We start from the raw sequence: 248,119 nt of genomic DNA, 5'->3' as shown, positions 1-248,119 counted from the left end.
AGGACAATCAGCTGTTTCCCTGTAGCGGTGTCTCACAGTACAGACATTGCAATTCATTTCCCTGGCCACGTCTGCAGTCCTCATGCCTCCTTGCAGCATGCCTAAGCCACGTTCACACGGATTAGCAGGGACCTTGGGCATCTTTTTTGGTGTTTTTCAGTCAGTAGAAAGGTCCCTTTACTTTCCTAATTATTTTTTTTCCTTAATTGCCTACCGCTTCGAAGCAGTTATTGGCCGTTCCACAGGTGTTTATGATTCATTAAACAAGCATGGAAAACATTGTTTAAACCATCTACAATAAAGATCTGTAAAGTTATTTGGATTTTTACAAAATTATCTTTAAAAAAGTGTCACGAAAAAGGGACGTTTCTTTTTGTGCAGAGTTTAATTATAGAGAATTATTGTGACAGTTTAATCCAAAATACACATTTCTCCTCTGACCTGTAGTGCTATCAATCTAGATAGTTTTGGTGTAAGTTTACCAGTTATGGAAATATCATCTGTAGAGATGTCTGCCTTCTCTCAAATATAATGGAACTAAATGCCACTTGGCTTGTAGTACTCCAAGCGCAACCCCCCCAAAAAAAGAATTGTCGTACACAAAAACAATATTCTGATTTATAAAACCTTGCGGCGCACACCGGTACGCACTCTTCTCGTTATAAATACGGACGTGCGTTACCTTATTCGGTCGTGCACGAGCCTCACGCTCCTCCCAAGGTCTTCCCATATTTGTCCTAATAAGGTTCATGTTAATCAATCAATGAATATTCCAGCCATGAAAGGAGCCCTTGATCACCAATCACGAAACGGAAAAAGGGGAAAAAAAAAAACGATTCAGTAATTGTGAGATCGATGTGCTCCTAACAGAGGTAGAACGTCGAAACAAAATCCTGTTTGGAAGCCGTAACCCGTGTGTAGTGTTCATATTGTTACACAGCCTTACTACTTAAAAGATTTAGCTCAATTACCAAACATCATTTATGGTTCATATTTCCCATTTACCCCTGTGAGATCACATTTATGATCATATGATCATTTTCGTTTTTTGTGAGAAAGGAAATTCAATTATTAAAAACGTAGAAAATAGAAACAATATTTTGGATCATTATTGGTGCAAAACAGGTGAAAGTGCTTGAAATGTGGCAATTTGGTAACTTGTATGGTAACTGTGTGGGAATAGCAGGTGCAGAAAGACAACATTCACACACAGACACCTACAATCAGACACGACCACATAAAGACACGCGCGCGCGCACACACACACACACTTCCCGGGGAGAGCAGTTCAGTGGATGCGGTGTGGGAGGAGCCCCTGCCTCTCCCCCGTTGCTGGCAGCCGGCTCTGGGTCGGTTATGCAAGAACGGGATGGTTGGGTTCAGGAAAACAAAAACTGGGTTAGGTTCGGAAAACTGGCATACCATCGGAGTTCGCTAAAACGCAGTCCTCAAAACCTTGGGAGCATTACGCACGATCACACGTGTGGTCAAAAGTTTGCGGAAAACTGGGAACGCATGGAAATTCTTTATAAATCCCGACTATTGCGAGGAATGTTGCGACGACAAATTTCACCCTGCTTCACGCAACTTTTTCTTGCGTAACAGGTTTTATAAATGAGGCCCCAGGTTGCGAGAGGTTTCATAAGGAAACTTTGGTAGAAAGCAAATAGTTCTTACATGAGACAGGTCTGTGGATTATCTTGTTTTATTATGAACATGTCAGTCACATTTGAATTGCAATAACTTTTTTAAAAAAAAAAAAAAGAAAAAAAAAGTGCTACGTAAATAGTTTATCACAACATTGAAAACATGGCCGTTTCAGTTCATGTATACATAGTCATTTAGGAAATCACATTATATTTATTCGTAAACCTAAACAGTAATTCCTGTACACCCATTTGTGTATTCTGTGTACTAAAACTGCCTCTATGAAATATCCCACAACGCAATTGCACATTTTCTTTACAGTTTGGTTTTTTGCACTATTAAGAATGTATTTATTGCATATATTTAGCCCTTACCCCTGAGAAAAATCACCACCTCACAAAATGTTTCAATAAAATAATCCAGACTTTTACAATTTTCAGTGCACATTTTAGCTCAAAGAATATTAATTTCGTACATCAGTAACAGGAATGACAAATGTAAAAAATCTACACCAATCTTAGACACTTAGAACAAATGTTAATTACTGGCATTGTGGAGAGCGGAGATGTTATTCCTTTATCGTCTTCAGGTGAGGAGTTATCCTCAGGCGCTACATAATTTCCTAAAAAGACACAATCATATGATTATTAATCCATTTTTATGCTCCATTTCTACAAATGTTTAATACTTTTATGACTTACTCAGCTAGTGTGCCCTTCTTCACATGATTACATATTTCCCTGTAACCCATCACTTGTGGTTTCAGATTATTTATCTCTTGGTTCCAGGCGTCAGACTCTCGTTTTAAATTTTCTTAGTGAAAAAAGAAAACAATTCAAATTTTTAACAGTAATTATTGTATTCCACCACACGATGGTACCAGCAGCTAAGCATAAATTATCTGAGATAGTTGTGCCTTATACCAAGAGTCTCTGTGTGTTCCTTCTCCACGGCAGCCAGCTCATCAGCTTTTATTTTCTACAATAGTGGGGACAGTAAAAGTATCAATGAAACATTATAATACTCCATAACAAGTACTTAAGTATTATCAGCAAAGTTTACTTAAAAGCATCAAAAGTAGAAGTAAGCTACATGTTATGTAAGAAATATGGCCCCTGTGACTGATCCATTATTCAATATCACATGAGGAGCAGAAAGGCAGATGGGGTAGCAGAAACAAAAAGAAACTTTCACCTTTTCTGCCTGACAAGTGTCAATTTCTACTTTCTTTTTCTCTATGTCTGGAACGAGTTTGGGCACCCCTTCCTCCATATCCTTCACTGCGTTGTTCTCAGCAGACAGCAGCTTTTCCACCAAGGCTTTTAAGCTTTTTAAATCTGAAAGTTTATCATCAAGTTTCTGGGACTCCTTCGGCAGCTTTTGATTTGCCTTTCCCAGCATTGTCATCACTTGATGTTGGCCCACTATAATCAACACCAGTCCCATGGACAACAAGGTGCATAAAATGGTCACCATCCACTGAACCCGCATTGATGCTGTTTGGTTTGCTGTGCAGAGAAAGTTTAAACAAGGAAATAAATAAACATATGCAGAAGCAGGGATGATGTTTCACACGGTGTGCAGTCAAGCGCTCATTAAAAAAAACTGATAACACAAGACGGACTTTAAACTTTCTACTTCCGGAGTCATATTTCCTCCTTACCTTCCACTCGTATATAGTCTTTAGTTCCTGCTTCTTCTGCTCACTAATTTGCTGTAGATTTTGTCTCCCTGGACAGCAAACAACCACCAAGACACAAAGTGTCATTTAATGTGCAGCCCTTGTCACTTCATGCTTTTCACACTTCTGCCTCCTCCCTCTTTTTCCACAGGCTGGTTATCTGATTGAGTCCCACACAGCAAACAGGTTCAGTGACCTTTAACATTCAGTGTAGCTGGCAGCATGAATAAAAAGATACGAAGTACAAAGGTGTACCTTGCCCTCAATAAATAAAGTGATGTGTGTGTGTGATGAGTGTGATATACATACTGCGATGGGGAGAGGACCTGCATGTGCTTTCTCTGATGCTCATTTGATGAGAAAATTGATCACACCTGTAACTAATCAGTGATCCTGGGATTTCAAAATAAGTGTACAATACAGAACATAAACAGTTTTATTATTAAAAAAACCTGATGATTAAGATTTCTGCAGACAAAAGTTAATATTGGTGTTTCTTTTCTTGTGAAAGAGCTTAACCTCTTCATGAAAATATTTTAAAAAGACTATCTGAAGCTACTATACTGTATGTTCAATTAACTAACTGTGTCTGTCTGCTGTTTGCATTTGTTGGTGTTAAATAGCCTGATGCCTGTGGGGACAAAGGATCTCCTGAACCTCTCTGTCCTACAGTGCAGCGAGAGCAGTCGCTCACTGTAACTGCTCCTCTGTCCAGACAGGATGTTGTAGAGGGGGTGGTTGTCATTACCCATTATGGCGTACAGTTTGTTGCATGCACGCCCCTCTACTACAGTTCCCAATGAGTCCTGTGAACTGGTACTGTTCGCCTGCTAGATCAGTTATCTCTGGTTGCTAATGCCTATAACCCTGTCCACATACTTTGCCTTGTCAACTCAGGTCTGACCGGCCTGACTAGCTTTATTGCTTTGGATTCAAAAGACTCACACACTATGTCACAGTGAAAGGACGGCACTGAGGATCTCAGAATGTCCATGTTCTCTCCTACTCATTTTGTTTAGTTAGTTAACATGCTAATTGTTTAGGATTTCAGACATGGCTGCTTGTGTGCCTGGTGAAAGAAATGATGTACAACCTGAAAAGAAAACCCAGACAATTTTGTGAGATCTGGGGCGGGTTCACAAATTTCATTTTTGTTTTACATCTTAGTACTATTTGAGCCATTGAATACAGAATATAACACTAATGCTACTGTAACCCTGTAACCTATTATCTACTTTACAGTAACTGTATGTATTTACCCAATATTTCCTTATACATTATTTTCTCCCATTAATTTATATCCAAGAGTTCAAAGGTCAACTTCACAACTAGGGTTGGGTACCGAAACTCGGTGCCAATAGGGAACCGGTGCCGACGTAAACGGTAGTAACGATACCGAATAAGAACGACAGTTTCGGTGCCTCATTTCGGTGCTCAACTTTACACTACACCTGACAGCATGTAACGTTAGCCTACCTTTAGCTAGCAGCTGGAACAGTGTAAAGTGTGACTGTACAGCGGGATGTAACAGTCTGCGCAGCAGCTGCCGTTGTCGCAATTCATAGATATACAGTATGTTTATATGGTCGGAATTAAACAACACAGACGGTGCGTTCACTCGCAGCTGCCGTTGTCGGAATTAAACAACACAGACGGTGCGTTCACTCGCAGCTGCCGTTGTCGGAATTAAACAACACAGACGGTGCGTTCACTCGCAGCTGCCATTGTCGGAATTAAACAACACAGATTCACTTAAAACAGGTAGCCTCGTGGTGCATTCACAGTAATTGTAAAATACCCTTTTCCCATCTGGGGTTCAACAGAAATTTACTGGGGAAATAAGTTATTGTTATTGTTATAGTTATTAAATTATTATTAAATCTTTAATTTTGACCATGGCCTTAGCAATAAACAAGTCACTGACTGTTGTTTACTACCCTTATTTTTTTTTCTTCTTCTTTTTTTTTTTTAACTTTATTTAAAAGTACCGGTTCAGGCACCGTTTAGGCACCGGCACCGTTTTAAAAGTATCGATTTAGCACCGGAATCGGAAAAAAAACAAACGATACCCAACCTTATTCACAACACACTGTTCTGCAAAAACGCTTTTCTGGCCATAACTCAGGAACAGAAGAGGGGACATTTGGTTGGATACTGAATTGGTGACACTAATCTTGAAACAGTGGTGATTGTTTAGATTTTTCTGTGCTGCCGGTTTAAAAATGTGTGTGAAGCGTTCATGTTTTGTCAAAAAATACACTTAATAACTTTTAATTTGAATAATTCCATCAAAGTCTTCACCACATATTAAATGAGTCTGGACAGTCATGGACGTAAACTGCGACTTGACTGGTTGGCAGAGGTATACAACCGCAAGGTGGTATTTCTAGTTTCAGTAGGTCATTGTTACGTAATATTATGCATTTAAAGATATTTATTTTATTGCCATTATCTTTCTCTCATTCTCTGTCTCCCTAATATCTCTTTGTCATTAGTTGGGTCATGACCAATGGCAGGGAACCATCATTAATGTTATCAGTAACACCTGTACTTTTCCTACCATAACAAGTCAAAATATCTGCTTTATATAAACTGAAGGATTATGTATGGCAGCGCCCTAAAAAATTCTGTAAGTCTTTATAATGAGAAACTTTCTTGAAATAATGACTAAGTATCGCAAAATAATGACGGTATGTTTTGAAAAGGTTTCTCATTGACTTACAGGATCTTTTTTTTCATTACAAGACTAAGTTTTCATCTTGTTTCTTTCTTTTATTGGTGGAAATGGGCTTCCATAATTAGGCTAAGTGTTCCTTTATGGAGTGAGAAAATGTTGGCACTTGTTAAGTGAAACAAACCATTTAAAAACGCATTGGATTATCTGACAAACACAATGTCAGAGCTGAAAACAGGGTTGTTTTTATTAAACGAACACTGGCATATCTGTGTGTTGTGCGTGACAATATAACAATTGCTACTGATATGTATACATGTGCAAACAAAGACATGTTTAACTTTTACATTGTGTTTCTGCAGATTAAATAAAACAATCAGATACAATATTTATCTCTTTACCTTACACAAAACCTAGCAGAAACACACCACCCCAACACAACCCATTATTCTTGTAGGTGGTGACCAAACAGCCACAGTGTCAACAAATAAATCATAATTGTTGACTGATTTACTGTAACACTATAAGCCAAATCGATGGGCACAAAGCCAGCAGACCATTCACATGTACATTTAAAATCTGATAACAAAGGTCGCATAAATACTAAGAGTAATTTTAAATTTGTTACATTACCAGAAATGTCTCACGTGATGCAGTATTTGCTCACTCCTGGGGAAAAGTCACAAAAAGAAGAAGCTGATTGGTCTATCAGTGGAGATCAGAAAGTATTTAAGCATCCTTAAATCCTGCCCTTCAACCCCTGAATGCCTGCTGATCAGCTCAGGTGAGAATGATTCAGATATCTGAAGTATGGAACAAAGTATTTACTAATTCAGTTTTTAGCTATTTTCTAAAAGGATTTTGAGCATTTTTCTTTTTCGGTTTTGTTTTTCTAGATACTGATGTGAGGATTCATCAAATGTTTCTATACTTTTTTCTTGTCATTTTTGTTTGTATACTGCTACTGTATGTAACAAAGATAAGAGACAAAACTGAGGTTTGCTCAGTTATGCTACATATTCACATGTATATGTCGAGATGTGTACACATGCAAGATGGCATGTATTAATAGTAAAAAGCTTAAAGAGTTAAAGAGTGTATCATTTTCCTGACTTATTGGTTTTTGTACTTGTCCTTTTGCTCTGTTAGGTTATCTCCACTGACAAAAATGGGGTTGTTTCTTGTAATCTTTTCAGCTCTTCTGCTGATTGGTAAGTAAATCAAGAATTACTTTTAAAATTATGATAATTTCATGTTATTACTGAAATGTAATGTTTCAGTGATGTTTGTATTTGAGTTGAACTAGATTACAATACAAGTTAAAGAAAAACAGCTTGGACTGCAGAATAAATCAATACAAGTAGTCAGCTATAAATAATAAAAGTATACATTAAGATGAACCATGAAACAATAAACAACAAGACTGGACATTAGGATCTTTGAAAGCTTTAAGTAATTGAAATCAACCTTTTTTTCACAAATTGGACACATTTTTCAAACTGCTCAGTATTAGACTTGGATTGTTATTGTTATAAATTTAATTATGTCACAGAAATGTACATGTATATACTTATATGTTCAATTTAATATGCATGCTCATATTAATATTTTGCAGAACCTATTTTTTTAGTTACTGAAATTTTGAGTGTGCTGAGCTTACTTATTTAATCCAATAGAAACAACAGTGAAGGTAAAAAGACTAAATACATTTTATTCTTGTTCCAGGATTTTGCAGAGGAGGACCGACAACTCCAACTGCACAGTCAGGCACCTGCTGGGTCATGGGCACTCTTCACTACACATTTGATAGCTATCATTACACCTTTGAGGGCAACTGCACCTACACCTTCACCAAGAACTGCCATGTTGATCAGGCCCTCCCGGCCTTTGAGGTGGAGACCAAGAACATGAATGAGGGCAACGTACAGCTCCCATCGTTGGAGACGGTCACTGTCAATGTTTACGGGATCAACATTGATATAGTTCGCTTTGAGTTTGGTATTGTCCGGGTGAGTCAGTCAGTAGAGTTAAAGGGTTTCATGTTTCTTGTGTTTGCATTGTGTGAATGCTGAATATTGTGATAGGAAATGCTTGACTCTTTAGTGAAATGAGATGCGTAGGCTATATATTTGTATTCATTTAAGTGCAGTAGAGGTCATGTCCTGGACATTGGACTACTTTTTTTTTTTTTTTAAATAGGTAACTGAATAAATAAAATGTGAAAAATCCAAAAAATTGTAACAAATTTAGAGACCTTTTTGGTTTCTGTTCAAAATGTTATTCCGGTGGTTGAGACAATGTCAGTGTTTTTAAGAGTCTGGTGACAGCCCTCTCTGCTCCAACAACAAGCCCACTCACTTGTTACTTGCCTGGACAAACTTTCCACAAAATGTAATTTAAATCTCTAAAAGTATTTTAGATATCCTACTGTCTAACAAACAAACAACCAAAAAATAAAAAAAGAGAACAGCAACATGAAACATGTTTGGCAAGTGTAATGTGTTGTGACCTTGCTCTCTCTATATATTCAAAAATGTTTTTTTCAGGTGAACTATCAACAATGGAATCTCCCAATCAACTTAAACAATGGCCAAGTGAAGCTTTTCCAGAAAGGTCTGTATGTCGTCATGGAGACAGACTTTGGCCTGACCGTGCAGTATGACTGGAACGAGTACCTTTCAGTCACAGTGCCGGGCAGTTTTACCGGCAGTGTGTGTGGCCTGTGTGGCAACTTCAACAACAAAAAGGAAGATGATCTCACAACTCCCAGCGGTTCAGTGGCCAGCAGCGTGGCAGCACTGGGAGAGAGCTGGAGGGTTCCCGGCACCGATGCCAATTGCCAAGATGGATGTGATGGCCAGTGTGAAAAGTGTTCTCTCAGTTTAGTTCAGAAATTGGAGAAAGAAATCTTTTGTAGCGCCCTTATACAAAATTTTTTAGAACTTCTAGGTTGTCAACCTGACATTGACCCCAGCATCTTTAAAAGCAACTGCATGCTTGACCTCTGTAGGGGTGAAGCTGTGAACACGTATCTTTGCAACACTCTTCAAGGCTACGCTGACATCTGTCAGAAGTCTGGGGCCAGCGGTCCCAACTGGAGGACTTCTACTCAATGCCGTGAGTAATCCAAAGTTTAAAAAGTCACTACTGTAAACACATGTTAATAAATGCAGTGGTAGAATATAGCTAAGTACATTTACTCAAATACTGTACTTAAGTACACATTTGATCATTAGTTGCACTCCTATACAAAAAACTTACAATCACTTCAACCAACTACAACTGCAAAATACTGCATTTATATTAAGGAGGAAGCAGGAGTAATCATAATCTAATAAGATAGTATATTAGAGTGTTATGCTGTCAGGGGCTATGTTTTTGTATTCCATTTACTTAAATACTTTAGGTACATTTTCCTAATTAATAATATAATAATCATAATGTAGTCAGATTCTTGATTAACAATATGAGCCATCATCATCATTGGCAAAAACAAGCACTTCTAGTAGGCGTACATTGACGGTGCGCATTTGCCCTATATGGTTACATTACAGCCCTACCCACAGCTGCCTGTTACAGCGTTCTCACTCAATACTGAAACAATTTCAAAGATTTTTGTTCAGATTAGTCTCTTAGACACAAACGCAAAACATAGGGTCCAGGTTGAAAAATACCGAAATTACCTTATAAGTAACATTTTCATTGTAGGACTTTTACTTGTATTAATGCAGTGTGGTATTAGTGCTTTTACTTAAGTAAAGGATCTGAATACTTCCTCCACCACAGAATAAATGTGAATAACTGAATTTAAACTGAGAATCTGTCTCCTCTTTGTCCACACAGCTACACCAAAGTGCCCAGAGAACAGCCACTATGAGTTCTGTGCAAGTGGCTGTCCTGCTACATGTGCAAACCCAAACACTCCCACAAAATGCAATGCCACCTGTGTGGAGACGTGTGTCTGTGATGACGGCTTCATGCTCAGTGGCATCAAGTGTGTTCCCAAGGCTCAGTGTGGCTGCATGTACGAGGGTCACTATGTGGAAGCCGGAGCCTCTTTCTGGGGTGATGAGAGCTGCACCAAACGCTACACATGTTCCGCTGGTGGAAGCTTGTCTTCCAATCGGACCAGCTGTCTCGCCGGGCAGCAGTGCCAAGTAGTGGAGGGGATCAGAGGTTGCTATCCTGTTAACTACGCCACGTGTATGGTATCTGGTGACCCACATTTTGTGACTTTTGATGGGGAGCGCTACAACTTCCAGGGCACTTGTGCATATCAAATGGCTGGTGTCTCCTCCAATCAAACCGGCCTGGAACCTTTTAGTGTTGTGTTGCAGAATAATGGTCAAGATAAAAAGATTGGATCCGTTGTCAAGCTGGTGGAGGTAAAGGTGTACGGGTTCACCATTGTCATCAGCAAAGAGCACCCTGGCGCTGTTGTGGTAATGTATTTTCCAAAAAGAAATCATACTTGTATGGCTGCAACTAACGATGGTTGTTGTTTTTACAATCAATTACTTGGCACATCATTTTCTCTATTGTCTGATCGGTCTATAAAACACCAGACAACAACTAAAAGCTAAAAGCCATTTAATGACATGTCATTAAATACCTTGTTTTGTTCAACCTGCTGTCCAACACCCAAAGATACAGTATATTCAGTTATATGTTTTTAGGATTTTTTAATAGTCTTTAGTAAGTATCAATATAAGAATTAGTCTGGATGAAAATTCCAAAAATCTGGATCATAATTGGTTCAAAGAAAGAGAGCGTTTTCTTTCTCCTATCCTGGAATGTATGTGTGGTGTAACCAGATCTTACTTCACAGAAATAGTGGATGTGGAGATAGTTCTTGCAATGCAATACCATGCGACAATTGACCAGCAGCTCTACATACATGTACTTATGTACTAATTCAATTGATTCATTATAAAACGTACAAACTACTTTATAAACCTTTTTCTCTTTCATTATTATCTTTTGAAGGTTAATGGAGATCTCTCCAACCTCCCTATGACGCTGAACAACAATAAACTCCAACTCTACACGAGTGGCTGGTTTGCTGTAATTGAAACAGACTCCGGAGTAAAGGTGTACTACGACTGGAACAGTGTAGCATTCGTCACAGTTCCCAGTACTTACATGGGCGCAATGCAAGGTCTTTGTGGCAATTACAACCTCAACACCAAAGACGACATGCAGATGAGAGATGGGAAACAAGCCGCCACGTCCGAGGAGCTCGGTCAAAGCTGGAAAGTCGTTGCCTTCCCCGGCTGCGTAGATGGCTGCAGCGGCCCCTGCCCTGGCTGTAACGCCACTCAGAGAGAAACCTACAACACCAACAGCTACTGTGGCCTCATCAGCGACCCTGCAGGCCCGTTCCGTGACTGCCACGCCAAGATCGACCCTGCAGGTTTTCTCAATGACTGCATGTTTGATGTCTGTCTTTACCAGGGCAGCAGGAACATGCAGTGCAAGACTTTGACCGCCTACACAGCTGCCTGCCAGCTGAAAGGTGCCACAGTGTACTCCTGGAGGTCAGATCAGTTCTGTGGTAAGCACATCTACTATTTATCAGTCAGTCAATTTCTTGTGAGTTTCTTGAACAATTATTCTACGAAAATATTTCTGATCCTGCCTTTTCCCTAGATGCCAAGTGTCCATCTAATAGCCATTACGAGCTCTGTGGCAGCGGCTGTCTCAGTTCATGTCAGAAAGACTCAAACTGTGGAGCTCAGTGCATGGAAGGATGTGTCTGTGAGGAGGGTTACCTGCTGAGTGGAGGTGAATGTGTGTCTGCCGACCAGTGTGGCTGCACACTTGAGGGCAAATACTATCAGCATGGACAGGTCTTTTACCCTGATGCCCTTTGCCAGAAGGAATGCATCTGTAATGGCACAGTAAGTATGACAAGAAGAGAGAGTATGAAGGAGTTATCTGGGTTTATTTTTTTCCAAGATCTGTTTGGAGCAATGGGAATGCATTTTAACATACAACATTGTCAACAATGATCAAGCGGGTATGTCTTTCATATTAGGTGCAGTGTAAGCAGTCCTCTTGTGGTCCATATGAGAAGTGTGAGATGAAGAATTACGTGCGATCATGTGAGCCTTTGAGAAAAGGAGTGTGCTCCATCTCTGGAGATCCACATTACAACACCTTTGACAACACCACATATGACTTCCAAGGCACCTGCACCTATATCGCAGCTAAAAGCTGCCACCTGAGCGGCACACGGCTCACCGAGTTCTCTGTGGCAGTGGAGAACGAGAAGTGGTATGCTTTCTCTGACAATCCTAAGGTGTCAGTGACAAAACTTGTAGCAGTAGAAGTTTACGGAACCATCTTGATCCTTCGCAACAATGAAGCTCAAATGGTTTGGGTACGTCACTAATATAATTATTTAAAGAGGCCAATATATGCAATAATATAACCAATAATTTACACTAACTGTGTATCAAATGTCAACGTGAAAACAATGTTACAATTTGTTAGTAGAGACCAAAAACCGAGCTATAAGTTTGCTAACAAGAAATGTCAATGCAATGTTTACAACTTGTTTCCGCTGCACCCAAGTGGCCAAACAAACCTGTTATTACAGGTTTAAATGTCCTATGACATGCTGCCTTTTGGATGCTTTTATATAGGCCTCAGTTGTCCCCTAATACTGTATCTGAAGTCTCTTTCCCGAAATTCAGCCTTGGTGCAGAATTACAGCCACTAGAGCCAGTCCCACAATGAGCTTTCCTTAGTATGTGCCATTTCTGTGTCTTCAGCTATTGAGGAGGAGAGAGGGGGGGCAAGGTGGAGGGTGGGGGTGTGGCCTTGACCAACTGCCATGCTTCGCTCATTTGCAAGGCATGATGTCTCTCTTTCTCAGGGGTGGGCAATAAGGCATGGATACCCGACCCGAGGCAAACGGGTCCCGACGGGCCGGGCCGGGTTTGGACAGATATTTAGAAATGATGGTCGGGGTCGGGTCGGGCTTGGTCACATCAGCGCGATAAGGCATTTGTTGTAAAATGGTGCTGCGGCTCCTTTTAAGAGAGCTCAGTGCGTGTGGGTTTGTGTGTATGTGTGTGTGTGTGTGTGTGTGTGTGGTAAGTGGGCAGAAAAGAGATAGAGAAAGAGGAAGCAGACGTGTTGTAGATGCAACCAGAGCAGAGTTAGTGGTTATTCATTTTATAACGTGGGCCCTGGAGGTAACGAGTCTCTCCTGGTTTTCTGATCACGGTCGGTAACAAAGCGATCAGGAAAGGTTAACACATTGAACATTTTAACAGCTGATTAACGTGCGCTTGTTGCCCCGTGAGCGCTGATGCGCTCATCTGTTGACATTTCCGAATGCCTTCCTACAGTTGTTTAATAAAAAAGGGCTTTCCACACAAATAAACGTAGCCTTCATGTGTCATTAGTATGAGGGCTCAGACAGAAAAATTCGGCCCGATCCGGACTCTAGTGGGCAAAGCAGAGAAAGGGGAGGTAACCTTTCCCCTTATGACGTCATATAGGGAAGATTCCAGATTGGCCCATCTGAGCTTTCATTTTCTCAAAGACAGAGCAGGATACCCGGGGCTCGTTTTACACCTATCGCCATTTCTAGCCACTAGGGGACCATAGGCAGGCTGGGGGAACTCATAATGATGTTTAAAAACCTCATAAAATGAAATTTTCATGCCATGGGACCTTTAAGGACTAAAGGAGGGAGCTATGCAAATGAAAAGAATGACAATAAGCAGTCAAAACAGGCACAAATGTTCAGAATCATTACATATAACTGAATGACAGCAAATATATTTCAAATGAGAAGAAATTAAAAAAAATGAATTATTCTCTGCAGATTAATGGGGTCCTACATCACCTTCCACAAAACCTCCACAACGGTGCAGTGAAGGTTTATCAGGAGGGGGGAAATGACGTAATTATGACTGACTTTGGCCTAAGAGTCACGTATGATCTGGTCTACCATGTCACTGTCACTGTCCCTGGAAACTACAGTGGCAGAACTTGTGGTCTGTGTGGCAATTTTAACGATGACAAAGCAGATGAGTTCCAGCTGCTGGATGGAAACCTGACCAAGGACTTCCAGACCTTTGGAGCAGCATGGAAAGTGCCCGTGCCTGGAGCTGTTTGTGATGATGGCTGCAGTGGCGACCAGTGCCCCAAATGTGACGATTCTAAAAAAGCTGCAATAGAGGAAAAATGTGCAGTCATCACCAATCCCAAAGGTCCATTTGCTGCTTGCCATGATGTAATTGATCCTGCTTCCTACTTCAGAGATTGTGTCTATGATGTTTGCATGGCCAAAAATGATCAAAGCATAATGTGTAACAGTATTGCTGCATATATGTTAGACTGTCAAGACTTTGGCGCAAAGATTGAGAACTGGAGAAGTGCTTCTTTCTGCCGTGAGTCTGCACATTGTTATTATTCATTGTACACTGTGAAATCTGACTCCACATCTGTTCAACACATTTACATTTACTGTAAAAAACAACAACTCCTAACTACTATTATTTGAATACAGCTTTTACATGCAGTGCTAGCAGCCATTATGAAACCTGTCTACTGCCTTGTACCTCTCCATGTCCTGGCCTCGTTGAAACCCTCACATGCACTACGACTTGTGTTGAGGGCTGTGCCTGTGATAAAGGCTACTACTACAATGGAACTGGCTGTGTGCCCTCTGACCAGTGCAGCTGCTATTACAATGGCCAAACTTACAAGGTAAGAAGATAACATATTGTTAATGTATTATAGATCTGATAAAGTAAAACTGTGGTTTAAGACTCCATTAATAATGGACCCGAGGGCATTCAGTCTATTGATTAGGATTACCTGCCATGATTTTTTTTTTTTAGAGATATCCATCTGACTTTGATTTCTTAACCTTTCATCTAGTGTCATCATCAGGTCATAATTTAAGTGTACGGTACTTTGGTTACTGACCAAATACCTGCAAAACTAATGCCTATCAGCCTCAGCTTCACTTTGTGTTTAATGCCAATTGGCAAATGTTAGCATCCTAGCACTAAGCTGGTGAACATGGTAAACATTATGCCTGCTAAACATCAACATGTTAGCATTGTTATTGTGAGCATGTTAGCATGCACATTAACATTTAGCTCAATGCAATGCTGTGCCTGAAAGTACAGCCTCACAGAGTTGCTAGCATTTTGTCATTTTTTCAAGAGTTCACCTCAAGATTTGACATGTTGATGATATGTGAGTAACACGTACCCCCAACTACAATACACTCAATCGACTAGCAAAAAATGGCATAAAGTATGATATGCCGCCTTTTAGCATTAACCTAACCATTTGTCTTGTTGCAGGTCGGAGAGTCGATTATAACTGATGACTGTCACAGGATTCACACTTGCCAGGCCTCTGGAGTGGTTCTGTCTAAAAACATGACATGCGACCCCAACGAGAGCTGCCTGGTCAAAAATGGTGTGATGGGCTGCCACATTCAGGATTGCTTTTTGGACGCAAATGGCACCCTCACTGAATTTAATGGTGATAGTGGTACCATAACAGTGCCAGGAGCCTATGAGCTTATCCAGAGCTGCAACTTCTCTCAGATATCAGACTGGTTTAGGGTGGTGGTGAAGTTGGAGATGTGCACACCTGGTGTTAACACTATCATAGCTGTGTATGTGTTCTTTAATGAAATGATGATCACAGTTGACAACAAACATAATGTCTGGGTAAGTGCCTGGATAAAGATATGACATTAAATTTACCTTAAAAATGAATGTGTGTTACTAAAAAGTGTTCAATCTGTGTTCACAGACAAATGGTAGAGCGTTGACTCAAACCACTTTCTCCCAGAACAATGTAAAAGTGGTGGTTTCTGACAATACAGTGAGAATTAACAGCACATCCAGCCTTCAGGTGTCCTTTTCTTCAACTAATGAACTTGCCATTAGTGTCAGTGACAAAGTAGCTGACATGGTATGTGGGGCATGTGGGAAGACCAGGCCTACTGACAAGACAATACCAGTTCTGAGAGAGAGACTGCTGGTCTCTCTTCACGGGCCCAGTACTGCCTTTGTGTCACTGAACATTGGGCAGTGGACGGCTCCTGATTTCCCCCAGTGGTGAGTCACATAAATTACTTCCAAGTAATGACTCTTAGTGGCACAAAAAGAACAGAAATTGGCAATGTTGCTTAAACTATATACAAATCAGATAGCTATTATTGTTGTCATTATTATTATTTCTTCCTCCTAGAATATGTTACGGTATGCAGATTATATGATTATTATTTATTGACATTTGGCTTCATTAACATAATTTTTCTTTTCTTTTTCAGTGGTTTGTAAATTCCAGTGCTGCCAGCTTTTCATCAACTGCATTGATCAACTTCCTTCAGCACTAACCAGACTGACAGCATCATTGATTCATGAAATTATTTTCTATTTATATAAATCCCATATCCACGTACTTCCCATTCCTACATTTCAATTGTCAAAATTCTTTTGTTTTGTAAAACATCTGTAATAAAACAGCTTCCAACTTTATTGATATTTTGCTTGGCAATAAATATCCAACTATCAAACACTATAAACAATAAACAATGTGTTTGTCTTATGTGTAACTGTATGTGTGAATATCACATTTGTTTAACCACCAGCCAACCATTGCATTAAAGGACAATTCCGGCGCAAAATGAACCTAGGGGTTAATAACATATGTGTACCGAGTCAACCGTTATCTGGGATCTGTTTTCATGCTAATCGAATGTGTCTCTAGCTTGAAACAAGCTAGTGCAAATCGGTGATTAACTTCTAACGCTAGCCTTTGGGGCAGAGAGTAAATCGCTATTTCTACACCACTAACAAGGCTCAAAATAGCACCACACTTCAACGGTAGTATAATGAGGGTCCCTACATGTAAACCGAAGAATTGAGAACAAGTGTACAGACAGTTTATTAAAAAGATAAATTATAAAGACTGTACCGTTCATGTATACAGGCACCCTCTGCCCCTAAGGCTAGCGTTAGAAGCTAATCACCAGTTTGTGCTAGCTTGTTTCAAGCTAGAGACACATTCGATTAGCAAGAAAACATATCCCAAAGAACAGTCGATTGGATTAAAGAAATGCCAATAAACCAGAGCACGTTTTTCTCCCATCCTGGAAAGCTATGTGGAGTAACCAGACCCTCCCCTGCTCCGCAGCATGTGTATGGTCTGGCAAAGCGAGACTATGAAGAATAAGACCATACCAGCATCTAGATGGACAAAAGTGATTTGAAAACTAGGTGTTACCAAAATATTGGTAGATTGGAAGATAAACAAGATTTCTCCATTGAAATCATCACATTTACAATTTGTATTATGATATTTTTAAAGGTTAACTACTATTTAGCATTTTCAGGTTCATAAGTGTATTTTGTGTTTGTACTTGAACATGTTTACATGCTTTAATGTTAAAAAAGCACTTTATCTTTCACATACTTCCCATGGCTGCTGCTCCTGTATTCACCCTCAGTCTGAGATGCTCTGTTGGAGCACCTGTCTCTTTAAGCCCCCCTCACGACAAAGCCCAGTCTGTTCTGATTGGCCAGCGTATTTCCGCAACTCTGAGTCTCCTAAAATCTCCATTCTGCTCAGGCTTGCTATGTCCGCGTATTTGGGCTACTTTTAAAGTGTTGTGCGGGTTGCATTTTTTTGTCCGCTGGTTGTGTAGCCCAGACCCACACATACAGGACGTGCCCACAGCCCAGCACCTGCCTCTCTAACAAAGGCAGCAAACGGACTAGGATACAGTTTACAACAAAACAAGTTAGTTAGTGCATCAGTGAATTGGTGTACATTCACAGAGATTTATTTATTAATGATTATATAATGTATCTAATTACACAAGGCAAATTTAGGACCTAGGAGAAATAACTTGGGGAAAAAAAAGCTTTTAAAACTGGTATACTAAACATGTATTGTGTGTAGATATTACAATACATTTGGCAATTATAGTAATGCTGTTGGACTTTAAAAGCAGTGTAAGGGTTAGTGTATTATGTTTTGGTAGGGGAATATTTTGAGTTCTGGTGTTCGGGAGGTTTTATAGGCCATTGGGCTGGGTTTGTCATGCAGACCAGGCAAGCCTTGTTCCTGTTGTTTTTAGTAGTAGAGTAGAATTTTGTTTTTAAACCGGTGCATTCAGAACAGTTGGAAATCTGAACGTATTAGCTCACAGTGCTTTCTCTGAAATACGTTAACCTCATTATTATTAATTATTTTTGCCATATTTAACATCCAACAATTCAACATTAGAACATTATATATATATGACAAAAAAATACGGAAAAGCATAATATGTCACCTTTTACACAAAGCAAAACAAGACAAAGACGTGTTAGTCAGTATGACTGTCTGCTTATGATACATTGATGACATTACTGCTTTATTCAAATATGGTTTAATATTATGGTATAATGGTATACTATATATATATATATAATATATTATTCTATACACTGAGTTAGTTCCTAAAGATGTAAAGGACAACAGAGACCAAAGATATGTCTAATGCATACATTTAATGGTTGGTAGGAAATGATAACCACAAACTGGATGAAAGTACTCTCACCAAACCTAACTCAATAGATTCAAAGGCTTAAAGTCTACACAATAGAGTATATGACAGCACAACTCTACAAAGACGAAGAGTAATATTACCTGAGATGAGATTATGAATTTACTTAGTTTGCCAAGTAGGCCTACTGATTAACTCTGTGCCTAATGTCAAGAACTGTGAAAAACAGTTGTATCTTTACTTTTAAAAATAAATAAAGTTGAAATATATTTTGGACAATTGAACCTCAAGATGTTGAGGGTGACAAAAGTACCAACTTAGTTTTAATTTGTCCTGAAATATTAAAAACATTGAGTTTCTAATAAGAACCATAACACATTCTAGTTACACTAGTTAATAATGAATGTAACTTTCTTTATCTTTATCTACTTTTGTTGTTTGATTAATTCAGTTTATTTGATGCTTTCACATGTAAACTTTCTGAAGCCCTTACTCTTCTAGAAATAAACAAAGAAGAAAAATTGTATTCACTGTTGAATATAAAGTTTATTATGCAATTATTTCATTAAAAGCTTGAGAACTGTAAAATAAAGCTTTCAGAGCTGCTTTATTGTTGAATTTTCTGCAGATGATGATACTGTTGCGTTGATCTTGGTGTTGAGAAGATGATCTTTCTTTCACAACTCACTGCAAAAAGACAACAAATATATTTTCACATGTATTCTTTAATGTGTGGATCCACCAGACCTCATATTGTAACGGTATTCAGAAACAATTTCTTATTATGTCTTTCCTACATGGATTATCTAATGTTAGGTATTTACTGATAACCCAAACATAATCTCAGGAAATGAGTCCACTGTCACACAGATAAACCTCATTTCAACCTCTTTTGTCATACTCTCCAGGCTGTATCCCACTCACCAGGTAGGGAAGTCCTGCGCAGAAAATGAGGCCATGTACTCCTGCATCATTTCCTGCGAGAAGCCCATGGTGTCTCTGAAGGGCAGGAATTTGTCACATGCTCCGCACAACTTGTCTGCCATGCTGTCACTCACAGTTACAATGAGCTCCTGGGTGTTGCTGTAAGACAGCTGGAAGTGTGACGTCTGCTCGATAATTGTGGTTTTCTCACTGCGTCTCACAAAGATATAATTTCCAGGCAGGCTGGGAAGAGTCACCTTTTTACCATTGACCTGTAAACAGCATGAGTTCTTATTATATATATATATATATATATATATATATATATATATATATATATATTTATATGTATGTATGTATATACATTTGACAATGAAATTATGAAATATTATGAAATATGAGTTCAATAAGAGGCTGGTGCCAGGAGATGGTTAGATTAGCTTAGCGTAACGATTGGAAACAAGTGCAAACCGCTAGCCTGTTTGCACTTGCCTACCAGCATCTCTAAAGCTCACTACTTAATAACTAAAAAACATTATATCTTGTTTCTTTAATCCATAGAAAAACTGAAGTGTGCTGGACAATTTTTTGGCTGGGAGCTATGACTGGTCTTTGCTCCTGTGAATAACTGTATTTCACACAAATGTTGAACTACTCCTTTAAAAATACGCACCCAGGTCTCCTATTTGTCAGTAACGGTGACACTCAGGTCATTAAAGTAGACGTAAACAGCGACAACACTCTTTAAACCAGTCAGAGTGCATTCCTGGAGCTTGGCGACAACTCTGAACCAGTCAGCAGCAGATTCTTCACAATGTGTGATGATCTCATAAACTCCCATGACAGAAATAGTGCCGGTCGTGCCACTGAAGAGAGTAATGGAGCCTCCGGTCTCCATCCGACGCTGTTTGGGATGGCAGCCAAGGATACCATTGTTGAGTTGGCAGTTCTCTGTAACACTGCATGAAAAGTCTTCGTACTCGACTTCACCAGATGTTGTACAGTTGCAGCGCTGCTGACAGTTGTCAGATAGCACAGACTCGCCAATCTAAAGAAGAGAGTAAAGCAATTAACAGTATGTCTAGATTTCTATGCTGGTCAGACAAGTTTATAAAAAATATTCTTCTTTTTACTAGATTCATTGTACCAACAGTGTGTGATATACTAGAGAAATTGTTTTTGTTTTATTTTTCGTACTGAAATACTGTATGTAGACCTCTGACACTGTACATATTTAGTTGGTGTAAACATCATGCAATGCTTGTATGTACAGTATGTATGGAAGGTATGGGTGCATTGAGTCTGCAAATAAAACCATAATATACCAATGTACTGTACATTTCCAGCTTTTTGGCAGATCTTCAGGTAGTAGTTGAAGCCATTGGTTTCCATTTATTCATTGGAATTTCCATTCCAAATGCTATAATGTAGAAAGACTTAACACTAGCTTGAGATCTAATTTACCACACTTAATTTGAACACCGTTATTTCCACCAGACCTCATATTCCCAGAGTTTTTGGGAAATAAAAGTTGGACATATGTTCGCTAGGTGGCCAGAAACATTCTTCAAATGAATGCTGAAAAAGGAAACTGTTTGCTAACAAGTTTTGCCATAGCAAATTTGATATTATGTCAATGTTGCGTATACAGATTGTTTTGCTGCCCCCAAGTGGCCAGAAATAAATTGTAATACATGTTTAAGTGAAGTTTAATAAAAGTTATTAAACTTCATTTGTAAGACCTTTCTGTCAAATGCATTAACATAGAATGTATAGAAAATGAATAAGAGGACTAAATGTAATGGCTTGCCTATTTTTAACTTAAAGTTTCTGAAATGAGTGCAGACCAATGGCTGCCTGGAAAGCAGGTATTGAATCAAATAATAATATAATATGTAATATTTCTTAACACATTATCGCCACCAACTGTCAATCAGCAAAATAGCGTCAAACCACATACAAACAAAACAGGCACCCACTCATAAAGACAGGGCTCCATAGTGCTACTGGCAGTCAAAAACTCCATAGAGTACCTTTAATGGTTTCGCAACATTACAACAAAATTATGAGCTAGAAAAGTGCTGGATGAAGAAATAAAGGTAATAACATTTAGCATCTGAGTTAAGATGAGTAAAGGAACATCATTCATCACACAGACAACAGTACTTACGGCAGAAATCAGGCGTCCTCCAGTTGTCGATCTTTACTCCAATGGTCTGACAGTCAGTCAAGTACGCTGAGATGCTGTTGCAGAGTATGTTGCGTTTTCCCTGAGACATGCAGACATCATAGACACAATCTCTGTAGTAAGACTCAGGATTTAGTTGGTTGTGGCAGGCAGCAAAGGCACCAGTAGAATTTGTGAGACACCTACAATCTTCTTCAAAGATTTTCTTTAGTGTGCTGTTACATTTGGGGCTCTGGTCGCCACTGCAGCCATCTTCACAGACCACCCCCGGCACGGCCATTTTCCAGGCTGCTCCAAGGGTCTGGATGTCCTTAGTAATATTTCCATCAGGTAGCTCAAACTCATCTATCTCAGTGTCTTTAAAATTGCCACACAGGCCACAAGTTTTGCCCTTGTAGTTTCCAGGAACAGTGATGGTAACTTTGTAGATCATATCATAAGTCACCTTCAGGCCAAACTCAGTTATGATAGCATAGTGAAAGCCCTCTTGGAAGACTTCCACTTGTCCCTCATTGAGGTTAAGAGGAATGGTTGTCAAGATGCCATTTACCTGTAGAACAGAAAGAAAAAGATCAGCTCATTTTTATTATCAATGAAAGTCCAGGTTAGAATGAATGAATAGATGAAAAATCAACAGTCTCTAAACAATGTCACTAACCATGATTGTTTTAAGTTGATTCATTTGGAAGACCAAGGTTGTGCCGTACACCTCCACAGCAACAAGCTTGGCTACAGACACATTAGGCTGGTCGGTCAGTGTCCACTTCTCATTCTCCACTACTACAGAGAAGTCTCTGAGCCGTGAACCCTCCAGATGACATGATTTAGCTGCAGTGTAGGTGCAGGTGCCATGGAAGTCATAGGTATGGTTGTCAAAGGTTGTGTAATGTGGATCACCTGCTATTGTGCAGGTTCCATTTCCCACTGGATGACATGATCAAACATTCTTGATCAGGGCACACGTCTCATATGGCCCACAAGAGTGTGTCTCACAATGCATCTAAGGTAACAGTGATATTTTTAGAACAGGTAGAGTAAATGGTGGTCAGTAATTGAATTGCTACTGTATATAAAGCTTACCTTTCCATTGCAAGTGCATTTTTGCTGACAGTCGGATGACAGAAAACTCTGCCCCTTCCTATAATATTTGCCTTTGTGCATGCAACCACACTGCTCAAAAGGTACACACTTGTGTTCACTGAGTAGGAAGCCGTCATTGCACACCCATCCTTCCTGGCAGGGCTTCTTGCAGCCAGGGGGAGGTAACCCAGTGTCACAGGTTGCATGGCACACATTGCCACAGTGTTCATAGTGACTGTTGTGAGGAAACTTCATCTTAGATATGGGACAGAAGTCATCTTTCCTCCACTGGGACACATTGACTCCATTGCTTTGGCATTCTAAAGTGTAACTGCGAAGATGGTGACACCAGGAACCTTTCTTGCCATCATAAAGGCACACATCATACACACAACTCTGAAAAAAGCTTTCAGGATGTCTGATGGCATGGCATTTGCTGAAGGGGCCTGAGGATTTTCGTATTAAACCGCAGTACCTATCGGTCTCATATTTCTCTTTCTGGGTGATGTCACAGCTGGGACAGTCACTGCTCTTCTTACAGCCATCAACACAGCCTGGGATCTCGGCAACCCTCCAGCTTTTTCCTAGTTCCTCTGCAGATTTCAACTGTGTGCCATTCTTTAACTGCAGGTCATCTCTGGGGTTGTGATTGTAATTCCCACACAGACCACACATGGCATCAGCATATATACTGGGTACTTTGACATGAACTGTCGAACGGCAGTCATAGAAGACTTACAGGCCAAATTCAGTCTTGATCTCAGCAAAGTCACCAACCTGGTAGACTGTGAAATTACGTTTGAGTTTGACTGGTAAGTTGATAAGCTCTCCATTTATCTGCAAAACAAGACTGATTAATCCCAGACTGGACAAGATGAAAAAATCAATCACTGTGATAACTTTGCTTCAATGTATCTCACCAAGACTGAGCCTTTGTGGTTTCTTGAGACAACAATGGAAGTTTCATAAACTTTGACCTCCACCAGCTTTGCACCAGAACCAACTCTTTTACAATGGGCATCATTTTGCACAAAAACATCAAACTTTTGCAGGGAAGGATCTTTTGAGCAGACCCCAGCCAGTTGATACACACAGGTGCCCTGGAAGTTGTAATCATGCCTATCAAAGGTCTCTAAGTGAGGGCCACCATTCATGCTGCACTCAGCATAGGCCATCGGGTGACATCCGATAATGTCATCAATCACCTTGCACTCATACCCCTGGGGACAACCTTGTTTCTCACAACAACTTCCTTGGTGGTTTTGTTGCATGTGCACCTCTCGGTACAGAGGTGATCAGTAAAGACATAGGCTCCAGGCTCTATGTAGAGTCTCTTATCTTGGTACAAGCAGCCACACTGGGCCTTACGGACACACTCAGTGCCACTAAGCAGGAAGCCCTTGTCACAGACACAAGTTTCCACACAGCTTTTGTTGCACTTTGTGGCAGCATGTGGGTTTTCACAAGTGGCGAGGCAAGCAACCCCGCAGAACTCATAATGGCTGTTCTCTGGGCATGAGGGTAGAGCTATTTCAGACAAAATTACAATATGTTACCATCACAGAATAAGGTTGGAACTCAAAAAGTAAGATATTTCTAAAACTCTTTAGTTACTCACAACAATGGGCGAGGTGCCTCCAGTCATGAATTTTGATGCCGGCCCTCTGACAGGCGTCAGCATAAATCTGTAAGCTGTTACACAGGAAGTTCTCCATCCCCTCACCCATGCACATATCAAACAAACAGATCTCATGAAAGACTTTGGGGTCAATGACAGCATTACAGTCACTGAGTGGTCCATCCATGATGTGAGTGAGTAAACTGCAGAACATCCTGGCAGTCAGGGTGTGAAAAAAGCTTTCATTATCACATGTGTCACATTGGCCCGAGCATTCATCTTGACAATGAGCATCATCCGTCGCATTAGGAACCCTCCAGCTCTTGCCCAGGGCCACTACACTACTCATCTGTGAGCCAGTAAGAGTCACTAAGTCATCCTCCTTCTTACTGTTGAAGTTGCCACACAGGCCACACACCTTGCCAGAAAAACTGCCTGACACTGTGATGACAAGATACTCCTTCCAGTCATACTGCACGGTCAAGCCCAAATCTGTCTCAACAATGACAGACAGGCTGCTCTGGGATAGCTTCACCTTGCCATTGCCCAGGTTGATGGGGAGATTCCACAATGTGTAGTTCATCTAAAACATATTCACAGATATTTTGAATTAAGTGAATAAATAAAATTTCTTCACAGTCTCCTTGAGTAACATAAAAAGTCCAGTTTGTTAAAAGACCTTACTTACCCTGACAAGGCCAAACTCTGATCGCACAATGGTCATAGTGTACCCGTACACCTTAATGATCACCTTGTCAACAAATGTGACTTTTGAACCAGCACGTTGGTCATTCTGAGCATCAACCTCAAAAGCTGGGTGACCTTCATCCACATGGCAGTTCTTGACCATTGTGTAGGTGCAGCTGCCCATGAAGTTGTAGTAGTTTCTGTCAAATGTGTGATAGTGAGGATCGCCCATGGCTCAGCAGGTACCTGCTTTGATGGCTGGTAGTTTTTTGACGCATGTTCTTACAATGTAAGAAGCCATTTACATGTACTGTACATTTTACTGTACTATACTGTTATATTATACCATGCCAGTAGATGCTAAGCTATGCTATACTACGTAGTTTTATTATTATGCAACATTACGCTGTTTTACAATATACTTAAAGGTGCAATAAATAAATTTTTTACATAGACAAATAATGGAGAAAAAAAAGAATACATCCACAAAGCTTTTAGAAAGTTAAAATTATGATTGTAAATCAATCATTTAAAAAATGTTGGCAGGTCCAAAATGAATGTTTTGTTTATCTCCTTAAGATGTCTGATGTTTGGTTCCAGCTTCTAACAAGGCTTGTGAGCCAATAGTATAATCATCAATGTTATCAATTACACCTTTAACTATGCTAGTCTATGCTATAGCGCACAATGCCATGCTATGGTATGTGATGTTACAATATACTATATTATGTAATGCTATGCTAAACTATGACTATGGTCTGCTGAACTGTATATGTTATGCTGTGCTACACATGTTGTGTTGTGCTCGATCATATGCTATGCCGCCCTTTAATGTAGTGAACGTACTATCCTATGCTGTGCTATACACTTATATTGTGATTATTTAACCTACCTGCTGAGTCAGCAGCTGCAGGGGATCCATAACCATTAGAATAAGCAACACCAAAACTGTAGACTCCAAATGGAGAGTCAGGGTGAGATATCTGATAGAAGTTTGCCACAGTGAAATAGTACATCTCAGTCCAGGAGAAATCCGTCCCATCTACTTTTTGCCACTTAAGGCTAACAGTCTGGGGTGTGGGGTCAATTTTGATGCCATCCAAGTGGGCAGTATAGTCATCAGGAAGGGATCAAAATACTCTAGTTCATCATCAGGGCCCCCATTGAATTCAAAAAGGACCTGGATACCCTTGTCAGATGTCAAATACATAGCATGTGGCCACTGAGAGTAGAGCTCGAGAGTTTGTCCTGAAAACATGGAGTAACCCTGGACCTTTCCATTAACATTTATAGTTATTTTGGTGTGCTGGGATGCTTGGACAAAAACACTGTCATATGAAGAGGAAAACATGTTATGATAAGGTAGGGGGGCAATTATAAATTCTTTCCCCCAGCTGTTTACAGGAAGAAGTTGTTCATAGACGTGGTTGCAGTAGGTGTACTTCTGGACACAGCTATGTCCCGAGGAGACGGCAACAGGAAGGCGTGAGACTACATTAGTACCTCTCAGGTTATCCTGACTCTAAACCTGCATAGTCTCAAATGCCTCTAGCTTTAGGGTCAGCTTGCTTCCTCTCCTATAATATTTTCCTTGGAATCTGACAGATCCCTGCAGGAAAATCTCAACAGAGTTGGGCTCCTTGTGGTTGGTGATTGAAAATTCTTTAAAGGTGTCTTTCTGAGGGCTGGAAGGAGTGAATATATAATACTCAGTCCCCCAGTCCTTCACTGGGTGAATCACAGAGGTGTCTGCAGTGTATTGCTCTCATTTCTACACTGTCAGGTAGCTTAAATGATACACTCTTACCAGGATTGATGTCCTTCTCATAGACCTCACCCACAGCAGACACCTTGACCTTTGTGCTGCCTTGTGAAGAGGGCAGAGCAGCAACCTCAACCAAGAAGCGAGTATCCCTACCATCACTCCCAAGGTTTTGCATGAAAGATGTGGCAAACTCTTTTCCTGCTGGTGAAGTGGAGCAGAGTTCTGAGAAAAGCACCAGGATGAAGAGAGAAGGGTATGAAAAACCCCAAAGTGTAATATTATTAAATTATGTGGCTATAGTACTGTATGTAAAAACATTGTTACAAGTTTAACAAAACACATTTTAATGACTTTATATACTTCATATTTTGATTGTGTTTTGTATACATTATCTGAATCTGCAAAGTAATTAGTGACTAAAGTTATCAAATAAATGTAGTGGAGTAAAAAGTATAATATGTTCCTCTAACATGTAGTGGAGTAGAAGTAATAGGAAATGAAAATAGTAAGTAAATAACCTCAAAATTGTATATAAGTACAGTCCTTGAAATAAATGTATATTAGTTACTTTCCATCACTGTTAAATGCAATAAAATATTGTTCTGACAGTGTGAAACTTTAAATATAGGAATATTACATACTAGTATTGAGTGATACACCTACAGTATGTTATTTTCTCAGGAAGACATTTCAGGCATGGATAGAAGTAATAAGTTGCCTTCTTTAGTTGACTTACCAGCCAGCAGTAAACCCACCAGACAGTACACCAGCCCTTCCATTGTTAAACACAAAAAACACCTAAAAGAAAACATTGCTAAAATTAACCACCTAATATTAAAACTTAAGAAAACAACAACATAAGTCTTGGAGACAGATACATGTTTTGGGGGTCTTGAATTAATCTTGAAGTTAAAAAAATTAAATAACTATATTTGGAAAAATATATGAAATAATGGCTGTCTGTACAAGATCATTCAGAATAATCACTCGCAGGGGACAGGGACCAGAAGTGGACTTTTCTAAAGTTTGTGTTTGTATCTCTAAAAGCATATTCAGTAAAACAGGCAGCACTCCAGTGGTAATAAAACTGTATACTAAACTACCTCATGTCTGGAATTGTTTTGGAGAATTTACATTTACAAGAAGTAGAGCAGGGATTTCTGCCTAAAGTTCACCCACTTCACAAGTGGATGGAGAAAGAAAGGAAAAAGACTAAAGAGGTCAAAAGTCCAGCAACACTTGTCGTATAAATAGAATTTTCATTTATTCTACAAGTGTTGTTTTTTTTACCGCCACAAACTTTCATTTAAAAAGACTAACAAATCATTTGTCATTTTTTGGCGTGAAGCCTTCATCAGAGCATCTTAGGATTGTGACAAATAAAGCACACAAGTTTACATCAAAGCTACTAAAATTAAAATCACTGTAAGTTGTTACAAACAGATTTACAATTCAAAGATTCTTTTTAGAGATTTGTTTCAGGACATCAATTCTTCTGTAATATTTGCAACCTTACCTGAACCAGAAAAACAAGGCTCTGGATAAATGGCATTTCCATTGATTCCCTTTGATTTGTTTTGCTGATGCAGAAAAAAGCCAATCAGGGAGAAGGTGCTAGTCACACCACCTCCACGGATGCCAAATCACCAACCGATTAATCACATGGCACTTATTAATCAACTTGTCAGGATCGTGTTTAAAGCTTGTTAAAAGAGTTTCTGAGCCTAAAGGCTGTTTTACGTTTCTGTGTCAAATCGACGGCGTACCCCCGCAGACCCCTCTGCGTCTACGCCGTATGCCGTAGCCTGACATGCACCTCTTGAAAAATGTAACTACACGTCGCAGCGGCACACGTCGCTTGGCCGTGGCTTGGTAGCGTTGCATTTCCAGACTCATTTCCTGGTTCGGTGGGAAATCTTTAGCAGGAAAAGTTAACCCTCTCCTTCATTTCATGTTGTTTATGGAGAAGGAGACGTGCGTCGCTGCGACGTGTAGTTACCTTATTCGAGAAGTGCACGTCAGGCTACGGCGTAGGTTTGTGTCTTCACGTACCTACGTGCGTAGCAACGGCGTCGATTTTACGCAGAAGTATAAATCAGCCTTAAGAGGCCTGAGAACGGATGGAAAACACATATTAGCGACTCAACTGACTGTGATGCTTAATTAAATGTGGGAGAATGTGTAATGCCGTGCATAGCTTCCTCTAAAGACTATTCAAAAGTTTGACTTAAATGAAACATACATATTTATATAGGTGGATGATAGTATGGGTAGGAATCACCAGAGGCCTTACGATACGATATCATCACGATACTTACGTCACGATACAATATTATTGCGATTTCAAACACATTGCAATATTCTGCGATATATTGCAATTCATTACCTTTTTTCCAACTTCAAATTTTTCCCAATTTCAAATGATGTCCCCAAAAGGAAACTTTGTCAACATCTGTTTTATCTAAAAAGATACATTTCTCTGTTTGTTCATCTCACTTCAATTGTATTGCTGCAAAATCAGATTTTCAAGCAGACAAACTGACCAACATATATATCATAAAAGATCGATACTTGGCGTCTGTGTATCGATACAGTATTGCATGGAAAATATTGCGATACTATGCTGTATCGATTTTTTCCCCCACCCCTAGATGATAGTGGATAAATGTGAACACAAGGGGGTTTTATATTAATAGGCACTGTGTGGGATTTTTACATCCACATATTAAAAATGTACAGGTAAGAGTAAAAATCCAATCTACTCTGAAGGATGCATTAGAAATATGAGGGGGGAAAATAAGCTCTATTGTCCAAGGACCTTGGATACAAAATAACAAAACAAAGAACAGTATATGAGTGAGTAAATGAGTCACTATTTAACAGATGCAGATTGCATTTGTGATAGCAGTGCACGTTAAGGGTGTTGAATGGTCATATATGTAGTCACACCCCAACTATTACCTGAAACACAGAACAAACCAATCAAATACTGATGGACACGTATTCATGTTTTCAAAAATAAATTGATATTAAATATTAAACAAGGATAAGAAATGCTTTTAATAGTAGCTGAAAAAAGGTAGTGATTCAATCAATGAGCACTTCTTTAACAGCACAATGTAGACAGCAGGACTAATCGTGTGAGAAATGTTTGAATTTAAGGGAGTGATTCACTGTTTTTTAGGGAGTGCATCCTTCATTCCTCTCACATATCGGAATACCGTTTGTATGCTGAGTCCTTGACAGCGGCCTGGGTTCAAATCTGACTTGCGGCCCTTTGCTCCCTCTCCCCCTTTTCCTATCTTTACTAAAAAGATGATTGCTTTCTTAAATGATAGACTACAAAGCCTGAACTCTCCATCCACAGAAACCATCAAACAAGCATGGCAGAGAGAACTGGGTGAGGAGATATCTGGAGACATCTGGGAGGATTTATAGGCTTACATAAATGTCAGACAATTCTTAAATAAATTGAAGGTGCTGTGTAGACTGTATTAAAGTAAACTCCACAGCTTTTTGCCTGAGGTCTCGTCACAATGTGATAAGTGTAATTCCGCAGATGGCACCTTGTTACAAAGTTTGGCCTGCTGTCCGAAGCTGACCAAATACTGGTAGGACATTTTCAGCATATTTTCCAAAGTGGTAGGTCTGACATTGTATCCTGACGCCAAGCTGATCATCCTTGGCACAACAGGGGCACTGAACACATTAAGGAAGCCTCAAAGACAATGTATTGCCTTAGGCCTTATAACTGCGAAGAAAGTACGGTACTGGCTTCATGACTTGTCTGATACTCTGGTAAAACTATTTCCAATAAAAAAGGCCTATTAGAACATGTATCATCATGGAGTTGGATTATTTATTTCCCCTAATAAATGCAGTCTTTTGAGACCAAGTTGTTTGTTGTGCTGCATGCATCAGCAGATATCAAAGTTCAAACTCATTTTGGTTTTATCTTGACAGATCCCAACATTATGTTAATCCCTCCACCTTTTCCACCCCCACTTCCAAGCATTTCACGCCCACAGACTCACTCCCCTTGTCCATGTAAGCTGGCTGCAGATCCAGTCACAATTATCTTTCAGCAACTCAAGCTCCTGCAAGACAATGATCTATGACTTTGATTAGAGGCCTCACAGGATTTTGGATAATTGCACTGCTGACTCTTCATGGTGCAGATGTGGGAGGTAATTTCTTTTAGATTCTATGACCATTTATACTTAATGTACTGTAGGTACTCTTCAAATTGCAATGTTGTTAACTTCTGTGTTGCTTAATGTTTTCTATCCACAGAGACCTATGGAAGAGGAAGGACTCTCATTGAGCCTGACGTACCTTTCCCACCTGCTCGTCCCACTGCTCAAAACCTCGCTGCCATCTGCTATCAAGGTCAGGGTCGTCCCAGATACCCACCCAGCTTCTTCCCGAGGTCTGGGTTCAGTCATTTCCGCCGCTGTGGAAAGGCCATCTACCGCCTGCAGTGGACAGGTAGCACAGCAGAGCGACCAGATCTTTTGCTGTGCCCAACAAGCTGTGAGTCCCTGCTTATGTTTGCCAGAATTATATTAAACTGTTATTTATTGATCATGTTCATATTCAGGTGAGGAAGTTTTAGACTTCAGTTCAACTTTAGTTTTTGGATAAACTATGAAGTTGAATTGATTCCAATTGTAATATCATAAAATCTTCCAACCACCTAAATAGTGCTGGTAAAAAATGTATTTGCAAATGTTTTTAACTGCAACACCAAGCACAAATATACTCAGAACTGGTATTTTTAAATGCTTTTTGTGATCTTTTTGCATTTAGTTCTTTCTGTAGAGACATTGACATAAAGTAATATGTTAAATGTATAATTTCTCTCATGTACATACCTCCTGTAATTACTAATATTTCCAAAGATTCATAAAGATTCATTGTAAGATAGATAACAAATGTGTTTAGGAAGATTGGTTTAAGTCATTATTCAAAAACAAGTAGAATATATGGCCTTTTTAGATAGATACATGGTGAGAAAAGGACCTCAGTGCATACAGCAACAGTAGATTGGCAGATTAAAAGATGAATGACAATAAACGTTTTAAATTAATTCCTGTACTTTATAATTGTTAGTAGTGTAGTGTTCTGCATCACTCTTTTACAAAGTAATAATTATTCAACAAAAGAATAAAGAATGATGAGAATTTGTGAGGATGTAAAGTACTTTTTACAGGGAGATGAGACACAACTTTGGACATAAAGTATCTTTTTCTTATAGTGGAAACAAGCCCTGTCCCAGTTCTGTGAGGAAGAGTATGCCACTATGACCAACCAACTATGTGTGCTGTAAGAACAGTAGTGACGCACGGTGGACATGCTTCGACAGCGAGCTGCCAAACCCAAACTACGAGCCAACACCAGGTTACACTGCACCCCCAGTCCCTGAGGAGCCAGAATTCACTTTCAATCCAATCGCTTGCTGAAGGTTGTAAAATAAATATATACCGTATAGAATGGTAATAAAATAATGATCTTGTGTAACTTTGGGGAGGTAGATTGGATAAATGTATTCATCACCTGCATCAGAAAAATGTACACGATAATGCTGAACTATTACTGCTGTGTCCTGCTGATCTTTGTCACAGAGGACAGGGCATGCTGGTTGTGTTAATGCTGAGTAAGGATAATAACAGCTGAAGTCAGTTATTATTTTGACAGATCTGTATTTTAACCATGCTGTGTCATGACAAAAGGAAACTTGTTTTTTTAATTGCATTTTGATGTCATTGTTCACTGTTACAACCCAAATAAATGGTGTCTGTGGTGGAATTTCCAGCTTACGAACTCATGGTATGTAAATTGAGACAATGGTACCCCAGGTCTCCCTCAGGTCCGTGTCCAACATAACCTCATAACCATAACATTGTCTGGTTTATTGGCATTTCTTTAAACCATTCACAATTGTCTTGGGCGGCGCTAAGTGCTGGACAGAGCAACGGTGCCTCCCTCGGGTAGGCTACCAAACTTTTTTTGGTGGAACATGTGTACGTTCAAAGGTTGTTTTAGTCATGCAACAGAAAACTCAGATTGGACAGATAGTCTAGCTAGCTGTCTCGGTTGATCCTGCAGAGATCTGAGGAGCAGTTAACCATAGTCCTCATAAATCGACCGCAGTTTAAAATGTCAACACAAAAAAAGCAGGTGACGGACATCCGGCCGAAATGAGTGACTGACATCCAATGGAATTTCCGGCGATACCTGAACTATCCCTTATATGAAAATTCCCATTCACCATTCACCCATGTACAATGAGTTGTGCGGTTATAACCAAAATAAATTGTGTCCGGAGTGGATTTCCCATTTTCTGACATGCACTGTATTCTTTGAGAAATTAAGGGTTAAATAAAGACATAAAAGTTCTCACATGCTTTTTGTTACTGAACAAGATAGTGATAGTGATTGTGAACTTGTTGGTAGCAGGTTGGGAGCTTCAAATAAAAGAAAAAATTTGAAACAGGTTTAATTCAAGTCTTTAAGTCTTAAAAGAGAAAATTCACACGTGCAATAAAACAAGTGTCCATGAGAGGTCGATAATGGCTGTAATAATTGGGTGTGTGACATTAACAATAACAAAAGTATGCTGCGTAACCTAAATAGCAATGTGAATTAAAAACAAAAAAAAAACTTAACACTGTTTGACTGAGATATTTTAAATTGTAGGTGTTACTGATTGGATGTATAGAGGTGTTACTGTAAGTGAACTTTGCTTCAGGCCACAACCAAAGAATGTCTAAATAGACGGGCTCTGCCACAACTAAAGAATGGCCGGTATATTTCCTGTTTGGCTTCAAAATAAAAGTGGAACAAGAAATACAAATGTCATACTTAAGAACAGTCTTACTCTTTATATACAGTCTTGTACAGACTTGTGATTGTAATAATAAAAATAAATATAAAAAAATGTTGCATGTGTACTAATGGTACACTTTCTGTTTCGGGCAGTCAAAAATAATATTTTTTACAGTGAAAGAAGTTTGAAATTATTTTAAAATGTGCACATTATCAAGATCATTGCAGTGGTGAAAAATATAACTAAATTTACTTCTTTAATAATTTGAGATAGTTGTATTTTACCTGAGTACTTCCACACTTAATACAACTATATTCCAGAGGCATACTCCATTGTATTTATTTAACAGGAATAAGTTACTAGTTAAAGATTGTAAATACACAGCCTATGATGAACTTACAAAAATATGCTTTGTTATAAATTGAACTCCCCAAAGTAAATAAAGAAGGTGACCAACTAGAAATGCTGCTTACATATTAACTCATTAGTCATAATAATTACTACAATAATATAACACTGACGTGAGCCATTCTCCTGCATAATGAGTACTTTTACTTTTGATGACTCAAGTCTATTTTGCTGCTAATAGTTGTAAATTTACATAAATACAATTTTGAATGCAGGACTTTTACTTAATTAAAGGATCTAAATACTGTACTTATTTCACAGCTATTCCGTGGTACTTTTGCTTTGTTTTATATGTATATATGTATTTATGTATACAAATTATTCTTTCAATATGTTATTTTTTGTGTGTTAATATATAATATATTAAATATAATGGTAAATTATGTAGTTTTGTATTTCTTTAGCCCTGATTAGTATTGTCAGACCTATCGCCACAGCTCCTTTGTTTTCTTCTGAATTTGTGTTTTATTCTGACAGACGGTTTCACCGGACGTTGTGTTTTAGCTCTGGTGGTAAGTTAGCAGAGCAAAACACCAAACTGCTGCTTCCGCACTGTTTCCTTGTTTATTAGTTTTAGGGAAAACAGTGCCTTTAGAAGAGAAAAGTTGTTGTTTTTTCTTCTCTGGAAACGACGAGAGCTCCTCCACAAGATTGTCGCGTGAGTTGACTCTTTGTTTCTTTGTTTGTTTGTGTTGTTAGTTAGTTATTAGCGTGACTAGCTTGGCTAAAGTTAGAAAAATGTAATTAGAGTTAGCGGCTAACTAGCTTCCTCGCCTCTGTTTCGTTAAATGTCGCAATCCAGACACCTTGGTAAGTTTTTGTGCTAACCTGTTACAGCATGCACTGTCTTTACCTTTCATTCGTCACACAGAGATATCTGACCACGTCTGATGTCCAAGAGGGAATTAGGATCTGAGTTTCACCACAACAAAGTCTGAGTTCTGAATGGCCACAGCTGCAGAGGAGCCTCCAGGGCTACAGGGCCTCTCTGGTAGTAAGTAGGCTACTATCATATTATACAACACCTTTTCCTGAAAAGGATAGATCCGATGTGTTTGACAAGAGTTATTTACTTAGCTAGATGATACATGGACATTAGCTAAGATTATAGATCCTGTTTTAAAGTAAAACAATTTTTGTTGTGGCCCTAATCCTCTTCCGTACAAAAAAAAAGATATGTTACAATTCTTGAATTTATCACTTGTCTTGAAGAATCCAAAGTGCTCACTGACATTGTGTCTGTGGCCAAAATGAAAATGATTGAGGTATAGGACGCAGCCAGGCATATACCAGGCGAACCATTAATTAATTAATGAATTAAACCAATACCCGTTTGCTGAATAAGCGAGCTTCATCAATGGTTTTGAAGAAGAAGAAAAATAAGTATATAGTGCTGGACTAGGTCAAGTCTGAGTGCAAATACCAACGAGTCCAAGACAGTAGAAAAACGTCTTGAGTCCTCAAGTACTACAGCACTGCTCAGCAGTCACTAGAGAAGATGGATGTTTGTATTTACAAACATCCATCTTTCTAGTTTAATAGGCAACCTGTGTGATTGCCAGGTTTTTGGGAGGCTGTAATTTGTGGTGGTGTTGAATTTAATTGAGTTATGAGGGGGTTACTATTTAGTCTCCTCATGGAAATAAATGTGGGTGAAAAAAAAAAAAAGATAGACCGCATCAGTTTTAGTTGGGGGTCGTAGTTAGTGTACTGAAAACTGAGGAAATGTGGCCATTTACCAAAACAAAGTTTTAAAGGAGGATCCCCAACAATTTGGTATTATACTTTCATAAAGTTGTGGGATTCATAAGAGACAGATTAAAAAGATGACTGGTCAAAATCAATGCAACCAAGCCCAAACTATTCTGACTTTTAGGCCCTGGTATGGGTCAAGCTCCAAATATTCAGGATTGTACATTTCCCACAATGCAACCACTAACATTTCTATTAGACCCTCCTAGTTTGGCATATAATGTTGACTTTGGACTCCCAGGAATATCCATTTTTATTATAGCGATTAGGACATTCATTAGCACTGTATGAACTCACTTTCATAGTAATAGCATCATTTCTAATTCCTCCCATTGCACTCAAAGACCTGCAGAGTCAGTTCTGGAGGAGACTATCGTCTCTCAGAGGTAATGAACGAGGTGTGTCTGCATGCTTGTTTCAAAGCTGCACTCTTTCTTTTCAACATAAGGGAATGGTGGAAGCTGTTTCAAGCTGTGTTTTGTGATATTAATGCAGCCAGTGTGAGAATTGCATTTTATTGATTAACTTTTCCTCATTGTGTATTATTTTCTAACTTGTATGTTTCTTACCTTTTTCACTCCAGATTCGACTGTGACTCGAAAAAATGCTTCTCCCGAGGTAAGAAATAACAGATTTGTTGGGAGGAAATGCATAATCTAGCTGTCAGTTAGGAAACTTCTTTACAGGATTTACAGCTGACACATCATCTATTTCTTCCTCTTTGAAACAGTAGTACATATCGCTGCAGACTTGCAATGAGTGATTTTCCTCTTGTAATTTTCCCTTCCACCATGTTTGTACTGACAGAGTCCAAGCACCAGCATGTCTCCGGCCATGAAAAAAACGATTGGCCATCGTGGAATTGATCCCACTGGGGAGACGACGTACAAGAAGGTGGGAGATCAGCCATTAATGACTCATATTTACATTCACTCTCCCTAAGAGCTGCAACTGATGATTGTTTTCATCATTTGTTAATCTGCCTATTATTTTTTAGATTAATCGCTTAGTCTATAACATTTAATTTCAAGAATCAGACGTGACATCTTTATATGTCTTGTTTTATCTGACCAACAGTCCAAAACCCAAAGATATTGAAATAATGATAATGTTTAGAGTTTTTACTTAAAAGATGACTTAAACAATTAATCAGTTATCAAAATAGCTCTGGATTCATTTTCTGTTGATCGACTAATCGATTAATCAAGTAACTGTTAATGTATAAAAATATATCAAACATTAAAAAGAAAATGGAAATAGGAGCTTTTTTTCTTGCCAAGTCCTATTGTGGGGATTGCTTATCATTGGTTAATACTTTATCAACCAAAGACAGACTTGAACGGCATTTGTCATTTGATACATGTCATTTTGCTGTTCTGTCTTCCAGACAACATCATCCGCCTTGCAAGGCGCTATCCAGTTAGGCATCACGCACACGGTGGGCAGCTTAAGCCAAAAACCTGAGAGAGACGTGCTGCTGCAGGACTTTGAAGTGGTCGAAAGCATCTTCTTTCCCAAGTGAGTATTTTACATCTTAAAACAAGGATGTGTGGTAAAGATGATGATTTTTTGTCTGTCCTACATTATTATACCTTTACTTAACCTCTCTTGTTTGTGGTCTAATCATCTGCCTCTTCTGTCTTTCACTGGCAGAGAGGGCAGTAACCTGACACCAGCTCACCACTATGGAGACTTCAGGTTCAAGACGTACGCCCCAATGGCCTTCCGCTACTTCAGGGAGATGTTTGGCATCCGGCCTGATGACTACATGGTATTCTTGTTTACTCGGCATCTGTGAAACTCAGAAAATGTGCTAGCACAACAGTATAGCTCTGAAGAAAGGGACAGAGCTGTGAAGAGCCATGATTGACGAACTGGAAAGAGTGAAATTGTGAAACAATGGGGTGTTGACACTATATGGGTGGAGCTGCTGCTGATGTAAAGGCACAGCTGACCTGTTTTTAACCTGTAAGTCTGTGTTGTTTGGTTTCTACCACATGTCCAACCACTGTGCTCTGGTCTGGTTACAGTACTCTCTGTGTAATGAGCCGCTGATTGAGCTGTCAAACTCTGGGGCCAGTGGATCTCTCTTCTACGTCTCCAGTGATGATGAGTACATCATTAAGACAGTGCAGCACAAAGAGGCGGAGTTTCTGCAGAAACTACTTCCAGGATACTTCATGGTAAGAATTGATGAGTGGCTTTAGGAATAAGTGGCTATTGCGCACTATAAAACTATGGACTGACTCCTAATCATTATTCTCTCATCCACTTAACCATTAAATGTAAAGACTTGGATACCACTGGTGCTGTTGCAATGTAACTTTATGAATGAAGATTAATCTGCAATTATTTTAATAATCGATTTTAATAGTTTTTTCAAGCAAAAAGTCAAACAATTACTGGTTATAGCTTCTCAAATCTAAGGATTTGATGCTTTTATTTATCAGTTACAGTATGAAGATAAACTGAATACATTTGAGCTTTAGACTTTTGACAAAATAATTTGAATACGTCACCTTGGTCATTTTTCACTATTTTCTTACCTATTATAGACAATATGATAAATCAAGAGAATCATTATCAATGACTATAATGAAAATAATCTTTAGTTGAATCACTTAAGGCACCTAACCATTTTTATTTTATTTTGAAATGACACTCTCTAGCCAAATATTGGCTCTACTGTACATTATTGGCTTGTCCCTGCCTAATGTGCAATGTAAGACTGTTTTTGAAAGAAACTGGGGACATTTTCAATTTAAGGTGGCGTATTTGTTACTGGCTGCATCATGTGTGTGGGACAATGTGTTTACTTTTACTCATTTGTTTCATAATATTTTTTATGTCAGTTGCACTGATACTTGTTTTCATTTTTTGTACTATTTTACTTACCTCCTTCCATTCACTCTCCTCTCCTTCAGAACCTGAACCAGAACAAACGGACCTTATTACCAAAGTTTTATGGACTCTACTGCGTCCAGGCAGCGGGTAAGAACATCCGTATTGCAGTCATGAACAATCTGCTTCCGAGCGCCGTAAAAATGCACCTCAAGTATGATCTAAAGGGCTCCACCTACAAGCGAAGGGCTTCAGCTAAGGAGAAGGAAAAGGCCGTGCCCACATACAAGGACCTGGATTTCATGCAGGACATACATGATGGGTTGTTACTGGAAGGGGACAAGTACAGTGCTGTTTGCAAGACCATCCAGAGAGACTGTCTGGTAAGAGCTACAGAGTAATGCACATGGCTTAATAGTAATGTCTAGTAGTAGTAATAATGCATGGGAAATTATAATGTTTTCACTCTGTTGTTAGAATACACATAATGTATTTTTCTTCCAAATTTATTTGTAATGACTGGTCTGGTGTGTTCCTTGATTTCCATTCAGCTTTTGCAAAGTTTTAAGATCATGGATTACAGCCTTCTGGTGGGAATCCACAATGTAAATCAGGCGTGTCAAGAACAAGCCAGCGAAGAGGCCGGGGCTGTGGACCAAAGGCGGCCACAAGGTCAAAAGTCCCTGTACAGCACTGCTATAGAGGCCATCCAGGCTGAGGCAGGGAGCATGGGATCACTGGACACAGAGGACAAGTGAGTGACAGTGTTTAATGGCCAAAGTGTGGTCATGTTTACAGAGAGTAATGACAGAGCACTAAATAATTTTCTTTTTGCTTCATTTTACAGAACGGGAGGAATCCCAGCGCGAAACTCAAAAGGCGAGCGGCTGCTGGTGTATATTGGTATCATAGACATTCTGCAGTCCTATAGGTAAACAGTACATATCTATGTACATTTATAAACCCCTCATTCAGTTAGTGACACACAATTTCTACACATCCTGTTACGCAAAAGCAGCACGTGAGCAGAGAAGCGGCTGCTTCAGTGCTGTGTGTCTATAAAGGATGCGTTCAGGCACAGTATTGAGTGTAATCCAGGGTCTATGTGTTGTTTTTCAGATTAGTTAAGAAGCTTGAACACTCATGGAAAGCTCTGGTTCACGATGGGGTAAGGTACCTCCACTAGCCTCAGTTAATTATGTTTTAAATTAAAATATATGTGTAACCCCCTGTAATCATTCCTTTTCTGTAGGATACTGTATCGGTTCACAGACCAAGTTTCTACGCAGAACGATTTCAGAAGTTCATGTGCAGTGTAGTGTTCAGGAAGCTCTCGTGTAAGTATATATTGTATCTATGTGTGCATGCTGTCTCGCTGGCATTACAACCATATTTGGAATAAAACTTTTTACTGTGTGATCACATGTCGGCTGGTTGCAAAAACGTGGATTAAAAGTGGAAAGGTGGACTGAACCTGAATAAAGGGGGTTATGTACAGTAGTTGTGCCTTTACCAAATAAAGTGGATACATTTTTCAGAACACGCTGACCAGGTGGGTGAGGGACTGGTCACACTAGACACACTCACTCTTGGTACCAAGAATACATTGCCACACCCTCTGCCGCGCCTGTCCTACCACTGGGACGCATTTGTGCACTGTCACCAAAATTGAGCCTATAATGTCAGTCTCACTTTATGGCCTCTTAATGAACATGTTTCCTCTTGTATCTAGTAAAAACCTCGCCGTCTAAGAAGCGCCGTTTAGTGGCACATGTTCCTTTGAGAAAGACAGCTGGCTCAGGGCCTTCTCTGTCGACCCAAACCAGCACCAACAGCCAACACCCTTTACTCCAACATCAACTCAGCTCTGAGACCAAAGAAGACACAGAAGGAGACAATGGTAAGAAGTAGAAATAGGATTTCAGTTTTAGGTGGAGTGCCGAAAACTAGTTTTGCAGGATGTACCAGCATGTGAAGTGCTTCTTTCACAACACAGTATTAACAGGGTTCCCTCCCGTTCCACCCAGTCATGCAGTCAGGTCATCCTGACCTCCTCCCAAAGACCTTACTGCCCAGTGATGCTGTTGGCACCGCTACTGAAACAGCTGTCTCCTCTTCCTTGGAAAACCTTGGATTTGCTTCCACAAGCCACCCTCTGCCTCACTCTCAGGATGCCTACAAGTCAGTGGGAGTGGATTTAAACAACACATTGAGCAAAGACAAGGAGCACAGCACCACCAAGAGGTAAGAGGAAAAATACATATGAAGATTTGTATTTTAAAGCTATAGTGTGTAGTTTCTGTCGCCCCCATGAGGAATTCTAAGTAATGACAACAAAACTGTTGGCGTGTCCACATGATACAAGCCTTCCATGACCCCCCCTCTTCCACCACGTAATTGCTAGTAACACAAGGAGGACACAGGATTAAAAAAACATGATGGACTCTTCAGAAGAGGTGGCGTGAACTTAACGGACGTTCATAAATATCAAAAAGTTACGCACTAAAGCTTTAATACGAGATCCTTAGCAGTACATGCATATTAAAATGTGTTTGGTCATGGATTATAAAGTCTAATAACTAATGATTAAATGTGTAATGTGATTATTACAGTTTGCCAACAGATTCAAATTCAAGTCTATTTTCTTACATTATGCCAGTGTTACCAGACACCACAGTATAAAAAGGATTCCATCAACCTTTTCACCATTTTTGTAATTTATTAATTAGGGAACATTACCAGCAGATTAGTTGATAATGAACATAATTGTTAGTTGCAGCCCTAGTAAAGATTATCTATTATGGCGAATGAGGCATTTCAATTTCTAGAAGATTTTGGGCTTAGATTTGAGCCACAGAAATGCCATCTGCAAAGGCTGTGAACAAGTCCTACCTCTCATACTGCTATTGGCTGGAACTAACCCGGAGTGTTACTATTTCATTGGTAGACCTGTTGTGGGTGGGAGTGAAGGCTGCCAGAGAGTATGAACTAATGGAATAAATGTTCCTGACCTAGAACCTCAGGAAAGTCAAGTCGATTCAATTTTATTTATAGTATCAAATCATAACAAGAGTTATCTCGAGACACTTTACAGATAGAGTAGGTCTAGACCACACTATAGTTTACAAAGCTCCAACAATTCTAGTAATTCCCCCAAGAGCAAGCATTTAGTGCTACAGTGGCAAGGAAAAACTCCCTTTTAGGAAGAAACCTCGGCAGACCCAGGCTCTTGGTAGGCGGTGTCTGACGGTGCCGGTTGGGGATGTGATGAACAGTGGAAATAATAGTCACAATAAAGATAAAGGAACAGTGACTACAAATGGTCATGTCATAGCAGGGCACCGCAGAGCGTAGCAGGGAGTGCAGCAGGACCATGGCAACAGCTACAACCAAGATCTTGGTGCCATCCTAATCCAAGGAAATATGCTGGGCGAAAAAAAAAACATAAGGCCTCTGGGGAGTAAACTCCCCAGAGCTCAAAGTCAGCATGTGTTAAGGCAGTTCAGCATCTTTAGTGCCACCTAGTGGCAAACATCTGCATCCTGCTAATCTCAAGTAAATTGTAGTGTTGTTTTTAGTTTTTTTTTTTTTAATAAAAGCTTGAACTCTTGGCTAAAAAAATGATATCTTTAAAAGTATTTTGTGGTTGTTTTTTTCACATTCAACAACCCAATATTTAATGCTACGTTTACACATGGCCGGCTATTTTCATAAAAGGACATTTCAACCTCTCCGTTTTCAGAAAAGTGTTCGTTTAGATGTACCCGTGTATATATGCCGTCAACGCAGTCAAGAGCATGCCAAACCTGTAGGTGGCAGTGTAACGAGAAGCTCAAGCCCACATTAGCCAATCAGAATCCCGACAATAGCAACAACCGCAACCAATCACGTCCTCTTTCTCTCTGCCTAAACCTCAGTTTGTCTCCGTTTACATGCAAACGTGCAAACGAAGATTTCCAAAATCTCCAGTCTGGCCAGTTTTTAGAAAGACACTGTTTCAGAGGAGAATTCTCCGTTTGCGTGTAAACGAAGGGCACAAACGAAGGGAAATGTCTCTGTTTGTAAAAAATAACAATGTACGTGTAAACAGGGTCTAACACTGTATGAATTCACTTATTCTGCTCCTTTGTTGTTTGCAGAGCTCAGTATGAAGAAAGTTCTGAGGATGTGATCTCACTCAGTGACATTGTTTCTGATGCAAGCAAATGCTCTGTAAGTTGAAAAAAAAAATCTTAAATTTCTTGTGACACTTTTTGCTTATGCTGAGTTTATTCTAACTAGGTTCATTGCTTTTGGTTTACAGGTATAGAAAAATGAACTCAAATGAATCGAGACACACTTGGAGGATGTTATTAGCATGGATGAAATGTTACAACCCTGCCTTGGTGTGATTTGAGGTAAAGTTTTTCAGCGAGACCAAGGGGGATATTAAATGTTTTTTTGTTGTTTGGTTTTTGCACTTTGATTTCCAAATCACAAGATGGTATGAGCATGTAAGTGGGCGGTTGTGTTCTGACACTAGTAATTGTCAGTACATTAATGCTGTGGTTATTGAACACTATTATTCATCTCGTAGGAATGCTTCTATGCACAACCAAAGATTGCTCTTGGCACTAACGGCTCAATTCAGCCAGCTTTCAATGTAGAGTGTAAAATGAGGACTTTGCCTTAATTGAGAATGTCTTTATTTAAGCTTTGTTATTTCAAATTATTATTATGTTTTTTTAACTAATTCCTCTTTTGTGTTTACCAAATTGTTGTAGCTTATCCTCATGCATTCTTGGCTCTGCTACATGTTTGACTCAGATGCTTTAACACAAACTATGTGATTTGGGTTGGGAACACAGTTTTAAATAAAAGGTTTTTATTTTTTAAAGAAATTACTTTACTGGGTAAGCTGCCATTTTTTTAAGCCTACTCTGAATGCATATCATGCTGGAACAAGAGGTGATCCTCAGCTTGAGGTGTCTATTTAACCAGCTATTCTGATAATGGACTGTGAATCCTAAATGTGACCTCATGTTCAGGTCAAAGAGTTATATTAAAATCATTTTTTTATACTTATCTGTATGATCTGATATCAGTTTCAGGTTTAGTATGTAGACTGGCTTATGTCCAAATGTGACCAAATAACTGATGCAAGGAGCAGTTTGTGTTTTAAGGCTTTTGGGTAATTTTATACAAAAGAACCACCTCCTCCCTGATCAGTTGTGAAGGGGGAAATGAATCACATTCTTAACAGGAGCTCAATTAACAAAAACACATTATTCACTTTAAAGTGTCATGTACGAAAGAGCATGACATTGTTACAAATGTGGTACAATCACTTGGTTTTTCATTATAATTTATTATATTAAAAAACGTACTATAGTAAATGTTTGCAGTATAAGCAGGTGTCCCAATGTGGCTATAAAATAGAACGGAAACTAAAAGAGCAGAGCGTAGCTAACTTTTAGATGTACCTGCAGTAAATAAAATGTACTGTTTCATGGTATTTCTATTGATTCAGTGCAGCTTACAGTATGTACATATTCTAACACTGCAGACCTGGAGAACATAACACAACTTTGTAAGTAGTTATATTTTATATAATCATAAATTGCATTGTTGGTGTTATTTATACTAAGCATCTGAAACCAGCCCCCACTAATATCATCCAGTTGCTACAGCAATAGCAGTTTTAGACATGCAGGTCAGTCCAACCTGCACCATCTAAAGGCAAAAGTTTAGCAGCAGTTTAGACCTGAAGAGTGATTTGCACCACCTACAGGCAAAGAAAGTGACAGCTTCAGCAACTTTGTCACAGTTGCCACCTTACGACCAATGAGTGCAAGAACAGTTTGTTTGTTTTTGGATGGTGTTAGTATGTGAATGTTTGCCGTTTTATTTTTTATATTTTAACCCCACGAAACGTTTTGATTGATTGGTATAGTTTATCCTCTGTCCTGGTTACTTTGGAGAAAGGAGATTGTATTTGTCCAAAGAAAGAAACCCAGATGGGGATACACTGGCCAAAATAAAATTAGCAATGTAGTTTGGTAGGAGTTTTGACTTTGCTGCTAAATATATAAACATGGGTGATACTGCATTTTCTTAAAGTATTTCTAATACACTTTTCTACTATTTGCGGTAGGTCACTGCTAAAAGTAAAAAAACGATGTAGGTCACTCAATATAATATGGATTACTCAAATTTGAGTTGTTATGTTAACCACATATTAAAGCCTATATATTTTCACACTGATGTATTGCTTTTATTCATAATTCACTTTTGTTGATTTGTTGCATGCCCCAACCAAGGTATAGTTGTAATTTTGTCACTATCAAAATGTTGATGGCTGCCTGGTGTGTGAAAGTAAAAAGACAAAACTGTTCAGTCTACTTTTTGTAAACTCAAACTGGTAGATGTATTGGTGCTTCGATACAAGTTAGCACTCAAAATGGGTGTGCGATGTTTAACATTTATAAATGTTTGATGTTTCAAAATGCAGAAATGTATTAGAATACATTTTTTGTCCGAAAGCATACTTATTAAATAAGTCATTTGAAAGATGCTTCAACTATGCAACAATATTTGTTTACAGCATATAAATATTTCTGAATGAATAGATGGTGCAATACATTTAATGAATTATAATTTTTCCAACTAAGATAAGATGAATAAGCATAATTTGGGTATTTTAATTCATCCTGTAAATGGTATGTGGAGTTTTTTTTCATTATGCTGGCAGTTCTATCAAACTGTCAAACAATGCTTTGTCCCTGTATTTAAAGTGAAACTGTGTTTTTGTAAAAAAAACTCCTATGAACCCAACTTGTACATAATCATATGTATTATAGTATTTATTACTGTATGTATTGCTCTGGTGTCCAAAATGTTTATCAATAGTGATTACAGATTGAAAATGTGCCTTTCTGCACAACACGCCTGTATCTAAGTCTGTTTTAATGTTATAGAGTAAAACCTTTGTTTTCTGTATACTTTGTTAATTGGTCTTCACTTGCCTTTGAATTATATACAATAAATCGGTGCCCATCTGTATGCAAGAATCACAACAAAGCTTTTTTTTTACACAATGTATTTATAAGTCCTCTATCTTGCTCTTTTGGGGATGTCATGTTTTTGTACACTTGTACCCGATTAAACAAAAAAAGATGTTGCTTTTGTTTGATTATATTTTATTATACAGATCAAATTATATTTTATTATACAGATCAAATTGTATGTCTCCAATAGTGTTAGTTGTGCAATATAACTGTGATAAGATGATGAATAATATGGTAGCTATATCTATTTATTTCTTGGTGTATTACACCCTTGAAATGTTGCAGATTAATAAACATTTTTTTTGCATTGATAGGAAGTACCTTGGTTAGTCAGGAAATTAAATTACTGGATTTACCTACCTTGCTATTTTATCTATAAACAGATTTTTGATTCCCATTTCCAGAAAATGTTAAGTATTATGATATACTTTATATGGATATTGCAATACAAAATTAGATTTACCATGGCATATCGTATTCATATTGCTCCATCCTAATCTGTATTTGCACAATAAATAAAGATGTATTTTATTCTAAGTTGTCTCCATTACAACTTTGCAAATTCTATCTGCTGCAGAATACTGTGAGAAGCAGTTGAAATCTTGGGAAAGTAGCTGGTAAGTGGCCCTTCTCTTCTATTATTGAGCATGAGCTATCTCCATGACAATTGAGTAAAAGCAATATATCTTCTTAAGCAAGGTTTTTTTTATTTATCTTTCAACAAGGCAATTCCAAGTGTCCAACACAATACTTAAAAACGGGATTTAAAATAAAATAAAAGAAACATCGAATAAAACTGAATAAAAGGAGACTAAAGTAGACCACAAGATACACTTGAAAGCTCCAGAAACTAGTAAGTGGACCGTGAGTTAAGAGTTTTTTTGTCAAACTATTGTAGCTATATTATTCGTAAATAAATGACAGGTTAGAGAACCTGGCCAATCATATTTCGCTTTGTTCAGTCTTTGTCCAATAGCCTGTGAGCTTGTATGATTACGACAGAGAGCAACAAGAAGTTTCCAAAATGGGGCTTGAAAGTACTATGGTTTGGTAAGAGCGCTACAAAAATGCCTTTTTGTGTAGTTGTTGATTTGTTAGCGGTTCATAGGAATACATAATCAATCATTTCTCGGTTAAGTAGTTTTTTGACCTGAATTTGGAGGAAACCTCGCGGTTTACTGGGCTAATAATTGACCGTGTCGACCGGCTGAGTCATTGTAGCTAAAGTTAGCTTAGATTTGCTGCCTTAATAAAGTATTTGTTTAATATAGCTGTGGCATATACAACCACATTAAAATAATTTCCCTTGTAATGTAGCTAGTGCTTTCTATCTAAATAATGAACTGACAACCCCGATGGTTTGTTTCGACCAGCGACGGTTAACGTTACGTGGCGTCACCACTTGCTATCGTTAGCCAACCGTGCTAATGCTGTTTTGTAACGGCAGATGTTTAATTAGCTAACGCTAGCTAGTAACTTTAGTTACTTCCCCCGTTAAGTAGACAGGCTTTATTACAGGGAGCCGATTGTTAAGAGGAATTGATATGTCTTATTGTAAAATATATACTATCGTAAGGCCTAGCTATGCTAACTAGCTAGCTAGCTAGGACTCGGCTGATATGGGAATGACAAGTCAACTGCTAACAATAGTTAACGTTAGCAGTTGCCGATATTCATCCAACTTTGTATTATTATAGCTAATGTTGGTAGTATGTGTAAACAAATTATGTTTTATCCTTGCAGTGCCCATTACTCCCCACTCGCAGGCCAGCAGAAATACGCCGGATGACGCGATTTTCTGCGTTTTTCTGGCTCTAGGGCAGACCCCCAGGAGTTGAGGAACTTCCTCAAAAAGGATTTCCCCCGATAGGCCACTATTGTAAAAGAGGCATCCGTAAAACTGATGACAGGACACCACAAAATGCAAACAAGGTCGATAATGACTCTTATTTTTAATCCAGGGACTTTTTATATTTTAAGAACGTCCCTCTAGCCGAGAAAAGAGCAGGAACTCGCCAAGCAGGTCCAGCAGGAGAAACACTACTGTGCATTAGGGCTGTTGGAACGAATTCCAAAAGTCGAATATACGATAATTTCAATAGTAAAAATTAATTAATTAAAGAAATTACTATTCAAATGTGATTTGTTGGATAATGTTAGTGAATCGCCTTGGCCTATCCGCATGTGAAAACGAAATGCTTGTGTCACATCTGATGAACAATAAGTTAGCGGGAGTGAGAAACAAGGCATTGTGAGGTTTTAAGATCACGGAGCACATAACGTTATGGTGCGTTCTTTTTGTCTTGTAATCGCGACTAGTAGCTCAAGTGTGACGTCACATCCATGTCGAAAAACGAGTAACCGTGGGTTGGGGGGGTGTGATCGCATTCCCCCGCCAGGAACCAAGACACCGCGGAAGACTCGAGCGGTTACGGTTACATTCGGTGTCGACATACTATTTACACACTCATACTGACCGACACTATACTCACGCACTGGCCACGGTTACATTCGGTACCCTGGTGGGCGGTCTCCTCGTGACAGCCTAGCCTACCTACCACGTAGCAACATTCACTTCTCTAACATTTAACTTAACATAACTACCAAAATGACATGTATTTGTATGTGATGTACTGTACTTCCCCATCGATAATGTGTGAATTGCCATGAACACGATCCTCTAAGATGCACCAGAAACGAGGCTTGGTTAATAACTCAAACTTACCGAGAACCAAGACACCGCTTGATTACATTAGAGTTGAGCGGGCTGGCCGGTTGCACGGTTACATTCGGTCTCGTTCAGTAGCCTGGTGCGCGGTCTAGGTTTTATTTTTTTTTCTTTATATATTTGATTAGGACATTAATGAACATTTCTGTGAATGCGCCAGTGTTAGCCGGTTGGCTAATTTTCCACTGTAGTCCTAGTTGCCTAGCATGCATGTCTTTATGGTGGGAAGAAACCGGAGCACCCAGAGGAAACCCACGCAAACACAGGGAGAACATACAAACTCCATACAAAAAGGGCTGGGATGACCTGGGTTCAAACCCAGAACCTTCTTGCTGTGAGGCAGAAGTGCTAACCACTGAGCCACTGTGAGGTAGCTCATTTCCTGATTGATTCTACCACCACCATTCCAGTGGAGGCGCTAATGAGCTAGATTACTACACACAGTAGCAGAAGAATACCAGCTACACACAACGGCACGAATGAAGTAAAAGAAAAAAAAACAGGAGTGAGTCGGTTCATTGATGTATGGCACTCGAGTCTCCCAGTTCAGTGACACGAGTCGGGTTAATTAACCGGCTCTTCGGTCACTTTGTCAACACTACCGCTCACATGACTGTTCTCCTGAGGTCATGTAACAAGCTGTAATAATGGATATAGCTAATGGTTGTAATTCACCATGTTTTCTATTAATGCGTCCGTTAGGGCTGTGCTCGACTAAAGAAATTCTTAGTCAACTAACACTTATACAATTTTGTCGACTAATCGATTAGTTGATTTAATTGACAGAGCTGTGCGCTTTGAGAGGTGGTTAAGACTAGAAAAGCCCAATATAAATGTAGTTAATTAACCATCTGTAAAACTGAGTTTCTCCACAATTAATCCTGCAAAAGCACCACTTTAAATCTTGTGTTTACCATAAATGTGTTAAGAAGTTTCTTGGAAATAAGTATTAAGCATGAATAAGCATAAAAAATGACTAATCGACTAAAGAAATCTTAGTCGACTAAGACCAAAACGACCGATTAGTCGACTAATCGACTAATGGGGGCAGCCCTAGCGTCCATGGTATTATCTTATGACGTTATGATACATCCAAGGGATGTATGTATGCTGTAAAGCCTGTTACGTGGATGTAACGTCATTAGCATTTCCCAAACTGGTGGGGCTATCGGCTAGCTAGTTGCTAACATCAGGAGTAGTTAGCATGGCTGTATTAAGATCTATACGTAGCTAGCTATATGCCTACATAACGTTACTACAGACATAGTGATTACATTGCCTTGCTTCTCTCTTATGATACATCCGAGGGCTGTATGCTGTAAAGCTTGTAACGTGGATGAAGAATGAAGCCATGGATGAGCTTTGTTCACGAAACTGCAAGCTAACGCTAGTTAGTAGCTAGCTAGCTAGTAGCACGACATAATTATTAAATCTCCTTGGTTGTCTAGCTAAATACATGTATCGTTTATTTAGCTAAGCATGTAAACGATCGGGAACAACGAAAACACAATGTTTAACGTTAGTGAATATTTTAGACAATGAAAACGGCGAGTTCATGAGTTTGCCACTTGTAAGAGACACGAGCGATAAGCTCATCAACGAGCATGTTGCTACCGGTTGCTAAGACAACACAAACAAATTGTTGCTAGTGCGCCTATCCTTCGTGACCTCATGGGCCAACGATGTGGAAGATCCGAGCTCCATGTTTGCTTTATGCGCTTTTGAGCACTCTCATTGGAATGTACTCGGCTTCCCGCTGAACACTGTATCCAGTTCTCTTAATGCATCCATGACAGGCTGTGGCTGGAAATTGGAAGAAGGATGGGAAATGGTTTCAACATGACTTTAAAATCAACATCCACCGAGCCAAAATGCTAATGTTATCATTAGGTAGCTCGTTCTTGTTTCCTAACTGCGTCACGAGTTATAGGATCTTAGCTGGGAGCTTCATGGAGACAGCTAAAGTCTATGTTAGCTGCCCTACAGCTGTCAAAGTTAGCTTTGACTTAATATATTACCTTCTAACAGCTGTATTCTCAGTAACGTAACAATCTGCAAGAAACGTTTGGCTTAGTTATAAATGCCGTTAGCATTGTGGCTAACACTATTGTTACTTAGTTTATGACAAATCGTTTCGGCTGTGTTTCTAACATGATTTCATTGTGCTAACTGAGCACCGTCAGCCTTAACAACAGAGCCGCTTAAATACATTTGTTAATGTTTCATTACAGAGTTCTCTGTTGATTTGTGTTTGTCGCTGTGTGCTCGTGGAGAAAAATGAATGTAAAAGCAGCGGAGTGTCAGAAATGCAATGTTCCATGATGTAGGTCCCCCAAGTGGGTAAGCGAGCATCCAAAAAGCGTACATCCTATGGGGAGGTTCATAGGCTAAAAAGCCACCACGTCCTGCTAGCATTCCATTGACTGCCATTCATTTTGGCGTCACTTTGACAGTGAATAACTTTACGTCTGAAGCTTTTAAAGACTATTTGTCCATTGTTTATTTCTAAAGAAACACAACAATGTATAAAAGGCTCCATTAGCTTGTATTTCACCTTATGGCCCTGTAGCAGCCGTTTTTATAAAAATAAGCTAACAATTGTGTCATAACCACGCGACTTTCTGTCGCACAATAGATAAATTACCATGTAGTCAGGAGAAGTGTCAAATATACAGTCAAAATGACAAAATAATTAATCTGAATACTTACCAAAAGTTGCTCCTACGCTCGTGGACAGCTGCTACCCACGCTCTCCGTCTCTGCAAGATTCGGAATGATTGAGATTTCTCTTGGCACAGCTACCAGAAGACTTACAACTTTCAGACAGGTTGATCACGTCACATCTACATTGTCAAGCTCACTTTGAGGCTGCGCTCAGCCATCACCGGAAAAGTGCTTCAAATTGACTTCACTGCTCTCCGTGGAAGTCTACAGCGTCGCTTTGTCCATTTCTTTAACTGTCTATTACCCATTTTCCACCAAGGCAGAGCTGGTGCTGGTTCGGAGCCAGAGCCTAGTTTCAAATCGGTTCTTTGTTTTTCGACGTGTGTGTGTGTGTATATATATGTATGTGTATGTATATATATATATATTAGGGCAGCAACCTCTTAGTCAATTAGTCGACTAATCGGTCATTTTGGTCTTAGTCGACTAAGATTTCTTTAGTCGATTAGTCATTTTTTATGCTTATGGTAAAAACAAGGTTTAAAGTGGTGCTTTTGCAGGATTAATTGTGGAGAAACTCAGTTTTATAGATGGTTAATTAACTACATTTTATATTGAGCTTTTCTAGTCTTAACCACCTCTCAAAGCGCACAGCTCTGTCAATTAAATCAACTAATCGATTTGTCGACAAAACCGTATGTGTTAGTCGACTAAGGATTTCTTTAGTCGAGGACAGCCCTAATATATATATATATATATATATATATATATATATATATATATATATATATATATCAATGTACGGGAAACACTTGATTGATTCTGGGATGTGCTCGCATTACGTCACCCACCAGTGGAAGCGTTTGTTGCTCTGGTGCAGCGTAGTGGTATATCTAGGTTTTCTACCTTTTGAGTGAAAGGGAATATCAGAGCCCCTTTTCTCTGGCCATGTATCACCAATTTAAAAAAAATGTGTGTGCCATTCTACTGCATAGACTGCCCAGTTTTATGGAAAGACACTCTTTCCAGCGGTAAAATACTTAGGTAAATAAGTGATGTATCAGAGCTACATTAAACTGATATTTTCCCCACAGTGTGGACAACAGTGAATACATGAGAAATGGAGACTTTCTACCAACGAGGCTACAGGCTCAACAAGATGCTGTCAACATTGTTTGCCACTCTAAAACACGAAGCAATCCAGAAAACAATGTGGGCCTCATCACTATGGCTAAGTAAGCTTTTCTCTCTTTAATTTAACAAAGATAGTCAGAAGTTATGATGATCCTCATATCACTTCAACAATACTTAATAGCACAATGTCTTTTACATGGTTGGTGATGATGGATAACCGTGTTTTTTATGTTTCCATGCAGTAACTGTGAGGTCCTGACCACACTGACACCAGATTCTGGCCGCATCCTGTCCAAACTCCATGCTATCCAGCCCAAAGGAAATATCTGCTTCTGCACAGGCATCAGAGTGGCTCATGTGTGTAACTTGGATTTCTCTGATTGTAATAATTTGTTTCAAACCTAAAAGAAGGAATCTACCTAGTAATTACTTAATTGGTAAATGAGAGGTTTTGTTTTCTGCAGCAGCAGTGTTTGAGTGGCCATATTTTTGTTATGTGTTTCCTGTGTAGCTGGCCCTAAAACACAGACAAGGAAAAAACCACAAGATGAGGATCATTGCTTTTGTTGGGAGTCCTGTAGAGGATAATGAAAAAGATGTGAGTTTAAAGTCTTTTATCACATTTTGTTCCAAACCCACAGGGAGAATCTTTTTTTCTACCAATTATACATCATAGGTTTAACACATTATCTCATTGTCTATATCTCGATGTATGTCTATCCTTCTGCATCTCAAACTGCTTCTGTCCCACCTGCTGATTCTGCAGCTTGTCAAGTTGGCAAAGCGCTTGAAAAAAGAGAAGGTGAATGTGGATATTATCAACTTTGGAGAAGAGGTGAGGAAATATCGGTTTATCTTCCATTGCACTGCTACAAGGCAGAGTAAATTAAAGCATTACATTGTATTTCTTTGATTTCCATACCTGACCATTTCTTCCCACTAATAATTTGGGTTTTCAACTGGCCTCGCCATCTGTCTTCAACTGTTATCAGGAGCTGAATACAGAGAAGCTGACTGCATTCATAAACACTTTAAATGGAAAGGAGGGTACAGGCTCCCACCTGGTCACAGTACCTCCAGGGCCCAGTCTGGCTGATGCGCTGCTCTCCTCTCCCATCCTGGCCGGTGAAGGAGGCTCTATGATGGGTCTTGGTGCCAGTGACTTTGAGTTTGGTGTGGATCCCAGTGCTGATCCAGAACTTGCCCTGGTGAGCGATATATAGATGTGTGTCAAGTGACAGCAAACTTGTTATACTAGTACCCAGCATTAATATTGGCCAAGATGTATTTACTTGAGAGAAAAATTCAAAGTTCTTTTAAAGCAAACAATCCTGTTTGTTAAGACACTCCAAAAAAGCCAAAACCTGGCACTTATTAAGTATTGATATACAGTAGTTGTACAAATAGAGATCAGATACTCCTTTCAACACCTGTCTTAGTGAGTATGTTTACATGCACACCAATATTCCACTATTATTCTGAATATGACAATATTCCGAATTTGATACAGGCCATGTCAACAGCATATTCCGGTTGGATATTCCGAATAAGGCCTTTTTCCGGATTTAGCATTTTCTGATTAAGACGTGGGTATTATTTGGGTTTTAGAAGCATTCTTTGGACATGTATACAGCGCATTTGGAATATGCGTCTCAATCTGGGTTTTTACCGCAGTTTACGACCTCTTGCCTGTTTACGGCTTGTGGTCAGCTCTGTGCAATGCTGTAGTTGCTGTACACAAACCAACCAGCCAAGGTTGCAGACCCGATAATAAGGATAAACACATCTACTTTTAAACATTATCAAAGACTTGGATATGAACAGGTTTTTGGAATATGTGCACACATCACTACACCGACCTTGTCAAGTAGCTGGTTGAAGGAATGAAAGAGGGAGGCTGTGTTTGCACGGTCCAACAAGTCCACTACCGCTGGTTAACACTGGAAAAAGTCTTATTTTGCACGGCTACATGTAAACGGGAGTATTAGTGGAATTTTCACTTTCTTTAGCCATGTAAACAACTTAGTCGGAACATTGTCTTTTTCAGAATAAGCGGAAAACGGAATATTATGTGCACGTAAACGTAGTCAATGAAACCATGTGTGAGAACCTGTTTACAGACAGTAGCAAATACATGTGTATTAGCTCCTTGGAACCAGTCTGAGGTGAGAAACTCATCCACTCGAAGAAAGCCAATGTGATGCTTCAGAGTGGGGTATTAAAAATGGCAACAATAAAGGAATGTGTGACTTTCTACACTAAAATCTCATTGCTGCAAAGATGGCTTGTTAAAGACGATGAAAGCCTGGGGGCATCCTTGAGAATTTGAAGCGATTGCCTTTGCCTTTTTTCTCACTCGGCTGTCTCTGTGCATTCTTTTAGGCCCTGCGTGTATCAATGGAGGAGCAGCGACAGAGGCAGGAGGAAGAAGCCCGCAGGGCTGCTGTTGCTTCTGCAGCTGAGGCAGGAATGCCCACACCCAGCGCAGACGGTAATTGGAGAATTGAAAAAATAGTTGCTATAACTTATGAGACAGCGCTAATTATAATTGTTAGGACGTGAGTGATAGAATGATACTTACTCAGTTTTGATTGATTTTATAACAGAATCGGAGGAGGCCTTGTTGAAGATGTCAGTATCTCAGCCTGAAAGTGGTGCAGCAGTGCTTCCTGACTTCAGCAGCATGACAGAGGAGGAGCAGATAGCCTACGCCATGCAGATGTCTCTTGCCGGAGGAGGTGAGTTCCATTTGATCATACAAATGTATGCTCTTTTTATCACTTATGGCCACTTTTATAATTGCTGGTATGTCTGTTAAGATAAGTTCTTAACACTTGTTATGTGAACAGAGTATGGAGAAATGGACACAGAAGCCCCCATGGACACTGCAGAATCAGCCAAGGTGAGTCATTATACAATGTTTTAAATGAACAATTGTTAAATGGCCTCACCTGGCCCTTATGTCAATAGAGTTGCAAAGGGTCCTGGAAGCAAAAGTATAATCGTCAGTATAATTAAATGAGTAAACGTGTTAGAAAATATCAGGTTCTTTAATTAAAAGAAAAAGTCAAAGGTACAGGTGTTGTGTACATAGAAAAGTGTATGACTACCAAGGTGGATTTGGTATAAACATGTTATTACAGAATTAAATCATTGTGCGTGCTGCTAATGGTAAGTGGAAACTAAAGATTATGCATAGATGCACACTTTACATACTAGGTAAGCAAGCCTAGTTTGGAGATCTTAAATCCACTTAAATGAAGACCGAATCCATCTTGATTGATTGTATTCTATATTGTAATTGAATAGGAGGAAGATGACTATGATGTGATGCAAGACCCAGAGTTCCTTCAGAGCGTCTTGGAGAACCTGCCTGGTGTCGACCCGAACAACGAGGCCATCCGCAATGCCATGGGCTCCCTGGCCTCCCAGACAGGAAACAAGCCAGAAGGCAAAAAGGACGAAGAGAAGAAGAAGTGAGGAACACAAGAGATGGACATCGACTAGGAAAAAAAGACTAATGCAGGATTACTTTAATATACAAAAATATTGCTGATACGTCATCAGACTGACAGCCCAGCATGAGACCACACTCTGAAATGTAATACCATTGTTTTCTTACAGACACTTAAAAGCACCAACATAACCAAAATAAAGAAAAACCTACAGTACTGAACGACTATTTAGTGTAAAATCTGACTGCCCTGTAACATAAATTGATATCCTAAAAATTTAATATGGGCCTACTCTCAACTTTACCCTACAGGCTCTTAAACTAAACAGTTAGCCACACTCCTGCCATGTCTTTATGTTATTTTGCAATAAAAGTTATGTGTAAATATGTTGCCTTTTGGTGTTTTTGTTGCCCTCAGAACCTCATTGTGGAAGACAAAAGGGTGTGTTTTATGCAGAGAACACTGTCCAGACTTTAAATGGTTTCGCATGATGTTTAAAAATAGTCTGGTAAAGACATTTATAAATGTATTATGTCTTTCACAGTAAAAATAAATATACGTGTCGTTTTCAGCATCCTCCGTGCATTTTTCCAGCGCTATCCCAGCCTGATAGGATGTCTCCGGTCATGTGACGGGAAGCACTGCATTTTCAGCTGAAAACCGAGCTAGGATAGTCGGGAATCGCATATCCAGGTAAACAATCAAAATACATGAAATATTAAACAAAACTCCCCATCCCAATCATCCTCTTTTGTGAAATCGTCGACCCTACGATCACCGGGTTGTTATAGCTGTCAAACCATACCTCAGCAAACCTCTCCAGTTGCTTTTTAATGGCGAACGCTAGCTAACGTTAGTTAGCTAGATGACCCCTCTCTGTCTTGGCTGGAGCTCAGCGGCCAGCTAGCCAGCCTCAGTCGGGAAGGAATATCGTTAGCTCAAAATAACCGAGGTCGCTCCTACGAAACGCTGTCCCGGTTGGACTGTTTCTCAAATGGTTACTACTGCAAAGCTATAACGTTACCTGCACTATAAAACATTATTGAAGCATCGTTTCCCATTCATAGCAAATTAGTGCTGAGCCTGTTACCAGAGGAGGGTTTGGTTGCAGGAACGCTGTCGCTAGCGCGCTAGCTGGCAAATAATACAAATGCTAGTCCAGGACCCTGGTAGCTTAGCTAGCTTCCCTGACAACAAGCTAACCTGCTAAAGATTGTTAGTGTGTCAAACGAAGGCGCATGCAAGAAATGTTATGCGTGGAATTTACCTCGAAAATATAAACATTTTAACGACCATTGATGATTTTAATATTTTGCATTTTGAGGCTTTGTAGAAGGTATTATGCTAGTAAGGCATAGCTGATTGGGTGATGGACAACAACACAGACAGATTCATTCTAGTGTATTTTGTTACCTTCTGCTACTATGTCTATGAATCTGTTTTTACAGGAGTTAATCCCGGTATGGGGGACATGAAGACCCCAGATTTTGACGACCTGTTGGCAGCATTTGACATTCCTGACATAGATGCCAAAGAGGCCATCCAGTCTGCCCCAGATGAGGCAGAGGGACCCCATGGAGCTGCAGGTGCACCTCTGGGAAAGTCGGATAGCGTGGTGGGCGTTGGGTCATCCTTGAGACCACAGAGCCCCTCTGATCCCCAGGCGGACACCTCAATTGTTAGTGTGATTGTGAAGAATAAAGTGCGCCTTGAGGCCGTAGATGGAGAGGAGGGAGAGACAGACCAGGACCCTATCGATGTGATCGCAGGGGTAGATGTGGGTCCTAGACTAGGTGCGTGTGCCCCTGGAATGGCTGAATCTGAGGCACTCAACCACAATGGTTTTGGGGCATCTGGTGTCCCCACACCCCCATCCCTCAGCCAGACCCAGTCTAATGGAGCACCATGGTCAATAAACACCCCTAAAGTGTCTTCAGAAGCAGCAGGTGCTAGTGCAGCCAAGTCTCACAAGCAGGGCGGGAACATTTTCAACAGACTTAAACCGCTTGTTGCACAGGGGTCTGGAGATCCAGTGGGCCGGGCCAGGAAGATGCAGCTTCTTCAGCAACAACACCAGCAGCAGCAGGATACAGGCCAAGAGAGGGCAGATGGTGTCAAAGCATCATTACCTTCATCTTCCTCTCTATCAGCTAGGTCGTCTCCTCTGGCTGCAGGTGGGGCTGTCGGACTAGCCTCGCCTTTCTTTCCCCCTTCCAAGCCTCTGCTTCCCACTCCCTCTGCCCTATCATCACACCCGCTGCACTCATCTCAGCCTTTTAACGGAGCTCCCAAAGGTGTCCCTGGTGGATTTCAGCACCCGCAGATGGAGGAGGAGGATTCTGACCCTGATTTGGGGAGTCCATTAGTAATCCAAGAGAGCCCAGACTCCCCGACTTGCACTCAGCTGAGCAGACGTTACAAGTCTGACTCTGTCTCAATGCAGCCCACATCTTCTACTGCATCTCACCCTAAACCTGGGGACACTCCTTCAGGGGCATCTCTGACTTCATCAACACCCCAGTCTGGCTCAACAGAGAGTCCCCAGCTAGAGAACAGGCATCCAGAACACGTCATAGAAGAGAGAGACTCACCAGAGAGTCCTGAACCTGAGATGCCTAAATCTACCACTCAAGTCGCAACTAAGAGGTGCTCCAGCCCTGCAGTGGCCTCCACTCCACCTCCTTCTGAACTGCGGGAGCCCAAAGAGGAGGAGGAAGAGATGGAAGTGGGGAATGGGGTAGAAAAGGTTGCTGATGGCAAAGCTGACAAGGGAGAAAATGGGAAAACAAGTGAGGAGAAGATGGAGGTAGATGACGGCAAGCCTAAACCTCTGTCCACAGACGGAGGAGCAGCTGGCGTTGCTGCACCTGCTGCTTCTGGAGCTCCAGCCCGACCCCTCAAAGTCAGAATAAAAACAATTAAAACCTCCACAGGTGGAATCACCAGAACTGTCACAAGGGTAGCGCCTAAAGGTGGTGCTGCAGGAAAAGGTTCGGACCCTAAAGGTCAAACAGGGGAACGTAAGGTGTTAGGAAACAAGGCCCAAAAACTTGAAGCTTCCCCTGGTCACATGACAACAACTTCCCAGAAAGTAAGTGCTCTCAACGCTCTGCCTGTGTCTACACTCGCTGCCAGCAGTGTCATGCTAGCTGCTGCCACGAAGGTCCAAAACAAAATGGCTGCATCTGACAAAGCCAAGGTTTCTGCCACGGCTGTTAGCATCACTAAATCTGCTGCCCTGCCTGCAACTCCCTCCGTGGCTCCCTCCCCCAAGTTCTCAGTTGCTGCTGGTGGGATCAGTGTACGTACAGCCACTAATAAGACCGCTAACGGGGGGAGCGGCACCATCATAGGGGGCACCCTCCAGCCAAACAAACCCGCCTCCATCGTCAACAGTACAGGTGCCGTCATCTCCCGCAGTCAGTCGAGCCTGGTGGAGGCTTTTAACAAAATCCTGAACAGTAAGAACCTTTTGCCGAGCTACAAGCCCGACCTCTCGGCACCTCCGCCACCTGAGTGGGGTCTCCCACTCCCAGCCACAGGCTACCGCTGCCTGGAGTGCGGAGATGCTTTTGCCCTGGAGCGCAGCCTGGCTCGACACTACGACCGACGATCACTCCGCATCGAGGTGACCTGCAACCACTGTGCTAAGAGGTTGGCCTTCTTCAATAAGTGCAGCCTGCTGCTGCATGCCAGGGAGCATAAGGAGCGTGGGCTGGTCATGCAGTGCTCGCACCTGGTCATGAGGCCTGTCACTGTAGAGCAGATGATTGGACAGCAGGACATAACACCCATCGGTGGTAAGTTGGGTTGCAGCTGACGGTTATTTGAACTCGGTTAATTTGTTGTTAATTGATTTTAATCGATTAACCATTTAGTCAATAAAATAGAGGAAAAATGCCAACGTGGCATCCTTAAAATGACTTGTTTTTTTACGACTGAAAGGTCAAAACATATATCAAACGGACAGAAAAGCATAATATTCTCACATTTTGAGAAGAAGGAAACGAGATTTTTTCTTTTCTTTTTTCTTGATAAATAACAAAAAAAAGTAAATTATCCAAATTGTTGATTCATTTTTTTGTAAATCAACTAATAAGTAATCGACTATTCATCACAGCTTTTGGAGTCAACATTCAGTTGTTTACATCATGCCAGGGCTGCAACCTGTCAGTTATTTTCACGATTAATTGTTTGGTCTATAAAATTTCAGGAAATAGTTTTTAAAAAATCCATCACAATTTCTTCAAATAGCTTGTTTTGGCCGACCATGCAAAACCCAAAGATATTCAATTTACTATCATGTAAGACTAAAAACAATCTGGTAAATATTCAAAAATGAGGAGCTGCAACTAGACCATTTTTGGGAATTTTGTTGGCAAAAAATGGCAAGTGACTATTAATAAAAATTGTTGCTCATTAAGTTTCTGTTGATCGACTCATGGTTTCAGCTCCATCATACATTTTTTATTTCTATTTTTCTATTAGTGTAGAAAGTCATGAAATAACCACAAAAATACATTAGTCTGATAATATCCCATGAAGGAAAAAAATAGACTCATCATTCATTTTTGATTCATCTCCATTGTCCCATCTGTCTCCTCTGATTTCCACCTTTGGCTGACCAGGCCTGCTCTCCTCTTCGTCCTCCTCTCCTCCAGTCTCCTCTCCTTCCGCCACAACAGGGGGCCCTGCCGCCTCGGCCAACTCCAGCCCAATGAAGGATGCTTCATCTCCAGCAGCAGCTCAGCCTCGACCGGTCCGCCGTGCACCTCAAGGCCCCCAAGCTCTGATGCCTCTGCCTTGCAAGAAGGCCGAGGGGCTGCAGTACAACAACTTCAAATGTCCAGAGTGCCAAACACAATTCTCTGGCAAGGCTGAGCTGGTCACCCACTTCCAGCAGATCAGAGCTGCTCCCAACTCAGTGAGTCTTTGTTTCATGCCACTGCTACCTGCTCTTCTAAAACACTGGTGGTCACGGTTTGATTTTCCTTTTCTTCTGTTTCAGACATGTACGCAATGCTCGCCTCCCATGATGCTGCCTAACTCGTGTGCCGTGTCCGCCCACCAGAGGATCCATAAACACAGAGCGCCTCATGTATGTCCTGAGTGTGGTGGGATCGCCCGACAGGCCAGCTTCCAGACACATCTGGAGGAGGCCTGTCTCCACTTTGCCAGGCGCATTGGATACAGGTATAGAGACGCTTCCCAAAAACGTCATTAAGACCTATAACTATTTGCTAAGCTATCCTATAATAAAGCTTCAACTGATGTCAAGACCTTAACAAGAAAGAGCACTGATTATTGAATTCATGTAGGCCATTATAATTTTTAGATGACCCAGAGCACTAAGCGAATAAAGCAAACAAATGAATCCTAGAAGGGCTAGCTTGAGTGCTTAGAAAACATAATTTTGAAGGCTTAGTATTCATTTGTTTTCTAAATTTAACGAAGCAAAGAAGCACAGATCTTCAATATATATTATTATTATTATTATTATTATTATTATTATTATTATTATTATTACTGTTCTAGATCTGAGACAATATGGTCACGAATTAGATTTATTGTCAGTAACCAGCAGGCATAATACAGACACAGTTTGTTGAGGGATTTCAAATTTCATACTGTGTCAGTATACTGTGTGAAACTTCTATTGTTTAATTGTATGTTTTGGCAATTTGTTCTACAGAAGTAAAAAAAATAATTATGAAATGACAAATGTAGTACTTTTTTAAATTGCTTGGATTGTCCTCCTTATTGGATAGCAAGTGCAAATACACACACAAAAAAAACATACTGTCTATTGATTTGAGATGTTGTCTGTAGTGGACATTTTAGGGTACACACAGAAGACAGATTTGAAAATGTTTCTGTGTTAGAACCAAAATACATCTTTACTGCGTATCATGGTCTTGTTCAGGTGCTCGAGCTGCCAGGTTGTGTTCGGAGGGTTGAACTCCATCAAGTCCCACATTCAGACCGCTCACTGCGAGGTCTTCCACAAGTGCCCCAGCTGCCCCATGGCCTTCAAGTCTTCCCCCAGCGCCCAAAGTCACATCAGCACCCAGCACCCAACGCTCACTGGAGGACAGGCCAAGTATGTGTACTACTTCTACCAAAACAATACATGGGGCATTTTCAACCCACATGTAGAGAACTATCTTCAGAGTTTGAAAATTATGGTCACTCATTTGGAAATAGATCCCTAAAATATGAATTCTTTTGTCTGTTTGTTTTTTTATCTCCTGTTGCAGAATGATCTACAAGTGTGTGATGTGTGATACGGTTTTTACCCAAAAGCCCTTGCTGTACATGCACTTTGACACTCATTTAGCCAAGCAAAAAGTGCATGTGTTCAAGTGTCCTGACTGCACCAAGCTCTACGCCCAGAAAGGATCAATGATGGAACATATTAAGGTGTGTCCATATATTCAGAGGAGAGTAAATATTCATACATTTTAGATATTAAGTCCAGTAGATACAGTATAATGTCACTGCAAATCACAAATTAGCCTTTTGCCTTTATGTGTTGCCCATTCATCGCTTCCTACAGTGAATGTGGTGTCAACAAAGGCATACAGCAAGTTCTTGGATCGGCCTTAGCAAGGTTCCTCCCCAGTGACCTTGTCCTAAGTCTATACCAAGTACAGTTGATATTTTTGTAACAGAAGTTAGTTTTTGTGAGTCATATTATCTTTTTGTGTGGCAGTTGGAGTAATTTGTATTTCCCAAAGTATATGAATTGATCGTGTGTGTGTGTGTGTCTCCTCTCTAACCCTTTACTGTGGTCCCTCTCAGACGGCTCACAGAGGACCATCAGCCAAACAGACCGAGTCTCAGTCCGATACCTCTAACCCTGCCTCGGCCTCAGCCAACGCATCCGGTCCCTCTGGCCTCAAATCCAAATCCTCTGGAAAACCTGACAACTCTGACGGTGAGGACTGGGGGCGGGAACAGGACGAGGAAGAAGAAGAGGAGGAAGACGATGACGATGATGGGGACGAGGACTACGAGGCTCCAGGAGCCAACGCGACCGCCCCGGGGGGCAGCAGTCACCCCCCCGCCCAGACTGAGTGGACCTGTCCCCAGTGTCAGACCACCTTCACTGACAACGAAGACTATCTGAGTCACGTGAAGATGGAGCATGGCAAGGTGTAGCATAATACCTCCTATTGTTGACTTTAATCTGATTGTATTGAATCCAATGATTACAGTTCACCAAACTTAAACCGTTTAACTTTGTACTTTGTGGATGGATAATTGCCTCCGATCGTGGAGGGTAAATCAGAAAAACAAGCGCCCGTACTTGGAGGGAGGTTGTTAGTTTCCTGCCTGCACTGTAGCACAATATCTTTTTATCTTATCTCTATCTGCCTCTGTGTGTGCTTGTGTGTGTAGTTCCCTTGTCGTATTTGTGGAGGGACGTTCAGCACGTCTTCCAGCCTGAGACGTCACGAGCGTGTCATTCATGAGGGCAACAAGAGAGTCTTCCATTGCCAGTGAGTTACTTAAGCTTTCATCAAAGACGTGTTTTATAGTTTGTCGGACACAAACTGACCCACAACTACGATTTTAAATGTATATATATAAGTGCCGTTAACAATGAATTGCAGTACAGAAATGTCAAACTAGGTTTATGGTCATTCAGAAATAGTGCCACGATCACATCGTTTGTCCAACAGAGAGCACTGATAAATCGATTTTTCCGTATGAATGTTGGTCACAATTCTTTAACAACAAAAAAAGGGATCTGTATCCAGATAGGCGTTTTAAATTATTTGTTTTACTTTTACCAATATATTGTAATCAGATATGGTCAGGTTATATTAATTAGCTGAGCTGTATGTTCTGTGTTTTGTTGGGAATCAAAATAAGAACTGTTAATCTTAAATAATCTGATTTAACCCTGAAAAATGATTTTTCAGATATTGCACAGAAGGCAAACGCACCTTCGGTAGTCGGTTCTTACTGGACAAGCATATTCGGCTCCATCACAGAACCACAGATGGACAGGTGAGTCAAGACAAGATTTTTAGTTCTCACGGTTTCTGGGCATAAATAGTTTAGAGCTGTGTCCCTATTCCATACTACGAGGCATGTATTGCATAATTTCCTCTTATTACAAAACAATTAAAAGTCAAGTGTTAGACTAGCAGAAACCTTAAACTTTGATCATGTGTGTAATCCAGTAGTACATACTCTTCATACAATTAGAATGTGGTATGTATAAATGGTGGAAATGTTGTAGTAGTAGTCTTTTCTTTTTATTTTATATATAATTACACACTATGGAATTGGGGGCACAGTAATGGTGTTCATCAAGATATAAATTCCCCTTGCACCTTTTCCTTGCCTTGCAAATTTTTAGTCTCTCTCCCCCTCATTGCGTCCTCAGGACAGACCCATGACCAGGAAGCGTGCTGCCACGGGGGGAGAAGGACCAGGTAGCTCCTCGGAACAGGATGGGGAGGGCGGACCTCCTCGAGGCAGAGCAGGAGATGAGGAAGAAAACGCCACCGAGGACGGCGAGGAGGGTGCTGCAGGTCCTGCAAAGAGAACCAGGGCGTCTATTGTGTCAACAACGGCACCCAACGAACTAGAAGAGGAAGACAACATTTTCCGTTGCGTCCCCTGCGGCTTCTCCACCGAGGATGGGGCGGAGTTTCAGCTCCACATCCCCCAGCATCGGGCCGACACCGCCTCCTTCCAGTGCCTGCAGTGCGGCGTCTGCTTTGCGTCAGCCGGCTCGCTCAGCAGACACCGCTTCATCACGCACCGCGTGCGGGACACCCATGGTGACGCGGACCGCAGCACCCCGCGCGCTCATGGCTCTCCCGACGGCTCGCCTGCCGCCTCTCCTCAGGCGCAGGGCGAGGACGGAGAGGGGAATCTGAGCTGCAAGGTGTGCGGCCGGCGTTTTGACAAGGCCTCGGACCTCAACACCCACTTCAGGACCCACGGCATGGCCTTCCTCACCGCACACAAGACAGACAAGCCCCAGTAGAGGAGGGGGATGGGGGGGGGGGTCCTCTGAGACTGACAGATCATCTACAACGAGGAATCGATGGTCGTGACGGAGGAGAGAAGCTGTAGAATATGAATGTTGATCCTGAGATGAAACAGCTGCTTCCTGTGCAGTTTTTTTTTTTTTAGCCACCATAAACACTTTTACTCCTATCTATGGCACCTATTCTGTGCGATTGTAAGTGCATGTTTGATCATGTTACTGGTCACTTAACTGAACACACCTGACTCTTGAGTGGAAAGTCTCTCAAACAGCCCCGAGTAAAGCATTTATATATCTGCCATACTGTGTTTAATACGTCTTGTCCTTCCATCTCAATCACTCTGCACTGACTGTAGCCACCTGCCTGTTATTCCATGTAACACTTCAATACACACACCTCCCACTGTACTCCTGACAGCTGTAGTGCCGATATTTTTGTAACATTGTTTGTGGTCATCATACTCGTTTGCCTCATGTCCATGTTCACTATTCTGGCATGAGGTCAGTTTGAACAGCTCCAGAGGCTTTTAAAACTGATCTCAAGCCATCTGCAACATGAAGGGGGAGTGTTTGGAGAATGAAACACTGATTTTTATGTTGCTATAATATTTATTTATACAGAACTTATTACTGCTGTTGGTATTTGTGTGAGTCGGTTGCGTCAAACCGTACCAGACGTGGTGCGATTTACCTGCAACTGAGACATGAGATTCTCTGAAGGCATTTAATTAGGAGACGAGGTTACTGGAGGTGTGTAACCTGTGTAGTGTGAATAATGTGTGATGTTGTTAATCGTTAAGCTAGAAGAAGATAAAGGGAGGTCAGGCTTCCTGCCAGTAGTATATGTGTACGTTTTGCCTTGTAAATACATATTACACTAAAAGAAAATGTTCTGGTTTTAGTAACTTGCTATGATAATGTGAATACGTATAGTATTTGTACTTGTACTGTTCCCTTTTTTTTTTTCCAAACAATTTGAAGTTTAAAAGAATTCCCCCCCTCCCCCCAGAGGTATACATTGTAATTACAAAGCAGAGGGAAAGCGTGGGGGTTGTGTTGTCTTAATGTGTATGAATACAAATGTTTATCACTTTGAGACGGTTCTTTTTTTATCTACAGAATCAGTGCTTGCTGTACTCACGTTTCTTTTGTACGTTTCAAAAACGGCCTTCGTTGTCACGTGATGGGGGCCGAAGAGTGGATTTTTTTGTTTTTGTTTGTATCTTTTATATGTCATATCATATTTATATAGCTCAATAGTGGAAATTTCAAGTCATTTTCTTTTCCATGGTTGTGGTCTGCTTGCTGAAATGCCATACACTTTTGTGCCGTTTCAAAATAAATGTGTAAAAGAGACGATTGACTCGTGCAGCATGTTCATCTGCAGAGTTGAGGGTCCCATTCAGAGTAGTGTTTGCAGCTTCTTTCTGTTTACAAATGGGACTCTTTTCAGTTGCATTCATCTAGAATTCATAGTATCAGAACCAATCTACTTGTTCCACTAAATCAGTCACAGAATGAATCCATGGGTATCATAACCGTAAATAGCATTTACTGTACACATGACAGTTTTGTCCTCTTTACCGTGGCTTACTTTGACCACTAAGTGGGTTTCTCACAGTCTGGCTCCACCCCCTTCCAGCTCCAGCCCCATCTTGCCCTCAGTGGCCTCCTGACATGATGTCTGGAGCTCAGGCGGACTGAGAGGATGGTGGACTTCAATCATCATCTCGTAGATCAGTGTTCCCAGCAGCGCCCCAACACAGGGAGCCACTATTGGCACCCACCACCAACCGCCTCCAGCCCTGTAAAGACAGTAGTGTTAATACATTAATGTGGGGCAACAAAGTGCAACCTTCACGGTTTAAAACAGACAGATGAGTCAAACTACTAACTTGAAAACATCCACTCCCCAGCCAGCGATGTACGTGAACAGTCGAGGTCCAAAATCTCTGGCCGGGTTGAGGGCGTAGCCACTGTTGGAGCCCATCGAGATACCAATAACCAGCACTGCTGCTCCCACCAGTACGGGCTGAAGACCATCAGGGAGGGAGCTGTTCCTCTGGTCCCCGAGAGCCAGGACACACAGCAGCAGCGCAGCCGTGCTGATCACCTGGATGACATGGGAATTGTTACGTATATGCAGATAGGTGTGCACATCCTGTCCCATATTTAGGCCAGGAGCAGAACAGCAGATTGAATGAAGGAAAAAACTGTGTTAATTGACTCTGATGTGAGCGACAGGATCTGACCTGGTCCACGACCCCTCCCCACATACTGAGGTAGTCGGCTGGGTAGGTGGCGAATATTCCTGCTGTGGCAGTGGAGCCTGTCACTGTCAGCTCTCCTCCACTGTACGCCTGGATGGCATCTGCAAACATCTCATCATACATGCGAAAACACATGTGCCATTACCAGACTTAATTATACAAAACATTTAAGTCTTGTGATATTATATATTATTATAAATCTCATGAAAAGACCAAAACCAACAAATGACTGGTTCTACTAACAAGTATGGTCTGTGTAGCCAAACCTTGATGTAGCCGGTTCCTCTCAAAAACTATTAAAAACACAATGATCCACAACATTGCACTCCTTCACCACGATGAACACAAGTTAATCCTACATACAGATTCCTTCTGTGAGAAATACCAACTGGAGCACCACGTGTGTATTAATTCACTGCTGAAAATAGTCCCCCAACAAATGTAGCCTACTATTTGCTTTAATTTTAGTAACATTTGCTAAACACTAGTGTTACTACATAGTTGAAAACTCACCGTAGTACTGCAGGCTAACCGTGGCTGCAGCCAGAAAGCTTCCGAGCACTTGGAATAAGACGTAGAAAGGCAGCTTGATCCAGGGATGTCTGCCCAAAACGCACAAGCTTAGAGATACAGCAGGGTTCAGATGGGCACCTTATGGATGAAAATGATCAAGAATTCAGGGCTGAAATTGAACATTTCATAACTTTAAAAAAACAAAACATTCTCTGAAATTGTCACATTAAGACTATTTTAAATACCCTTTGCATGCACATATCTACCTCTTGATGTCTACAATCAAGACAATTTGACCTGCACAATGAATAGAGGGGTTATTCACTAAGTGCACTGCAATTGCTCTTAGGGGAATTGTTGGTTCTCTGTAAATTAAAGTGGGGTCTAGACCTACTCTATCTGTAAAGTGTTGTGCGATAACTTCTGCTATGATTTGACACTATAAATAAAACTTTAAATTGAATTAAGATTGTTATATAGTATACAGGCATTTATCAGGCTTCACACAGCTCCCTCTGGGGCCACAAAAGGCTTTATACAACTTTTTCACAGATATGCAATAGTACTACCCAACACTTGTAAACAGACTTTGGTGTTTAAAATCTGTGGCGTTACCCTTTGAGGTATTATGTTTAAATTGGGGTTCAAAGAAAACATTAATAATCACTGGGGGACATAAGGTTCATCCCCCCCTCACCTCCCCAATCATTTTCATACAGTCCCTTACCTGAGACTCCACGAGACACAAAGACCCCAAATGTTACTCCCAGAGCAAAACCCAGATTGATGGACAGGTACTGGCCTTTCTTATCTGTAGTTGTGGTCACCTGGGCAACGGAGCCGCATCCAAACAGCTGCAATTGCATGAGATGAAGAGCTGTATTAGAAGACTATATCAACCCGAGTGCAAAGAAAATCTAAACACGTCTGTATGACATTAAATTTCAGTAGGGGGGGGTGGGCTGGTATGGTGGATGAAAATTGTAATTGCAATGACAAATTAATAAAAAATGTTTACTAAATTTAAAGTGTACTTGCTCATATTCACACTTTAAAGAGGTTTGGCACAGATAAGCAAACAGACATCGTTACCTTGGTATGATCTTCTTCATTGCTAAGGAACCTGCTTTATGATTTGTGTTGTAAACGGTCATTGCCCTGACAGGTGAGACAGTTGAGATCAAACAAAACCGCACAAACACAGCCAGCAGAGACGTACAAACATCACCGCTTCATTCTAAATCACTGATGCACCACCCTCGCTCTTTATCCTCCCCTGTCACCTCACCCACCCACTCACTCACTGGCTCTCTCTCTCTATCAGTCTGTCTGTCTGTCTGTCTGTCTGTCTGTGTTTAGGCCAAAGTCCTTGGTTATCCATTGTGTGGAATTCATTAGCTGCTTCAAAACAAGCGAGTAAGCATGTAATTGTTTTAGGAAACTGTTAAATGCTTGATGTTGAGTTTACTGATCAAGTGAGAAATTGGATGAACTGTTAAGAGAATACATTGTTTTCTGTATTTTACAGCTCATTCAATTAAATGCAAAAGGCTGCAGCTACTGTAAAAACACAAAGATGAAAAGAAAACAGTCTTTGCCTCAGCAGGTCTTTGGGTATTCAAGGACACTAAGTATTGAAATTGTGACTGAAGGATGAATCATTTTGTTGACATTTTGAAATATCTTTGGTTTAGAAAAGGATAGACATGTGGTTGAACTCTCTTACCTATGTCAAAGTGCCTGATGCAACCAACTGAAGTTTGGATCCATAAAAAAATTAAATTAAAAAAAATACTCACAATCAGGACATAGACTCCAAGGCATTCAGCCATGCACTCCCTGACCAGTTGGTTTCTGATCTGACATTTCCTCAGCAGCCTCTCCATCTCCGAGGTTTCCTCTGCACCGTCCGGTCACAGGTGAGCTTTCAGAAGCGGGACGCTGTCATCAGGTGGATCTGAACCACACAGCACTTCACGGTCTGCCTGACTGAGCAGAGTTTGCCCTTTCATACTGGAGCTGTAGACTACGTCACACACTTTATGGCATGGCGGTGGTGTGTGTGTGCACGAATGAGAGGAAAGTAGTTCACTTTGTAGGGCATCTTTAGACCTAAATCACAAGAGACATTTGTTATTTTTTTTTTATTAGATTAAAAGTACTTCACTGCAAAGAACTGGACTCCTGCAAACATAGCTGACTCTGGCTCACTTGGTTGGTTTGCGGTGATCTCACCTGACTGGAATTGGCTCTGATTGATCATCTTGTTTGATTGGGTGTTACATTTCTTCTTCTCAGACTGCAAAGAGGATCTGATTTTATATCACCCTCCAGCTCAGGAAATTCAAATATACATCTTTCAATTCAGCGTATGCATAACTTGTTTTGTGCCGTATTGCAGCCGTACAGATTACCACAGAATAATAAAGCTGATAAGAGATGGAAATCTCTTTGGCTGGCACCATGTGCTTGTACAGTCCTCCCTGTGATCAGAATAATTACCGCTTGAACAGTCATGACAGAGATAATTGACAGAGCTTACACTGTAAATTTAAGGTGTATTTTTTCATATGATGCAAATCATATCAAAATGTAAATGTATCTAATTAGTTCACCCTCCGTTAGATTTTGCAACTGGTGCTAACAGTGGAGTAAATCACTGCAAATGACACACTTCAGTATAGGAGATAACATGTATGTCGAGAGATTATCACAATAATTACAGTATTAAATGACAATCTGTTAAAGCATTGGATAATGTAATACTGAATGTAGTCAAATATAGTCACACTGCACATCAAATATTTCAACTGTATTTTATGATCAAATAGCATCTGTAAAATAAGCTGTAAAGTCCATTGGTTTCCTGTGAAGATAACCTCCCATCTACAAGAGGGGGGAGGGGGGGGAGAAACAAATAATGCAAATGTTTGGTTTTGTGGGATGGTCTGGACCAGGTGCTAAAACATTGTACAAACATAATAAAGATTAAAAAGTTGTATAAAAACACTTTATTAAAAGGATGTGAGAAATTATTGTGAGGGTTCGTATACAGATTGTACAGGGGTGAGTGATTAGGGTAATGTTACAAAGGTGCTCATAGAGAAATAGACAAGTATTAGTGGCTGCAATGGAGATGGGTTAATAGCAGAAAACCATGTCAAATAAAGTGGGGAAAATGGGCTTCCAAAAGGCACCAAGAGAAATTATAACATTGGAAGGACTTTGCAAAAATGTTATTTTTTATTTGTTTGAGTGTATGTGCATGCAACACTAAAGCCCTATATGTTCATTTTTTTCCTTTTGATTGCATTCAGAAAATGTACCTTTAAACGGCCGTCAGGACTTTGGCACAGCTGATGTCATAACTATACTATGTAGGTAGAAGATTCCGCTACAGTGCTGATACAGTTATTACCCGGCTGCAATGATGCGCAGAGACTCTGAAAGCACAGATACGGAAGACCCAGAAATGCTGAACCAATCAGAGGAGACAGGGCTTAAAGAGAGGGGCACTAAAACTGTTTCAGAGGTTGTTTTTTTTAACATTAAAGAACGTAAACATGTTCTAATACAAGTATTAAGAAGGGCATACTGTGGGACCTTTAAGACAGAAAGAAGATTTTAAAGAATTTGAACAGCATGGAAGGTTCATCTTAACCTTTTAAAACTTGCAACTTACAAATTAGCCTCGTGAGACCGTCCTGATCTTGCGAGCTCCAGTTTTCCACTTGCAGATCAGTCTGGCATCTTGAGATAGAGGAAATTTGGAGCCGTTCGCCAAACGACCGGGCCAATCAGCGTTGGTTTGGAGGCGGGTTTAGGTGGTGATGGACAGATGGTTTATCCAATCAGCTAACCAGTATTTTCAGCCAGCGGTAGCCCTAATTCTGTTAGCCGCTCGCTAATGCTTTTTTCTCTTGGATTCTTCTTTTGGAATATGGACCTTTTATTATGGAGGGTGCCTGTTATTCGTAAATTCTCGTTACACAAACGGCAAATATCCTTTACCGACATGTTGCTTGCTTGCTGAGCTAACGAGCTATGCTTTGCCTGCAGCAGCAGGGGCTTGTGGTTGTATTTTCATGCGCTTCATTGATCTGATTGGTTGATTTGGCCCGCCTATCACCAACATAGGTGATAGACAGATGGTTTACCCAATCAGCTAACCAGTATTTTCGCCCCTTCCCAAAAGTTCTCCAATGGAAAGTTTCCAGATGGATATGCCAAGCAAATGCGAAGCAATCCATCGGTCGGAGTCAGGTTACAAATTAGGTACTCCATTATTAGGAATTGATTAGGTCCAAACAGGAACTCAAATATGTAGACAGCTGAGAGAGGACACCACTATATACAATTCCTCTGTTCATGAAAATGGTTTGCAAGGACAGTTCTCTCTGAAGTTGAGTGTACTGCCCATTTTCAAAGGAAAACATCAAGGTCCCACAATCTCCACTCCCCTTACAGAGGCAGATTTGCCAGAACATGAGAAGACTGATGAGACCGTTTCATAGTTCACACATGAAAAAGCATGTCATTTTGTTTTTTATTCACTTTAATTGAACATAAATTATCATTCTCTCGGTATCTGACACACATTGAACCACAAACTTGAGCGAGGTCACACTGACACATATACAAAGGCCTTTTTATTTACTGGACATTTTTTAGAAGGATTGAGAAAAGGAGAAAGAGGGCAGTGAAGAAGAAGAAGAAAAGGGGTTAGGGCAACCTCTAGCTCACCCAGTAAAAGCGTGCGCCCCATGTTAGCTGAGGCCTTTGCAGCGGCCCGGGTTCGAATCTGACCTGCGGCCCTTTGCTGCGTGTCATCCCCCATCTCTCTCCACCTTTCCCGTATATAGACTGTCACTCTGAAATAAAGGGAAAAAAGCCCCCAAAAATAATCTTAAACTAAATTAAATGGGGAGATGAGAATAGGTGGACTGCAGTCATCCATAACACACCATGATAACAGAGCTAAACTGATCTGGACCTCCTCATAAGGCTTGATACCAATTTGGAGGGATCAAGACTGTTGTAAGCAAAAACCGTCCAGATGACATAAAAGCAGGATCTGCAAAGCATGCATGTAGATGTCCAATACACTAGTATTGTAATACCTGTACACACATTTTATATATTGCTAAAGAATTCAACCATTTTATTTTTTTGAGTGTTGTTTCTTATTTCCAAAGTTATGGTATTATTTTAAAGTGGGAAGCAAAAACAGATATACAAACCTAAAAATAAAGGCCAATAACAACTATGTAAATATATTAAGACTCCTTATTTGACATATCACACACTCATATACATACAAGCTTATCCTACAGGACAAAAAAAAAAAAAGAAAAAAAAAAATCTAATTGTGAATTGTTTATTACCTGATGTGTCTCGATTTGTCAAAATCAATAGTCTTCGGGATTGGCAGCTTCTAGTCTACGTGGTCAGTTGGAAATCCTGGTGTGTCCTTAGACAGGCCAAAGACTCTAATCCAACACATTTATTTTGGCAATTGTAGGGTCATGCAATTGTTCTGACCATATATCCTATATACAGTATATGCAAACTTAAAGCTCTAGATGAACACTCAGACTGAAATGTTTTCAGGGAACAAAAACTATGGTCAACCTGCCCAGAGAATATACAATACTCCACTTTATGATTTATTTAAACCCCCCAAAGAACTTTGAGAATAAGGAGTCATCATCCCGCATGTCCGAAAATGGATTTTGACCACCTGAAATATAAACAAGAATGCATGAGAACTAGATCAAGCTACTACAAAACTCAAAAATATTAAAAAAAAAAAAAAAATCAATCAAAAAACCCCACTATGTATAGACTGACCTGATATGACAGGTCCAGTTTGACGGTCTGGTCCCTCCAGCCTACCAGGACCTCCTGAGTTGGTCACGGTGGTCTCTTCCTTACCTTGGCTGTCTCGAACTGTTCGCCTCTCTTCTACAGTCTGAAAAACCAAGAGTAAAAAAAAAATAAGAGGATTACAATATTACAGATATACAATAAATAGTCATAATAGTAGTTTTTTGGATATTTTCCCAAGCAAGAATCATTTCTCAGACCCAAGCAGTATTACTGTCATGTTGTAACCTCTGGGCTAAACTGGGCCATGAAAATCTGCTGTGAAAGAAAGATAAACTGTTTTTCTCACCCCATCAGGTTTCACCACCTTGGTGACGATGACCGATTGGAAGAACGAGCGGGTCCTGGGTTGGTTCGGAGCCTGACCAGCAGGTGGTGCTAGAAACTGATCCAGGCCCCCAGAGGACACTGCAGAGTCCAGATCTGGATGGGAATGGGAAATCAGTTGGAACACAGAGCAAAGTCATATACATAATTTGTTTTACTGATTATAAAAAAAATTAAATCACCCACCTCTGTCTTCTTTGCATTCGTCATCTGGAGCTTTCGATGGCCCTCTTTTCCAAATATCATTAAACTATTAAGAAACCATAAGAAAGTTGAAACATAACAGTGAAACTTCATGTTGCCACAGAAACAAAGTCTTGGAAGCAAATATCTTACTCACCTTTGAGAAAGGGGTCCAGCCATGGAATGGCAAGCTGGGAAATTCTGGTGACTCATAAGAAGGGTGGCCATTATTTCTGGGCTCTCGAGATGGCCCTGCTTGGGGTGCTTGTGGGTTGTTGTCCGGGGATTTGAGCATAAAGTCTCTCAGGGGGTTCCCACCGGATCCCCCTCCACTCCTCTCTGCTCGTTCCTGAGGTGGCTGCGGCATGATACTGGGAACACCTAGAACATAAAGGGAGACACAGACGGAATCTACAAATCAGAATTGCAAAATAATTAGATGAGCGGTAAAGTACTGGATCATGGCTCAGGTTTCATACCAAAGTGTCCAGAATATGGCGGTCTGTCCCAGTGGCCCAGCTGGGAGAATATATCCTCCATCTCCCTGAGGATGTGGCCAAACACTGGAGGCTCCTGGATCCTCATCCCATCGGGGCCAACGCTGAAGCCAAACCTCCAGGCACTGTCAAAGGGGTCCTGCTGGTCGCCCCGGAACCCATCATAGTAAAATCCATCTTCTTCATCATCGTCGTCATCATCATGAGTCATAGCATCGAAGAAAGGGTCCCTGATACAGTATGGATGACGTGTTATTAATGTTCATTGACTATCAATCTTGCTTTGGGTTCGCTAGGTCAACTGACCAACAGTAAATAGACCTTCAAGTACTCAATCGTATTAATGATGAGGTCACACTGAGCCTAAATACAACAGCAACCATGCTAGCCTAGGGACCCCTGTGGTTATCCTGGCAGAGAAACCTTAATCTTGTAACTAAATCCGTACGTTAGCTACCTAACTAACCAATAGCGTTAATATGTTTGTCATTTTCTTAGACCAACCCAACATTAAAACATACAGTAACAATACAATTTAAGACTACACATATTCACACTACCCAGACACACATACCACCATACCCTCTTCACCTTGCACCAATCTAAAGTAAAATATAAATAAAATAAATATTTTCCATCGCCATCTACAATTTTCTTTCAGGTAGAGCCCACCTTTCCATCTATAATTATATTCATATATGGTTCCCAAAGTTTAGCAAAGTATTTTCGCTTGCCCTTAGCAATGTAAGTTACTTTCCAGACCAATAGTTGCATGTACCCAGTTAGCGAACTTCTGCTAGCTTGGCTAGCTAAGTTAGCTTAGAGTGGCAGCGGTGTACTAAAGTTAACGTTACTTGACTCCATAAACTTACCTTCGTCCACGATGATGACCTCCAGGTACTCCGAAAATCCCGCGAAATAAGTCAAAAACACTCATTTTACACTCATTACAAAACAACTCTTGTAGAAAACTAAAACGTAACTGGGAAAATATACCAACAGCAGACACCCGCTGGAGAAAACAAAAGCCTCAGTTGTCAACACAGTCGTAAAGCGTTTTAGCTAGATACTTCAGGGTGACGGAACCAGTAATAACGCTACGTTACCGTAAATAACAGTGGGGATGCGCAGCAGAAATAACCAAATAACTCCGGTGCCAGTTTGAAACGTTTGTGTTTGACATGCTAGCTAACTAGCTAATGTTTGAAATAGAGGACGTTGAGAGGTATTAATTCAAATTGTTCCGGTTTATTGGCTAGCTAGCTAGTTGTCAATAATGGAAGTAATGAACTATATTTACGCACGTTGAGATAGCTACTTCTACTTTACTTAGCTAGTTAGCTTTATGATACATCTAACGTTACTCCAATATCCAATATATTTTTATTTGAATTGTGCTTTTTACTTAAAAGTATCTCGATTTATTTTTTACATACAAAACATTATCGTATGATAAAACATATACACAAGATATGATCCATCGTTGATTTAACAACCAAACGGTCGCCTACATCAAGCAGTTAGCTAGCTAGCTAGCTAAACTCCGTTCCATCTCGACTAGGTAGCTAACCATTGAAATGCTACGGTAAATGCATTATTGGTAAATATGACTAGCCGAGGCATTCTGTTGCATGTAGCTAGCTACTATTAATACTTTATCCATTTTTGCAAAGTATATTAACGTTAGTTGGTAACACTTCTGAATTCTGAAGTTCTACTAAAAGTATTGTACTATACATAGCTAGCTGGGTGATCTACCACTGCCCGTTGAAGTTACCGTTGTTTACCAAGTAAAAGCTAAATAATACATCCATGGTTAATGCGGAATGCAGTTTCCTAGCAACGGCGTTCCATCACCAAGCGCCTGTAACGTTTCATCAATGAGAAAACTAATGTAGTTAGCAATATAGTTGAGTCAAGGAGCCTAAAAAAAAAAAATCTTTAAAGGCTGTGAAATAACTAGAAATACAGACAAAACGCCAATACAAGTTAATTAAATGTACTGGACTAAAATAGTAAAATTACCCCCATGAAATGAGTTAGAGTAGAAGTATAAAGTTGCACAAAACAGTATACCCATTTGTAAATGTGCCATAATTTCCACCGGTGCTTTTCACTTCACCTCTGATAATTGAATGCATAAGCTACAACACCTCATCACGGGGTAAACAGTACATGTCATTGTCCTGTCAGGACCAGCAACATGGCTGTAAGTGGACTAATCATGTTTAGATATAGCTACATGACTGGAAAAAGTATTATTTTTTTTAGAAAATGTAAATGGTGGCAAAACTACAATGTATTCAGGTAGCATCTTAGCTAGCCTGTTCAGCAGACAGCTAGCAGTCAATCATACTGTAAAACAGGGCATTTAGATGAAAGAAATGCATCCAAATCAATTAAAAGATACACAAAGCAAATGTCTAGAAAAGTGATGTTTGGACTGTACTTTCCCCTGCTGATTAGATACCTCAACCCTACAGCCTGAGTCAGATAGTTTCAGTTGCACCAAACACTTGATTTAGCTTTAGCTACAGTGTTAGTCAATTCATTGTTCTTCCGATATCAAGTTATCAGTGACTAACAAAATGAGATGAATTAAGGCAAGCCTTCAGCAACAAACAAACACTGGGCATCACTGTCGAACGGTTGGAGGAAGAGATGCTGCTGCATTTACAAGCCACATGAGAAACAAATAGTTTTTTAAAAGACATTCACATCCAAAATGATGAAAATGTCTTTTCCTGGTTTATTTACTTAATATTTATATATTTTACAAAATAAAAAATGAAACAAAAAGCTAACAAGTCTGCAAGGATTTAAGAAGGAAAAGGAGAAAGCCATCGAACAGGGACTACAGTACTTGTGTTTTTTATATGTACAAGACAAGTTTATCCATTTAAATTTTTAAAACGCACAGTACAAAAAGAAAAAAGAAATCACTGACAAAAAACCCATAGTACAATTCTGTCCATCAGTATTCAATGCTGCAGGTTTCCTTACAATGGGGGACAGGTGGTGGAGCAGGGGGAAGGGGAGATGGGGCTAAAAAACAAACAATAAAACACACTGGAAGGCAGATTGGGTGTGTATTGGCCTTGGAAATCATTCAACATCTCTTGCAGAACAGGTGGGGCCTTTATGCAACACATTTATAATTAATGGGAACAGTTACTGTACAAGTGTTAGATAATGAAAAATTCTGTGCTAGGCAAAAAACAGCACAGTACACAACCACGGCCCCGTGTGTACAAACATGCACGCAGTCACATGACAAACACACTGTCCTCACAGTCCAAGCCAGTGAGCTCGCTTAAATGTCTTTATATATAATATATCTATATTTGGTAAAAAATAAACTTCACAACTCTACCAATTTAGAGAATTGTTTTTTCAAACCTAAAAAAAAAAAAAAAAAAAAAAAAAAAAACCTTTAACAGCAATTAAGCAAATTATTGTGTTTGGGTCTTTTGTGTGGGAGGGAAGAGTAACCACCAAAATTAATACATGGGGAGTTGAGGGTGAGAAATACAAAACCAGCCTGTCCCCCCACCTTCAGATATTACTTCATTCCTCCCCATCTGCAAGAAAAAAAAAAAAAGGGGAAGGGGAAGAAAAAAAAAAAAAAAAAGACCATAGAGGAAACGGTAATTCTTTTAGAAAACAGTTCTATGTTACATACAAGTCAAAGAAAAAAGGGGTGGGGCTGGGGATTAACACAATACAAATTCCCAACACTCAATATTTCACCTCTTCTATAACCATTTAGCTCCGATCTCCCCTGTCTTCTAAGCCCCCCGTCCCTCCCACCCATGCATCATTACAGTGCTCGTTCTCTAGGCACAGCACCTTCCCTGACCACAGTCAGGGCTGCAGGAGTGCTGGGCCAAGAGACTGGAGAGGGAATCTCTGCAGGAGGAAGAGGGCGTTTATATGTGGAGCCTGTTAGCAGTAGGAGTGATGAGCCCCCTTCTAGCTTCTGTCAACAGTGTGGGGGCCACGACAGCGGATGTTAGTTTGCCCCCCAGTTGTAGCTGTTGTATGCCGACTTGTTGATCTGAGACTTCTGCTGAATGGAGGCATTCTGGCTGCGCTGTCCAGTGCCGCTCTGTGGAGAGAGGACAGAGTTCATCTGTGACCTGCGATTGATGCCATGGTTTTTTACTCAAGTATTGAGTTGCTTAGTGAAACGATTAACCTAATACACCGGTGTTTCCCATACATTGATTATTAGTGGCGGTCCACCATAATATCAACGTTGACCACCACATATTGATTTTCTATTTCTATTATATATTTTTAAGATTGTAAATGGGTAAATCTTATTTCATTGTGGAGCACATTCATTTGCTCAGCCCCTCGGGAAAAACAACAACCCATTCAAACCCGTCTGAATAGCCCTGCGCCCGCCTCCTCTTTGTGCACGACTGCTTAGCCACAGTAAACCTCTGGCTTAACTGCACATCTAGGGCAACAGCTTTCACAAGTTCACCTGGAACTCCCAAACCACAGGAAAGTTTGTTTCTCTCTGCCGTGATTTTTCACAGAATCAACGTTCGCTACGATAGCTGACATTAGCCAACATGCCAGCTAGCGCTTGTTACAGCGGACCTATGCATAATGTCAGTTAAGTTAACTTTAACCAACCCAGTTCTCTGTAAAAAAAATAACAGCCGAGAGATAGACACTTAACTAGGGCTGAAACGATTCCTTGAGTAACTCGTATTATTCCATTACTAAAAATCCTCGGAGCAAAATCATTGCCTCGAAGCGTCGTTTAAACAATGCAACGTTATACCGCTGTGTTTCCGCATGGATGATTATTACAGTGGCACAACGGGCTGATGCTACTGTTGACCCATGCCGTAAAGACTAACGGCGCAGATTACAAAATGAAGGAAGAGAGTGAAAATAGTGACGGACTAAGAGAAGAGAAAGGCGGAGAAAACGACCAAAGATTTGGGATCATTTTAAGCTGCAAAATAACTCTGGACAGTGAGTCACATAGACAAGTTACACAAGGTAACATTAATGTCTGCATGCAGTCTCTCGTCCAGCCTTTTACACAACTAGCTACAGCATGCTACTCTGCAAAAAGCGTTTGTTTTTTTAGAAAAGCTAAAACAAAATCTGTTGGTAAACTTAGCTGCTGGCGGAGACAAACCAGCCCCTTTCTCTTAAAAATAGTGCTTAAAAATATTAGCAACTATTAAGCAATGAAATTGTTGCTTATTCTAAAAATGAAACCTCTTATATATTTACTATTGCCATTTACTATAAAGCAAAAGAATTTCTTATCCGATTACTCGATTAATCAATGGAATAAATTGGTAGAATACTCTATTACTAAAATAATCGATAGCTGCAGCCCTAAGCTTAACATACGTGTTATGCTAGCTGTGTGGTGATGCTAGGCTTTGGAGCAGCAGGCTCAGCTGTCGGTCTGACGTTTTCTCCAGATTACATGTAAATCACACTCGCCTTGCCCCTCCCCCCAAACGTGACAGAACTTAAATTTGAATAACCAAAATAAACCAGAACTAAAAAGGCATCCAGATCAACTAAACTGAACTACAGGGGTGAAAGCGACCAGCACCAACAGATGGAGACAAACAACAGCTTTTACACTACCTGTCCGTCCTGCTGCAGGTGGTGGTGCAGAATCTGAGAGTGGGGTTGTTGGTGTGGTGCCAGGATGTGCATGAAGGGGGCCGGTGCGTAGCCAGCGGCAGCCGGGGGGTTGATGGGTCCCCCGCTCCCCAGAGCCGAGGGCAGGCTGAACGAAGCTGTTGGCGTACCAGCATGGAAACCCTGCTTCTCAAATGACTGCAGGAGGAAAGGATAAAAAGAAAAAGGTGGGGGGTTGTACTTCTCATATTTGTATTTCTTTTTTCACTTTTTTTTTCTTCTTCCAAACTTTTCCAACATACAGTACAGGCCAAAAGTTTGGACACCTTCTCATGCAATGAGTTTCCTTTATTTTCATGACTACTTACATTGTAGATTCTCACTGAAGGCATTAAAACTATGAATGAACACATGTGGAATTATGTACTTAACAAAAAAGTGTGAAATAACTGAAAACATGTCTTATATTCTAGTTTCTTCAAAGTAGCCACCCTTTGCTCTGATAACTGCTTTGCACACTCTTGGCATTCTCTTGATGAGCTTCAAGAGGTAGTCACCTGAAATGGTTTTCCAACAGTTGTGAAGGAGTTCCCAGAGATGCTTAGCACTTGTTGGCCCTTTTGCCTTCACTCTGCGGTCCAGCTCACCCCAAACCATCTCGATTGGGTTCAGGTCCAGTGACTGTGGAGGCCAGGTCATCTGGCGCAGCACTCCATCACTCTCCTTCTTGGTCAAATAGCCCTTACACAGTCTGGAGGTGTATTTGGGGTCATTGTCCTGTTGAAAAATAAATGATGGTCCAACTAAACGCAAACCGGATGGGATGGCATGTCGCTGCAGGATGCTGTGGTAGCCATGCTGGTTCAGTATGCCTTCAATTTTGAATAAATCCCCAACAGTGTCACCAGCAAAGCCCTCCCACACCATCACACCTCCTCCTCCATGCTTCACGGTGGGAACCAGGCATGTACAATCCATCCGTTCACCTTTTTTGCGTCGCACAAAGACACGGCGGTTGGAACCAAAGATCTCAAATTTGGACTCATCAGACCAAAGCACAGATTTCCACTGATCTAATGTCCATTCCTTGTGTTTTTTGGCCCCAACAAATCTCTTCTGCTTGTTGCCTCTCCTTAGCAGTGGTTTCCTAGCAGCTACTTGACCATGAAGGCCTGATTCGCACAGTCTCCTCTTAACAGTTGTTCTAGAGATGTGTCTGCTGATAGAACGCTGTGTGGCATTCATCTGGTCTCTAATCTGAGCTGCTGTTAACTTGCGATTTCTGAGGCTGGTGACTCGGATGAACTTATCCTCTGCAGCAGAGGTGACTCTTGGTCTTCCTTTCCTGGGGCGGTTTTTGCGACTGCACTTGGGGACACATTCAAAGTTTTTGCAATTTTCCGGACTGACTGCCATAATATGAATTCTAACAGTTGTCCAATAGGGCTGTCAGCTGTATCAACCTGACTTCTGCACAACACAACTGATGGTCCCAACCCCATTAATAAGGGAAAAAATTCCACTAATTAACCCTGACAAGGCACACCTGTGAAGTGAAAACCATTTCAGGTGACTACCTCATGAAGCTCATTGAGAGAACACCAGGGTTTGCAGCGCTATCAAAAAAGCAAAGGGTGGCTACTTTGAGGAATCTAAAATATAAGACGTTTTCAGTCATTTCACACTTTTTTGTTAAGTACATAATTCCATATGTGTTCATTCATAGTTTTGATGCCTTCAGTGAGAATCTACAATGTAAGTAGTCATGAAAATAAAGGAAACTCATTGCATGAGAAGGTGTGTCCAAACCTTTGGCCTGTACTGTATGTGTGTATTTGTGTTATTCTGATGTGTGTACATTGTTTAGTGTCTTTTGAGCTGCTGTAGCAAAGGAATTTCCCCAGTGTAGGATTAATAAAGTCTCTTATCTTAATTACCTGCGTTTTTGTGTAAACAGACCCCGAAATATCTGGTACCCCCGTGTTGCTTGATGTCACAGAGACTCCTGTAGAGACAAAGGAGACCAGACACAAAATTAGACCAAAAACAGGAAGAACTGGGGGGGACTTGACAAACAAACCATGCCAAGCAACCAGACATTTTCAGATTCTAACCAGCATAATTGCTATATTGTGCGCTAACAGGGAATTTAATATCTACAGTATAGTTGCAAACTTTCTATATTTGTGGGAACACTTTCTCCAATTCAAGCTTCTGAGAACAAAAGACTCAAGAACAAAAGAGAATCCTGGGAAATTTTCCAATATGAACATCTATGTCGGCATAAGTTCATAGATGATTGGAGTAGAATTTTCCTTTAATGGAGGACAGCAGAGGAGTTGAAGAGGGATGAGATGAAGAAGAAAGATGAGAAAGATGGCGTAGCAGCGTATCAGTTCCAGTCAGCCACAGTGGTTAAAGTCTGATAACCATCTGGAGGTTACTGCTGTGGTTGTTCTGGCAAACACTGACCCTCTTTATTGCCATAGAGACGCGGGACATGGTCAACTGCTGTGCAAAAACGAGACTGGCACTGGACAAGAAAGACTAATACCTTCAAAATTCAGTTCTAGTGGCATTTACATAATGCCTTAAGTCCCTTAACATAAGACTTTACTTTTTGTCATTCAGTCTGTTCCTTAAATAATTGTTATGGCTTTATTAAGACATGGCAGTTACGATAAGAGCCACAACGCTAATGGTGTTACTAAGTTCCCCCCCCAAAAAAAGGTGCCCCTACCTTCATTGTCTTGCTTGGGTAATACTCGATGAGATTTGTCACAGAAATACCACAATACAGACTCCAAAGATTATGGGACAAATACTGATGATCAAACCCTCAAGGGCCCCTGACAAGGAAACTTTGTCTTCATTTCGATACCATTCTGTGTGAATAGTGCTTCAGCCACTTGAAAAGCTCTTAAAATGGTACATTCACACACTCCTATATAGCACACACAGCATTATTTTACAAGTAAGAGACATTTTGTTGTCCTCTCTCTTGGATTGTAAACTACTTCTCCCACAGGACAGTGAGCTCGATACTCTGGAGATGGATATACCAGCAATGACAACATGAGTGAAGAGCAAGCATCAGAGGGAAAATGGGACAGCATCAACCAGAGCAACTCATCAGTTTATGGCAGCCACAGCCCTTGTGACCTGCCACATTTTTATTTTAAACCTGATAATTACGTAGCATATATGTTGATATAAAAACCAGATTGGATTGATGAGTTGCCCTGAAAAAAGAACAAGAAACAGACACAATGGCAGACAAGGTTTGTAAGAGATGCAGGCTGCATTGGACTGTCTAAAAGCGGATGTAGTGTGACGAGTCTTCCCACAGGCGCAGCTCATCAACGATGAGGCAAAGGAACGAGAGCAAAAGGGGGGGATGGTTGGTGACACAAGGAGGAAGACGGGACGAACAGGGTTTTAGCTTTTTGCTTTATTTTGGCATGTGGCGGCACTCACCGACTCCAGGCCCGGTGACAGAGCTGGCTGGCTTGTTTTGTGCAGAAGCGGCAGCGGCCACGGCAGTGCCGTATCCGCCCTTACAGAAATCCCCACTCCCTGAAGCCTGGCCCACATCCTCATAGCCTGCAACAGTCAGACACACAGCCGCAGCCCACAGCATTAGACACACCAGGCAGGGGAAGCAGACCTGCCTCAAACAGGATTTGCAAATAATTCATAGCGTTTGTTTGAACCCAAGTACCACATGGACAGGTTTTGCCAAACTGTGACAATACAGATAGTGTCAAGTCCTCTCAGAAACATATTTTACTGAGACCCAAATACTTCACTGTAATTATCTGAACTTTGGCACCAAACGTATTGTCCTGTGTGGCAAAACCTGCCCTTCCGGTACAACAAGCCGGTCAGAATCAACGCTACTATCATTTGCAAATACTATTTGACCCAAGTCTGAGGGGAGGAGTTGGGGGAAGTGAGGGGCAGGCAGGGTGTGTGTGTGTGTGTGTGTGTGGGGGGGGGTTGGAGAGTGAGCTTGAGTTGAATGATGGCAGAAAGCAGCAGATGGTGCAGCTTAGAACAAATAGGTGTTGCACATGTTGTGACCAAAGGTGGATACTAAGCGATGAATTAAAGTATTAAAATAAAATACAGCATCACTGAAAAAGAAAAAAAAGAATATAAAGTGATGGAGTAGATACCAGAAGGCCACAGGGAAAATATGAAACTGCTGAAAGAAAATGGGAGGATGATGGTGCTCCATTTGATGATGCGTTTAGATAGATGTGTGTGCAGGAGATGTGGTGGAAGGTGAAGCCTTAGAGCAAACTCCACTTTCTGAAATGAGCAAAGCAAGCTATGGAGGACAACAGGAGACCGACAATCTAACCCCGCTGTTAATTAAACTGGTATAGCCACTGTTCAAGCCCATCTTCTCTTTCCCATTCAGTTTAAATGGCAGTCCCATATACTTCATCACGAGAAGCCATTTAACAAAAGCAACAGACATTTTCTTTCCATTATAAAACAGCTTGAAACACATTCCTTCTGTGTAAAGGCAATGAAAACTGGGTACGAGATGGAGATTCATTTCCAATATTCTGACACAACTAAACCTAAATATTGAACCTGTTCAATCCAAAAACATTTCAATTAACTTTTAGGTCAGAACAGTTCAGGTGAGAATCAGCAGACAAGAATGTGTTATGAACCATTAGCAACTGCCTTGACTCAAGCATAACAAAAGCATCATGTTCATGCTTGTGGATGCTGCAGAGCTCGAATAAAATATGCACTCCACACCAATGAGAAACAGCACAGAGTTATTGGTATGCAAGTATATTGAGCAGGACCTGCATGACCCCTCTCAGCACTATTGTTGCCACTTCAATATCATTTAGTGCCTCACCAGTGCTGTATCCATGGGAACCATAGCCACTAGCCTGCTGGAAGGGTGTGGCTGATGCATTGACGCCAACATTCACACCGTGCTGCTTTGACGAGGTAGGAGCCACCTGGACGAAAACAAAACCATGGAATGCAATGTCAACAAGTGATAGGGTAACATTTTGTCTTGTGGGGTCAAGAGAATCCAGTTCTATTCTCATGTACGGTCAGGAAATACATTTAAATCTTAAAATGCATTCTTATATAGTGCCACCAGAGGAAAGGTCAAAGGGAGACCAAAATAATCTCTTCCATTTATTGCACACATCAAATTTTATTTGCTAGCCCACTTCTGTCCAGACCCACCCATTTTCCTCATGGTATTATGATACATCTTGTTTCTTATGAGAAGATATTGAAAACAATAATAAAGGGTGGGAGCAGGACTGTGATGGGAGCCAACAAGTTAGCTAGCTTGGGGAGACTTAGGTTTTCTCACCGGAAACACAGCAGGTCCGTACTGGAAGGTATTGGGTAGGCCTGGCATGCCAGTGTAGTATGGGAGGCTTGTGTAGCTGTAGCCAGGTGGCAGCGCAGGGTTGAGGAAGGGCTGCTGTGTGGTGTGATGTGTCTGGGTCTGGTTCTGTTGTGTCTGAGCTAATGTGGTGGCTGGAGACGGGGATGAAGCATCACCTCGACCAAACTTTGATAAGTCACCTGCAAATGAAGGAAACGGAGGAAGACAGGATAGAGCGACAAGTGCAAACACCACACGTGAGATAAAAAAAAAAAAAAAAAAAAAAAACAGGACATGAAAGAAAAAAAAATGATTACCTAAATTGTTGGCATGTTGTGAGGTGCCATATCTGATAGGATGTTGAACCATTTATGCATTGAAGAACAATCTTCACTAATCATCACCAAAAATGATTCATAGTTATCTCACTGCCCTCAATTTTTGTAATAGGGCATACATTCATAGTCTGACAGCAATAGATACTTAAAAGGTCCCATGGCATTAATATGCGTTCCCCCAGCCTGCCTATGGTCTCCCAGTGGCTAGAAATGGCGATAGGTGTAAACAGAGCCCTGGGTATCCTGCTCTGCCTTTGAGAAAATGAAAGTTCAGATGGGCCGATCTGGAATCTGCTCCTTATGAGGTCATAAGGAGCAAGGTTACCTCCCCTTTCTCTGCTTTGCCCACCCAGAGAATTTGGCCTGCCCATGAGAAAGAGAGAGACATCATGGCTTTCAAACAAGCAAAGTGGCAGTTGGTCAAGGACACACCCCCTTGATGTTTATGGAGAAGGAGAACCAGGAAATGAGTAGGGGGAAATGCAACGCTACCAAGCTACAGCTGAGCGATGTGCGAGCACCGGGACGCGTAGGTAAATTTTTCGAGAGGTGCACATCAGGCTACAGCGTAGGGTCGGGTGTCTCCACGTACCTACATACATAGCCACGGCGTCGATTTAATGCAGAAGCATAAATCACACTTTAGCTCAACTTTTAATAGACGCATGGCTCACCAGAATAAGGGTTGCTAGTCAGGCTGCCCTCTCTGCCAGTCAGTGCCGTTGTGGGAGTTGCAAAGGGGATGCTGTAATAATCCTGGAGAGAGAGAAATATTTTATTATATAAAAATACTGGACAAGAAGCAATGAGGTATTTTGTGCATAATGTTTTTTTTGCAGGAGTTGAACACTTCACAAAACTCACCAGCGGTATTCTTGTCTGCAACATCTGTAGGTCATCATAGCCGTACACCTGAGGCTAAGATGGAGCAAGAAATGTGTCAGAATATTGGGTTACTATTAGGGCTGGGTAACGGTAAAAAAAAATTTGGTTGGTGCCTAAAAAGTATTGAATTCGGTACCCAGCCTTAGTTACTATATCAATTATATAACAAACTGGTAAGCACAGGTAAAGCTCAGATTGTACAAAGACTGTCTAACCCTGGCAGGAACTCACAGGGTAGGCATGCAGTAGTCCAGGGGCCATGATGTATGGGTTGGGCAGTAGAGGGGGCACTCCAGGTGGCAGGTTTGGAGGTGCTTTCCCTGTATGCACAAAGCAATGTAAAAACATAAATGCATTGCATTGATTTGCCAAACAAGCCACTACTAAAAATCTATTATCCATTGGCTAACTATGCACACCAGCAAAAAGGACATAAAACAGTATTTTCAGTGTAAAATCACAACATAAACTACAGAAACAAAGTAGGGCTGCACAATCAACCATGCTCTAATCTAAATGTCTTACCCATTGCAATCTCATTTGTACATGAAAATGATTCTACCAGATTCCAATTAGCAAGGAGAGATATGTTGTATGTACAAATTTCTCCCTAAGCTGCATCAGTAAATCAATGCAATACAAGTGACAAACGTTGCACTGGCAGAGGGAGCACAAAGGAAAACAGAGAGAGAGAGAGAGAGAGAGAGAGAGAGAGAGAGAGAGAGAGAGAGAGAGAGAGAGAGAGAGAGATATTCAGAGGAGCAACCAAACAGAGTAAAGGCCCTGACACACCAAGGTTTGTTTTTGCGGTGTGTCCCGCACCACCGTCAGCATCCGGCCTTTTTTTTGACCGATTCTACATGAAAAGCCATCATACGTTCAGCTTGAAAATGGTAGTAAGGAAAGCAAAGAAACGACAGAGCGCACATAAAAGGCTCTCTCATTGTCCACATTTGTCAAACTCAAGGCCCGCGGGCCAAATCCGGCCCCTCGCAAGTTTTTATCTGTCCCGCATATCATTTTAGGTTCACAATAGATTTCGGCCCACGTAGTTTTGCGCAGAAACCAAACAGACGGGAAATTCTTTTCAAACTGCAATTATGTGACACTCAAGGCAGAATTTGGCAGATTTGCCGACTTTGAGACTCAGGAATTCTCACAGAAGCAGAGAGTTTGCATATTTAGGCTTTACGTCCACAACTTTAAGTGAGAAAGCTATATGAGACCTGCAATAATACAGTCAAATAGGTTTTGACTTTGATTAAATAAAAGCATGTCAATAAACTCTACATGTCTGGCCCCTGATGTGATGCTTATTTCCAAGTGTGGCCCTTAGTGAAATTGAGTTTGACACCCCTGATCTAATCTGATCAATCCAAAGCAATAAGAGCTGTCAAAACTGGCCAAACTGTTCCTTCTAAAAACACATAGGTCCGAACGATTGGAATAGTGTTTTGTTCTGAGTTCAGCTCTCAGTACTTTTGTAGCTTCTATGAATCTCTGTGATTTGAAGTTTAATTTCGTACGTGTTATATGGCCACCGGCTGTAGTCTCAGCGGTGTGTTCCAGTGTTAATTTTTGGCCAAGACAAAAGCGACACCATAGTCCGCCTTTGTTGCCACAAGTTCTCGCCCATCGGCTTTGTGTGTCAGGGCCTTAAGATGAGTCAGAAGAATTAAAACCCTGCCAGTGAGGAAGTGGAAACCAACTTATTCAAAAAGGAAATTACAGGGGAAATTATTTATCACCTCAAATACATAGCTTTAATCAAAACGAAATGAGGCATTAAATAACAGTATTAACACCAGAGACGCTCTACTTAATGTTCTCAGTACACTCAGTGGCAAACCACAGATGACTAAAACAAACTATGGATAAACATAAATTGACAGTGCATTTAACCAGCAAGTTATTCAGAATTGTAAAGCCCTGACACTAAATTCCAAAGGCCGCAATTAACTCACTGGTAATGCTACCTGTAGATTGATAGCACAAATTACAGTAAGCAAGGCAGACAAAGTGAGGAGAAAAGAAAAGCTAAAATACTTAAGTGTAAATAAGCATTTAGTATTAAAATACAAATTTTGTTAAGAGATTTCACAATGCAAGATTTGGATATAAAGCTGTCTAAACAGCAATGGATATCAAACAAAAGTGTATTTTCACTGACATGTTTGTGCTTGGGTTATGTCTAACCTGAGGATGTTGCAGAGCTGCGTGAGGATGAGGAAGGTATGGCCAAGGCTGCCGAGGACACTGAAGCGACAACTGCAGCTGGGACACCCATGGAGGCAGTGTTGACACCCATGGCCAGACTGCTAGCGGGGCCGAGGCCGGAGGGAGCTGAAACTGTGGCAGAGCCCCCAGAGGAGACCTGAGGGGCCCCTAGGGACACTTGGGAAGCAGCCATTGAGGAAGAGGAGGGGACTGACGAAGACGGCACGGCTGAGACAGAGGAAGGGAAGGAGGAGGAGTGCAGGCTTGACTCACCGTCTACGCTGGGGTGCTGTAGAGACGGAAGATAAAATGATGGGGTTAGGATTGATAAGATTACACTTCCATTAGAGTGAATAGACATCTAATGTGTCCATCTGCCATCACAGGAAATGCTCACGCATGTACACACAACTCATGGTTTTGGTCCGTTCGGTTAAAACGTTTTTTTTTAATCTGCTCTTTCAAAAGGCCATAAAAAAAAATCAAAGACAATGCCAGAGCCACATTATAGGTTGTAAAAATACTGTAGTAAGCATGACAAGCTCACCAGTAAGCCTGAGTTGGATGTCCGGACTGCAGATGGAGCAAGGCTGTTCTGTTGTGATGGGTGAGAGCTGTAGAAATGAAAGGAAGGTTCAGAGCACATCTCAACTATCTGCAAATACCATCACATTTAGTGATACTTGGGTTTACCCAGAGGTCATTTAAGATACTAATTAATTTCCTACTTTGTGTGTGTTAATTTAGCAGCATCTCACTTGTTGTGCTGAGGAGGGGGGATGGTGCTTGGAGGCAAGTCTTCGCTGTGGCCCAGACCGCTGAGGGATGTTTGATTGGATGTAGACATCAAGGAGGCAGAGCCGCTGTCAGTCAAAGTGCCCATGCTGGAGACAGGCGTGACCGAATCAGAGACCGGCTTGACAGATACTGCAGAGCCTGCTGCAGCTGGGGAGAGAGGAGATATTTCTGGAATAAATTCCAATCCAGAGTGATCAGGAAACTTTTCAACAATGCTTTTAAGAAGAAAAAAACACTTACCTTCCACAGATTGTGTTGCTTGTATTGAACTGAAGCCATTCTGTAAAACCAACAATGAAGGTGAGTTTCTATGGAAACAGGCCATTCATAAAAAGTTGCAGAGCTTTTGGAAACCGTTGAGCCAAGAAGCTGGTTTGTTATGCAGAGCATTTTAACTACAGGTCTGAAGCCAGTAGTGTATTACAATGACCACAAGCTAATAAAACAAAAAAACTGGAATATGGGGGATTAGAGTAACACCAGTTTATTAAGAACACCTGCTACCTTCGTCATTTTAAACTGAAATTCAGGCAATGATCTCTAAATGACTTTAGCGATGCAGAAGGAATGGAGGGGTAAATTAAACAGCTAATTTACTGCAGGACACTTCCGCATTAAACCAAAGCCTTACATTACTAGTACAGAGCTCCAAAAGACCAAGTTGGTGTTAAGCAAGTTGTCTGCACTAGCCACTCCTCTAAGTACTATACTAACACAACACCATATTAAAAGGTTTTATCAGGTCAAGTGAAAAAGAGGGAAGCTTTGGCCTTACCTTGGGCTGCATATCCTTGTGAGGGGAGGAGGAGACTGAGTGAGGGTAGCGCCGAGTCTGAGATGCTCTCTGATCGTACAGGTCCATCTGGCTGGAGTTGGAGAGAGCTGGAGTTGACTCACTGCAGATTGTAATGGTATTGACAAGATTGTGTTCTTAGGGAACAATGCGTGGTTCGGACTTAAAAAATTACAACTTAAATGTTAAAGCACTCTTAAAAACTAGAATATGCACTTAAAACTATCATTACAACCCAGTAATTCTAATAGATGCTGCATAAGAAAAAAACATAATATAAAAACTTCAACTGCTTAATGTCCAGCCATAATAAAAATTAAATAAAAAACAGAACCTTAAATTATTTCGCTGTCAACACACATCTAAAAAAAAACTAATCTGTACTTTATCTTCAAGGTACAAAGTATTTTAGATATACCAACCTGCTGGGGCTAGTGTAGAGACTTTTCTGGACCTGGTTGGCTGGTGTTGTGGTAGCAGGGTTGGACTCATACTCTGGTATAACTGGCTCTGACCCAAACTGCAGTGCTCCAAACTGAAGATTAAGGCCTGAGATGTCTGTTGAGCCAGGCATCTCTACCGCCATTGCAGGAATCTGAGAAAGATGAAGGGCATGTTAAGATTGGGCACACATACTTTGAGTCTTGTCCAAGGATGGTTTCTACTATCACAGGACCAGGAGTTTGTTTTCACATACAAGACATCAAATGCTTAATTTTTGTTAGCATGGAGAATTTCTTATGCTTCCCTTTAAAAATCAAATAAAAATAAAGATTCAATCATCACATTTAAAATATGTTGTAATTAGAATTCAGTGGTTACCTTTGTTGTGATAGAGGTCCTCTTCTTCTGCTGTTTGAGTTTGTGTTGCTGCAAAGGCAGTGGACTAGAACCCTGGGCATCTGAGGAACTTGGGGAGACTTGCTGACCTAGAGAAGGGACTGCTGCCATCTTGGGAAGGGAGGAAGCAGGCGGGGGCCCCACATGGGGTGAAGATGTTTGTTGGGGTAAGGAAGAAGACGAGGATGAGGAAGGCAGGCCTTTGTCCTGCAGGAAAACATCCAACATGGACGAGGTTGAGGTGGCCGCCTGGTAGGGCTGCCGCTTCGTAAAGGGCGTATGGACCGCAGACTCTGGCTGAGTCTTCATATCTGGAAAGTGGAGAGGGGAAACATAATTTAAGTTAGTTAAGAAACCCTGAGAGCAGTTAGGATGGTCCTACATTGAAGAAAAAAGAAAGAAAATATCCATGTCATTATCCTTAACATGCTAAAGGGAATTGAAGGAAGATCAGAGTAATAACAGAAGGATGTCAGCTCACCGTATTGTCCCAGTGAGGTGGCACTGGTGTCCCAGGATGAAGGGGTTGTATTGGGAGGTCCAGTTTGGGAGTGCTGGGCTGCCAGCTGGGCCAGTGCCTGGGCTGTTTTATACTGCTCCAGGAATTGAGAGCCAGTGGTCCCTGTGCTCGCACCTTTAGGGTCCCCCACATCCCCGAAACCCTTGCTCAGCATGCTGACCTGCAATGTTGGCAGATTATAACACACTGTTATTACAATAATAAAAACATTTGCGACATGGGCCTAGTTACGACATGTCAATAGACATCCTGTGTGGCTAGGAAGTGGTCGAGATATAAATCTTAAGAGACAATTTGCATCCATAAGTAAAAGCTGCATCAGTAAAGTAAATTTTAAGAGCAAGGGTGTAAAAAAATGCTTTAGTGTTTTTTTCGTTGAGTCTCACCATGCTGTGCTGGGTGTAAGGGGTGCTGGTGGATGTTTGGGAGAGTGGCACCCCTTGCTTAGAGTTGCTGAAAACCAGTGACTGGGGTAAGGAGGGGGGCTGAGTGGCCTCCATGGGGGGGGTTTCTGTCTCTGAAGAGGAGGATGGGGGAGTCTTCCCTAGAAGCACCGCAAGGTCAATCCTATAGCAAGGTGGAAATATTCATTACAACAGGAGGACATTTGAAATGGGATCTGCGTCAACTGAACCTTTATTTTCACTACAGCTAAAACTAATTACTTTAGGGCAGCAACAACTAATTATTTGAATTATCAATGAATCTGCAGATTATTTTCTCAATTAATCGTTTAGTCTATAAAACCTCAGAAGGACGTCGCCTTGCAAAATTAGGACGGAATGTTTTTTAACTACAATTTTCTAATAGTTTTTTCCCCAACCAACAGTCAAAAACACAATATTTAGTTTACTATAATTAAGGACAAGGAAATGCTGACAAACCTACATAATTGAAGAAGCTTGCCCCATAATATTAATATTCTTATTTATTTTTTTATATTTCACATTGAACAAGTAAACAATGAAAACAAGCTAATGTAATTATTCTCCCAACCAATTCCTTGAAAGGAAGGCTAAGGAATCAGGCTAATAAAGTGCATAAGTGAACCACCTCTGGCCTTTGGTGATGGTAACATTCTCTTGAGGCAGAGGCACCGAAGCTACACTGGAAGCTGTGAATATCTTGGTCTCTGAAAGCTGCAGAGGAAGAGAGTAGAAGATGGAAAAAAATTACAGCTGGAAGAACAAAAGGTAACATCTATATTCAAAATTGGATCCAGTCTTCCGTCAGTGAAACTATGCTAAAATCGGTTTAGAACTTCCATTTCGTCTTTGGAAGTTCACACTTAATGTTATATTTAGAGCTAGAGCAGTTGTATAAGGTTGATACCAGAAACACTCACATCCTCATTCCAGTCCTCAGTGCCCCACTCCTCTGTGGCAGTCCTCCAGGCACCTATGAGTCAAAGAGAAACCGTTCAATACTACTTTGATAGGTCAAACGAGATTCAAACAGGATAAGGGACACATAAAAACAACAAAACATTTTGCGACCATTTTTTGAGACCGTAATTTTTTTAACTACTCGCACATGTACCACCTGCAAATTTGATGATTTTATTTTATTTTTTTTATTTCATGTTGAAAAGGATGAGAGAGAAAGTCTGCCAGATTTGACCAATGTGTGTGAGGGGGAGGGTCCGTAAGTGATTAGTCAACTGCGTGGTTAACATCATCTACACTAGTGTCTCGCTTTCGTAGTGTCACACTCCTTGTCCACACATGCTGATGCAAAGGGCTGTTACCATGTTTTTCCATAAAAATCGTGATATTGCTGTCCTTTTTGCAGACAAGGACGGGATACCAAAACTGCGGGATCTCACTTAATTGCCTGTGCATTCACGGATTTATTTGCATTTTTACATCAATGCTAAGGGCAGCTTCGACATTTGCCACACGCTGCGGTAGCACTCTGTCTAATCACCTTAGATATGATTGCTATTTCAGTGTAAACAAAAAAAGACAGGAGTGAGGGAGACCATGTATGGGGCTGAGGCAATAATAATAATAATAATAATAATAATAATGTTATAATTGACAATACTACCACCATTTAATTAAAATGTGACTCAACTAAATATTTGTATTGATCTCCAAAGCATTATCAGTAAAACAGTTAAAATAGGAGAAATGTGAAAAATTGCATTGCAAGTCGATTTAAGGTGTTCGTCCCTAAATTTTCTGCGTTTGCCCCTAAATTGTTTTTGTTGGCAGGCTACAGTGGTCCTAGTAAAAAAAAAAAAAAAAAAAAAAAAAGTTAGTCTGGAGCCCTGAAAGTGAAGCTAGGTTTACCAGGAGCAGAGTCAAACTTGGGTGGGTAATTTGTTCCCTCTCCTGCAGCGTATTCCAACCCTAGAGACAAAGACAGAAGTAGGAGATTGAAGTTGAATGTAATGAAAATGTGACTATACTTCAGACAACTGGACACAGATGTGGATGTAAAAAGCTAAGAGAAATACAATATCTCTGGAATTTGGTATTTGTAAACAATGTGCATGGTTCTATGCCCAGCACCGAAAAGCAGATTTCCTTCCTTTCATCTTTATCTCAAGAGCTTCTTTGGGATGCGGATAATGATTTAAAAATTCTTTTGATGGTAAACAGATGATTAATTGATAAGATTACTTCTCTTATTAGAGGGCAACACTTCTTAATACACTAACTTACTAGCTCCCTCCTCAAGGTCTGAGTTTCCTGTGTTGTTCCAGGTGCTGCACCCTCCATAGTTTTCTTCTGCCTGGGCTGGCTCCGCATAGTCAGCAGGGTTGAATGTTCTGGGGAAGAAAGTGATAAGTGGGTTGAGTTGAGAATTGAGTTCATGTACTGACCAACAGCTGAAGGGCTGCCAGAACAATAAAAACAAAAAACTTCAGCCACAACTGGGTGCCCACACACAATAATATGGGGTCCATTTCTTAACTTACCTTCTACAGGTCAAAGTTTTGAAAATGTTAAGCAGAAGCAGACTCCTATTCAATTCTTAAACCACTAGTGAGCTAGTTGGTTTTGCGCCTGCATATTGCACTACGAGTACTGTATGAATAAATCCCCAGCTCTGCTCTTATAGTCATTATGCTTTTAGCTAATAGAAACACTTCAGAAAGGAGTGACTGGGGAGTTTAGCAGGAAGAGGAAATTATAGAAACTGAAGTGAAACCATTTCCATCTTTGACAGTTTGTACAGTCAAGACATGCAAATTAGCATCTAAATACTGTTTTTGTTGTTCCTCAAAAACTCTTTTACTGCACGTTTTTAATTAATCTGACATATCTGTGTATGCTGGTAAAATTACAGCTGGTGCAACCTAGCAACATGAAGAACAAGACTTTTCTTTTGAGTCAAGCCAAGATGCTTTCATTATTTGTCTAAGATCCTTCCTGTGCAAATCTGAGGGCATTTATGGCTTGCGTGAGCAGATTTAACATCAAATTTCAGGAAGATCATATTGCTTTAATATCCTATTAATAGAATGAGGAGTAATACTTATGTTTTGATAATGTCTTATATTACAACATCCTGTTTTATGGCACTGAAAAGTCTCCCTACAGAAAACAAGAATAACAGACACACCAGAGGCGATGCACTCACCTCTCACCTCCTGCAATATCATATCTGGGCCCCTTATCAATCTGGCTTTAGAGGAAAAATAATGGCAACAATTACAAGAAGAACAACAAAGTAAAAGTAGAAGATAAAGCTTTTGTTTTTCAGACCACAATCCAGAGCAGCAGCGTAAGCAAAATGCCTTCGATCTGCCTGTGCCAGTGTTGTAACGAACACTCTACACCGGTCAGTCACTCTCCAATGCAAGGCAAGCCAGTGTGCTTTTAGTCATGGTGGGTAAATACAGACCAATAAACCCAACTAAGAGGTATACACATTGCAGCCACAAACACAAAACCGTTGCTAGATGAGAGCAGTTATGCAAGAATAAATGCAGTAATCTTTTCATTGATGCAGTTAATGCCTAACCATTCTAAGAATTTCAATGGTACCTTCTATCACACCGCTGCATCATCTCAAATTAGGAATGTTAATATTTAACCGTTAACCGACAATAAGAATTTTGACCGATTAATATTATCAGTTAAACAGTTAACACTAGGTCGATACCTAGTATATGACTGGATCATATATGGTCAATGTGCTTAATTGTGGCCAAATTGTTACAGGGATAGTCAACAGTGGTGTCTATAATGTAGTAGATATTAAATGTTCATCCGTAGTGGTCCCAGTAATATTTGTTGTGTACTGATGTAGCTATCACATGACATTGTAAAGCTACATTTGAGAACATTAATTGAGGACTGCTTTTCAATGTAATCATACTTTTTTTTTTTTTTTAAACAAATTCTTGTTCTGGATTACTCATCTAAAGTGTTATTGTGTAATTAATGTTACTTTGTTAAACAGACCAGACATAGGTTTCACCCCATGACAATTATGAACTACAGCCTCCAATGTTGGTCTTGAGGAACTGTAGCATTTATTCATAGACAAACTGAAATCTACACTGTATATTTAATACCACCTGACAACTTTACCATTTATTTCTTCTCTGCTCTCTTCGTTGCAGTTCTTTCACCGCTGAAGCACTGCCCTTTTCCTTTCAGCACCAATGTTAAGCGTCTCGGACGCGTAAGCAGTTACTGGGAACGTGGATGCGTGCATCCATGACAATGCATGGATACAATATAGCGGCTGCGCTACCCGTACAGTATGCAGCTGCCTGCAGAAGCTGAACTCAGAAAATATGTCTGCGCCTCCTGGATGGGTCAGCGTTTCCTCTATGTTGATTTTACCGTGGCGGCCCCCCACAGTATCAGAAATAGGGCTGCTTTGTTAGAGTGCATGTTGGAGAATAACGCGGTCACTTTGCAGAAAAAGGGAGAAAGGAAAAAGAGACGCTGTCCGGATGATAAGCCAGTTGAGATTGTGTGTGTATGTCCTTGAGAACTGTAAGTCGTATAACTTATGTTGTCAGTTAATTTAAGCCTGGTCTTGCAAATTTAAATTAAGTTAACTGGTGATTTTCAGACCTGCCCCCACTGCTAAAAAAATCCTAAAGGAAACACTGTGGGTGAACTGAGAATCAGTTGCTGGTTTGTCGGTTAACGGTTAATGATCAGTTAACGAAAGTCAGCTATCTGTCAAAAAAATGCATCCTTTTCTCAAAGCTATTACTAAACAGCCATACAGGATGCTGACGTAAATCAGCATTCAATATCTCCATTGAAAGATCTCCACCTTACGTCAACTAGTGTAATGACAAACACATACTTCATGATAAACCTTGACCAGCTTAAAATGTAATTTGGCTCAATTCAGATAAACAGCTGAGCTCAGTCTCCACAAGAACCACACTTTTACTCTAGTATTTGTAGCTGTGACGTACAATATTAACCATTTTCAGGGGGTTTGTATACGCTGACTTGGAGAGGCCTCGATAAATATGACAAAGTGGGACTCCCATCTCTTCCCTTGGTTTCTTTTCTGCAAATTCAACTAGATAATTCAAATAAAAGCAGCTAACAGTTACCCCAAAGAGGCAACACTTTACATGTGCCAACCAATGCTGTGGTACAAGTGAATACAACTGGCTACATAATGACTGCATCCTTTACACCAGGCAACATCAGCGATGAAGGAGGTTGATATATGCAGCCATGTTACATGCTGCAGTTATGGCTAACACAACTCTGGATGCAACATTACTTTGTGTCACAATCTCAAGGGCAGTGATTCAATTCAATACAGTTTTTAGAACCATGATTTAATTCCACAACGATGAGCCACTACTTTATATTATATACACATTAAAAAAACACCCATTTTACTATAAGGCGACACATTATAAAATAGGAGGCAAATAGTGAGGTTTCCATTACTTCACTAACCACCAAATACTAAGGACTTTCTTAATCCCCAAATGTGTCTGAGATTCTTGGAATTGCAACTTAAACCATGTAAATTAATTTTTAATATACCAAAAATCTGATTTGGGCTTACAGTGTCAATGTAGCCTTAGGAGAGTAGTAATAATTTAGCTACACGTGTTATGCTTAATGACACAGGTATCAGACAACTAATAAGTAAATACCTCCTCTTTCCTCTTTATTGGCCAGTGAGTAAGTGAGTGAATTTGTGTCTGAAATTCTTGGCACCATGAGGGTTTCTTCATCTTCAAGCAACTGTTAATATGTAAATAAAAACAATATAATCTGCTATATTTGGCTAAAAACCAACATTTGTAGATATTCATAAATTGATATAATTTATTGACATTCCTCCTACCGTCTGAATCATTCAAGTTTTACACTAACTTTAGAACAAATCTTTTTGATTAGCTTATTCATCAGTAATGACGTGTGGTACTCTTTTCCCTTGTGAGCTCACAGTGTTCATTTAATTTGATTAGAACGCTAACATTTTAAAGCAGAATATGTGTATGTGGGATGAATGGTACAAGGTGCCTTAGCATCATCTCAAAATGTACCAGCACAATGTACCAATGATACACACAAATGCAAACCTTCCTTTTGAGCCACATTTGTTTCATTTAAGTCACCGTGTTTAACGGACACTGAAGCCAAGCTGGTAAACTGTCTGCTAGCAGCAAGAAGCAAAAGCAATCACATAACTGTTGTGGTGGTTGGGGGGGTTAGGTAACATGAAAACACCTCAGCTAGCACTGCATGCAATTGCAGGTGGGAAGCCCCAGCTCACCAAAAACAAGCTTAGTTTTTAACCAATATGAAACAAGCATATTGTAGAATTCGTTGACATATGCAAGTCAATATCTAGGTCCACACACATACTTAAAATTCTAGGACATTTTCACAGCATCATTGAAACACAAAGCATACAGATAACACCTTAAAGATGTGAGGTTTTGTTAGTTAATGTCTTACACCAAAACACTTTGTTTTATTCAAGTCATGCCTCTACTCTCTGAGCCTCTGTGTTCAAACATATTTATGGCATGAATACAGTAGCTTTGACACACACATTCAATAGGCTACTTTGTACTCTTAAGAGTGAAAATTGCATTCCGGCTTCTCTTGGGAGGAAACCACTCAGCCATTGACCTCACAAGAGAAAGCCACATTACATCACATGTGCTACTCTACTTTAGCAGACCAAGAAGATTTAAAGATCCATAACTATAGAGTAACATCAAATCCAACTGTTTATAATCCCACGCAAGAAATTTGTTAGGACAACTACAATGTTGCCCTTTACATGATGAAATTTGGTAATAATGTCATCGCAGTTGAGAAGCATCAAGCTGCCAGTATAAGATGCCAGTATAAGATGCAAACTAATTGACTGACATTAATAACAACCCCCCCCCAAAATGTTAAGACATTATGCACTCTCTGAAGAGAATTATTCTGCCCAGGCTGTTCCATCCCATTGGCTGATGTATATTCTCCCTCTTTTGGATTAAGGCTAAACAATGGGCTGGGGTCCTGCACTCTGGTGACCATGGCAACAGGTAAAAGTGGAACAAAAGGCCTTCTGGTTTTAGACAACGCAGGTGTTCACTTACCCCATGCCTTGTGCCGAAAATCTGCCTCCTCGCCGTCCAGACACTCCTGAAGAGACAAGAGTCAGTTTCTTAGCCTGACAACTATTTTCACGAGAAAGAATGGCAGCGTTTAGTAAATATAAAAACCGTCCCTCGATTCTGCCTCGTTTTGATAAGATACATTTCCTTCACAAATGGCTTTGTCTAAAGAGGATTACAGCAACTTACCGACAGTCCCTCTTCCTCTTCCTCTTCCCCTTCGGCCTCGCTCTGCACCTCTTCCAGCTATTCCAGCCTTGGCTCCATCCAAGCCATTCTCCTGACTACGAACTTGAGTTAAGAAAAGAAAACGGCGTCAGATTTAGACACTACGCTGCATGCCGACGTCAAAATAATCATTTAGGCTAAAATGTGTTTACAGGTAACAGAGAAACAATATAAAATTGTGGTGCAGAATGAGAGCTGTGCAGCCCTAGATAAAAAAATAAAATAAATGACGAATCTTTTGCCGGCTATCATTTACTGTGGCACACACTGTCCCCTAGGGCTGTGCAATTAATTGAATTTCAATTTCGGCTCCCAACGATCACCAAAATAGTATAATCGAGAAAAAACGATTATTTTGCCATGTTCTGTTTTGCAAGAACACTTATTTTGTCTTGTGTTCTGAATGACACGCACATCTGCCCCTCCTGAACATGCTCCCGACCCGAAGCCAGTCAGGGAGGCTAGTCGTGTGCATATCATCCACTGGAATTTAAAAACTCAGCACGAGTAAAGATGGCAGCAGCGTTTGGTGAGCAAAAAAAGGCAAAACCAACTCAGTTGTCTGGGAACAGCCAACGTTAGCTAACCCTGCGGTCCCTCTGCCTTTGTGCCCTCCCCTCCGCTGTAGTAGACGCTGTATTCACTTACTGTTTAAAACTTTTTCAAGCTTAGTGGGGGTGCCTAGGCATACTGCTCAAAACAAACATGAAAAAACATAGTAATGTTCCCTCAGCATTTAATTTTGTTGTTAAACTGTATGTAAATGAGCAGGGACGTTAAATCACCTGTTTCACGTAACGTTACTCTAAGGTAGCGTCTATGTGCTGGATTTTTCCTAAGGTTAGCTAGCAAATAAGCCCACTGACAGCGACATTATTGTTGATATTTTGGCACAATGTTTAGTAATGACAGTAGTAGTGGTCATAGTGAGTGAACATGTGATGTGAGATGCACATTGTGTTATGTCTGTGGAAATGTTCATTAGCTGTGTAACATTATGTGTGATATCTGTACAGCTGAACTGACTCACTCAGATTTTATTCTGATCCAAAGACTGAGATAAAAGGACACTAACAGATTATACCCTGGACACTATCCATTATATCCAAATGTTAATGAGTAATCGTGTTAAATAATTGTGATTTCAATATTGACCAAAATAATCGTGATTATTATTTTTTACATAATCGAGCAGCCCCCCTCCCCCGCCCCTTCAGAACCACAGTTGGGACTAGGGGGGCTACTGGTGTGCTGCAAATATACTAATGGCATAATGGAGCTGACCTAGGATACTTTGATCTCTACCTTCAAACCAAGATGTGTTGTCATGCTATCCTGATCAGTTTAACATGCTTTTATGCAGAGGATGCCAGAAACAGCCTTTTTTTTTTTTTTTTTTTTAAAAAGGCTCTCTATTGTCTGCTTATGGAAATGGTTTTATGGAAATTGTGAAGTTGTGAACATTTCTATTCTATTCTTAACTTCACTTAACAAATATAGCCACACTGTTCCTATACGTTTACAAGCTACTGTTGATGCGAACCAAACACTTTATACTACTTCTTAACTCTTAAAGCCTCCCATTGATTAACCACTGGAGGATTTTTTTTTTTTTTAACAAATCATTGCTCACAAATTGCAGATTAATTATGGAGTACTACAGTGCTCTCATGTATGCATTAGTGAAACGTGTCAAAATTCACAGGACAGGAAATTATCTCATGTTGTAAATCGTAGCGTGCATGTGAAGTTTGATTGCACCAGGGCTAGAGCTCCAGGGTTATGGCCAAAATGATAAGCATGATTATTTTTAACATTAAGATCACCATTATTTATCACCATTATTCATGGATATTAAGGACATTTTTATTGCACTTTCACATTTATATTAACAGCACTGGTTTCACTTCCATGTTGTGCTACATTCCTGCAAATGTACATATCTTTGCATCAAAATAAGACTGGCGCTTTTTCACAGTGCATCACCTAGAAGCAAATCATAAATAAAAAAATTGTACCCAAAAATAGGGCTAGCTCTTTGCCCTGTGCTCCAGACATTTGATTTTCATTTCGCCCATCTGCTCTCTGTTGTATATTACTCCTCTACTCTGCAGCCCCAACATTCAGGAAGGTTTTTCAAAGGCTGCCACACCAGGGTGCATGTGCAAAGGCATGACATCTCGATCACCCCCTGGTGGCTGGCTGTTCATTTAGGAAGCGCTTAATTATTATGCAGCTCAGTTTTCTATGAGCGATGCACGCATTTTAACCCTTGTGTTGACTTCAGGTCACACTGACCAGTTTTCAATTTTTGTTTTATATCAGAAAATATGGGACGTAGAAATAAGCGCTGAAAATGTGTAGAAGAAAAATGTAACAATTTAAAACATTGGAATAAACAAAAACAAAACTGAAAAAAAAAAAAAAAGGCATCAAAAAATTTAGTGTTTTTTTCAAGGTTGACGGGAAGACAACACAAAGGTTAAAACGTCAATATCGTCATGTTCATTTAATTGTGGGAAACCAAAATTGTGTCCGAACAATTGTGCAGCCCTAACCAGTGCTTTGCTTGCCAAAACAAATATTCACAAGATACCTAAAAAAAGTAAAACGGTTAAGTCAAAGTAAAGGGATAGTTAACACTTACACTCTCGTCCCCTGCTGGCTCCACGGCCCTTACGTGGAGCTCCACCTCGACGACGTGCTACATCTCTCTCTCCTTTCTCCCGGTTCTCTTTTCCTTCCTCTCCAGTTTCTGCCTGGCTAGTCTCCTTCTGGCCTGACACCCCTTTCTTCTTCCCCACCATTTCCCAAGAGTCCTTAGGAAAAAATAAAGACAGCATTACACTGCTGGACTCACTATGTACTGAGTCACCAATACGTAAGGCTGGGTATTGTTAAAAAATATTCGATATTGGTACCAATACCGTGTATTCAATACTGGTTCCTAAAAAATACCGGTTCCAAAACAATACATTTATTCAAAACCAATTTTATAAAAACAAAAAGACAACATTACACATAATGGCAAAAACCTTTTTATTTATTTTTCAGCTCCTACTACATGAGCCCCATCTCTGTGCGCAACGTAGAGTTTTTCCTGCCTGCCTCTGCGATGTGTAACGTTAGACAGCCAATCACAAAAATTATTAGATCTTGGTAGAAGCATGCTGCATGCTTATTGGCTCACTGACGCTGATGAGATTTTCTCCTTAGGTATTGATAATGGGTATTGAATGAAGAGGCATTTTTTGGTAATAAAAACACTGAGGAAAAGTGAAGGTTAATTTATTTCTAGACCACTGCCATAACAGGACAATGTACTCAGCCAAAATTTGATCACAACTAAAATAAATGTATTCATAAACAAACTGGTTGGATGTGGAGTGTTGCCTGGTGGTAAGTATGGCAGTTTGGATCGACATGCCGGATGTCCCTCACCTTGCAAAACGTTTTGGGAAACAACAAATTTAAAGCAAAGAAAATTGCATTGTACAACCAGGCAGGCCTGGTTAGTCCCTATGTGGAATGATTGTAAAGATTTAAAAAGAATAGGTTTACAGCATTTACTATGTAACTGAGACGTTTTGGGACCAATTGGCGGGGATTTGACAAAATACTCACAGCAATACAACAATACACTGGTAAGAGCAAATTACATTTAAGCATGTATCCAGCTTATTTATCTAGCTCACGTTACTGTATTGTGTGAACAGTTAACTTCATTGAATATCGTATGTGGCATTTTATAACAGGGTGCAAATGTTCCACCAAAACAAGTTCCTTCCCGAGACCATTTTGCAGATCCACCGTCTTTGCGACCAGAGCTTAGCGCCGCACAAGAGGATTATGATTGGTTTAAAGAAATGCAAACAACCCAGAACGTATTTTTTTCTCCCATCCAGGAATGTATGTGTGGAGTAGCCAGACCTTATTCTGCAGCGCTGCAGAGTATCTTGACAATCCAGGAAGCTGACAGCCCCTTATCTGATTAATGTGCTAGCAAGATAAATTTCCACCCTTTTTAAGTTTAAATATCCCCCTATATTCTACTAGTTCCATTTATATCAAAGCTTTATGTAACTATGAGGTCTCATTGTTATCAACCTTGTTGCACCTGTGGCAGTTTTTAAGAACTGGTCAAAAGATTTAAATCGAAATTATCAGTCGATTGTTTTTACCTCTTATTTAAATAATGTAATCGAGACAAAAGGTGAGACAGTAATACATTTGTGAAAGGATTCATTTCTTAATGGGTCAGTGAAAACATACTAGGGGCATGCAGAAGTGACAAACTGAACAACAAACAAGGGAAGTACAAAAAATGTGTTTAGTCAATTTCTTTTTGCACCTTTTTACCTTGATTACCAATTTTATCTAAACTAGGAAAACCTGCTTCTGCCTGTGTTCATACCATGCTATACCTTCACAAGATCCATACACTTACGCTTAGCCCTCACACAAAGCCAATACTCACAGTATCTGGGTTACCCTCCAGCAACACATTAATGGCTCTGTTGACATCCCCGTTGCAATCGTGCAGTGCGATCATAGACTCATCCTGGTCCTTGCCTGTGATGTCAATCAGCTGCAAAAGAAAGAGTGGCATGATGAGACACAGAGGTGACCCCTGACAACTTGTTCATAAAAAGGCTGTTAATGTAAACTTATGCAAAACATTTTTTTTTTTAAAAACATACATACATCAGAACAAGGGTTAGCTAAAGAACAGCACGCCTGCTACCATCTTGGTCACTTCAGTAGCTTAAACACAAGTTTTATTTTCCATAATGGTTGTCACACCATGCCCTCTTTCAATGCCTTTGAAAATTCTACACACTATAATCGAGTCTGCAAAAGATAACAACCTCTTATCAAAAAGGTACTGATACGTTTTTTTAAATAAAACTTTCCAACCTTAAATGACAATTTTGAGTCTTACTTTTTTAACTTTGACTAACGTAATCATTAATCACACGATTTATTGCCAGATTCTGTATAACAAATAAACGTAAAGCAATTTTGTCAGAATTTGTAAAACTAGCAACTGAAACTGCTGAGATTTATTTATTAAGAGCAGATAATGATATCTAGTGTGGAACCTCAGATTTTTAACCTCTTAACACATTCAAACACCCATTTGCTGTGTCCATTTCTAATAACTTAGATTGTGCCTTAAAAATACATAGTTCAAGCATTTTTTCCATATCAATTCCATAGCTAATTAACACATTTTATGCAGAGTGATATATTGGCTATATATAATATTCACCACCACCGCAGCCTTAATATAATGCACTGAATGTCACTGACTGTATGTGCTTGATGACATCTGGCCAACCAAATATGCAATAACAATTTTATATATGCAATATGCATAATATAAGAGACACACATATACACACCCAATGCAAGACACAATACACATGATAATCTGTGTGTCACAGCTAAAACACAAAGTAGTGCTACTTAACTGGAAAACTCAAGTAGGACAATAGGATGTGCTTCTGCTCACCTGTTTGACCTTCTCTTCAAAGTCTGCATCATTGTGGTCGGAAATCATCTGCGCAAGTCGGATCTGCTCTGCGGTAGCCTGTTCCAAGAGTAGTGAAACATCCAATATTTGCAACAAATTTCATGCATTCATGTAAAAACTCATATTTAGCCATTCATAACAACTTTTTAATGCAACTAGCTTCTATTACTACTACTGGGTACTAGAGGTCTTGTTAGACCCTTCAATCCCTTACACACTTAAAGACCTGCCCAAACACCACATTGTAACTATAAAACTTGTGTGATGTTAGCTGGTCCACTTAGATCAGTGAGTTAGTTGATCAGTGTAGTTCAGACTAAAGGTGTAATCCCTAATGTCTAAAATCAGGGACTTACCTCTAGATTGTCAAAATATGATGTCAACAGTCCTGATTATCTTGCAGTAGATTCTTAGCTTTAGTCAAATAAACTTATCAAATTACTATTTAATAGGGCTGTAACTGGCATCATTTTTCACAACCTCTTACAGAGAACATTTTGTTGAGCCATGAATTTTGGTATTTGAAGTTAGCTGGAATTTGTAGAAACTGTGTCTAACAAAACAAGTCACATTCAGTAATACATTGCTTTTCCTATATTCAACTATATTGCTATACTCATTGCATCTGGGCAGTGTGACAGGTGGTGAGAGTACCTGAGGCCTCTGCTTGTGCTGTGTCTGACTCTGTGTCTGGCCCTGTGTCTGCTCCCAGCTGCCACGGGCTCGGTTCCCGCCCATGGACGTCATCATTTACAGTATATACAAATAACAGTATTTACAAAGGAATAACACCTGAGAAGAGAAAGGTGAGAGAGACATTAAAGACCTGTGACTATTACCTATTTATGTCATCATAGGCATTTCTGGTACACACTACTACTTCCTCAAACTGCCTGGTGGCTTATTGCCTAGGGGGTAGGGGGGGAGAGAGTAGAGCAAGCTAGCAGCGTTATCAAGAAGACAGCATCAGCTTTGTTCCCAGAGACGCCTGAAAAACGTTAACAAAGAGCGGTTTTCAGCTCTTTTCAGGCAATGTCTAAAACCAAAGCTAGCCGCGGGTATGACCCGCGAAGCAAGAGTGCCTGCTGCACTCAAGGCTTGCAAGTGCATAACGTTAGCTAACTTATTTACCTCTTCACAGTATTATGCAACGCTTTCTTTATCAAAATAGCCTTGGTGGCGTTTAGTCAAACTATAGTGTGAAACAACATTATATGATTGCAAAACCTACGATAGCTAGATCAACACTGTTTTGAACACCAAATGAAAGAGCCAAGATACAAACACATAACGTTAGTTAAGACATCCGACTGGCTAACGTTATAACGCTACATCTCTTTTGGATAGCAAACTGTTAACATTGCTATCGACAGCGACTGCTTAATCTTACATACGTTACGTAAAACCCTGTTTGGACTAGCCCACAAACAAGCCTAAAACCAGGGCCCGTCGAACATATCCAATTCTATTAACCAGCCACATGGCCAAAATGCTAGCCAACTAGCTAATACTTGAGGGGAAAGCATCCAGCTTTGAGGTCGTGGTGGGCTTCCGCTTCTCACGGCTTCACCTCATGGCGACAACGAGGATAACTCTAACAGCCGATAGCAAACTAGCTTACGGAGTACCGACAACTGCTGACTTAGCTTGATGGCCAACAAGTTTATTACCGAACTTACTAGCGAGCAGTGAAGCTTTCACGTTCGAACAAACCAAAAACGCCCATGCCACTAGCTAGCTAGTCTGCTAACGTGTGTTAGCCATGCTAACTTAATTAACGTTAACGTCGTTTCGCACAGCTAGGCAACATTAGCCAGTTAGCAAAGTAGCCCCTTCATAAACTGCACCACCTCTATACAACATTGTAGCCCCAGTATATTATGATGGCCGGGCTCTCGACATAGGAATCACCGATGCTAAAGGCAGGCCTGCAGGCCGCTAAAATGAAAATAAATAACAGACGATACTGACCAGAAAACCGGCTCAATATTTGACACTGCTACACAACCGACCGACAAGTGGTCTCGTTGTCGACCTTCTAGTCGGATTTAGCACAGGATATAATTCCTGAACCCCAAGTTGATACAACTAAGTTGGGAAAATATAGCGAACCGACTCGCTCACACAATAAGCGAGAGACTGAATTTACCTGTTTCTTTTCCACTCTGACACCACGGAGAGCTGCGTCACGTGGTTTACAGGGCGCTTCGAGGAAACTGGACCCACAACATGTGATCACGTTACACACTAAAATAGTTTAATATTATCAGCGGAGTTATGACATGTCAGTGGTGAGGATGCACAACACAGATAATAAATGTTGGTACACTGAGTGATGAGGAGTGTAAGAGATTGCATTTATCTAACAAATAAATATACTGTATGTAAAATAATATTAAATAATATTAAATAATAATTAAATAATTAATTGTGCAAATAATTGTACTAGCTACATACGTGTATACAAGCATGAATAATACAATATAAGGGTATTTAGTATATGCCATGTTATGTATAGCTATTTCATATGGTATCATTCACTACAATAATATGTAATAATGTGATGTACTATAGGCGTATATAAGGAATATGAATGAAATAATTATATGTAATATAGTATTAAATATGTTACTACTAACGTTACTTCTTCTACTAGCTACTACTACTACTACTACTACCACTAGTAATATAATAGTAATGTATAATATCCAGAACAAAGTGAGGTTGTAAGTGGTTAATTGCACAAGTTTGGCCTATGGTTTGGCCAACATTGCCAATTATCTTTAGTTTTTTTAATCACATTTTGTACAAAAAGAAACATGCTACAATACAAAACATATGGTAGTAGATTTTAGGGCCTTATGAAAGTTTGGGGCTAAACAAAGCATAACATATATTGTACAAAATGTGAATTAAACCACACGTAGGTTGTTTGACCTAACTGGTCCTCCTTACACAGTTATTACGGTAATATGGAGCGTCGCAAATCAGTTGTCGCTGTCGTCCCAAAGCTTCTAGCTAGCACAAGCTGAACTGCGTAACTTACCACTACATGCATGATGTCACTGAACACGAATAGCTAGCTGTGAGTATCAGTACGCTCGCTGCATAGTTTTTTTCTTTCTAGAAACATCCTTTCAAAGCTGATAAACAGCGTCTCGACTGTGCTACAGTAGCATTTATTTTCTAAATGGACAACCGACTGTTAGCTACCAAGCTAATGTAGAAACGTAACGTTTAGATGCACTGCTAGCTAAGATAGCTAATCGGCCTGTGGATAAACAGTTTACACTGACAGACAACATGGCAGAGTCATTATCAGGGGTTAATGTTGTTCTGGTTATGGCCTATGGAAGCTTGGTAAGTAAGTTTCAGTTTTGGTTGCTAGCTGATTGCTCATGTGATGATGCTCAAGTTAAAACCCTGTCCTGTCACGGTTTGGTTTTGTGTGCAGGTGTTTGTGCTGCTGTTCATCTTCGTCAAAAGGCAAATCATGCGATTTGCAATGAGATCCCGCAGAGGACCACATGCACCTATTGGCCACAATGCACCTAAGGTAAGGTGGATCTCCTCTTTTATAAGTTTGTTTACCTCTTGTGTAGTTGAATATGCATCAGCTGCTGTTGGTTCAAGAGTTCAGATGTCTGTGTATTTTCTAAATGAATTGATATACAGGCTTTGAGGGAGGAGATTGACTCCAGACTGTCCAAGGTCCAGGAGATCCGCTTTGAACCTCGTCTCCTATCAGAAGAAGACGATAGGCTGAAACAAGGATCACAAATCAGTCTGTCACTTTTTCAGCTCATCTTGTTGCCACCTGAATCTTTTTTAAGTGCATTTCTTTTTTTCGAAATCTAACAAAAACCTGTTTTGTATATCACAGGTTGCTACAACTACCTGTACAGAATGAAAGCTCTGGATGCCATCCGCGACTCAGGTGAGAGATTAAATTTGATGCTCAGACATATTGATTCTGCAGGGGCATGTATTATTCTTCTCATCGTGTCATCATATATCTGAATCAGTTATTCTCACACTCATGACTGTATCATCTCTCAAATTCACTTCAAGTATCATATCTTGAGAAGAAGCAGTTCAACAGCTTTTCATCTGTTAAAAGGTGCTTTAGGTAGGATTGCGAAGATCCAGGACTTAGCCAACATTTTTTTTAACATCGACAACTTCTCAGTCCCTCCCCCCTTTCTGCTAAAGTCCAAAACTGTCTCCTAAGCCCCTCCCCCCACAAGGGAGAATGAATCAAGGGGGGGAAGGCAGCCGCCGCAAAGCGTACCTACTATGGTGCCATTTTGACCATTACCTTGTATCTCACGTTATGGCCCCGTAGCAGACGTTTTTGTAAAAATATGCTTACAATTGTGTCATAACCACGCAACTTTCTGTCACACAGGAGAGAAATTACCATATAGTACAGGAGAAATTCGCAGGCAGTTTCGACTTACATTAGCTGTTTTAGTTTAATTATTACTAATGTTAACTAGCATTTTAGTTAGCAATTATTAGCCTGTGCCCATGTTATCTCCTTACATATACCTACGCTCTCCGTCTCTGCAAGATTGGGAATGATTGATATTTCTCTTGGGCCAGCTACCAGAAGACTTACAACTTTCAGACAGGTTGTTCACGTCACATTTACGTCTTCAAGCTCAGTTGGAGGCTGCGCAGTAACGCTCAGCAATCACCGGAAAAGTGCTTCTAATAGACTTCATTGCTCTCCATTGCAAGTCTGCGGCGTCGTGCATCTGAACAGGGAGCTGTGGATTTTTGCAAATCACACTACAGGCTGTAGGTGGTGCCAGAGGAGCCAGATTGTTTTTTTTTAATGACCTGCTTCATGTAGTTCTACTGGAACATAAGGGCAGTTTCAGCAAATATGACAGAAAGTTAGTTTTATAAGTCTTACCTACTGCACCTTTAATCTCAAAAAAAAAAAAAAAAAAAAAAAAGATTGTTTTTTTTAATACATTTATTTCTTGAGTCTTTTGTTTGTGTAATTATATATTATGCTCTATGACTGCAATAAACAATGACCCAATTTCCCCATGGGGAGTATTGAAATGTCATCTTTTTTTTAACCTTCACTTCTTGTTCCTTCCTGTTTGGACCTCAGGAATTCCTCTGCAGGAGATAAGCCGCTGTCCCAGTGCGTTTACTGGACGCAGCTTCAGGAACTGGCTGCTGGAGTTGCGCAACTCCCACTCTCTGATCAAGAGCAGCCGCAGCGCGCTTATTGACCGTTTGCTTGAAGGCTACGACAGCGCTCGCCATGGGACTGGGGTGCGTGAAAGTGTTATTGCGTGCGACTGATGAGTGATGGAAAATATGAATAAGATGGGCAGTTACGTTGTAGCAAATTACTGATTTGACTTTAAAGTCAACACTTTGTTTCAGGTGTTTGGGGAAGCAGAGTTTCTTGAATACCAGCAATCTCTAAACGAACTGGCTGATGTGTAAGTGCTGTTATTCTCGTCCAGATTTTAAATTGTTAGCCTTTAGAGACACATTCATTCTTTATAAGCACAACAATCATCGACTATCTAGCGTAGACCTACTTGCACAAATCTTGTGTTTTCAGCTCGGAGCACATCGTTATTACTATAACTGCTGCCATTTCATTACTAATATCCATGAATCTATTTACGTGTACTAGTATTAATATATTGGTGCAATGCCATCCGACTTACAGTTGACATTTTTGCATAGTAACCACCACTTTCTCTGCTTCCATTTCCTCAGGGTGAAAGCCTATTCCAGCACCACCAGCCTGGACCAGCATCACCAGTCTGCAGCCAAGGATCTGACAGGCTCTCCTGTCCGGAGCACTCCCTCCACTATCCAGGTCACCTACCTGCCCTCCACCGGCCAGCGCAGCAAGAGGCCCAAACACTTTCTGGAGCTCAAAAGTTTCAAAGACAACTACAACACACTGGAGAGCACCCTGTGAGAGACCGCTGTTAACTTACAGACTGTCAAGAATGAGTGAGTGAGTGAGTGTGTGTATATATTGGTGAAGCCCTTATGTGCACGTGTTACACCCAAGGCCTTTGTTTGCCTTAATTTGGACCTAATGAGTGTGTTCAGAGAACAAATAGGATTGTAGAAAACCTTGCAAGGTTTCCATCGTCATTTTTGTAAAAACAGCAAAGTTAATGGCAAGTCACCTGGATTTATTTTTATCTTTCTCAAAGTCCAAATGTAAATATGAGTGTACCTTTTACTGTGTTTGTACAGATGTAAGATTTATACGGTCATTGATAACTTATTTAATTGATATTGAGTGATTTGTATTTATGTGAGGTTGTGCATGGTCGTGGTCTGAGATAAAAGCCTTACAACCCATTTTCCTAATAGTCTGTCTTTAATATTTCCACTAGATGGCAGTACAAGGTTAAAGAGTAGAGATGCAACAACACAGATGTTAAAAGTTAGGTGTGTAAAAGTTCACAAAAACCAGGTATTTCATTATATTGCCATAAAATGTGACCGTCTACAACACAAAAACAGATTGGACTTCAATGTACAGTATCTTTCTACAGTGTTCACAGTAAATGGGTACTCAGTTTATAAAAATGTACATCCTGGATTGCAAGTATTTTAAAGAAAAACAGCCATACAAACAATGCAGAAGTATGTAATTAGGTTTATCAGTTAAATCAGAGTTGTTATTATGCAACATTTTAGCACAACACTAGATGTGTAATACAAAAGGGTGTTGAGGCAGCACTTGGCAGTGTAGATATGAATTAAAATGTAGCTATCAACTAGCCTCTATCTCTACAAATACCCCTAATGTTTTCCAGCTATTTTTTAAACTCAACCCACCTTATATATTGACCTATTTAAACAACTTATTTCTGCATGCGAAAGAAGTGGAGGTGGAAAACTTTAAAACGGGGAACTTTACGGAACTTTTGCTACTGCCACTGCATCGTGAAGACTTGCTGACAAAGTACGTACTGCACATATTTGTGTCTTTGTATATCATGGAAGAGTTCAGAAAAATTCTTTGCATTGCACAGCTTCTTACACGTTTCCTTTTTAGGATTCCTCCTACCATTGGATCCTAGTTTAAATTCCCCTTTACTTTCCTATTTTAAATTCTGTTTGATACAGAGAGCCAAGAAAGGTGTGCAGGACAGCCTCAAAAGTAACTATGAGGGACTTACAAAAGGACCAATGTGCTTTGTCACCATGAAGTCTATTAAGCCAGCCTTTTTGAATCACTGCAGATCTACATTTTGTATTCTAGTGGTAGGTGGTTAAATATATACTGTATATTTACACTGTATTGTACTTCTGGTTATTCCTTTGGTTGACACTCAGGACTTAATCTCGATGACTTTGATGAACGGGAGGGCCTTGTCGGTCAGAGTCGTCGGTGTGAGTCTTTTACTGTACAGAGGGGGGAAATAAAATGAATGTTATGAGGTTTACGTGAACATTTGAGTATAGCGTGACCAGTAGACAAGACACCTCAGTAGGATAAAATCAGCATCTTACTGTGAATAAGAAAGCTCACCTGTAAACAACCTCTGGCTTGTTCTCAGTGGACGTCAGGGGGGGAGGGTCCTGGCCTGCCAGGAAGTACTCCATGTGGTCATGCATTTCTCTGTTCTGCAGACAGAAAGGGGTTAATGACATTAAATTGTGTGCACAGATGCAATTACAGAGCAGTAGTATGAAAGTTGTACATGCAAGACAACTTTTCAGCTCTTACTTGAGTGTGGCGCTTTTAGATTTAGCACAAAGGACAAATAAAAACACAAAAAGTACTATATAAAAAATAAAGTCAGTCATAGTTATAAGCCTTAAGTTATTCATTCAGATTCCCTAACTGCAGTTATATAAGGCTCCTGACCTCAGCTTCCAGGAAAGCCACCCTCTCCTCCAGATCCCTGATGAATCGATCTCTCTCTTGGATGACAGTCCTGGAGTTCTGCAGCTGTATCATTGACAAAACAAACCCAAACCAACAATGTGAGATGCTCAGGAGAAACACAGCTCACTTTTCCAAGAGGAGCAGATGCAGCATTACTTATTCACGACAAGTGGGTTTTGTTCTCACCACACGTTTCCTCTTGGCTCTGCTTCCGCAAATCAATTACACTTTATGTGTCCGCCTCCTTAAAATCTAATTTCCTTGTTAATGGCTTCCTCTGCAGTTGTGGGCAACGGAGAGCTCATTTGCATTGTGTGTGTGTGTGTGTGTGTGTGTGTGTGTGTGTGTGTGTGTGTGTGTGTGTGTGTGTGTGTGTGTGTGTGTGTGTGTGTACCTTGCACTACTAGTCAGCCTGCTTGTGTGCATGAATACCTGTTCGATCATGTGGCGGACTTTCCTCTGCTGACTCTTTAACATGTCGTCAAGGTGATGAATCTTTTCCTTCAGGAGAGCCACCTCCTTCTCCAGCTTTTCACACCTGCAAACACACAATATATGAGAACAGCAAATTGATACATATAAAGTATAAAGCCATACATAACTACTGAACAAGTTATTTTGTAATTTTGACTAAAGGAGGTTTTATTTGTATGCTTTGCATTTTGCACCCTGGAAAGCAAGTTGCTAATGGATAAATAATTTCAAATTAATAAATATTTGCCTATTTTTAGAGGACATAAAAGTGGATGACTTCACCTATATCTAACAGTGAAACAAATAGCATTATTGGGTAGTAAACTTTGTGTCTCTTCTCACCTCTGTTCATTCTCCTCCCCTTCCTCCCGTTGTGCTTTGAGCTGCAGCAGCTCTGCCTCCCCTGCTGCCAGCTTGTCTTTGAGGATGCTGTTCTCTATCTCCATGTTTCCAAGCAGCCTTTGCAGCTCCTCCACCTGCTGATCCCTCTCCTCCGACCGCTCCTCAGCCTTCTGCAGCCGCTCAGATTGCTCAGCCAGACGAACACCATACTCCTGTGACTCGGCCTGTGAGGGGAGCCACAGTGTAAGGGCCCATTTAGACTAGAAAAAGTGAACTGGCGATTAGCCGAGCGTTCTGCGGCAGTGGGAGGGTCACTTAAATGGCCCATTTGAGTGACATCCACCCCCTCCCCCACCCATCATCATTTCACAGAGAGAGAGAGAAAATAGGCAAAGGTCCTGTGCTTTGTTGTGTAACAGTCAGCTGTTACACAAACTCCTGGGCAGTTAAGTACTTGTGTTTTCGTTTTTTTACCCTCATAGTGTTGTAAAACTTTCTTGTGGCAGCGATAGAGGCAGTGATGTTTCCTGTACAGGACTCTCACAAAAGTTGAATCTGTCTCAAGCTTTAGCAGCAGGCTGTTGCACTTTTGTTCAGATCCCCCCCTGCGGTCCCCACCTCCACAGTCTAATTGCACTACCCCCATTCAAAATGAACGGGAAGACCTGCGCTTTTGCAGGACCAATGCAGTGAGTGTGAACACAGCCACAGAACCAAGTACGACGTAATTAGTGATGGATATGCTATTAAAGGCTCTGCACACCCAACAATTACTGTTTGCAATTACTCTGGCTGATTAGACCTCTGCTCCCAGGTAGCAGTTGATTGGGTTTATCCGACAGTTTCAGATGATCTAAAATCACTTTATTTGGAGGAAAAACTAAAAATGAGTGCCCCTGAAATGTTAACAGTGAGTACAGTAGTACAAGTTAAACCAGGGAAGTCTATAACCTGTAATTGATGTTTACAACAGATAGCATGGTTTGTTTAAAACCTCTCGGATTGTCTGACTGCTTGTGTTTTCCGATGAGTTGTTATAGCAGTTTTGTAGCTTTCCCAGATCCCAGCAATTAACTTGGTGACTACAATATTTTTTTTGTAACCATTAGGAATAATAGACAAATATACAAAAACAAGACCCACATTCAATAAACTGAAATCATCCCTTACACACCATTAGTCAACCAACCGAGGTGTTTTCACTCATGTTAGATGAGATTACTGACATGTTGCTCATTCTCTGGTAAGTTTCTTTGTTAGGACGGAACACCTTACACGTTACCTTCCTTAACAGTACATGAGCTGTGTCCCAAATTCTTATTAGATACTATTTCTAAGCAGATTTTAAGTATGTAGTGTGTTCGCACAAAATAAAGTATACTCGGTTTGCATACTAAAACCCTTGAATTTTGAGTGTGCGGTTGATATACAGTATATTCCCACAATGCAATGGGAAAAGAAAGTGAGGAGCTGCTCATAGCTGGAAAACATACACAAAACTAATTCTGGATGGTGGGGAAACAGATCCAGGAACATCTCAAATAAACAAAAAAATAACTTACATTTTTAGAATAACATTTTGTGTTTAGTGCTAATTGTCAGTGACCAAGGTCAAGGTCACTTTATTATCCCCGAGGGGCAATTATTTGTACAGCCAGCAGACACACATAAAGACAAGACAAACAACAACGAAACATAAAATACCCACAATATCTAAACCACAATAGTAAAATGCATACATTTAAAACAATTCTGGCAAATTGTTTAAAATGGAAATAGAAGTCGGGATAAAAGAGTTTCTGAGTCTATTGGACCTGCATCTAGGCATGGAGTACCTACGGCCTGAGGGAAGTAACTTAAACTGGCAGGACAAGGGGTGGCTAGGGTCAGCTGCAATGGATCGGGCCTTCTTTGCCACTCTGTTGGAGTAGATGTGAGAGAGAGTGGGGAGGTTGATGCCTGCAATCTTGCCACATGTCCTAACGATACTCTCTAGTCATTTTTGGTTTTTTATGGACAGAGAACCAAACCAGCAAATAAAACAGAAGGTTAAAACAGACTAAATAAAACCTTCTCATAAACGTGGGGTCAATGTTGAAATTCCTCAGTTTTCGATAAAAATACATACGCTGATGGGCTTTGGCACAGACAGCATCAGTGTGTGGTTCAAAACATAGCTTGCTATCAATTATTGTGCCAAGGTACTTATATTCTTGTACTGTCTCAACAGGTTGGCCATCAATGATAGTGGGGGGAAGAGGGGGGAACTGTTTCCTAAAATCAATAATCAATTCTTTAGTCTTAGAGACATTTATATTTAAAAAAGAACGCTTACACCAATCGTTAAAGTCCTTCACTATTGGTCCGTGTTCAATCACACTTTCATTAATAAAGACACAATGACAGAGTCATCTGCAAATTTATGTCTTCCATCATATTGTGAACGACATTCATTTGTGTATAAGACAAAAAGGAGAGGGGAGAGGACACATCCTTTTGGGGAGCCAGTAGAAGATAAAAGATTGCCTGATAAAACACCATTGACTTTAACCCTTTGGGATCTGGAGGATAAAAAGTAAACTAGCCATGCTATTAGCCCTAGGTTAATATTGTGTGTCTTTGAAAGTCTTTCTGCTAAAATGTGAGGTTGGATACAATTAAAAGTTGATGAAAAATCAATAAATAGTAGTCTTACAAATCGCTTTGCCCCTTCCAGATGGTTAAAAACTGTGTTGAGCAGACTACCCGTAGCATCCTCGACCCCCCTTCCTGCCCTGTAGGCAAATTGTAAGGGGTCGAGTTGTGGCTGTATTATTGCTAAAATCTCCCGTTTTATAATTTTTTCAAAAGTTTTCATAATGATAATGGTCTAAAATCATTAAGCGATTTAGGTCCTTTGGTCTTAGGCACATTCTAAAGTGTTGTAATATTTGCTCAATTTTTTTGTTGTTGTCCAAATCACAGCCTAAATGTATTTGCTAATGGCAAGTAAGTCTGGGGGCATTGTCCCTACATGACCTGACACATGAATGTGCTGTGGAGCAAAGACCCAAACCAGTGGGGGTCACAGGATGAGGGATGAAATCCAAAGATAAGACTGACTGATAATGAGAATGATTAAAGAAACAGGACAGCAGCAGAGGAGTGAGTCATAGCTGCAGACAGGAAATCGTATCATGTTACTGATCTCGTGAGACAGACCTGCAGTCTCTCCCTCTCCTCCTGATGCCTCTTGTCCATCTCCTTCAGCTGAGCGTACAGACGCTTGGTCGCCTCCCTGAGCCTCACACTCTCCTCCTGATTATCCCCGACCTGAGAGTGCAAGCAGACAGAAAGTGACATGCTTAATTAGGCTGTAATCTGGCAAACTACTAGAACCTGAGGGCAAGGCAGGTCTGTTACATTATGCTGAGATAACCTTTTATCTCTGGGCTGTCCTTCCAAAATACTTTTCCCAGACAAAAAAAAAAAAAAAAAAGTGCTTTGCATTGCTGTATATTCTGACACTACTTAGAATGGAGGGCAGTGTAAATTGACCCGAGGTTACTTACATACCACACATACAAATCACTGGTTGTAGACAGCCACAATATCTCCTTGCTCCAACACTACTTTCTTGGTAAATAATGGTGTTATGTTACAGGAGATATTGTATTGTGCCGAGTCCAGACTGATGCACTGGAAATGCAATAACATTGTGCGTGCGTGCGTGCGTGCGTGCGTGCGTGCGTGCGTGCGTGCACGCTATTAGTCAGAATGTAAGTGAGCCCCTGAGCTGTATGTGATAACCTTTGTTATCATCATTTAAAATGTAAAATTGTAATGCATTCAAACTAGTTTCAGCTGAAATTGGTTTCTGCCATTCCCCATTCCTCAAATTAAACTGATGAATAATCAGATCATAAAAGCCACAGCAAACACAAATTAGAGATGCTGAATTGTGATTTGCTTACCTGAGCGTCTGACTCTGTGAGAACAGTGTTGCCATAGGTGACAGCTGGTTTGCTGCTGGGCATGTTGATTCTGAAGCCATTGACTGGATACTGAAGAGGAGAGCAGCGGTAGGTTAATGCTTTATTTCTCCTTTTACTTGTAAAATGTACAGTGGCCTAAAGATATCACTTCACTGAAACTCAAGAAAACACAAGCAGATGAAGGAAAGGATCTTCATCACTTTGACAACACATACATAAGAAAAACTACAGTTACTATCGTAATGCACCTTATTTTTGTTTAAACCTAAGACTCCACAGTGTCCCTGTATTATCCTGGTGCTGGCTTTGTTTCACTGCCTTCCTGCTAAATTTTGAATTTAATTTAAAATCCTTGTAATAACTTTTTAAAGGCCTCGCACAATTTGGCTCCATCATATATCAGCGAGTTGCTGATGCCATTCAAGGGCTCCTGGTTGTGCTCTGCCCAAAGTAAAAGACTCATGCTGACCAGGTTTTCACTGTCTTGACTCTCTTTGGGGGTCAGATCAGCAAAATGTTATTGATGCTTTCTTGCCTCGATTTGTTCCCATTATTTAAAAATATTTGCTCGTCTTTGATTTAAATCTTTAACAATTATTTAATTAAGAAATACTTGATAGATTAATAAATAAGAAAATAATCTTTTGTTAATTAGTTGCAGGCCTAACTGAGTTCATTTTATGGTATTGAAAGCTCAACAAACAACAACTTAAGAAAACATAGGCAAAATATGCACAAAACACAAACACATGAAGAAAATATCCCCACCACTTTGACGAGACAAATGCGGCAATTTTAGATCCAAATCTAGTCCAGTATCATAATTGCTGTCAATTAATTTTCTGTTCATTGACCTACTTGTCATCAAATCATCTTTAAATTTGATGCAGAGGGTGTGTACCTTGTTACTGGTAGTGTTCTGCCTGGCTGCCATCTGCTCTCTCAGAGTCTTCAGACAGTACCTCACCTAGAAACAGAAACACATTACGCATTAAAAAATGTGTTGCAGAAACTACAACTATGCCTTTCACTATATCAAACCCGGCAAAACACACGCTCTAATGTTCTCCACTGGTGGTTGAATGTTGACTCATTGTCTAAATGCGCTTGAAGGAAGCATTGCTCAGCTCCGTCTGTCACACACTGACCTCCTGAATCTGCGACACTTCGTCCGTCAGCATTCTGACACTCTCTGCTTTCTCTGGACGGGCTTTGAGGAAAACCTGTACACCACAATGACAGGGGTGTGATAGATAATACAGGTGAGCAAACAAAATAATTTCAATAAGCATTAAAGGTGGACTGGCTCGTACATGCATACAATTATGCAAACAAACACTAAAACAAGCTCACATACCTTAATGACTTCAACTTTTTGTGTTTCTTCCTGCTCCTCTGGTTTCTGTGGCAGCACTACTGCTATGCTGCTCTCCTATATTCAGTGAAAATAGTTTAGTAAACGTTCCATCCTATACTGTTTTTTCTTTCATTGATTACACAACATAACAAAACTGTTTTCCCCTTTGATTTTGTACCTTGTTGCTGTTCCGGTCGGAGGTGGAGCCTGACTGATCCTGATCTTGTAGAGTGAGTCCAAGCCGCCTGCATCTGACCTGAAATGAAGGATGAGTGCATGAGAGGAAATAGATGACTTACTGGAGCTGTGGGTATTCGGAGAAAAACAACCAATGAAGAAAAAGGAGAGGGTCACAAAATGAAAGTCATCAGTGAGAAAGAGGGTGGAGCAGAGAAAGATAGGCATACTTTTAGTCATGAAACTTCCCCACTCTGAAGTTCCTCTGTGGATGCCACACTGTTAGACCACAAAGCCTAGCAACCCTTGGGGCAAAGGCTGGTGATTATGACCAAACACTTGCTGGAGAAAATGAAACCAGTCTGGTGCAATAGCTGGCCAAAAATACCAACACTCAAAACATATGTGTCTGCTGAGTCACTTTCCATTCAACTTTGTTGCCATATAAATAAAAACAGATCATGTGAGAATTTCACAACTTCACTTTCAAACAGCATTAATAGAAAATAGTTTGTTCAACAACTCATACTGGCAATTCTGACTTGTGTTCAGCCCACAGGCCTGGGTGTTTTCATCTATTTCTATCTTTATAACTCCTTGATTTGTTCAAATTATAAGCTGTTTTTGATAGGGCGCCAGCTTGTCCTGTATTCTTTTATTACATATAATATATTCCTGATCACATTTCACTGGAAGTGCATGTTGTTCTATGTTGGTCATAGCCATTTAGTCAAAGTTCACATCCTAATTTATTTATTTCATGTTGTAAACTTTACTAAATATGTTTTACATAACAAAGTACAACCTTTCCCTAAAGCAAATACTTGCTTTGATTAACATAATCCTCCTTGGCAACACCCATTTAAGTAAGTGGAGGTATGGCTCCACACAAACTGTGGTGCTTTTTGTCTGAATGTGAAAAAGAAAAACAATTTGGCCCTCTGACAAACTAATCTCAATTTAGGTAGAGGATAAAAATCCAGGTACAGGTGAGTTATTGAACACAGTTGATTGTTATCTCATCACCAACCTAAATCATGCTTAATCCTAATATGGTGTTATGTGTTGGTATGTATGCATGCATGTTTATGTACATCCTCATATGTCTCTTATATGGAACATGCTGTAGCTGTTCAGCCTACAGTACGTGAATTAAAGACTTAATTCATATTATCATTATTATTTGGATACCTATAAAAATGCTTTTTTCCTTTGTGGTGCCGCTGTGGTGGGTGCTTTCATCAGTGGCCTTAATTTAACTTAGTCTGGGCGTCAGCTACAGAGTTAATTAGTTAGCTATCAGACAAAAAGCCAAGCTGCGCAAACAATCTAATAGCCAACAGCAAAAATAGCATGAACAAAATGTCCTGTAGATGTTTGGACTCTAATTATGTTAATTTCTTTGATGATTTTATTTTCTAGTCTAAGAAGTACCCAAACTACTATGACAATTTATTTAAAAAACTGAGCCAAAACATAGTAACAATATACGAATAAATGCTCAGTTAGTTAGAAGATAGGCTATAACAGAGGGGAGTTTGTTTGGAGGTTATAGCAGAGTAAAGTAAGGTGTTTACAGCCAACGCTCACAGGTGTCACACTAGTGGAACCTGAAACTTAGCTCATAAAAATGTGTTTTTCATGACTGGCTTTTTATTTTCAGTCAGAGATATTTTTTTACAAGTTTCACAGGCAGATGATGCTACATAATATACAATACAAACAGATGGTTTTCCCCGGTCTTAAATCCCGCTAAAGGACATCAGGAATCTTCTTTGTCGTATACATTTTTTTTACCTGCATAATAGTTTACATTCACATCCTTTAAGTACTTGCTTCAGGTTTTAATGTTGTCTTGTTTGGTTGTTGTCACCCAGTAAGCAGCAGAAACACATCATGACGGCACAGTGATACTGCTCACATAGCGTATCTACTGTACACTTAATAAAGCCACTTTTCACACCTTTAATTGCTCCCTGTGAGAATGACACCTGTGATTACAGTGCAGGAATGATAAATAGGCCCTGACACATTCTCTACATACCACAGTCTGTTGTCAGCTGTATGTTTAATGGCTGTGCTGCAATAATAACTTCAGTGCGCACATGATTTACCACATGTAAACCTGACTATGAGAAGGTACAAATGATCCCAACCAGAATGAAAAATGTTTGCAACTCTTATAGATTTTGTTTCACACTTGATAGCTACTGTAGGACCACCAGACAACAAACTTCATTCATTCAACCGCTCCTTTCCTGGGAAAAGCCCTTTGCTGTATCTGGCTTCCAAGTAACACCATAGCAGTGAGTCATCTGGACACACTTTAAGTGCCGGTCAGCGGCTGAATGTTACAGCTCTATGAGACAACGTGGCACAATAGCATCACTTTCAAGGATATTAGGCAATTACGAATTACGTGATGCCTGGTGCCGGCAGATCACGATGAATTACGAAACATGGGCAGAATGGCAACACTATTGTTTTTATAATCTCTTTTCAATATAAACAAAAAAAAAAGTAATATGCAGCAGAACAGGCAATGAAAATAAAGCAAAATGCTTTGTTACATCCTGTGGGGGTCAGACTACAACACAGGTAAAACAAATGTTACAATGAAAAAGTAATCACAGTGAGCTCTAACATGTCTGTGTGTGTGTGACACACAAAACAAACCTGCGTCTAAATGGGTTTTGATGGTTTTAGAGTATGTGCGAACATGCCTACCATAATATCGACAGACATTCAGTTAAGTTATGGCTTAAGAACAAAGGGCGAGCCAGAATATCACATGCGGGGACATATTTGGTTACATACGTAAGCAACTAGTTCTATACTTTGCAAGTCAAACACAGGATAAATGGTTTAGCTTGAATGGCAGATCTTCGTGTGTAACTGCCATGTCTGAAAACCATCAGAGGCAGTGACAGGCAGGCCAACATTTCATTCTGTGATCTCAGGGAGCAACAGCTTAAGGGCTTTGCACAGAGGATTGTAAGACAGACACACCCTGGGAGGTGCTTACTGTTCACAGAAACATAATGTTCAACCTCACCACACGCTATTCCTCGGTGTTTCTTTGGAACCCACTGCATAGACAAGTTCACGTGTCGGACATGTGGCTGACACTCATTCACAGAGCTTCAAAATAAGCACACCTGAAGAATAAGTTACAGTAATAACCTACCTTCTCATACAAGTAAATTATAGGTAGACTTGGTACTCACTGAGTAGAAACAGCAGTGTGTTTAAAACAAAGAAATATATATATATGAAATATGAGAAACTGCAGACAACAATGTTGCTCTTATAAGATCATCTCTCTGGCAATAATGCACTCTCTGCTCATTATCAAACATGTCACCAAATTTCACAAAAACAAAACAAGAGTGCATTATTACCTCAAAATCCTTGATTGTTCAAGTTATATTGCACAGGTCAACATCACAGCACCATGACAACAGTCCCCAACCAATGATTATGGATGAAAGAGGCTGACTGGGAACCAAGCCCGCAAATGACATATTACTAATACTTATTACTAGGTGTCATTACAGGCCAAATGGTTCCTCCACGCAGTTGCTAGTAGCCAAAGAGGACACAGAGGATTAAAAAAACCACGATGGAACTCTTCAGAAGAGGTAATTATCTTCACTCGAGCTTCTGCACAGGAAAGTCACCAGACGACCTTGATCTTCTGAACATGGCCAGACTGAGAAATACAGAGAGAGTTGTGTGGAGCTGATAGTCTTAATTTGCTTTGTAGCAACTTATTTGGCAATGGCTTGAATGTAACGGACGTTCAATAATATCAAAAAGTTACCCACTAAAGCTTTAAGACAGAAAATGTGTGCAAGGACAGGTATTAGGATACGAGGATAATTTTCTACATAAAAAGGTTATAGTACCAGATATAACCTCAACTTCATTTTTTCTAATCCATATTTGCTCTCTGCTGTGTAGACATGTACAAATTTATACATTACTGTACATAATGTGATCCACCCTTTCATCTGCTCTGTGCATTTACAGTGCAATAAATATCTGCCTCCATTTTGAGTGCTGCTCCACTGGGCTTGTCCATGCAGCTCAGGGAATGCTTAATCTCCATTTCCAATGGCATTTCTAGTAACCTTCAAATTAACTTAGAAACACAGAGGAAAAAAGGCTGCAAAGTTAAGTGGTATCCCTAGGTTTTCCATGTCTCTTATATGACATGAGTGTCATGTTTACAAACTCATTTCACGATAAAATCAATCTCCAGGTGAAATGAATCGAATGAAAATGGCTTAAGAGAGTATATCAAAACCACTAATTGAGGCGTTCAGCTGTTGTTCCATTACAGCTGATTGATTCTACCCTTGAGGTATAAATCCACGTCAGATTCTCATGAGTTTGATAAGATCAAAAGACAACGTTATAGTTAAATACTCCACGTCTTGCACAACACTGTGCAGAAAGGTTTCTACTGGAGAAACCATGCAACATCAAATTAATTTACTACAAAGAAACCTCTTGCACTGCTATTTTCTACAGTAATATATAAAGTACAACTGGTAATAGGCACACTATTTGTTTACACATAGGCACTAAGAATCATCAGAAGCATCAATAACATGGGGAAAAGAATGCATTTGAACAAAACAATGAAGCAATGTTGATGAGACAGTATCTTAACGTTCATGTTCTGTGCTGCCAGCAACTGCCATGATCAGCGTTTTTCACTGAAGTAGTAGTAGTAGTAGTAGTAGTAGTAGTAGTAGTAGTAGTAGTAGTAGGTATGGTGGTCAAAACAGCTCTGCCTTATTTGAGAGATCACTGCAAGCCTCCAATAGTGTGTCCAAAGGAATATCTCCAAAGTGATATCCAATTGATTTGACATCTACTGGTGTGAAACTATACAGAGAGATAAACTATACAGAGAGATAAACAATTCAGCGACGCAAACAAAGTGTTAAAATAAACCTTCAGGTAAATAATCTGCCACTGGATCTTTTCACAGATCAGCAAGCCCTGAGGGAGAGTTTGTTTTCTGTATATAGTGTCCTGCTTCGTCATATCGGAGAACGGAGAAGGAGGACAGAGCAGTGCTATAGGTTCTTTACGCAGGTTTACTCCTCTGTAGTTCTGAGGTGGGAGTAGAGTACAGTACAGTAGAGGAGATATAATATCTCTCACTAATATCTCTCTACGGTCAGGTATTCAGGGGAAATAAAATCAACAGTTCAGATCATCCATACTGCATTAGACCTGCAGTTAATATGAAAACAGCCAGTTACACATCTGTACAATGCGACTCATGTTTACTGATTTGAAGGTGACATCACTGCTTCACCTCAGTGTCTGGGATACAAGACCATCCTCATACTGTCAGTGACCTCCCAGAATCAATACAGGGCCATCCAATCCCAGTTATCCAGCTACAATCTCTTCCATGACTGTTGTTTACTGATGATATCACTGCTGTAGTCAGCTGTACGGGCTGACTAAAACTGAAGAAAAACAATGAATAAAAGGATCAACCAAACATGGCTATAAATCTATGTACTACACCATTCTAACAAGGTGGGAAAGTAGAATAGTAGATCACTATTTGCACCAACACCAGTATCTACACTCACATTCCAAGGGCCAACAGAGATCACAGCAACGTGTGAAATCCATCCATCTCTAAGTGCAGTCAAAGCAAAGCAGTTTTATTGCTCAGCAACACGACGACACATGTTATGAATGATAAGAAAAGACATAAAACCCTTAAAACAACATGGTAACGTATTTATATCAACAAGTCCTGCTCCAAGCCATCACACATTATTTATTTACTCTTCCCTTCTGATTGATGCCAACAGCATGTGTCACCGAATACGGACTCACTTCTCCATGGCACAAGTAACTGACAATTTGAAAGTGACTCTAAAAACTTTTAAACTTGCTTTTCGTCTTGACAAACGCAATGGCAATGGTTGCATTCTGTGGTCTCTGTCTGAACTCACACAAATTAAGGTTTTGATGTTGCATAAAATATTGCTAATTCAATAAAGGGTTAATTAATGTCTCTTTCTGTATTTTATATTTGTAAGTATCTCTTTTTGGACTGGTTTAATTCGTGTAAAGTAGCTCTTTATTATGTATGACGAGTTCACAATGAACAACTAAATGAATCATATAAGCAAACAATTCATCAAGCAGACAAAACTACAACCGCAAGTACCATCATGCACTTCACGCTGTACCAACCCAAATGCAAACCCTTTACTTTATCTCCCATAGGATCACACTGATATCTACCTGGGCAGACGAAGGGACTCTTCCCGATGATGTTCAGGCAGCTGTGTCAGACGGTCTGTGTCTTTGTGACTAAGTGTGTGGGAAGCCAAGGCTGTCTTGCCTTACATGGCTGGGGTGAGGCTCCACCAGCTGCCCAACCCTCCAGATTGTTCTCCAGTGCCAGTCCAAGGAGGCACATGGTTGTTAGCCTCCCCTACAGGACTGTAATGCCAAATACACAATGGAAAGAACTGGAGGGAACATTTCTCTGAATGTATTCTAAACAATCATGAACAAAGAGGTTTGTTGATGGAGAATCTAAACTGCACAACAGTTTGAAAGCCATCTTTATAGTTTCATAATCAAACTAAATTGTGGTTGTTTTTTTTTTTACTTTTGATTTGAATTACCCCAAAAAAAACTAAAAGATGTGGGCAACAGTTTGGAGGTCTGGAACCAGGCTTTTATCTTCATTAAACAGTCTCAATCATTAAGAGTTAAATAAGTGACTAGGTTAAACTTTAATACTTAGTCTTGTAGCCTAAATGTTTGCAAATATTCACTAACTTACTTAGGGTGACTGGGGGATGAAGAAGGCTGTATCTACCACATGGTGACAGTGGTAGGTAGCAGCACTCTGAGGAATGTGTGGTACGAATTACATAAGAGAGATTAATGAAACGTCTTTATATAACAGTCACTGGCACAGTGAGTGTGTGCAGTGTAAACAAAACGGTGCAAACAAAAGTCAAATGCCACAGTATATATGCTCATGCTTGTGTGTGTCCATGTGTCTCTGAAATTTTATACATTACACTTTTATCACTGAAATTAATGCCTAATCTAATTATTTTATTACCATTTAAAGTGTATAAGGCTGCAACTAACAATTATTTCATTATCAATTTAAAAAAAAAAAATCTGATCATTAATTCACAGAGCTCAAGATGAGGCCTTCATATTGCTTGTTTTGTCAAAGAAACAGTCCAAAACCAAAAGGTATTCAATTTACAATTATATAAAAGCCAAAAATTGGCAATTTTTGAGAGGTTGGACCTATTGAATGTTTGACAGGTTTACTAATAAATTACTTAAACATTTAATTGATTAACAAAATTGTTGTTGATTAAGCTCTGTCAATTGACTTATAATTGTGATCACTAGTGTATAGTAAAAGTTTGACATCATGTCTTACATACAGAGTTTTGCATGTTTCTATACAGAAAGAGCAGACTTCCAATGTGTGCAGGTGTGTATTAAACATCCTGTTAGTTATCACGCTATGTGTATGAATTTATAGTTTCTTATCCTTTTGTTTATATGTGAGCATTGCAAACATGTCATTTATCAATGTCAGTGTCACACACAAGAGGCTTAGAGTGGATCTCTCCTATGTAGCTAAGTATACCCTAGATTTGACCAAAAAAAATCAGCAACACAATCCAGCTAAGCTATTTTAATAATATCCTTGCCGACGACATTGTTGCTCTTCCCAGCATGTTCTCACGCTATGACAGAACACACATCAACTTGAATGTAATTTGTCATAATCAGGAACAAAACAGTTAAACTCCTTAACAGTCGTCCTTAAATGTCGTTTGCAGAACAGGATGCAAAAGCTCATGTTTACAGTGAGATCACGGTATACAAAAAAGCTATCCCCAAGAGAGTCATGGCCATTTAAAAGAACCGTAGCGTCAACCTGATCAACTCAAGGTCATTCGTATAGAGCCCTCAATCACTGTTACATCCAATGTTACAGAAAATGATCCCCTCCAAACTGTAAATCCAGGAAAAGATTTTTAAACCCTCCTCTAATCATTTATTAATTTTTTTTCATCACAGTTAGAGCCCATCAAAGCTGGAAGTTGCCAAAAATCCATTTGCAACATGTGTATTATTAGTCTAGACATGACTATGTGTTTCTCCTCTTCCTGCCAGATATCTACAAACACAAAGGATGTGTTCATTCATGCCACCATCCTGGCGCATTATGACAGGCCATAACACGTATTAATTCAATGGTTTAGGACTATGAATTACTTTAACCATGATAAAAATGTATGTAATGTTTAACCTTTCATTTGACAATAGCTATTCATGTCACTTTGATAATATATCAATGACACTTGGAAGTGTGTGAAATACATGTTACTGAAATAAGATCGGGCAGAAAAGAAACATTCTTTGACTGTCAATGAAAAGAGGATGCTTCTAATTAACTACTCAACCAACAAGTCTTAGCACTTCCTTAAAGAGTTCTTTGGAACTCCTCCTGACACGGAATCCTCTGTAAATTCTACATTAGATCAATAGTTTTCTCAAGAAAAGGCTTAACTTAATACAGTTCTTGAACGGCATAAAAAGTTTTTATTAGTTAATTATTTTAAACCATAAATACATGGCCGGAGGGTATAATACTTATAATATAAGAATAATATAATTAACTAACAATGGTTAAGTAGGGCGTTCCGACTTCACTTGTTTCAACATATCAATTATTCTTATATCAAGTTACAGAAGGCTGTAACTAGCTTTTCTGTGAAACACATTTCAATACAGGCCCCACACAAATTTTTCAAAGGCAAAAAAGCACATTAAAGTTCCAGTCAAAGTGCAATGTACACATTGACACATAGTCACTCTGTAGGTAAAGTGAGTGATAAGTGACGTGTTCAAATTATGCAACAAGTAGCAATCCCACCTGCTCTTTTGACCTGTTGACCTATTATGAGTATTTCATGATATATGTGTTTTTGTACAGACAATGACTAGCTATTGAATTCAGCAACCATTTGGCTTTACATTTATCTCTTTCAGAGAATAAGGTAGATCAAGTAATTCACTTGCTTTTTGAATTGCGGTCATTTCGATTTAAATTCAGCCACATGTTCAAGGCATAAATTATGTTACAATGACAATTAAAAACATCAGAGTGACATGCTCCAGCTCCAGGCACCTATCTGACTATATAGTAAAAGATCATGTTGATTGTTTGCCATAATCATCTTGCCATGATCATCAAATTTGCTTTGATGCAACACACATTTAAGTTAATGCTTAATCAAACAAGATATGTCACATAATAGTGTGTTTATCTGCATTTAGTGGTGTTGAAATTTAACACTGAAGTTTGTAATACTAATAACAAACAAATGTGTGTCGAATATGGCAACTAAACTTTTAGAAACAACCGAAAAGCACATTTTGCTTTCATCTGTGAACAAAGAACGTTTTGATCCCACAATGTATTCTGACATCATCTGTTAGGCGAAAAGTGAATTTTCTGCTTTACATGTCACATAATCTTATTTTCAAATGTCTCATGAAGGCTATAGGCTATATAGGCCTACAAACCTTTTTACAGGTAACATTTTTATTTTCGAAAATGTTATTTTTCTGTGCAGTTTCACTTTCATATAGTCATACGGGTAACTGAAGATTCGCTCAAATATTCGGTTACACAGAACAGACCAAATTCTCAGCTCAACAGTTAGCTAAATAACATTATTTATCACAGTTGTGATTGTAACGTTAATGAAGTTAGGCTAATAGTGGTACCACAAGAAATATAAAGTGGGAATAAGTCAGTAGTGTATTATTGAATACCATATACATTAACGCTAAGTTAAATGTTGCAGGGATTTAACTCTCTTTAATTAAAGATATGAGCTAATTCATCACTCACGTTAGCTTTGTTGTCCTCTTCTCCATGTTCCTCAATCCGCGTCACGCCGCCGCTCATCTTCTTCTTCTTAGCGTAAAGTTAAGCCAACACATAACAATGAATTAGAATAGTCGTCGAAAGTTTTTTTTTCTTTCTTTACATGTTGTCCTCCTCGTAAACAACTGTTAGACTAGATACTTCAACGGAGTAAGCATAAGAGACACACAGAGCCTGTCCTGCTGCGTTCACTGTCAGCCCAGGTAGTTAAGTTAATTCGATCCCTGCAGGTCTTCGACACGCCTGCACCTCATTTGAATGGAATCTAGCCTACTGAAACATAAATCAGGATGAGGGAAGCAGAAGTCTTTGTGCACATTTTGTACTGTTTCAGATTCTGTTTACAGTCCATCTTTTTTCTTTTTCACATCTTGTAGCCTATACAAAACAGGTATGCACTGGTCTAGGTTAAAGTATAGCTGTAACTTATGATTTAGCGTTTTTGTTGCACTTGACTTCTTAGGCTACTGTATCTGTATCCGTTCTCTGCCTCTATGATATTTTCTTTCTGCTTCTAAAATGCTAAATTCCATTGCTGGGGATCAATTAAATAACATCGTTGTCTTATCTTAGGTCTGATCTTATTGTTTATGTTGTTGTATTACTTAAGTTGACACACACTCAGCTCCTATTAAAATCATTCTCTAAATGTAAAGCTAGTTTTACAGATTAAGACCAGACTGGTCATTTATGGCTGCCTAAAATTAAGCCTACATGTTTCATATTACATCACAAGTGGCAGTCTTATATACTATAAATTAAAGGCAGAGAGTAAGATCAGTAAATCCAAATCAAACATTTATATTAATTCTGGAGAATCTATTGGGATGACAATGACAGATATGAATGAACTAAACTGTGTCCTACCTCAGAGAAGTTGATGACTCCTCCATCCAGCAGACATTTGGTGTGAGTGCTGCTGAAAAACAGCATCCTGTCCTCAGTCACCTGCCTGATCTTTTTCCAGATTGATCCCATATGATGTCTCTCTTCATCTGTCTTGTTTCAACAAATGTTCAACCTCTTCCCAATTTCCTAGCAATATCTGTGTCAGTAACAGTGCAGCACCAGGAACCTACAGTAACTGTTATCTGCTCACTGCAGCTAATTCTGTGTCAGACCTGCAAATAGGATGTATTCCAGTCCACTCACATGTCAGGTGGCTCTGGAGCCACTTACACTTGCTTATTTTCCTGTTAGGCCTATGGCTGAACTCATTTACCTTCAGCATCATACTGAATGGCATGAAACATTTTGTGGCATGAGGTCTGACATGATAGCCATGAGAAAGTGTCCTGCTTTCAGCATTTGACAATGTTGCTGTGACTGTTTTTGTTTGTTGAATCAAACCAGTGAAATAAAAAGTAGTGCACTAAACAGAGTTTTGGTAGAGGAAAAATGTAATACTTGTATTATACTTTATTGGTTTTATTTATGATATTTTATAACTTTAATCAACAGTAATCAATCACTTTTTTATGAGCATAAATCCATATAAAAACTTCTTGGTAGGTTTAACTTCACATAAGTGACAACAAGAGTGTAGTTTTGTGTTGTTGCTTGTTTTATAGTTTAAGGCAGGTGTGGCATAAAATGAAATGATAATGCAATGAAGAACATTACGTTAGAAAAACAATAATCTAATCCCCAAATCAGTTTAAACCATATAAGCCTACTGTATTATTTTACTACTTCCGCTCTTTGACATCATGTAGTTATCTTTTACATCTTGGTTCCAGACATAACTTACACTATTTTAAAAACTTTGTTCCATGACACCCAAACAAAAGTAGTCACTTTGTACACATCGCTGAGATTCAATAACCTGCAGTAAATATAGCACATCGGCTTTGTGTGAGGCACCTATTGGGGTAAAGAGACTACTGGTAAGAATCACACAAACTCAAAAGGCAGATCATTTTGAAAAGCCCAGCCCAAAGTAAACATGCACTAGTTTTAATAGAGTAATGGGTCTTCCTTTGTTAGATCAGTAGCCACCTTTGTATACTGTACAATGTAAAGGGTGCATGCTAAATACCTCTATTTAACATTTTAGACAGTAGTTAGGAAATTGGTGCTGCTGTATTCTGTATGCTCAGAACAAAGCTAACATGCAAATCTAAGTTTATTTGTGTGTATGTTATACCAGTGCTGGTATAGAGTAGCATGGCAGCATTGTCATTGTAATTCACAACCAGCAGCATGAACAATGTTATAAAAGCTCACTTTCTCATGCATCATGGATGTATTTTCATACCACTAATAGGGCAGCTAATTATATGATGTGCCACAGAAAAGCTCCGTCGTTGATTGCCTGCACTAAATTTGGCTCTAATTAGACACTTGGTGTCCCTAATTGATGGAAATTTATGGACTTCACATTGAAAACATATTCATGGATGTGTCTTTGTAATTGTAGTTTTTTTTGTAAAGGAAAGACAACAGAAACGTTAAGGAAAAGGAAAGTCCCAATCCTGGGAAAAGACAAAAGAGAAGGTGAGTTTAGGAGAGAGACAGAAGGTTGGTGGAATCTTGATTACGGCTTGATGTCTTCAGTAATTACAGTAAACCAACTAAGGATTACAGACTCTGTGTCTCTAAGGGTGGGAAGTCAGCCAGAGCTAAAATAACATGCAGCTGACTTGTTACTGAGTCAAGTTGCTAAGAATACTGAGGCGGGACATTTTATTTGAATAGAACCAAATCTTTACACTTTCATTTCATTCACTCTTTCATTCACAATGTCGTCATTTTTAAGTTTAATTAATAAATGTGAATAATCCCCTTCAATTTTTGTGATGTAATTACACAATATATTCCCACTCTTAGACACATAACATCTGACCTGTTCTTCTCTGTCATTTTGTGATTTGCGGACAGCTTGAGGCTGCACTTAGTAATTTGAATAGTCTAATCCTCAATATACTAGTAACTGACTATAATGAGGCACAATAAGGTCTATGACAGCTATACTATTATACAATAAGGTAAAACACTAGTAGTTAGTATTTACAGGTAAAATACACAGTACACATTTTAGTTTAACTTAAATATAGCTCATCCTGTTTAAATTATAATTGTTTTATTTGTCTCCAGATAGTACAGTAAGTGACCCATAACACCACATTGTCTGATAATCTATGTATGTATGTATCTGTTCCCTTTGACAGTAAATAGTAATAAACCTGCAACATCGACAGAACAGCAGGACAGAAGCAGGCCTTGATCTTGTATTCTCTGTATCCCTTTATCTAGTGAACTTGCCTCAGGTTTATTTGTATTTAAACTGGTTTCTCTTAAAGTCCCAGTTTATGAGCCAAAACCTTGTTTCCCTAACAGCTTTTATTGTAAAACGTAATTCTGAATTAGCACTTTATATTAATCTGCTAAACTTTCTTATTTTGGACAGTCATAGATGTATAGATTTTTGTATTTATCTTGTGACTTTCTTATTTATGAGGAAAACTGTAATGGTGGGGCATTTAAAGCATAAAATCTTCAGTGTTTGGTGATCGCCATGTTTGGACACACAGTAGAAGTGGTGCAGTGCAGGTTTAATGAAGTAAAGTAGGGATCAGAGGTGAATTAATTGGTACTGGGTTCAGTCCTGCTGCTAACTGGCACACCTCCATCAGAGACACGTACACAAAGCAGGCGGGTATGATGCAAAGGCTGCACCCATGGGATATGATGGCTCATGTGGCTTCCATCCTCATTGGGTTAGAAATTTAAAAAAACTTCTATACAACTTGACTGTTTCTAAAGGAGGCAGGGTGGCCTAAAGTTTCCAACATTTACTCTGCATTCAGAAGTCTTTTAGCTGAATCACTGAATCATCTCAACAGGTGTGCTGCGCTGTAGGTCACCTTATTCTCTGACCTCCTTTCACAGGAGCATGGAAAAATAGAATCTTTCTGTTTCATGAAATATCACAATACAATGAAAGCTCATTAAGATATTGGTATTAAAGTACATCAGAAATCAAGAAAAAAAAAATATATATACACAATATACATCTTTTTATTGTACACATTGTCCAATGTACTTAAAATATTCATCACAAATGTAACCAGCAGCTTTAATAGCATCCTTGCTTGTAATTGCCCAATACAAATTGTAAAAGTTTGTTTAAAATTGAATAACACCATCAAAATGTAATCTGGAGATGACAATTAGCATTCATCACAGCCAGGTTCAACAAAAAGAAATGTGGAACACTTCCAGTTTCTTTTAATAGGAATGTACAAGAAACGCAAACGCAGGCAAGTATATTAAGTACTATTAAATCATTACAGCAACAGCATATAAACGGAACACATGCACAGACAACATGAAGAAAATAAAAATAGGAAGCTACATTTTAAGGCATTTGAGTGAAAACATGCACATGAATTAAGCTTAGCAATATATTATACCACATCAGAAGTATGGTGGTTAAAGTAAAAAAGTCTATAGGGAGAGGAGTCATCTCTGAGGATACACAGTGCTACTGTACGTATTTCTGATTGTCTTGAGTATGCACAGCTAATAGTGTAAAAATATAGGCTGAGTTTAAATGGCCTGTCATTGTCACATTCAAAGGTAAACAAAACAAAACATAATATCACTTTCAATACACAAAGGAACACTTTGAGCTGCTAACAACACTGACAGATGCAACTTATCATGCACAAGCGAACACAGATATAAGACTGGAACAATAAGAAAAAAGTCTTATGTTATTTTTTGGTTTTGAATTTGCAAGTCTACTGTACAACCTCTGAACATAAACCATGCCACAGTGATGCGCTACCACAGTAGTGTATAGTAAATATAGTCAATACAAAGAACACACCTTTTTGAAAAGATTCAAGTACATGAAGTAAAACCTTGTATTTCTAAATATAACCAATTCTTCTCTTTAACTCCTCCTTCCTCTCTTTAAAAGAGACACAGAAAAGATCTCAAGACAGATAAAACAGTGAAGCAATCATAATCACAGCTGAAGGCTCAACAAATGCAATCTAATTATCCTGACAACCTGTCTGTGTTGGACTGCTACTAAAAATAAACAACTGCAAGGCAAGTATGTAGTGCATGGCAACTGAGTTCTTCACACAAGCGAGTCCTTGATGACCTGAGTGCCTCTCTCTGAAAAAAACGTCATCTTCCTTTAGCAGTTGGAGGTCTGTAGGTGGCTCTCGTTCAGGATGGAGGTGATGTTGGCATCCTCATCCTCAGAGCTTAAAGTGGAGGAGCCCAGAGCTGCAAGATGTGTGTGCTGCGATTTCCGCCTGAGATAAAAACAAAGAGAGACTCCGTTCTTTTACTTTCATACATTACACCTCAGTGAACACAGACATGTGTCCAGCTAGTTACTATAGAGTGCCACCTAGTGTAAAGAGGACACATGTTATTGATATGGTTACTTGTCAAATATTGAGAGTTAAGGAAGTCATCTTGCATTGTATGTGGAACGGTAAAATCAACATCAAGTCCTACTTTAGTTCAGTCTCCAGGGCTGTGACTTTGGCATGCATCGTTTCCTGGAGCTCCAGCTGCTCCTCCAAGTCCCTTAGAACCTTCCGACGGACTCCCTCCAAGCGCTCCACCTCTCCCTCGCTTTCGTCCACCTGCCGTTTCAACGCCTTCACACGCAGGGACAGCTGGGGACGTAGAGGGAGAGGCAAGGGGGTTAGAGGGGGACAGAGGAGGTCACAGGTGAAGACGTGGGTCGCGAGGGGGCAGAGGGGAAGAACCAAGATGGGCAGCGGGTTTGACAGGTGTGTGGGTTTGTAGGGAAGCTGCTACAGTGACATGAAAAAGGCTGAGGTAGCAGAAAGATGAGAGGGGAAGGGAGGTCAGGGAGCGTTCTGGTGACCAAGTGAGGTTGGGTGTGGGTCAGGAGGAGTACAGATTAGATTAGTCTTTTGAAAAAGAAGCAATTAAACTCTTAATGATTAAACAGCAGGTGTAGGTCAAACAGTATCCATCGATAACACTTTCTACATAATTAAAACAGCTAACATAGTACAAACAGAGTCAGGACACTTGAGACAACCACAGGAAAGTATTTGATACTTAAGACTGTACATTTCAACCGTCCAACATTAAAAGAATATTTGGGAAAATCCACTTATTTGGCTTCTTGCGTAAAGTTAGATGAGAAGAACAACTCTTTCGTATTAGAGTGGGATCAATCTCCTTATCTAACTCTCAGCAAGAAAGCAAATAAATGTTGAACTTTTTCTTTCACCAGTTAGATCCGGTTCGAGCATCAGCATTTAGTGTTTAACCAGCAAACACTAAAAAGATATTTACCTGATCTCTCTGCTCAACATGCTGGCTTCTCTCCTGGTCTAACGTGGCGTTTAGCTCTTTCAGTTTCCTGTCCAATCGTCTCTGAGAGGCCTGTATGCTGGCCTTCTCTCTTTAAGGATACATTCAGAATTCACACAATATGAGAACACTGCAATAATTTGACACAATTTTCTTGAATTTTTTTGTTTCCAGGTATGTTATGGCATAAAATGCCAAAAAAGTAGCTTTAGTATCGACAGTGACTGACTTTTGATACTTTGACTCATTAAAACATGAGTTGCAGTTCTACCTTTCTTCACTGCGCAGTCTCTCCTCCAACTCTTGAATTTTGTTCTCCAGCAGGCTGATTCCAGGCGAGGGCCGAGTCGGTCCCTCCATATCTGCCACGCGGGACTTCAACTCCTTCAACTGGGAGGGAAGTTGTACAGTCCGGTGAATAAATTACTGATTTTGAAAAACAAAGTTGTAACTGTGTGTGTGTGTGTGTGTGTGTTTGCATGTGCAGGTACCGAGTGGATAAACAGTACCTGTCTCTCTAGTGCGCTCTTGTCCATTTCCAGGTCATGTCTAGCCGAACGCTCCTGCAGCAGCTCTGAGCGAAGCTGGTCCACCTAAGAGGAGAAAGTTAGATGGGAGAACAGAATCAATAGGCAGTGTTAGTACAGCTATTATAGGATTATTTGCATGAAAGTATTCTTTGTTTTTACTTTCCATAATTTTGTTAATTTTTGTGTCACTATTTTGCCTCTGTGGCCTACTCATCGACATCTACCCTCAACAGTATTCATAACCAATTTCCATGTGGCACCTGATCTCTGCTACGTGTGATGCGGTCGTTTAGAAGCTCCACGTTGCTCCTCTCCTCATCCAGTTCGATCTCCATTATCTTAATTGTATCCTGTGAACGTACACACAGATAAACAGACAAATACATCTCAATCTGCCTGTATTTAAAGCTCAACTTCACATGCATCACTCCCTAAATATTTTACTCCATGTGCTGACACATCACCCTATCCCTGATTTACTCCCACCCAACTTTAGAATCCCCAGTTCATGACCTTTGACCCCAAAGCCTCACCTCCAGGCCCCTGATCTCCCTGGTGCGGTCAGTGTGGGTGCTCTTCTCTGATTCTAGTTCACTCTCCAAGTGTTTGAGACGGTTGTTGAGGAGGTCTCTCTCCAGCTGGGCGCTGTCTCTCTCCTCGCTGCACCCCAGCAGCTCCTTCTTCAGACGTGAAACCTAGAAACAAGATGGATGGGGCAATAATGCATGGATTTCACTCAACGTCCACTCATTTGCATCCAGTTTCTGTCTTTAAAAAAATCCCCCCAAACTCAATGTATAGTATGCTGGGCATGCATGCTCTTTTTTCCCACAAGAATGCCCTGTAACACTAAAAAAAGTTAAATACACTCTCAGACTAAATGAGGAATAAATATTTACATACATGTACTGTTTATACAAGTCTTAATGAATTCTATTAGTGGGTAAGGTTTGAGCACCAATTAATACTGCTGTACACTCCTAAAACTGCTTTATACAATCAATAAAGGAAAACCTTTAACTTTTACATCAACATTTGACGAGAAGTCCTTAAAGTGCCCAGGACTTCTAAGTAATGACAACAACACTGTTGGCGCGTCCACATGATACAGCCTTCTGTAATCGCGCACCACCCCCGCCCCTCCTCCACGCAGTTGCTAGTAGCCAAGGAGGACACAGAGGATTAAAAAAAAAACATGATTGACTCTTCAGAAGAGGTAATTATCTTCACTCTAGCTGCTGCTTCTAGCTTCTGCGTGGGAAAGTCACCGGACAACACAATCTTCTGAACAGAGAAATCCAGAGAGAGTTGTGTGGAGCTGATAGTCTTAATTATCTTTGTAGCAACTCATTTGGCAATGGCTTGAATGTAACGGACGTTCATTAATATCAAAAAGTTACCCACTAAAGCTTTACGTTATTATGGTTGGAGTGATCTTGTATTTCACAAAACATGTAATACTAAAACAATATCACACTTGTTTTTTACTATTTTAGAGGTTCTGGTTTTCATCCTTTCTATTTTCCAACCCATTTGTCCTCACTTCTTCCTGCTGTGCCTTGAGGTTGCTCTGAGCCCTCTGCAGCTCAGCCAGCCTGTCCTTGCTGTTGCGCTGGGCTTCCAGCAGGTCCTTCCTCGAGCGCTCCCTGTAGTCTTCAAGTTGTGTTTGCAGGGCGGCCACCGACTGACGGGAATCTCCCATCATTATCTCCATCTGGCGGCCGAGAAGACAGAAAGAGAGCAACAGCGGTGAATGAAAATATCTCTGTACATCAGCAACCGAGGACATTGTTCTAACCCTAACAAACACCTCTTTGTTAATCTTCTCCAGGGCTCGGTCCAGCAGCCTCTTCTGCTCCTCCAGGTCACTCTTGCCCCTCCTCAGCGCCTCCCTCTCCAGGTCTCTCTCCTCCAGCCGCCGGGTCAGCTCGTCCCTCTCCTTGCTCAGGCGGGTGGCTCCTCTCTTGGCCTCCTCCAGCTGAGTCTTCAGGGAGCGGTTTTCATCCTCCAGAGCTTCCACTGCCTCCTCCGCCTCTGGGCTCCGGGGCACGCTGGAGTGAAGCCTCGTCTGGAGAATGAGAAAATGTGGACTAATTTTGGTTTTATTACTATCATGCCATATGTAATAGTCATTTAATGTTGGGTATGTATGTGTCTTGAATTGTATGAGGCCATGTTAAGAAGAGAACAATATTCACCTCACAGCAAACCCATCTGTTTTTCATCTGACTTTGCAGTCTGTATTGTTATACCTGTTTTGCATGTAAAATGGGGAGAGTGACGACTAATGAAGAGCTTTAAGTCTTTTCATATTGAAGTACAGTTGTGTACAGTCTGTACTTCATTGCTCTGATCACTGCATTCTAACTCCAGCCCAAAATCTTTCTATGTATCTTAAACATATGTTGATTTGTATTTGCGTTGCACCTACAATGATTTGTCTATGACTCTGCTCTTCACATGATCATTTCACATCAAAGGTAACAAGATTATAGCACTTAAAACAGCTATACTGCGTTGCTGTTGCAACTCAGATGAGGCACAATGCGCATCTTATGCAAATTTATCTGGGAGGGATTATTTTCTGAGCTTACACGTTTGAGTTTTTCTTTGGATTTAATTTACTTCACATCTCTTGGTTGAAAATAGAGTCTGTGTGGGAGGTTATTTCTTTTGTTCTTGTACAGTATATCGGTTTATATAATTTTTCACGCATGTGTGTGTACAGCTGTGTTCCTTTTTTTTGTGCAGTACCATGCGGGCCAGCCTCTCTCTGAGGCGAGTGTTTGCTTCCTGGAGCTCCAGGTTGGTGCCGTGGTCCACCACAGTCTTTCCTGAAGACCCAACTAATGACTGCAGAGAGGAGCGGATCAAGAGAGAAAGATGACTGACTGTGCATACAACTTGCGGGGATCTTTCTATTTTGCAAAAAAGTGTCAGTCAATTATTTTCTATAGACTACAAATGAACCTTCACCTCCTTTGCCTTCTCGGACGCCTTTTCCAGCTCGGCCTTGTCTTTCTGCAACTGCTCCTTCAACCTGCTGATCTCAGACAGAAGCTCAGCCTCTTTTTCTCCACTTGCTTTCCTCAGGGCTTGAAGGGCCTCTCTCTTCTCGCCTAATTCGCTCTTTTGTTTGTCCAGATCAGCACGAGCCCGTTTCAGATCATCATGGCAACGCTGAAGCTCCTTGGGATAAGCAATCAGAGATGAAAAACGTGGGGGTGTAAGAAGAATGTGCCAGGTCGCATACCAATGTGATAATATGAGTACGGGTCATTCAAGTGTGCGTGTGTGAAGGAAAAATGAATGACACCACTGAAGCTTCAACCACAGGAAACCCTAGTAAAGAAACAATAATCATCCTATACAACAGAGGAGCTGAGACCCTGCGTTTTGCCCACACAGTGTGTGACTGACTGACGTGAATTACCTCTGCTAAAGAGCTGATATTGTCAGACGCAGGCATTTGTTTCTTCATGCCGAGCAGTGACTCCCGAAGATCTTTTAGCTCGCCCTCAAGTTTACCCTTCTCCAAACCGGATTTTAGCAGCCTGCGGAAAGAAAGTAGCTGTTAAAGAACACCCGGTGGTAACAGTAGCTCTATCTCTCACACACACACACACACACACACACACACACACACACACACACACACACACACACACACACACACACACACACACACACACACACACACACACACACACACACACACACACACACACACACACACACACACACACACACACACACACACACACACACACACACACACACACACACCCTTTAAATTGAAAAGCATCACTTACTTATATTCAAAATCAAGTATGTTAGGAATTAACATAGCAATTAATTCAGGAAATGTGTTGTTAAAATTGGATTATTGGAAAAAAACAAAACAATGAAACAATGATTACTATAACTTCATTAAGACAAATTCGATTTCAAAAAGAAGACTGCATGATTGTTTGACTTAATTATCACTGGATAACTGTTAGGAGAGCGTTCCCCAATCTAATGATCACAATCATCAGATACAAAATCCACTCTGATGTATGAGCTTTTCAAGTGAATTTCAGATTTGCTGATTTAAAACCAGGCTAAACCTACTCAAACCAAACATAGAGAGATTGATTTTCTTTCTCACATTCGACTGCTGATGACGTGCGTCCCACTCCTGCCAATCGAAAAGTTAAGTGAAAGAGTGCATGCATTAAAAAATAAGGCTGAACCAAAAACAGTATCTTCAGGATATCCACATAGATTTAACAGAACGAAGGTTTTCAGTGAGCACTTTAAATTCTTTGAACTGGTTGTAAAATGTATAAAATATGACAGAGTGTGTTTGATGCTTGTCTAAAGAGTTGCTGGGAATATAAGCATTGCTGCTGCAGCGGTGTGTGTTTGTCTTTTCTGTGAATCCAAAGCAGTGTTATGGCTACATAATCTGATGGGTTCAGCGTGAGATCTTAGAAGTACTGTATAAACTTCTATCTGAGGTCTTTAAAATGAAAATTGATTTCCACATAAGCAGGTCTTTGAACATTACTTCATGCCTATGCAATGTTTGTTTTTTTATTCTTTGAAGTTAGATACTAAGACAGATATAGTATGTGTATTCCAAGCTCACAATTGATTGATTTAGTTTAGAAAGGCTTATAGACACTAACTCCTCTCTGGTGTTGTGCAGCTCCTGTGCAGTGGTGTCCAGCTGTGTCTTCCACTGCTCTCCCTGATCTCTGCAGCTCTCCAGTTCTTCCTCCAGTGTCAACATGGAGGTGTTCACCCTTTCCCTCTCCTCTTCTATCTGCTCCTGGGACTGAAAACACAAAAAAACGATATGATCATTATCACGGGAGTCACTGTGATTACCCTTCTCATTATAATGACACGTAAAAGCAGTGATTCAAAACGGGGTTCACATGCGCAAATCTGTCCCATTTTCTTTTACTGTAGCTCAGCTTCTTTTTTAAGCAAATGTTCAGAACAAGGAAACAGAGATCTTTGGGCGTATGCCTTCATCAGCATGTCTTCACCATCTAAAAAAATTCTTCTACGTAAGAAATAACACCATAAAATATCAGACAAGATAGAGCATGGTACAGCCGTCACAAACAGCGATCCAACTACTTTAATCCTCCTCTCACCAAATAAATCACCACATCAAAAGCAGCTGCAACCTGTCTGCTTATTTCCTGCACTCGAGCTGCTTGATACTTTTTACCTGACACTGCTGTTACTGTTTCCAAAATCGGCCTAATGATCTATTTCTGTATAGACATATATGCTTCAAATTTCCTCTACACCACATCCTACAGCATGGCGCTCCATAAATAGTCTAACTTGGCAGAAACAGAAACTCTTCAATAGAAAATCAACTGGAAAAGTTTTGCATTACAATCTTGAGTAGCAAATATTCTCTTTTCTAACACTGCACACTGGGCTTAGCCTGACCTTATGATACTCTGATTCAGTGTTTGAACAATGCCAGCATACTGACACATTAAACAGAATGACAAGACAAAGCCTGGGTGTATATTAGGGTGGATGAAACATCAAGGCACAATTTAATATCGCCTTAAAAATGGAGGCAGGATGCACAAACTGCCTGACAGGTATAACTTCACTCCCACTGCATCTGAACAAAGAGATTCTCTGAAAAGAAAAAAAAATGGTCTTAGCACACAATGATGTAACAAAACAGAAAGTAATTACACTGAGAAATATTCATTGCGATTGCTGCATTGCAGGTTTTGCTGTAGCTGTCAAAGAGGTTATAAATCCTTCCTGGTAAATTGCTCTGTAATGTGCAGGCTTTTCCTTTGACACTAAAACAATATAATGAGGATTAACACCAGTGAATGTGAAAATATGTGTCCGTGTATAAGTTTTTGTTGAGTTCTAACACAGATATCAAAAGCTCAAAATAGAACAGACGTCATTTAAAAAAAAAAAAATCAAAATTGTAAACCAAAAATGCTGAAAAAGAAAGAAGAAAAATCTTGCACACAGTGAGTACACGTAGTCTTCAGTGTGCAGAATCTTTTGGTTTTTTCACAGTTTATGAGCCAAAGCACCTGTCTAAAAGACTTTCTGTAGTGCAAGAAAGTTGCTGAAATGGACTTAAAGACACACATAAAATGGAGCTGCAGCTGACCCACTCTTTTAAAGCGATATTTATTAGTGTCTTGCTTGTTCTTTGTTCAGTTTACTGAATCACTTGTGTTGGTTCAGTGACATCAGAGTTACTAAACCAACACTTTTTTGTTTTATTGAACCAGTTCCTCCCGTTGAGATAAGAATCTCTTTTTTCAGAGCTCATCTGGTCAGAAACACACCCGGACAGACTATTCCTACATTAAAGTAACTGCACATGAATAAACGTAGTACTTAAGACAAATGTCAGAACTCAGAAGCATCTATCAGGGCTGCTGATAATCACGCAGAGTTTAAGGGACAGATTTTCTGGAAGAGACAGTTTAGACAGTCAAAGTCTCTTGGGTCTTCTCTGTCTCAACTGCACAGTTTTAATCTTTTTATCTCCATCTTCATCATTTTTAATCTAATAAAAAAATGTTTTGCTGATAAGTTAAGCCTGAACTCTCAAATACTGACAACCACAGATGAATCCATTTCAAGAACTTATGAGCTACATCACGGTCACGTTTTGTGTGATTGACTCTCTGCACAAAATGCAAATGACAGTGCCATCCACCTGTGTGACCTGCTCCATAGTTGTTCTCAGGTTCTCCATGTCCTCACTGTACTGCTCCCTCAGAGTCTCCATCTCTCTGTCATGGCACTCCACCTCCTCCTTTAGCGCCCCCTTCAGGGCCGTCAGCTCCCGCTCCCGCTGGTGTAGAATCTCCTCCTGGCGCTGACGTAACATGGCAGCCTCAGCAAGGTCGGCCTGCAGAGTCATCACATCCTGCAGAAAGACAGTCAATCAGACAAGAAAGCAAACAAGTCTGGTGTGCTCCCCGGAGTGAAACTTACCAACTGCAGTGAGTCTGAGTGAGGGGAGTTTTCTGAACCCCTCCTCAGCTCCTCCTGAAGCTCAGCCAGCTGATCTTCCTGTAGGCGCAGACGAGACTCTGCCCCCTCTCTGGCTGTGCGCTCCTCGGCCAGTCTACACACACACACACACACACACACACACACACACACACACACACACACACATTGACAAAAAAGCCACAGGAGCAATAAGTAGAAGCTTATTATTGGTTGTTAAGTGTGCACGCTGTACATGCAAAACCACACACACCCACCCATGCATACACAGACACACAGGTACAAGATAACTGGTCCTTACTCATCATGGACTTGCTGCAGTTCTTTCTTGCAGCGATTAAGTTGCTCCTGAAGCTCCTCGAGGTTCACCTTTTTGAAGCTCCCATCAGATCCTCCCTTCTACACACACACACACACACACACACACACACACACACACACACACACACACACACACACACACACACACACACACACACACACACACACACACACACACACACACACACACACACACACACACACACACACACACACACACACACACACAATGTGTGAGAGATTGAGGGTGAGACAGAGAAAAAGAGGACAAAGAGAGAGGACTGGAAACATTGCAACATTGCCATTCAATGTCGACCTTGCAAATACATTATGCACTCTGTATTATCTGAAACTTTAAAAGAAGAAACACTTTTGGATTCCTTGCCCTAGTTTCAGACAGTCAAAAATCTTTGGGAGAAGAGGCCCTGCCAGTGTGCTCAGACATCATCAAAAAAAAAACAATCTCCTCACATTAACAACTCTCTCTGACAGGCTGCAGGGGAGCAGAGCCGGAGCAGCAGAGCCAGAGCACCGTCGCCCACACCGCTCCGCCGCTCATCAAGGCTTCTGAAAAGGAGATGTAAGTGCAGCCTGCCCATGAAACCTCTCTCATCCTCCTACACACTCATTACATGGACGCACACACAGAAGCAGAAGAAGAGAGACAAAGCGAGGATCACGGACGGTTGCGCTCCTCAAGGGACCTCACATTTGTTTCTTATCAGTGATGGATTATGAAGATGTACTTTGAATAGATTTGTTTCATTTTCTTATCTATCCCTGCAGGACAGTTTGTAGATTATCCCGTTCTGGGACATTTCTCTTTGTCCTCACAAGGAGATCATTAAAAGAAGATAACATAAGTTAATTTGAGTGCTTTGAGTGAATTGCATCTTTGTATCCTTATGTGTATTAATTATCTAAAATAAAAGAGACTCTCTTCTCCTGCCTTGCAGTCTTAGCAGAAATACTTGAGGATGATGTGATTACATAATGCAAAGGAGATTCAATTAAAGTCTGATCTAATATAATAGAGGATTTGGTCTCGATAGCCACCAGTCCAGTGGTTCCCAACAAGGGGTCGCAAGAAGATAACATTTTTTTTTCCTGTCCAAACTTAGGTTTATCTTTTCAGACTTTCTTCTTACTTTTGCTTTTTTCCTCATTAATTACTAAATAATATTACACTTCAGGCCTAGAGTTGCAAAGTAAGAGGAGAATCTGATTCTGGAAGTGTTTTTCAGTTATTCTTTATTCCTATTTTTCTATAAATTATTATCCTCATTGAAACTTAACATAGAAACTCCACTCACTGAGTGGAAGCTAACACATTTTAAACTCATTGATTCTTGCCAAAATGCACTTTGGGAGTCATAGTCAACTTATTTCCTTACATTTTTATGAATTTCCACTTTTATCCAAGGACCAGATATTTTCGCAATAGTTGATCTTTTGTAATGATAATTCAACCAGAAGAGTTTAATGCTGATCCAAGCTGTAGAAGAACTCCAGCTGGGAGTCACATAACATTATTTATGGGAAAAATGAATGGGACTTTTTAATACGGAAAAAGGAGTGTCCAATATTTCAGCTAAAGCAACCTGAGAAGGAATAATCACTCTTTGGTTGAAATAGTTACAACTTGTAAACATCCAATCCAACTTTATTTGTAAAGCACATTTAAAACAACCAGGTTGACCAAAGTGCTGACCTGACCCAACATGTGCAACCTGACGAGGGGTGGCAATAGGACATTAATTAATTAATACATTTTTAAGGGGTAAACCTGTGCTCTAGTCCTTTGTAATTTCGAACAAAAAACAGTGATCAGTGTTCATTTTTTTTCTACAAACACAGACATACATACGTTCTTGGACTAAGGTAACACACAAGCATCTGATCCTCAATTAACCGGGGGAGCAAACAGGGTGTCAGTGCATTAACTCCATCACTCTCCCACTGACACACATTAACTGGCAACACTGCATTAGACCAGTCAGAACACACCACAAGCACTTAGAAAGAGCCACAGACGTTGTTGGTACAGAGGGAATGTGAACCCTGCTTTACATTACCCTCTGAAATGCAGATAACTCCCTGACATCGGACATTTCAGAGTTATGTGCCACTGATTGTCTTTGGATGGTCCTTTCATAACACACACAGACATTAATCTGATCCTGCTCTGATCTTATGTTTTGGCTTAATACAGACTCCTGCAAAGGAAATGAGGATTACAAGGTAGTACCTTGTACAAAAGACTTGCTGTACCTTGAAGGTACAGCAAGTCTTTTGTGCCTACAGCAATTAGACTGCAATAGACTTAAAAACTCTTAGGCATTTTAAACTATGAGCATACTGTATATATCAGCACTCAACTATTTTATTTATTCATACATGCTTGTCATGTTTCTTCAATGTTCTTACTGCTTTGTCTGTCTTGTCCTTGTTTTTCTTTCTTTTAATGTTTTGTATTTATGTTTTTAGTGTTATGCAGTAGGCTGTATAACAATGGAGCGTGTAATGATGACCACATGAATTTCCTACTTGTGGATAATAAAGTTTACCTCGACATAAGCAAAATGTTGGTATAGAGGCAGAACTGAGAAATCAGCCACTAAATCTACTAAAGTGGAGAGCATGGTTACAGCCATGAAGAACATGGAGGCTTTGTACAACAAGACCCCTCTGAGAAGGCTCTGTCTCACCCGGCAAGCCAACCCCCAGCTGGTGCAGGGTTCCAGTCCAACTCAATTATTGATGGCTCTCAGTGACTGCGCCCTTAACACACACTGAGCCCTCAACAGCTTTCCTCTGCAGGTGCATCGTTGCAAAGACGACCAAACAATTCACAGGCCGCAATGGTCGCAAACACACTGGGAAGTACATAACAAGGGGTCTTACGTAATCAAGTGCATGTAATATAAGAAGCTAAGGACACAAAAGCATAACTTCTGTATGTAGATTTATGCAAAATGATGCAAATGTAAAGGAAGTAGTGTGCTCATGCTCATAAAAAACATGGCACAATCTATTTTAATAAGGTGTCACAGGAGCACAAAGGAGCAAAGATGGCACCAAAATTGAGGAATACTCAGCATGCTCTTTGGTTTACGCATTTTTTGGCCTGCCCAAAGAGGATCCTTGGAGACAAAGTGAATGAAATAGAAACTTCATATCCTCAGAAAAGAGGACAGGCTGCCAAACATCTAGTAGCATCTTTACAAGAGCTGCTCTGTTGAGAAGATGCACTTCACAGATACCAATACACTTTTGTTTGACCATCATGCTGAGCCCACACCACAACAGCTTATTGGATTAGAAATGTGTGCAATGTCTTAGTTTTATAAATGCATACAATCAATTTGGCAAGCTTTTTGTAACGAGGGAAGCTTTTAAGTTAGATGGCTGCAAAACAAAAGAAAAATGAATTATGCTACTATAAATTGTAAGGCAACTACTGCTGCTAGCAGTTAAAGATCACCACTCTCATGTCTGTATGGTATATACGAAGCCAGCAGCCAGTAAACTTAGCAGAGCATAAAGACTCTTTAGAGGTGCTGATAGACAGATGTCGCTACCTTTGGACAAAGTCAGGCTAGCTGTTACCTCTGTTTACAGTCTTAATGCTACGCTAAGCTAACTGCTAACTAAACCTGCTGGTTTTAGCTAATATTTACTTTACAGACATTCAAGTTGTATCAATCTCTTCATCCAACTCTCTGCATAACACAGAAAAGCACATTTGTTAAAATGTTGAACTATTTCTTTAAAGGCACAATCTGTAATAAAAATGTAAACGAGGGTATTAATCCCAAATTTAACTGGCAGATATTGTCAAACATGGTACTAACAAGAACAACAACAAATTTATTAACGTGTGACAAAATAATCTCAACTCAAAGGTCCACTTAGAAGCTTTTTTTTCGTGCTTTCAACCAAATCTCATGGTCTTCCCAGTAAATGGAAGTGGCTCACGTGCAATCACGTGAGCTAGTTCTATTTGCTGATGAAGACAGTGAAATATGGTTGAAAACTACATGGACATTTGAGTTGATATTATCTGTAACACACACTAAATAGAACAAACTTCTATTACGTTGCTGTTTTCTAAGTAAAAGTCAGTATGTGTATATGTATCTAAAAAATACCTATAAAAAAAAAAAGGGCATTAATGTTTTCTCGTACCTTAAAACTGTCAGTTGTGTCATAGACGTGGTTGACCTTGCTTTTCAGGTATCTCTCACTGGTGCTGATGAGGAAACAGTGGACAGAGAATTAGATCAGAAAGGCATATATATTTGTACACACTAACAATGATTCTAGCCATATAGGATATCATGCTTGTAGTTTATTTACCCATCTTTAAGGATGTTGTGATTAGCTTCCTTCGCTTGAGCTTCCTCCCCATTGATGACCTCTTTGCTTTGATGCAGGCTCTTCAGAGTTATCGCCTTTAAATAGAGAGTTAGAGTAAGAAAACAGACACAAAACAAAGAGAGAATTTAATACTTCACAATTGCTGGTACTTACAGGTTTTTTGGCTACAGCTGGATGGGTATTGGCAACAAACTTCCCTGGTGACTTAAAGCTCGGCTTGGGAGCCTCAAGTGCCGTCACTTTGGAAACAGATGCAGGGCTGCTTCCCAGGCTTTTGCTCGCTGGCGTAGATGACACCAACAAATTGGAGGAGGTAGACAGAGGAGCAGCGTAGGGATTCAGGATTGGAGAGCTAGGTGAGGGAACCTCATGCTGAACATCTTTTCTAGCATCAAGACTTCTTGACCGCCTGCGCTCGTCAAACCTGAGCCGCTGCCTCGCTCCAGAGCGGCCTCTCGTCTGCGGGGCGCTGGCTGGTGTCCCACTGTTGAACTTACTGATGAGCTTGTTGATGGGAGCCAGGGAGTTGGTGTCGATTGCAGGGATGGCCACCTCATTAGCTGATGCTGGAGGTTCTGGAAATGATTCCGAAGGGGAATACATGCTCTGTTTTTTCCCACTGTATCTCCCCAAAGAGCCAGTGTAACCAGAGGGAGTTAGCTTGACCCCTTTGGGTTCCATACTGTTTAATTTAACTGGTTTCAGCCCTGCCTCATTATACTTGTCATTACTAGTCCTATCTCTGTTTTTCTCTGTCTCACTTGTTGCTTTGAGTTGGGGTTCAGCTTTTGGCCTCTCACCCTGTCTGCCAGCTCCACCCTCCTCCTTCCCTTGTGTTCCTGCTTGACCGTCACCTGGAGGTCTTTTATGAGGGCTCCCAAAAATCTCCCTTACCTCATCCTCTGCTGGAGAAACAGGGGAGTGTGCTCTATTTACAGCAGGGCTATAAGAGTTTGCTAATTCTGTTGGTTCTTTATTCGTTTTGGGAAGGCTGTTGCACAGTGAAGGTGGCCCTGTGCTGGGGGTGGGAGTGTTGAGCTGAACCCCGTACGAGTCACCTTTCTCGCCATCTTTCAGGACCACATAAGGCTGTCCAGAGATACCCTGAACGTGCACTGCCACCCCATACTTATTGGATGGAAGGGTTGCACTGTTGTTTCCTCTGGATTTATCGGGATAACCTCCGCCTGTGTCATGGAGGTCCTTGATGAAGCGGATCTGAACGCCGTAATCCACAAGAGGCTTCCTGTCAGTGGACAGAGTGCTCATGCTGACTTCCTGGTTTCTGTGCAAGCAGCCTGGGCAGACACGGAGGGGAAAACAGCAAAAATGAAAATCAGGTGAATCAGTGGAACAAGTTACGAAAGAGAGAATACTGAAAATGAAAGTCTCGAGCTAAGACCCCCTTTTTTTCTCTATTCCACAATACAGACGAGCCTTTGTTTCAGCTGTTACACTCTTAAGATGAAGAAGATTAAGTTCTTTTGACTTTTACTGTTACCAGGCTTTACAAAGGGTTATTACACCCTAACTCAGATGCCTCCTTTTTACCTGCATGTGTCACTCCTAAGGTGGATTTACTCTGACTCAACAAGAATATCAGATTACTGGTATAACTTGATGAAGCAAACATCTTCTCTTGCTGCTCTACAGGTTTAGTTCCTTCTCAACCAGAATGACTGTATTATTGTTATGACAAATATGCCACTTGGGCACTAAGAACCTCTTTGTACAGGTATAGGCCTACTTTTCCAGAGGGTTTGATGAGAAGGCAGGGAAAACAAAGAGCAGGGGGGTATTGCACAAAAGCAGAATTTATAATTCCAGGATAACTGATAAAGCGAGGCTTGACCTAGTCTAATCTGTGCATCCTGGCTTGGTGCGTTTCACAAAGGCCAAGCCAGGCTGAGGAGGAGAGAGGTCGAGCCAGGATGAAGTAATTTGGATAGATGTGCGTTCACGGCTTTTGCGAGGTCGATCCCAGATTTACTGATGCTAAAATGGAGAATATGCGTTGTGCATATACTTTACACAGAGTGAACAGCAGCTTCTTGTGGAAGTATGATGAAGTGAAACACATTATTTGTAAAAAAGCATGGCCGCTGCGAAAGAAAGCATGGCAGATATTCGCAGACCGACTGAATGCGTAAGCAGCCTAAAAATATACATTTACTGACCACTGCTCTGAATTGTAACCATCATTATTGTACAATTCAAGGAGTTAGGCTAATTATTTGCACAAATGAACAGTTGTACTCTTTGCCTTGAAAGTGGGCAGAAGCCTAATGTTACTCAGGAAATTTACCATGAATTACAACCACTAATCTACAATGCTAGGCTGATAGGCTAAAATATAAATTGCCTAAGTAACATTAACTTCCACTGCTTCCTTTTCAGGCAAATTGTACAACCGTTCGTTTGTGGAAATAATTAGCCTAACTTCTTGAATGGTTTCATTTAAGAGCATAAATGTATATTTTTAGATATATCATTCAGTCGGTCGCTTCTGCCTCGCTTGTTCTCACTGTTTTTTTTACAGAGGCTGGGTTTCCTTCTTTACATATTATATGCTTTGCTTCCTCCTATATAGGGACATAGAAAAGAAAGACACTGAAGAAATTGGACTCTGAAATCTTGAAACTATGAAGATAATTATGTGATAAATTTAATGCACACTGTAAACATGACTGTAACAGAGTATTCATCAGTTATATTGGTGTCCTCTCCCTGTTGTTTCATGAATGTACAGTAGCCTGCACTATATAGTTACTGGTCCAGTGAACTCAGACTATAATTAAGGAGGATTGTACAATTAGGATAGGTTTTTAAAAATGTACAATATAGTCCCAGTTTACTGGAGAGAACACAAATTATGTGCTATGGCAGATACAATGCACATGGAAGAGGAACATACATGATCCTTTAATGTTAAAGAATAAAAAAAAGAAATAAATCAACTAAAATAATTAAAAGGTGCATTAGTCTCTGACCAGTCTGCCGTTGTTAGAACCACTAACACATGTACAGCACTTTATATATTATCATTCATCACAGACTTAATTTAAAAACACATTTGCAACTGTATCAGCCTTTTCTAATTAGCCTGGTCAGGAGCAGACTAGCTGCACAGAATAAATCTCCATGGTAACTTAGGTGCTCTGCTTTTGTACAACCAAGTCAATGCTAAAATCATCCAGGATAACAGGAATATCCCAGTTTAATCCCTTATCCTGGTTTTGTGCAATAGCTCTCAGGAGTATGCCTGTGTGTGTGTGTGTGTGTGTGTGTGTGTGTGTACACACGGAAGTAATCAATATGTTGCCTCTAATTTAATATTGCATGCTGACTGTGTTTATGTTTTCATCCATTCATTATTAATGATGAGTTTTAGGTATTTTTTTATGTATTCGAACTGCTGGAAAGTAGAGAGTGAGAGAGATCTAAATGTCTTTTTGACTTTGATATTGGGAAAAGAGAGGAACAACTGGAACAATTGAACCTGCTGTATAGGTGTGTAGGTGGTTGACTTTACATGAGTGGATATATATTTGCACTACTGGTGGCCACAGTGGCAACTGACCGCCTGATACTGACAGTTTGTGTTGTGTTTTACTGACTTTAATATTGTGTTAAAGGGGCATTCCATTGATTTTACACAAAACGGTTAGTTTACTTGTCAAGAGGCGTACTACTCAGCCTGTGAAGTTGTATAATGTCTTCTGACATTAGTCAGAAGACAAAATCTGAGAAAATAACCCAGATGATGTCACCAGAGTTATCTCAGCTTAAAAGACTAAGAATTTATAAAAGAAAGTCTGCATTAGGGAGTATGGAGTTTGAAAGATGTGAGTATTTACTAGACAAGGAGGGTCAGAAAAACAATGCTATATGTTGGCTAGTCTCACTTTGCCAGACCTTCCTCCACAGCGCTGCAAAGGAGGGTCTGGCGATTCCACACAGCATTCCAGGATGGGAGGAAAACGTGCTCTGGTTTATTGGCATTTCTTTAAATCAATCGTCTTGGGAACCGCTGGAAAATAGCCTCGGGAAGGAACTTGTTTTTTTTCATGATGGGAAATGTAGGATCCCAACATGCCACTTTCCTAAAGCCAAATGGTGTGTTATCTGTACACATTTTAAGCTATCCACGTGTATGTCTACGCTGTATACAGCAGATGTAAACATACCCACCCCGTTGCGTCGCCGCGTTGTGTGTTATTGCGAGAACGTGACGTACTGGGCTTTAGTAACACAATAAACAGTTGGGTTTAGAAAAGAAACATTGGGGAAGGCTTAAAAAAGCCTGTGTTTTACCCATCAGTCACCCCAACCAACCTCCTTATGCGGACCTACATCCCTTTATACTACTCGCTACGGCAAAAATTCACTCGTAACATGGGTCAATGGCGGGCGAATTGCGTTGATAAACACGCTAAAAAGCGATCATGCTTCTTGATAACACGCCAAAATGGCATACGAATTGGCGTGTCATACATACGCCACTTCATGAGATCAGTCTGAGGATCCAGGATTCTTGGAGCTTGGATCATTCTTTTTTTTAAATTTATGTCTCTTGTTTGAGTTCTCAAACTATATGGAAGTGGAATAGCCGATCAATATCTAACCAAAGAGATATTGTGTTATACATAACAAAGAAAACCATATATCCTCACATTTGAGAAGCTGGATCCAGTATATGTTTGCTTAAAATGTATGATTGAAACCATTAATCAAAACATTAGCAGTTTATAGACTAAAACTCAGTCAGATACAATGCTAGTAATCTAACCTACGCATGTCCACCTTATATGCTCTGAAAAAGGGCTTGGTGATGAACACTATGAGAAGGTGAATACTCCTTCAATTGTCCAGGCTCTGTGGAGCATTAAACACTGGGGGCTATGTCAGGAATGGGCCTCCCCTCTCTGTGTTTCTGCCTTTGCCAGAGTCTCCACAGTCACCAGACTTCAGATAGACTCACTCAGGCGTAGACTGTTTACTTTGAGCAGTGAAGGCACACACGCCGGCTCAAGTGTGTGCACATACACACACAACTTGAAAGGGCGTGCACAGACATATGCACAAACCTGCTGTGCAATCCCCATCTGATAGCAGGTGGTTGATCTAATAAGAATCACTGTTTTTCAGTGGCAAGAAAGTACTAAGTAATTATGTTAAAACGTGTTATTGCTGTCACATCAAAGTATTATTTCTCTTGAACACATTCATGTTTGTATTGAAGCGCTGCTAAAGCTGGTTTTTGCTTTACAGAGCTCACCATTGTACTCCAACCCTGGTCTGTTTCCTTTGTCCAGCACCTACAGATGTGACTCTCACAATAATTAAAATGTAACCGACTCTAACTGACCGCTGGTTATAGTGTAACACAAAGCACCTTGACTGGCATTGAGGTTAGATATGTGAATCAAAGTCAGCCTTTGTCTTTCCTAAAAACATTCTTAAGATTCCAGACGTTCCCTTAACACTCAGGATCACGCGTGGTTTGCATTTGTATTAATAAAGACAGATTAGGAGGAAACTGAAAAGTAGGGCAGCACTCACTATAAAGCCTATACATGCGGAAAACTGTCCACATAGGCAGTAAATAGAAAGTGAAGAGACCCCACACTTAAAAAAGACGACAAAAAATACAGCACAAAACAAATTAATTCTGCCATTCAAACATAACCAGATTTGCAGACCATGTTGCACACTGGACAGCAAAACAATGACCTCAAGGTTAAAAACTACTTCTGTTGGGAAATCTTAAAAAGAAAAAAAAAGAAGGAAGATATAAATGTTTATTGTCAAGTGCTCAGCCCTCAGCTGCGGATCACTGGTCACACAGAAAGCTCCCAGGTGTAAATACTGTATGTTCCTTGGGTAAATACAGATTTCAAGGATCAGGTTTTGTTCAGCAGCTAGCATTTGAGAAATGCTTGGTGACAACAGGATCACCTCCTCTGGTGCTCTCTCTTGTCACAAGGAATGGCTGTGTCAACAGACACAGGAATGTCACCAAACGGGCCTATCTGCCATCACCCTTCCTTTTCTCCTCACCCAGCTCATTTTCCCCTGGCCCTGTTCCTACACCCTCCTCTGCCTCCTACAACACGTCTGATCTTCAACTTTCTCCCACAGTGTCTCCTGCCCTTGGGTATCTGAACAAGACGACAAGCTACTTTTATACTAGGGCTAGGTGATTTGGTTGAAATCAATGGCAGTAGGCCTATATTATGAGAGGAGTTATGAGATTAATCAAACAGAGAGGTAATTGGAAACAATTCTGACAATTGATAAAAGTCATTTTTCAGACAAAAACTCAAAACATTCACTGGTTCCAGCCCCTTAAAGAGGATTTCCTGCTTTTCAAGTATGTTATAAATCCATGTAAAATGAAAATCTGTACGATTTGGACTGATGGTTGGACAAAACAAACCCTCAGCTCTGGGAAATTGTGATTGACTTTTTTCTGACATTTTATAGCCTATTGATAGAATAATCAATAATGAATGTTTCTGTGTGTGTGTGTGTGTGTGTGTGTGTATATATATATGCATGCACAATCATATAAAATAAAATAATGAAATTGATGTTCAATGCAATTAACTGTGTTTATGCTGCATTACATCATGTAACTCTTCATACATCCAAAACACAAACTTACAGTATTTCACTAATTTTGTTAGTTTTTAAGTATATGTATTTGCTTGGAACACATAATTCAGATAGCAATCACATTATATGGACATATCACCATTAGATTTTAATCAAAGTCAATAAATGACAACAATGAATTATCCCCCAGCTTTAGTTGAGACAAATAACAGAAAATGTCAATAGGCTAGAGTTTGTTTTGGGGTAAGTACAGTTAAAACAGAAAAGCCAGACTGTCAACTACTGCAGTTACCAGTATTGTGGTTTGCGTTGGAGAGGTCTGTGCAGGTTATCTTGTGTTAATCATCAACAACGAGGTAAAATCAGTCCCTCATTAAAAGGTACATGTTTACATAAACACCTTAAAGTGAGCTTCAAGTGTGTCCCAAGCACAAATTTTAGGTCAGGACTATTTCTACCACACCTCCCAACTGCTAGTGAGTTGTAAACTATGTTGGCAAGAATATGAGGGACTACCATGAGGATTATCTTTTTATCCTGGAGTTCGATAAAGCCACATACATCTGACCAATACAAAGGCTGCATTGTATTTTCGTTCAATTATTTACACAGCTTGACTGATAATTTAAATAATATCACTTTGAAATTCATACCATTATCTAAAGTAAAGATACTTTATTCAGGAGAAACCATAAGAGCAGAGTAAGCTCCCGAGCACCTGTCTGCTCCTGGATTAATTGCGTCACACTTACCTACTCGGTCAGTCAGTATCGGTGCGCGTCGAAACCACCGGCTTGTTTACTCGAGCCAACGGGACCACGAGCATAGCAACAAGGTAAACAACCGAGGCACCTGCCTCCGAACGCGTCCTATGCATTTGAAGCCTTTACCTGCTATAATAACCTCTCATATCCTCTTTACGCGGCGCAGTCAGATCCAATTATAGACGGCGGCGGAAAGCGAACAACAAAAGCCTGATGCTTGTTCTCGGTCATTTTCGTGAGCAGGAAAAGCTGGGCACAGGACGACGACTGTCAAATCCAATCACAAAGCCACAGGTGTCCATGTCTGCTTATCCAATTGTTATTAAATGCCCGCTCAGCAAAAAAAAAAGGGTCTTACAGTGTTGCACTTTCCCCACAAAAGTAAATGTACAGTAAAAAAATAAAAAAATAAAAAGCAGCAGCTGTGTGAATACTTATTCTACTGCACCTGCAAAGATGATCCAAATCGCGAAATGTTGCTCCCTCCTCAGTCAGAGCTCCTGTACCAGTCCTCACCGCAGCAGCAGCTTTGTACAGTGTTGGTGGGATGAGAAGATGTTACTCAATGAACTGAGGACATCGGGAAATTTCTCCCCCGCTTCCAGTGCAACCTGTTGCCAGCACATCGGATAGTCATCGTCCCGCCTCAGGACCGACTTCATTGGTGGGCGGCTCCCCGAAGAGGCGGGGCCTGCTGTGGGCTCAGTTTCACCTCTGTACACACGCACAACACGGGTTCATTATTACAGAGATGCGGCTAGTGGGACCAGTTTCTACAGAGGTGTTGTGGAAAATAATTCCTCAATCAATTTAATTTTTTGTGCATGGCAGTATTGGCCTATAATTATATCTAATACCATTGCAGATCAGGATAAATGCTGATCAATACTGAGGCTAAACTAATGAACCGGAAAAAAAGCTACCGTTAGTTAGCAGGGTACAATGCAGGTTAAGGTACAAGGCTATGAAACTGCATTTAGAACAATAAAAATAAGGTATAATTTAACTGACTTTAAAAACTCTGTGGAAAATGTTAGCTCTACTGCAACTTTTGACTCACTCAACTATGATAAATCTTCTTCACTTATCTCTATACATCAAAAGGCTGTGTCTATGTGAACGAACAATCTTTGTTAAGATCCTCACAAATTTAATTAAATATCCAAATAATCTCCTAATCATTTGACGTTTTCTGAAAATGTAATTTGGTACCAAGAATAGGCAAAAAAGACAGATGCATTTCTTTGATAGAACTCCATTTAAACCCAAGTAAATAATTTATAATTCATCTTAATTTATTGTTAAATTTTTTGTTTCCCTCATGGCAAATGGTCTATTTTTGAATGTGCAACTGACCAGCTGTGCCCTGAATTCCCTTTGTTATGCTATTTTAGCATTTCACTGGAATCAATTTGAAGTGTACCAATTGAATGTTCTCCATTATACTTATAATTGGTACCAAATTATTTTTTTTCTCCAGGAAACATTTTAGGAAATTATTAGGACATTATTCATCAATCCGTTTTTCAAATGAATTCCACAACTAACCAAGAAGGTAACCTTAAAGCAAATCCCTGATGACCAAGGAAAAATTCAACCGTAAACACAGTTAATAAAAAGGTATCTAGCTGTAACTCTGAGCATTATGGCAAAGAAATTACATTTTCAGTTTCATACAGGTTTTACAACCCTCATTTTAATACAACAATTAGCAAACAAATAAAAAGAAAGTAAATAAAAACAGACATGGACAAGTACAAAAAAAAATCTCTTTACTTCAGAGTTCAGTACCTTTCCCTTCCCCACCTGGTGTGGGATTCACTGGTTCCTCCAGGTCCCACCAGGAGGCACCAGAGCAGAGCAAGAGCACAGCAAAAATAAGAGTACAAAACAAAAAGGAACAGCTGAGAGAGCAAGAAAAGAAAGGCAACTTGGACATTGAATAAAGAAAAATAAGGACAGAGAAAAGGAAGAATAGTTATAAACACCTTATACCGTGACAGAAATGTGAAAAATGGGTTTTGTTCACTCTTAAGTTATTTGGTCTACTTCAAGGTCTCTTGCAGCACAGAGGCAAGAATATAAACATAAACAGATCAGACAGTTACTGCATTGGTTCACATGCACCCCCCCACTCTTTGTTTTCTTTTCTTTAAAAAAAAAAAAAAAAAAAAAAAAAAAAAAAAAAAAAAAAAAAAAAAAGGACAATGCACATCTGATATGATGATGTTACTACTTGCTATGCCAACACCATCCAAAAGCACTGATTTCACAATCCATGTGTACTGCAGAGAAACAGAAATGGTTGACTCAAATATACTGTATAAAAACCAAAACGTCATACTGTATACAACAAAAACACATAAGTTCAACTCATTGTTTGTTCATTGGTCAACTTGGTGGCATGTTCACAACTGATGGGAGTTCTGGACAAATGTTTTGTCCTAATATTTACAACTATTTCGTGGTAAAATCCTCTATGTGAAGTGTGGATGAAATCTCGGCTGAGGCCTCCTTTGGATTAATCAGCACAGGGTACAAAACGACAGATACAAGAAGTACAAGTCTGTATGTAAGCATATGTGCAGGAACTACCAATTTTTTTTTCTTCCAATAATGTGTTTCACAAAAACACTTGATTTTAGAGAATTTACACTGCAATATACTGATATAATTTTCCATCTTCGTTCACTTGCTTGCGGTAAAAAGGCCAACAATGTGATAGGGCAGTGCTAGAATAAAGCATTTCGATGGCAAAAAAAAAAGGCTGTCAATCAATTCAATAATGAAACCCAACCAAGTCCTTTTAAGATTTTCAGGCAGTCTTTCAATGACCTTTTTCAATTTTAATTGATATTATGTCTGTTGTACTTTAAAGCCGCAAAAATCAGAGAATAATGCTGATGCTTCGAGTCATTGTGTCAATACACAGTAGGGGAATATTTCCACATTACTTTCTCCGCCTAACGTGGGTTTGTGTGTTTGAAATATCATCATACCCATGTGGTGCATGAGTGTGGCGAGTCAATCACAGTCAGTGCGGGAGTGTCCATGCCAGTCAGTCACAACGTTTGTGAGGTAGTGTGTTGGTGTCAGTGCTTTGCTGGTTGGCAGGCTAGATGTCTGAAGGACTGTATAGTTTAACATTCATCATGATCTGACTCCTTTAGGGGGGGGGAAAGAAAAATCATTTACCAAGAGTCACTCAAAGTGCTATATATAAGCATGAATGTCAATGAGGGTGTTTCTCTGTGTAGTGAACAAGTAAAGGGATAGTCAAGAGAAAGTTGGACAAGTAGCTGACATGACACACAGGTCACCAATTAGATCAAAGCAAAGAATGTCTCCATTTGTCCTTATGTGATGCACCTCCACACTGCTCCTTTCTCATCCACTTCTCAACTCTCATTAGCTGCCACCAGCTGGCCTAATCCCTGGCGCACAAACACAGCTTGGATGTCCTTGGTCTTGATGCAGAAGTCACAGGCCCAAACAGCAGCGCTCTCTCGAGTCAGCAGCCCGTACGCAGGCTCTGTCAGGCCTGTGCAGTCACGGTGGAACCAGCGTTGGCACGACGCCTCGCACAGGATGGCGTCCTGATCGTCATGCACCTCTGCCGTACAAAGGCCACAAGGGAAGACCATCCCGGGGCCACAGAGTTTTCCAGGCCCAGTCGACGGGGCAGCAGGGCCAGTGGGCAGGGGAGACTGAGTGTTTGGGGTTGAAGTGGAGTTAGAGGGGGGATTGGGGTTGCTGCCAGGAGTGTTGCTTCCGTTGTTGTTGGTCATGCTGTTCTGACCTGAATTGGGGGCCGCATTTGGCATGGGACCACCAGCACCAGGAGTGTTGTTCTGCTGGTTGTACGGGGTGGAGCCAGGGGCAGAGTTAGGTGGAGTGGATTGCTGCTGCTGCTGCTGGGTAGAGTTGTTAGAGTTGGGGGTGTTTGCATTGCTGGGGGCTTGTAGCTGACTGGGTGGTGGATGCTGAGGCTGGCCTGATCCATTCAGGGGACCAGTAGGAGAAGAGTTGGGGTTAGGCTGTGGCGGTGCTGAGGGAGGCTGACCAGGTGTATTGGCGTTGGTCTGCTGGACGTCAGGGTGGCCAGGGAAGCCCCCTCCTGGCTGTGGTGGGCCAGAGTTAGGAGGAGGCCCAGGTGTGGTATTATTAGGAGGGGGGCCGTTGGGATTTAGGTTAAGCTGTTGCTGCTGCTGCTGCTGCTGCTGCTGCTGAGGCCCAGACGGAGCCCCTCCTCCACCAAAGTTTTTTCCATCCTCGTTGCCTGGCCCTGGCGGACTGGGGCCAGGGTAGGGGCCATCCTGTGAGGGAGGGAACTGTCCTTGAGGGGGCATACCTGGTAACCCTCCCACCATGTTGCCTCCAGGGCCACCACCCATGCCACCCATCATGTTCATCCCAGGACCCATGCCTCCTCCCATGGGAGGCAGGGGGCCGTGTGGGGGCCCTCTGGGGCCTCCACCACCAGGTAACGGTGGGCTGCTGAATGGGTGTCCACCCTGTCCGTGCTGCTGCTGTGGAGGCATGCCAAACCGAGGGTGGGGTGGCCCTCCTCCCCCGGGACCTCCCATAGCCCCTGGAGACAACATGGGATTGAATCCTGGCCCGGGGTGCATGGGTGGACTGAAGTTTGGTGGCATATTGAACTGAGAAGGGCCACCAGGGGGGAATCCTCCCCCTCCTCCTCCTCCTCCCCCACTGCCACCCCCACCACCACCTCCAAAGCCAGGCATTCCTCCAAAGCCGAGCTGGTGGTGAGGTCCAGCGTTGGATGGAGGGCCAAACGGTGGCCTCCGTCCAGGTTGGCCACCACCTGGTCCTCCTGGGCCTCCCATGAAGCCCATGCCTCCGCTCATTCTGCCTCCACCTCCATACCCACCTCCTCCGCCTGGGCTGGGTAGAAATGGAGCACCACCTGGTCCACCTGTCCCACTAGGTCGGGATGGGGGGCCGAAGTCATCGTCGAAGGGGTTGGAGGCAACCAGGTGGTCCACCATGGGGGTAGGTGGGGGTGCAAACTCAGTGAGGTGGGAGAACCCTGCCGCCTAAATCAAAAATGAGAAGAAAAAAAAATTATTAGTTTTTTTTAAATTGCTTTTACAAGACCAGATAATGTCATTTTTTTAGCATCCACTTGTCACATACTGGGATAATGTTTCTTTTACGTTGCAAAGTAATCAGATTTCTAAAAACAACCATTACCTGGTTGGTGGATTTCCTCGCCTTCTTCTTTTCTGGGCTCTTCATCTGTGAAGCTGAAATAGTGAAATATGGAGAGAAGGGGTGGAAAGGGGGAAATAGAATATTAGCCACAACAAAAATTGGCCTTTGTGTCTCGTGTTATTGGTCCACCACCAATCAAGCGCACCATCACATTTGGATTGGCCAATACCCCTTAGTGACAGAGTGGAGCAGCTTTAGACCTAGGTCCTCTTTTTCAAGTCCAACAGTTGAGATGGATTCAATGATGGGACATAGACTGGCATGAGGACAAGATGCTGAACATCCAGGCGCTATCATCACCAAGGTTATGAAGCCTTGAATCGCAAATGACCCAGGCAGACCAAATGACCCAGGCGAGAGGGAGAGAGGCCGCAAACAGAGGCAGAAGAGGTAAGGTCAATGAGGGAGACAGGAAAAGACGAAGACATGAGAACGAGGAAACGGAGTTGAAGGTACATTTACAGCAAGATAGACATGAACCCCGTTCACAGATCCACTCTGTGAGAAACAGCCACCACCGGAGACAGTCGTGAAGTTTACATATGGGGGAGGCGAGAAGGGATTTGCTAACAGCACCAGTGCAGCCCATTGCAGCGCAGTAATGGATGATTCCGATCTGATTGGGAGATGGGTGAAATAAATTCCTACCTTTGCTTCGTTTTCCTTGTCCCGCCAGTAGTCTCCCCGATTCGGCAGCCATTAGCTAATATGACTGTCGGTGAAGTGGCATATCACCGTTCATATGCAAGAAAAAAAAAGTTAAAAATGACGACGTCTTGAAGGCTATGAGCCGAGTAGGTGGAAAATCTGCCTTCAGGTCATGTCAATAACGTATTATTGGTTATCATCACAGCAGTAGCTAACACGTATATTATGTTAGGACGCCGGCCCAGGTCTGCAAACACCTTTACAGCTGCAAATCTTTCGCCACGGTGTCTGTCACGCCGGGATTTGGTCACCAAATAAAACGTCAGGTAAAACTGAGCTGGTTCACGTTATTTAGCACAAGTTCGTCTTGTTGCAAACCAGTTCCAACTAACTAAAACTGGTTGCTTGATACCTGGCTTGACTGCCAGTACAAGCAAGTTACAGAGCACCCCCTCCCTATATAAATGATCACTTACAGATGTGCAGCAAAGAAGTCGACCAGCTAGCTAACGCAAGCTAGTTACTACCTTGGCTAACTAGCTAGCCACGTTACTCAATGTGGTTAGCTAGCAGCGTTGAGATTTCACCCAGTAGCGGCAACACTGGAACATTAATCCGAAACTGTGACTTATCTTTCTACAATCACTTGTGAAAATGTGCACTTAATTCCACTTATCACAGCATTAATCAGATAAAGAAATCGATCATCTTTTGAAAACTGTTGTTTACTATGATAACATTAGCTTGCTAGCTAACGTTAGCATGCCACTGAAGATAGCTAGCCATCTTGCAGACTGTCTTGGAAGCAAACTGTACCCTTTCTCCGTTGCTTGCTCTGCTGTCCTTTAAATTGAAACTCTCTGGTGTGTCATTGCCAGCAAACCGGTCCTCGCACGGTGTATGCTTGTTGATCCACCATTCAACTATAATTCATTCAAAAACGCAAATTTTGCCATAATTATCATGGCCTTCTATCGCCACCGGACAAAGAGGGACAAGCAGGAGTATCGCGCACGATGGAAGGTTACATCTCATGGCAAATATGGGGGTGTCGAAAAGTATACTTCATGAATATAAAACACATTTTTAAGTAAAATGATTAAAACCCAGAGTGTATTGTATAATATATAAAATTAGAATATTATGTTTTGAAAAACTGTCCGTATCACCGTCGTCCACAGTATTTGTTTTAATTTATAGTATTAGTGTCATACCTTTCACTGGTATCTATGGAGCAGCTCAGAACAGACCATTTCCCAACGATACCCTGTACAATTAAAGAAGGGGTGGACATTGATTAGACAGCCAATTAAGCCCATTATCTAAGTGACATTTTGATTAGTCTTGAATTAACAACCATCATCAAAATATGAACATAACTGTCAAGTTCAATTTAAGACGTTATCTGAAAAATCTTTAGCATGAATGGAGGTAAGATATGTGCACAGATGTAGGCCTATGTTAGCATGTTATTCATGCCTCAGAGCATAATCAAAATTGATGGAAAGGCCAGCATTTGGGGTCTATATACTGTTTTTTTCTCAATATCCATTTTGATTCACAAATAATTATTATATTGTATATTGCAGTTAAAAACTTGGGTTGCATTAATTATGAAGCAAAAATAATAGGCTAATAAAGGTGTCAAAATCCTTGGCATAGGTCAGTCTAAAGTAGAATACTAAACTCCCCAAATGCTTATTCTACAATGGTATTTACAATCACACCAATTTCACCGCCCACCCGGTCGTGCCTCCCCCTCTTAACTTCATACAACCCCCTCCCCTCTATACTCCAGGCACAGTCAGGAGCCTCATTGCGACAGTGGAAGTTGTGAAAGACCAGATAAGCCACTCTGGGAATGGGACCACAAATCAGAAGCAAGAAGAATTTGGCCTTCTTTAGAGTCATCCCACACCGAAGACATCTTTTCATCCAAAGGGAATAAACTTTTCCCCTGAGCAAAAGAAGCAACAGGTGCATCACAAATGGGATAAAGTAGCCTAGTGGTATTTTTCTTTTCTTTTTTCTTTTGCCAAAAAGGCATTTAACCTGTTGGTCTTTTTTTTTTTTTTTTTCTTTAAAAAATATATTTTGTAAAGTTGGAGGTTGAAGACTAGAGCCATTGACTTTTGAAAGCATTTATGACATGATTTAAACTGAGGTGTGAAGATTCTGTAGTCTACACATGCTCTATAGGCCTACTAGAATAAAGCAACGGAAGTCTTTTGTTAGAAAGACTGTGATTTCTAAAGGTGCGTCTCCGGGGCCCTGTGGTGCATGGCGCTAAAAGGTGTCGAGGCAGGCAGAGAGGTTGTTTCAATCTGAGTAATAATGGCAAAGTGGTTCAAGGAGTTCCCCATCAATCTGAAGAATGGTACCGACAGGATCCGCTCAGCCTCCGAATCAGGCTCACAACCAAGAGTCAATAAAGCAGGGCTGGTGGCCGGCATTGGTACCAAAACAACAGGCTCCAAAACGGGCCATCGCAAAAACTCCTCTGGTGACAACACAGGCGGAGGAGGTGGAGGAGTTGGGTCTCTCCTGCCCGGAAGAAATCGAAAGAACTCCGCCATAGAGTTGAGTAAAACCAGTGTAAGCTCCCCGACAGATGGAAAAGTTTGGGACAACCTCCTGTCAGGGAAAAGTCGCAAGAACTCCAAAGCGGAGCCGGTGTTTGAAGAGCAGCACAGACCTCTGAAAAGCTCTCCATCTGCCAACGCTTACATCAGCCGGCTGATCCGAGTGGACAAACTGGACAAAAGCCCCAACTTCAACAGCGGCACCATCACCAATCAAGTGGTACCTGAAGCAGAGAAACCAGTCCAGTGCAAAACAGAGACGGTGAGTTGGCTAACCAATGCAATCTCAGCCCGAGGGGATCAATTTGTAACAATTTTGGTGAATATTTTTTAGAGACTTGGCATAGTTAATTGATGTAACAAGGGACGTTATAAAAATAAATGATGTGGGGTTAATTGTGTGATTTAGGTTATTTGTTTTCCTAGAAAGTAAAAAAAAGTTTTCTCAAGTACTGCACTTGACAATATTGAGTATTTTCATTTTGTGCTACTGTATATTTAATGAGATTAGATTAAGATGTAACATGGAAATCCTAGTTTATATGATATGATAATGTTAAAAATAACTCTACCAAATAGTAGCATAGTTAAAATGAGCTTCTTACATGTTAATACATCAGCAAACATCACTGGTGAAAGGTAACTAAGTACTTCCACTACAAAATAAGGTGTCATCAATACTGTTGACAATGAAGTAGAATGGATCCAGTCCAAGCTCTGAAAATTGATATTATTGTTTCAGTTTCTCCCTCTCATTTGTCTCCGTGATACCCATTGTGTCCACTCCTCAGTCTTTCTATCTCTCCTTCTCTTCCTCTCCACCCCTCGCCTTTACACCCACCTTCCTTGCCTCGAACAGGAAGCTGTGGTCAGACATGAGGCCGTACCTCAGTATTCCTCTTCTCTCCCACCCCCCTCCCCTTCCTCTGCCTCACCCCTCTCTTTCACTAGATTCAGGCCCCCTGGTGAAGAAGGCTATCATGTTATAAAAAGCATTGTGTTATTTGACACTTAGGCGCTAACCCAAGTCCCCTGCAGCTTGGCTTTTGAAAAAAAAGGGAGAAAGATAGTGAAGTCAGGGATATTGATAGCGGAGGGACGGTGAGAAAAAAAGACCCATAAAAGAGAGCAAGAATAAAATGTGAGTTTTATATTTCAGAAAGGGAGTAAATCCCTGTTCTTGATCTCAAAGTTTGCAGCAGCCACTCAGTTTGATTGGTGGAGTTACTGTGTGTTATATGTCTTATTTTCCCTGTTCATAAAGAACATTACGTTATTTCTACAGGAGGTGAAGCTGTTATTTGAATAAGGAAATATGTATCTGTGTTGTAGTCTGCATCTAAACCGCTCTAAACTAAACATGTTAACAACTCACTCAATCTCAGCCTGTCAAGCATCTGCCGACAACTTCATTTTACGGCCTGCCATAGTCTCCTGGACAGTGGCTTGTAAAACAAACAAGAAATGATATGGCACTGATAAGATGACAAGACAGTTAGGCATGACTGGTGTAGCCGAAAAGAGGTGGTGAACAGAGAGATATAAATGTGAAGAGAGAGAGTGGGCTCTGAAGACAAGATGAGGTGTCAGGTATTCTTAGCTGAAGCCTTCTTGTAGTTTACTGCACTTAGTGTTTTGTCTGACATTAACCCGTCAAACTTATTTACTTACTGATTTTAAACTAGAGCCGATCCAAGTAATCGATTAGTCAGTCGAAATTTAATCTCCAACTATTTTGATGATTGATTAACTGCAAAAATACAAAAACCTTTTTACCGGTTCTGGCTTTTGAAAGGTGAGTATTTTATGTTTTTCTATTTCTCATATTTTATATTAAATTGAATATATTTGGCTTTTGGACTGCTTTTCAGACAAACAAGACATTTGGCACAAAATGGGGATTTTTTTTTTTACAATTTTATGACATTTTATAGACAAAACTATTTAAATTGGATGATATTTCACACTATTAATTATATAAAGGTAGATCATGTTACAACCATAAGCTGTATATAAAGAGGTTACAACATGTTTTCATACCAGACAGTGATTCTTTTCTGCAGGTGGTAAAAGTTTCCTGTGCAGTCAACCTGTTGTAGCTGTTAGCACAATCAGAAGTACCCCTTGTTTGGGAATCCTTGTTTCTTTTTAGCCACATTATTTGGTGCTATTCTGAAAACTTTTATTGTTGTTTTTTAGTTTTAAGTATCTTATTATGCTTGAAAACAAATCCTATGTTTTGTGATTCAGGTCATCCTTGAGGATTACGCAGATCCCTTTGATGCTCAAAAGACCAGAGAGCAAAGGGAGGCAGAGAGGGTCGGGGAGAACGATGGTTACATGGAGCCTTACGATGCCCAGCAGATGATTACTGGTGAGACTTTCATCAATGTGCTTACACTGCCTTCTCTTGTAGCTGTCAGCTGGTAGGAAAGAGCTGTGATATTTCATCAGTCCCCAAATCACTGAATCCACACAGCTGTGTTAGCCTCCTGGTGAATGACAGGATTCACATGTTCAGTCTCTGCAGGCCGAGCAATGAGAACATGAACTTGCTCCCCTAGTGCTCTCTGCACCCCATGGGGTTGCCATGGCAACTGTGCTGCGTTCAGACAATGGGTGCAGTTTCCTGCCCCTGCTTCCTCTTTCCTGTCTCTGTTTCCTGGTACTATTCTCTAAAAAGGAAGTTGTCCCTCAGTGCCCCTGCCTCCTCTCGGACGCAGCTCTGTGTAACCCCCTATTTGGACCTGTCTGACCATTTATCAAAACTTCCCAGCATCTAGGAAGATGGGTGGTTCTTCATCCAATCACATGTTCTCCTGACCTTTCATTCCATCACTCCATTGTTATAACTAAAAGGGTTACACAATAGCCTGATGTGAATGTGAAAATGTTTTATTGCAGTGCGATCTAGTAGATTTAACTTCAATCAGTGCGTGCATGTGTTACTTCCAGGCCTCCTCACAGAAGTCTACAGAGGAAGTGACGATGTGACAGAGTCAATTTATGAGGCTTAAATCATACTAAGGAAGTAAGCAAGAGTCTGATGTCACTGTGACTGAATAAGCAAGGCTATGAGAGTAGGGCAGCGTTATTATTCACACTCTATGTGCCAGCTGACATCAGTTACTTAGCAGATTCACCTTTTATAAAGGCTTTAAAAGGCCTACCTAATAGCTTTAATAATAGTTAATAAATAATTTACTATGTGTTATTGATCAATTAATCTATAATGAATCGTAATCTATTGATTTACAACTTTAGCATTCATTAATGGATTACCAACATTCATAACAGCATTATTGCCACAAAAAAAGGAAAAACACCAGCAAATGGGTTTGTCACAATCTGGCAACCCAACCCAACAAACTAATCTATTGAGCATTAGCAAATGATTTATTAACCATTAATAAAGCCATTAGATACAATGTTTAAACCCTTTATAAGGAGTGCCTCATTAGAAGTGTATACTGTTATGGTTATTGAAGCCTGTAAATAATATTGAATTTGACACCTTCCCAGTCCATAATCTTGAATCCCTTGTTTTCTACCTGCAAGAGATTAGACGTCGAGGGTCCAAGGACCTGCTGAAGATGTGTGGGCTGATGGAGGCGAGTGAGGGAATGGGGGAGGAAGGTCAGCCTGTGCCCTTACAGATATATGACGTCCCATATGAGGGAAGCGGTGAGGGGGCCAAGACGGCGGTCACACGTCCCGAGCTGGATCCTCGTCCCCCCACTGAGTACGAGCTGCCCTGGGAGTGGAAGAAGGAGCATATTGTTAGAAGTCTGTCAGGTACATCAGACGTTTGTCACACCGCATATCTGAGAACAAACTGAGCATTAAGGAAATGTTTGCTTCTGTGCACACCTGGATTTCCTGCACTTTTAAATTGTTAATATTTTCCTAATCTTTATACCTCAAATAGCAAAACTTTTTTTTTTAAAGAATACATCACTGACTACAGTGTGAAACAGTGCTGAATTCATACTCCCCCTGCCTCTTCTCTGCCTTAGATTAATATGAAGTGTATTTGTGAAAAAAATTCAGGACTGCTCTCACATTTATATTTGATATGCTGCATAGACCAATAGTATATTGAATAACATCTTGCATGAATCATCAAACAGCTGTCTTCTTTACAGGAGGCTTGGCACCCAGTTCAAGCTCTGTTTCTTTACATGACTTCATATCTTTTCTTGACTCTCTTTTTCCCTCAGCACAGTTTGACAGCTCTGAACGCCAAACCAAAGATGAGATGCCTCACCCCACACTCACCAGGCAGCCGCAACATCCGCCAGCTCAGCCGCAACAACAGCAGCATCAGCATCTGAGGCAGAAAAGCTGGACCCAGAAGATCCTGCGATCCTCTCCTCCGACCCTGTCGCCATCCACCACCTCTGGCAGCAACCCTGAAACTGAGGCCCGCTGTGTTGACCGGTCCCTGCCCCTGGAAAAACAGAGGTGAGGAGGGCGAGTGGTGCAAAATCATTCATCATTATACCTCAGTGTTGGGTTTTCCCTGTAGATGCATGCAACTTTAATACTATAATACTCAAACCATTTTAAAATGAATTCAAATGTATATCATAATGTGTGTTACATAAAAATCCTGCTCATTTCCAAGGGGTTTGTATGAAATGAGGTTCTAGACTTGATCAATAGCAGATGAAATGTAATCTCCCTCTTTCCCACCTTCTGTCTCAGCTGGTACCATGGCTGTGTGACTCGTCAGGAGGCGGAGTTTCAGTTGCAGTCCTGCAAAGAGGCCAGCTTTCTGGTCAGGAACAGTGAGTCGGACAACAGCAAGTACTCCATCGCCCTCAAGTGAGTGTAACCTGAAAGGGCATCTCTATGGCTGAAATGTTACTTACTGATCACATAATGTGAACTATGAAAGGATTAAACTGGATTTAGTCCAGTTGTAAACAGCAGTGAAAAATAGTTTATTTCATTATTAGTTATTTTTAGCATAACTTTGTAAGGGATCAGGCCGTTAATATTCAATATTTTTTGTATTATAAATGCCTTTAAAAGACCAGAACCAGCAATACATTTCACACATCACTAAGCCACACGTAAACACTGGCTAACCTGTTACAATAAATCATTACAATTAAGGTGTAGTGTATTTTGAGTAAATCCCAGAAACATTGTCCTGCTGTCACAAGAACACAAATGTGTAATCCGCAGCTAAAAATAGTCCCTAGCAAATGTACTCCTAATGTTTGCTAAAAAACTACAGGTGTCAGCTTTTTTAGGAAAGTATTTAGCCTTTTATAAAAATTAAAATAAAAAATTCATGAGCAATTTTATTGGGAACGATGGACAGACTAACAAGTTGTTGATTTTGGTCTTCTCATTATATTAGACAAAGATAGAATAATGCTAGCTTTATCGTTTAACTTGTGGCTGTGTACACTAATGAATATAATGCATACCAGTAAGGGAAATTAAACTTGTATAATGCAAAATAAGATCCATAATTCATGTTTAATTAAAAAAAAAAAAGTCCTGCTTTTATGACACGTTTGTGTGTATAATTGGTTAATACTTGTTTTTGCCTTTCCTCTCCTCTGTGTGACTCAGGACGAGCCAAGGCTGCGTTCATATCATTGTTGCCCAGACCAAAGAAAGCGGCTACACCCTGGACCAGAGCAGCTGCGTGTTCCCCAGCATCCCAGAAGTGGTGCACCACTACTGCACTCAGCGTCTGCCTTTCAACGGCGCCGAGCACATGACTCTGCTGCATCCAGTGCCTCGCATCCACTGACTCTACCCCAGCCCTGCTCATAGGTGGACAAAACAAGCACACCTCTGGGCCTGCATGGACAAAATGTTTCCAACAATCAGTCAAGACCTCACCTCTCTGATCATTGTGTACTTCTACTGCTCTGTCTCATTTTATAACATGGCTGTATGACCCTACTTTGTGCCATGTTTAATGATTTTTATTTGATAATCAGAAAACATTTGCGGCTCACTCTGTGTCTTTCTGGATGCATTCTTCTGTCTGTATTTTACTTTGATGTGCAGCTGATGCAAAACATCAGGCTGCTGTTTTGCATGTGAACAGGGGGAGAAGCACAGCGCAGACGACGAGGCACTTTTAATGATGAAATGTGATGTGACTCGCACACAGATGTGATTTTTTAATTATGTGATGTGGCTCTATTAGAAGCTACTTGTGATATTTTTGTTATTGTTACTAAGTTAAATTCACTATGAAGCAGAAAGGAGTTTTGACATGGAGTGAAACTCAGTAGTTTGTGGCTGTCTTTCCCCCTCTGGTGGATGTGCCGGTACAATGCACCAACATGCCAACACAAAGAATTCTCTTCTTTCCTCAAAATTAATAGTTGGTAAAATCCATGCACAGAGCATATCATTACACTTATCAAGATATGAACAAAGACTAGCTATTTTAATATTTGTGCTCGCAGCATATTTCTAGTTTATGCTGGTATACTTGTTTGTTGTCGGTAACCACTGCCCCTTGAGGATTTCCTCTGTTTAACTGTGAATGAGGGAGTTGTTTCCATTGTTTTATCTGCACTGTGAAGAGTGATTCACCCTGTTGCAATGTGCTTAAAGGACCATGGCTTTTCATGACAAGAAATGACACTACATTTCATCTTTGGTTTTCAGCTTAACATGCCTATTCATTCTGGGGAATATCTGTAAAATAAACCTGCAAATTATGTTGATTTGTAGTAAGAAAACATTATAATATAAAGGGCTTTTTGTCATACTTTGGGCCTACACATTGGGATCATTTATAACGTGCAAGAAATTAATGACAAATATTTCAATAAAGTAAAAACAAGAATTTTCTTCTAAACTGTTCAAAAAATAAGCCATGGTTCCTTCAGACCTCTGTTGCTACAAAGTAATGCTGTCCTCCCTCAGGGTTTAATGCCCCCCCCCCTCCTCCTGGTATAATGGTAAATGGTATAATAAGGTTCAATTTTGTCTTATGTTATATTTTTGTCTGCCATTTTTATGTCTCGTCAAAGATTTAAGGGAGGTCAGTTTGTAGTTTTTGGCAGAGCCGTGATGCAGAGGTTCTACGAGGACACACCTGCTACACATTTGTCATTGTCCTTGTTTTTAATATGTGGTAAACTCGTTAAAAAATTGTACAACAGATTAGAATAGAAGGTCCTTAATCTCGATGCTGGAGTTCCTCTGTGAGAATTTCTCTGATCCCAATAAACAACAACATGAACAGCAAAATGTGAGGGTGTTTGTGTCAGCGATGTTTCCTCTGAAAGGGAGTGATCAAAGCATCAAACTGCCTTATCGTCCCTGAGGAACCAGCCTCTTCACATACGCTGGAAATGACTGAATAAGGGCGCTTCTAAGCATAATGAATCTTTTAACTGCAAGAGCTTCGTTGTGGTTTCAGCGGTTTGGTGGTTTGGTCTGGAAGTTTAGTGCTACATTTCGCTTGAGGGGATAGATTATTATGCCAGGTTAGAGTGAAAAGGTAAGGGGGAAAGGTCTAGTGGGGAGATTAGGTTTAGCTGAGGATCATGTTGAGAACAAACATCTCACGTACCTGCCAGCAGCAGGCAGGCTGTGTGTAGATCTAAGGTAAATGCAAGACTAAAATAGACAAAGAGTAAGAGCAGTATCATTACACCTGTGCCAAGGACGCTTAATGTGAAGGAAAAAAAGAGCAATCGACACCAACACCCTGTCCTTCCCTCCTTTTCTTACGTATCGTTCGCCCCTCTCCTTTACCTCACTCTGTCGGTGTTATCCGAGGCTGATATCTGTCTGTCACCTTGGGTCTCGGGGAGGACACTATCACTGTTTGCTTCAGTTTGATGCCAAGAGTTTGTGTTTTAATTTATGAAGGCAAGAAGTGACCCATAGGTTTCATTACTCTAAATCCAGAGATGACACTTTTTACCTGCTTAGCTAGCAGAAACACATCTTTGATCAGTTAAAGCCAAACTTACTTAAGCCAAAGTATGTGTCAGCAAAAGTATCAAAGGTTCTGCATACAAATAGTTTCTGTGACTGATAAATTATTATATAAGACATTATTTGATTGTTAGCACTGATGCATCAGTGTGTAAGCTGCATTTTACTGTTGTACCAGGCCTACTTTCATGTTCAGTAGTTTAGTCCAGTGGTTTCCACCTGGGGTCATGAGATAAATTGGAGGAGTCGTGAGATGATCAATGGGGTCGAAAAAAGAAGAAGACAAATTTGTTTTTTTCTTTTTTTGTGTGTGGCTTTTCTCAAATCTTTGTTTTTTGGGGTAAAATGTTGGATCATTTGAACTGTTTTTTTGTATTTGTTTTTTAAAGAACACCATGGGAGAAGTTAAGAGGAGAAATGCGTCTTTAGTGGAAGTGCTAACAACTCAGACATCTGAAATGTGGCAACGGGCCCCCAACTACACACACAGGCCAAAGAGATAAGGGACCACTGGTTTATTCTTTAACAATGTGGTGTATTCTATAAGATTGTTATACGTTTTTTTTTAATGTAAAATATTGATCTAAAAAGTAACTTCCCTCTGAAATGTTGCGGAGTAGAAGTATGAAGCAACATAAAATACTAAAAACTACAAGTACCTTAAATGTGTAGTTAGTTACTTTCCACCACTGCCTGTTTTATCAATGCATGTTCTTTATGAATATGGAGCCAGGTCCTTGTAATTCATATGTGTCCTGACTCATCTATGGCAGTGTACTGCCATAGAGCAGTCAGGACACATATGAATTGCAGCCAGAAGGTCTCCCTGCGGTCTTCTATCAAGATGGATTTCATGAACCTGAGGAAAGCAGGCCTTCTCAAATTCTACCAAAGAGAGAGTGAGCTCCACCTGGAAAGGAAAAAAATCCTCACATGATATAGACCTGGAGCTATGCTACTCTATACTACGAATGAATAATTTTATTTTGTTCTCACATGTTCCCTACTCTCATGCAATCACTGAGCCTATCTCAGGCTTGCATGACAGCTTGATGTGATCCCTGTCTAATGGATGTGGTGGTTGACATCTGGTGTCGCTTGACCTGCTGTGTTGGTAACCAAAGTGTCCCTGCCTTCCTTATCAGATGCTTCAGGCTTGGTGCCAGTGTCATGGCTTGGCTTTGTATTGCTCATCTCCTTTCCTCACACAGGCAGGCAGCACCTGCCATGTGTGATCCATCAGCAGAGGCTCTTGCCTTTAAACTGGTTCACCTTGTAAGGTCAGGTGTGTTTTTAGATACTGTTTGAAGGATGCCCTCGAGCCATTGTTTATGCAAGTGTGTTTGGAAAGGCCATGTGACTTAGAATTAAGTAACTGCCCTAGAGCATAACTCACTCACCATGGCTAACAACTGATGCGCCTTAGTAACAAGCTCCAAATTTATTGAATAAGCCCCCTCTCCTTTACCTCATACAGAATCCCATTGGAATATCATTGCATTTAATAAGCACTAAATTTGAATACACAATAAATGTGTAGTCGAAAATATGCACAAAATAACGCTTGTTATAAGTATATATTGTTAAAGGACATAGACTTTTCATATAACTTCACTCACCAAAGCAAACACTACTCTTTTAAATTACAAGTCAATTAGCACTGTTTTGCCCTTTTTACAGTGCATATTCTTAGCTAAAAATATGCACACTGGCAACTTTTAGCTGGGTGCATAGTCAATTTTCAGGGGATAACCCAGCAAACTCGAGGCTAACTCTTCTCTGGAGCAGGGCCAACAAGCCCTATAGGCTACAGACAACATTAGCCCACTTTGGAATATGCCAGGATTGTGCTAGTATGAACACTTTCTTAGCCCCAGGCTAACAGCTTTAGCCTGAAGCTAAGTGCAATGTGAAAAGCCCTTTTGTAATCCTCCTATAGCTATGCTGTGGTGGAATATAAATACATTTACTCTAGTACTGTACTTTAGTGCAATTTTTAGGTAGTTGTATTTCCATTTGATACTAGTTTATACTTCTACTCCCCTGCATTTCTGAGTAAAATATTGTACTTTTTACTGCACTACACTTATTTGATGACTGTAGTTACTAGTTATCTTTCAGGTTAAGATTTTTCAATAAAATACATAAAACACAATGACTTGTTAAAAATTAAAACAGAGGTTACAACCCGTTTTGCCTTGTGGCCCCTCACAAAAAAGCAGTGTGTAGTGTCTATGAGTTGTTTGCAGTTTCACCACAGAGAGGTTTCCCCTTTAAATGTCTTCGATGGTTTCATTTAAATAAAAAAAAAGATTAGAGAAACGTGAAATGTATCTTAATTGTGTGTAGAAAACCTTTTTCTTCTTTTCTATCCCATTAATTATCTCATGACCCTTCAGATTTATCATGTGACCCTTTGGAGGGGGGCCAACCAGTTACAAAATGAAAAGGTATGCATTGATGCATCAGCTTTAATATAATATTGTAATATATATTTAATGCTTTGAGTATATTTTTCTGCAAATTCTTCTGTACTTTTTTTGTTTGGATGCAGGACTTTGCTTGTACTTTTTTAAACATTGTTATATTTACTTTAATAAAGGATCTGAAGGTATACTGACAGTCATATGTGAGCGCTGTTGCAGTTTGTATTTAACACTTTTGCAACTGTTTACATTAGCATTAAATCTTTTTTTTTTTTTTTACCTTAAAGACTCACAAGTAAGTTACAAATGTTGTTAACTGGCATTTGCTTTTTGTAAGGTGTTAATATTATTTTGTCTACCCTCTTTTGTCCAACATGAAAGCAGCTGTTTTATTGGACCTTTGGAATGAGAAAACAGTTAACCTAGGTTGTTGACAGTCGTAACAGGTTTGTTTCCCCTCAGGCTACAACAGGGTTAACAGTCATTGACACAAGTTTTGTTTTTAATAGTTTTCCTATCTGCAGGCACCTCAAAACTCAAATTTTCAAACCGCCTAATCGGAGGACGCCTTTAGAGAACACAGTGCCGAGGAATAAAAACAGGGTGAACCCACTCTGGAATCAGTTTCTTAATATTGCTGAAGGTAAGAAAAGGAGGCTCATCAGTGTTTAAGCACAGTTACACCCAGAAGTGAAGAAATCCCTCCAGTTCAAAGGAGAGGATCTGTAATTCAGCTGCTCAGCATTCTTTCTTTAAAACTGATGGATGAGCAGCTTTAAAAGCCAATGAGGTGGAAGAAGACGTGTTGATTTACTGATCTGTGTGTGTGTGTGTGTGTGTGTGTGTGTGTGTGTGTGTGTGTGTGTGTGTGTGTGTGTTAGACACTGAGGGACAGTAAGTGTGCTAACAGTCACAGCAACTTGAACATTCCTCTGTGATTATACCACTGCTTTCCAAGTTACATACTTGACTAATGTACTCCATAAATTGGATTCACTTCCCGCCTATGCAGGCCTTACTCCATTCACAAACACACGCAGACACACAGATGCACACAAACACTCTTTATCTTCCCTCACACCCTCTCTCTCTCTCTCTCTCTCTCTCTCTCTCTCTCCTCCCTCTGTCTCTCTCACTCTTTTGAAGAGGTTTTCCATGCAGATCCAAGTCAAACATCTGGGTCAGCTTATATCTAGTGGAACAAGACTTGCAGGATATTGTTGGCAGGATGTGTGATCTGGAGCAGTTTACTCTGTGGGAATCCCCAACACACACACACACACACACACACACACACACACACACACACACACACACACACACACACACACACATTGTTCCTCTTTGCGCCACTCAACTTGATTTCCAGGTGCAGCAATTCATGCCCAACATGAATACTTGTGCAGCTAGATTTTTAAGTATGTGAAACCAAACCACCACAATTAATAGTTGGTTAAATGCCATGTTTAATATTTTGAAGAATGCATTGGTTATTACCAAAATGGATTACAAAATAGGCACAAGAAAGGGGATAAATCATATTCTATTGTTCAACGCTGAGTACATACAATTATATGATAATCTGTAACTTAATATATGTTCACAAATTATTTATGTGCAAGAAGTGCTCAAACATCCTGTTGTGCATTCTGCAAAACTCTAACTTCCTTACTTTCCAGTGCCTTATTCAGAACATACAAGAAGCTGTGAAAACTGCTATATTTGAGTTGAAAGAAGTTGCAATATACCCTGTTCTGTATGTAAAGTCACTCACTACCCTGAGTGCAACCAGCTCCGGATATGCTGTGGTATGAAAAACAGTTGCAGAAGAGAAAACCCTAATCCTGTTGAATGCCCTGTGTCCTGTGACCGCTCCCCTCATGTGTAATTGTAGTGTTTACAAATTGCATAAGACAAAAGTCCACTGCAACTCTGTCCTCTTTCTCTTACATTTCTTTCCCCTCCTCCGCCTTCATTCCCCCCTTCCTCTTGTACCACTTTCCACCTATCCCTCCCACTGTTCTCCCCCCATCTCTCTTGCACTGATTCAATTTTTCTTCTATGCCGACCCGCCATCTTTCGGTTTCTCATCTGTTTTGCAATCCAGGAAGAAGTCGTTGCAGGCGACAGTGAGAGCGCCCATCAGGATGATGAACTCGGTGAAGTCCACCTCCCCGTCATTGTTGGCGTCCAAGTCGTTCATCACCTTCTCAACCGCTTCATTATCTTTGGAGCCCTGTCAGAGAGAAAGAAGAGAGAGAGAGAGAGAGAGAGAGAGAGAGAGAGAGAGAGTTAAGATGTGTGTGTGTGTGTGTGTGTGTGTGTGTGTGCACATGCATCACTGCACAAGCTTGTCTTAACTTGTGTGTCTAAGTATGTGAGTGCATACCTTCACTTTCATTCATTCACACACTCCTTCTCTTACCCCTAAATAAGTCCCCAGCTCCTCTAGTAGCAGCTCCTTCAGTTCACCTCTGCTCAGAGTATACTTGTCGCCCTCCTTCCCAGAGTACTTGTGGAAGGTCTTTATGAGCATCTGCATGGCACTCTCCAGGTTGGAACTGGGCTCCTTGGACATTCTGCAAAGGCATCAGGTAAAAAGGTGAGAGTCTGCCACAAAATGCCCGCTCCAGCCCCAGCTGCATGTGCGGTCACATAGCAGTCAAGGGTGAAGCCACCTCTAAGTCAAAGTGATAGTTGGAGAAACAGATGGATAGAAGGAAGGAGGTTTCCCCATTTCTATACAATGGGTCAAATAACACTCGCTGTAATGCAGAGGCTATTACTCACCCTAATTTAGGTTAATGTGGTCACTGTGTGTGTGTGTGTGTGTGTGTGTGTGACCTTACTGGGTTTTACATTTCAGAGGTTTGGATGGAAAGATGGAGAATAGCGTTGGAAAAGCTTTTCGAAACAATCTTACACACATTGTTTCCGGCATCTTGGAGCTTCTTGTGCTGGACTTGTGGAGAGACTGCACACACAGACACAGATAAGTCACTGTCAATGATGCAGACTTTCTATCTTAATATACATATTTAAAAGAAAGGCAATCTTCATGTCACCTCAAAGATAGTTTTAAGAACATATGAGCTGTTTTAAAAAAAAAGTCCACTTCTTGGGTTATCGTTCTTGTGAGCTGAATGGGTAATGCATGTAACAATTAACACTGTGGTGTTGGTGAAGAGTGGTTTCAGTGTTAAACCTGTTTTCGGTCTGTTGATTGTGTAACAGCCTTATCATTCAAGATGGAAACCAGGAGAGAAACATACAACTGGTAATCACATTCAGAAACTAAATAACCTGAGGTGCCAGTATATACCCTTCACTTGTGTGTACAGATTAAGGAACTTATTTACTTCCACACTTGCTCAGTCACATTCAACCTTCAAGCTCAAGTATAACGTTTAGAGATCTAGCTATAAAAAATTAAAATTAACGGCCTTATTTTGAGGCTAATCCATACTCACATGTGATACTGAGGGACACAATCATTCCCTGTGCGTGATTTATTAACTATCAGCTATTACAAAAGAAGACAGAGATGCTGATGTCAGTCACCAGTTATTGCCTCTCATCATGCTGCAGAGCATTGTGTCCCGGAGAGGTCAGAGTTGTAGGCAGCGGAGACAAAGAGGCGAGTGGACACCAAAGCTGGCTAACTGGAAAATCTATAGGGGTCATCTGTCTCACTGACTGACACAATACAATAGGAAACCATGGAGACAGAGATGCTATCAGTATCACAACATTGAGCATGGTAATAATGAATATGCACTACGTTGACTTAATGGTGGAACTATATCAACGTTGCGTGACGTATGAAGTTAAAACATTGGTTTAAAAATGCACTATTGATGTACTCATGGTTTGGTACAGCCATGCCATTCTTATAGTTGTTATTGATACATTTTTCATCCTTTATTCTTCATTAATGCCAGTATATTGTTATTTCTTAACACTGCTTTGACTGAAATCCCTATTGGCTTCACTTTTTATGTATAAAGTCCCTGTCATGCTCTTCTCAGAGCTTGCGCATCAAAAGACAGCAAACGGTACTTTTACAAGACAAAATAAGTTAGAATGACTCCCTCAATTTTCAAGTCTTCTGCTACCCAGTGTCATTGTACCCTGAAGGGTTTTGATGAAGATATTTACTGCAGTTGCACAGCTGATAACATGCTTTTAATTTACTTTACAAGTAAACCGTCATTAGATACAGAGGAGAAAGTACTGTGCAGAAATCAAGCTGTCGGTCTTACCTGAGTGCTGATGGAGGGCCTCCGTTGTCTTTGAAGAGGTGCAGGGGACTGAGCCAAGGCAGCGATGGATGGGGAGAGAGTTTGCCAGTGGCTTAAATATCACCTGCCCCTCTCCCTCCTCCCCCTACCTCCTCCTCACCCCCCAAACTCTTTCACCCTCTTACATACTCTCGACTTCTGTTTCTCTATTCTCCCTCTCCCTCTCTCTCTTTGCAGGTGCTTTCTCTCCATCACACACACACAAACACGCACGCATGCTTGCGCACACACACACACACGCTCGCACACACACACACACACACACACACACACACACACACACACACAAAAATATGTTATCGTCACAGTTTTATTCAATGTTAGCCATTACACATGTTACATGGAATTAGCAAAAATGATACAGCATTATATAGGAAGTTGAAGTACTAGCATAGTGGAGTTTACTGGACATGACAGTGGACTGAAATGAGTCCAACTGCTTAACACTAACACACCTTCTAGTACTTGGCAGGAAATAAACAGAGCACATCAACGCACAATGATGAAAGCCTGCACAATATCCTGGGAATGGTCCCATAATTACAAACATTTTGACCCAAAGCACATCCATATACTTGTATGTGCACATATTATATCCGCTGGGAGGATTCCTAACACAGGTTTTTATCTTCATCTACTGTGAATGAATGAGACTTATTGTGTGTCAATGACAATCTGGCTGCAAACACTCCCTGCCTTCAAATCTGCTGTTTCATTCCAGCATGTTATTAATCTACATGGAGTTAGGGTTGGGTGAGGTTCACACTAAGGGAAAGTAACAAAAACTGCCAGAGCAGACAGTTCAACCTCTTTGTAAGAAAAATGAGCTCTAACAGTCCGTCAATCTGCTGTTCAAAACAGGTTAAAAGAAAGCATTAGCTGCAATAGAATAATTTTGCAATGTTTAATTCACTCTAAATCCAGGAATCTGTTGCTAGTGCAAGTCATTTTAAAACGTGCCAGCAAAGTGAATTCTGTTTTATCCAGTTTCATTTTACCATATTTTGCTCATGGTTATTGGCTGAGACCAAAGAAGGAACACAAAGATGCACGAAACAAGGCTTATGAGGAATAGCAAATAAGGAATGCAGTTTACAAGTATGTACTGTATATATAAACACAAGTTACAGTACATGTTGAACAGAAAGCTGGCTGTAGATGGTGCAATGATGTTTCCATCATTCACAGGAAGTACCATGATAAGAAAATGTTTTGATATAAAAATAATATAGGTTGTAATAAAAGAAATAATAATATAGCCTAAATAGCCCAACATGTCCAATAGGTTTGTTAGTAATAGAGCATGCAGGAAACAGCGTACTACGAATATAATGGCTGAGCAGAGTGAGTGTAAATGAGAGAGTATTTACAATGGGAGTGTCGCAGTGAGGCAGGGTGACCACATGACTCAGGTTTATTTGTCTTGGCCATTTTGCTGCTGAGCAGTTTGAAATGCCAGGTGCTTTTTCAGTGCATAAGGTGCACATTTGGTAGTGTGCCCAATGTGTGTGCCTTAAGCACTACGTGGCTGGCCAGGTGGACATATAACATAGCGGGCCTGCAACACAAGCCTTTTTCTCATCGCTGCATTATTGATGATGAGACGATTTACAAATCATTAAATTGTAATTAACAAATTGCATATAATGTGACAAAGAAGTATGTTTTCAAGTGATGTCAATAGTGGTCCAAACAAGAGTTAGGTTAAAAAAGTTAAATATAAAGAGGCCTTGTCAAACTCAAATAATTGGCCACAATAATTGCAATACAATGTAAATAATAGGAAATTAGTTTCTGCATGCAGCATCTTATGTATTAGTCTTGTGTAAAAGATCACACCACATAGATTCATATTGATGGCTCAGCATTCTTTATCTTTTGCTTAAAATAGCACCTTTAACAATCCCTCTGAGAGTAGCACATCGTGTGATGGGCAGGATTACTGGAGCCTGGGATTACTTTCATGCAATTGTTTGTGTCCCAGGGTGTGTTACCCATCAAATGCCTAAGCCAGAGGTGTCCCAATGCCTGTGACTCAAGAATCCAGTTGCAGGTCAAACAAGGTCTTTAAACTCTATGAGGGTGTGACCGACAAACAAACCTGAACAAGAGCTACATTTCTGTCACTCCATTCAGTGCTGCCAGGGGTCCCTCCAAATAATGTACCATCTAGCACATTTATGGATCAATAACCATTGAAATGCCATGTAAAGACACAACAAATAGAAATGCACTGATTGCATCGTAAAGTACTTGAGATAAAAAACTGCCACCAAGTGACACCTGTTAAAGTGACACCTGTTATGGGCTTATTTACCTCTTGGTATTTGTTACCTTGTTCTTCTCTAACTGTTCTAATCCAGGGGGATTAGATTGCATTAATACCTTCTCTGGCCGACTCCCCTAGTCACCAGCCCACTCCCATGGGAATATTTGGGTCTCCCTTTTGACTGTAAGTGTATTGTTCTTGAACCTTATGATCTTCCATTTCCTAACCCATGGCTGACTATAAGTGAAGAGAAGTGAAGTGAACCTCTCTGGGAATTACAAAAATTAAAGAAAGAGACAGAGAGCCCATGAAGTAGATTAGAAAGAGAGAGAGAGAGAGAGAGAGAGAGAGAGAGAGATAAGGGTGTGATGGGGCATTGAGTACACAATAAAATGGGGTGAAGTAATGCAAATCTTCAGCAAAACAATTTGTTTATTGTCATGCCAAGTCAGCTACATAGCATTGTGAGTTGGGTTAGGATTAAAAAATTATATAGTGTTATTCACAGATTTTCATGCAACCATTATAGGAATAGTTATTGATTCTGGGAAAGTATTCACTTTTTTACTGAGAATTAACTGAGAAGATTGACACCACTCAAGAGATCAAGAGAGAGATTTGATCCAATTCTTGCAAGAAAGTTAATAATTACCCAAAATGTCAAAATATTCCTTTAAGCCATTAGTGCTAAGCAAGAAATATATACTGTGAAATCTATATACTGCTGATGGACTAATGGACAGTAAGTAGTGTAGAGGAGTTGAAGAAAAGACCCAGATAAAAATAAATGTGGGGAGAGGACGTTATTTAAACTTAACATCTTGGCTGCAGTGAAACTTTGGCCATGTGTGTCAGTGTGCTGCTGCTGCAGGTAAATCATATTTTGCAGTAAACCTTTCACAGGGAAATGGCATGCATATGATAGTGTACGTCTGCATGCTATCATAGTATATTATCATAATGAGGTAAATGTGCTATATAGTGGGATGCACATGCTGTACATATGAACATAGTGGTAACTAGTAGTACAAAGCAATGATTCTACTGTCATGTAATATTTATCATATATGAGGAATAGGGTTTCTTCAGAGCTGGGTTTGTAGTGTTTGAACTTTTACCGATATCTTGTATTTTAGTGTAGTGTGTATTTTGGCAAAAAATCTTTAGTGGTTTATTTGCTTATTTTGGCATTAATGTTTTGTTTTGTGTCGTGTTGAATTTAAGCATGTAGTGGGATTTGTTTTGTGAAGGAATGGATTGTCCCCTATGAGGTGGCCTCCTCTATCTTCACTTCTGCCTCCACAGCTGCAGCCAGGTTCCCTATAGCTTCCTCCACCTTTTCTGTTTCCTCCTTCTTCTCCTCTTCTTTTACGACCACTTCCAGTGCGGCCTTCTCTAATGCTGCTGCTGCCACCACTGCTGCTGGCTTCTCCTCCTGCTTTGCTACCTCGGACTTTATCGTTAATTTGACATTTCCCTCTGCCTTTTCTTCTACCTTTACTTCAGCAACTGCTTCTACCTTTGCCTCTTTATTCGCTTCAGGCTTTGCTTCTTCATTTGCCTCTGCGTTTGCCGCTGGTTTCTCCTCTTCTTTGCCGGGGGAACTTAATGCCACTTGTCCGGACACAGCATTTTGGGCAGGCTCCTCTTTGGCGAGATTGCGTTGTTCGCTGAGCGAGACCGCCAGGTAGCCAACCAGCTTCAAGTACTCCTCAAAACCAACCTTGCCGTCCTGATTGGCATCCAGTCCCTGGCCCATGTTGTTGACCGCCTCCTTGCTCTCTGTGTCCTGGATAGTAGGCACACACAACCATTAGACAATCAAGCATGATGATTAGTAATTCTACCTGGACTTACACTGGCGAAATCACCATACACAATTAACAAATTACCCTCTATCAGTGGCTCTATCTGCATTACAATGCTGATGAATGTCATTCTATCATATCAGATCACTTTTCCCAATTCACCTACTGTATATTACACCACCATTTGGTCACAATACTAATGTTAAAAATCTGAACAAGTTCAAACTAGCCAGTTCTAATGCAAGACTAGCATGTTCTTTTCTGTGAGGTGGTTACATAATGCAAGTGTTGGTAATATTTCAGTTTCAATGAAGATTTCCTGACCGAAAGGATGTTGGAGAGCTGGCTCTTGACAAGGCTCTGGAATTGACTCTTTCCTAGATTCTCCTTTCCCTTGGACGACTTCAGGAAGACCTTCACCACTGTCTGAATAGCAGACTCCATGACTCCTCTCTCTCTGTGAAAAGGAAGAGGTCAAGCTAGATGTTAGATAGATAGATAGATAGATAGATAGATAGATAGATAGATAGATAGATAGATAGATAGAGTAAGGGAGGAAAATCCAGGATGGTCTGATTCAAAACACATTCAAGTGATAGGCCCATACAGTGGAAAATGAAACAGAGGATCTCCTCGTGTCCTTGCGAAGCTTTTTGTTTCAGGTGTTGAGTCTCGAGCAGCAATAAGGGAGGGACAGTGACGTGAGATAAGTGGAGAGGGTGAGAGGGAGTCTGATTGAGAGACAAGCTCTGATGCACAATGGAAGTTCTGATCTTTGATAGGTCATCTGATCTACTGAAGCTACCGAGGGATCGGCTTCAGATTACATAAGGGATTACCTAGGCCCTGTCTGCTCTACTCTCTTTCTTTCCTTCTTTCTGTCTTTCAATCTCTCTCACCAGCTGCACTCTCTGTTCCTTTGCCTACCACTGTCTCATCCTTGTTTTCACTTTTTCTGCCCTTTCTTCTTTTCGAGCCTTCGCACAAATACATGCAAACGCATTTGACAACAAGGCTTGATAAGGATTTCAAGGCTTTTGTTACACACCAGCAGTGAATTCCTGCATAAATATTAAAAAGTCCACCTAGACTTTGCATCACTTTAGATATAGAGACACAATCATAATTGTCTACAGATGTGTAGGTAATCTAACAGACATTGTTCAAAATGTAAAACATGCCAGTATAAGTGTCTCCGCTTTGCAGGAATTCCATTCATTGCTGTCTGTGGAGATCATTTAGACAGGAATTTACAGGCCAACTACAAGCTGGTGTGCCCCAAAGCAGTGAGAGGATATGTTCAAGGTGACAGTACTCATCTGTCAGCTTCAGTATTCAAATGTTGCAGAGCAAACAACAGTTTAGAAAACACACTGCAGACTCCTTGTCTCCACAGGATGCCGCCTTGCTCGTGTCAGCTGAGCGGTCGTTTGTAGACAAAAAAAATAGTATCTCAATTATTGAAGTGCATGTCACACTCAACCACCCTCCAGCCAAGCATTTTCTCCACAGCTGGTCACTACAAGCATATGTGGCCAATTAGGGCATGTGCCTGTTAGTCACATTATACCATTAGAGACAGGGAGCTCTGACACTGTAGCATAGGGCCATTAAAAGCTAACATTTCACTCGACCCCTTTTAGATTTTACTCATTGACGTACTGATCTCTACATGTTTGTTTTGCTCTGACCAAATCTACCACATGAGCACAATACAAACACAAGTTTGCATGTAGTAAATCTTATCTGATTGTCCATACAGCTGTCATTGAGCAATAGTGATAATGTTATGAGCATGAGTTCAAAAGGTTTGTTTACCACATCTTTTCTTTTCTTTTTTTTAAACTTCCATCTCCATATATAATGTCTTTTGTCAGTTTTTGTGATATTAGAGACACAGCCCGTGTTATGCAGGAACTTTAGGGGACTTCTTCCTGCACCAGTGACACACCCTCCACAGCCTGAGTACACAAGGGCCTTAATGGCTCTATGTGCATCCTGTCTAAAAAATACCCATCAAATGCATTTCTTCTATTCGTGGATTGCTATTTCTATCCTTTCTCACATTCATTATTTACCTAGTGAACTCTCTTAAGGTGGTATTGCCCGCTTGGACAGAGTCCCAACACGTGCCCTAATTATGACAAATTAACTGCATCACCCGTCCACCGTCAGAGCTTCATTTTGTCTTGTCAAAAGACAAAATAATCCCTTTCTTGGTCTTAAAAGGTAAAAAAAAAAAAACTGCGCAAATAATTAAATATACAGGCCTACAACCAGAGGTTTCCCGTTTCCCTCCAGAGCCCAAAGGAGAATGAGTGTTGCGTTTCCAAATGGGGGAATTCGATACGGTATGTGCGCACAGTAATGACAATACTACCGCTATGTGGCATAAAATATTAACAGAGGAACAAGTTAGGTTGTGGCTGTAAATTGCGTTAAGCAGACGTACAGCGGCTGTCTTTCATCCAATTCCTCAGTTAGGTTTGAAAATACAGACAATTGAACGCTGGACGTTGCGCAACGTCAACATTTGCCAGGACTCATCATCAACACCAGATATTTTAAATATTGACTAAAAGTGTTGAAAGAAGTTTTCATAAACGACACAGCTCCACACAAATCCACCCAGCAAGCCACGCTGTCACTTTCGTGGGCCTCTTTATAAAAAGTAGCCTATATTGTGCGTAATATATTGATTTTACGCAAAATTGCGATATTACGCGCAACCCGGGTGCCCAATAGGTACACTGTGGGCCTATAGGTTCAATACCCTGTCACTTTCATTTTGTATAGGCTGTTCGCAATTGATCGGCAACTTGACAACTGATCAAATATCTTTCTGAGAGAAAGAGAGAGAGAGAGAGAGCATATGGCAATCAAACGTAAGTAAACGTAAATAGCAGAATAGCCACCAATTATTATAATTTACTGTGCTGTTATATAAGTGCAACATGAGCCTAAAATACTTCTGAGAGCTGGAGTCATTGAAACCATCCTGCAGTCAGTTTCATGGGACGGCTCTTGTAAGAGTCTATCGAAACGTGGCAAAAACGATGAACAAATACAAGATTTATACGCAGGAGAAACTTAAAAGAGCCCAGAAAGACGCATTCAACTCACCGTATACCTTCTGCAGGACAAGAGAAGTGTACAAATTTGCGCAAATTAGAGTTTCTGCCCTCTTCTCCGCCTTTCTCCGCTGCGTTTAGCCTAGATAACTTGCCAAACTAGTAGGACAGCAGAATCTCTTCCGTGATTTAGGTTTTTTTTTTTTCCCTTAAAACTTTTCCCCCTGACAAGTCAAAGGGCGTGTACCTGGAATAGTCAGAGGGAGAAGTGGGGATGTGGAAGAGAGCGGCTCTAACTCTCAGTAAAAGGGAGTGAAAGTATACTTGTTTTTTATTGGAATTATCTTTGGCTCTTAAGCCAGCTGTTTCGCGTTATGTGTGATTTGCACAGTTTCACGCCAACTAGCCAGACTTGTGGCTTGGAGCGGCTTCATCTGCAGGGACGAGGAGACAGGGCGGGTGGGATTACTTCATCTGAACAAGGCTTGGTCGCTTTCTATATTATTCTATATTAGTGATTCATTATTAAATGCGGAAATGGAAAAAAAACGTTGAAACTTAAAGTATAGCCTAGCTATTATCCATAGTCTTACAAACCTTTCTAGGGAGGATGTATATTTGTTCTCCTTTATTTTTACACATCTTTCTCCAGGGACACACATTAAAAATGTTTTGCAAAAAGTACAAAAGTAACAAACATGAACAAAATCATAGTTTTGAACTACAAATGACAGCTAAAACTGGGAAATTTGAGACCAAAGGAATCTTCAATGAAAAAGCCAGTGTGGGTGGCATGAGTGGTGCAAGAAGCAGTTTTGCCAAGTTGAAAGGGCCTTCATTTATTATTTTTAAATTCCCTCCACATATTAAATTTCACTACTTGTGCTTCTTTCAATGGATACATGAGATACAAGCCTCTACACCCAGATTATCTTGGAAAGCTGTTGACTGCCCATTTAGGAGACTTCCCTACCCAGACAATATACACACAGCCTACACATACCAGTGCCACTGCTCTTTTAATCTCTCACTTTATTGCTGCTGACTCATTTGCCCGTCACCACCCCTTCCACACTGGCACCTTGGCATGTGTAATTTGGATACAAAGTTCACATTTTCTTATCTGTTGAAAGATCTGCTTTTTTAACATCAGTTAGCAGCATCGCCTCTCTCTTGCAGGATTAAAACAGGCCTATAGGCTATAAAACCGCTGGGGAGCAAGCCAGCACACATAACTCTGTCTAGACATCAGACTAAACACAACATGACAGTATAACACCAATAACTAACAGCTAAACAAGGACAATGCAATTAAACTACAAAGCTTGAAATGTCCCAAACATAATGGAACGTATTTCGTCCACATATCTCCATTACAGATTCCACTAAGGCCTCAGTGTCAGACAGTGAAGAGGTTACGCTTTACGCTTAATGCTTGGACAGGCAGCTTTGTACAGGCATTATGAAGCTCTATGGAACAAGATATGGTCTGGATGGTGTATTTGTGGCAGCAGTAACGCATATAGGATTACAGGCCCCTAAATCAAGGCTGTAATACACTCCTGCTCAAATGTGGGTACATGGACATCATATAATGTGGTGAATGAATGACAAGAGTGTTGGCGGCCGAGGGTTTAAGACAATGAAGCCTTTAATTCAAAGTTGCATTCAACAAATGGTTAACTACAGAGTTACACATGTGGCATTGGTGGAGTGATAAAAGAACTTGCAGGGCTTTAAATTTACTGTTGGACAGCTTGAATTGAGCTCATTGGTGTTGCACAATCTGCTCAAAGCCACAATTGACAAGACAGCGTCGGGATTTACTGAGTGAAGCCTCCCTGTTTGCTCGCCAGTTTTCCAATCAGCTGCCAGAACTCGTAGAAAGTCAGCTCCCCGTCGTTGTTTTCATCCAGTGAACCCATGAGCTGCTCAATGACCACGGGATCGCTGGCATTCTGTGGGTGATCAGAGAGAGGAGACCCTGATCATTGCAAGACCACCCTGAGCTGCAACATTAACTACTCTGTGAGACTGTCCTGCCACCTATTGGCTGAGCGTAGTAAAAAATATAACTCAAGTACAAATTCATTAACAGCTACACAAACTTTCCTTTAAAAAACATATTCAATCCGTGTTTGTGTTTGATCATGTTATGTATATTGCTGGACAACAGTAGGAAATGGAACTCAAACCCCATCACTGATAACTATAATCTTTAGTCACTATAAAACACAAATTTATATTCGATGTAAAATGTATATATTTTGCACAGTGTCTGTGCTATTTGTCATACCTGATTATTTTCATAGAGGTGCAACATTACACTTATTAATTTGTGAAACATTTAAATAATCAGTTAATCATTTAAGTGATTTGTCAAGTAAAACTACTGAATATTTGGTATTAAATATGGTATTTGCTTACTTTCCTTTGTTTTATACCAATGTAATTAAATATTTTTTTCCCAAGACAAACTAAGTTATTTCCCGTTGCTGGACATCCTATAATGCTAATTTAATTTTTGTAAACATTTGATACACATTAAGTAATTAGAAAAGATATAGGTTGTCCTTCGTCACAACGCGCACATAATGACATGTCATACACCGACACACAGCATAAAAACAAGGCACTAAACTGGAATATAAAAAGTATACAATCACAATAATGTATGAAACAATGTTGTAATGTAACAAAGTACAAATATTTTGTTACTGTACTTAGGAGAATTTTCACGTATCTGCACTTTACTTCGTTATTTATATTTCTGGAAACTTTCACTTTTACTCCACTACATTTCCTAAATAACATGTACAATATAACTCCGATACATTTCCCCTAAGTGTCTTCGTTACTCGTTACTTGCAAGAAATGTTTTCGCATGTTGGAATGAACAAAAAATTGAAATTCTGTTTTCCTCTTCATTAATGTCAGACTTTGAATTCGATTTTTAAGGTGTGAAAACCCTGAATATTATGCTTTAAGGAAGCCACAATAAAGTTCATATTCAAAAGTTTTTTTTTTAAACTTTTACTTCTAATAGTTAAGTACTATATCATAACATTAATTTTGATACTTAAGTACAGTAAATATCAGATACTTTAAGACTTTTACTCAAGTAATGCTCTAAAAGGTGACTTTAACGTCTACCAAAGTCATTTTCTGGTAAGATACTTGTACTTCTATTCAAGCTTTCAAGTACTTTATACAAGACTGGAATGAAATATACACATACATTGTGTTTTTATATAATGGGTGAATAAATTGTACATTTTACAAGATGATGATGTAGATTCTTTCATATGGGCTACCCAAGGACATGATGATGTGACATTGTGTTAAACTTAGAGAAAGTAATCTGTAGAACTAAGGATGAGGATAACAGTGGAGTTATAAAGCAACTCACCCACAGTGTTATGTCTGATTAACAGTGCAGTGACGTCTCAAGAGGCTTCAGACATATTGTGTCAAGAACTACAGTTTCTTTGATATCTATCTGTAAGTGCTCAGGATACAAATCCAGATAGAAACAAGCAGGCAAAGTGGCTCAGAACTTCTGAGGTTTACCTTGACATAGTTGGGCAGCTCAGAGGTCACCAGGTTCTGGAATTCGTCTTTGCTCAGGGTGCTGGAGGATCCATCTTTCCCAGCGTATGTCTTGAACTGCGTAACAAGGGTGCAGATGGCAGCTTCCATGATGCTTTGTGCTGAGACCTGGGGAGTAAAATGAAAAGAGAAACAAAAGGGTCAACAAAAATCTTTCACACAAGATATAAGACAAAATTGTACTGAAAAACAGTGGCTGTTTTCTCACCCTTTGTGTTGAGATGCTGTGCGTTGCGTGTTATGCTGGTACCAAGAACCTTGTGCCTCCACTCTGACCATCACCTCTCTGAATATATACGCTTCATCTGCGTTTACTGATGCACACATCAGCGGAAAACACTTAACCTGCCCCCTTCTCCCCCATCAAGCAGGCTGACCTATCTCTGCCTGTTTTCCACTAAAACTGCACACATACACAGCTACATAAACACACATGCACAACACAGAATAACATTCACTCTGTCCTACAAAGGACAAATTTGTACGGATGATAGCAAAAAAAAACATTACCAGTCTGTTTGCGGAGCAAGGATCTCTGTCAGGCCATTCTAATCAAGCGACTGAATCATGCATGTCTCAGCAATAATTAGTTTATATAAAACATGACTCAAATAATATGCAATTCAGGGCAACACACACTGCCTCATGTGTAAGTCTTTCAGGAGTAAATGTGTGTGGAAAAGAAAGAAATGGTAACTTTTATTTTACAGCATTTAAAGGACGATGGAGGATAATGATATGAAAGATAACTGACAAAGTTTTTGAGTATTTTGACCTTCTCAAGATTGTCTGTTAGACATGTTGTTAGTTCATCCATGTGTATTTTAATATGCATCAGTTACATTTTATTTGGAACCAGGTCTCATCTTGGAAACAAAATTGTAGAGAAAAGGCACAGAACTAAACATAAATGTTTGTGTGGTGACTTGTTTGTAGAATTAAAAAAATGCCAAGCTCTCTCTGCAGTTTCATAGTGACTGAATGTTCTCAATCATTGCTTACATTCTCGTTCATCAGCAGATCAGGTCAGTGACTCGGCCACACTGGTTGGTTTATGTATCATCTCCGGGCTGAAAGAGACTTCGTGCCTGTGCATGTGTAAGCTTCTGCTCAGAGTATTTAATCTAGATGTAAATATTTTAGTTTGACATCATAGCTGTGATAATAGATGCCTGTCATGCCAACACTTCTACTTCCTGTTAGAGAGCGAGTCAGACAGCATTTCTGGGTTTCATTGTAAATTTCCCACTATGAAAATATTAATACAACCCATTCTGAAGCAGGAGATATATTCTGTGATTTCTTTTTTTAACTGCTTCCTTATAATAAATGAATCAACTGAACTGTTTCAATAAAGACAAACTTTACATTTAATGATGAAAACTTTATTGAACATAACACTGACTTCCTAAAAGAGGACATAACTGATGATGAAATTAAAAATGATCCAAATGTTTCAATACATTTGCCCATGGATCAATTACATGCACATCTGAGCCAGTACCTACATAAGCAGTAAGCACAGAGCCCCACTGTTGTCCCACAAAGACAAAAATTGATTCAACTTTCATAAACGTGTTTGATTAAATGATTTGTGTGTTGAAATTAAGCTTTCTTCCGATCCCTTTGGTCAAAAAACTTTCAAAATAAAAAGTTCCTCTGTGCAACAGCAGAGAACATTTAACAAAAATCAGTTCAACACTTCATGTGTAAACCCTATGACATTCATTCTCTGCCCTATAAACAGCAGTACAATTGAAAGCAGTGTAAACTTGTTTTCTTCTTTTTTTTGAAGAAGCAAATTAAATCCAAGAACTTTTGTCCAATGTAGGATATTCATAATAATAAAGGCACATAAGCAGTAGCTGGCAAACTTAATATCTGAAATACCAAAGTAACTGAAAACGTCCCCATATCCACATTCAATGTGTACTGTATGGCCCTCTTTATACACAGTCTATGGTTTGGCCTGGGACAAAGTCTCATTAAAAAGAAGGACAAGATTTGCAGTGTACTGACAGAATAAATAAACATAAAACACTGAAAAATGAAAACCAACAATCTCAATCTGTGGTCTTTACACATCCTCCTAAAGAGGGAAAACTTCATGATCAAATATGACTAGAATCAAACACTAAAACAAAAACTAAAAAAAAAAAAAAAACTAAAAACTAAAAAAATCAAAGAACTAGCCAACAGTGGGAAGCAGTTCTGCAATACTTAATGGACTTTGCTTTGTGTCTTATTTAACCTTTGCCTGGCTCATTCAATTTAAAATTTGAAGAAGAAAAAAATGCAGCAGCCTCCTCATTTTACCATTTTCTTCAACTAAATAACTTTTACTAAATCACTTCTTCTGTGCATGTCAGTTAACAACCAGGAACAATAAATTACCGTACATTAACTCTATAATTTTTGCTCTGGGATACCCAGTAAATGTTGATCATGTGTTGGAGGTCCCCATGGCTACGTTACAAAAATATTAAAGAGAACTAATGGTCTAAAAAAACATAACAGAGAAAAAAATCTTTGCTGTAAATGTGAAAGTTCTAAAGTGGTTTAGCAGTCATGACTTTTATGATGACAAAATATAAACGTCTGTCCTATTGTTGTTTTTTTTTATAGCAGCTCTGACGTTTCACAAACCGGTTCCTGGTTGATCAGCACATCTGCTGTCAACTGTCAGTTGGAAGTTGCAGGATCAAAGGTCTGTCAGATCTAGAAACCAAACGCTCAGGGCTCTCAAACAGCATTCTGTGTGTGTTTGCCCAAAAACTGGTCTGACCTGATCGGATTCTTATCACTAAAAGAACTGGGATCTCTTCCTCTGGGATTGGACAGCAACAGCCGACCTGAGGCAAATGGTATCTGCAATAATTTCTCAGCACTTGTGTTAAACCTGCTCAGAGCCGCGTTGGGTTGTTTTCACACAGTCAAATGACAGAGAAGTATTCAACTTTCAATTTAACATGTATTTCTGTAACTGACAACTTATATAATACCATATGAATTGAAAGAATATATTTAACCACTGCAATGGTGCTGAACAGAATTATTTTAGCAAATACCATCTACCCAGTTTTTTTGTGTGATCTGGATATTATTAGTTTGAATATACATGATGAGCGCAACATGCACTATGTATTGAGAAAACACTATACAGCAGAGGAAAACCCACACAACACATTACTGAAAGACTTTGCATTAGGAGGCATGACCTGACAGAGGTAGGTAACAACAACTAAGTCCAAAATGACACAAACAACTCTAGCTTATAATTAAAGACTCAGAGGGACACATTTATGAGAGGTACAACCACTCTGTACCAGAAGCTACTACAATTACAGCTCTGAAGAGGAGAATGTAGGCAAGAAATGTCCTTTATAGCACCTCTTGAGCTGTTTCTTAGCGTTTCCTTTTTCCTCTTTGTCTATTTAAGCTGTGGCGGCAAACTTCCACAGGGCTTCCCGTTCAAACTCCTCCATCTCCTCCTCCAGGGAGTCGTCGTCCTTCTTCCCACCGTCCTCCAAAACGTCCACCATGTCCTCCAGAATGTCCGCCACGTCCTCGGCAAAGTCACTGAAAAGAACCCTGTCGTGGATAAACCCGCCATCCTCAAAGAACTCTGCAGTCAGCTTCCGGATCTTGTCTTTGCTCTCAGATGAAGATCCTTCGAGCTTGCTCAGGTAGCCCTCCAGCAGTTCCTCAAACTCGGGCAGCTCCACTGGATAGAGCCCCTCCTTGCTGGCGCAGTCCTCCACAGAGCTGCAGCCCAGCTGGGGGCGGACATTGCGTCGAAGCTTCTGCTCCTGGTCTCTCCAGAAGTCGTTGTGCTTGTGCTGATGAGGCTGGCGGGGCTGTTGGTGGTGAGGCTGGTGCTGGTGATGGTTGTGGGAGTTCTTATCAGGCCGGCTGTGCCACGGTTTCTCCTTCCTCCTCTCTTCTCTGTCCATTCTGCGCTCGTCCTTCTTCCTCTCCCACTCGTTCTGGTGTTTCCTCCATGCCTCTTTGTGAGAGTTTTGCTTCTGAGATTTCCAACCCTTCTCCTTCTTCTCTTCTTTGTCTCTCCGTCCTCCCTCCTTGCTATGCTTCCACTCTTTCTTTTCGTCTTTCTTCCTGTGGTCGCGCTCATTGCTTTTGCCCTTGTTCTCTTTCCACTTGGACTCCTGTGGCTTCTTCTTACCCCACCTCTCAACTTGTTCAGAAAGCTTCCTCTGGATCTCCTCCAAACTATCCCTCACTCGTTTCCTGTCGCCTCCATCTTTTTTCATCCCTTGCAGTCTCTTCTTGCTCTCCTCCAGAAGAACTTTCTGCCTCTGGAGTTCTTCCTTCAGCCATCCTCCCTCATTTGTGTCCTTCCTCCTCTCAGGGCCCGCCGCTTTCTGGTTACTGTGACCATCTTTGTCACCAGGCTGAGGGGCTGAGCTTGAGGTAGCCGGAGGCATTTCCTGATCATCTGTGAGGGATTCAAGACATCAAAGTTCTAATGTGTTTGGTAGTTAATTATATCAGAAAGGCCAAAAGATTAGCATTCTGTGAAATCCATTTTTATATCATAGTATGTGCAATATACAGTAGTTTCAATGAACTAAAATCAAAAATGCAACAGCACAGATTTCATTCAGCATTCTAATTCACTTCATGTTTGCCACATCGTACCTGTGAGCTGGCTGAGTTCGGTCACCCTGGACCTCAGACTCTCCAGCTCTTTCTTCAGCTCAGGCAGAGATGACAGCTCCTCCTTCAAATTTCTGTTGTCTTTTTCCAGATCTGCTTGTCCCTTTTCATCACCGCTTGCTGCTAATGCTTTCAGTGCTGAGTCGAGTTCTTCTTGCTGTGACTAAGAAATAAAGTAAAACAGCAACGTTCACAATGCAGACACGTAGCATAGTCAAAGCCAGGTTCTGCTGAACTTGGACAATAATCAAAAATGTTTGTTGAAAACATGCAGCCTATATATTGCAGTGCATTAAAACAATGTGCAAGGGTAAAAAAACATCATTAGCATCAATATAACTGGTATACTGACCTGTAGTTGAGCCTCTAGCTGAACGATTTGCTGGTTTTCCTGTGTGAGTTTATCCAATAGCTCTTTCATATCCTGTGGATCACTGCTAAGCCAGTCCTGGATTTAAAATAATTGGCAAATGAATAAAAAACATTTTTTATATAATCCTGTCTTTAGCATGTCTTTTTTTTAAGTTTCAAGACTCAAGATTCCTTTAAAATACTACAGTAAAGACACATACTGGACATAACACTGAGATTGAGTTAACTGACGTGAAAGATGGAAGGAACAGACCTGGCTTTGTTCTACATCACTCAGTTCAGAAGCGTCAAAGTCACCTGTCAGTTAAGAAAACAACACATTTTTCACACAAGTCTTACAACAGGCACTTTTATTGACACACAGCTGCCAAGCTGTCTTACCACTGCATAAGATGTGTTTGTTGTGAAGAGCATTCTATGAGCTCAGGCACTACCTGTGCACAGAAACTATTTATTTAGGCAGAATTTTCTTTTAATCCAGTTTTATATATTTTGACCTAATCAAGCAAACTGCCAGCAATAGTTACATTTACCCTCATCTTAAGCATCCAGTGAGTCCTTCCAAACAGGGATAAAGAGTGTAATTTCACAATTCAGAATGCGTGTTATTTGCCATTTTCTGCTGCCACAGCATGAAGTGTCAAGCCAGATAAGTGCTTGGACAAGCTATTGAGCGTTAGCCAGCTAGCGCAGAAGCTTACACTGCTGTCTAAACTGTAGTACTGAACCTACCATTATTCAGGTCAGAGAAGAAACCTGTTGACATAGCACAGCTTAGTCGACAAGATCTAAAAACAGACATCCATCTACTGCTGACGAATGTGTCATTCGTAAATACTGGCATTGTAAAAAAAAGCCAATGTGTAATAATGTAATTTTTGACAATATATATTATAAACCATAAAATTAGCAAACCTCTGATGTAATAGGTGTAAACAGGTGCACAAATAATAAGATATTTCTAACATAAGCATATTTGTTAGGTTATAAATATTATAAACAAACTGTGAGCAAAAGTAGTCCCTCCTACTGTATCGAACTATAAAAAGCAGAAGCAAGTTAGCAGGCTTCGTTGTGTTGGAGGAACTCACCTGAGAGGAAGAGGGAACCTAGAAAGAGCAGGATCAAAGAACCCACAATGCATTTGTTCAACGAGAACCATGGCTTTTCCTCTTTCTTCTCAGCAAGCTTGAACTCCACTTCCTCATCCTCATCTTCCTCATCTGATGTTCTTGGTCTTGGCTCCTCAAAGGAGGGGACATTCCTCCTCCTCAGTCCATCATCAAAGCTGCTTGTGTCGCCCAAATCAAAACTGCTGGATGGTTCTATGGGAGGGAGAAACATAACATGAGTAAAAAATAAATAAATAAAAAAAAGACATCCTGAACATGAAAACGCAGTGGATACAGAGCAGAAGGCTGTCACATTACACAATAAATTCTTGAGAAAACACCTAGCCTTAAGTTAAACCACATGTATTCAAATGTGACCCAGAGAGTAACTTCAACAATTCATCTTGACATATCTGGCTACCAAAAGTATCATGATCAGTATCCAAATCATAATTATCTACTGGCAGGCTGCCTCACACAAAATACCAAAATCTAAGCACACACAAAACCCAACATAGTGTAAACAGTATGTGATAAAAAGCGGACAAAAAAAGTCAGTGTTTCTGCGGAAATGGAGGCGTTTTCTCACTAAATTACAACAACCGTAATTTCATGTATGGGGGTTTCTTCATTTTCTCAGCGGGGTGTACGCCTCCCTGTCATACTGATAAATCACTTTCCAGATGCTAGCGTGACACAGATAAGAAACATGTTAAACAATTCTTCTGCAAGAAGACTCTCGTGTTCTGCTTCTATTGATAAGCGCCAACTACAAAGAGCCATAAACCCAGCATACCTTCTTCTGCTTCTGCTTCTTCTCCTTCTTCTTCTCTCCCATCCTGGGTCATTGTCTCAGATGGCTCCATCTCCTCCTTTTTCACAGCTGCCTCTCCCTCTGCCTCTACTAAACCAACAGTCTCTGGTGCAGGACTATCATAGATGGGGCTTTCTGTCACCAGGCTCTCTGGGACTTGGCTTGGCGACTCCGTACTCTCTGGAACAAAGCTGATATCAGCTTCAACATGAGGGGGAGGATCAGTGGCTGTAAGCGTCTCTGTGGGGATGCTGACCTCAGGTTCAGCAGTAAAGACAGGACTCTCCCCAGCAGGGCTGGCAAGAACCATCCCGATATCAGCAGGCGTGTCAAGCACTTGTTCTGTAAAGACAGGGATCTCAGTCAGGAGATAAGTGGAGCAGGACTCCTCGGGCTCCGATGGCAGGAGATCGGCATCAGGAATATCGAGTGGAGCCCCCAGATCAATGTTGGTGACAAAGGGTGTGGCTCCCAGGTGCTCGTTGTCACTGGGGGAGCTGGTTACAATGTCATGGATGACTGGAGGCTGACTCTCCAGGTCGAGGTCTGGAGAATCAAGAAGGTTGGGTGGGAGAGGACTAATCTGGGTTGGACTAGATGGGATGGGTCCCTCACTGGACTCTGGAGAGGTCTCTTGACACACCTAGAAATAAGGGTAGAAAAACGTTTTCTGTGATATCATCTTTTTTGTGACCTTTACTGCAATCAATGTTTTATTTTGTGATATTGTTTCTATGATTTTGTTCTTTTAATGCATCCATTTTCCGATTTGTCTGTATGGTCTACAGTACTTCTCTTTTATTTAATGACTTTCTATGCTGCCCAGAGTGATGTTTTCAAGACAACAGGTCTCAACTTCTCAAATTATATTGGGCATTTGCATAGTTTTACAGTCACCTTACTGAAAACACATCACAATCTACTGAGGCTACTTTCAGTGTATCTTTACAACTTGTATGACACATTTCACCCTGTCTGGTTCTTAAACATGGATGCAAAATGCTATTTGTAGAAGGTGCTTCTTGATTCTGAGGTACTGGCAACAAAGGCGGGTGTATGAAGTCGATGTTATAGATCTGTAAAGTGTTCTGTCAAACTCAACTCTACCTATGCTGAAAGTAAATATCGTTAACATTATCTATGTGTGGGCCATAAGTAAGTACATACATACGGAGTACTAAAAGAGAAAACACAACATCTAACAAGAAATTAGACACAGTGCACATTACCAAAAGCTGTACATAACAATGTAAATATGCTGTAGGGAGATTTTGACATTTTTTAATTGTGTAATGTATGCCTTGACTGGATTACTGCATCGTTCACCAACCTGATGGCCTTCTTCAGACAGGACAGTTTCTACTGGAATGTCACTTGCAGCAGCTCCTGAAACAACATTTGCACAATGTCAAAACTAAAATATGAAACTAAAGAATAGGTTTAAAAGCAATCTTTTTGGCCTTAATTGTTGATTTATGCCACAACCCAAACCACCAGCCACAGATCTTGACATGTCAATACCTGTCACATCCTCAGAGAGACTCGGGACGTCACCCAGGCTCTCAGTGCCGTCATCTACTGGCCCAACATTCTCAACAGCAGCTTCCTGTGGAGTCAGAAGATCCAGGGAGATCAAGCTTCCTGCAAGTATTTACATTAACACCTATGGTGCTCTCGTTGGTAACACTGCCCTTGACATTTCAACAAAAATTACAGGCATGCATGCATGCATGCACACAAGCCTGGGCTGGCAAACATATCACTATTTCTTGTTTATCAACTGTCACTGTAATTAAATCATGGGAACTTTTAACAATAAAGTAGATGCTGAGTCGACTATCTCCCATAATGATTTCTGACATACTTGATAATAGCAGCTACAAATTACAGTTAGACTTACATTTACATTACATACATGTTGACATAGACACAGACTCTATTCCTAAACATATATTGTGATACATATTCAACTGTCATATTAAGTCTACTCTCATTGATATAAATGGGTTAAGCTAAATATTACCTCTCAGTATAATGCAATACATTGCAACAGCTCTACATTCTACACATTCCTGCAACCTTCACTATAACCTTCATAAAGGCACAATTTATTGCAGGGCTGTTGTATTACATTAGTTTTAGTTGGGTGTGCCTAATTAACTGGCAATTTTGTGTATATTGGTATCTAAGGAGGATCTTCTGCTTATTACATTATACATTTTTTTGTACTGAACGCAGCTGTCTTAACACAGACAGCTATGTACAAATACTTGCACATAGAGTTGCAATATGTTTCCCACAATTGTATAACTATGGGAAGCGGGGTGCAGGTACAAACATGCCATATTTAAAATTAACTTGTATTCATGAGCAAGGATAATAACTATCATCCAAATTATATCCAGGCACACACAGAGCTTCAATTTTCAGTTTCCCTGAGCTGTGTCTTTGTCATACCCAGTTTTATACTGTCTATGGTCATACCTCGGGGGAGAGGAGGGTCCAGCTGTTAGTTGAGGAGCCACTGCTGCTGCCTGTGCTGTTGCTGTTGTCAGACATCGCCCTCTTCAGGCTCAATTTCTGCACCGCACGGTGCAGACTCAGCTTTAAGATTTTCTGCAGACGACGACAGAAACAACGTATATTCGTTGATCATGCCTGATGCACACACAACATGCCTTGTCGGAGTTAACTGGATTATCTAGATGTGATAATCTGACTCTAACATGGTTACATAGTATTGATATAAGTAGGCTACTTGCCAACAACCGTATGCGCAGTTCGAACATGAAATAAACAGAATGAAAAACGATGTCTCATTTTCGGCAATATTTTGATGGTGATTTTGTAAATAGTAGTTCAAGAGGACACGTATGCAATAACGTTACCGTTTGAGACCTAATTTATCACAGACATGAGATAAAGACCAGAGTGTCGTTAATACAAGTTATGTAACGGTGTGTTGGCATCCATACTGCTGCGCAGTTTTTTTTTTAAAGGGTTCAGTCAGAAGAAACAGGAATCTCCTGATTGTTTTCATCACCGCTGCTTTTCCCAGCCAACTTTTCATTCAGATCCATGCATCCAGTCAATCTGTGTGCCAGTTAAATTACCAAAAATGGTCAAACCGCAGACACGAGCAGCTCTTTGATCCAGACAAACAACGGTTGATACTCACATGTCGACAACACTATGTGCGGTAAGCTTCTGTTCAGCACATATAAGAAGCAAATATTAAGGGGCTATTAACTGTTGTAGCAACTAAATTCGGGGTTCACTCATAATGGTAAACAAAGGATGGTAGCATGGATGGTAGGCTGAATATTCCCACTCCCACTCTTCCGCGTTGTCACTCAGGCCCAGCTGTTCGCCAGCACCTACACCTGCTCGATTCTACCAAATTTAACACAAATAAGACGTTTTATTTACCCAATTTGTTTACACCTCAGTCGCTCGCTGTATTTCCCTTCAAAACGTTTTGTTTTTTAGTATGAACAACGTTCTTCTCTTCCCGTGAACTTGGGAACTTTGGGAATTCCAAGCTGCGTCACGTCGACCAAGGCGCGGTTCGTCCAATAGGGTTTCAGCAAACGAGAAGGCTCTCCCGCCCCTGAATTACGGCTGGACCAATCAGATAGAAGTGTCGTGTCAGGAAAACGACGCACAGCCCTGCTTGATTGACGCCTGCAGGTGAAAGTGGCAGGCGATAGACACTGGTCCTTTTAATAATACAACATCATGTGTGAACCGTCCCTTGAGATGCATGGGTGTACATATATATATACACAGAAGGGAGAGGCTATCAGGACCAGCCGCACACTGACACGTCTGCAGAGCTATATTTGAACTGCGGGACTTACCAGGGTGGATAACCCCTCTACTCCGGTTGCTCCTGTGTGGACATCGATTTCATCATCTGGCTCTTTTTACTCTAAAATTAGAGTCTATAAGCTGTTTTGTGATTTACTTTAACACATCTGCATATCTGAAACAAGAACCTACACAAACACACACGCCATTAAAAATAAGTCTGTGGTTCCAGATAAATAGGTAGACTGCAGTTGTGAAAATGGACTCAGATCCTTTCCTTAAGTAAAATAATGGTAGTAAAACCACTGTGTAAAACTACCCCTAAATGAAAGGATAAAGTATGTCCTCTCGTAGTTCGAATAGATCATAAAAAATCATAACTGTTTTGATAAGTTGTTTAAAATAGAGGTCATCGGGAAGTCTTATTGTGTATTAACATGTATTAGCTCTGAAAGTATCATGTCACCCCTTCTGTGTCTTTGCTTAAATAAAACTGTCAAAATCATGAAAGAGAGAGAGTTCTATCTTTCCCTCAGGATGAATAAAGTATCTATCTATCTATCTATCTATCTATCTATCTATCTATCTATCTATCTATCTATCTATCTATCTATCTATCTATCTATCTATCTATATCTATATAGCTATCTAATATTAACAGTTCTTATAATACATCCATACTCAATGGTAGACATATACATATATACATCCAACATGATATGTCATGTTTGGGTTGTGTGTTTTATACTTTCTGGAAGTTAAATCCTTTAGTTAGTTCTCTTAATACATCCATGCGGTTTAGAAACTTTAGATGGATCTTTGGCATATATATATACTATGTTGACCAATAACGAGGCCCTGTAGTGATTACGAAGATTTACTGCGACAGACAGAACAGACCAATGGCAAGGGGGCTATTTGGACGGATTGACCAATGGGATGAGACGAGGTATATTTGAACGATCAAAAGCGGGCTAGCAAACATTCGAGAGGGAAACAAAGAGGGGTCAGCGTCCTACTACTTTTGGAACGGAAATACTGGACTTAAGTACTTTTTCTGATCAGGATACTTTGGCAATCATATAAGGTAACTTTAAAGCCTCATTGATTTCGCCACACAATTGCAGAAATATAGAAAGGCGTTTACGAAAGTTGGCAGAGATAACGCTTATTCTCGGCTAACTTGAGCAACGTTAGCTTAACGTTACTGTTAGCTGCACTCGCTTAGCGACTAAGCCAAACGGAAACTTGCTGCCACGTTGTCCCCTAAATATTTGTCTAATTTGCCTTATTGCTGATTCTGAATGTTGACTAATGTTACAAATCTCTCCACCAGGTCTCCATCATGTCTCACAAACAGATCTACTACTCTGATAAATATGACGATGACAAATACGAGTACAGGTGTGTATGGTTAATGTTTATCCAACATAAAATTTTAATTTTGTCAGCGTGTCAACGTTATCATGTAACGATTTTAGCAAAGTGGCTTTGTACAGAAACTGATCATCACTTTGCGTTGGTGCATTAGCTAATATTCTGCTTAATATCCTTTCTCATTTTCCACAGGCATGTAATGCTTCCCAAAGACATTGCAAAGCGTGTACCCAAGACCCATTTGATGTCGGAGACCGAGTGGAGGAACCTGGGTGTCCAGCAGAGCCAAGGATGGGTGCATTACATGATCCATCAGCCAGGTAATTTATATTGTTTCTACGGATAATATATTCATCTGATCTGAAAATATACCAGTAACGTAAGTAAACAAAGCAGCCATAAATATCTTGATTTGATCGCTTTCTGTTGAATATTATTTCCTTGGTCCGCCTTTATTATCATGCCGGTGTTTCGGTTTAACTGTTTTTTTTAATTAACTGGTGATATGTGTTGCTGGCGGGGCTGTAGCGCTGCAGTAAACAATTCGGATCAATTCGCGTCATTTTCACATTGATTTGAAAACATTACGGTAGGAACGGGTTGCTGGGACAGTAGTTTATTTGGATCCGACATATATACATGAGCAAATGAGCCGTTTTTGTTACGAAAATATCACTCGTTGTCTGGCGAGTGTGTCTCTACCACGGTCTCTGTAAACCACGGACACACCGATTTGTTTTGATTATCTAGTGGCATTCACGCTGTAGTTATAAAACGGTGTCCAAACTATAGGTAGGCCTATAAGAAACAAGCTAACAACAAAGACACCAGCACAAACCTGGTATTTCACCTTTCCACACCTGCGCCTAATATCCAAATCGTTACAAAATGGGAGTTTGATAGTGCTGTCCAAATGTGATGAATGAGTAATAGTGTGTAGTGTAGACTACCATAGTGATGAGTGATTCACGTCCGTAGAATTCAGTATAAAACACAATCAACGGGATAGAAGTTGTGTCACAAATTAATCTGGCATCAGTCGTTGCTATCGCCACAAACATTACGTGCGAACACTTCAGAAAGTAGGTTTCACTTATCCATGTATGAAAGAATCTCAAATCAACTTGAAGTCAGAGTAATAACTGAATGATAGGCTACAAATAGAACACTGATAATGGAAAAGTTTTGGAAAACACACTGACGTTTGCAGTAGCCAATTGTGAACAGGCATCGACACAGCCACCTAAGTTGTCAGTCTTCGTTCTTGCAACGGCATCACAAGTTAATTCAATAACAGTACAACATGGATTAAGCGTATTGAGATCTGTTAATATTTAAATGGAGCCTGTAAGAAAATAAACGACATTTGAGGTGGAGACAGCTGTCATCTGTGACCAAATCCGCTCGATTAACTTGTTATACATAGGCTTTTAAGAAATGTAATTATATTTCTGTAGGCTACGTAGATTATTTATGTTAAGCTACAGCCTCTTCACAACCACATTTTTTTAATATTCATTATGCCTGTATTACAACTTTATTCAGTTTTGGGGGAAAAAAATTAAATGTCAGTCATGCACAAACGTGATCATTTATCATTGATGTGTAGGTCTATCTCAGCACAAACTATCTCTTCAACCTGTGCCGCAAGTCAACTGATTATAGTTGTGTTTAATTTCATTAGACCCATATTAGGAATCTGAAACAGCAACATCTAATGTTATCAAACTCTCTCGAGTAGCCTACATCAAAGTTTTGTATAATCTTATACCATGATGACCATTTTGTGTCATCAAAGTAGGCCAACACATTATGTGTGGGATAAATGAAAGTCAAACTGTGAGAAAATAAGCTTCATATGTTCTTCACTTCAAATCACTAGAATTTTGCTGTAACTCACTTCATAACTTAACCGAGACATAATAAGTCACCCGACAGAAAACGAGGATCAGCACTTTGCTACAAAACATTCAATGGCCATATGGTCATAACAATAGTGTATAGGCTACCATTAGACAAGCGCGATTCTGGGTAGACACAGACATTATCTATAATCAGTTGACGCATGTTTCATTTTTTACCCCCAAAACCGAATAAAGTGTTTGTTTGTTGTACATCAGTTAGTTTTCGGTATGTGAGACAAATATGAACTATACTTTACAGTTTCTAGGTTTGCATTTGTCGATGTTAAATTGTGATATTACCAGTTGACATGGGCGTATATTTCTCTCATATGTAAACTTGTGTGAATTTAGACTAAGAGTCCAATATATGGATAGAAATCACAAAACAATTTCAGCGGTGTGTAGTGTAGTGGTATAGATCATGTGTAAGTTAGTCCGTCAACTTTTTCGTCCATGACATCCAAGGTTCGAATCCGAGCTAGATCTCAGTGTTTTTTTGTTTTTATTTAATTTTTTCCGTTCATACAGTATGTCGTATTTGTGTGGCTAATGCTTAAACGCACATGTATGTGTAAGTGCTACTGCAGTTGAGTTTTCTGACTCTAGTATAAGAAAACAGCCTTTTAAAGATTACAAATCTCCACACATTTTGAATGACATTATGTGATAGGGTAAAAATAAACAGATTAACATGAAACTTCCCCAGCTAATTACTTACATTAAGACATATATGTTTTCCTACAATATATCATATCCCAGTTTGCTTACATTTTAGATAGTGTTTTAATGTTGAAGTGTTTACTAATGTAAATTCACAAGTCGATCTGGGTGTCTCCGTGACTTGCAGTAAGATCGAGACAGTCGCCAGACAACTGATGATATTTTGCAACAACGGCGGCTAGTGTTTGCATGAATGTCTGTCGGGACCAGAATTAATGCTCAGCAACTCGTTTCTATCGTCAAGTTTCACAAGACACCGACAAATGACTGTAAAATAGAGGCGAAGCTATAAGACTGTTTGTTTATTTCCTGGTTAGTCGTGAATGGGACCTGAAAGGCCACGCCTACACTACATCTGCCTCTATCACCAGTTAATTCAAAAACCAGTTAAACCGAAACACCGGTAATAGACAAGACTATATCTGATGGGGCCACTGGATGGAAAATAGACTTATCTAAAGTTACTCGATTTTTACCAAAGTACAGTGCCATAATAAATGAGCAGCTGTAAGGCTGTAGTTATGATCAAGTTTGATCTGGTCTAGATGACGATGTTGACGTTCATCAAAAGTAAGTCTAGATATTTGAGACAAATATGTATAAAACTGCTTCTGTGCCGAAGACTATTTGACTGCAGGGCACACTAACTCTATGAGCAACTGTTCTGTTTTACAGTTGTCATGTGCTGAATCGGTATTTACAAAAGCTGGAACTTACAGGCACATGACCCAATGTTGACGAGTGATATGTCACCAATTTGCATTTAACTGAACTTGTCCACTGTAGTGTTTACTTAATTGAAAGTTGAAGCCCCCACTTCCCATATTTTGCCCCTCTTTACTTTAGCTAATACAATTGCCAAGAAGGGGACCACCTCCTCTTGATATCTTTTAGGCAGAAGATGAGAGATGCAAAGTCTGATGTGGGATTTGATTTTAAAATGCACTTTTTATATTTATTTTTTTATATAATATAAAAGAGGTGGTACAGATGGGTGGTGAACGTTGCAATAGCTTTTGTGACCACAATTATCTGACCGGCGAGTGTCAAACCCAGCAGCTACACCCTACATTAAAAAATAATGGAATATGAGTTACTAGTCAGGTTTCTCCAAAAGCATTATTATTTATTATTATTGTTATAATAATTATCTCTGCTTATATATTGTGTAACTTTCTTCTCCAGAGCCGCACATCTTGCTGTTCCGGCGCCCTCTGGTAAATCAGCCTAAAGTCATAAGGGAGAGAATTGCTGGGTCCTTGGAAGATCAATCATGCTTGTCACAGATCAACCCAAAATAGGCAGTATGCTGTCAGATTACCAAGCTCTTCTATGGTAGGTGACTTGTGATTTGGGCTGATCATGTTGGACCCGGAGAAGGACTATCACATTTATGAACAATGGTTGTGGAATGGAGTATGCGTTGAAAAAAAAAAAAGAATCTTCGCCCTTCTCTTAGGGAAAAGACTTCATGGGTGTTAACAGCGACGTGCCGTAAGCCAGAAAAACTTCACTTACACTGTCTTTTTGACTTAATTTATCAGTCCGACTTGCTGAACCTGCTTGGATATTCCAGCTTTTTAGAACAATTGTTATAAGATGTGGGGAGTGAAACTTGTTCAAACATTTGAGTAATTCTAACGGTGTATTCTGGGTCAAGCTTGGGTCAGAACATAAGCCAGACTGAATAATGGGATCCTAAATCAAGTTTGACTCTGGGTGCGGTTTAAAGTGACATGTTGCTGCTTGGTTTAAATGACGTGAATTGGCATTTAACACTTCTTTTTTTCATGTGCATCAAAAGCTGCGTCTATGAGTCGTCTAGAAACTACTTTTTGATCCCTTTTCCTGTAAAAGCATATCAGTTTTGGCCTGCTTTAAAATAAATCTTTTTGAGGGCTCTGATTGACAGTGAGCTGCTCAGTATTTATGAATGTGGTGCCCTTTCTGAAATGAACGTAAACTTGTTTTTTCTTTTCAAATCGTATTAGTATGGACTTTGGCAGTCTTTAGGGTATACAACTATTGTATGGTTACACAGCCACTTGACACATGAAAATGCATGTGGAAAATATTGTTAAAAAAGGCAGTTGATTGCAGACTCTACCCTAAAATGCTCTTATAGAATACATCCAGGTCATTGAGTGGAATGTTGGAAGGGCAATTGCATTTATCTCAGATTGTGGTATTGAATGCTATTTGCATCAAGGCACTTGTTTTTCATTCTCATACTGTTCTGAATACACCCACTCTGACGTGTTTACCTTCTGTCCCTTACTACCACATACTGAGCTGCTCTGCTGTCACTGAGGCTAAAACCTTGCCTTTTGAATAATTGTTCTCTGAACTTGTGCCTTTTTTGTAAGGTTTTCTTTTGTATAGTTCTTTGACAGGATCATTTATTATAATGTGTAGGTAAATGGCTGTTCTACCTTTTCAGAATTATTAAAGGAATCCATGCAATCAAATTAAAGTGCATGCATTTAGTCTTTGATGAAATGTGTTGGATGACATCTCTGTCCCCTTGTATGGTAATCTTGAAAATAACACTAGAATATTGGATTACTACAGATGGGAGTGTGGAATTGATAATACCCCATTTTGCATTCTAACATTATATGGCTGTATCAAAATGGAAATATTTCCTCTACAATATACACCTATGTCAGCACTAGCAAATTTAGTGAAAGTTTTTTTTTTTTTTTATCCTCATGTAATGGCTGGTGAAAACACAAATCCACCAGACTACAGCATGGAATTCTTGAATACACCCTTTCTCCTAACTATTCTCTTGTCTTATCCTGTTTCCTGTCTCTGAAAAATAAAAGGAAAATGCTAAAGATTGCATCTAGGAAATGTGACTTGCATGTTGGAATGAAACCCCTTACTGCCTGATGTCCTTCCCAAAAGGCAAATGGATCGTATTAATAAACTTCTCATGAGTTCCATGACATGATGCACCCACACCGGACAAAATACCCATTCATTATCAAAGCACTGATGTGCATGAGGTTTAATCGCATCACGTGTGTCTTTCATTATTCATTGTGTGTGTGTGTGTGTGTGAGATATAACTGTTTATAGAGTTTAATTGATAATCTGAAGTTCTGAATGGGCTCACCCACATCGGCACAGAAAACCAAGCAATTTGAAGAAAACTTTATTTCAACAATGTTTTATACTTTATTCAGAAAACTTGACAAATATAGTACTTGTGCCTCCAGTACTTGCTGATTCTGTATACCATTTCTTTGGCTAGACCAGACAGAGTTGGTACCATTGTTGAGTCGTTTCATAGAAAATAAAACCACTGACGAGTTATGCCTGTTTACAGCACCAAATCTTTGGCACTCATAGTTTTTTATTTTTACTTTTACTTTGACACAACATACTACGCTCCTATATAACCCCAGACAACTAGCAATTTATTCACAGCTTAATTACAACTCAACATGCATGTCACTGGAGTAAATGTGAACCAAAATTGCCATGTATAAGATGTGTGCTCATTACCTTACCTGTAGTATTGTAATGATCCCTGCTGGGATAAAGCTGTCCTCTGATAATATCTGCAAGGACGTACAGTATGCCAGACAGCACACTTCACGGATATGTAATATTGTGGTACACAGTTGGTGTTCATCCAGTGGGTCAGTGATACTGCATCTGTTGTCTGGTGCTGTGACTGGACTCTTGTTCTTATTAGTTGCTCAAAATATTGCCAATCTAACAATTCCAGTGTCTCCCATTTGCTGTGTAATATGGGCCTCCTCTACCGGTAAATGTCAGTGAGCTTAATGGACAAAATATTTTACTGAATTGGCAAGTCGTTATGATGCCGTACGTGCATAAAGGGAGAGGCAGGCGCAGCATCTGCCACACTTAAGTTATACTTGGTGTAAACAATTTGTGGATTATTGCTCTGCAGAGGTTTTAATGAACAGGCGATAACAAAAACAGTGAATTGGACAATTCAGAGGCTGTTGAGGGCTGTCAATTTTAAACAGAATCAGCTCTTTGTAAATCAAATTTTGTTCTCAAAGACATGATAAAAAGTTGTCTAGCCCCATGTGAATTTCTTAGTTTGTACTAGCATATGAGATAAGAACATTAGCAAATATTCGTGCTTGAGAAGCTGGAACCGTTGAAATTTTAGCAATTTTGCTTAGAAATTGACAGAAAATTGTAAAGCATCTAGTTACTGTTTACATTTTAGGCATTTGGATCACATTAAAGCAATTAATGTAGTTCAACAGTAGCAGCTCCAGGTTAGATAACACGCGGATGCTGTGGAAACTGAAGCTGGTGCAAGTGGGCCAAAAAGTGGGTTAATACTTTCACTGAACTTCACTCTGGAGGAGGCTGTTAAGGGAAGAAAGGCAATACTGTACTAAGTCCATTTGATCAGGGTGGAGAGCCCAGTGTCACAGTTTGCTGTGGGCCTCTGAATTCCCAGCAGCACCCCAAAAAGTAAACTTGTGCCCTTTTTTTGTTAAGGGATAAACACCGGACGTTATTCCCCAGCTTTGACCATATTGCCCTTTTACATTACGCTATATCTAGAACTCATGGACTGCTTGTATGAAAAGTTTATATATATATATGAATAGCATCATGTTATCAACATTAAATGTGTGAATATATTACTCTTGTCTCATTGGTTATTGTGGTCATTATTTTTAAAATGTTCAGTTGTAAAATAATTTGGGTACAATGTACAGGTGAGTATACAACTAAAATTGAAAATGTATTTGAATTTCCCATTCAAATACAAGAGGATATCAAAAACATTAGAAACAAAAAAAATGCCTCTGCTGTGACACGCCGCTTTTTCACACTTTGGACTGTGGAGGGCAGTGCAACACAACTATGAAAAAGGAGGAGAAATCTACATTAATTCAATTGGCGTTTTGCATACAGTACGTGCTGCATGGAACACAAATTGTAAACAAAATGTTTACATTTAGAGTGAATCTGAACTTTCTCTTTGTCTACATCACATTTGTAAAACCATTTCTATAATGTGTCATTGCTCTGTTCTAACAAAAGTAAGTCAGTTTCTCTGTGTGTCCCAGATGGACACAGACAGACAGTGGGTGCAAACAGGGCTCATGGCGACAGTCTGACACCGTGGGTAGTAACTATACAACTTTGGAAGTCAGGGGAAATGGAGGAAGGAAAATATATTTGTGAATCACAATGAGATTTCTGACAATTTTTGGAAAAATGTTGCAGAGAAAATAACTGGGTTGTTATGGTCAGCAATCTGAGCCTCCTGCTGAGATCCAGAGATGTGTGGTGGGCAGAATAAGATGTTTGATGCCTCAAGGTGGAAAAAAGCTTGAGCATCTGCCAGATGAATCATGCTTAAAATGGGTTCCTGTTGGAATCTTAAAGGTAAATGATGACCTAAAGCTGTAACTGTAACAGAATAACAACATAAATAATGACCCAGTACTGATGACCTTTTATTGGAAATCTACCAGTCAGTATTATTCACCTATAATATTATTACTAATATAACTGTCCTCATTTTAAAAGAGAGGTTTTAATGGTGTTTAGAGGATTTTTCACCCGGAACAAAAACTGATGGTTAAAATGAAATTAGGTGAAATTAGGTCTGCAACTAACCGTTATTTCCATTATTAAGCTTCAGCTTATTGTCTCAAATAATCAATTGTTTGGCATTTTCACTATTTTATAACATTTATAGACCAATTACAATCTTGTCATTTTTTTGTTTTATAAAATCAAATCAGACAGAAAAACAGCAAATTCATGCATTTGAAGCATCGGAAGCTGGAACTGGAATTTGCCATTTTTGCTTGAAAAAGTATTTAAATGAATAAATGCAACAAATTAAGCAATTGTTTTAGCTCTCTGACATGTGTAGGCTATATATGCAACCTGTGTAAGGGGGTTACAAGCAGCCATATTCATTTCAAAGCGTCAAAAGCCTGATCATGAAATATTTCTCTTTTCATGCATGTTTTCTTTAATCAGGTTCTGTTGAACATTAGAAATGTAAATTGATGTTTGCTTAAAGGTTTTAGAAACAAAAGACACAACTCCGAAGGAATTGCTGTGAAGCCTTTGTGGACAGTAACATTTTTGCTTAATGACGTTTCTTCTTCCCATGGTGTTCTCCTGTCTGAATAAATATCTTGAATCTTGACATCATTGGAGCAATCTTCTTTGGTTATTGTTCATGAATCAGATTCATTCCACTTAAGTTGCTATCCAAAGTCCCCTGATGCTACTGGTGAGTGTACGGCAGCAGAAGAGCAGAGCTCAATGTCCAGAGTGGTGACATGCATGTTATGTAGTTCATTGGGGTATGGGGGGTGCGGTCGCGGGGCTAGTTACGTTAATAAATAGAACAAAACTGCACAATAGTACAATAAATTGAGAATTACGTCATGGGTTATAGTTATTGTAGCTACCTCTGCATAGGAAAAATATTGTATATCTACCTTAATTAATCACCAATTTAATGGTCCGGCCGCAAAATTACGATTCCCACTATTGCCACGCCAAGCCCCGCCCTACGAAGCAGCTCGATTGGTTGGGGTTAGGCATTTGACCTTGAGTGGTTAAGGTTAGGGTTAGGGGATTGGTCAGGGGATAGCCTGTACATGTAAGCATGGACGCCTGGCCAATAGTAGTGTGTGAATGCTATTGAAGGGCGGGTCTTGGCGTGGCCATAGTGGAAAAAAAATATCGCGCCCCGGGCAGGACACCTGCGATGCGTCGTCACCAACAGGTGCATTCTGGGTCTGGCTAACATGCTAAATGCTAACATATTCATGCTGGATGCTGCAGCTGTGACTTCTGCTTTTGTTTAGAAGCTTTTAACCTAAGTGAATCGAGTGAGTGGACTGGTTATATTATGCTTTGACGATGGACTAGCAGAGAAGTTGAACCTGGGCAGATTCAGGAAGACAGACAGGTGAGTAACACTACGACGTTACCTCACATCAGATCATAAGAACGTCAACAACCACTGTGTTGCCTAGCAACACAGCGTGTGTAGTGGGTGTGAAAACTGTGCAGTCTCGCTTTGTTTTAATATGTGTTTGTGGCTGCAGCTGCTGGGGAGTTTTATATTGTGATCTGTGCTGTCTACTTTGCTGATGTGTTATTCTACTGATTCAATAAGAGGTGTCAGGCTATTTAATTGATGTGGTTTAATAATGGTTGCTGCACCCGTTGGTGTCCGTAGACTTTTTATTATTGTATTTAGCCTATTGTTGGTCCTTTTTTGTTTAATTGTCTGAGTTCTGTCTGTTGTCTGGTTAATTCTAATAAGGCTATACAGAGGAAGGTGGTTGTATTTATAGCCTGGTATACGTGCAGTTTAGTGTCCCAAATTATTTTCCAAAAACTGAGTGTCCCAAATGATGAGGGTCTTATTTGAGACAGGTTAGGGTAGCAGCACAGGTGGTTTAGCAGGTTCATAATTAATTAAGGACATTGTATGGGGAATTTGGGACATTAAACTGCAGGTATAACAGTTTGGACCAAGTGGCAACCTTCTAGTGCTGTATAATGAAGCCAATGCTGAAATGCCAAAAACTGCAGTCCATCAAGTGGCCACTTGAGGCTGGCTCCAAAAGGGAGTCAACCCCTTTGTTAAAATGCCTAACTTTACAGCAGAATTAAACCTGTTTCCATTCTGGTACAACAAACAGGTTTGGTCTATGTAATTATATTCAGGCTTAAAGTTCTGCATAATTAAGGTGGTCTGCTTTGAGTGACAGGTGGCAGTATATCCACTTTATACACAATCATATTTACTTATTGTTACAACGGCTCAGCTAACCTTGGCTCGTAGAACAACAAAGGAACACAGCTACTAAAGGCCAACCCAGTTTGCAACATCAATGGTGTTGGTCTCCTCTCCCTGCGTGATGCATCCAACCAGAGAATGAGACCCGCACTTGCCTGGGTGAGTACCCATCCGCTGCCTAAACTCCCGGCCCTGAGCCGGGCCTGCTTGCATCTAGGAAATGTAACTTACATGGTGCAATCACCCCTTACTGCCTCGTGTTGTGGGGAACAAGAAGCAAGAATAGCGTTTCAGAGTCTTTGTCTTCAATAGTGTTCTTTGTGTGGAAGCATGTGGTTTGCAGTAGGGCTGGGCAATATGGACCAAAAGTCATATCCCGATATATTTTGGCTGTATATCGATATACGATATATATCCCGATATTTTTTCCACAAAGTGAGAGCAAATGTTCAGTCAAAGTCAAAGCCAAATATGACATGTCACATGTAGTTTCATAGAAACCGGCTATTTCTGTGAACAGTTGCAGAATCAAATGAAAAAATAATAAACAGGTTTCTTCACCTGGTTCAATGCTCAGCTGTTCAAATAACAACACAAAATGTGAACATAAATACTGTATAACAACAGGAATACCTTTTTTTTTTTTTTAAATCAAAGCTCCATAAGGTTTGTTTTAGTTTTTTCCAACGTTTTAAATTGTTAAATTTTTCTTCTACACATTTTTTGCGCTTTTCAGGGGGAGCACTGCTGAAAAATGAGTGGAATAATTACTTCTGACAACCAGATATTTTATAAATACTTTAAAAACACAAAACAACTAAATGGGGATAGGTAATACATCTGATTTCATATACTGCTTTAGTAAAAATAATATTTTTTCAGGGCTCTGCCTCTCACCTGAGACCATTGTCGACGCATATGCAGGACGCAAAAAACAATAATTTGTTGCACTAGTCGGGACATCTTACCGTGCCAACGTCCATGTATATAAATTTGCTGTCATCTTACTAATTGAATGCGCGTTTTTTTTAGATTTGGACTTTGATACGTTTTATTCCACTTTGTTTAAACGGCGAAGTTCACCTCGTTCACCTGTTTGGAGCTGACTGGTGAATGTGACGCGCGTATAGGCCTTGCTGGATACACCGTGACTCTGTGAATCTACTGATCGCTGTGGATGACTTGTTTTCATGTCATTGGATTACGGCAAAATACTGATCTTTTTTCTTAACGTGTCTTAACGTTGTATGGTGCGATTGCGCTTGGTTTCTGCGTTTGGAGAGGCATCTCAAAAGACTAGAGGTCCAACACTGATTGTTCACTGTTAACCTACATGTTAGTTGAATTTAAGTGTCGGGGCATTCTGCCACCGTCTGTCTATTGTGCTCCAACACAGCCGTGCCCACGGGCGTCAGTTTGGTTGGAAATGTGCTGGGGACAGAGACGCATTCGGAGTTACATTTCCAGAAGTGCTGGGTACAATGACGCATACGTTTTTTTCTCTTTCGCGCAGGTCAGGTTTAATGTAAGTAAACAATAATCAATGATTACCAAATTTCTCTCTAATATTGCTCATCATAACCACGGAAAACTGTCAAAAAATAGAACCCAAAGTCCAATTATTATGGACGTTATCTGACATTTAGCGTTTCTGCTTCACATTTTCAGCAGGGCAGCGGAGCAACTGTTGGTTGACTCCCAACGGTTCTCACGGGCTTTCTAACTCCTAACATGAAAAAGCTTAACGTGGTTTAATATACCTAAACAACGATCAATCATCACCACATTTCTGGTTCGATTTTTTGACAGTTTTCAGTGGTTATGAAGAGCAATATGAGAGAAATTTAGTAATCGTTGTTTAGGTACAAGCTTTTTCCTCGCCATAGCCTGTCAAGTTCTTTTGACAGGCATAAGTGTTCATTTCAAGATATGGCCATGATACATTTGGTGATCGTTGTTGAGGTACATTAAACCACGTTAAGCTTTTTCACGTTAAGCAGAACAGGCAGCGTTGTGAACAGACAAGGTACAGCCTGCGCAGCAGCAGAGCGGCTGTGTCTGCCCTGTGGGTACAGAGATTGTTGTGGATTTTTTGCATCTGTCGCTCAAGAATTATATGCGTTATGGACTTCTTTTTTTAACTAAATTGAGCTCGGGGTTTTAAATTGTTACAATGTAAATTCAAATCTGCTTAAAAAAATAAACATATGTTTATTTAGCATGTTTGTTTTGTCCATATGTGATCGTGCTGTGTTCCCCAGGTCTCAGTTGCTACAATGAGTTTTATTTATTTTTTTGCCCCCCCTGGCTCAAATGTCAAACTCCGCCTATGTCGCCCAGCCCTAGCTGGCAGCCATCAGCCTGTTGCATGCTGCTTCTTTCTCAATCAACCTCCTGAATGAATCTACTCTCCTGCCGTTAGGCCTGGGTTAAATCAGCGTCACACAAACACACCCCCTCATGTGTTATGTCAGTACTGGCCCTGCCCATCAGCTAACCACGCCCACTTTTCTAAAGACAGGACTGATATAACAATGTACATGCACATACATATACACACATCAGATCTTTTAATCTTGTTGTAAAGGCTCCACAAGTTGTCAGCCATCGTATCAAACCCGCCCTATATGACATGTATATAATAACAGTTGTGATTGGCTCGGCCAGGATCTGGTCGTGTGGAAATCTGTCTGAACGAGATGGGTACTAGAGGTAAAATATAAGTTTGAAGATTTGTCTGGTTCCCAAGCTACATTTGTACAGTGTGACATATGATCATGATAAAGATTTTGTTTTGTTCTGTATCACTGTTCTATTTTGGTATGGGGAATTAACATTGCACCTCCATTCAATAAGGACTGATTTTTCTTCCAAAAGAGCTCTGATGTGTTATTAAGTTTAACCAGGTTTAAAGTAAAATGAAAAGCACTGAGAGGACAGTGTGATTGAGGATAACGAGCAGTGAAGATGGGCTCAGTTAAGGACTAGAAAAAAGAAAAAAGGAGGTGAGACACAAAGAGACAGAGCCAAACAGGGCAAAAGGTAATTTTTTATAGGTGAAGGTAAGGTAGGAAAGAGATGTGAATGGAAAGGAAGTACAAAAAGGGAGAGTTGGAGAGTGAAAGACATTGGGAAAGAGAGAGGAGAGAAAGAAGGTCAGACAGCGAGATGGAAAGTGCTCTGGCGAGAAGGGGTATTTATGTCTGGGTGTCGTCGGCACAGCGGGACGTCTTCTAAAAAGAAGCCAAGTTTTATACAGAGTGCGAGAGAAAAGAGAGCTGCTGTTTGAAAGACGGCTGATGGAACAAATAGCCCAAAATTGCTCCATTAGATTGTCCAGAGAATCATATTCTAAAAATGAATTTTAGAACAGCACGAAATAATTTATGAGTAATCTATCAAAGTATACAAAAAATGGAAATTCATTTTAAGGTTAATATTCTGTGAAACAACAAACTGTCTGTGATAAATTAATCTTTGAATAATACATTTCACAAAATGTATAATTTAGTTAATGTAATTTACCGATTTGCCTCAGACGGATACTGTCAGGGAAAATGAAAACATGAAATGATCCCCCTCCGCCTAAGACACATGACACGAGACCTTGAGGCCAGAAGGGCAGTTCTGGTAAAAATGTGTGTCAGATATATTAAATTAAAGCTCCTGGTGGGATCTGTCCAGAAGCAAAGACACACTGCTGAGTACATTATAGAAGACAAAAAGAAATGGGGAAATAACTTTTTTCAAGTTTTAATACAATATATGAAAAATCACCATGAGAGTTTTTTACATGGGATGTTTCCCCCCCTCAAAATTAAAGTAAAAACAGTGAATGTCACTCACTGTGACAGCGGGTTGGCTCTCCTGCAAAGTTTACTCAGTCCCAGTTCCTAACTTTTAATACTTCAAATACTGTGTAACTTTGTTGTATTAGGATATTCAAAATGACTTATAATGTAATACTGTATATGTCAACAAACAGATTATGATGTCCTCATACTGTATTAAAAACCCCTGTCCAAATGTCAAATACTAGGATAAGACAAGTTTCAACAAATACAAAATTCTGTATCTTACTGTCTTACATGAACATAATCAATCAACGTGTAATCTATAGAACCTGATTCAAGTAAGTATTGTCCAAATTTCAACCCTACTCAAAGTGCCATTAAAATAAAGAAATAATCTTAAATTTAGTCTAACAGTTCCAATTTTAGAGAGAATTAGTGCTGCAAGACTAAATGAGGACATAAATAAACTTCAAAGGAGCCAGATAATGGATAATGAGTGGATAATATTTCCTCTGTGACCAGCAAAATACATACAGTGCATCACACAATGCAAACTTGACTTATGAGGCTATTGGGATGGCCTCATAACTCAAGTCTTTGCATCAAACCTGCCAATTAACAATATATTTCACCACAGCTATTGTCTTTAAAATCGGGCTGGACTATATATTGATATTATATACGTGATATGAGACTAGATATCATCTTAGATTTTGGATATCATAATATCGTAATATAGCATTAGTGTTGTCTTTTTTTACTGGTTTTAGAAGCTGCATTACAGTAAAGTGGTGACATTTTCTGAACTTACAAGAATGTTCTAGCTGCTCTTTTATTTGCCTTTACCCACTTAATCATTATATCCACATTACTGATGATTATTTATCACAAATCTCATTGTGTAAATATTTTGTAAAAGCACCAATTGTCAACCCTACAATATCATCGTAATATTGATATAAAGGTATTTGGTCAAATATATTGTGATATTTAATTTTCTCCATATTGCCCAGCCCTACCTTAAAATGTTCAATATAATGCAAAAATGTGGGGTTCCCACTGAATATTGCTCCTGGCAAGATGCACTGTAAAATATTACAGACCCATTTAGTTATGTCCACTTATTTCTTATTTTTAACTGAACAAGCTTTTACAAGTTGTGGATTTTGAACTCAACTTTATGAGTTTTTGAAAGTTAAACTTGCATTTATTCATTGGGTTGACTATTTAAAAAAAGGTATGTGTTGATTGAACTTTGGTATGTAAGTTAAGTTATCAGTTGAAAAAAAAGCGTGTGTGTGTGTTTCAACAAAAAAGAGCTGCGTTTTGAGTTTAAAATAACCTCTTCTTCCACAGCAAAGTTAAAGCATGGACATAATAAATTAATTATACACCGCAGATAAGTGATGTAGCCTATTAAAATTTGTACTAAAATATAACACGTGTTGTGGTAAACAAGAAAGCACTGGTGCCCGGCGGAGGGAGTACCTGTCAACAACTTGTGAATTTCACTCTTCTCAAATTGAAATGGAAAGTTCTTTTCAAAAGTCAAACGTTTAGCTCCGCCCACATTTAGCCCAACCCCAATCTGCGTACTGCAGTCAGGACTGCTATTGGTTCATTGGCTGGCCAATTCCCATGATGCAAGGCGGTGAATAGAGTTGTGTTAAAATTTGCTGAAAAGTTTGCAGTTTGTTTGAAATACAAATGTAACTTTATGAATTCCATTTATTAAACATGTGTTTAGAATGTAGTGTTTTGTTGCCTGGTAATTGTCATTGTTGTGCTGGTTTACATTTGTAACCATGAGTTAAGTGACTGTTACGTTTGGTAAGAAGAGCTGGAGTATTATGGTGTTGGACAATGAGCAGTAATAGGCTTTCTTCAGCCAGCATGTTACTTCACTACTGTTCATTTTGTGCCAAGTGATGCAAGATCAGCAGAGGGGCCCCTATTTTGCACAGTGCCCTGAGGTGGCCCCACCCAAGCTATCTCTGCTTGAAATGTGTTTATGTTGTTTTAACTTGAAACTGTGAGTTGAAATAAAGCAGAAAGTTATGTCTGTTATACTAGGCAAGGAAGGTTTCTTGCATTATTAAAGAAAATAAATTGTTTTAACTTAAAGTATGAAGTTAAACCAAGTAATACAAAGTTAAATCAACTAAAAGAACAACTTTAACAAAACTAGAACACTGTAGAGACATCAACCTGATTAATTTTAATTTCTAAGTTGAAACAAAGGCAGTCTTCAAGTTGTGTGAACTTCGATTTTCAAGGCAGCAGGGGAACTTGCATTTCCAAGTTAAACTACAATGACATTTATTACAGTGTGTATGTAAATGTGGTCAGGCAGGGTTTGTTGAAATCTGACAAAAGAACAGTGTTAGCTGGAAGTATCAACATATTACTATGAATATATGTGGGTTGGAGAGAAACCTATTTTCAATTGCTCTGTATGTCTGGCACATATTGCAGAATTGACAATAATGTTGACTTGACTTGACTTGAATAGAAAGTAGAAGAAAAACAAGAAATATGGAGCCGCAGATGGCTGAAGATGCAGACAATATCTGTTCTGCAACCAAGTTCCGTTTTATATCGCAGCACAGTCGCAGTCAAGACAACAATGAACCACAACATGTAAGATACTACTCCAATAATATTAAATCAAGCTTACTGTAGTTTACAACAGATCTTTTCACAGCAGCCAAGTGAAAATCGGACCATGGAACTGCTCAAACTGCAAGACCGCCAACCAAAAGTTTGAGGGCCAGATTGTTGATCGTTCAGACATTCAATCGGGCGTCGTGGCCCCCTTCCAACTGCTTATCAAACAACAACTGGATACTAAAATAAGTCAAGGGCGACCAATTTGTGGTTAAAATTGGGCTTAATCCATATAGTGTCTGGTTGACTTAAAGGTCACATGACATGGTGCTCTTTGGATGCTTTTATATAGACCTTAGTGATCCCCTAATACTGTATCTGAAGTCTCTTTTATATAGGCCTTAGTGGTCCCCTAATACTGTATCTGAAGTCTCTTTCCCGAAATTCAGCTTTGGTGCAGTATTACAGCCACTAAAGCCAGTCCCACAATGAGCTTTCCTTAGTATGTGCCATTTCTGTGTCTGAAGCTATTGAGGAGGAGAGTGGGAGGGGCAAGGTGCAGGGTGGGGGTGTGGCCTTGACCAACTGCCACTTTTCTCGTTTGAAAGCCATGATGTCTCTCTCTCATGGGTTGGCCAAATTCTCTGGGCGGGCAAAGCAGAGAAAGGGGAGGTAACCTTTCCCCTTATGACCTCATAACAAGCAGATTCCAAAACGGCTCATCTGAGCTTTCCTTTTCTCAAAGGCAGAGCAGGATACCTAGGGCTCGGTTTACACCTATCACCATTTCTAGCCACTGGGGGACCATATACAGGCTGGGGGAACTCATATTAATGTTAAAAAACCTCATAAAGTGAATTTTTCATGCCATGGGACCTTTAATGTAGCATTTTGAATACACTACATCCTTTCTATTTCCTCATCTTGTTTTCCTTGAACACTGGTCAAAGCTTAGTCAGTCAACAAGCAGGAGTTCCACCAACATCTCAACATGAGTTCATCCACTTATGTGCAATTGAAACCTGCTGCAAGAGGTTAAAGCCTGAGGCAGCGCCTGGGCCAGCTCTAACTCATCCACCTCCACCAATCGCTCATGTTGATATAAAGGCCTTCTAATAGAGTCAGCCGGTCAGGCATTGATCTGGTCTGAGGAGCGACTCTGGCACCTCTGGTGATACAGATTTTAAGATGTTTTGTCCTGGGCACGTCGCCGATTAGCTCTATTAATCTAACCTTGCCCACTCTGCTTATTGGACTTTATGGCGTGTTTGTGTTAGAGTTGTTCTATGAGTTGGCCCTGTTGAAAAGGATATTGAGATTGGCACTGAGAGTTCTTTCGTGAGCTGGCCTGTTGGAATTGCTTGTGGCAGACTGAGTCGTACAGCAGAAAAATCAGTAATGTCTGTCGATATGAGCAGCAGGGGTCAAGCTGCCTGTCCTTACAGCACTATGCTGCACTGTAAACACAGGACACAGCATTTTAGGGTCTCTTTCTCTCCTCTCCATCATTCCCCCGCAGGTAGCTTTAAAGCTGACAGAAATATTATCCAACCATATTTTTGGATAACATCCTGAGATTCTATTCAAAGGGAATAAGGCTCATAATGAAATCAGCCTTAAACACTGTGGCACCGGCTCATGTATTTTCAAGAGCTCTTTGTGAGAAGTAGGTTATAAATCAATTTTAGGATCGACCGAGTGCTTTATCTTAATTTTCAACCTTGGCAGATCCTTCAGGGGTCTTTTAAACATTAGTACATTTCTTGCACTGGCGAGTGGCGGTCGAAGCGTCTGACTGCTCCCTGCATGTAAAACAAGGCGACTCAATCTGGGTTGATTCAATGACTCACTAAAAATGAGCCATATTAAACTGCACCTGTTGATGGGATGTTGGGAGCAAATGGAGGGCTGTATGATTGTGCTTATGCATGGCGTATTGATCCAGCTGGAGGAGAGCTGGGGAGGACTTCCACATGGCCTTGATGTGTGAGATGCCGTCTGGACCTGGAGACTACACTATTGATCACCATGTCGAGTTTAAGTGGCCTCTCCATTCAGGTCCCTTGATAGCAACACTTCCAAAATGACAGTAATCAATGGAAATGGTTAAATGACCACGCACAACTCAAACGTTATGAAATGCCTTTGAAACATGGATTTATCTTTGTAGATAATGGAGCACTGTCTGACTTGGTGACCACTGGTGAGGCTACTTATCCTCCCATGAGGATAGCCACTGTGTCAACTTAGAGCTTTGTGTTTATGAACTACACTCCCAGTGAGTCAGTTTACTTCTCTTCCCTTGCTGCTGCAAAACACCCTCTTTGCATGATATATAGGCAATATGTGAGCCATTTCCCCCTTTTCACTCCTCACTGCTTGTAATCCAAACACATTTGAGTGTGATGGTTGTCAAATGTTAGCGGGTAATCAGGCACAGGCAAAAATGAATAATGCATCACAATATGTCTGGTTATCATTGTGTTGATTATTGTCAGAACGAGCCAGACTGTTTTCAAAATGAAAAGACATTCAGCAGAGCTCTAGCTCTTCATCCAACAAAATATACATCGTCAGTCTCTCTACAGTTAGAATTTACTGCAGCACCAGAAATTTATAAAAAACCAGAGCAGCAATTGTCAGTTCCTTCCCCATATATTGTAAGCTCAAGAGGCCAGAAGGTAGTCAAGTTGTCCATCACTTCACTTTGCCCCAGTAGTGTAGACACGTTGACAAACAGTATAACACAGACAATTGAGATTGATACAACCACAGAGAAACACAGAAAGCTCTGGACATAACAAAGCAGACCACAGCAGCAACACTGTCTTCTCACCTAAGCTCACACAAAACCGTTATGGACAACTGGGCTCAAGTGATCAAAAAGCAGTGGAAATACCAGAATATGCAGGCCAAAAAAGTGAAATGCTGATTTGGAGGTGCAAATGATCTGTCATTAGACACAGCGGATATGGCAGATGGGTGTAAACAATTGCAACAATTTCTCTTTTTTATTCATACAACACAGGATTGTGAAAGTAGTGTGGTGACTTGTGAGGATCATTACGGCGAGAGGACATTGTTTAGGAGGAGGACTTCTCACATCAGGGGGGGTGATAAAGACAGAGAGTTTAAGCAGCGAACGTGTGAGAAACTAATTGTAAAACTGACAGCAGCACTTAGCCACTGTTAAACAGCAGAACTACAAGGTGGCATGCTGCAGAAAGGGTGCTTGATTGAGTTGTTAGCCATTAGAGAGCAAAATAAATGTCCATACTCTATTGTACTATAGCCTAGAAATCTAGACGCACCTTAGTCTAGCAACTCTCCGTTGGCTTGCGAGCTGGAAAAAACAAACTCTAGTCAGGCCAATCACATCGTGTATAGAGTAGGTGGGCGGGCTTAACATAATGACGGCAGAGTTGCGACGGTTCCGCGTGAATTCCCTGCTACTTGAAAACAAAGAAGATGGCTGCTGCTGCTGCTGCTGGCGAACAGCGGCCTTTCGAATTGGCTTTGGCCGTGACTCTGGAGTTCAGCTTTTCTTTGAGAAAAGAACAAAGAACGGCACTGAAGTCATTCTTAAAAAAGGAAGATGTGTTCGGAGTTTTCCCGACCGAATATGGCAAAAGTTTAATCTATCAACTAGCGTTGCTCTGGTTGGTTGTAGAGCTATCCTATTGTGTGCAGAGGGAATTTGAAAGACATCCGTTTATCCCGCCCTCGGATTGAGCCCTGCCAATGGTGAGTTCCCAGACCCAACATCCTGTTGTGGGTCTGGCTTGTCAGGCTAGTACTATTAGTGACCTTTCTTGGAATTAAAGAGAATTAAACTCCACAAGTAAAAGCTGTAGTGTTATTAAAACCATAGGAAAGAATGGACATGCGTGAAAAAGTGGCATCGATGTCCACTGCATGCATATGAAACTATAATCTTTTCTGACAAGAGTCTGGCATTTTGGTGCTGCTATTGCAATTCTTCGGAGTGTAACATGATGACAAGCCCTCTACATTTTTTTCAAAGCCTTAATGCTTTTAGCCCTACTTTCTGAATTAGCTGTCAGCCACTGTGGTCTCCTTCTCAATGCTTCTTTGGAGCTCAAATGACTGAATTAGGCTCTGCCTCTAAAGATAATTGCTTAATTGGGGTCTTTTCATATGCTGTCTGTAGCAGAGGACCTGAGAAAGGCTCTGATAACTCCGTAATTATGCGGCTACAGGAGATATACGCATTTATGGAAGAGCTGTGAAGACTGAGCTGACAGCCTCATGCTCTCTCTGCGACCACTCTCCTCATGGACTTTGAGATACAACTAAAATTGCAGTGCCTCTTTCAATACAAATACATGAGTATTTGTGTGTGTGGCTGTCTTGACTGTGTGTCTGTATTGTCAGGACTCATGGCTGTATATGAATGAGACGTCACAGTATGTCTGAATGCAGCTTGGCTGCATGTAAGTCTCGGTATAAATCTTATTCCTGCTGCACTGCCACAGTCTCCTATTTGAAAGGTGGATGAACACTATAACATGGTACATCTTCTTCCTTCTAGTACAGCTCTTGGATACAAAGTGTCAGATGAAGTCTATCTGTGTAAGCTGTTTTGGGGAGCCTCACATACATGGCGGCGGCTTTCACCTGAGCCTTTTTTCCAAAGACTTTGCTGTCAATATAACTTTTCCCGTAGAGAGAAGAAGCGATGTACCGTGGTGGGGAGGGAGCTGGGAGAGAGGTAAATATACTGTTATGGTCTGAGGTAAAGAATAACAGGAGGGTGTCAGAGGAAGAAGTGGGAGCCAGAGCGGGAAGAAGGGAGGGAGGGTAAGAGGCAACGAAGAGGGGGCAAGGAAGAGACTAGAGCCACCGCGGGAAGAGAAGGAGGGGGGAAGATTAGTTTTGCTCCGGTAACGACAAACCATAAAAACACAAAGGGGAGGAAAGAGGTGAAGAAAAAGAGAGAAGGGGGGAGGATTAGTGCCACTTCAGGAGTGAGAGAACATGGGGAAAGTGAGAGAACGGGGAGTGGGATGGGAGATGGGAGGAATCCTGGGAGTTTAGTTAGGATTAGTTTTGCTTCAGGGACTGGGGATTGAATAAGGGAGAGGGAGTTGGGTGATCTGGATGGCGTCAGGAAAACAAAACCTCTTATCAATCAATTGTTGACAAAGTGAGACTCAGAACAATCTCTCTCTCTCTCTACCTCTCACCCTGCACTCCCAGCCTTCTGGGATGTGTATATTTACTATACGTCACTGGCACTTTTATAACTAATGATGCAGTGGCAAGTAAAAGTGTTGAACTACAGTAATTTTCATATTAAAACCTGTATAAAATCATATTTCCCAAAAAAATACAACAAATTGTTTTTTGAAATAATATATTTTTTTCATGTGTCCTACATATTGTTTCACAACACACTGAGTTAGCTCAAATACCTATTTTCACTAGTATAGCCTCACAGTACTAGTCTTGTTAACATGCCAGTTACATATTTTTTTATGAGATATGAGAACTTGAAGCAAAGAGTAAGTTTTTACCTTGTCAGAAATGGTAAACCTATACAGTATTTCACAAGAAAACGAGAAATATCTGAAAGTATAACCACATTTTATTCAGCAGATATACATTGTTTTTCACCGTTGTTTTAAATTAAATTTGTGTAAAACGGTAAGTAAACCGAGTGTAACTGACCAGATGATGTCACCTCATCACCTCATCATCCCTAAAAATCACGACTAATTACCTTCATCAGTCAAAAACAAGAAACTAGTTTGCAGCACATGAATCAGAATGAGCATCTACAGCTGTTCCTTTTTGCGGTTGGCAGGAATCTCGCTGCTCCTATTTTGCCTCGGAAATGAAAGATTTGCTTATGAGATATTTCTTTCCTTTTATTGAGGCCATCAGGGGAGTCTTTAACACAGAAATAGTGCTCAACAGGGTGTTCTTTCCTGTGATAGAGGGTACGAAAATGATGCAATAACAAAACATTTGTGGTGTTTGAAGTTTTCTTCAAAGTTGTATAGATATAAGAGGACAAAAAGAGAACACAAGAAAGATTGCCAACAAGCTCCCTGGTTATTAGAGACTTTGTATAGCAGCCAAAAAAAGAACAAATAGCTGGGCTTGATGGGAATAAACACCGCGGCTGGACCACATCTTTGACTTATTACGTTTCTTGGATGAAACCCATTATATTATGAAAATGGCAATGATAGATGTCTTCTGTTTTTCGATGCCAAAATGTACATGTATAGTGACAATGGGTTGACATGTTGCCAAGCCAGGTGAATGTTTCTATGAAGCTGCACATGGTATATTTTCTTCATGTTGTGCCCTGACAGGAAGTGATGGGGGGGCTGGGGGAGAAAAAGGGAGACTAGGAGAAGTAGTACAGTATACTATGACTGGCCCATTAACAGGACTGGTTGTCAGTGTCAGCAGGCTTAGCTACGGATCGCAACAGTAGTTGGGGAGGAACATTGTTAAAAAGGAGCAGCACTGTCAGATCTGGACATTCTCCTAAAGTGTACATGGCTGAGGTCACAGGGCGCATGGTTAACACTCACAGAAGAGAATAACGAGTCTGGTGCTTTGTACAGATTGACTCTGAAGACTGTCCCAATGTGAATATCAAACCTCTACCGTGACAAATAGGCAAAGAGGTCGAGGGATGAAGAATCAGGCGAGGGTTGTGAAAATAGGGGAGCATGAGTAAAATGATGGAAATAGGTTGCTGGGAGGAAAGGAGGGTGAGCGAGAGCAAAAGAATATAAGGCAGATGGAGAGAGGTGACAGTGCAGGGAGGGAGAGGGAGAGATAGAGAGAGAGAGAGAGAAAGAAAGAAAGGGAGAGAAAGGGGGAAGGTTTGTGTTTAATTAGCGGCCCTGGAGAGTATCTTGGTTGAGCCAAGAAGGAACATGGGATGTTCTCTAATTGGCCCTGCTCTTTGGAGAGGGAGGGAAGGAGGAGAAGCGAGAAAGAGAGTAGACAGATACAAGAGGGAGGAGAAGAAAAGGAGGAGGAATGACTAGACTTTTGTCTGCTTGGCTGCACGTGTATATGAGCAAGCTGTTGGGTGTGAAACCTTAGTTGCTGTACTCATTACATCTTACTTTAGTTTATCTTGTCTCAAGCTGTACAATGTACCGTGGTAAATGATGTGATGTTAGCTGAAATAATTCCACTGTATTATTTTGGATTCATGCAGACTTTTAAGTTTAAGTTGAATTATTAAATAAGTATTGTTTTATCAATTACAGCTCTATGACTGTTATTGTTTATCTATAACATCTCAATTAATTTGAGTTTGGCTTTTTTGGAAACTAATTTGCTTTGTTGCTAAGAAATTGGATGAGAAAATTGATACCACTCAAGCAAATTTCGAAAAACCTCATACTAGTTTCTAATTGCTTGCTCATTCATGTCCCCTTAGGTTAGGTTACTTTATTGGTACCCATAGGTAAACTAGTTTTACAGTCTAAGAGGCAGGACATCCTTAAAACTTTGTAGACCACAACATAACATACAACACACAAAACATTAAAACATATAAAACAGGTAATGAAACGTAAAAGAAGAAAAAAGAGGAATAAAAAACAGTACATGACAAGACCAAAGTGCTTGTGCGTTTTGTAAAAATAATTTTACCGTTTACCCCTCGTGTCAGGGTAATTTTAGTTCCTGCTTGCTGTTGTTTTATGGGGCACCATAACAGTAACAGGTGTAACAGTAGAGTCGAGAATCTGATGTGAACCCAGAGAGAGGGAAGTTGGGTGTTTCCTGTGTTGGTGTTTGGGTGTTTGCTGACTTGCTGTGTTGGCTTTGATACTCCCAATTAGCGATGTAACGGTATGAAAATGTATCCACACGGTTATAGTGACCAAAATTATCACGTTTTTCGCCATTATCGCAGTATTTTTAAAAGTGTGTTCAATATGTTCAGAAAGCACTGATAGGCCTACAGGAGCTGAAATAGTTTCAAAAAGTGTAACATTGTTTATTATATTACAAAATTATAGGCAATAGGCTTGTAAAAACTAGCGCCCTTTATATAGAGAGTGTGGCCAACTCAATTCATGGGCGCCTAATTGGATACCAACGTCCGATGACTGTACAGTGTAACCCTATGGGGCGAATATGCTATCTTGAAATAAATTGCTTATTTTCACCATAAACAGACATGTTATTATCAACGTTTGTCAATATGTAAAAGGCCCTTATGGAAATATTCCAGTGTATATTTACCTTCTATATCGTAAATGGGCCTAAAAAAAAATGCCCATTGTAGTGAGTGACCACGTCGCCTAATAAGTCTCTGAGCAGTGTTTACCTTTCTAATGTCCGCTAGCATACAGGCTAACTATAGCTAGCTTTGTGTGTAACATAACACAAACCTACCCATTTTAGAGGAGCGAAGCTCAATATTTCATTCAATAAAATTATGGTACAAAAGGAGCACTAACGCCACACATATTATGTTGACAATGTGGACGCAAATATAGGAAACTCCGAAGGCAGTCGTAATGTTTACCTAGCAGGCTAGGCTAACGCTGTTGTGCTAACGCTAGCAAATGTCGGTGTAGCGTTAGCTAGCTGTCTAAACTTGTGAAAAGCCGAACAACATCCTCGTCCAAGCTGTGTTTCACTTTCCCTCCAATATTATTATGAACATAATAAAGACACCTGGACTCGGTCGAGACCAAAAGCCATATGACGATGGCAAGATGACAAGCATTTAGGTACATGGAGTGCTAGCGAAAAAGCTAACGCTAGCATAAGGCTAACTTCAAACTTCATTCATTTGTAAAGCAGTGTTAGAACTTTTTTGACAGCATGGTACACATTAACGATGGTATTACTATATTTGTCCTATGTATGTTGATATCATATCAAAGAGAGAAATTGACATTTACCTCACACAATAATGAACAGCTCCCATACTTTTCGACTTTTTGGTTCACGGGGGGAATTGTGAAATCTTTTACCGCTTCCCTCTCTTTCATTGCAGCCAAACGCGCAACAGTTGGGCATTTTTTCAGTGATTTATGTCATTATTTATAAAATTTTTCCACTATTTCCTGCACTATGTCAATGGGAATCAGATGAATGTTGGTATCAAACATGGAGTCCACGAATCACGTGACCATCTTGGAACCAATCGCATAACGGGATAGCTCAGAACATTCGATTCCCTAGTTGGCCACACTCTCTATATAAAGGGCGCCAGTAAAAACTATTGAAAACTGGCTACTGAAACACTGGCCCGCTGTAGGGTGTCCGGTAAGAACTTGAACCAGAGATGTCTGACTTTGAGATCCAGGAAGATTTATTTACAACTCGAACATGAAGTTAACTATGAAGTTGTATTTTACATTACATGTGAAGTTGGATGTGGTTCTGAAATATAAGCAAATAATAATGCACATTAATAAGCATCTGACTTACTATGAACATTATTTACCCAAAACTAAATGTTATAGCCACCAGCAAATGACAAGAAACAATACTAAGAATTACATTAATTTCTCTGTAATAATTAACATAAATGTAACATATTGCTCAGTAACACAAACTGAGAATAAGCCACATCTACTACAGCACACATATCCATAATGGAGCAAACGGTGTAATACACCTTTAAGCACGTGGCTCCACAGCGCTAGTCCGTTTATTGGCATTACACGTTGGTTGCTAGCAAATTGCCTTAACACAACCTGAATAGCAACACGTGGCTACACAAGTAATATTAAACAATCTGCACATCTATCAGCTATGCAATAAGAAACACAGCAACAGCAATATTATCAAGGCAATAATATATCTCTCTCACTCTCTCCAAATAAATGTCATGTCGTAACACGGGCAAAACTTAATCCACATTGTAGCAGAACACTGAAATATGAATAAACGTTGCTTTAACGTTTACACAGATACCAAGGCAGTAAAACCCATGACAGTTTAGCAAGCTACAGAATAGTTTTAACTTATGTTCTGGGCTACACACACATCACTTCAACAAGTCCGAAAACGGGAAAGGAATGATAAAGATAAAAAGTCAGTTTACAGCAGCTGTTCTGTCCCCTTCTCCTGTCTGAGCGCGAGTGATTGGCAGGAGATCAAAGCGATGACTCTCGTCAATGATTGGTCAATCATCTCTGGAGAGAGAGAAAGTGTTTGGCTGCCGCGCGGCAACTTCAGGAGAATCGGATGAAGCTGGGAACGCGCAGTTTCCACCGTGATAATAATTATATTTTAAATGAAAACGGTAATTGTTATCTTCAACATTTTTATCGTGGTTTACCGTTACACCGGTAATCGTTACATCCCTACTCCCAATCAATAATTCAGGGTTACAGACCATATGGCCAAAGGTTGGGGGACACTCTTCCAAAAACGTTTGTGTACTAGTCTAGTTTATTATTTATCAGTCACTGAAACTGTCTAATTGGCAACCCCTTGACACTGAATTGAGTTAAGTTACAGTAGGTGGAGGAATTAGGGAAGAACTCTTCCCAGAAGAGTGGAGCCTGTTGTAGCTGCATATTGTTTTGGAATGAGATGTTCTTCAATTACATTTGGGTGTAATGTTTGAGTGTCCACATACTTTTGTCCTATTAAGATGGATGGATGGATGGATGGATGGATGGATGGATGAATAGATAGATAGATCCCTAAAAAAATAAAAACTCCTTGAACAAAATCCTCAATTTGAATGAAGTAATTCATCAGATTAAAAGAGTTAAGTCTTTATGAAATAATTGCTTCTTTAAGATTATAGCAATAAAACATCTAGTTGAATTTTGGAAATTATTACTTATCTGTCTTTCTTCCAATACTTTTAGACTTTACAATGCTCTGGAGTTATAGTAAATGTTTGGATATCATGAGTCGGAACCAATCCTACCACTGGAACCCAATTCTAAAAAGATACTCATGATATTAGTGTTGCCTAATCATATGCAAAAAATGCAAGAAAAAAAAAGCTGTGCGCATTCAAATGTTGATTTAATAGATAGATACAGAATAATGTAACGAGCATTACATAAATAAAAATAATAATGACTGTGTGCTTTCGCTGCACAGGGTCAAGGAGAAACTTGGTTGCTATGACACGCAACAAAGAGGAGAGGGAAAAAAAGCTCAGAGGATATGAATAAGGGAGCAGGAGAGATGGATGAGGGGAGTGGGGTGAGGCAGGAGAGAGACAGAGATGGATGGAGTCTGGCTGTACAGGGGCACAGCTACGAAGAGAGACAATTCACAGATGCACAAAGGAGATCTGGGAGAGGCTTTGGAAAAAATGACAAGTCAAGAAGTTGGGGAAGGAGGCAGGGGCGTAGCAAGCTTTTCAAAAGTGAGGGGGATGGATGTGATTTGTTTATTAACAATAACAATGATGGATACAATGACAGAGGGGTACACAATGTTTAACATACAAGATATAAAAAGCTCCCCGTTTAAATGAGTGATACTAGAAAAGTATAAAAACACACGAAAAAATAAGTTTGCGTTTCAAGTCTGTGTAGAGAGAACGGTGTCGTACTGTTTGTTAACATGGGCAAATGGAGCATAATCTAATTACGCATGTGGTAATTTGCATAAATAGCACAACAGATCTAAACATTGGGTATAGCCAGCTGAAAATGTCTTGTTGACATAAAACAGTAAAAGACTTAATGTAAAGGTCTGAATGGAACCCATAGGCTACCCATGAGCATTAATACATAGGGGCAGGAAGAAGTGCTTTAAACCAGCATTTATTAATTAGCCTATTATTGCAGAGATGGGGTTTGAGGCTGGGTCCGTGGGACTGTTTCTGGGGGTTCACTTTTTTATTTTACCAACCTTTTGTCTTCTGCATTCTCCTTACCCTTGTTCTTCCTTCAGACTCATCCCCCAGAAACAGTCCCACTGACTCAGCCCCAAACCCCATCTCTGTAATAATAATACTGGTTTAATACACTCAATAATCAATACTGGTTTAAAGCACTTCTTCCTGCCTCTATGTATTAAAGCTCATGGGTAGCCTAAATGGGTTCCATTCAGACCTTTACATTAAGTCTTTTACTGTTATATGTCAACAAGACATTTTCACCTGGCTATACCCAATGTTTAGATCTGTTGTGCTATTTATGCAAATTACCACATACGTAATTATATTATGATCCGTTTATTATGAATGCTATAATGTAGCTAATGTTACAGAACGTTATACTTCTTACATGGGAAACTACTCGTACATATTAGCTTTCATTTAACGTTGCTAGTGAAGTTAAAAAGGTGCAGTTACCATCCATACTAAATACAGGCTCAGTGACCACCAACTGGGTCAGACAGAGATGCACTTCCTCCTCCACTGGGAAAAACTATCTTCACTAAGAGATTTACACCTTGGAAAAATAGCCCAAAAAATAAAACTTCCCAAAGTTAACACCAGAAGAGAAGCTGGTAGTTCTCCTAGGAGAGGGGACAGCAGCTCTACTGACAGCTAAACATGGATCTGCCTGCCACAGCCTGAGGGACTCACAACCACTTAGGATCCCAAAATTACAGATTGGTTTAGTATTGTATAGTAATTATATTAGAATAGTATATATGTGACACCTACATATTTAATATATGACATGTATTGTAGGCTATGAATTTCTGTAAACTGCTGAGAGAGAGAGAGAGAGAGAGAGAAAGAGAGAGAGAGAGAGAGAGAGAGAGAGAGAGAGAGAGAGAGTCTGATTACCTCCGCTGTCTGAGAACTCCTGTTTTCTGAACGACAGTTGACACATCAACGTACTATGTGAAGGCATTTCATCATCTGCTGTCTCAGTGTGTAATCCCCTGGGTCTTCTTGCTAATAACAACTGTTTTCGTCTTCTCTGAGGTGATTTTCGACCATTTTCGACGCACTTCTTTTGACATTCTGAACTACCGCAGAAATGTCAGAGCACGTCACGTGACCATTCTAAGCGAATCACGTTGTCAGAAATTGGCATCAGCCAATGAGATTGCGCTTTTAGAATCAAATCACCCTTTTACTTTCACGATTGGTTGCTGATGAAAAGGAAATATCCATATTTGGATCCGACAGCATTGTAGAGGAGAGAGCTTTCCAACGGTATATGCATTGGGTATATGATGACAGGGTGCAGACCATAGACAGTATATAATGGACCAATAGACCCCGTTGCTATGGACGGAGACCAGTGAAGGCTATTAGAAGCACTTTTCCGGTGATGGCCAGCTTTACTGCGCAGCCTCCAACTGAGAGAATGTGACGTGACCAACGTGTCTGAAAGTTGTAAGTCTTCTGGTAGCTGTGCCAAGAGAAATCTCAATCATTTCCAATCTTACAGATACGGAGACTGTAGGTGTATGTAAGGAGATAACATGGGCACAGGCTAATTATTGATCACTAACATGCTAGTTAACATTAGTAATTAAACCTAAACATCTCATGTAAGTCGAAACTGCCTGCGAGCTTCTCCTGTACTATACGGTAATTCCTCTACTATGCGACAGTAAGTCACTTGGTTATGACACAATCGTTAGCCTATTTTTACAAAAACATCTGCTACGGAGCCATAACGTGAGGTACAAGGTAATGGAGCCTTTTATACATTGTCGTGTTTCTTTGGAACTAAACAACGGACAAATAGAGTCTTTAAACGCTTCAGATGTAAAGTTATTCGCAGTCAAGTGACGTAAAAAAAAAAATGGCAGTCAGCGGAATGCTAACAGGAGGTGATGGCCAGTTAGCAACAAAATGGCGCCATGATGGCTCGAGTTCTGAAGCGAAGCTTACCCCCTTGGTGCAGACAGCAATCGCGGAGCAGCGGGATGATTAAGACCGCTGCGAAGTACACACCGTTGCCATGATAAACAGAGCGTTGCTGTCGCTACACACAGCCTACGACGTAGCTACGGCGGCAGTTCGACGTGAGGCGTTTGTGCAAAACTGCGGAAAAACTGCAGAAAAAGTGTGGGTGTTGAACCCTCTCACCGGGAAAAGTGTGGGTGTTAAAACACCCACATCCCCCACGGGTGCGACGCCCCTGGAAGGAGGGATAATGAGCAAAGACAGAGAAAGGAGTGTGTGTTTGTGTGCGAAAGGGAGACACCGAGGCCAAGAGGGAGACGTGGAGAAAAAAAAGAGAAGTTTATTGGAGAGAATTGGGATAGGAGAGAAAGAGATGCACCCAGAGAGATGCAAAAATAATGAGATTCAGGAAATGTTTGTGACAGAAAGGAAAAAAAAAAAAAGATTCTAGTAGGAGAAGGGACCATCCAAGAAAGAAATCTGACCAGCTCAGCACGTTCTTCTTCATCCACCCCATTTAACATGGTGGCATTATTCTAACCATAGCCCTAATCAATACTCATGACAACATATTGGTGATCAATCAAAGTGCCAGGACAGAATTGATCATGCTCAGTCAAATGTGACATAAACAAGGCCTTGCGATCAATATGATGTTAGTGTATTCAGTCCAAGACAAACACTGTATCTCAATTAACTGTTCATTTTGCGAGTGTATGCTTTAAAAAGAGTCATTTATGCACACCTAAAAAGCAGCAGAATGAAAGATGATGTGTCTGAGCAACCGCTGGCCTAAAAAGATGTACTGTAAGTAGTATTTTATTGTTAACTTCATTGAAATATTTATTAATACGTTTACATTACCTTTTATTCTGACAAGAAAAAAATGCACATTAAGCTATCACTTTGAAACGCTTTGTTTGTCCTTGTCGTGTGCACAGGGGGGGAAAAGTAACAAGTATAATAAAGAATTACAAAACATGCACCAGAAGCATTTCAGTTTAAGTAAGCACCTTACTAAAGAGACAATCAGCAGAGAAACGGGAGCCGGGGAGTTTCCCCCTGCAAAGTTAATAACACAGCATACCAGAGCAAAACAATCAGATAGTGAAGAGCCACAAGAGGTGCCTTAATTATATGTAGGAGCTAATTATGCTAGATTGAAGTTATGCTTGCTGTACCAATGTCACCATATAATGAGACAGAGCAGAGCAAGGGTCATGACGAAGGTGCACAAGGCAACAGACCACAGATCTTGATGCCGAGGTCACACCAGATCCTGATTTAAAATCTTCATTAAATCTCTGATAATTGTGCAGCCTATTGGATGTAAATGAGGCTTGACGATCGATAGCCCAACGCTTGGTTCAGTCTAATAGAGAAACGAGTGACAGTGATACATGGTTATAACCATGCAGCCTTGCATTACGGATAACCCTTGCTAACCCTATGTACCCTCTACACCTGCAATTAAACGATAATGCCTATGGGAGAGAGAGCGAGAGAAAGGCCCGCCGCTCAAACCACAGATGCTTCTATCACAGCTAAATTATACTCTCTCTGACCTCGGGTGTAGCTAGCCACGGCACGGAGGGAGCTTTTGGAGCTATAATGCACCATTATGATATCGAACGGCCGATAGCTTTCCCCCTTCTCCTATCACCACCCCCACCACCAACTCCCACACAAACCCCTCTGCTCCTCCACCTTCCACACCATTCAATCCTGAGGCATCGAATGGGAGAGCGTTAGCAAGATTTCCATGAGTTGAAAACCCTGAGGAGAAAGAAGAATGGCTAAATTGAACAGATTACTGAGACTAATTGTGGTGTGAACACGCATGCATGCATGCAAGCATGCAAGCACGCATACACACTTTCACTACCAGGTTTCAAATATTTGAGAAAGTAGTAGTAGTAGTAGTAGTAGTAGTAGTTTCTATAATACAGGCAGTGCTTAATTTGTAAAGTTGGAGGTTCCGGAGCGCAGAGCGGGGGTGGATCCGGCAACTCAAAACGGGTTGGAGGTAACGGAACAAAAAAAAAAATTACCCTATGCTGTGTGTTCATCAGAGCAATGTTTATTTTAATTTCAGAACATGTACTGCATGGGTACGAAATATAATGTCTCCATATTCTTGATCGGCGGAAACGATTTTTGCTTGTTTGGGATCCGATTGGCCAGCGTATTTGGAAAAAGTTAAGCAAACTTTGTTGTCTTTTAGACATTTTTCCCCTGAGTGAAACAAGGATAACAGCAATCTCAACCAGCACAAGCACATGTGTCACTTGAAGTGCCTCCCCTCCCTCCATCCCTCTCCCCCCTCCGTCCCTCCTCTCCCTCCGTCCCTCTCCCCCCTCTGTCTTACCCTGTAAATTCACCTCAAAACGCATCGAAAATGCTAACACAAGATTTTTTTGGAACTTCAATGGGGAATAAAGACTAACAAGACAGATAACAACATTGAACACTACACAAACCGTAATTTATTTACATTTTATACAGACAATAAACAACTAATCAGACTGATGTTTAGTGGCTGCAAAAGATAGCAATAGAGGGAAGGAAGTATGTGTTTCCCTGTGCCGAAGGCCTCCATCGCTTCATCGCCCCCTTCACTCCACAAGCCATCCCTCCATCACAGAGTGAGAGAGGGGAACGGACAGCATTGCCTGAAGCCAACAGAGCAGTAGAGCGAGCATGAGAGAGAGAGAGAGAGAGAGAGAGAGAGAGAGAGAGAGAAGAGAGAGGAAGTGAAAGTGAAAAAAGTGAGAAACACAAAACAAAGGCAGTGGGGGTAGAGGAAGGCAGAGCCAGGTGTGAAGGAGAGAAATACAGCAAGACAGAGCAAAAGAGCATGAGAGAGACGCAAATGCTACCCTGAGAAGTTGTCCTCTCCTCTGGTTATCCTCCATCACCCTACCTGTGTTTTCTCCATCCCTGCGACTCTCTTCATGGCCCTTTGGCTCCGTGACCCCTGTGTCGGCTGCCATTTCTCAGCCCGGCCCTGTCACTTTCCTCCCGGCCCACTTGCAGCCCACACCGGAGAGTCGAGTGTCGTCAGCGGAGCTTGAACCTCACACCATTGTTGTAAGACAGAGCAGATCCTGTGACGGACTAAATGTGACAGTTGAGCTGCTGACCTTTGGTCCCGGAGACGACAGACAGAAAGCGGCAGCCAGAGCAGCAACGCCCATGCACACATGGGTGCTCCATACATACAGAAACACAACCAAAGAAACACACACACACACACACACACACACACACACACACACACACATATACACGTACACACACACACACACACACACACACACACACACACACATATACACGTACACAAACACACACACACACACACACACACACACACACACACACACACACTCTCTCTCTCTCTCTCTCTCTCTCTCTCTCTCTCACACACACACACTCTCAGATGTAGCATTGTTTGTGTATGAATGTGTGTAGAATTCCTTAAACATACAGCCAGTTAAAATGTAGTATCATATGCTTTTGTAATAGATTGTTTAGGGTAAGTGCCCGAGGTTTAACAATGTAGCTTCTCATGGTGGCAGCAATGAAATAGTAGTTCAACAATTTGGGAAATATGTTTTTTTTTTCTCTTTTTGCAGAGCGTTAATAGAAGATAAATAACACTCTCATATTTGTACACTAAATGTAAAGGAACCAGAACAAGTTTAATTTAGCTTAGTATAAAGAATAGAAATGGGGCAAAACAGCCAGTCTGGCTCTGTCCAAAGTTAAGAAATGTAAAAACGTGGTACATATCTGGTAAATGTGATACATCTTATTGTATTATCTTTTATGAATTGTATGAGCAACATAAACTGTACTACAGATAATATACATGGTGAAAGTTGTCTGCATCTGTTACTCTTTAAATTGGGTCAAATACTTTTAAAATCATCTAAAATTTGCATAGGCTAGTAGTATGTTCTGAATTAACAATGTACCAGTATGCATATGTATAATGTAGATTAATAATCCATGTGCTGTGTATGGAACAAAGGTCTTATTTTATGAAATGCATATGCTATATTATGTGTCGAGGGATGCAGAAACCAACGCTCTCTACACTGAAATCTCTACAGCAAAAAGGGACTCCCAACATTAGCAAGAGGTGTAAACTGCTGGATGTAAAAGCTCACATTTCAAGTACAGTCATTTAAGTTAAATTACCATTTGTTTTCGTAAATGTCAGTTGGTTTTAATGGGTCGTATCATCCCTGTACACTGGCTCCTCACGTAGCAGACGGTGCCAACACTGGCTGATGTGAATATGGAAATGACCAGGATTGGAGGTAAAAGGTTTTCCTGTCACAGCAGTGTTATGTGAGTTAAGGCTAAAGCGGTCCCTGAGGCATTTAGTCCTCCCTCTGGCAGTCATCGTTTCTGTTTCCATTGATTCACTCTTCTCAGTCACTTACTATATTTTTCCTGTTTTGCCACCTTTTATACCTTCACTGCCTCCATCTTTTAAAATGCTCCACCTCTGAGTCCAATTCTATACGGTCTGGTTCATAATCTGGTTCTTCATCTCTCTTTTTTTGGTGACACACACCATCTACCTCACTGTCTTTACCCCTATGTCTTCTTCTTCTTCTTCTTCTTCTTCTTCTTCTTCTTCTTCTTCTTCTACATAAAAAGAATAGTCTGCTTTCATTCTCTTCCTTATGGTGCGTTCTTTTTGTCCACCGAAGTCGATCTATGAGTCGTCTTCCGGAGTTACGAACCGGAAGTTGCAAAAAGAACGCCCCCGAGGTCGTATATACGACTCGTCAAGTCGTCTGAACTCAGAGGACCCCGAGTTCACTTTCAAAGATGGCTACGTCGTGCATCACACATAGAAAACATTGTGGTTTTCTACAATTTTAAGCACTTTTGTCTTTGTTGTAACCAAATGAAGAAGTCATACACATAGCACGGTATACTGCTACCTATAGGCATGTCGCTACAGTCTTATTATGAGTTAAATACCGCCTGATTAGTTATTTTGTAGCTTGTGCAGCTGAAATTGGCTAGAGACGCTCGGTTGCTATATGACAACAATGGCCGAGTCTCGAGCAGAAAGCAGAGCAGTAGCCTACCCGCGATTATTCGTTTTTCGACACGGATGTCACATCACACTCGAGCTACTAGTCACGATTACAAGACAAAAAGAACGCACCATTAGTTCTCCCTCGTAGGGGCCCAATCGCTCACTTTCTCCCCCTCCCTCCCCCCCTCCTGCTCTCTTGCAGTGTTTATTTAAGCAGTTTCACAGTCACTGCGTCGAACGACCAACCCTCCCTCTCCCCATCTCTCATGGACACACTTTGTATTTGTATCTCTATCTATGTACCTCTGTACTCCTCCTTTAATCCTTTTTATTCTTGTACCCTTCTCTTTTACTTCATCCCTTTTTCCTTTCACTCTTCATCCTGGTGCTCCCTGCCTCTTTAGACATTCTAAGATTCAGAGCTTTAGAAGTTTAAAGACTTCACAGCGCCCCTCTGTCATTGGAGCTTTTTAGATCTGAGAGGAGCAGGCAGGAGAAATCTGGGCCAGATACAACCAGGCATGGGCAGGAGAAAATATATCTTTACACTTAGACTATCTCAGAGACATGTAATTGTTTAATAAAAGGGAGATATTTCCAGGTAGCTCGTGATTATCAAAAAAGATTGATGCCCTCAATGGACAATTTAATAACCTGGAGAGAGGGCAGGGACGATTGGATCTAGCTAATATTTGAAAAGAGCAGCGTTAAGACACTAATCCCATTCATCTCAAGTTCTATATTCATTTTTCTTGTGTTAATAATAGCTGCACAAGGACATGCAAGCACTAAAGTAGCTCAGTCTCTTTCATCTTTTCAGTTTTAAAATGAGTTTGTAATGAAATTATATATATCATATCTCAAATACCTGCTGAGAGTAATAACAATTAGGCCTACTAAGAAAACTGTCCTAGAAAGTGTTGGCTGCAGCCAGATCCTTTCATCAGTACAATATACATAACAATATGCTGCAGTGTCCCAACACGTATATTTAATCTACTCCTTGCCATATAAACACTAATGTGACACTCACAGCCAGAGTGCAGGCTTAAAGTGTAACTCCAATTTTTACGTTAGTACTCCGTAAAGTTAGCTCCGTGCCCTAAGATATGACAATGCCTTGTGTTGACTTCCGGTGCTGGTACATAAAAATGACAAATAAAGGAATCTTGAATCTTGTGTGACTCACCCGCTAACTTTATTGTTCATCAGATGTGACGTAACAAAAGCATTTTGTTTTTACATGCGCGTAGGCGTGAGAAGGGTACAATTTGCAAACGCTGGCCAACACATTAATAAAAAATACACATTTGAATAGTAATTTCAGCATTTGATTAGTATCATTTGATATGTGATACTCTTCGAATTACGTTTGACTTCCGGAATTCGTTTCAACAGCCTTATGTAACCATAAGGCAATATGATCTCCTTACCAAGCTCACTGGCTTCCTCGGTAAAATTTGCCACATACCGCCACTGCCATCCACAGATACAGTTAAGCTTAAGGATTCACTGTGCTACATGTACTTTTAACATTAAACACAGTAGTGTAGGCCCACTTAAAATGCAACTCAATTTCATACAATATGTTGTCCCTGCTCCTTCTCTCCATCAGCTTAGGGGTCCTTGGCCTAAAAAAACATTGAAGGCCCCTGATCTAGTAGCATTGTTAGTAATGCCAGGTTGCGACAATAAAAAAAGAATACATGGAATAAAATAGATGATATCTTTGGTTCTGCTGCATCGATTATATCCTTTTTTAGTGTCCATCATGAGTCTGACAGTGTTACAGGAGTGCAATGCTACATTAGTGGGGTACTAATTAAATAACAGTCCTACATTTTGGGAAATATACACGTATTCACTTTCTTGCAAGATGAAGAAGAAGTTCAAAGCAACTCTTATATCTGACCGTTCAATATGAAGCTGGAGCGAGCAGCCTGTTAGCTTAGCTTAGCCAACGACTAGAAACTGGGAAACAGCTCGCCTGGCTTGGTCCAAGGGTAACAAAATCCGCCTGCCAGCACCTCCAATGCTCACTAATTAAAAGCCAATCCCACAATGTCTAGCTATTGCTTTAAGCTTTAGAAAGGCACCACCAGAGCTTGTACATATTGTCATTTTTGCTCAAGGACTCTTCAGCAGGACTGAGGTTACTAAGTTCAACACCTCTGTACTCTGTTGCTCGATGTTGGCATGAGTATTTCTGGACTTCCACTTGCGCTTTAGAAATAAGGCAGACACTCTTAAATGAAAGCTATTGAAGTATTCAAACATTCATTTATCAATGAGATCACATTTGTTATTGTAATTATTTCATTACTACACACACACACACACACACACACACACACACACACACACACACACAAATATGCATACACCTCCAAAGCCCATCCCCTACATCATTCACGGCCCCATTGACAGCTATAACACTTTGTAGTTTCATTGAACTGGTTGTGTTCGCTGTTTTCCTCGCTCTCAAGACTACTTTCTAGTCCTGTGAGTCTGGGAAAATGTGCTGTCGATGACAGTAATGTATTCTGGTCCTCCCCGCAGGCCTCCATGGACCTGGCTCCCTTCCTTTTCTTTTCCTCCTGGGATTTCCTTGATGTTGTGGAAGCTAAGGGCCTGTTGACTACCTCCCCACCCATCCTTTTATAATGTGTTGATTCCCGTCTTCCAGCCTTTATTATGGTTTAATGTCTTCTCTCCTAGACCTGGCAAACTCGGATCGGATCAACTGTGAGAGAGAAACCACGAGACAGAGACACAGAGAGAGAGAAAGAGAGAGGATATAGTGCAATATAGTCTCATAAAACTGAAATGCAGATTATGTGTTGTGGACCCGAATAATGCCAAGATTCCATTCTTGTGCCAAAAATTGGATTATGTGACAACAGCATGATTTGGATTATGAAAAAAGTGTTGTAAATTGGATGATCCTTTTTTCACCAGTATGTCCCATAGAAAGATAGATGAATTTTAAGTTTAAGCAATAAAAACAACATTGATTAAGGTCAGTGATGAGTTTAGGGAACTAAAATGGTTAAATGGTTGGGCTTAGAAAACTACAAATGGAGAAATAAAAAAAGTCTATAAAATATGTCAACCTGTCAACCAATTCTTTGCACCATATCTGTCTCTTTAGTCATTTAACCTGCTTTCTTTTGCTTTTGTATGCAGAGCTCACACTTGCAGATAAACGCATCATAGGTTTCATTTCAGGACATTTCAGGAGACGGGCCCTCGTCATGTCTATATAAATAATAGACTACAGTATAGCTAAATACAGTTATCAATCATCAAAGTTGTGCTAAATACAATTTCCACTTTGACAAGAGTGACAGCTCCATTGTAACTGAATATTTCAAGTAGTTACTATCTGAGTGCACTCTTGGTTGCTATCTGCAATGCATATTAGATTTGTGCTAGACAGCTAAAAGTTGCACATGCTGGTAATTCAAAGATGGAGATAAGAGAGATATGACATTTTATACCAATCCACTGTGGTTCCACCAATTTTGTGGTCTCTACATGTGAAAATGTTCATTTAATTGGAAGAAAAACTTATAATTTCTTTTGATTAGGGCCCGAGTGCCGACAGCGGCGAAGGCCCTATTGAAACGGAAGGAATTATTATTCCTTCTTTCTTCCGGCAAATTAATCGCCTTTTTGAGGGGCTTAACATACTCAAAAACTCACCAAAACCGGCGGTCGCATCAAGCCTGGTGACAATTCATTAATTAATTTAATGTGTAGACTAACGAAACGTGATACACATATGTAGCATACCCTTAACGCAACAGGAAGTCCGCCATTTTTAATTGAAAGTTCGAAATTAGTGCGATTTTGGCCATTTCCACATGTCGTACTTTAACGAACTCCTCCTAGAGATTTCATCTGATCGACTTCAAATTCAAGTCATAGGGCATGGCCGTGGTGGGGCAGCCATTTTGTGCGTTTTGCCATCGAAACAAGAAGTGGGTGTAACTTGAGTGTACGTTGCCCAATTGGCTTGAAACTTTTCAGTTCAACCCTGACGACATCTACAGGCCGATGTTGGCTCAAAGTCATAGCGCCTCCTAGTGACAACAGGAAGTAGGCCTAACCCCCAATTTCCACCAGCTGCGTAACGGCTGCAGATTTGCTCCGGAAGGCGAAAACACAGCACAGATTTGTTTCCCCTCTACTCCTCTGGATCGAAACAAACTTTTGTTTGTTTTGTGGTTCTATTCTACATGAATTTGCGAGATCTTGTGGGTCCTCGTGACTACAGCTGTCAGTCATGGCCGCAGCCGTGCAAATCCAGACCTAGTGGGTATTGTCGGATGGCAGAGCATGCAGCCGACACACAGCGGAGCCGGTCCGCAGACGTTCTGCATTCAGTGGAAATCTGGAGTAAAAGTCAAGGTGCTATACTTTAACAAACTCCTCCTACAGATCTCATCCGATGGACTTCACATTTGGTGTGTTCCTTTTCAACACCTTTAAAGATGAAAAGTTAGTAAAAAAGTTGTCAAATGGTTTTGAGTGTTTAGCGATGAACGAGAAAGTTGTTGTAACTAGAGTGTAAATTGTCCATTCTGCTTGAAATGTACCACGATCAACAAGAGTCCAGGCCTGAGGACATCTCCAGGCCAATATTGACTTTTGGTCATAGCGCCCCCTGCTGGCAACAGGAAATCAGCCTTATATGACAAACATCCGATTTACATGAAACTTATGTGTGGTCTACATGTGATACTGAGCCGCCCCCAATATTTTAACCACGCCCATGTACTCAGGCCACGCCCACTTTTATTACCGTTTAAGGTACAGTCTTGTGAGAGGTATCATTGAACTCAGCAGAGAGTTCCTTTGTCATTGGTGACGGTTTGGCCTGCCCCCTATGCTTAAGCCATGCCCCCTCTCATAACTTATGACCCGTTTGATGTAGACTATTGTGTGAGGTATTATTGAACTCAGCAGAGAGTTCCTTTTTCATTGGTGACGGTTTGCGATGTCCAACGGTTGCGCAAATATACGGCCGCATGGAGCGCCGTCCGCCAGTAACCCCGACGAGGTGCGAAGGCCTCTCCAACGCTGCTTGCAGCTTTAATTGGTGTTGCTTTGTCACATAACCTGATGGACAAACTCACACAGGTGAGGCATCAATGCTCTCTCAAGCTGCTGAAGTCACCATCGTTTGTCTGCACTAAACGTTGCTATGGCTATGGACCTCAATCACCGATAAGGCATTATTCGTTGGTTAAGGGAGCTAACTGCGTTTACCTGTTTACACAGACAAAATGCTCATTTCATTCTGCTCTGCTGTGCACCACAAATTGAAATTCACTCTCATTAGCGGATAGCTTGTCAATCTCAAACACTGACAATGGGAATGTAGCCACATCTGCACAGCAGGTGAGCCTGGGAGGAAAAAACAAACATTGTAGCATCGTAGAGACTAAAGCAAATCTATTTCATCTTCTTGTCAGCCACTCATCATGTTAGGCATGTATGCTGTGACATGATCAGCTGCCACTTCAAACCATTTTGTAATACTACTGTAGCATGCACAAAGAGAGACCAGTGGCGTTTCTAGCTGCTAGCTTTAGCGAGCAACCACCCAGATGGCCTGTTTGTATCTATGTTAAACAAAGAATGAATGTTTGCACAGAAGAAGAGGCATCAGAAGAGTAATGGTGGTGTCTTTTTCCCTTCCTTTATTTACTTCATATCTCTGTTTGTGCTCTCTTGCTGTCTGCTGTGTCCCTGTGTTTGTCCTCTAAATTGAATGATCACATTGACACACAGATAAGTAACTGTACCTCTAATGCAAACATGTACGTACACACAGCACAGACACACAGTCACACTCATACTGTACATTAATGATAATGTGTAGAAGAATACAAACATGCACACACACAGATACAATTAGCCATACACCTACAGGGAAACTTTACTCCGCTCTCGGTATCTTGGGTAAATCTGGTTGGCAGAAGTTGAATTTGGCAGAGCAGTTCCTCCACGGCGAATAACACAGAAACTAATGAAATCATATATTCCACTCCTCTTTTTTCTCCGTCTCCTTGCTCCACATTTGCACTCTTGTTCTCTCTTTTCCTCTCCTTAGTTTTGCCCTCCGTCTCGATCTGCCTCTCTCATACGTACACTCTTAATTTTCTGCTAGCTGTACTGTTTCTCTTTCTTTCCACTCATCGACCCTCTTGGACATCCTCTCTTTACCTGCACAGATGGTTTCAGTGACTCCTCTGAGTCTTAATTATTTTGTCAATTACTGTGGGAAAATGTGCAATTAAAGTGGACAGTTATTTTGCGTCGTGCGGCTCCATATTTATTAGGGTTACACCTGATTTCAGGGGCTCTGGAGTTTTTGGATGCTCCATGCCATCTTTTTTGTCGCTTCTAGGTGTGTGTGAAGGACATGTTGGGGGAATTAGCACATTTTATTTCCCTAATCTTTTTCACTGTAGGGATTCCCACTAATGGATGAAATAGTATTATGAGCATATGGCCTATGAACAATTAGATTACACACCACAGAATATTATATATCTTTCTGGATAGCTTTACAACTAGTTTAGTGTGACATGTACACATTCAGATTGGGTTCTTTGTAATGGCATTGATCTGTTTTCTTGATGTGCCAATCTCACTGAGTCTCACTGTGCTCATTGCCGGCTTCGCAGCAACACACAGAGAGTATTTCCCTGGGAATGAGTTTGTCAAATCATACACTGTGGTGCAACCAAACACTTATGTGCTGCGTTAATCCGTTGGAGTATTGTTCTGCCCCAACCTTTGGGTCCATGGCTCTCCCTCTGCTCATCATTAGGGGCCTTAATCCTGACAGCGACACTACACTCACAGGGCAGTGAGGAGACGGACAAACAACAGGAGACCTGTTTATTCACCGAGGCCCAAAGCAAACACTGCAGCTGCTACGGGTGGGTGATGCTGACAGCTAGAGCAGTGTGTGGGGTTACAAAGAGGGAGAAGCAGTGATAGGTGTGGTATATGTATATGTAGACCGGTACACAAGTATGACAAGCAGCGAAGACAGATTAGTACCTAGTGTAATGATACCCACAGAAAGAGACAGATATGGAGAGAAAAGCGAGGATGTAAAGGAGATGTGAAGGAGATGCTTGGCTGACGAGGAGAAGGAAGAGTGTTGTGCGAGGAGAAAGGACTCAGAAGAGGAAGCTGAAGAGATGCAGCAAATAAAAAAAGAGAGGAAAGTGGGAGGAAGCGGAAGAAAGAGAAGGAATACGAGTGAAAGATTAATAGAGAGAAGACGGAGGATGGTGGTGGAGTAGAGTGAAGGGCCCATGGTGCCACTCTTAAGACATCTCAACCAATGAGGACCTGGATGCTGAGAGGGCTTGTTCACAGCAGGCAGCTGCTAGCACATCATTTTGAAACCTCTCACCCTCGTCCCTCGTCCCTCATCCCCCCTGTCTTTACTGCTCTCCCGCTTCCTTTTGCACGTCACTTATTCACTATTATTTTATTCTTGGTTTGTTAGTGGCTCAATATGAAGCTGCTAATCTTGGCTTGTAAATGAGATCCTGGATCATAGTGGGAGTAACTTGGATTAAAAAAAAAGTTAATTAAAATAAGAAATAACATTAAAAAAAACTCTCCTTGTTTTTCTCTCCATCTGTAGACTGGCAGTAAACGTGCAGGGTGTAACAGAAAACTGCTCATTAATGAAAAGATGTGAAAGAAGCAGAGAATAACACAACGTGATTTGAAGTTTTAAGCCTTCACAAGTCAATGTTAAGTAACATTAAGATGATGGAAAACAATCTGCATAATGTGGCCATTGATTTTCATATATTTACCACATACCAGAAATGTCTTTGGTGCCCAGCTTCAGTCTCATCACATTGATTGACAGGTTGACAGGGGCCACATTGTGTCAGTTCACTGTGGTGTCAAACATTATGTCCATACTATCACTTTATTGAAGTTAATAGTCAATAGTGAAGTACAGAGGGAAAATGCAACGCACACTGATAATTCACAGTTACTGGGAAGCAAGAAGAACAGCGGGGAAACTTATCAGCAGCGTGATGTAATGTTTACCGGCTTTGTAATTAATTATGAAAATTAGCCGAAGCGGTAGGCACGCTGAGAAGTGAAATCAGATCTTTACGCTTATCGCAGCCTCGCAGCACTCACAGTGTGCTATTTGAATGACATCTCATGCAGAACACAGTCCCTCACAAACATACTCTCACAAATACACCTCTGCACATGGAGGCACATTTAAAAGCATCTACAAATACACGTACATTTGCAGCTAATAAAGTTCAGAGATTGACACAATACACACATTACCACAGAAAAACAAAATGCTATTGATTGGATTTAGAGTTTTCAAGGTCTGAATAAAATTAGATTTTGCCCTTTGATCCTTGAATGATAGCAGAGTACTCCTCATTATATTAATCTGTCAAAATGGACTGCAAATGTGAGCTTGCCTGATCTATATTTGTAAGCATTGATCTGGAAAAAAAATAGGTGAGCTAAATATGCACAGAGTAACACAAACAAGCAATTACTCCAGTGGCTGACATGACATTTCTGTGGTGTTGGTTTATCAAACAAACATATTCTTCTCTCTCCAATCAGCAATCAGTTTCCTCAGCGTTTAGTCTTAAAGGAGAGTTTTTATTTTTATTTTTTGCAGAGGAGGAAAATGTTCCAAGACTGTTAAGAGTATGTGGGCTGTGCGTGCCAGTTTAGTAGTATCACTGTCTTTGTGTCATTGTTTCAGTTTGTAGTTTTTATCATAAACTGTGTAGTGCTGTATAGCAGGGAAGTCTTCTCTCGTTAGGGTTTGCTTACTCATCACACAAAGTTGGTCCCTGTAGGATGGAGACGGGCAACAGGCAGAATCCAATATTCCACCTTGGAAGACAAGCTGCCCTGTTCCCATCATCTCCAGCCAGATTAGGGAGCAGGATATTTTCGGAAATGAGAGAGAGAGACTGCCAAGGGCTGTCCTCCTCCTCTTACTCAAATTGGACTTGTGTGTGGAGAAGTAGCGCAAAAGACAAACGTTGACAAGACAGGCTTTTTTTTCTCATGCAACTTTGGCTCAAAGGAGGGGAGCCAAGAGACATCAGGTGTCTGCAGGGAGAGGCAGGATTAGCTGGATTAGCCGAGATGCACCAGTGATAGGACTGGGCCCTCCTGGACAGATAGACAAACTCTGGCAGCTGGGCCTGTTTGCAGGGGCCAGATGAACAGGGCCCAGCATTGTCTCAGTAAAACTTTGCTTGGAACTGGGAATTACTGGAATTGTTGGGTCTTTGTAAATTATAGAGTGTGGTCTAGACCTACTCTATCTGTTGTGTCTTGAGATAACTCTTGTTATGATTTGATACTATAAATAAAATTGAATTGAATTGGTTCAAAACAGAGAAGCCTGCATCTATTTTTCTCCCTCCAGTGTTTATCAATGATAAAATGGACAAGCTTTTGCTGCCAGGTTTAATGATTTCTAATTTGGGTTCATAAGTAGCTCTTTCCCCTCCTCTTCTTTGCAGAATTTCCTTTTTTTCAGGTCCGCTGCTTTACAGGTTCTCTCTGATGTGTTAGGAATTTTCATTGCGTAATCTGATTCTCATCTGGCGGTCCAGATATTGAGCAGAAGCACTGCTATTAATCACAGAATTATTAGAAATGTATGCAAGGTCCCTCAGAGTGTGGATGGACCCCTCATCTACAGTTCCATGGAGAGAAATAGAGCAAAACCTCACTGGAAGTCTAAGACTGCAAGACCTTGTCTTTGCAGTTGTGTGTCCAAAAAAGTGTATGCTAGCCTATGGCCCTATTATCACCAACACATTGACCAACTTTAAACAGGTGGAGGAGCAACTACGCTACACCAATAAGTGGCATTTGAATACCCCAATATGGCACAATGCACACTTAATATCTGGTAACAAATCCTTTGCTTGTAAGCAGAGGAATGACAGAGGCATTTATACTTTAGACCAGCTATTCAATGAGAAAGGTATGTTGAGTTTTGAAGACCTGAGAGCTAGTTTTGAGGTCCCCAGGACATCTTTCTACCTTTTATCTTTGCCTAAGATCAGCCCTAAAATGTTATGGAGTGCCATGGGGAAACAGTCTTGAGGCGCACCCAGTCATCAAATGGTTTGATTTTCTTGTGAGAGGATTAGTTTCCAAGATTTACGCTAAACTGATGCAAGTATCCATAGGAGAACTCCCAATAGTAAAGAAATAGGAGCGAGAGCTGAGCCCTGAGGGGAACGCAATTAATTGGGATACAGTTTGGGACATTTTCCACTGTTCCAAGAACCCAAATCACCAGTATATCTACTTCAACATATGTCATAGGACATACTGGACTCCCCAGAAGAGATACGTCTCTAAAGTTATTCCAATTCCCTATTGGAACTTTCCTGCACATGGTCTGGGAGTGTGAACAGGTGCATGAGTTCTGGAATAAAACAACATCAATAATATCTGATGTGACAGGATGTCGAATTCCTACTGACCCGATTGTTTTGTTACTTAACGACAACTCTAAATTACACCTGCTTGGGAGACAGAGGAAAATTTGACTAACCAGCTCAAGTGCAACCAAGAAAATGATAGCTCAAAGCTGGCTCCCCCATCCACTCACTTTGTATAAAACTTAAATTTTCTAGACATAGTTATGCTTGAGCTCTCTACAGCAATGATTGACAGCTAAATCATCAACTATCAACCTATGGAAAAGCGCAGCAACACAAATATCAGACCTAATGACCACAGCGCTACAAGAACTAGAGGAGAGTGAAGTTTGTTTATTTGTTTTATTTTCCTCGAGACCGCAGAAGTCGGGGGGTGGGTGAGGGTTTTTGTTCTTGTTCAGTTTGTGTTTCTCTGTTCTGTATGTCTGCATATAAAAAAAACAATAAAAAGTAAGAAAGAAATGTATGCAAGGATAAATAATAAATGAATAAATAAAGTAGGTGGCTATAAACATAAACCAGTAATTTATTTGGTTGATCAGCCTTGTAAGACTGCATTAATGATACACTGTCATTGCACACCACGCTCCTCTTGATTTAACACAATGTTTTCATCTTTACTTCCCTCCTTT

At 40.4% G+C, this 248,119-nt stretch overlaps 16 protein-coding genes and 1 non-coding gene across 30 annotated transcripts; 7 read left to right on the top strand and 10 right to left on the bottom strand.

Moving 5' to 3' along the window:
* The first annotated feature begins 34,559 nt into the window (after window positions 1–34,559).
* On the top strand, window positions 34,560–45,795 carry LOC114568319 (phosphatidylinositol 4-phosphate 5-kinase type-1 alpha). Its single transcript, XM_028597877.1, has 16 exons — window positions 34,560–34,700; window positions 34,914–35,036; window positions 36,378–36,412; window positions 36,602–36,688; window positions 37,182–37,312; window positions 37,448–37,565; window positions 37,825–37,977; window positions 38,719–39,018; window positions 39,187–39,389; window positions 39,483–39,566; window positions 39,755–39,803; window positions 39,888–39,972; window positions 40,368–40,535; window positions 40,663–40,879; window positions 42,775–42,847; window positions 42,939–45,795. The coding sequence occupies exons 2-16, from the start codon at window positions 34,988–34,990 to the stop codon at window positions 42,942–42,944; spliced, it is 1,758 nt and encodes a 585-aa protein (XP_028453678.1). The 5' UTR covers window positions 34,560–34,700; window positions 34,914–34,987; the 3' UTR covers window positions 42,945–45,795.
* Window positions 45,796–46,624: 829 nt separating this feature from the next.
* psmd4a (proteasome 26S subunit ubiquitin receptor, non-ATPase 4a) lies at window positions 46,625–56,052 on the top strand. Its single transcript, XM_028597605.1, has 10 exons — window positions 46,625–46,731; window positions 52,168–52,308; window positions 52,450–52,564; window positions 52,719–52,805; window positions 52,974–53,042; window positions 53,200–53,415; window positions 54,590–54,698; window positions 54,814–54,945; window positions 55,057–55,109; window positions 55,517–56,052. The coding sequence occupies exons 1-10, from the start codon at window positions 46,706–46,708 to the stop codon at window positions 55,685–55,687; spliced, it is 1,119 nt and encodes a 372-aa protein (XP_028453406.1). The 5' UTR covers window positions 46,625–46,705; the 3' UTR covers window positions 55,688–56,052.
* Window positions 56,053–56,261: 209 nt separating this feature from the next.
* Window positions 56,262–66,028, top strand: znf687b (zinc finger protein 687b). Of its 2 annotated transcripts, none has more exons than XM_028597604.1 (10): window positions 56,262–56,355; window positions 57,111–59,462; window positions 60,324–60,586; window positions 60,671–60,855; window positions 61,586–61,762; window positions 61,920–62,082; window positions 62,464–62,817; window positions 63,064–63,164; window positions 63,591–63,678; window positions 64,061–66,028. In XM_028597604.1, the coding sequence occupies exons 2-10, from the start codon at window positions 57,125–57,127 to the stop codon at window positions 64,667–64,669; spliced, it is 4,278 nt and encodes a 1,425-aa protein (XP_028453405.1). In that variant the 5' UTR covers window positions 56,262–56,355; window positions 57,111–57,124; the 3' UTR covers window positions 64,670–66,028. The 2 variants fall into 2 exon arrangements, with proteins under 2 accessions (XP_028453405.1, XP_028453404.1); XM_028597603.1 differs by having other exon boundaries at window positions 60,291–60,586.
* LOC114568838 (small nucleolar RNA SNORA13) lies at window positions 62,183–62,317 on the top strand. The gene has a single exon (XR_003694335.1). It is a non-coding gene; the product is annotated as a small nucleolar RNA SNORA13 (small nucleolar RNA).
* aqp10b (aquaporin 10b) lies at window positions 65,239–71,170 on the bottom strand. 2 transcript variants are annotated; one of them, XM_028597609.1, is made up of 8 exons: window positions 71,138–71,170; window positions 70,782–70,898; window positions 69,255–69,567; window positions 68,183–68,309; window positions 67,456–67,593; window positions 66,925–67,043; window positions 66,568–66,785; window positions 65,239–66,477 (listed from the first exon to the last, which is right to left on the bottom strand). In XM_028597609.1, exons 3-8 carry the CDS (start codon window positions 69,339–69,341, stop codon window positions 66,288–66,290), a joined length of 879 nt encoding a protein of 292 aa, XP_028453410.1. In that variant the 5' UTR covers window positions 69,342–69,567; window positions 70,782–70,898; window positions 71,138–71,170; the 3' UTR covers window positions 65,239–66,287. The 2 variants fall into 2 exon arrangements, with proteins under 2 accessions (XP_028453410.1, XP_028453411.1); XM_028597610.1 differs by lacking the exons at window positions 70,782–70,898; window positions 71,138–71,170 and adding an exon at window positions 69,691–69,731.
* Window positions 71,171–72,816: 1,646 nt separating this feature from the next.
* Window positions 72,817–76,161, bottom strand: hax1 (HCLS1 associated protein X-1). The gene is made up of 7 exons (XM_028597606.1): window positions 75,221–76,161; window positions 74,331–74,578; window positions 74,009–74,232; window positions 73,855–73,918; window positions 73,631–73,764; window positions 73,306–73,426; window positions 72,817–73,195 (listed from the first exon to the last, which is right to left on the bottom strand). Exons 1-7 carry the CDS (start codon window positions 75,283–75,285, stop codon window positions 73,122–73,124), a joined length of 930 nt encoding a protein of 309 aa, XP_028453407.1. The 5' UTR covers window positions 75,286–76,161; the 3' UTR covers window positions 72,817–73,121.
* A 2,176-nt stretch (window positions 76,162–78,337) lies between these two features.
* Window positions 78,338–107,336, bottom strand: ubap2l (ubiquitin associated protein 2-like). Of its 7 annotated transcripts, none has more exons than XM_028597082.1 (30): window positions 107,234–107,336; window positions 105,739–105,876; window positions 105,064–105,141; window positions 104,026–104,136; window positions 102,196–102,367; window positions 99,510–99,611; window positions 99,303–99,348; window positions 95,339–95,383; window positions 94,417–94,523; window positions 94,042–94,101; window positions 93,093–93,145; window positions 92,801–92,886; window positions 92,134–92,314; window positions 91,709–91,907; window positions 91,210–91,538; window positions 90,810–90,982; window positions 90,370–90,490; window positions 89,835–89,874; window positions 89,555–89,741; window positions 89,344–89,410; window positions 88,776–89,085; window positions 86,811–86,899; window positions 86,559–86,612; window positions 86,369–86,450; window positions 85,339–85,556; window positions 84,862–84,967; window positions 83,454–83,579; window positions 81,914–81,981; window positions 79,980–80,174; window positions 78,338–78,456 (listed from the first exon to the last, which is right to left on the bottom strand). In XM_028597082.1, exons 2-30 carry the CDS (start codon window positions 105,832–105,834, stop codon window positions 78,361–78,363), a joined length of 3,597 nt encoding a protein of 1,198 aa, XP_028452883.1. In that variant the 5' UTR covers window positions 105,835–105,876; window positions 107,234–107,336; the 3' UTR covers window positions 78,338–78,360. The 7 variants fall into 7 exon arrangements, with proteins under 7 accessions (XP_028452883.1, XP_028452882.1, XP_028452885.1 ...); XM_028597081.1 differs by lacking the exon at window positions 107,234–107,336 and adding an exon at window positions 107,056–107,227; XM_028597084.1 differs by lacking the exon at window positions 107,234–107,336 and adding an exon at window positions 107,056–107,227 and having other exon boundaries at window positions 90,370–90,460.
* Window positions 107,337–108,038: 702 nt separating this feature from the next.
* LOC114568202 (uncharacterized protein C1orf43 homolog) lies at window positions 108,039–111,441 on the top strand. 2 transcript variants are annotated; one of them, XM_028597645.1, is made up of 7 exons: window positions 108,039–108,169; window positions 108,539–108,640; window positions 108,760–108,868; window positions 108,968–109,021; window positions 110,213–110,379; window positions 110,494–110,552; window positions 110,839–111,441. In XM_028597645.1, the coding sequence occupies exons 2-7, from the start codon at window positions 108,578–108,580 to the stop codon at window positions 111,044–111,046; spliced, it is 660 nt and encodes a 219-aa protein (XP_028453446.1). In that variant the 5' UTR covers window positions 108,039–108,169; window positions 108,539–108,577; the 3' UTR covers window positions 111,047–111,441. The 2 variants fall into 2 exon arrangements, with proteins under 2 accessions (XP_028453446.1, XP_028453445.1); XM_028597644.1 differs by having other exon boundaries at window positions 108,039–108,444.
* tuft1b (tuftelin 1b) lies at window positions 111,442–129,583 on the bottom strand. Its single transcript, XM_028597643.1, has 12 exons — window positions 129,261–129,583; window positions 119,307–119,384; window positions 119,129–119,203; window positions 118,920–118,994; window positions 118,673–118,738; window positions 117,751–117,840; window positions 116,999–117,109; window positions 113,798–114,021; window positions 113,414–113,519; window positions 112,961–113,044; window positions 112,622–112,716; window positions 111,442–112,494 (listed from the first exon to the last, which is right to left on the bottom strand). Exons 1-12 carry the CDS (start codon window positions 129,315–129,317, stop codon window positions 112,422–112,424), a joined length of 1,134 nt encoding a protein of 377 aa, XP_028453444.1. The 5' UTR covers window positions 129,318–129,583; the 3' UTR covers window positions 111,442–112,421.
* A 3,711-nt stretch (window positions 129,584–133,294) lies between these two features.
* On the bottom strand, window positions 133,295–156,830 carry cgnb (cingulin b). 2 transcript variants are annotated; one of them, XM_028597102.1, is made up of 20 exons: window positions 155,693–156,830; window positions 148,016–149,160; window positions 147,842–147,936; window positions 147,671–147,734; window positions 143,463–143,560; window positions 143,144–143,276; window positions 142,863–143,075; window positions 140,818–140,966; window positions 139,578–139,698; window positions 139,121–139,333; window positions 138,899–138,997; window positions 137,955–138,212; window positions 137,688–137,858; window positions 136,678–136,839; window positions 136,405–136,494; window positions 136,124–136,207; window positions 135,886–136,004; window positions 135,597–135,705; window positions 134,778–134,941; window positions 133,295–134,569 (listed from the first exon to the last, which is right to left on the bottom strand). In XM_028597102.1, exons 2-20 carry the CDS (start codon window positions 149,129–149,131, stop codon window positions 134,449–134,451), a joined length of 3,579 nt encoding a protein of 1,192 aa, XP_028452903.1. In that variant the 5' UTR covers window positions 149,132–149,160; window positions 155,693–156,830; the 3' UTR covers window positions 133,295–134,448. The 2 variants fall into 2 exon arrangements, with proteins under 2 accessions (XP_028452903.1, XP_028452904.1); XM_028597103.1 differs by lacking the exon at window positions 155,693–156,830 and adding an exon at window positions 155,233–155,536.
* Window positions 156,831–157,416: 586 nt separating this feature from the next.
* pygo2 (pygopus homolog 2 (Drosophila)) lies at window positions 157,417–162,147 on the bottom strand. Of its 2 annotated transcripts, XM_028597106.1 has the most exons (4): window positions 161,947–162,147; window positions 161,131–161,194; window positions 160,462–160,514; window positions 157,417–160,304 (listed from the first exon to the last, which is right to left on the bottom strand). In XM_028597106.1, the coding sequence occupies exons 2-4, from the start codon at window positions 161,180–161,182 to the stop codon at window positions 158,643–158,645; spliced, it is 1,767 nt and encodes a 588-aa protein (XP_028452907.1). In that variant the 5' UTR covers window positions 161,183–161,194; window positions 161,947–162,147; the 3' UTR covers window positions 157,417–158,642. The 2 variants fall into 2 exon arrangements, with proteins under 2 accessions (XP_028452907.1, XP_028452908.1); XM_028597107.1 differs by lacking the exon at window positions 161,131–161,194.
* Window positions 162,148–162,942: 795 nt separating this feature from the next.
* On the top strand, window positions 162,943–170,926 carry LOC114568218 (SH2 domain-containing adapter protein E). Its single transcript, XM_028597673.1, has 6 exons — window positions 162,943–163,974; window positions 165,963–166,086; window positions 167,271–167,507; window positions 167,933–168,176; window positions 168,420–168,539; window positions 169,302–170,926. The coding sequence occupies exons 1-6, from the start codon at window positions 163,465–163,467 to the stop codon at window positions 169,483–169,485; spliced, it is 1,419 nt and encodes a 472-aa protein (XP_028453474.1). The 5' UTR covers window positions 162,943–163,464; the 3' UTR covers window positions 169,486–170,926.
* Window positions 170,927–176,116: 5,190 nt separating this feature from the next.
* s100s (S100 calcium binding protein S) lies at window positions 176,117–178,400 on the bottom strand. Its single transcript, XM_028597602.1, has 4 exons — window positions 178,333–178,400; window positions 176,998–177,044; window positions 176,496–176,649; window positions 176,117–176,306 (listed from the first exon to the last, which is right to left on the bottom strand). Exons 2-4 carry the CDS (start codon window positions 177,009–177,011, stop codon window positions 176,130–176,132), a joined length of 345 nt encoding a protein of 114 aa, XP_028453403.1. The 5' UTR covers window positions 177,012–177,044; window positions 178,333–178,400; the 3' UTR covers window positions 176,117–176,129.
* A 263-nt stretch (window positions 178,401–178,663) lies between these two features.
* s100u (S100 calcium binding protein U) lies at window positions 178,664–185,832 on the bottom strand. The gene is made up of 3 exons (XM_028597601.1): window positions 185,572–185,832; window positions 182,773–182,907; window positions 178,664–182,429 (listed from the first exon to the last, which is right to left on the bottom strand). Exons 2-3 carry the CDS (start codon window positions 182,890–182,892, stop codon window positions 181,905–181,907), a joined length of 645 nt encoding a protein of 214 aa, XP_028453402.1. The 5' UTR covers window positions 182,893–182,907; window positions 185,572–185,832; the 3' UTR covers window positions 178,664–181,904.
* A 1,360-nt stretch (window positions 185,833–187,192) lies between these two features.
* s100a11 (S100 calcium binding protein A11) lies at window positions 187,193–189,404 on the bottom strand. The gene is made up of 3 exons (XM_028598359.1): window positions 189,337–189,404; window positions 189,090–189,236; window positions 187,193–187,477 (listed from the first exon to the last, which is right to left on the bottom strand). The coding sequence occupies exons 2-3, from the start codon at window positions 189,216–189,218 to the stop codon at window positions 187,343–187,345; spliced, it is 264 nt and encodes an 87-aa protein (XP_028454160.1). The 5' UTR covers window positions 189,219–189,236; window positions 189,337–189,404; the 3' UTR covers window positions 187,193–187,342.
* Window positions 189,405–190,497: 1,093 nt separating this feature from the next.
* On the bottom strand, window positions 190,498–199,800 carry pbxip1a (pre-B-cell leukemia homeobox interacting protein 1a). Of its 3 annotated transcripts, none has more exons than XM_028597702.1 (11): window positions 199,533–199,800; window positions 198,588–198,719; window positions 197,625–197,709; window positions 197,434–197,489; window positions 196,086–196,746; window positions 195,269–195,502; window positions 194,910–194,933; window positions 194,431–194,474; window positions 194,158–194,253; window positions 193,788–193,968; window positions 190,498–193,584 (listed from the first exon to the last, which is right to left on the bottom strand). In XM_028597702.1, the coding sequence occupies exons 2-11, from the start codon at window positions 198,660–198,662 to the stop codon at window positions 192,563–192,565; spliced, it is 2,478 nt and encodes an 825-aa protein (XP_028453503.1). In that variant the 5' UTR covers window positions 198,663–198,719; window positions 199,533–199,800; the 3' UTR covers window positions 190,498–192,562. The 3 variants fall into 3 exon arrangements, with proteins under 3 accessions (XP_028453503.1, XP_028453504.1, XP_028453505.1); XM_028597703.1 differs by lacking the exon at window positions 199,533–199,800 and adding an exon at window positions 199,282–199,452; XM_028597704.1 differs by lacking the exon at window positions 194,910–194,933.
* A 1,044-nt stretch (window positions 199,801–200,844) lies between these two features.
* On the top strand, window positions 200,845–206,759 carry cks1b (CDC28 protein kinase regulatory subunit 1B). The gene is made up of 4 exons (XM_028598277.1): window positions 200,845–201,000; window positions 201,250–201,317; window positions 201,483–201,610; window positions 205,100–206,759. The coding sequence occupies exons 2-4, from the start codon at window positions 201,259–201,261 to the stop codon at window positions 205,213–205,215; spliced, it is 303 nt and encodes a 100-aa protein (XP_028454078.1). The 5' UTR covers window positions 200,845–201,000; window positions 201,250–201,258; the 3' UTR covers window positions 205,216–206,759.
* The last annotated feature ends 41,360 nt before the right edge of the window (window positions 206,760–248,119 follow it).

Source organism: Perca flavescens, chromosome 14 (genome assembly GCF_004354835.1).
Source record: "Perca flavescens isolate YP-PL-M2 chromosome 14, PFLA_1.0, whole genome shotgun sequence".
Taxonomy (NCBI): domain Eukaryota; kingdom Metazoa; phylum Chordata; class Actinopteri; order Perciformes; family Percidae; genus Perca; species Perca flavescens.
The sequence above is the reverse complement of the archived record's forward strand: the minus strand, read 5'-3'. Positions and strand labels throughout refer to the sequence as shown.

What these genes read in the sequence shown, in the direction of transcription:
- znf687b (XM_028597603.1), top strand. Translation starts at nt 57,125, where the DNA reads ATGGGGGACATGAAGACCCCAGATTTTGACGACCTGTTGGCAGCATTT. An exon ending in CAATGATGGAACATATTAAG is followed by an intron (nt 62,083 to 62,463) that starts GTGTGTCCATAT and finishes GGTCCCTCTCAG; the next exon opens with ACGGCTCACAGAGGACCATC. An exon ending in ACAGAACCACAGATGGACAG is followed by an intron (nt 63,679 to 64,060) that starts GTGAGTCAAGAC and finishes TTGCGTCCTCAG; the next exon opens with GACAGACCCATGACCAGGAA.
- s100a11 (XM_028598359.1), bottom strand. Translation starts at nt 189,218, where the DNA reads ATGGAAGCTGCCATCTGCACCCTTGTTACGCAGTTCAAGACATACGCT. An exon ending in AGCTGCCCAACTATGTCAAG is followed by an intron (nt 187,478 to 189,089) that starts GTAAACCTCAGA and finishes GATCACCCACAG; the next exon opens with AATGCCAGCGATCCCGTGGT.
- ubap2l (XM_028597082.1), bottom strand. Translation starts at nt 105,834, where the DNA reads ATGATGACGTCCATGGGCGGGAACCGAGCCCGTGGCAGCTGGGAGCAG. An exon ending in GATATTGCAGGAGGTGAGAG is followed by an intron (nt 94,524 to 95,338) that starts GTGAGTGCATCG and finishes TTTCTTCCCCAG; the next exon opens with AACATTCAACCCTGCTGACT. An exon ending in AGACCTTGAGGAGGGAGCTA is followed by an intron (nt 94,102 to 94,416) that starts GTAAGTTAGTGT and finishes CTTTGTCTCTAG; the next exon opens with GGTTGGAATACGCTGCAGGA.
- s100u (XM_028597601.1), bottom strand. Translation starts at nt 182,892, where the DNA reads ATGGAGTCTGCTATTCAGACAGTGGTGAAGGTCTTCCTGAAGTCGTCC. An exon ending in AGCTCTCCAACATCCTTTCG is followed by an intron (nt 182,430 to 182,772) that starts GTCAGGAAATCT and finishes CCTACTATCCAG; the next exon opens with GACACAGAGAGCAAGGAGGC.
- hax1 (XM_028597606.1), bottom strand. Translation starts at nt 75,285, where the DNA reads ATGAGTGTTTTTGACTTATTTCGCGGGATTTTCGGAGTACCTGGAGGT. An exon ending in GCCATATTCTGGACACTTTG is followed by an intron (nt 74,233 to 74,330) that starts GTATGAAACCTG and finishes TTTATGTTCTAG; the next exon opens with GTGTTCCCAGTATCATGCCG. An exon ending in CGAATGCAAAGAAGACAGAG is followed by an intron (nt 73,765 to 73,854) that starts GTGGGTGATTTA and finishes ATTCCCATCCAG; the next exon opens with ATCTGGACTCTGCAGTGTCC.
- LOC114568319 (XM_028597877.1), top strand. Translation starts at nt 34,988, where the DNA reads ATGGCCACAGCTGCAGAGGAGCCTCCAGGGCTACAGGGCCTCTCTGGT. An exon ending in GAAAAAATGCTTCTCCCGAG is followed by an intron (nt 36,413 to 36,601) that starts GTAAGAAATAAC and finishes TTGTACTGACAG; the next exon opens with AGTCCAAGCACCAGCATGTC. An exon ending in GACATTCTGCAGTCCTATAG is followed by an intron (nt 39,567 to 39,754) that starts GTAAACAGTACA and finishes GTTGTTTTTCAG; the next exon opens with ATTAGTTAAGAAGCTTGAAC.
- cks1b (XM_028598277.1), top strand. Translation starts at nt 201,259, where the DNA reads ATGTCTCACAAACAGATCTACTACTCTGATAAATATGACGATGACAAA. An exon ending in GATGACAAATACGAGTACAG is followed by an intron (nt 201,318 to 201,482) that starts GTGTGTATGGTT and finishes CATTTTCCACAG; the next exon opens with GCATGTAATGCTTCCCAAAG. An exon ending in TTACATGATCCATCAGCCAG is followed by an intron (nt 201,611 to 205,099) that starts GTAATTTATATT and finishes TTTCTTCTCCAG; the next exon opens with AGCCGCACATCTTGCTGTTC.
- pbxip1a (XM_028597702.1), bottom strand. Translation starts at nt 198,662, where the DNA reads ATGTCTGACAACAGCAACAGCACAGGCAGCAGCAGTGGCTCCTCAACT. An exon ending in GGACCCTCCTCTCCCCCGAG is followed by an intron (nt 197,710 to 198,587) that starts GTATGACCATAG and finishes CTGACTCCACAG; the next exon opens with GAAGCTGCTGTTGAGAATGT. An exon ending in AGAAGCAGAAGCAGAAGAAG is followed by an intron (nt 195,503 to 196,085) that starts GTATGCTGGGTT and finishes TCCCTCCCATAG; the next exon opens with AACCATCCAGCAGTTTTGAT.
- LOC114568218 (XM_028597673.1), top strand. Translation starts at nt 163,465, where the DNA reads ATGGCAAAGTGGTTCAAGGAGTTCCCCATCAATCTGAAGAATGGTACC. An exon ending in TCCAGTGCAAAACAGAGACG is followed by an intron (nt 163,975 to 165,962) that starts GTGAGTTGGCTA and finishes TTTGTGATTCAG; the next exon opens with GTCATCCTTGAGGATTACGC. An exon ending in CTGCCCCTGGAAAAACAGAG is followed by an intron (nt 168,177 to 168,419) that starts GTGAGGAGGGCG and finishes CTTCTGTCTCAG; the next exon opens with CTGGTACCATGGCTGTGTGA.
- LOC114568202 (XM_028597644.1), top strand. Translation starts at nt 108,388, where the DNA reads ATGGCAGAGTCATTATCAGGGGTTAATGTTGTTCTGGTTATGGCCTAT. An exon ending in GAAACAAGGATCACAAATCA is followed by an intron (nt 108,869 to 108,967) that starts GTCTGTCACTTT and finishes TGTATATCACAG; the next exon opens with GTTGCTACAACTACCTGTAC. An exon ending in GCGCTCGCCATGGGACTGGG is followed by an intron (nt 110,380 to 110,493) that starts GTGCGTGAAAGT and finishes ACTTTGTTTCAG; the next exon opens with GTGTTTGGGGAAGCAGAGTT.
- cgnb (XM_028597102.1), bottom strand. Translation starts at nt 149,131, where the DNA reads ATGAGCACTCTGTCCACTGACAGGAAGCCTCTTGTGGATTACGGCGTT. An exon ending in ACACAACTGACAGTTTTAAG is followed by an intron (nt 143,561 to 147,670) that starts GTACGAGAAAAC and finishes GTGTGTGTGTAG; the next exon opens with AAGGGAGGATCTGATGGGAG. An exon ending in CTGCACAACACCAGAGAGGA is followed by an intron (nt 139,699 to 140,817) that starts GTTAGTGTCTAT and finishes TTCTTTCCGCAG; the next exon opens with GCTGCTAAAATCCGGTTTGG.
- pygo2 (XM_028597106.1), bottom strand. Translation starts at nt 161,182, where the DNA reads ATGGCTGCCGAATCGGGGAGACTACTGGCGGGACAAGGAAAACGAAGC. An exon ending in ACAAGGAAAACGAAGCAAAG is followed by an intron (nt 160,515 to 161,130) that starts GTAGGAATTTAT and finishes TCACTATTTCAG; the next exon opens with CTTCACAGATGAAGAGCCCA. An exon ending in CGAGGAAATCCACCAACCAG is followed by an intron (nt 160,305 to 160,461) that starts GTAATGGTTGTT and finishes TTTTTGATTTAG; the next exon opens with GCGGCAGGGTTCTCCCACCT.
- aqp10b (XM_028597609.1), bottom strand. Translation starts at nt 69,341, where the DNA reads ATGGAGAGGCTGCTGAGGAAATGTCAGATCAGAAACCAACTGGTCAGG. An exon ending in TGTGTCTCGTGGAGTCTCAG is followed by an intron (nt 67,594 to 68,182) that starts GTAAGGGACTGT and finishes TTCATCCATAAG; the next exon opens with GTGCCCATCTGAACCCTGCT. An exon ending in GGTTAGCCTGCAGTACTACG is followed by an intron (nt 67,044 to 67,455) that starts GTGAGTTTTCAA and finishes AGATGTTTGCAG; the next exon opens with ATGCCATCCAGGCGTACAGT.
- s100s (XM_028597602.1), bottom strand. An exon ending in AGCTGGGGACTTATTTAGGG is followed by an intron (nt 176,307 to 176,495) that starts GTAAGAGAAGGA and finishes TCTCTCTGACAG; the next exon opens with GGCTCCAAAGATAATGAAGC.
- psmd4a (XM_028597605.1), top strand. Translation starts at nt 46,706, where the DNA reads ATGGGGCTTGAAAGTACTATGGTTTG. An exon ending in CAGGCATCAGAGTGGCTCAT is followed by an intron (nt 52,565 to 52,718) that starts GTGTGTAACTTG and finishes TTTCCTGTGTAG; the next exon opens with CTGGCCCTAAAACACAGACA. An exon ending in GCCCACACCCAGCGCAGACG is followed by an intron (nt 54,699 to 54,813) that starts GTAATTGGAGAA and finishes ATTTTATAACAG; the next exon opens with AATCGGAGGAGGCCTTGTTG.
- tuft1b (XM_028597643.1), bottom strand. Translation starts at nt 129,317, where the DNA reads ATGAGCGGCGGCGTGACGCGGATTGAGGAACATGGAGAAGAGGACAAC. An exon ending in AAAAAGTTGAAGTCATTAAG is followed by an intron (nt 118,995 to 119,128) that starts GTATGTGAGCTT and finishes TGTGGTGTACAG; the next exon opens with GTTTTCCTCAAAGCCCGTCC. An exon ending in TGGCTTTCCTGGAAGCTGAG is followed by an intron (nt 112,717 to 112,960) that starts GTCAGGAGCCTT and finishes TTCTGTCTGCAG; the next exon opens with AACAGAGAAATGCATGACCA.